The 284,347-nt window shown below is 50.8% G+C and overlaps 3 protein-coding genes across 4 annotated transcripts; 1 reads left to right on the top strand and 2 right to left on the bottom strand.

Moving 5' to 3' along the window:
- Positions 1–509: 509 nt before the first annotated feature.
- Positions 510–47,593, bottom strand: CNPY1 (canopy FGF signaling regulator 1). The gene is made up of 4 exons (XM_065939657.1): positions 47,495–47,593; positions 8,253–8,456; positions 6,357–6,453; positions 510–2,404 (listed from the first exon to the last, which is right to left on the bottom strand). Exons 1-4 carry the CDS (start codon positions 47,591–47,593, stop codon positions 2,367–2,369), a joined length of 438 nt encoding a protein of 145 aa, XP_065795729.1. The 3' UTR covers positions 510–2,366.
- Positions 47,594–97,819: 50,226 nt separating this feature from the next.
- Positions 97,820–207,209, top strand: RBM33 (RNA binding motif protein 33). 2 transcript variants are annotated; one of them, XM_065939565.1, is made up of 19 exons: positions 97,820–98,298; positions 109,960–110,038; positions 116,697–116,745; positions 119,824–119,900; positions 121,920–122,229; positions 125,785–125,901; positions 137,932–138,103; positions 143,444–143,652; positions 147,784–148,072; positions 153,071–153,129; positions 171,013–171,145; positions 171,531–171,874; positions 173,083–173,355; positions 174,773–175,060; positions 178,365–179,000; positions 192,905–193,111; positions 194,558–194,746; positions 201,030–201,118; positions 201,252–207,209. In XM_065939565.1, exons 1-19 carry the CDS (start codon positions 98,256–98,258, stop codon positions 201,298–201,300), a joined length of 3,612 nt encoding a protein of 1,203 aa, XP_065795637.1. In that variant the 5' UTR covers positions 97,820–98,255; the 3' UTR covers positions 201,301–207,209. The 2 variants fall into 2 exon arrangements, with proteins under 2 accessions (XP_065795637.1, XP_065795638.1); XM_065939566.1 differs by lacking the exon at positions 125,785–125,901 and having other exon boundaries at positions 147,817–148,072.
- A 15,574-nt stretch (positions 207,210–222,783) lies between these two features.
- Positions 222,784–232,018, bottom strand: SHH (sonic hedgehog signaling molecule). The gene is made up of 3 exons (XM_065939806.1): positions 231,719–232,018; positions 226,190–226,451; positions 222,784–223,586 (listed from the first exon to the last, which is right to left on the bottom strand). The coding sequence occupies exons 1-3, from the start codon at positions 232,016–232,018 to the stop codon at positions 222,784–222,786; spliced, it is 1,365 nt and encodes a 454-aa protein (XP_065795878.1).
- Between the last annotated feature and the right edge of the window lie 52,329 nt (positions 232,019–284,347).

Consider the following 284,347-nt stretch of genomic DNA (forward strand, 5'->3'; position numbering starts at 1 on the left):
CTTCTCTCCTCATTATTCTAATAAGTAATGTAAGCCTCCCCCCAACATTTTCTCCGGGAATTTCTCTCAGTATTAGGTGGCTTTTCAGGGACTCTAAGAAACTTTTCTGTTACAGCCTAGGTGTTGCTTTCTTTTTCCTTTTTTCAGGCTTTTTGCTTTTGTTTGGTTTTTTGGTCAATAAAGGTCATTAAAAGGCAGGAATGTGGTTGCAGGGAATGTGGTTGGAGGGACAGTGGAGGCAGCGGCTCCTCTCTCAGTATTTTTCATTAGCAAAAGCAGCGCAGCCTCACCACGACCCGGAGGGAAACCTAAGAGTCGTCGCAGCCCTAAGAAACGCAGTGACTCATACCCAGGGCTCAAATGTAGTTTTAATCAGCAATCACAAACGTTTACATGAGTTTAACAAGTTTGATCTGGAAAGCAAAATATCTAAGTCATGAGATACTGAAAATCTGGCTAAGAGACAAGACTATTTTTACTAGGAAATAAAAAAAAACTGAATAGCCATATTGAGCAAAACCTTGAGATATTCACCATCAGAGGCGAGGTGTGTGGTTCTCGTCACAGTGGAAGCATCAACATCCATGAGAAACACCATCAATGGAGTGAAGGCAGACCTCCCCACAGTCACTCAGGGTGGAAACCAAGGCCCACATTCCCTTAAATTCTACGACTGGCAAGAGCACTGTATGTATGTGGGGGGCTGTCAGCGACACCCCTACACACAAGTGTTACGGTTTTAACGGGGACTTCAAGCCAGTGTCTCTGTTGTGTTCCCGTGAAGAAAGAGTTCAGTGTGCTTACCAAGGAAGCCGAAGGTGGGAAAGTGTTTACGGCTCATTATCTGATATGCGAAACGAAACTTAAATAGGTAAGTTGACTAAAGTTTTAGGCACCTTGTTTTAAGTCCCAGTTTTCCTACCGTCCTGAAAAATGAGGCTAATGACTCTTAAATCCCATTTCCATTTTTTGTCAGTTGCAGGCAGTGCAGACTCATCGGGTTATAATATGTAGGCTCCACACTACTGAATCAGCTAAAAAATCAGAAACTTTCTCAGTGAATGAATGACATTAACACAGAAGCCTGACTTTAGCACAAGCTGAGGTGGGAGAAGGAGAAAGGGAACTTCTTTCTCTCCATGGTGGCAAATTTTTCTAAACTTACAAATTGTTTTCTCCCCAAATGTCAGTTGAACGGTTTAAGTAATGCGCTTTCTAGGTAACCTTGTAACACACGGCGAATACTTTCTGCTTTTGGAGGCGGAACATCAACCCACTTCGTAAATTTCTCAGAGATAACAAGGAGAATTTCTTCTTTAAAACATGTGTGTGTGTGAAGCATGCCCTGACATTTTAAACAATTAAAGTTTTATTCCACTAAATGTAAATTCAACAGAGACAATAATCTCTGTTGAAATCTCCAAGAAATGAGATCCCCAAGACAATGAACTCTCTAAGAGTGAGATCACTACACACCATTATTAAGGTGGTCAAAAGGCAATTTTCTGTAAGTTTCCACCTCTCCTTTCATCTCCACACCTACAAAAACATCCATAGACAGAACAATAGTTGGTGAGTAGTAAAATCTACATGCTAAATATTAGGTGAAAATCTTTAAAAACAAAGCATGACAGGTGAGTTTGCACCAAAATAAACGAGTCCATTGGTGTCAGCCTTTAAGAATACATGATAATAAATACATGAATAATAAATCAACTTTCTAAATCATTTCAATTCAGAATGCACGCATTAGAAAGGCCAATAAAACTGTTCACTATAAAAGTGTTCACTGCTTTCTATGCATTTGGTTAAATTTTAGGAATTAGAAAGTATTTAAACTTAAGGTTTCTAGAAATTTGAATTTCATTCCTGACATAAAGTAAATTCATTTGTTTTTGGTGGTAGCCATACAGTCCATAAAAATTAGCCTGGAATTTTGCAATGTATTTTCTTAATTTCATGACTAATCAAGTACTTATGAAATCAAATCAAGTCCTTATCAAACAGGACACTATACTTGTATATGTGCATGAACTATGCAGTACATGTTATTAAATTCTTATCTCATTTATGAAATGTCTTCACATTTCTCCTATTACTAAATGCTTTCCTGCCAAGACTGTTTGTAAATATCAAAATCCACACAGGTAATTTGCTTCATGTACTCCTCAACTACACCTGGAGAAAGAAGTGGGACTTGTCATGATGCCAAAGAAGAGATTTTCAATAAAATATCAAACAGGAGACCCTGCAGTATGAAAAAGAGACACATAGTTTCTTCTCGTGAAGAAACATGAAGACAGAAATGCAGACATTGACCTTGGGGGCCGCGACGTGACTCCTCTCTGCTAGTAGCACCGAGATTCCTAGAGTTCAGTGTGGTCAGTGGAAGTTTCACACAGACCTGGGGGAAAAAGTTAGATGGCATCACTCTCACATTTAACATCAGCCCATAAGTCATTTACTTTCTGCAAAAGCACATTCTTGTAGAAGCACATTTAAAAAAAACCCAAAAACTTTCCTTATGGACATTTTCAAATACACACAAGTAGAGAGAAGAATGCAGTTTATTCTACTGCAGACTGGTCAACCACTGCTATCCTAATGGCAGTGCCAGCCTTTTTTCCTGGAGTATTTTGAAACAAAGCCCATGGGTTGTGTCCTCCTGCCTGTGGCCATGGGAGTATTTAAGGAAAACGCGAGACAGGGAAACAGTGTGCTGGGCACTTAATCCAAGGTGCGGAGAGGCTTGGGTACACAGTACATTTCCCACTGGAAGCAATGAATACCAGCTCTCTAGACTGGGCTATGGATTATTCCAGCTACATAATTTATTTAAAATAGGAAATAGGCTAGCCTTTGTGTTATTTTGTATCATGTATTTGCTTTGAAAGTAATTATTTTAATATTAGAATTTACCACTCTCTTTAATGCTTGAAAGTCTATACAGAAAGGTCAAAATGCTTTTACTTTAAATGCAGGCTATTTCAGAATACTTGAGACCTTATTCCTTAGGTGGTCATTCAAAATGATCATGTCACAAATTCTTATTGGTGTCATGTTTTTCTAAGTGTTAAGATTTGATACCAAAGCAGAAGTGATATGTATAAAAAACATATTTATGTATTTATATTTATAAACTCACTCTTCCTAATGAATACCTCCACAAACCAAAGAATCCATTCATCCATAATCTAGAGTGACATGTTTAACCTTGAGTGAAATATAGCCATCTTTTTAATCATGACCTTGTATCTTATTAAGATTTTAAAATACCATTTTTACTTCAAGACATTAAAATGACAATCTAGAGAAGACTGGGTCATGTGCCACAAAACATTCAACTAGGAAAATCTAATGAACTCTTATTTTCTGCCTAGGAAAAAAAGGAGATACATAAGAAATAACCCTTTACCACTACTGCTGTCTCATGCCCCTAAAACAGAGTGCACTGGATAACTTTTCTTCTGTCCACTGAATAAAACTACAGTGGCATCTGTAGGTCTACCTGCAAACCCATAGCACTTCACCGAGATGTTTTTCACTCATCGAAAAGATAACACGTTTATGAAAATCTCACAGAAGTATTATTTTTAAAGCCAAACACAGTCATCTTAAATTTAACATGTTTTCTCCATTATTCCCCACGTATTTGTGTGTAGGGGTGGGCCTTAGATTCCTATATTTTCAACGATCATACTTGTGTTAATTAACTAGATGGATACACATATCAAATCAGCATGATGTACACTTTAAATACCTTACAGAAATTTTCTAGGTCATTTATACCTCTAAAGCTGAAATGCTGAAGTCTGTGAATAAGCACTGATCTGCTCCCGTGCTAACTATTAAAAATAAAGTGAAAAGGTCTACCTTAACTAGAAAAAAAGCAAAATTCTCTCTCACACACACAAATATATAAGGTGTATATAAAGTATATTAACCTTCCAACCAAACTTCTAGTTCTAAAAATATCTACCTTTGAAAAGATTATTAATCTCCCTAAAAGCAATGTAGACATTTTATGAGCCCCTCAGTATAGTGGCTGTTCATAGGATATAGGTCAAGTATTGGTTAATGTAGTTTCATAACCTCCAGTACACATAGGCACACGCGCACACACACGGTCATCTCTCTAAAACATCACTTAAACGTGCAGAGCGATCTCAGCGAAGCTGTGGCAGAACAGGATAAAACACAGCCTCATCTTTACAGAACAGAGGCTGATGCTCATGCTGCCATATAAAACTCACTGTGAGTGTATTTCAGATTACACTAAAAGCATCTGGAGTTTCTCTACGATACAAGAGCCTCACCTTTTACGCAGATTTCTAAAACCATCCTGATATGTTAAAACATACTATTTCTTTGTTGGCTGCAGTCATGACTTTGGATTATTCTCATTACCGTGTCACTTCAGCTTTTTCCTGACAATAATTTTAAGTTTGGAAAACCCTTGACCTTGTGTGGTTTACATACTTCAATGATGGGGGCGGGGGGGGAGGCAGTTAGGAGGGGCAGGGACTCTTGGCTCTTTTTAGGATTAATGGATTCCTAGCTTTTATTTATAAATTATTTAGAGTACCCATAAGTATGTTTCACAAAGAAACAGCCTGAAAAAGCTCACTCCACTTCACTAGGTAGCAGCCATGTGGCGGAGAAGCCTTTGGAGTGGTTACCGTGTGTTCTCAATAGGTCTGGGGCACTGATACTTATGTTTACAGTAAACACTTAATCGGTCTTTTAAAAATCGATGCTATTAAGAATGATTTGATCATGTTTTATTTTACAGTAGTAATACTGCACACATCTTAAGGTTATGCTTTACATTGCATTTTCTTTAGGATAATATTAATTTTTATTTCCAATTATAAACATACGGAAGGAATGAAAAGGGATAGTTACTATAATTGAAATTAAGCCAAACTGCTGCACTTGGAAACAGCATTTCCTCAGAATCTTATTATTTGAAGCAACTCCTGCCATAAAGAGTTGGCGAAACTTTCTAGAGACTTCCACAATATCTGAGCAAGTATTCATATAGCAAAGATGATAATGACAAGCCCAAACTCTTTGAGGAAAAACAGAAAAATAAATATTCCCAATCTTGTTCATTACATTTTTGCTTACATCCTAACACACACATTCATCTCTGAATTGCTTGAAAACCTTCAAAAATAATTTCTTTGGGAAATTATGATAATGTGAAGTTCACTTCAATTATATGAAGTTCACCACTTACAACAGTACATATCCAAAATCAATGGAAAAAGCTCTGGAATTCCTGGCTATATTCTGACTATATTATTTCACTGTGGTCTTCAAACTCCCAACCAAATTGGATTTTAACCAGAGAACAACCCCATTATCTACTCAGTAAGAAAACTTCGTCATGTTAATGGAAATCTATTACTTTCTTGTTCAATAACTTCGAATGACAAATATTTATCTTCAAATCACAGTAACTAATATTTTAAGGACTTTGGCACTAAATTTGATTCTATGGATGCAGGTATATCATGTTTTATTATAAACAATTGCTTAATGCTAGATATCTGAGGCTTCCATAATTGCATACAAGTATTTCCCCAGCTTTCAATCATCGTCTCCAAATATCACATTCATTTTTTCAAAGATATCTGAAAATAATGTACAACCTGTACCACATTCTTATAAACCTATTTTAAAAGTATCAAAATGACACAGACTAAAAGGCCTGTGTTTAAGCAGAAGGGAGGGTCGGGGTGATCCTGTGTTTCAACGTTGTATATAGGAAATAAAGTTTTGGCAGTGTTTTCTAGCTTCTGGTTGTGTGTATGTATGCGTGTGTTTAAGAATACGAATCAAATATTATTTTCCACACCAGAAAAAAAAAGTTTTAAGACATAGATATTTGGGGAAAGGAACTTGAAAAAAAAAAAAATTCTAGCCCAAATAAACCAACAGGAAAACATTAGAAATTTCCTACTAAAGAGAGACCCCACTGTCTGTTGGTGCAGGTGAGTAGGCAAGTCATAAAGAAATCTTTCCCTGGTCCAGGGTGGAGAACCCAGCTCTAAAAGTTTAAAAGGAGAAGTGCTTTGGACCCGGGCAGGGCTGACCAAGCCTGTGCTCCTTCCCGGCTGGAAGCCAAGCATGTGTGAACTCACTTAAAAACGCCGAGGTGCAGAAGTGCAAGCAAGGCCACACAGCCCGGAGGTGGGTTTGTTTGCTCCCCTCACCCGGTGTCCTCTCTGATTCGGTGGAAATCAGCCCTGGCAGGGAGACAGGCTAGGTTTGAAAAAAAATGAAAAAAAGCTGCTGAGCGGGAGAGGGGTGGGCCTGGGAGAGGGCGCACGCCACATCAGACACAGTACCTGACTTTCCAGCGCACAGCGTGTCAGCGAGGTGGTGTGCCTCCTGGGTGATAAGTGAAAATATTTCCTCTTCGAACTCTTCTATTATAGTCTCACACTGCAGAAACAGAACAACAACAGACGTGGATAGATGTGCGCTCACAGGACATCTTGCTAGGAAGGACTTGTCACAGTTTTATTAGCTAAAAACAGAAAATCATGTTACAAGGTGGTCCATTTTTATTAGCCCTTTTGGTTTAAGACATCACTGCATTGGATTAACCCTCTCCCCAGAATGCTAATTGCATCATTTTCCCGGAGACTCAGCTGACTGATTAGTCGTGTTGAAAGACGAGGGTAAGGCAGGAAAATGGTTCTTTGTATTTGTTTCTCTTCCTCAAACTGGAATGGAATCCAAGGAACAGGAAGGGGGGCGGGGGGCGCTCCTACTTATGGAGCTGAAAAGTCTTCACTTTTTTGGTGGGTTATTTTTGTTGTTGTTGCTGTTGTTATTTTGTTTTTTGGAAACTTTAAAGAACATGGCTCCTTAAAATGGTTAAACCAGTTTCCTTTATATTTAACATAGCAATCCATTTTGTGGTTCTAAAGCAGGATCTGAAATGTGAAAACAATTAAGCTTTCTCAGCAATGAAGACACAAACGCATCTTCCCTTGCACTCTGGATAACCGCTTGTCAGTCACTCGGGAAACTTTCTTTTCCTAACAGTTAGAGACCCATCTATAATTTCACTTCGCTCCCCCCACCCTCTGCCCGCAAATCTGACATTTCTGAAAAGAGGGTGCTCAAATGTACCCATGCCTCTGAAACCCTTAAATTCTGACTAGAGTACGTGTCTGCCTTGGGGAAACACAAGCTTACACTCTTAGGAACCGTGATGCTAAAGGGTGTTCACTGGAGACTTGGAACTCATTTTCTGAGTTCATTAAGTGAGACTCTAAAAAATTTTAAATGGCATTTAAAAATATTTAACTTCCACTATCACGTGTTTATGGAAGACCTGTGAAATATAAGCACACTTCCTCTCTGCAGTCCCCATGCTATAGTATTTTCAGCCCTGAATTATTGCCTTGACTTTTTAATTAAAACGAAATTGCCCAAAGTCAGCTGCAGCCCTTCTATCAGGGGGGTCGGCATGTCTGACATTTTGGCCACCGTGTGAACCACAGACATTTCTTACACAGGCTTTCCCATCACGGTCTGACTCTACAGCATAAGTATAGTGAAATCTCTTGCCATATATTTGGTGGGCACATTCTGAGTCAGAGACCACCATCCACGTAAAGTAAACATCATGAAGGGAGGAAATGTGCCACAAAGCCGACGAGCATCCCTAAGCCTTTGTTTAACCGAGTCTGTGCTAAAATAGTTGAATTAACTCTGGAGGAGAAAGAATTCTCCCTCTTCTGAGAAGCCCGAGGAGAAAAAAGTGACATGCGTCACTCTCCCTCCATCCCGTGGCTATCCATATTTGAAAACAGCAATCATTTTAATTTAGGTTTTAATCTCAGGACCATGGCCCCTGATGCCTGACACGGGAGCCTGTGCAAGAGCAGCCCGCCCATGGGACTGACTGAGTCCCCTTCCCCACCGTCCCCGGGAGCAAAGCAACCTGCAAACGGTGCCTCCAAGTCACTGGGCCTTGTAACACACTTTCTGGAAAATATCACTTAAGTGTCTCCATGGAGATGAAAATACCACAGCCCCCCAGTGATGCGAAAGGCAAGTCACTGAGCGCCTGGTTAACACCGAGAAAGCAGCAGGACGACAACGCTAACAGACAACATTTAATGGGCCTGTCTTGAAACTCAACAAAATCCCAAAGAGCAAGAAATTTCTTTAAAGTACCAAAAACACGTTCACAGAGCATAGGATTCCTCTGCGGAAAAAGAGCTTACCGCGAATTTCAAAGGTCTGTAAGCATCTGAATAAAAATAGAATTTTTTAAATTCTTGGTATATTTTGTCTCCTTTCCTTGGAGCAAATCTCTTGAAAGTCTTCTCCTTCGTCACGGGGTCTTCTTCGAGTCTGTAGTCATTCATCCGCTCGCACACTTTGTCCAGGAGGTCTGTGAGGAATGCCTCCGACTGGGCTAAGGGGATCTATGAAGGAAAAAACAAAAACGAAAAAGGCAGGAAACCTGACTCAATGTTAGTGTTACTCAAGAGCCATTCCCCTGAACGCACGTGGCCGCACCCCACCCCACCCCCCCACGCGGGCAAACAGTCTTCCTGTCCGGTTACTGCCCAGCTGTATTTTTTTACAGCATTTAAGAGGTTTGCTTAAATTCCGGTTTTTAACAGGTGCCTATGTTTGAAAGTGGCCAGAAGAAAAACTTCTATTCAAACTAGCAACTATCCTTCTACAGGAGATAATTTCTGAAAATCAAGGAACATGCAGAAGAAGGCTCTGAGCCACAGAAGGGCTGTTATTATCTATTTACTTGCGAGAAACCGACAGACCGGAGCCGGAGCGCGCGGGGTCTCTACGCCGCGCACCCCTCGAGCTGGGCCCAGGCCCGGGCTCGCGCTCCGCAGCCTCCTGGACCCTCGGTGGCCGCCGGGGTCCGGGGCAGGGCCGGGGGCCGCGGGGCGGGAAGAAGCCGGGCGGACGGCGTGTCCCCGCTCGCGGGGCGCGGCCGCGGGCGCGTTGTCTTTGGAGCAACCGGTGCGGGGGTCCGCGCGCCCCTCTCCCTCCGGAATCCGGCGAGGATTCAGGGGACCCTGTGGCCACGACGTCCGCCCCGCACGGGGGTCAAAGAGCACCCCGCGCCCTTGGTAACCGTGACAAAAAAAGGAAAAAACCAACTCGGGGGCCGTCTAGACAGGTCAAGGTGCAGGAGGCCGCGTCCCCGCGGCTCCTTCCGGAAGGGGGCGGGGACCCGCCAAGGGCGCCGCGGGCGCGCCGCGGCCCCGGCCTCCGCGGGCCTTTCTGCCTCTCCACCCTCTGCTGATCAAAGTAGGAAGTTTGCCTGACAACCGGGGTGAAAGGGGCCGGATCACAAATGAACTCGATTTCGGCGCTGTGCAGATACCGCGCCTCCATTGTCCCCCTTTCAGACGCAGTGTGAACCCTTCCGGTGCCGGCGACCGCGCGGCGCTCACGGGCGCGCTCCGGGCGCACAAAGGCCCCGCGCCCCGCCCGCCGCCCGCGCCCCGCGCCCCGCGCCCCTGCGCGCAAACCTGCCTGCAGCCCCGACCGCGCCGGCGGCCGTGCGCTCACCCCCCGTCTCAGCCAGGAGCCAACTCCGTGCGAAGGGAAAGCGCAGCGCGGGGACGTTCCACCGGCCCCACCGCGGGCGTGGGGGCGAAATTTCCCACCTTCTCCTGGCGAACCTGGAGACCGACTCCGAGCTGCTTTCAAGGCCCCTGCGGCCAACTTGGCAATTAAGTCGTTTGTTAAACTGGAGTCTACTGCAACATCCTTTATTCGCTAAAATACCGCTTGTTTATTTTTAATGAGTGATTTATTTTAATGTCTACAATCAGAAGACCCTTAAAAAGTAGATGAAAGTGCACAACCGAACCACAATGAATACGATGTAGTCACACTTTTAATTGTGCCGCGTAAGCCTCCTAAGTTGTAAACACAACCAAAAACATAGGTTAACTGACAGAATCTGCTTTATGGATTTACGGAGACGAAAGATTAAATACGTGTTGGGACTTAAAAGCTAGAAAAGAGAAGTCGGTTCTTAAATTGCAATTAGTCAAGCAGATCGTGAACAGAATGGGTATGGGCTTCATTCTGCGTGTATTTCCCGGTCTGGTCCATATGAAGAGGCTCCTAGCACTTTCTGGATGTCAACAAAGCGGCTCTTTAACCCCCAAGTGAAGAGCTGGCGCTTTCGTTTAGAAATCTGCCACCGGGAATGCCTTCTCTCTGCTCCTCGCTAGCCCTGTCCCGTCTCACCGTGAGCAGTGGGGAGACGCTGTCCCTGAAAAGACAGGCTCCGCGTGCCGGGGGGGTGCTTTCGGAACCCTGGACGAATACACCACGCTAGTTCCCGAGGCGCCTAGACCACTTTCGGAATCGTGTTTTAAAACAGACCTGACGTTCTGAGCGGCGTGCAAAAACCCTGAGTACATAAGATCTGAACAGATCAGAGTGTTAATAACGTGAGACCTTCCACAACTTACTTTTGAGAGCCATTTTATTTATTTCCCGGTTGGCGCTTTAAAAAAAAACAAAAACAAACAAACAAAAATCATTGCCATGTGATAACTTTCTACGAAACAGGATTGTTTTTCATGTTTTGAAAGAGGGATTTTGTATGCCTCTAATAGAGTAGTATTGCACCAATTTTAACACAAATATGTTATATCCAGGGATCAGCATGTGAGTTTTGTGGATTTCCTACATCTTTGAAGGCTAACTGGCTTTTTGATGTAATTAGCTGGCTCTTTCTAGTAAACGTTCTTTATTAGAGAGAGTAGGAAATGTTGCTGGCAGAGAGCTCAGAAAATGCCGTTTTACAGTCTTCACTGGGAGCAAGAAAGAAAAACACTCAGCAGGAGACTAGTACAGTTCACTCTACAGAGATATTTTTTTAAAAATTGACCTAAAACCCCAATCAAAGCATCTGATTTTGTGAGAAAATTTTAAAGAAAAAGGTACTTATGCATGGCAGCTATTTATACGTTTATTAAAATGCACACAATTAGGGTTTAACATGATTCTACTTTTAAAATGCACACAATTAGGGTTTAAAATTATTCCACTTAACTGAACTACTTTCACTAAATTTAAAGACTGTTCGGGGAATAATTGAGGCTTTTTCTCCCCTCAAAGTGTTTTGATTTTAAGAGTGCAATAAGTATTGAGACAAGTGGAATAAAACTGAGGCTTTCTTTCTATACTATGAAGATTTTGAATAGTACTTGTCAATAAAGCAACTCCTATTGTAGTCTTAGGGGAGTGTTGCCTCCGTCCTGGAAGGAGGGTCTCAGAGATTCTAACCTCATTAAAATATGAATGAAAAAGGCCGCCATCATTGTATCGGGAGAAAACCGATTCACCAGCCATTACTTTTACACATGGACTCACTTGGTATCACTTACAAATACAAAAACCATCCGTTTTGATTTCGTTACTGTCTCAGTGCACCCTCAGAGTAAAATCCTAAGTTTTCTCATTCTGAAACCTAGCTATGACTCTTTCTCTCTTTTTTTTCCCTTTAGGCCCCTTCTGACCATGTGCTTGTTCTGTGAGCAATGACATGGGGATGGGAGGAGGTACTCATATTCCGACTTGAAAACAGAAAAAGGTAGCTGAAAGTTTTGGCTTCAGTTTCTCTAGAAAGCTGGAGTTAGGGAAATATTCCGGACCACTATGGCAACACTTTAATAACAGTCAATTACAGGGTGTTCCTTCATTACTGTCTCTGTTAATCTTGTAGCAAATTTCTTGCTTGATAGCTATCACAATCAGGCAGCAATACAATTATGTTACAGTGTACAGTCGGACATGAAAACTGTCCTTGTGGTATACTGTCTCCTTCGTAACAGTCTGACAATCTCAAATAAATCTTACTTATCTGCATGCTTATTTTGGAAGGTCCCTGAGATAGGAAACCAACACTCAACCTGCTTAGTTTCACGTTGTTGCAAAGGTTTTCTTCCTAGAGTTTTCGTTATTGTAAAAATTTTAATTGCATTACAGCAAATATTACATCTACTTTAATCACTAACTTTTCATCCATAAAAATACTGAAATCACTTCTGATATTAGTTAAAAGTCAATATTTAGGAGTGAAAATTCAAACCTCCTTTGCTTTAGGCTACAACAGGGAGAGCATGAATTCAGAAACTCTTGTAAGTTGATGAGATATATAATTAGCTTTTATGTTAATTGACTGCTATGAGTTTGTTTTGTGACACTTCTTCATATAATATGCAAATAGCATTGACTGTTTAGTTTTATTGGACAATATAATTAGAAATCTAAAGAAGCTCATTTTGATGAAGAATAATAAAGGTTGATAAATTTTCCAGTGTTCTGTATATCAGAAAAAAATGAATCCCATCTGGACTTAATCAATAAGAGAGATTTTAAGCAACCTTTGTTCAGAGAGCCAAAGCCAGCCAACATATAACAGAATTAATATTAGCTTTTTCAGTTACATAAATTTGATGTTAAAACAGGTGAATTTGTGCAATCAATAAAACCTTGGGGGCAGAAATACAAAGACTGCAGCACAATTTACCACAAATGACACAATAAATTTATGAAAACATCAAAAATTTTGCCTCTTTTAATCTGAATACTGAGAAAAAGTCATTATTTGAAATAAATATTTTGCAAGTGTTTCCTATTTTTATTCCTGGACATATTATGTCAACATAAAGTATATGCTCAGATTGTGAGAAAAATAGAAATAATAAAATAATAATGTGATTGGGGGGAAATTTTTCCTAGAATTCAAAACTATTAAAATTTCAATCATGTTTTTTAAAAGTTCTGGAGCCTGTTTTCAGCTAAACAATATGGAAAACTTGAAAGTATAGAAAAATTGCATAATGGATCACCATTAATGAACTCCAAATGGGGGTCATTGAACTCAATTCGACTTCCTAAAGTTAAAAAATATATACTTTCTTTTCATTATTAAATACAAAATTGGCAGGGCCATTTGATTTCTCATCTTAAAAAGTATTCTATTAGTCTTTTAAGAAAGTTTACTTTTCAAACATTTTTAGGTGAACTGAAATACAACTATCCATGTGAAAAATGTTACAATATTTCAATCTTTGTTAAAAATCACTCTAAGAGAGGATTTAGGGCGACCTTTTCACGCTGCTTCTGAGCTTTGACCTCTGCTGGCTTACCCCGGAAGGATTTTGCAGATTAGAAAAAAAGTAATAGAAGAAAGTGACAGTGCTTAAAAGGGCAAAGGCGGTAAGAACTGCAGCAGTGATAGAGGTGGTGGGAATGTGTTCATTCAGTCAGCAATATTTATTCAACTCCATCTCCGTATCAGACAAACTTACCTCTCTAATTCAGGCTTTTTAAAGGGGACTTTCCTGTGATTCTGAATAAAATTACAAAGACATACTTGAAAAAGACTGCCTGGAAGAGAGCCAATAAATCCCAGTGGATGATAATATGACTCCTTGTCTATCAATTTAGCTAAAGTTCACATAAATACATGCCTGCGTCCTTATGTTACAGTTTTCTGCCCCCCACCTCCCAGATCTGCCGGCCTTTCACCATCTTGCTTCTGAAAACACAACAAGAATCTATTTCTAACCACTTCTGCAAACTGCTTTCCTGGAATAGAAGAAGTGAAAAGTCACCTACGGGAACGCTGTTGTGGCATTTCCCGGTTGCGTCATCCCTGTGAGATCTCGTTTGAAGGTCTTAGCACTCTCAGAGGAAGAGGACGAAGACTGGGATCAGTTCAGAAACCCGAGGTGTTTCATCTCCCTCATTGTGGAAACATGAGCACACAGATGTGTTCCCGCTGGCCCCAAAGAAAAGCCTTTCTTTAAAAATAGTTTTAAATAGAAAAAGTAACACATTCACTTGATTTTTGTTTTAAATCCGAAAGGAACAAAAGCATAGAGTAAAAAGTAAGACTGTTGCCTCCCCCTAGAACGCCTCCCCCAGACCCCAAAGTCCAGCTCTCCATCCTCCAGAAACATTCTTGGTGCACGGCTGTGTGTATGTGAGTGAATATGTGTGCATGTGTGTGAATGTGTGTATGCATGTGCTTGCAGGTCTGTATGTATGTGTGTCTGTGTGTGTCCTTGGGTGCTTATCTATGTATGTCTATGTGCGTGTGCACATGTGCATGTGGGTCTGTTCTCTTGTGTGCCTGTGTGTCCCTGTGTATCTCTGTGTGCATGTGGGTCTGTATGGATGTGTCTGCGTGTGTCCATGTGTATCTCTGTGTGCATGTGTGTATGTGCATGTGGGTCTTATGTACATGTGTCTGTGTGTCCGAGGGTGTCTCTGTGTCCATGTGCGTATGTGCACGTGGGTCTGTATGTATGTGTCTCTGTGTGTCCATGTGTGTCTATGTGTGCATGTGTGTGTGTGCATGTGGGTCTGTATGTATGTGTCTCTGTGTGTCCATGTGTGTCTATGTGTGCATGTGTGTGTGTGCATGTGGGTCTGTATGTATGTGTCTGCGTGTCCGGGTGTGTCTCTGTGTGCATGTGTGTATGTGCATGTGGGTCTTATGTACATGTGTCTGTGTGTCCGAGGGTGTCTCTGTGTCCATGTGCGTATGTGCACGTGGGTCTGTATGTATGTGTCTCTGTGTGTCCATGTGTGTCTATGTGTGCATGTGTGTGTGTGCATGTGGGTCTGTATGTATGTGTCTGCGTGTCCGGGTGTGTCTCTGTGTGCATGTGTGTATGTGCATGTGGGTCTGTATGTCCATGTGTATCTCTGTGTGCATGTGTGTATGTGCATGTGGGTCTTATGCACATGTGTCTGTGTGTCCGAGGGTGTCTCTGTGTCCATGTGCGTATGTGCACGTGGGTCTGTATGTATGTGTCTCTGTGTGTCCATGTGTGTCTATGTGTGCATGTGTGTATGTGCATGTGGGTCTGTATGTATGTGTCTCTGTGTGTCCATGTGTGTCTATGTGTGCATGTGTGTATGTGCATGTGGGTCTGTATGTATGTGTCTCTGTGTGTCCATGTGTGTCTATGTGTGCATGTGTGTATGTGCATGTGGGTCTTGTGTACATGTGTCTGTGTGTCCAAGTGTATCTCTGTGTGCATGTGTGTATGTGCACGTGGGTCTGTATGTCTATGTGTGTCTATGTGTTCATGTGTATGTGTGCATGTGGGTCTTATGCACATGTGTCTGTGTGTCCGGGTGTGTCTCTGTGTGCATGTGTGTGTGTGCATGTGGGTCTGTATGTATGTGTCTGCGTGTCCGGGTGTATCTCTGTGTGCATGTGTGTATGTGTATGTGGGTCTGTATGTCCATGTGTGTCTATGTGTTCATGTGTGTGTGTGCATTTGGGTCTTATGCACATGTGTCTGTGTGTCTGAGGGTGTCTCTGTGTCCATGTGTGTATGTGCATGTGGGTCTGTATGTATGTGTCTCTGTGTGTCCATGTGTGTCTATGTGTGCATGTGTGTATGTGCATGTGGGTCTTGTGTACATGTGTCTGTGTGTCCGAGTGTATCTCTGTGTGCATGTGTGTATGTGTATGTGGGTCTGTATGTCCATGTGTGTCTATGTGTTCATGTGTGTGTGTGCATGTGGGTCTTATGCACATGTGTCTGCCTGTCCGGGTGTGTCTCTGTGTGCATGTGTGTGTGTGCATGTGGGTCTGTATGTATGTGTCTGCGTGTCTGGGTGTATCTCTGTGTGCATGTGTGTATGTGCATGTGGGTCTGTATGTATGTGTCTGCGTGTCCGGGTGTGTCTCTGTGTGCATGTGTGTATGTGCATGAGTGTCCCTCTGTATGTGTCCATGTACATGTGTGTATATGTGAGTGTCCATGTATGCGCTTCTGAGTATCCTCCTCTTTGTACAAGATCCAAGCCCAGCACAGCCCCTGTCTTTCTCCCTTGTGGATAAGAGGGCTCAGGCACATCCAGAAGGCTGAGGACAGTCTCCCCTTGGACCTCAGATGAAGGACACGCAGTGTGGAGGCGGCTAAACTTAAACCCATGCAGATTCAAAGACGCCCCATGTCCTGAGGACCTGTTCAAAAGGGAGCTCCTGGCCAGTGTGAGCTACGGCAGAATCCCTCTGGACGGTTTGTTAAACGTCAGTGGGGACACATCTTACCGTATTCTATCCTGAAATGATAGTTCTGAGGGGGTGAGGTGAGTGTTTTGCCCCCGTCCTGGCTGAGTAGCCCCGGCCCAGGGGCTTCCTCCTGCGGACGTGACATGGCCAGGCCATCATGCTGAGGACTCAGCCGCGCAGACACTGGGGGCGGGAAGGCCTTGGAGACCCCCTCCCAGGTGGGGAGACTGAGGCTCCGACAGGGGCGACTTGCCGGGGTCCCACGGGGCAGCGCCGTTTCAGTCCGCACCCCGTGCTGCCTCCCACCGAGTGGCCTGCAGGGCCATCTCCCGGCCCCCCCAGACCTCAGCTGGTGGGGCCGGTGAAGAGATGAGTAAGGTAAAACCCTGACGCTGGGAAGGACGGAGGGCAGGAGGAGAAGGGGGCGGCAGAGGATGGGATGGTTGGATGGCATCACCGACTCAGTGGACATCAAACAAACTCCGGGAGCTGGTGAGGGACAGGGAAGCCTGGCGTGCTGCAGTCCCCGGGGTCACAGAGAGTCGGACACGACTGAGCGGCTGAGCGGCAACAGCAAGGTAAGCTGAGGTGACCAGTCCCGAGGGCCCTGACCGGATCTGACCAGCGTCCTCACGAGACGGGCTCAGCACACAGACGCGCCAAGAGGCAACGTGAGCGGACACGGCGGGGCGGGGGGACGAGGGCATCGAGCGGACAGGAGAGGGGCCGGGGGGAACCCGCCCTGCCCACACCCGGTCGGGATTCCCAGCCCCAGACTGCAGACAGCACTCTTCTGCTGTTTAAGCCGCCTGGTCCATGGGACTTTGGCCGCTGACCTCCTAACACAGACCCAGACCGTATTCAGCCCCGGCCTGAGGTCTTGTGAGTCTCACCTCTCACACCCAAGAGGTGACCCAGGCTGCTTGAGTGCCTGCCATCACAAGGGGACACAGAGGGACACACGCCACGGGCTGGCACGTGTGCTGTGATCCCGTCTGAGCCAGGGGGACCCTACACAGGCCCCCCAAACAGCTCCACCCCGGCCTGGCCCCGCATACAACCCACGGAGGGCTGGACCACACGCTGGCTCCTCGCTCGCCGGAGGCCTGGCCTTTAAACCTGGGGTGGAAGCGCCAGCTGCTCTCGTGTGCCTGACCAGGGGAGGTAACTGGCAGGAAGAGCCTCCGAGAGCTTGGCACACCCCACAGATGAGAAGGGACCTGATTTCCTTCCCTCGGATGGACGCCGACTGTTAGCGTGTAGATTGCCTTACACGTGAAGCGGGCTGAAGGCGCACAGGCCCATCTCTGCAGCCTCCCAACCGGTGGGCTAGTAGACAGTCCTGGGACTCCGACGAAGTGCCTTGAAAAGCCAGCCTGAGGACCGTCCTCGCCCCTTCCCGTCCTCTCAGAATCTGAGAACGGCCAGCCACGGGCATCCAGACCCGTGGCACTCAAAGCGTGGTCCGAGGCCCAGCAGTTTTGGCTTCAGGACCCCACGCCCCCCCCTCAGACCTGCTGCCACCCTCCCCGTCCCCGAGCCCCTTGGGTGCCACGTGCACGGGGAGGGGCATCATGGCCTAGGATTCTGTTGACGCTCGGGGCGGCGGTGGCAAGAGGGGCTGCCCGCTCTGATTTCTATTTTCTGCTTCTGTGCTCTGCTTAAGAAAGAGCAGAGACTGGAGGAAGGGCCATTTGTACAGAGAGATTGAGCCAAAGGCTCGTCCTTAGAAACGTGTGTGGGATGACCCGCAAAGAGGCCTGGGTCCTCAGACTGGACAGCACCTCTCGGCGGACCTCACTGCCCACCCCCCCAATTACCATGACGAGCGCTGAGCTGAGTAAGACAGCAGTTCATGAGTGAGCAGACGCAGACCCAGGGCACAGATCTTTCATGCACAAGCAGAGAAAACTGAAGGGGCCACTGAGGACGGTGAGGGGCACAGCCTTCCTGGACCCCTGGCTTGAGAGGAGATTACAAGGCTGAACACTGAAAACAACAAACAACGAGCCCATTCTCCATGGCGTTATCTTTCTCTCACGCAGTTCTGCAAACCCACACCAGGCAGGGGTGTGGTCCCCAGTGTGACTTTGCTGGAGGTCCTGGTGCCAGGACGAGCATCCCAAACTGGGAGTCCACGTCAGGGCACACCCTCCTGCCCCAGCCCGGCGCCCAGGCCGTGGAGTAAGAAACAGTAGGACAGAAAAGGGTCGTGTTTTCTCTGATGCGCCAAACTCAGGTCACCCAACGCTAGCAGCTTTAAAACAGCTTTAACACGACATTTGAGATCCTGCATCTCTTCCAGGCTCGGAAGTTCCTTTGTCTCAGAAACCCCCCCCAAAAGTTTGGGGACTTCCCTAGCTTCCTGCTTAGCTATTTCAAATCCTGAAAGATGATGCTGTGAAAGTGCTGCACTCAATATGCCAGCAAATTTGGAAAACCCAGCAGTGGCCACAGGACTGGAAAAGGTCAGTTTTCATTCCAATCCCAAAGAAAGGAAATGCCAAAGAATGATCAAACTACTGCACAATTGCACTCACCTCACACACTAGTAAAGTAATGCTCTAAATTCTCTAAGCCAGGCTTCAACAGTACGTGAACCAAGAACTTTCAGATGTTCAAGCTGGATTTAGAAAAACCAGAGGAACCAGACATCAAATTGCCAACATCCGCTGGATCATGGGCAAAGCAAGAGAATTCCAGAAAAATATCTACTTCTGCTTTATTTACTATGTCAAAGCCTTTGACTGTGTGGATCACAACAAACTGTGGAAAATTCTTAAAGAGATGGGAATAACAGACCACCTCATCTGCCTTTTGAGAAATCTATATGCAGGTCAGGAAGCAACAATTAGAACCGGACATGGAACAACAGACGGGTTCCAAATTGGGAAAGGAGTACATCAAGGCTGTATATTGTCACCCTGCTTATTTAACTTATATGCAGAGTACTCTGGACTGGATGAAGCACAAGCTGGAATCAAGACTGCTGGGAGAAATATCAACAACCTCAGATATGCAGATGACACCACCCTTATGGCAGAAAGCGAAGAACTAAAGAGCCTCTTGATGAAAGTGAAAGAGGAGAGTGAAAAAGCTGGTTTAAATCTCAACATTCAAAAAACGAAGATCATGGCATCCAGTCCCATAATTTCATGGCAAATAGGTGGGGAAACAATGGAAACAGTGAGAAACTTTATTTTCTTGGACTCCAAAATCACTGCAGATGGTGACTGCAGCCATGAAATTAAAAGATACTTGCCCCTTGGAAGAAAAGCTATGACAAACCTAGAAAGCACATTAAAAACAGAGACATTACTTTGCCGACAAAGGTCCGTCTGGTCAAGGCTATGGCTTTTCCAGTGGTCATGTATGGATGTGAGAGTTGGACCTAAAGAAAGCTGAGCACTGAAGAATTGATGCATTTGAACTGTGGTGTTGGAGAAGACTTGAGAATCCCTTGGACTGCAAGATCAAACCAGTCAATCATAAAGGAAATCAGTCTAAATATTCACTGGAAGGACTGATGCTGAAGCTGGAATTCCAATACTTTGGCCACCTGATGCAAAGAACTGACTCCTTGGATAAGACCCTCATGCTGGGAAAGATTGAAGGTAGGATGAGAAGGGGACAACAGAGGATGAGATGGTTGGATGGCATCACCGACTCAATGGACATGAGTTTGGGTAAACTCTGGGAGTTGGTGATGGACAGGGAGGCCTGGCGTGCTGCCGTCCGTGGGGTCGCAGAGTCAGCCAGGACTGAGCGACTGAACTGAACTGGCATTCTAGTGGTTAAGACTCCAAGCTCTCAATGCAGGGGACATGGGTTTGATCTCTGGTTGGGGAGTTAAGATCTCACATGCTGCAGGGAAATGCCAAAAAACAGGAAAAAGGAGCACCCAGTTCTGAGCCAGTGAGTCCTGGGGTGGTGACCAGACGCGCTGTAGCTTCAGGTAGAATGGAGGCCAGTGATCAGTAAACTCCTGAAGTGTGTAGGGAGCCACCAGCCCCTCTCCAGGGAGAAGGGTCATCAGTGTTTCTGCTTTCCTGCTAATTCTTAGGGTTCTAGGTCTGTAGCATCTCTTAAAACCTCAAAATAATGGGTGCAAAACATGGGTCTGATTGAGATCCCCCACCTCTCTCCACAGAAGGACAGAGAGGGGACTCCGCTGGGGGTGTAGTGGCTGGGAGTCCAGCTGCCATTACGGGGCACACGGGCCCATCCCTGGTCTGGGAGGATCCCACCAGCGGTGGAGCGGCTGGGCCCGTGAGCCTGTGCTCGCAACAGGAGACGCCACCGCAATGAGCAGGCTGCCCACCGCAACTAGAGTCGTGTCCGCTCGCCACAACTAGAGGAAAGCCCCCGCGGTAACAAACCACCCAGCACCGCCAAGAAAATTTTTTTAATTAAAAAAAAGAGAGACGGTTCATAAGTCAGCTTTGCTCTTGTCCCAGAGAACGTTTGGCTTGTTTGGTTTGGTTTTCCTCCTTGAGGGATGCCAGTGAACTCTAGTCTCCCCAGATCAACGCCTTCACAAGCTAAGTGTGCGAGGAGGCGCTGTTCATTCAAGTGTGCAACGAGGTGCTGTTACATTCAAGCAACCGGGCTCAGACGCAAGGGGGGAGCTGCCCGCCATCTCAGCATCCTGCCCGGGCCTGGCCCCATCCCCCTCCTGCGTCCCCACTGCCCCCTTGCCCCATCACAGGCCTTTCTGGGAGCCCCCGGCCCCATGATCGTCCGATCATCCGGGTGGTGGGCACCCATGAGAATCCACACCCTCCTCGAATCCCCTTCACTTTGGACATGTAGGGAGTTGCCCACATTTAAAACGAGATGGATGATTCTGCTCTGAGCATTTCTGCACATGAGGTACTTTTTCTCCTGTTGGATTATTTTCTCAGGCCGTGTTCCTTAATGTAGGCTGCTGCTGCTGCAGCTAAGTCCCTTCAGTCGTGTCTGACTCTGTGCAACCCCACAGACGGCAGCCCACCAGGCTCCCCTGTCCCTGGGATTCTCCAGGCAAGAACACTGGAGTGGGTTGCCATTTCCTTCTCCATAATGTCGGCTAATTAAGTCCTATTTGGTTTTATCTACTGATGCTTCTGGTCAGACCACGAACCCCAGTCTGCCTAACAGAGAGATACCTGTGAAAATAAACTACGAGCTCAGTCAGGGCAAAGTTCCTCAGCAGTTTCCCTAAAGAGGAGCGGCTCCCTCCAAGCCTGTGTGCCGAGTTCCTCAGAAACCTGCTCCAGGGAGACGGTGAGAGGACCAAGGGCTGGGGTTTATCACAGGGCCTGCGGCATCGCCCAGCGCCCACGGGGCTCTGCTCGGTCACAGTACAGCCTCCACTTTGCCCCCTGCTGACGCTTCCAAAAGGAGCTGAGCCTGAGGTCATTCTGTTCCATTTGAGCCGAGCTTTCTTTTTCACTATTGGATAAAAATGAACAATTCCAAGAGGTAAAGTGAAAGCTTTCTTCCTGATTTCTGTGCATCCGGATAAATGTTATCTTTCTGCTCTTTAACACCCAGATCTTGGAGGAGGATTATATTTCTAAATATAGTCTATACTTCTAAATTGGGAGTAAGAAAAGTTCCCCTGTCGCTTCCAAAGGGAAGCTGTGGGTGGGGCCTGGGCCTTAGGTGGGGCCTACGTTGTGGGTGGGGCCTGGGCCGTGGGTGGGGTCTGCGTTGTGGGTGGGGCCTGGGCCGTGGGTGGGGCCTGCGTTGTGGGTGGGGCCTGAGCCGTGGATGGAGTGAGAGCTTCGGGACCTCTCCACTGGGCTCCAGGATCACAGAGGCCACCTGCATGGCTAAATTCCACTCAGCGAGCGCGGTGCTGGGAAGCAGGACGAGGGGACTCCTCTGAGGACAGGGCAAGTTCCCTACCCTTGTGGAAGCCGGGAGAACGTTCCAAGGAAAACGTTCTGAGGAGAGGCCCACAGACCCAAATGGTGAAATCTATCAGGCGACGGATGTTTACTGAGCACCTGTTGGGTTCCTGTTGAGAAACCTGTATGCAGGTCAGAAAGCAACAGTTAGAACTGGACATGGAACAACAGACTGGTTCCAAATAGGAACAGGAGTACGTCAAGGCTGTATATCGTCACCCTGCTTATTTAACTTCTATGCAGAGTACATCATGAGAAACACTGGGCTGGAGGAAGCACAAGCTGGAACCAAGATTGCCGGGAGAAATATCAATAACCTCAGATATGCAGATGACACCACCCTTATGGCAGAAAGTGAAGAGGAACTAAAGAGCCTCTTGATGAAAGTGAAAGAAGAGAGTGAAAAAGCTGGCTTAAAGCTCAACATTCAGAAAACTAAGATCATGGCATCTGGTCCCATCTCTTCATGGGAAATAGATGGGGAGACAGTGGAAACAGTGGCTGACTTTATTTTTTTGGGCTCCAAAATCACTGCAGATGGTGATTGCAGCCATGAAAGTAAAAGACGCTTACTCCTTGGAAGGAAAGTTATGACCAACCTAGATAGTATATTAAAAAGCAGAGACATTACTTTGCCAATAAAGGTCCGTCTGGTCAAGGCTATGGTTTTTCCAATGGTCATGTATGGATGTGAGATTTGGACTGTGAAGAAAGCTGAGTGCCGAAAAATTGATGCTTTTGAACTGTGGTGTTGGAGAAGACTCTTGAGAGTCCCTAGGACTGCAAGGAGAGCCAACCAGTCCATCCTAAAGGAGATCAGTCCTGGGTGTTCATTGGAAGGACTCATGTTGAAGCTGAAAGTCCAATCCTTTGGCCACCTGATGCAAAGAGCTGATTCATTTTAAAAGACCCTGATGCTGGGAGGGATTGGGGGCAGGAGGAGAAGGGGACGACAGAGGATGAGATGGTTGGATGGCATCACTGACTCGATGGACATGGGTTTGGGTGGACTCCGGGAGTTGGTGATGGACAGGGAGGCTTGGTGTGCTGCGGTTCATGGGGTTGCAAAGAGTCAGACATGACTGAGCAACTAAACTGAACTGAACTATTGGGTTCCAGATACTGGGTTAGATGTGAAGAGACAGCAGTGAACAAAATTAAGGTGGTCCCTGTCCTCCCAAAACCTGTGGTCTGGCCCCCACCTGAAATCACACAGGGCCATGTTGGTCTCGAGGTTTGTGTCCATGAGCCAAGACTGGTTTTTACATTTACAAATGGCTGGAGAAAAAAATCCAAAGAATATTTTGTGACATGTGAAAATGAAATACTATTCAAATTTCAGTGTCCACGGTAAAACTGTCTGGTTGTTTCCAGAAGACCCTCCTCTGGTGCGCTGAGCCCCGGTTCCTGGTGGGCTCCTGACCGCTGCCCCATCCCCACCCGGCCCCGCCCCCTGAGGGACGTGGTCCAGGTTCCCCAGCTCCCACCACCCCAGCGTCCTCCCTGCTCTCGCGGCCCGCAGTGCTTCTCTCCCGGAGGACCCGACAACAGGTCTTCCAGATGTGTTTGCACACACACGCGTACACACACACGTGGATACACATGCAGATACTGAGTGAGCCTCATGGCCCCCAGGGAGCCTAGAGCGTCTTCTACCCAGGCCTGCTCTCCTCCCGCCCACGGTGATGCCACAATCACTACAGTTGTGGAGCTTACTGCATGCTTTGATATAGGAACCCCCCCCCACCCCCCGCCAACACACACACACTGCTGGGGTGGGTATTGTTGTCTGGTATTGCAGGCCAGGAAATGGAGGCCTCGAGAGATTTACTCAGTGAATTCAAGGGGCCAGGCCTGCCTCTCGCGCTGGTACCACACAGCCGGCCCCACGGCGGACACAGCAGATGTCCGTGGCTCCTGTGGCCTGCTGCCTGGGGCCTCTCCCAATGAGATGCCCTTCTCTCCATCCACAAGGCTGCCCCTGTCCGGGCTCCTTTCACCAAGGCTGGGGGCCCCATCCCACTTCCCCAGACACACCACTGAGAAGTTGGTCTCTTGCTCCAGGTCACAGACCTTGGGTACATGCTGAAGCCAGAAGCTAGTCAGGTCCGTTTGAGGCTAAAGCCCTTCTCTGAGTGTGGGGGGTCAGAGGGCATGACCCCTCCCGAGCCTTCATGGAGTGCCTTGCCCTGGGCAGACACCTGGCACAGTGGGGGGGGGGGCCCAAAGCTACTGTTTGTAGAGAACAACCAGTGTCAGGGGACTCAGCCTCACACCTCAGCCGTCTTTCTCATGACCATCAGCACGTTGCTTTCCCTCCAAAGTTTCCAAGGAGAGAACCGTTTGAAAGCGCAGATGCAAAGTCGTGCTGCGTTCCACTCAGCTCCCTCGCCGAGGGATGCCCGGTGCCCACTGCCAGGCCTGGCTCCTCTTGCACTAGGAAAGCAGCACAATCCTCCAAATGCATCCCTTTATCCCTCCCCGATTGTGGAGTCGAACAATTCCGATTCAGTGGAATAAGGAGCAATTAACGGGACGAGGGATTTATTAAGGATAAGTCATGCCAGACAGTTTTGACAGCTTGTTTTGAGTGTGACAGAATTACAAAATGCATTATGTATTTAGACTTTTGTGCAGCGTCTAATTCCAGGCTCGTGAAGTTATTCTTGCCAAATGGTCTGAGCCAGCCGGAAGGAGAACAGTCTCACACACTGCAAATAAACGCAAAGATCAGAGACAAGAGGTACAGGGTGCTCAGCTGCAGGCCCAGACGGAGGCCAGGAAGGGGGCCAAGCTTCCTGAGAGCGTGGGGGTCAGGGTCAGGGTTTGTTCCCCTAAAGTCTTTAGCATTGATTCCATCCACCACTCTACGTGGGGTGGGACGCCCCAGCCCCAGCCCCGCTGCCCTTGGCCTTAGCAGCCTGCGAACGAACATGAGGATGGGCTGCAGAGGGTCCCCACCCACCCTCCGGCACCCTGGTCACCTGAGGACCCTCAGCAGAAGGGCAGGGTGGGAAGGCAAGCCCACTCAGCCTGGAGGAATCAGATAGACAGGGCTGGGAGGCCCTGGGGCTGCCAAGTCTACACCTGCAGCGGTCAAATTGTCTCCGGAAAGATATGCGCACGTCCACACACCTGGCACCTGTGAGCGCAGGAGCGTCTTTGCAGAGGTAAGGAGATACGATGAGGGCGTATTCACTTCGGGTGGGCCCTGATCCAGGGTGGCCGATGCCCTGCTGGGAATTGGAGGACAGCACAGACACCCAGAGAGGGGAAGGCCACGTGCTGACCGAGGCGGAGACCCGGGGGGACACATCTCCAAGCTGAGGAACGCCAAGGACTGCAGCGGCGAGAGGCAGGAAATCCATTTCTCCCCGAGTCCCCGAGAAAGAACCTACTGCCCACACCTTGGTTTTGGACTTCTGACCTCCTGAGCTGGGAGACAGTCTGTCCCTGAGGCCAGATCTGTGGTGCTTTGCGACACAAGTCTCAGAAATTAAGAGCTACTGAGTGAGTCCAGACGCCCTGGGGCAGGAGGGGAGCTGTGGACCGAGGCGCTGCGGAAGCCACACTCCCAGCTTCCCTCCGGGATCCAAGTGGGAGAGGGGGGCATTCCCATGGTCTTCAGGAGCCCAGGAGGACTCAGGCCGGGGAGAGGGAGCAGCCACCAGGCCACTAGCCGGTACCATGAGTTGGTATCACTCCTTTTGTTTGTATTGATCAATTGAAACGCATGCGCGGCCAGAGTTTGGTTAATTAACCTTAATTCTGTGCTAAGCTACTGTAATCTTTAATTCTCTCCCATCACTTTCTGCCCTCTGATAATTATTATTTTTATCTGTCCATGGTTACTGAATCATCTGTTTTATCTCCTCTCCCCAAGGACAGCATGGCGTTGAATCGTTCTATACGCCCAGATGCTAACGTCAGCGTTTTCTCGCTCAGCCAGAATGTTTGACCTAATCGGACCGCGGTGCCTCTGTCCGGGTCGTGTATAGCTGTGTACGTGGCTGCCCCGGGGTGCGCAGGGCTGAGGGCACAGGGCCGCCCTCCCAGGTCTGCAGACTCGGATGCTGGCATCACAGGCTCCTTTCAGGCTCCCCTGCACTTGCTCAGCACACACCTGACACCACACTCACAACATCCTCAGATCATACACCCAGGACGCTCACCGGTGGCGATCCTCTTTTATTAAGTTTTTATTTATTCATTTTTTAACTCTTTGGCCGCACCGTGCAACATGTGGGATCTTAGTTCCCCGGCCAGGGATTAAACCCGCGCCCCCTGAAGTGGAAGCTGGGAGTCTTAACTGCTGGACTGCCAGGGAAGTCTTCAGATACTCTTTTCTTCCTTGACATTCTATCATCTTCCCAGGCTCTTCACAAAATAGTGGAAATAGTCCCCAAACACCTCACAAAACCAAAGGAGAAGTGACATATCTGTCAAGCAAGCAGTTATTCTTTTATTTCACAGAAATTGAGAATGAACACACTACTAGCCAAATATTATGCTATGAGGTGTAGGGAACATGAGTTCAAGATAAAGCATGTCCTTCAGGACAGAGAGGTATGATAGAACACAAGTAACTAGGATAAATCACGGGCTTTAACAAATGCTCTGAAAAAGCTACAAAAATACTTTGGATGTTCGGATCTTGCGAGGGAATGCCTGTATTTCAGTTTCTGACAAATGCATCCTTGAAAAGCTGACAAAGTGTCATTCTAATGCAACAGGGAGGGGGAGTGTGGTTTGTTTAATAAACAGTGCTAACACAAATGACTTGCCAGAAGGAAAGAAAGCTGGACCACACCTCACACCACATCCAAAAACCGAGTTCCGTATAGACTCAATGTTGGAACGTGAAAGCACAAACCATCAGCAGAAAATTCAGAAAACAATCAGTACAAAGATGGGGATGCAGTCTTGAACGAGATGAGACACCCAAAGGCATCAAGGAAAGAGACCGTGTGTGGGGCAAAGGTGCCAGGGCCTCGGACAGATGCCACCAAGAACAGGCGTGGGTGGCATGGAGCCAGCCGCCCTGCACAGTCACCTGGGAAATAACAACATGCAAGACAAACAGCCCCACAGAACATGGGGAAAGGTCACAAAGAAGCAACTCGAAGCACAGGAAATCTGCTTAACATCCTGGGAGCCAGTGAAGGGGAAATTAAGACGGGAGTGAAATGCCATTTTTCATAAAGTACCAGGAATCAAACAATGACATCATCCAGTCCTGGCAAAAACAGAAGAGCTCGCACGCGTGGCCAGCAGGAACACAAAATGTGGCAGCAACCTGTGGGGAGAAAAGCTGGCGGCAAGGAGTCGAGTCAAGACGTGCGTGCCCTGGGGGCCCTGCCCCGCGGAGAGTCTGTCCTGCAGAAATCACGGGAACCACACATATACGATCAGGTTTCCCTGGGGGGCTCAGGCGGTAAAGAATCCGCCTGCGATGCAGGAGACCCGGCTTCGATCCCTGGGTCGGGAAGATCCCCTGGAGGAGGAAACGGCAACCCACCCCAGTATTCCTGCCTGGAGACTCCCATGGACAGAGGAGCCTGGAGGATATAGTCCATGAGGCTGCAAAGAGTCAGACACGACTAAGCGATTAACGCGCGCACACACACACACACACACTCAATCAGGAGGCTTGTTGCGCTGTTGCTGTAGTGGCAACAGACTGGAAGCAGCCTGTGTGTGCATTTGCAGAACAGTCCCAGTGGCCAGGCTGGGTCTCTGTCCACTGACCTGGAGGCCATCCATGACGGACGCTCATTAAGTGAGTATCTTAGCGTGGGCCACCACCAAACACCACCAGCTGGGTGGGTCACACAGTAGAAGTGTTTTCGCACAGTTCTGGAGGCTGTACATCCGAGATCCAGGGCCCGGCTGAGTCTGACGACTCCCCTCCTGCTTGGCCCCCAGCCACTCCTCTCCGTCGTGACCTCACACGGCCCAGAGAGAGGGCTGGCGTCTCTGTCCTTACGGGGACACCAGTCCCATGTGACTGAGCCCCGCCCTATGACCTCACTTAACCTGAATCCCCTCCTCAAAGACTTCAACACGGTCACACTGGGTGGAGGTGAGGGTTCGCCATGTCAATCGGGGGAGGCGGTGGACAACCATCCAGTCTACAGGGCGAGGAATGCATTTAAACTTAACATTTAAATCGGTTTAACACTTCCACGCCCTTCAGGGGAATATATATATAGCATGATTTTACTATTATTTTTAAATGATAAAAAGAGAAAAATGAATCCATATGAGATGTGTATGTTTGTACAGGTTTGAGGAATGTGGAGGATGCTGAAAAAGGCTGTGCCCTCACCCTGGGTGGGAAGCCAGCAGGGGAGAGTGGAAGGGTCACTGACAAACTTTTTGGTGTGGATCTCAAGTTAAAATTACCACATTACTTCTGTAATTTAAGTTTTTCAATGAAGAAAAAAAAAATTGAAAACCCCAAATAGTCAGCAGACACAAGTGCGTCCCATACCACCTGTAAACCGCTGAACCCCACTGCTCCCCACTGCTCGCCACTGTCTGGGAGACCCCATTCCCAGGAGCCCCCGGAGACCCAGCCTCTGGGCAGCATCGCCTGACCCTCCATCGAGAACTCGACTCCTCCCCTGAAACACTGGGAGAGTGCCCACGGGGGTGCTTACTAGTGGACCCAGCGGCCTCTGGACCATGAGAGGCGACTCCTTACCCCACATTTTCCGTAGAGCTCTCCAGACGGACTGAACTCCTATCAGTCGAGTGGCCAGACATGCCTCCTTCCCTCTGATGTTCCAGAAAGTTCAGGAGGAAGAGCGTGAGAAGAGCCCAAAGAGCCTAATTATTTTTTTTTAACTGAACTTCAACAGTGGACAGGGGAGTATATTCTCTCTTCATATAAATTTTAAAGCCTCTCGATTGGTGCTGTGTCCACCCCAACCCTTCCGTTCGGCCTCTCCTCTTATCAAGAGCAGGGCCCCGACTTTTCCTTCTGTTCCACGTCAAGCTCGACGGGGGAACTCAGGGGCTGTTCCCACCTTGTAAATCACATGGGCCTGGAGAGAAGGGGCGTTGGGGTCCAGCCCTTGAAAACCACGCATCAGAGCCCCCCGTCCATCCCCCCAGAAGGCTGTGCAAGCTGAGGCAGTTTCTGCATCCAGAGCTGAACCCTCAGGAGAGGAGGTGGTCTTCACGCCCACCAAGAGCCCCCTGCAGCCCTCCGCCCTCCAAGCACAGTCCTCTGCTTCCTCCAGGCATCTCTCCTTTGTCAGAGACCCGGTTACAGGCAAAGATTCTGCACCTGCCACGGAAATGACTGCCCCCCGCAGGGAATACTGGCTTCCCAGCCTGGGAGACAGAGGGGTACACCGCGTCTCTGAGCAGTGTCCCTCCTCCCCCTGCTCCAGCCTCGGTGCCCTTGGCCATCCCGGGTGTCCTGCCCGCGTCTCCCCTCTGAGCATCTCCGGTTCTGCTGGTCCCCTTGTAAGGACTCCAGTCACCGGATCAGGGCCCATCGTGGTCCAGCATGACCTCATTAACAACAGACACCTCCTAGGGCCCTGTAGTCAGTAAAGTCACACTCTGAGGCTCTGTGTGGGTGTGAATGGGGGGTGCTATTCAGCCCAGAGCTAATCCCCAGATTCGCGTGTGATTTTTTTCCATGCACCTTCCACCCTGTGTGTTCTGCAGGGGTGTCACTCCTTCCAAACTGGACCTGATCACAGCTGAGGTCCAACCGCGGCAGCTGGGGTTTCAGTCGTAAGAGAGCCATGCAACTCCAGGTGGCCATCCTTTGTAAAGTGACAGCCCCAGCCTTCTCTAAACACTGGAATTCCAAGTCTAAGTAACTAAAACTCCTGGGTTCTCCTGGTGGCTCAGTGGTAAAGTATCCATTGACTTTATGCAGGAGACTCGGGTTCGATCCCTGGCCCGGGAAGCTCCCACAGCTAGGCTGGGTCACCCCAACCATTGGGCCTGTGCTCTAGGGCCCGGGAGCCACAGCTCCTGAAGCCCGCGCACCCCGGAGCCACCACAGTGAGAAGCCTGCACACCGCAACTGGAGAGCAGCCCCAGCTCGCCCCAAGCGGGAAGCCCACGCAGCAGCCGAGACCCCGCACAAACAGGGAGCGCCGACTAACTGGCGGGAAAAGACGACTCCTACTGAACAGGCCTTCGCAAGCTCCGTGCTGGGGACAGCGAAGACCGGCGAGTCCTTTGTGGCAGCGGCTGTCCCGTACCCGCAGCGCCCGCCTCTCCCCGCGAGGCCGGGTAGCTCCCTGGCCCCCCACTTTCCCCGCCAGCCACATCTCCAGTGTTGCTCCAGGTCGCCCCCAGCGGAGACCCGCGGCCGCAGACCGGCTTCCTAGTGGAAGCCTCTGCTGAGTCACCGTGATAGGCCGTCTGGCCCCCTGGGCTTGCTGGCGGCAGCGTCCGGGCTGACCCCGGGCAGCACGTGGTGGCATCCTCGGCGGCCAAGCCCGGCCCCAGCCCCCTGCCTTGCCGGCAGGTCCATACCAGCCTCCAGGCCTCTGCAGACCGCAGGCGCTGCATACTGGGTGACCACGCACGTTTTATTTGTGAATAGGTTTCTCATCATAGATAGACTCTTAAAAAAAATTGGGGTCATACTAGACCTAAATTCTTGACGATCAATCTTCTCTGCCTTCTTCACGTTTATGTTTTTAAATTGAAATTCAAGGAATGGGGTCCATGTCAGGGCTTCCTAGGTGGCGCTAGTGGTAAAGAAGCTGCCTGCCAATGAGGAGATGCAAGACACGTGGGTTAGTTTCCTGGCTCTGAAAGATCCCCTGGAGGAGGAAATGGCAACCCGCTCCAGTATTCTCGTCTGGAGAATCCCATGGACAGAGGAGCCTGACGGGCGACAGTGCACGGAGGTACAAAGAGTTGAACATGACTGAGCATGCATGCACTTCTTTTGTGGTGGACTCTAGCCACTGCTTCCCTCATAGCTCAGTTGGTAAAGGATCCGCCCGCAGTGCAGGAGACCCAGGTTCAATTCCTGGGTCAGGAAGATCCCCCAGAGAAGGGATAGGCCACCCACCCCAGTCTTCTTGGGCTTCCCTGTGGCTCAGCTGGTAAAGAATCTGCCTGCAGTGCGGCAGACCTGGGTTCGACCCCTGGGTTGGGAAGATCCCCTGGAGAAGGGAAAGGCTACCCACTCCAGTATTCTGGCCTGGAGAATTCCATGGACTGTATAGTCCACGGGGTCACAAAGAGTCAGACACAACTGAGCCAGCTTCACTTTCACTTGCCACTGTTGCTTAACATGAAACTAAATTAAAGAATTTCTTTCCCTCAAGATTGTGTGAACTCAGCATGTACGTCGTTAGACTAGCCATGACATTTGAATTAGGGAGGTCCAGATAACACTTAGAAGGTTAAAGATGTGTTTGGACGGCAGGAGGGCTCCTCGAGCCTTAGACCGAGGACGCACTGAGCCCACGGCCAGGTAGCGGTGTGTGCGTGCTTATGGCCGGGGGCCCCTGCTTTCATCGGCCGATCCATCCTGCCGCTCTCGTCATCTCCCGCTGCGCTTGGACTCCAGCTCCCCTCGTTGGGGGTGGTGGCTGGTGATGCACTGTCCGCACTCCAAGGCGGGCTGGTCCCTGATTTGTCTGTTTCCTAGTCACTCCTCAGCTGAGCCTTCAGGAACTCTGGCTGCTCTCAGCGCCTCACAGTCCATCAGGCAGACACAGCCGGGTATCCAAGCAAGACGTAGGGCCACGTGGCTGGTGGCTAGAGGGGCAGAGATTCAGGGAAATGCCGGGTCATCAGGGAAGGGGGACACTGCCTGTCAGGTCCCCGGAGGACTGAGCCCTGAGCCCCGCATGTCCCAGGATATATCAGACAGACCTGGGAGAACGAGTCCTGTTCATGCACTGTAAATTGCCCAACTCCCTGGAGACTCTTGTGTGAAAGTGTGAGACCCAAGTCAGCTTGGATCTCAACGACAGCTTGAGCGAATAAAGCAGAATGCGTGTCAACATCTGTTCAACATCACAAATAGGAGTTTACTTCAATCAGATCAGCGTCTGGTAGGACCCTCTGTAAGTGAAAATGATGTTGAAATTTAGAAAAGGGGAAAAAAATTGGTTCTGAAAGTTCGCCTGATATTCTCTAATAGCTGCTTTATAACAGAAACAGTTCCATCTGTTCTGCCTGCCAATTCACGCTCGGCCCTGAGGCCTGTTTCTTTCTCTGGGTCATTGTCCTATTAAATGGTTCTTTGACTGTTTGGGGACCAGGACGCCTTTTTATGCCATGGCTTTATGTTATGTTACCAACCATCTCCTCCTCAGTCTATAGTCAGAAAACAAAATACGCTAATTTCTTCTTTACCACGCAATAAAACCAAAAAGATCTGCAATGGCTATCCATTCAAGCCTGCTGACATGCAGGTTAAAGACAGCAGGACATCTCTGGGGGATCGTCCGTGCCATTAGAGGAGCTAAGCATAAACCACACACAGACCATGCGTGAGTGGTCACCTGGGACTCGGTGTAGCCACGTGCAGATAACAGATAACCTGGGACTCGGCGTGACCACCTACAGATAACCTGGGACTCAGCGTGACCACCTACAGATAACCTGGGACTCGGCGTGACCACGTGCACATAACCTGGGACTCGGTGTAGCCACGTGCAGATAACCTGGGACTCGGCGTGACCACCTACAGATAACAGATAACCTGGGACTCGGCGTGACCACGTGCACATAACCTGGGACTCGGCGTGACCACGTGCAGATATCAGATAACCTGGGACTCGGCATGACCACATGCAGATATCAGATAACCTGGGACTCGGCATGACCACGTGCATATATCAGATAACCTGGGACTCGGCGTGACCACGTGCAGATAACCTGGGACTTGGCGTGACCACATGCAGATATCAGATAACCTGGGACTCGGCGTGACCACGTGCAGATATCAGATAACCTGGGACTCGGCGTGACCACATGCAGATATCAGATAACCTGGGACTCGGCGTGACCACGTGCAGATAACCTGGGACTCGGCGTGACCACGTGCAGATATCAGATAACCTGGGACTCGGTGTGACTATGTACAGATAACTTGGAACTCGGTGTAGCCACGTGCAGATATCAGATAACCTGGGACTCGGCGTGACCACGTAGATATCAGATAACCTGGGACTCGGTGTGACTATATACAGATAACCTGGGACTCGGTGTGACCACCTACAGATAACAGATAACCTGGGACTCGGTGTAACCACGTGCAGATAACCTGGGACTCGGCGTGACCACCTACAGATAACCTGGGACTCGGTGTGATCACCTACAGATAACAGATAACAGATAACCTGGACTCGGCGTGACCACCTACAGATAACCTGGGACTCGGCGTGACCACCTACAGATAACCTGGACTCGGCGTGACCACCTACAGATGACCTGAACTTGGTGTGACCACGTGCAGATAACTGCAGAGTCAGGTCTCCCAGCATTGCACCCTGCCACAGTCACCCCCACACGGGCTGAGCCCCGGGCAGCACGTGTCTCTGCCTCTCTATCTCAGCCTCTCGTCCCGTCCACCACTCGGAAGGCGGGAGGAAGGAACAGGCCAGGGCTGGCAGCTCAGAACCCTGACATGACTTCAGTTGGCCAGCAAGTGGAGCTGCCGTGGACTCACAGACCTCGAGAGCAGACTGGGGTTGCTAGGGGGTGGGGGTGCGGGAGGGCGGGATTGGGAGTTTGGGGTGAGCAGACACACACAGGGGTACATGGGATGGATAAACAAGAAGGTTCTGCGATAAACCGTAATGGAAAAGAACACAAAAAAGAATGCATCTATGTATGCATAACTCAGTCACTTTGGGGTACAGCAGAAATCAACATAACATTGTGAGTCAACTATCGGTTCAGTTCAGTCGCTCAGTCGTGTTCGACTCTCAGCGACCCCATGAATCGCAGCACGCCAGGCCTCCCTGTCCATCACCAACTCCCGGAGTTTACTCAAAATCATGCCCATCGAGCCGGTGATGCCATCCAACCATCTCATCCTCTGTCGTCCCCTTCTCCTCCTGCCCCCAATCCCTCCCAGCATCAGGGTCTTTTCCAATGAGTCAAGTCTTCACATGAGGTGGCCAAAGTACTGGAGTTTCAGCTTCAGCATCAGTCCTTCCAATGAACACCCAGGACTGATCTCCTTTAGGATGGACTGATTGGCTCTCCTTGCAGTCCTAGGGACTCTCAAGAGTCTTCTCCAACACCACAGTTCAAAAGCATCAATTTTTTGGCACTCAGCTTTCTTCACAGTCCAAATCTCACATCCACACATGACCACTGGAAAAACCATAGCCTTGACCAGACGGACCTTTGCTGGCAAAGTAATGTCTCTGCTTTTTAATATGCTATCTAGGTTGGTCATAACTTTCCTTCCAAGGAGTAAGCGTCTTTTAATTTCATGGCTGCAATCACCATCTGCAGTGATTCTGGAGCCCAAAAAAATAAAGTCAGTCACTGCTTCCACTGTTTCCCCATCTATTTCCCATGAAGTGATGGGACCAGATGCCATGAGCTTAGTTTTCTAAATGTTAAGCTTTAAGCCAGCTTTTTCACTCTTCTCTTTCACTTTCATCAAGAGGCTCTTTAGTTCCTCTTCACTTTCTGCCATAAGGGTGGTGTCATCTGCATATCTGAGGTTATTGATGTTTCTCCTGGAAATCTTGATTCCAGCTTGTGCTTCCTCCAGCCCAGCATTTCTCATGATGTATTCTGCATAGAAGTTAAATAAGCAGGGTGACGATATACAGCCTTGATGTACTCCTTTTCCTATTTGGAGCCAGTCTGTTGTTCCATGTCCATTTCTAACTGTTGCTTCCTGACCTGTATATAGGTTTCTCAAGAGGCAGGTCATCTCGTCTGGTATTCCCATCTCCTTCAGTATTCTCCACAGTTTATTGTGATCCACACAGTCGAAGGCTTTGGCATAGTCAATAAAGCAGAAATAGATGTTTTTCTGGAACTCTCTTGTTTTTTCAATGATCCAGTCGATGTTGGCAATTTGATCTCTGGTTCTTCCGCCTTTTCTAAAACCAGCTTGAACATCTTGAAGTTCATAGTTCACGTATTGATGAAGCCTGGCTTGGAGAATTTTGAGCATTACTTTGCTAGCGTGTGAGATGAGTGCAATTGTGTGGTAGTCTGAGCATTCTTTGGCATTGCCTTTCTTTGGGGTTGGAATGAAAACTGACCTTTTCCAGTCCTGTGGCCACTGCTGAGGTTCCCAAATTTGCTGGCATATTGAGTGCAGCACTTTCACAGCATCATCTTTCAGGATTTGAAATAGCTCAACTGGAATTCCATCACCTCCACTAGCTTTGTTCGTGGTGATGCTTCCTAAGGCCCACTTGACTTCACATTCCAGGATGTTTGACTCTTGGTGAGTGATCGCACCATTGTGAGTATCTGGGTCATGAAGATCTTTTTTGTACAGTTCTTCTGTGTATTCTTGCCACCTCTTCTTAATATCTTCTGCTTCTGTTAGGTTCATACCATTTCTGTCCTTTTTTGAACCCATCTTTGCATGTTGGTATCTCTAATTTTCTTGAAGAGATCTCTAGCCTTTCCCAGCCTGTTGTTTTCCTCTATTTCTTTGCATTGATCGCTGAGGAAGGCTTTCCTATCTCTCCTTGCTTTTCTTTGGAACTCTGCATTCAAATGGGAATATCTTTCCTTTTCTCCTTTGCTTTTTGCTTCCCTTCATTTCACAGCTGTTTGTAAGGCCTCCTCAGACAGCCATTTTGCCTTCTTGCATTTCTTTTCCATGGGGATGATCTTGATCCCTGTCTCATGTACAATGTCAACTATACTTCAGTAAAATAAGTACATAAAAGGAACTGCTCTGTATTCAATCCTGGAACGTGCCGATCCGTCAGAGAGAGGGGGAAGAAAGGAAAGTTTGTGAGGTGCGGGGCAGAATAGACACATGTACGCGTGTGGCCGAGTCCCTCGGCTGTTCGCTTGAAACTAAGACAGCACTGTTAATTGGCTATACCCCAATACCAAAAAAGTGTAAAATTTGGATTAAAAAAAAAAGGAAAGCTCATGCCATCTGCGAAAAGACTCTCAAAGCAAAATGAATGCTTGTTTCCTGAATTTTTAAGTGTGTGCCCAGACAGCTGAGGCTGCAGATCACTCAGCTGACAGCTGGGAAGACAGAGTTCCCGGAACAAGGCCCAAAGTGACCCACACCGCATCAGGGTGTCCTTTAGGACTCACGGGACACTCGCTTCCACAGTCCACCCCCAGAGGCAGAGGGCGACCTCAACTCTGAATTCCACTCGCCCACAGCGTCAAGCGCAGTGAAAATCTGAGCACCTTTGACCGGAGAAGCAACCTCTATGGGATTAAAGCAATTCTCTTCCTTAGGAAAGAAAAACAGGCGGTCTGTCATTACCTGCTCCCAGCGGCGTCTGTCCGTCCGGCCTCAGTCTAAGCGACTCGGCGGCTGGGCCCTCCCTGCACTGTCTCAACACCTACCAAGAGGATTAAAAATAACCTCCTTCCCTTTTAATTTTGCGTCACCCCTCTACCCTGCGTGCCCTGGGGACGCCCTGAATGTTTAATCCCGGTGGTTTGGGGGTGGGGGGAGGTTCACCCTTGTTGAGGTGCCGGCTGGACGGGAAGCCCTGGGGGAAAGGGCCCCCTGGTGGCCCTGCCCGGAAGAGCACCGAGCGCCTGGGCCGAGGGCTCAGCGTTCGCGGGCAGAGCTGTGTCTTTGCTGCGCTCGGCGCCGCCAGCGTCCCCCTCTGCGTGGGTCCCGGCCAGGCCTGCCCACCCTGGTACCTCCCACCGCCCCACACGCTGGGCGACCCAGTCTCCCCTCTCTGCTCTGAGATGGGCAACTGCCCCCTCACGGGCTTGTGCCGTGCGTGTGTGCGCACGGTCACACCCATGCACATGCGGTGTACACACATGCATGTACACATGCTCACGTGTGCACACGTCCATACACATGCATGTCACACACCTGCACACACTTGCTTCTGCCCCCCAGGTTTGGCTTTGCACCCTGGCCTCTTGGGGGGCGGTTCTGGCTGAAGAGGAAGAGGGTTTGGCCACCCAGGGCAGTTCCAACCTGGGGGTCCGGCCAGGGGCAGCGCCGCCCCGGGGACAGGCCCAGGGTGACTCAGACAGCTTGCGGCCTCTGGCAGGGGTGAGGGGCTGGTGTGGAGTCTGCAGAGTTGGGGGGACGCCAGCCCGTCAGCCCCAGGGGAGGAAGAAACCAACAGTCCTGCAGGGCCTAGATGTCCACCAGCTGGGCAGGGGCCAGCGAGCTGGGCAGGCAGGGCCCTCCACTGACCCACGGCTGAGGAATCCAAACTCCCACCCTCGTCCCAGGGTCCTGGCCCCAAGGCCGGAGCGGCCACAAGTGCGCCCGCTCAGCGCCAACCTTCCTGAACCCTCTGCCCCCCAGCCGTGGGCCCCAGACCCTCCTTCCCCGGCAGCTGCATGGGAGCATCTAAACCTCGAAACCCTGCATTCAATTCCTCTCTGTTCAAAATCACCACAGGGGTTCTTACTCAGCAGAACCCTGGCTGAGATGTGATGGGTGCAAGGATCACCTGCAGATCTGGGCTGGCCGGCCTTACCCGGTTAGAGGCGCCGAGATCGTGTCACGTGTAAAATGGGACCCTGCCAGTTGCAGGCCTGCAGTGGCATCTGTCTGGGGCCACCCGGGACCTTAGTGTCTGCGGAGCGAGGCTGGGCTTCGGCAAGCCGGGGGTGGGTGACGGACCCCACTGCGTGGGGAGATCATAGGCTTTGAGCTGCTCTGCGCTGGGGCTGCAGGTCGTTGGTTTGAGGAACCCTGACTTGGGTGACACCCTAGATGCCTGGTGACCAGAGAGCTCCCGCGGCAAGCCTGTCCCCAGCGGCCACAGGGCGGAACTACCATATGGTCACCTGACCCCAGCTCCCTGGAAACCGATCAGGTGAGCACGGGCGCCAGAGCCAGAGCTGGGTGTGCGGGCAGAAGGGAGACATTTCACTCTCAGTCTGCCCTCTGGACCTCCCCCGGGAGTCCCCTGCCCTGAATTCCCCACCCTCTCTCAGAACATGCAGGGGAACCCGAGGACCGGGTCCCTGAATGAGCACGGCAGCGGCCTCCCCCGCCCACCGGCGCCGGTGGGCAGGAGGGCAGCTCTCGTCGTGGGAGCTGTCCCTGGACTCACACGGGAAAGATGCCCGTGGCACTGTATCAACAAATCAGCACAGAGCCAGAGGGCTTCTCTTTTTAAAAAAGTGAGAGAGGAACTTCTCTGGTGGCTCTGTGGGTAAGAATCCGCCTGCCAGTTCAGGGGACACGGGTTCTACCCTGGTCTGGGAAGATGCCACGGGGCAACCAAAGCCTGCGAGCCACAGCTACTGAGGCCTCCAGCTGCAGCTACTGAAGCCCGTGTGCCTCGAGCCTGTGCTCCGCAACGAGAGGAGGCACCGCAGTGAGAAGCCTGCGCCCCCAACGGAGGGCAGCCCCTGCCGGCTGCAACCAGAGAAAGCCGCGTGTAGCAACGAAGACCAGCGCAGCCTAAAGTAAATAGATTTAAAAAAAAGGATTCTTTATAGAAAAAAGTTCAAATATAACTTGTTTAAAAAAATAAAAGAATAAAAGGAGAGGTAAAAGAGAAGATGACACATAGTCAAAGCCGTCAAGCAAACGAATGACAGAGATGCAACGAACCCCAAGCGTACAGTCTGGAAAACGAGAAAGGTTTCTCCTTCTCCTCGTTCTTCTCCGGGAGAGAGGGGAAAGAGAGCCTGGGAGGAAAGCAGCCAGGCTGCCGAGGACTGAACACACAGATTCTGCGAGTGTCCTCTGGACGCCTGAGACAGGAGATCCGCTCGTCTCAGAGACTGGGTCCTGGGCCCCCGCGGCTTTAGAGGGAAGAATCGGCAACAGAGACAGAGGTGACAGCCCCCTGACTCCAGCGCTGCCTTCCCGGGACTGTCCGAACCTCCACAGGGCGGGGATGGAAGGCGGCCCCCCGCCGCTGACCCGGGGGCCCCCAGGAGCCGGGAGCAGAGGCCGCACAGACGGTGGGTGGCCACCTGCCTGCTTCTGTCGCGTGTTCTGTGTAGCAGAGAGCCACGTGTGCCTTCCACCTCACTGAGAGCAAGGCTACTTTTGAGAATTGGAACTCCTGAAATGACATGGAATCCTTTTGATTTCTCAGGGAAAAAAAAACAACCAAAACTCAATTTTTAAAAATTACACAGTAGTAATCTGTTCATGATGGGAAAACTTTAGAAAGATGAGCAAAAAAAAAAAAAAAAACGAAGCCTCACAGCAATGCCAGGATGACCCCATCACCATTGAGTCATATATTCTGTGTCCTCGTTTCCCAAGACCAGATGATCACTCATGGGGAGTATCTGTATACATTGAGTAGTCACTTCTTTTTTGTACTTGAAAACTGCACTGCACCTTTCTGATTTTCTTACATGCTGATTCACGGGTCCATGTGAACATAATTTTATCTTCAGTTGTCAAAGTAATAAATTGATTAAGGTGTTAACCACTGCCTGAATATTCATTGTAAGGACTGAAGCTGAAGTTCCAATACTTTGGCCACCTGATGGGAAGAGCCAACTCACTGGAAAAGACCCTGAAGCTGGGGAAGATTGAGGGCAGGAGGAGATGGGGATGACAGAGGATGAGTTGGTTGGATGGCATCACCCACTCAATGGACGTGAGTTTGAGCAAACTCCGGGAAGTGGTGATGGACAGGGAGGCCTGGCGTGTTGCAGTCCATGGGGTTGCAAAGAGTCAGACACAACTTAGCCACTGAACAGACACACACCACGGGCTGACAACGTCCATAAAACGACATAGGGGTGGTCCCCCAACTCCTGCTTGCCAGTGTAGCTTCCAGCCCTGCACCCATCCACACCATCTCTTTCTATTGCTTGCAGGAAAATTCGAGAGAGCTCAGGACTGTCCCCCAACCCCGTTTCAGTCCCATCGCCACACTAGGGTCTCCACACCGTCTCTGAGCCCTCGTGCTCACAGCACAGGGCAGAAGTGTGGACCGCCGGGTGGACCTGCCACAAGACCACCGCCACCCGAGCCTCAGGCAGCAGCCCCCACCCCAGGGCTGGCCTGACCTCCCGGGGACCCCTCATGGTATCCTGACCTTAAGGTACCATCCGGACTGTCTTGGGGCTGGGGTGTCGGGGTCTTTTGGACAAATTCCCCACTTGTTGAAAAGGAACCTAAGGCAACACTTTCCCGTTTTTCTGTTCTGAGGGCTGTCTACACGTGACACCGGGAGAAGCTTGGCTCACTGGGGGCCACGAGGAGACTCCGCCCACCAGGCCGAGCTCTCTTTCTGCCAAGAATGGCAGACGGGAAAGGCACAAAGGGGCTCGGTCACCCCTCGGGTCCCCGGGCCTCCAAACTCACCCCCAGGGCCACCAGCATGCAGACTATCTCCTGTGTAGGACAGGAGACGCTGCTTTAGCTGGTTGGCCCGTTGTTCGAGGCTGAGCGCTTCCCAGGGCCGCCTTTTTGAAATGAGTAGCTTGAAACCATCAAGCTCTGATGCCGGGGGTGGGGACGAAGGCCAGATCGTCTCTCACCGCCGTCACATGTGCTCACGGTGCTCCCTTCTGAGGTCTGAGAACTCCTCCTCTCCACCACCCCCAGCGCCGGCTGAACACGCACCAGGCGTCCTGGCTCAAGGTGGCCCCGGGGCCAGAGCATAACCTCTGAGCTACGGCTGCTGGGAGCTGGGAGCCAGGCTGCCGGGGGCCCCGCTGGGCTGGGGAGACAACCGTGGCCCCCAGGGCGCCTTGGTCCCTGGGTCCACGGACAGCGCGGCCCACCAAAACCCAGCCCTGCTTTCTGCCGTAACCCCTGGAGGAGAGGTTCTGTTGGTTTCCGCATGGGGAACAGCAATTCCTGTGGCATGTTTGGGGACGAATAGTCCTCCAGAATGAAACACCTTTAGGCTGCGGCCCCGTGCTGAGAAGGGCCATCTGGGGCCGTGGCTCTCAATGTTTGGGACGTGACCCACTTTTTCCAATGCAACTCCTTACATAAAGCGTCAGGAGACCATAGCTTCCTTTGTCAAGGTGCACTCTGACACTTCACGTACATGTTTCCACGCCAGTTTCACCCCTGGGTGCTGACTGGTGGCTCGCTGGTTGGGGGCGACCTGCAGTCTGACCGTCACTAGGGGAATGAGTTCCCCTCTGCCCCCCAGCTGGCCCGTGACTGTCCAACACTCAGCCTCTCATCTCGCTGGCAAACATCCCCGTGCTGCCACGAGGATGTTCCAGCAAATGAGACTTCTCCTCATCTCAGCACTGCACGCCCCTCCCTTCAGGCCTGCCCGGGTCCGGGGCATGGAGCCAGGCTGGGCACCCCAGGCTCCGCTGTCCACTGAGTCTGCAAAGCGCCCATCCAGACCTTGCTTGGTTGCCACTCAGAGAAAATGGGGCCTCTCCCCCAGGGTCTCCCAGCCCGCCACGCCGAGTGGGGAGCTGATGGTGGCCCGGTGGCCCTCCTGGGGAGGGGGACCAGAGGGGCACTTTGCCTGAGAGGACCTCACGGTAACTGTCTGGGTCTGGGTTTCACTGGAGGGTCATTGCCCCCTCCCCTCCCTTCTCCAAACATGGGCGGGGCGGGGGCAGTGTCTGCGGAAGTGGGGGCAGAAGGTGAAGGTGGATCTTCCGGGTGTGGCTGGGGCCCAAGTCCACTGGGGCTGGTCCAGAGCGGGGGGAGCGCTCCTGAGAGGTACCGCACCCAGGAGTACTGGACCCCTTCCCTGCACTGCCCCACCCCCACTCTACTCCTTTCTGCTCACTGGAGAAAACTCTAGGAGAGAGCAGGGTTCCTGGAGTCAGTGGGAGCCCCCGGGGAAACGGGAAAGGCCACATCTGCCACAGCTCCCCCACCCCAACCTTGACCTCCCACCCCAACCCTGACCTGCCACGCCAATCCTAACCTCCCACCCATCCCTGACCTCCCACCCCAACCCTGACCTCCCACCCAACCCTGACCTCACACCCCAACCCTGACCTCCCACCCCAATCCTAACCTCCCACCCATCCCTGACCTCCCACCCCATCCCTGACCTCCCACCCCAATCCTAACCTCCCACCCATCCCTGACCTCCCACCCCAACCCTGACCTCCCACCCAACCCTGACCTCCCACCCCAACCCTGACCTCCCACCCCAATCCTAACCTCCCACCCATCCCTGACCTCCCACCCCAACCCTGACCTGCCACGCCAATCCTAACCTCCCACCCATCCCTGACCTCCCACCCCAACCCTGACCTGCCACGCCAATCCTAACCTCCCACCCATCCCTGACCTCCCACCCCATCCCTGACCTCCCACCCCAATCCTAACCTCCCACCCATCCCTGACCTCCCACCCCATCCCTGACCTCCCACCCCAATCCTAACCTCCCACCCATCCCTGACCTCCCACCCCATCCCTGACCTCCCACCCCAACCCTGACCTCCCACCCCAACCCTGACCTCCCACCCATCCCTGACCTCCCACCCCAACCCTGACCTGCCACGCCAATCCTAACCTCCCACCCATCCCTGACCTCCCACCCCATCCCTGACCTCCCACCCCAATCCTAACCTCCCACCCATCCCTGACCTCCCACCCCATCCCTGACCTCCCACCCCAATCCTAACCTCCCACCCATCCCTGACCTCCCACCCCATCCCTGACCTCCCACCCCAACCCTGACCTCCCACCCCAATCCTAACCTCCCACCCCATCCCTGACCTCCCACCCCAATCCTAACCTCCCACCCATCCCTGACCTCCCACCCCAACCCTGACCTGCCACGCCAATCCTAACCTCCCACCCATCCCTGACCTCCCACCCCAACCCTGACCTCCCACCCCAACCCTGACCTCCCACCCATCCCTGACCTCTCACCCCATCCCTGACCTCCCACCCCAACCCTGACCTCCCACCCCATCCCTGACCTCCCACCCCATCCCTGACCTGCCACGCCAATCCTAACCTCCCACCCATCCCTGACCTCCCACCCCAACCCTGACCTCCCACCCAACCCTGACCTCGCACCCCAACCCTGACCTCCCACCCCATCCCTGACCTCCCACCCCAACCCTGACCTCCCACCCATCCCTGACCTCCCACCCCAACCCTGACCTCCCACCCAACACTGACCTCCCACCCCAACCCTGACCTCCCACCCCATCCCTGACCTCCCACCCCAATCCTAACCTCCCACCCATCCCTGACCTCCCACCCCAACCCTGACCTCCCACCCAACCCTGACCTCCCACCCCAACCCTGACCTCCCACCCAACACTGACCTCCCACCCCAACCCTGACCTCCCACCCCAATCCTAACCTCCCACCCATCCCTGACCTCCCACCCATCCCTGACCTCCCACCCCAACCCTGACCTCCCACCCATCCCTGACCTCCCACCCCATCCCTGACCTCCCACCCCAACCCTGACCTCCCACCCCATCCCTGACCTCCCACCCCATCCCTGACCTGCCACGCCAATCCTAACCTCCCACCCATCCCTGACCTCCCACCCCAACCCTGACCTCCCATCCCACCCCTGACCTCCCACCCAACCCCGACCTCCCACCCCAATCCTGACCTCCCACCCAACCCCGACCTCCCACTCCAAGTCTGACCTCCCACCCCAACCCCGACCTCCCACCCCAAGTCTGACCTCCCACCCCATCCCTGACCTCCCACCCCAATCCTAACCTCCCACCCCAATCCTGACCTCCCACCCAACCCCGACCTCCCACCCCAAGTCTGACCTCCCACCCCTGACCTCCCACCCCAACCAACCTCCCATCACAACTCTGACCTCCCACCCCAACCCCGATCTCCCACCTCAACCCCAAACCTGACTTCAACCCTGACCTGACCCCACCCGAGTCCGACCCCATCCTCCAAGGGCCGGCCCTCCGGACGTCCCCACCTCCCAGCATCCTACAGTGGCCACGCAGGGGGCGTGTCCTGGTGTCCGTGGTCCAGCGAGCGGCCTCCGGGGCAGGCAGCCCTGCACAGGGGTGTACGGAGCTGAGAGAGGAAAGCGGGGAGCAGGGCTCAAGGCCAGGCTGACCCAGGGCCACAGGGCACGGGAGAGCCAAAGCAAGGGGGGTCCAACTGGCGGGCGGGACCAGGGCAGGTCCTAACCCCGCAGAGCCGGGCCTGCCTCCTGGAGCGGGTGCAGCCTGAGCACAGGCTCCCCGGGGCCCCCCAGCACGTCTCCCAGGCTCCCCCGGCTCCTGGCCAGGGGCTTCGGCTTCCCAGCTGGGATGCCCACGGGAAGAGTCAGGGAACAGCAGAAGGCGGGTGGATTTCTGCACAGGCCCCGCTGCTGCCTCTGCAGAGCATGGAGGGCGGAGAAAAGGCCGTGGGGGAGGCGTGCAGGGCACCCTGGTCCTCGGGCTGCGGCAGCGATGGGGCAGCAGGAGCTGCTGTCTGGGGGACACGTGGCCCCTCGGGGCCTGCCCCCGCCCGCGCCTCGTCTTCTGAGCCCACCTTCACGGGGGACAGAGCACGCTGGGCACGGCCGGCTGCAGCCCACTCACCACGCATGACCCAGCCCAGAGCAGCTAGCCACGTCCCTCCTGCCACACCACCCTCCCCGGCGCCAGGCTGGGTATGGGCAAGCAGGCTGAATGGACCTGTGCATAAACCGTCCACACTACGCTGGAAATGCCAGCTCGGGCCTCTCAGAAGGGCCCTCCCCTTCCCTCCGACGAAGGCCTGTCTCCCCCCTGCCACCCCGGACCCTCAGCTTGGAGGGCGCAGCACGCCGGTCAGTGGAGAAATAGGACCAAACCAGGAAACGAGAAAGCAGGACAGGGCGGGAGGTGGGTCTCGCGCCCTTGGCCAGCGTGTCGGGATGCACCCTGAGCCTAGCCCTCTCCCAGCGGAGCGCAGGCCCAGTCCCGCCGGGCGCTTGTTTTGTGTGTGTGTGTGTGTGTGTGTGTGTGTGTGTGCGCACGCGTGCTTCTCAAACACCAAGTTGAGCACACACAGGCTGCGCGCTTGCTTGCGGCAGAAGGACTGAGAGATGGCTGCACACCAGCCCCGCCGGCAGGCCCGCCAGGCCCGCATCCAAGGCGGCGGGTGAGGCTCCGACTTCACACCACACGAGGCCTTGCGTTTCAAGTCCGACTGGCCTAGAAAATGGTCGCGGGGCTTTGAAGCCGGGGAGCGTTTCCTAAGTGGGTGGGAGGGAAGGCCGCTGGCTTCTGTGAGGCCTGGGAGCCGCCGCGGTCACTGGCCTCATGTGGGCCAGAGGCCGGGAGACTGACCGCCAGCCCTGACCCCAAAGCCACACGGTTCCAGGACACATGGCTGGAAGCCCAGCCTTTCCGGGCACCATGGAGCCTCCCCGTGCCAGCCTGGAGCGTCCGGCTCCAGCGCCAAGGTCTGGAGCTGGGGGGCCTCTCCCCGTGACTGCTGAACATGCCCCAGGATGGGCTCACGGTTGCCGGGACTCGAGGTCATCCTGGCCTGAGGGATGGACGCGCTGGAATTGCAGCCCTCGGGGCTCAGCAGACAGTATGCGGCGACTTTGAAAATGTGGTTTCAAGTCGATCATCTCAGAGCAGAACCAAGTGGGGTGAGGAAGCCTGTCGCTGCTAGAGGTGAGTCCACGTGGGAGCTCGGGGCACTCCGCACGGACCCCAGGGAAGACCCCCAGGGACGCAGTGGGAGAGCTTGGAGGGTGCAAGGCCCAGGTGCACCCCGGCCCAGCCCCACGGGGCTTACTGTCTCCACGGGACCCTGAGTCACCGCTGACCTGCTCTGCATGTTGTCATCAGAAAGTAGGTTTATTCTGCAGGTCGCTGTCAGGCTGGGAAATCACTGAAAGACGGGCGTGGCGGGGTTCTCTATAAACAGCCGCCAGCTCCCCGAGGTCCCCACCCCGCCACCTCCTCTGGGACCTTCCGGGTCCCCTGGGTCAGTCATTCTTTAGAGAAAGGCTCCTTCCTCTGTCCTGGCCCAGATGCACCAGCAGCGGGTCAGGTAACCCACAGTCTAACCTTTTACTGTAGCGACCCTCCCTTTACTTCAGAGGCCTCACTGGCCCCAGCACACACACCTTCGCTGCCCTGCTGGACGGTGGGAGACGGTGCGGCCGGTGGAGGGGCCCGGGCTGCTCCCCCCCGCAGGTCACTGTGGCCGCCGGGGCCACCTTGTCACGGGGAATCGGCCTGAATGGAGCTGCCGTGGGTGCACGGTGACGCAAGCTGTCATGGTCCTTCCCGGGGAAGCAGCTGAGTTATCAGAATTATCTGATCATTCTGGTGAATTACCTGGTGAAATTACGGGAGAAGGGTTGATGTGGGAAGGAAGGCCCTGCCCTTCTCGGGGTGGCTCCTGACCCACCACATCTCTTAAAGGCGCCCTTCAGAGTGTCCTGCTGGGCCTTGACCAGCCCACTCCCACGCTCTCTGATGGGCAAATGCTCCAGAAAGAGGTGGAAAAAGCGGACGGCCCACCTCGGCCACTTGTCCAAGCGCTGGAGCAAACCAGGAAATCCAAACCCAACGTCCGTTCAGCCCAGAGCGCGCTGGGCGACGTGGTGCAACACCGTCTCCAGCCTTGATTCACTTGTGTGTGTCAGTCGGTCGGTCATGTCCGACTCTTTGCGACCCCATGAGCTGTAGCCCACCAGGCTCCTCTGTCCACGGGATTCTCCAGGCAAGAATACTGGGGTGGGTTGCCATGCCCGCCTCCAGGGGATCTTCCCGACCCAGGGACTGAACCCAGGTCAGTCCGCATTGCAGGCGGATTCTTTACTGACTGAGTCACAAGCGAAGCCCTTGTTTGGCTCAGGATGACTGTGAAATCGCTTACTCGTCTGGGCATTTACCACCTGATTGCCGGCTGGGGGGAGGAGACAGGAGCCCACATTCGCCCTGGCCCCATCTAGCCCCTCCCTCCTGGGTCCTCAGACCCCTGCCATCAGACACTCAGGGTGCGGCGGGGCGAGGCGGGGCGGGGGGCCCTCCTGGGGGCATCCATGGAGGAAGCATATCCATCTTTCCACTCAGACGAGTGACTGGGTCTGTCTCAGAGACGGGTCTCGCATCCTTACCCCAGGAGGATCCTCTGCGGATCGTGACGGCAGGGGTGGGGAGCGGCGGCGGCGGGGGAGGTGGTGCCCAGCCTCCGAGGTCCCTAGGCAGCCCCCGCAGCCGCTCGGGGTCCCCTGCAGGCCTCGCCCAAGAACCGTGGAAGCGCTATTTTTATACTGATGCACAACAGTGCCAGAACGCCTTCCGACCTGACGAGACACAAAATTTAGGTGCTGGGAGAGAGACTTCAATTTCAAGCTTAAAGATTACTTTGGGTCCCCCAGGACTCAGAAGCAATTTAGAGCTGATACCCTGAACAAGAGAAAGGTTAGGAGATTAAGACCAACTGCTGTTTGGATAAATGGCTGGTAATTGCCCGCACCCGCAATTATACACGGGGACATAATTTCTTTTCCGCTACCTTTCTCCTCTCCTGAGTCCCGTCAGGATTCATTCGGAAGGAGCCCACCTTGGTCTTCTCCTGCCGAGCCTTGGTGACGTCGTACTCCACCTCGTCCATCAGCGCTCTGCACGCTAAACAAGGCAAGGAGCGCGCGTTACTCCCGGAAGGGCCCCCGCCCCGAGCCCCCGTCCAGCTGCAGAGTCACGAGCCCGCGGTCCCCGGGGCTGCGACGGCTCCCCTCCTCCGGTCGCTTCTGCACAGGCTGAGACGCGCAGAACTTTCAAAGACAGCCAGACCGAGGCTTCCTTTGCTTATCCTTTGGCCCCCTGTGTTTTTCATAAACCACATACGTTTTACGTTTTCATGTAAAACACACCTTTTGTTTTTTTTAAAGAATAGAGAGACCTCCGCTCCGAGTCCTTCAGCGTTCCCTAAGCCCCACTGGGTCACAGTCATTACACCCACAGAGCCTCAGCAAAGGAAACATTTTGTCCAAAACCGGGCCCTGCTCCCAAAGACACTCTTTGGCTGAGTTTAAAATCTCAGGGAACCTCTGAAACGGACCTCCCTACCCAGCTCTATAGCTGATTCTGCGCCTCTTCCCAGGCAGGGCTGCCCAGCTGAGAATTCTTAGCAAGAAAAAGTAAACGAAGTGATGCCTCCAGCATCAACCTCGTTTGCTCAACAGGACGCTGGTTTTGAACGTTCTGTCTTTGCCCCCATTCTGACACGGATGTCGGAGGAGCCCAGCAAAGCCTGGGCTGCTCACAGCCCCTTGCCTGGTGTGAAACGAGGCGCGAACGCGTTTTCTGTCTGATTTGAGCACTGCATTTCAGGGGTGAAGAGGATAACCTTTAAATTCCCAAATCTGAACGCCGGCACAGCCGACCTTGGTTTTAGCGCTGTTTCCTGGTTAGCATCGCCGACTCAATGGACTTGAGCTTGAGCAAACTCCGGGAGATGGTGAAGGACAGGGAGGCCTGGCGTGCTGCCGTCCATGGCGTCGCAAAGAGTCGGACATGACTGAGCGACTGGACAACAACCCACTGAACACCAGAGAGGAATGGCGTGGGCTCAGCCTGCATCAGCGGCAGCAAGGGCCAACCACAGTCTTGCCGACGCCGACACTACAGACACACCCTGCCTGCCCCGTGCTGGGTCGTGAGCCACACTTTCGACACTCCTCGGAGCCTGGAGAGTGACCCTGTGTCACAGTGAGGCTTAAAGAGACTGGAGGACGTTTCCCAGTTCCTCTCTGCAGGCCGCTCAGAGCACGTCTGCACGGACGCGGGCAGGTCCGTGATTGAGAGTCAGGCCGTGGGTCACCCAGCCCAGCTGCTGACTGGGTGACCCTCGGGCAGTGTGAGCCATCCTTGATCATTAGGGTTACCTACTATGGAGGCGCCGGCCCCCTGAGCAGCACCCGCTCTTTCTCCATCCTCAGGCCTCCAAGAACAGCCCATCAGTCCAAGGAGACAGCAGGAGCTGGAAGGGCAGCGGGCGGTTGCCCAATGCCAGGAGAGCCTGGCATACCTGCTCCTCCATCCCCAGGCTGCAGCCGCACGCCTCCATCCCAGTTTTCCGGGCCTTGTAACTTGGCTCTGGAGCAGGCATCCCAGCACCCTCCTGAAGTCCCTTGACCCAATGATGCCCTCCTGTCACTCGGGACCAGCGCCCTGGGCACTCGGGGCAGCTCTCCCGGCCCCCTGGACGGCAGCCTTCCTCCTCTGTGAGGGGCCTCAGCCGCTGCCCTTCCAAGTCCACTACGGTTCCAGGAAAGGGTCTCCAGGGGGGTCCCTGACCCGCCGAGCCCACCGGCCGGGGTGGGGGCCACACCTCCCTGGCCTTGCAGCTGACGGATGGCCTGGCATCTCGGCCAGGAGGCCTCCTGGGAACAAAGCGTGGGTGACCGCTGCAGCTGAGGACCACTCAGGATCCCTGGGGACAGACAGGTGTGAGGAAGAATGTCCTCGAGGCTCCTGACACCCTTCAGTCCTTTCTTCCAGGAGGGGAAGGGAGTGGGAACCAGTCTCGCGGCCGCAGGGAAGGGAACGGTCAGTGCGAAGGGGCAGTGGCTGGTGCGGCCGCAGGGCCATGAGACGGCTTCCAGAGAGCGATATGGCTCCCTCCCCGCCCAGAGGACCGCAGCAGGCCAGCCTGAGGAGCCCCACGGAGCAGGGCCCGGGGGACCAGGAGGCTCCACGCTCCAGCAGTACCGCCAGCCCTTCCTGCTACAGCTGCCCGCCTGGAGGGCAGCGGGGTCCCTGTTCACAGCCCAGCGCTTCCGAGCCTGCCCTGGGGTGCCTGCTTCACTTGCTCTGACTCACTTAGCTCTCTTCATCAGAGGGTGAGGATAACCTAGAAGTCACCGAGTGTCCACATCCACTCAGCGGACTGCCCCCCCCCAGCTGGACCCGGCAACCCTCCCGGGACCCCAGTCCTGCCTGGCTCTCGCTCTGTGTCTGCAGACTTGGGTTCCAGGGTGTTCCAGGATCCAGCAGGTCTAGGATGTTCCAGGCTCTGTGGAGCTCACGGGGTGGACCTAGCCACTGTGCCTATCCCCGGGCTATCGGTCCTGTTAATGTCCTGCTCCTTTCAGCTCGGGCCAAGTCTGGGGAGCGCCAGCACAGGCCGGGAAGAGGAAAACGGAGTGGACGGCAGGGTCGCCGTGGTCCCCACGCCCCCGGCCCTGCCTTCTCTTCTGTGGCACCAGCTGCCTGGAGTCCCAGCCTCCAGGGGCCACACTTGGCGATCAAGCAGAGCTGCTCGGGCAGAGGTGAGCTCCACCCACGTGGAAGGCCGGGCTTCCCGGACAGCCCTGGAGGGCGTGAGGTCGTCCAGGCCTGCGTCCTGACCTCCCCGGCTCAGGGAAGGCGCTGCGCGAGCAGAACAGATCATTTCACATTTTCGCCCCAGGTCACAGAACAAGTTAACACAGTCACATCAGCGACCTGGGCCTCCACATTTCTAGTCCGGCATTAATTTAAATGTTAATCTGAAATCTTCACTTAAGTCACTGGAGTTTCGAGTTTATTAGAGCAGGCGGCAGGCCTGGAGCCTCCTGGGGGGGTTGGCGGGTCACGTTGCCTGCCAGAGGGCGAGCCCTCTCCCCAGCTGGGCCCGCCTGTCTCCTCCCTCCGTCTGCCTCTTCCTCTCTGCCGGCCTCTCCTCTCTGTCTTTCTGGGAGTGAGATTTGGAAATGGGGAGGAGACGCAGCGGGTGTTCGGGGCCGTTGGGATGGTCCCTGGGGGCTGCAGAGGGCAGGTGGGGGGCACCTCCCTTCCCAGCCCTGAGGGTGGGGACGGTGCCCAGGAAGCCTGCAGCCTGCCGGCCCCCTCTGCTGACACCACTCCCGCAAGAGAACACGCGTGACCTGGGGGGTCCAGACCCCTCTCCCCACGCCCCACTCCCACACCCTGCTGGGCACATGCCCTAGAGGCTCAGGAGTCACCCGCGTTCAAGGACCTGTGGTCTGCAGGGTGATGCGAGAAACAGGGGCGTCCCAACAATAGGTCCCAGCCAGGCCCTCAGGGCGCTTGTGTTTGCCTGGAGGGCAGCGCGCCCACCAAGGGGCACAGAAATGAGCAGTGCGGGCCGGGGGCTGCAGACACCTCGCCAGTGAGGTGAGTGAGGCTGCCTGAACCCCCAGAGCCGCCCGCAGCAGCCAGTTCTGTGCACCAGCGCGGGTGACCAGCAGATTCACCTGGGCAGACGCTAAGACACAGAGCAGGGTCCCAGCCCAGGAGGGGCCCAGGCTCTGCCTGCGTCCCACCACTGAGCCACCTGTCTCCGCTACGTGGGGCCCCAGCTCCTCCGGGGAGACGAGCCCTGACCCCCGAGGCGGGGGCTGTCCTGAAGAGGCAGCTCCCCCACCCTGCCTGTCAAGGAACCCTGGGTCTCCTGCGAGTGGAAGTGGTGGCCAGTGCTTAAGTCTTTCTTGAATGTTTTGTCCATAAGACGCCAGAAGCGTGGGGGCTGGGGGGGTGCTGTTCCACGAGGGGTGGGTGGGAAATGAGCTGAGAGGCCAGTGACGAGCCACACCAGTGACCCTGAGCTGGGGCCTGGAGGGGCACAGCCCCCCGGGAGTCCTGCAGGGCTGGAGACCCCGGCAGCCCAGAGCCCCCAGGGCAGGTGTGAGTGCCAGCCAGGCACACGGGAAGCCGGCTGGGCTTGGGAGCGAGCCTCAGCTTCAGGCGCCCTGCATCTTGCAGCCGCCTTCCTCCTCCCCTCCCTCTCCCAGGGTCGTGGGCAGAACTGTGTCCAGCAGGATTTGTGCCCGGCCCCTGCCCCGGTGGAGGTGACCTTATCTAGAGACAGGGTCTTGGCAGATGGTCAAGCTCATGTTGAGGTCATTAGGGTGACTGGGGTCTAGGAAGGAGAGGAGAAACCCAGAGACCGTCGCCCAGAGGGAGACATGGACAGAGAGCCTTGGAGTGGCAGACGCAGAGGCTGAGGCTACGCGCCCGCAAGCTGACAATCATCAGCCTCCGCTCTACGTTGGCAGAGGCGGGAAAGGCCCTCCTCAGAAGTTTCGGGGGGAATGTGGCCTCGCCGACACCTCTGGACTTCAGACCTCTGGCGTCCAGAGCCATGAGGAAATGCACTTCTACTGTTAAGCCCCCCAGCACCCCTGGGCACCACATCTCAGCTGTGCCAGGGGCAGAGACACAGCGCGAGGAAGGCAGACGGCATGGGCGGGGGCAGGGAGAGTCACGGGACGCGCATGGCTGGGCCTCAGGGCCTCCCAGCACCGGAGACGGCCAGGCGGGCCGACAGAGACCACCAGCTCCCAGGAGGCGGTGATCCCCCACCTCGGGAGCAGCTCTATCGGCCGGGGAACGATGGGTGTATCCGAATTTGAGCGATGGAATGATGCTATTGCACGATTGTGACTTCTTTGTCCCACTTTTCTCCTTCAGTTCTCTACCATCAGTACATTCTCGACTTGCTGCTCAGCGGTGACTGTTACAAAAGCTGCATGTGAAATCCCACCGAGAAGATGCACCGCAATCCCCTTAACTCTTCTACCCGCTCCTGTTTAAAGGGGGGATAATTTGCCTCACAAAGGATGGTTATTAGCAAAATAGCTGCTTTTTAAGCGAACTTGGGGACAACATTGTGTCTCATTCATCTGATCATTCAAGAAGTAGTAAAACCCTGACCCTCTTCCGGCCCCATGCCTGCTGCAGGAATTACAGTGGAGGGTAAGAGAAAACCACCGTCCTGACCTCAGCCACTTGGGGTTTGCAGAGGACAGGGCAGTGTGGGTCAGCTCCAGAAAGGAGACCCTCGTGGGCTCTGAGACGTTCTGAGATTAGGAAAGGATGTATTTTGATGTCCTTCCGTCTTCCCATACTGCTGGGGCTGGCCAATAGCAATGAAGGAGTGACATGTGCAGGGCCAGGCCTCAAGGGGCCTGGAAGCATTCACCTTTGCCCTCTTGGGATGTCTGACCGTCCCGTTCAGGGCCCAGAAGGACCGCTGACCGAGAGGTCAGGTGGGAACAGGCAGAAGCCAAGGGCCAGCACCCAGGCCCCAGACCCTCCGTGGGGGCCGCTGCAGGACTCGGGCGCACGAGCTAGCGCAGAGGGACCCGAGGCCGCCAGCCCACGCCTGCCCAGCCCGGAGCACGGCCGGTTCACGGGCAGGCCTCTGAGGGTGGGTGGGCTGCACACCGGCGGGTGCGGGTGGCTGGGTGCAGGAGAGGCGTGTCCAGGCTCCTTGGAGAGAGGGACTAGCAGACGTGAAACACCCGCCTGAGGTCAGTGCGTCTGGGGGAAGTGGAAAAAGAAGCTCGTCCACATGCCTGAGCAGGAGCGCGTGAGAGGAGTGTGGTTGGCGAGGAGGCCGCGGGCTGGACAGGTTTGTGAGTGGGGCGCCAGTCTCGGGGGTGCCCGGAACACATCATCCGTCTATGCTATCGTCTGGAGGCTGAGAGCCCCGAGGCCACCTGGCCCTGACGATCGCTCCACAGTACCTGTCCACCACAAAGCCCCTGATGACAGACCAGAAAGGTACTCCAGAGCAGAATCCTGGATGGGGTCAGCAGAAGGACAGGTGGGGTGTACCGGCCCAAGACGGCGTCCGTTATGCTAACAGCCGTGCAGTAGCTCATAATCCAATCTGACCAGTCCCTTATAAGCGGAACTTCGGACTTCCCTGGTGGTTCAGTGGGGAAGAGTCCGTCTTGCAGTGCAGGGGACACAGGTTCGATCCCAGGTCTGGGAAGGTTCACATGGGCTTAGAAGTGGAGCAACGACGCTCACGTGCCCCAACTATTGAGCCCACCTGCTGCAACTACTGAAGCCTGAGCGCCTAGAGCCCTTGCTCCACAACAAGAGAAGCCACGGCAATGAGAAGCCCCGCAGCACAGATAGAGAATAGCCTCCGCTCGCCACAGCCAGAGCAAGTCCTCACAGCAACGGAGACCCAGCACAGCCAGAAAAAACAAGCACAATTTTAAAAAAGACCTTCCCCCAAATACAATTACACTCATAGGTACGAGGTGGGAGGGCTTCGACATATGAATTTAGGGGAGCGCAATTCGGGAATAGAGTTTGTCTCTGGATCTGAAGACACCTCAGATCGGTGAGCGCAGCGTCTCAGCAACTCCCCGACTCTGGTTCTGCTTCTCTGCCACCCTCTCCGCTTTCCTGCACAGGTGTGCAGTGTCACCTGTGGTCCTCAGCTTCCAAGCCTCAGACGTGACACCTAGAGTCTGAACAAGTATTTCCTCGCCTGTGAGCTCCTGTTTGTAAGGAAAGCTCCAGATGCCCCTGGCAGACCCCTGCTGTCATTAGCCAGAACTGTCCTGTGACCTGGCCCAGCTCAATCACTGGCATGGAAATAAAATGACGGTGTTTAGCTCAGACCAACTGAGATCCACCCCTTGGGGCCAGAAAGGGTGCAGCCTGGCCTCGGAGCCTCTCAGTCCCTCTGTAGATGGAGAAAATCCAAGTTCTGCCAGCAAGCCTGCACCGTGCCCGGGGACCTCACGAACATCTCAGTGCTGGGCAGTGATTCAGGGAGGCAGCAGGTGGGGGCGGGGCCTGGAAAGAGGAGGCCCACCAGCTGGTGCAAAGACAGAGCCCAACCCAGAGGCTCCCGCACGCATCTCCCCGCCCCAGCACGTCACCACGGCAACCCAGCGCCCCAGCGACTCCCCATCGAGTTTTAACCCAAATTATATTTTCCAGATCTAAAAACAGAGGCGCTGTGAGGATTCATGTTAACAACCTGAAGGTGTGCAAAGATGAGAGATGCGCGGTAGAAAAGGCAAACCTGATCCATGATATTTTCTAATCGAACAGGCAAACCTTGGTTACTCACAACCCAAACTGACAGGCATTTTCCTCCCACACTCCTTTAAGAGAAAGAAGCAACCTTAGGGTTTTCAGTGGCAGTGTTTGTTTCCCAGGGAATGTTCCAGCTTCACTGTAATTCTATTTACCTTTCGTCTCACTCCATCATCCTTGACATTCAGGACAGCAGCCTTCAGTCACCAGGGGAAGAGATAATTACAGCCGGCAGATGCTGTTTACTCTGGGAGAAATATGGGAAGGTACGCCGCAGGGAGATTTCCGGTGCTAACAATACAAGGGTCTCCGGTCAGCCTTCAGGTGACCGGAAGTGCCACCAACACAAACGCCTCTTAAATCTCTTAGAATCTCTTTCTTTGGTTCAGGTCCTTCTCAACTGATTACTCTGAAAGTTTTTATTCTGCGCATCTTGAGTACGAAATTTCTCTGAGACTTGGGAATGTTAAGAAAATTCTGGGCAAAGCATAAAACAGGCTGTAAGACATACTCAGAGCTATTTGAGTGGGACTTCCAGCCCTCTAGTCCCTGTCATTTAAAAACACCCTGATATGATTAAAGATCGTGAGGGATGCAAACTATTGTATCAGTTCAGTTGCACAGTCGTGTCCGACTCTTTGCGACCTCAATGATACTTCAGTTTAGAAAAGACCATTAGGGCACTGAATCCAGGCCTGTCTGGGGAGCTGGGGACCACATGCATGTGCGGGGGCTTCCACTGGTGGGCCCGCTGCATTCAGGCTCTGTGCTGAGGCCTCTGCCCACCATCACGATGAAGACCCACAGAAGCTCTAGAGCAGCTGCTGTGTCATCATCCCATTCAACAGATGAGAAAACTGAGGCTTGAGCAAGGAAGCAATCTGCTTCGGGTCACACAGGACCGCAGGGCAGAGATTCAAAAACAGGTGCACCTCCAGAATCTACCATGGTCCCACCCAAATGCCCTCTGTGTGGAGAGATGGTAAAGCAAGCCAGCGAAGGCAGGCAGAGCGAGCGAGAGTGGGCAGGTGGGGCTGTCCAAGGACAGCGCGAGAGTGCTCACACGAGCCAGGTCATCTGGGAAGGCTCCGTAGAGACCGTTACGGGCCCTGAAATCTCCATCATAAAAGGTTTGGTTGTAGAAAGCTTAAATGCAAAACTGTCCTGAGTTCTAACGAGCTGATGAAGACACAGCCCAGGCTGGTATCATCCTGCGTGCTTGAGCCAGGGTGGGTGGATGCGCTCCCATCACCAGGGGTCCCTCGGTTCCTGCCAGAAGGACGCCTGCCTCCCACAGAGGACGCAGACACCTGCTCTCCCCAGGAGGAAACTGACTTCCCGATAAAGCACCCAAGGATGCTCAGGTCGGCTCCAACAAGACCACGGTTCCTGTGGGTGGGGTTGGGCTGGCTGCAAGCGGGAGGTGGGTGTGGGGGTGGGTCTCATCAGGTAATCCCACTTGGTGGTGAAGTTACCTGGCTGGTTAAGCTGGTGTTTCCAGAGCAGCGATATAAACCACCCTGAGCGAGCAGAGGCTTGACTCCCTCTGCAGACACACACCCATCTACAGAAGGACGGAGGGAGAACACCCCACTCTGATGGGGACCCTGGCTCTGCAACATAACCTTGCAGTTCTTCTCTCCCCACGTGGGGCATTGGGTCAGCCATCTGACTCTGGGGACTGAGGTGGAAGTGACAACCTGCCAGGTCTGAGCCCGGGTTTCCCGGGGCATCTCACAGCTCCACTGGTCCTCCTACTGCCGTAACCTGGCCAAAGAAGAGCACGTCCCTCCCAGCCCCAGGTTGGAGGAGGAGGAGTCACGTGTGGGACAGACCTGGACCCACATTACCTGGGAAAGCTGCCTGCTGAGCCTACACACATGAGTTAGTCGCTCAGTCATGTCTGACTCTTTGCACCCCATGGACTGCAGCCCACCAGGCTCCTCTGTCCATGGAATTCTCCAGGCAAGAATACTGGAGTGGGTAGCCATTCCCTCCTCCAGGGGATCTTCCCAACCCAGGGATCAAACCTGGGTCTCTTGCATTGCAGGCAGATTCTTTACCATCTGAGCTACAAGGGAAGACCTTCTAGGCAGTTTTCTCCCTTCAACCAGCAGACTTGGAGGGAAAAACGCCACTAGGACTTGTTTGTTATGCAGCAGTAGCTGGCTGACAGTGTACACACAAATCAAAGAAGAATTTAGAACTTAGACACTGCGGGTGGATGCCAGATGCTGGCTTGGGCGTTTTGCTTTTCAGATCGAGTAGGTTATATAACAACACGGGGAAAGTGCACGTGAAGAAAGACCCCACAGTGGTGTCAGGTGTTTTAAATGAATGAGGTGGGCCCAGGGTGATGTCCGTGACACTGTCGTGAATCACCACGGCCCCAGGGAGCTGTGCTCAGGCCTGGCTCAGTTTCAGAGACACGGCATTAGCAACAGCGCTCAGTGAACAGCTCCGACTGGGCTTGTCCCAGGCATGTGGCAAGTTGGGCTCGGCCTCCCCCATCTTCCTACCCTGGCTTTGAGTGGAGCCAAGGGTGAGTCACGGCTGAATCCCGGCATCTGCATGCTGGTCAGGACCCTCCGGGGCTCTCCGCCCTCGCCCGCCCATGACAACTGCCAACCGGCCAAGCAGTCCACGGTGGGGTAGAAGTACTCACGATGGGAAGCACTGGGAGTGGGTGTTACCCAGCACGGCCTGGCCCGTCCTGACCGCCTGCCACCCGGGACATCACCCCCCGGGAAAGGGACCTTGCCCACACCCGGGCTCCCCGGGGTTCGGCCAGCATGGGCTTCTGGGGCTGGTTTCGGGATGCCCACTAGAGGGGACCCCAGTGCAAATCCTGAGGGGCGCGAGAAGCGCCGTATCATTGGGGCCCGGGGGCAGGGGGCCCTGAGAGCCCAGACGCACAGAGCGTCCGCGTCTGGCCCCTTAGGGCTCCCAGGACGACCGACGGAGTGGGTCCGCCATGCTGTTGTGAAGCCCTGGCTTGTGAACAGGGGCCCTGCATCAGCCTTTCTCCCACACCTTGCGAATTACGCAGCGGTCCCGGCCCGGAGCCCTGAGTGACCAACTGCTGACCACTGCCTCGGAAAGGGGTGCAAGAAGGCCAGTCCTCCATGCCAGGCTGGGGACCCGGGCTCGGGAGGAGGTGGGCACCGAGGCTGGGCGCAGGTGAGGTAGGCTCTGCCGTCTGCGAGCAGGACCCCACGGCGAGGGCGCTGTCTCAGCACCCTGGACAGCGGCCCCGCCTCGAGACTGTGGCCCTGAGCGCTGCCCACTCGGGCGCCTGGCCCATCGCTGCTCTGAACATCCCCGCCTCGCTGAGAGCCAGTGTCGTCACCCAGCTACCTGTGGGAGCCCGAGGCACACGGTCTTGGGGTGAGGAAGCACCCAGGGCCCAAACCGAGGTGAGCAATGGGAAAGACGTGAGCGGGAAGGACGGGCAGCCTGGTGGAGCAGACGGACCTCCCCACTCAGACAGAGGAGCTGAGGTCTCTCAAAGACGAGGCCCTTCGGGGCCACTTGCTGGGGGTGGGGTGGTGATGGAGGAAGAATCAGGGCCCCGGGGCCATGGCCGCTGGGAAGCCCTGAGCGAGCCACGCTGAGCCTTTCCCGGCAGAAGGCCTGGTGGGGACACCGAGGGCTCCACTCTCCTGGGGGCAGGCAGTCCCACGCCACCAGGCTGACCAAAGGGAGGTGACTTTCATCCCTCAGGGTCCCTACAAGTCCCCTCCTCCAGGGGACCTGACAGGAACCGAGCCGCTCTTTGCCGTCGCCTAATTCCCAATGAACTTGTTAAGGCATTTTTAGTGTAATGGAAACATTAGATCCATCCCGAGCAGCGATGGTTGTCACTAAATCAATAGCCTGTGTGGTGCTGCTGGCTTACGGCTGACACACACGCGTGGAGGCCTGTGAAGAGTTGCAGAGGACAGAGGGCCTCCCCCCACGAAGCAAGGGGGCGCAGAGGAGGAGGGCCAGGAGAGGGAAGCCTGCTCAGTCCGCAGGTCAAAGTGCAAGAGGAGGGGGACCCGGCAATCGTCTCCATGCTACAGGTGCCCCGAAAATAATGGGTGATGGTAGAGGGGGTCAGGACTAGATACCCCGCACCGACGCTTGTGCAGCGGGGCCAGGGCAGGCCCACACCCGGCAGGGGCCTCCCACCCACTCCAAATGAGCCCAGCAGATCAAAGAAAGGGTCGGTGAGAGTGGAGGGAGGAAGAAGTCTACGACAGGAGGGACTGCCCTGGGGGGCAGTGGTTAGGACGCCGAGCTTCCAGTGCAAGGGGCACAGCTTCCATCCCTGATTGGGAAGCTAAGACCCACATGCCTCGAGGCGTGGCCAAAAATTGGGAGGGGAAACGGTACCAAAACAGAATAGACTCTGGCTTTGTGCGGAGAATGGCGGGGAGGGTGCAGGCAGGAAGTGGGGGCCAGCTGGGAATAAACGAGGCCCGAGGTGCCGGTGGCTGCCCTGCCCTGCAAACAGTGGACGGCTCCGCACGGCCGTGGAGGAGAATCGCCGGGCAAGCCTCGGGCGGGGAGCAGAGGAAGGAGCCAAAGGTACAGCCTGGTCCTCCGCTCCTCAGCCGGGCGGAAGGTGGAGACACTCCGGGTCTGGGCAGGCGAGGCGGCCTGGGGCGAGCCCCGTTTCGGAGGCAACGCCCTGGCAGGGTAGGCTCAGTGGGGTGGTCTCAGGTCCTGCGACTCAGGCTGCCACAGACGGAGGCCCTCAGCCACCGGCCCCCTCCCACCCTGGGGCCAGCTGGGCATTTGCCTTTTGGCCTGAGGGGCCAGACTTCAAAACTGGCCGCCTAACCAGCCAGGGCGAGCTCCCCAAGCTCACGGACAGGTGGCCTGACATTCAGGGATTAGGACCTTGCAGCCAAAATTTAAGCTTCAAATATTTAAACACACACACACATACACATACACACAAGCACATATACACATACACACACACACATACCCAGACACATATACACACACATATACATACGCACATATACACACAGACACACAGACACATATACACATACATACATATACACACATATACACAGAGACACACCGACATACACACAGAGACATACAGACACATAGACACATATACACACATACACACACACACATATAGGACATGTATACACATACGTGCACACACACCCGTATACACAGAGACACACATACACACATACATTCACACACACCCATATACACAGAGATACACATACACACACATACACAATACACACACATACCAGAGAACACACACACATACGTACACATGAACACATACAAGACATGTATACACACATGCATTCACACACACCCATATGCACAGAGACACGCATACACACATACATACACACACACCCATATGCACAGAGGCACGCATACACACACATGCACAGTACACACACATACCACAGAGAACATACACACACATACACGAACACGAGCCTCACGCTGTCCTGTGCAGTAAAGTCGCATCAGCTGATCTCAAAGCCATGGCCAAGGCTTCAGCTGCTCTCGGGGGTAAAGAGGGATCGAGCTTCTGCTTCCAGAGGCGCCGGGAGGGGAGGATGTAACTAAGGTCCTGGATGAGGGTGGTGGGGAGCCAGGGGGACACCGTGGGGCAGGCCTGAGCCTCAGCATTCACACATGGGAGGGGGGCCACAGAGGAGCCGAAGAGGAGCCGGGAGAAAGCCAGGAGGGCAGAGGGCAGGAGGGTCCACGCCGCCACGGGGGTCGGGGGTGGGGCGTGACTCGTCCTCCTCTGAATCCCGTCGTGGGCGTCCCTTCCCCTCTTCTCACACTCGGCACTGTTAGGGCACCTTGCTGCTTCCACAGCTTCTCCTTTAAGGGCTAACAACCTCTCTCCATGGGCCCTGGAGAAGCTCGCAGGTACAAATGTCCACTGGTTCTGGAGTCACTCAGAGACGCAGGACAGCACGGGGATCCAGACTGCAGAACCCGGGTCCGCGGACTGGGCTGGCACTGGCCCCCGCCGCCTGAATGGCCTCGGGAGAAAACCCTCAGGTTTGCCACTTTCCTCCTCTGTCAAATGTGGGCGATAATTCGATCCACCTGTCTTAGGTGGAGTTCCCGCCAAAACAAAGGAGTGGGGGCGACCTGAAGAGGTGAGCAGAGAGGCTGCGTGGAGGCGGCCATGAGATTCAGTCCTTTGAGGGCCTGGAGCCTGTACTGAGCAGGGCTGGGTGCCTGGAGCCCGTGGGCCAGAACTGGCCCTCTGCATGCTGTTATAAATAAAGCTTTATTGGAACACAGACACATCCAATTGTTTGCATGTTCTCTACATTAGGGTTTACAGGGTGGCACTAGTGCAAAAGAGCCCACCTGCCAGTGCAGGAGACATAACAAATGTGGGTTCAATCCCTGCGTTGGGAAGATCCCCTGGAGAAGGGCATGGCAACCCACTCCAGTATTCTTGCTCAGAGAATCCCATGGACAGAGGGGCCTGGTGGGCTATAGTCCATGGAGTCACAAAGAGTTGGACATGACTGAAGGAACTCAGCATGCAATGAGAGCCCGATGCGGGTGGGGCCCAGCTCTGAGGATCAGGGAAATGGCTCTAGTGAGTCCTTGAGGATTCTCAGCAGATCACCTGCCCCCAGGCCTCGGGGGCACCGCCCTCTCCCATCTCCCTCCGGGGCCCCCAGCTTGAGGTCCCTTCTCCACCATGGGCTCTATGGCTCCACCCCACCTGTCCCTCTGCACCCTGTCCCCAGGCCCTGGCCCTAAGGGACTCCCTCCTCCCATCCCCCACCCTGACAGCGTCCAGGAGCCCAGCCCAGGGAAGCTGGCACAGGTCAGGGACCGCCCTCTGACTGCCCGGACAGGCGTGGCTCCCCGCCTCCACCCAGACCAGGGGCCGCATGATGGGTCCGCACAGAAGCAAACAGCAGAGTGGGGCTCATGCTTGACCGGAGCCAACAGACGTTTCTGCTGGCACGAGTGGCCTCCCGGTTCCACAGTCTCATCCCCACTGAGATGGCCAGTGGAAGCCCACGTACTCCTCCCCAGATCCCCGATTCTCACTAATGATGCCCCGCCCCTCGGTGTGACTAAAGGACCACCCTGAAAAGACTAAAAACCACCCGCAGGTTCTATAGTCCAAAGGGCAAGCTTAGAGCCAAAACCTGGGCACGCAAGTATTCAAATCAGCTGTGACTAACAGGTCTCAGCAACTCGTCATCCCAGGAGAGATGTCACTAAAGTGCCCTGGGTCACACGTGCCAGCGTGACCCCACAACTGAGCCGACACCCCAAATTCAGTTCAGTTCAGTCGCTCAGTTATGTCTGACTCTGCGACCCCATGGACTGCAGCACACCAGGCCTCCCTGTCCTTCACCAACTCCCGGAGTTTACTCAAACTCATGCCCATCGAGTCGGTGATGCCATCCAACCATCTCATCCCCTGTGTCCCCTTCTCCTCCTGCCCTCAATCTTTCCCAGCATCAGGGTCTTTTCTAATGAGTCAGCTTTTTGCATGAGGTGGCCAAAGTATTGGAGTTTCAGCTTCAACATCAGTCCTTCCAATGAATATTCAGGACTGATTTCCTTTAGGATGGACTGGTTGGATCTCCTTGCAGATACCCCAAAACTGCCCCCAAACAAGGCCCACAGACAGGAACTGAGCACCCATGCTCACAGCGGGATTGGAAGAGGTTACACAGCCGCTGCCATAAGCTCTGGACCTAAGTCCGGGCCAGGGCTCAGTGGGAACCCAAAGAGCTTCCCGCTGGGGTGCGGGGGACTGTCCACCCTCGGGGACGCCCGGCCTGCGCCACACCCCCATGCTCACCTCCACAGAATACGTCCGGTTCCTGGGGGTCCCGGGCAGCCGGCAGCCCCTCCAGCAGGGCCAGCATGACCAGCAGGGCCATGGGCCGCAGCGAGCGCGCCATGCCTGCACCTCCTCCTCTCCACGCCCTCTGGCCTCTGGGTGTCCTGCCAGGAGACCCAGCAGATGCCTGGCCGCCCTGGTCACCCGGGAGACCAACCTCCCCTGGGCGCCACACCTGTGCCCGCATCCCGGTGCACACAGCTGCTTCCTCTGCCAGGCGGGCCACACCCCGGCCCCGTCCCAGCCCCGCCCAGCCTCCAACCCCACCCCAGGTCCCCGTCCTGTTCCAGGAGTCCCACCTCCTTCCCGCCTGTGTCCCAGCCCTGGGTCCCCACGCCCTCTCCGGGTCCCCTTGCCCCAGCCCTGGGCAGGAGGTCCCATGAGCCAGGCCACCCGTGCTTACACCCCCTGCGTGCAGACCCTCACCCTGCAGCGAAGACGTGAGTGCCCCGGGTCACTTGGCACTGGAGGGCCTTGCTCCCGACACTGCTCCAACGGACAAAAGGCGTGTCCTCCTGGGCATTCTCAGAAGGCCCCGGGAGTGTCGCAGGCCTTCCCCGGCTGTGGGGATGCTGGTCCTACCCCCCCAGGCTGTGGGGACGCTGGTCCTACCCCCCCAGGCTGTGGGGATGCTGGTCCTAACCCCCCCCAGACTGTGGGTACACTGGTCCTACCCCCCAGACTGTGGGGACGCTGGTCCTACCCCCCCAGACTGTGGGGACGCTGGTCCTACCCCCCCTAGGCTGTGGGGACGCTGGTCCTACCCCCCCAGACTGTGGGGACGCTGGTCCTACCCCCCCAGGCTGTGGGGACGCTGGTCCTACCCCCCAGGCTGTGGGGACGCTGGTCCTATGCCTCCCCCCCAGGCTGTGGGGACACTGGTCCTACCCCCCACCAGACTGTGGGGAGGCTGGTCCTACCCCCCCCCAGGCTGTGGGGACGCTGGTCCAACCCCCCCCCCCCAGGCTGTGGGGACGCTGGTCCTACCCCCCAGGCTGTGGGGACGCTGGTCCTACCCCCCAGACTGTGGGGACGCTGGTCCTATGCCTCCCCCCCAGGCTGTGGGGACGCTGGTCCTACCCCCCAGGTTGTGGGGACGCTGGTCCTACCCCCCAGGCTGTGGGGACGCTGGTCCTACCCCCCCCCAGGCTGTGGGGACGCTGGTCCTATCCCCCCCAGACTGTGGGGACGCTGGTCCTACCCCCCAGGCTGTGGGGACGCTGGTCCTACCCCCCCAGACTGTGGGGACGCTGGTCCTACCCCCCCCCAGACTGTGGGGACGCTGGTCCTACCCCCCCAGACTGTGGGGACGCTGGTCCTACCCCCCCAGGCTGTGGGGACGCTGGTCCTACCCCCCAGGCTGTGGGGACGCTGGTCCTATGCCTCCCCCCCAGGCTGTGGGGACACTGGTCCTACCCCCCACCCCCAGACTGTGGGGAGGCTGGTCCTACCCCCCCCCAGGCTGTGGGGACGCTGGTCCAACCCACCCCCCCAGGCTGTGGGGACGCTGGTCCTACCCCCCAGACTGTGGGGACGCTGGTCCTACCCCCCCCCAGGCTGTGGGGATGCTGGTCCTACCCCCCCAGGCTGTGGGGACACTGGTCCTACCCCCCCCAGGCCTGTCTCCCAGTCCCCTCCATCAATCCTGCTTCTTCCCTCCTTGTCCCCACTCACCCCACAAGCCTGAAAAGGGCGGGTGAATTAAGCATCACATTTACATTTTAACAGGAACTGCCTTAAACATTAGCAGGACCTCCTTTTTTGTTCTTTTTTCTTGCAAATGAGTCTCATGCAAACCCCACAGGAAAAGCGGCCAGGTGCAGGCCTGTGGGGAACCGGGCCCAGGCACTCCCTGCCCGCCTGTCACCCCACACCCAGCTGCAGGCTGCAGGCAGAGTGCGGCGGAGAGAGAAGGATGGCACCTTGGTTCAGTGAGGGAAATGCTTTTTTTAATTTCCTCCAAGTAATCTGAATAATTTCCTCCATATTCCCCAGATCCCTGCTTTCTCTGAGCGAGCAGAAAATGCCAGCTCTGTAGTGTGCTTCTGAGCACCTGGTCTCCAGGATTCGGGCCATTGAAGGTGAAACTGGGGGGTATTTCGGGGGGGGATGGGGAGAGTGGGAGAGACGAAAGAGAGAAAAAAGAAGGGCGAAGGGAAGGGGCGGGGGAGGAGGGACACTGTCGCCTCGCGGACTCGCCATTCCTCTAGGGAGCCGGGCACCCTTGACTGGAGAAGACGTTTTTGGAGACCAAGTTTGAGGTACTCACTCTTTATTGCTACTGGGGTGTCACTGCCCCCAGGCTGTCTGGAAGAAAGATGAGATTTAAGTACACATCGCTGTACCCCCAAGTGGCGCTACTGGTAAAGAACCCGCCTGCCAATAGAGGAGATGTAAGAGACACGGGTTCGATCCCTGCGTTGGGAAGATCCCCTGGAGCAGGGCACAGCGACCCACTGCAGTATTCTTGCTTGGAGAATGCCATGGACAGAGGAGCCTGACGGGTTATAGTCCATGGGGTCGCAAAGAGTCAGACGCGACTGAAGAGAGCTAGCACGCTCACATATAGACACACTCACCCCAGTGCACACACGTCTCCATGGCTACATCGAGATGGATGAGTTGATACCATACCTCCAACCCCGTCCAGCGCCTCAGGTTCTTTATAACCTTCTCCCTTTGTGGTGTTACCAAACCCCTTCTCCGACAGCAAGAGCCCCGCCTTCCGCTTCCCTCACAGGGTGTCTGCGGCTCAGCTCCCTGCCTGTCCCCCTAGGCGTCCAGTCACCTTGTGGCCTTGCTGCCCATCACTTGGCCCCAGCTGTGCCGGGTCATCTGGGCCCAAGGAACAGGGTTTGGTTCTGATAAAAATAGCCCCATATTATAGTCACCTTCAGAGGAGTGCCGAAGAATTTGATGCTTCTGAACTGTGGTGTTGGAGAAGACTCTTGAGAGTCCCTTGGACTACAAGGAGATCCAACCAGTCCATCCTAGAGGAGATCAGTCCTGGGTGTTCACTGGAAGGACTGATGCTGAAGCTGAAGCTCCAGTCCTTTGGCCACCTGATGGAAGAGCTGACTCATTGGAAAAGACCCTGATGCTGGGAAAGACTGAAGGCGGGAGGAGAAGGGGATGACAGAGGATGAGATGGTTGGATGGCATCACCGACTCAATGGACTTGAGTTTGAGTAAACTCCAGGAGTCGGTGATGGACAGGGAGGCCTAGCATGCTGCAGCCCATGAGGTCGCAGAGAGTCGGACACGACTGAGCGACTGAACTGAACTGATATTCACCTTTCCCTCCCACGGTATCATCTAAGGAAGATTTAGCCATTTGCTCACATGCACTGTTTGCATTCATAGGACCTTGAGTTTACCTTTAAATGGAGCAGCAGTGTGCCCAGCTTAGAGATTCCAGTTCCCATCTCCGCTGCTCCTAGGTATGGACACTGGACAAATTTCTGGCCAGTGAGATGTAAGCAGGGCTTGGGGGGAAGCAGGACTTCTGAAAAACTCAAAAGCAGGAAGACAGCGACCTTGAGTCCCTCTTGCCTCTCCTTTGTTCTTCTTGCTTCTTCTTTGGAATGTGGATCTGATGCCTGGAACTCCTGCCGGCCTCCTGGGCCCTGAGGCAGCCTCAAGGCGGGAAAGCAGAGCAAGACGCCAGGACTTCGGGTCCTGATGTTGATGTCCACACCAGCCCACACTGCTGACTTTGGGCCTTCCCTCAGTATAAGCGAAAAGTTCATTTCCACCAGGTTTAAGCCATGGTTACTTTTAGTATAAGTTGGTAGAGAGCCGAATGAAATCCCTAACTGAAAGAGCAGAGAGGATTTCCCCCCTTCCCTCTAGGGAAGCTTCTTGGTCCCCAGCACAGAAGTGGCAACTTCAAGGACCCCTGGCCCCTGGGCCCAGCTGCTTGGAAAAGGGAAGCACCCCATCCTAGAGCAACCCGTCAGTAAGCTGGACTGGGTCCACATGGCCTGGGGAGTGAGAGCTGAGGCCGCGGAGCCTATAGGAAGAGAGGAGGATGGGGTCTGGGCCCAGGTCCTGCATAAACTCGGGGAGGGCAGAGGAGCCACAGAAGGGGAGAGAGCCCCAGGCCCTGTGTGGCCTGGCCTTTCTCCATCAGCCATGGGGGCCTGGATCTGCAGCAGAGACCCAGCTTCCTCGTACCTGCAGGACCAGCACCCACACAGCCCGGCCCCAGGAAGTCGTCCCTCACCCCCACTGCTCCCCCATGCCCCAGATCTCATTCCTTATTAACTCCCTTGATTTCATCTCCCAAATATTTCTGGATCAGGCTGCTCCTTGCCACCACCCCCCACCTGCTCTGAGGGGCATCCTTCCGGCCGCCCAGCTGCTCGAAGTCCTGCTGGGTGTGCCTGTGCCCCTCGGACCCTCCGCCTGTGCTTCGCACGTGGCCAGAGGGAGCTTTCCACGGGCCAGTCTGAGGGTACGGGGAAGGTGGTGTTTCCAGCAAGAGACCATCCAGTGAACCATCTTGGGATGCATATCACAGAGGGAACGGTCCTAACGGATTAAGGAAGGAAACCATAGGGACTTGCCTGGTGGTCCAGTGGCTAAGACGCCACACTCCCAATGCAAGGGGCCTGGTCTAATTCCCCTGGTCAGGGAATTAGATCCCACATGCCACAGCACAGACCCCGCACAGCTAAATAAATAAGTAGCAAAAAAAAAAAAAAAAGAAAGAAAGGAAACCATAAAAATACTAGAATAAGTTACCAGAGAGTATTACACACCCGTAGAGTGAGGCAAGCCTTTCTAACCATTACTGCCCCCCAAATCATAAAAGAAGAGAGCAAGCTCCCCTGTAATCATGGAAAAATTGAAACCAGGACTTCTATGGCTGCCCAGAGGTTGAGACTCAGCCCTTTCACTGCAGGGGCGCAGGTTTCTTTCCTGATGGGCAACTAAGGCCCAAAAGTCACGCGGTGCAGCCAAAAAAGAATAAAATAAAATCAACTGGCAGAAAACAGAAGACTTTTAGGGCCACAAAATGGTTCTGGATGATGCTGTAATGATGTCACTGCACACTTATCCAAACCCATGGCACGTTCCAGAGCAGGAGTGAACCTCAGTGCAGACGGTGGACTTTGGACAGTGACCACATGTGATGCGTGCTCACCAGCTCTAACAGTAAACCAGACACACAGATAGTGAACATGGGGTGCTGATAAAGAGGGGTGACTGCATTTGAGGGGCAGCGGGAATACAGGAAATCTTGGTCATGATGCTTGGTTTTGCTGTGAGCATAAAATCGCTCTAAAAAATAAAGGCTATTTAAAGCAAATGGCAGCCCACTCCAGTACTCTTGCCTGGAAAATCCCATGGACGGAGGAGCCTGGTGGGCTACAGTCCATGGGGTCATAAAGAGTCGGACACGACTGAGCGACTCCACCACCACCATTAAAAGCAAAACCAGAAAATTAAATCTAACCACCTAGTTGAAAACTGAGTAAGAATTTGAACAAAAGATGAGCAAAACAGGGCCTTCCCGGGTGGACCCGGGGCTAAGACGCTGCCCTCCCAACGCAAGGGGCCCAGATTCAGTCCCCGGTCAAGGAACCAGGTCCCACACGACACAATGAAGATCCGCCACGCCACAACTGAGATTCCTGTGCAGCCCCATAGGTGAATAAACATCTCATTTTAAAAAAGAAGATGAGCAAAATAAAAAGGCTGAGTTGGTACTGGTGAGATGAGACCTCGTGCTGGTGGAGAAGCAGCGTGTAGGACTCAACAGAGGGCATCTGCTAGTGTCAGAACAGTGAGACAAATCACAAATGCACATGCGATAGGGGGCCAAGGATCCCAAGTCCAGGAGTTTGGGCCACACGAGCACGCGCACAGGTGCAAAACGACTCACGTATGAAGTCATTACATTTACGAAAAATTTCCAAACCATGCATGTAACATAGTAAGCTACCCTTGGGGAAAATGCAGTCTTTCTGGAAGGAACCTAAGATAACTCTGAATATCCGCCTCCTCTGGGTTGGAAAACTGGTGTCTGGAGAATCAGATAATGAAGAACAGGATTTCCTGAGTGACAGGAGTGTGTGTGTGACACAAGGCGGGCCCTGAGCCGGTATGCCAATCACGTGACCCAGAGTTTCGGGGCGGGGCTGGTCGCTCAAAGACCCGCCACCCGATTGGTTGGACTGAGCAGAGGGTGGGGCTTGGAGGTAGGAGCTCCTCCTCCCCGGGGTGGGGAGGGGCCTGGAGCGGAGCTCAGGATGGAGCCTGCGGTCAGCAGCGGCGCTGCGCACTGACCGCCCAAGGAGAGCTCTGGACACCGAGGCTCCGTGCTGCCTCCCGGCCGGTGCAGGAGGGCGGTGATGCCCCGGCTCCACCAGGAAGGGCCCGGCGCTCTAATTCGGGGCGCACCGAGACCTCGCCCCGTGTGTCTCCCTACTCAGCTGGCCCAAGCTCGTGTCCGCTATGATACAGCTTGCGGCAGTCGTAAGCTCAGCACTTTCCTGAGTTCTCTGGATCATTCGAGGGGATCAGCCAACCTGGTCATGGGAATCCCCAGGTTTGTGGACAGATTGTCAGAAGTGTGGGTGGCCTGAGGTCCCCACTGGTGGCTGGCGTCCTGGCGGGAATGGAGCCCTGACCCCGTGGCTGGTGTCAGAGTTCAAGCTGGGGTCATAATTGGGACAGAAAAGCGGGGTGAGGTTTTGCTGTGACCATTTGTACCTCTTTTAAAAGTATGTTTCCTATTTACAACCAAATAGGTAAGATTGAAAGAAAGATTTTTAACTCTAGGAGAAAAAAAAAATGGTTGTTCCTGAAAGCACAGTCTAAACCTAAAGCAAACGAAACTGAGGCAGAACTTTGAGCACTGGATTGAACCAGTGAAAGGAAAAAGCCCTCTTACCATCGATTCGTGGCGGACCGGTGCCTGGGGAGAGGAGATGGGCTGGTGGTACGCCAGCCTGTTTCCTTGACAGCCTATTTCTTTCATCCTGCGTCTATTTTCACTGCCTTGCCTGGAGCACGCAGACCTCCAGCCCACAAAGTCGGGAATGCTGCATCCACTGGTGAGACGCCAGTGTCCAGGTGGAGGTGCTGAGGTGGGGAAGCGCTTCCCACCTTTCAGAAGCTGCGTTCCCAGCCCGCAGCCGCCAGCCTGGGGCGTGTTTGGTCTCACCTCAGAAAGAAAAGCCTCGTTCAGAAGCAACACAGGAGCTGGAGAAGCCAGCAGAACACAGGCAGGCCGTTGAGCACCGCTCCCGAGCTGGTCCTGGGCAGCCCTCCTGGATTCTCCTGCTCCCGGGGCGTTTTCTTCTGTCTGCGTCCTTCTTTCTCCTCCGGGCCCTTCTGCTGCACACAGCAGAAAAGGAAAGCGCTGAGCGTGTTGCTTCTCTGGGGCTGTCACAGGGTGTCACAGGAGATGGGGCCGGGACGTGCACTCGCGTGGGGAAGACCGCAGACCCGCGCGGTGATGACCGTGCTGGGCTGGGCTCATGTTTCGGTCCCTGGCTCATCGGCTTAAACCCAGCGTGTTCTCTGAGCCCATCACCCGTGTCTGCTGGGCGTCGGAGTCATCCTCTCCTGCAGGTGAGGCTGCCCACCTGCTGGTGGACTTCTGGCCCCCTCACCCGCCTGCTGCACCCCACTCCCCCCGCCCCATCCACTGTCCATCACGAGGGAGGCTTGCCAGCCATCCTGGGCAAAGCCCACTGTGGTTGTATCCCACTTCAGCTGCTCAGGCAAGTTTCCGGAGCAACAGCAGGAAGGCCCCGGCGGCCTCCACACGTGGACAGATCCACCCCAGGAGCCCCCAAGCTGCCCTCCGTCGGGGTGTAGCCCCTGCTTCCTCTGGTCCAGGTGAGGGACAGCTCTGAGGAGTGGAGGAGAGGCTGGCGTCCTCTTTTCATCTCAGAGTGTCTACCTGGACACCAGAGCATCACTTCTTCAGGCACATATTCCTGGATCTATTCCTGGCATCACTTCAGGGACATATTCCTGGCACTCAAACAACCGCCGGCCCTTCTGTTTCCACCTATAGTGGCCTGATCGCTGAGTTCGTGGGGCTGGGTGTGGACTGAGCCCTGGGAGCCGGTCCCCGGGGACCACCCTGTCCCCTCAGTCTGCTCCAGGAGTCAGACAAGCCGGGGCCGCACCCTCAGACCTGCCATGAGACCCGACAGTCCTGGTTTAAACGGCAGAGTCTTCAGCTGAGCTGTGAGTTGAGTCCCTCCTTCTTCTGAACTTGATCAGCTTTCCAGGACGCAAGAACCTCACCTGGAGCCTTCAGAGCCATGGCCCTGTCCTCGTATCACAAGGCAGGGCATCTATCCAAGACGCTTCTACCTTTCCAGAGGGAGCGAACGACCCGTTCCGTGCGCCGGGTCCTAGGGAGGCCTGCACGAAAAGGCGCAGCTCACAGGCTGCTCATCCACTGACCTCTCCTTGAGCCCTGAATCCCTGATTTGGTCCATCGTCTCCTGCCAAGAAGAACGAACTCACGCTGCCCTGTGGGTGAGCGGGCGATGGAGGAGGAGCCTCCCTCGTTGCCCTGGCCCACAGTGAGTGCTGGAAGGGGACGCACTCCTGCTGCCTGGGTGCGTCCGGCTATACAGGCTGTCCTCCCTGCCCCCTCGTGCCTGGAAGAGGACCTCACGCGGCACCCTGGAGGTGTTACCGTGTTGTTCAGCCGTGTCCAACTCTTTGCAGCCCCGTGGACCGCAGCACACCAGGCCACCCTGTCCATCACCAACTCCTGGAGTTTGTTTCACGTCCACTGAGTCGGTGATGCCATCCCAGCATCTCATCCTCATAGGCGTCACCTATGCTGGGGGTGAAACCTACTCATGGTGCCATACCTGTAAGTGCTGCTGGAGGAGGCGACAGGGGGAACAGTGGAATTTTCCAAGGCTTGGAGCATAACGTCTTAGGTCCCACTGGCTGAGTTCACGGCCTCCCCCAGCTCTGGGCAGCAAAGGCAATGGCCAATGCTGGAAAACTGGCAGGCACCAGACTGGGTCTTCCCTGCCTCCCTCTTCCCACCCTGAAAGCTGCCGCAAGCCTGCAATTCTGCCTCCAAAGGGGGTCAATGCCAGGCAGCCATTTCCATTTGAAATCGTTATGTTCCATTTTAACTGGAGCCCTTCCACTAGCACCAAGGTAGCGTTTCACATTTAAAGGGTTTCTGTGACAAGATTGCGTTCAGAGTTGACCCTCAGGGCAAAAAAGAATGAATAAGAGAAGCCAGTGGCCTCCCCCGCTCTGAGATTTAAGGTACCGTCTCATTTCCTGGGACAGATAGTTCTCTTCCACTGAATTGTTTCATCTCTTTTACTTAGACTGGAAACCTCCTGGGCTGGCCTGCGTGACCCCTGCCTCCAAGCAGAGCAACAACCACCACCAGCTTTAAAGAAACATATGCAAGCCCCGGGGGCCATGCGCCTGATGGAGGTGGGAGACAGTGCGGGCAGCCCCTGGCAGGGCCCCCCGCCCTGTGCAGACGCCTCGGGGTGTCCTGGGGACCCCTCGTCTGCACCCGCACCTACACAAGCTTCGGCTTCTAGAAAGCACCCTCCTTAAGCTTGGCAGGAAGCCATGGAGACACAGTCCTGGAGAAGGGACTCAGTTGAGACGCCGAGGATTGCACTTTCGACTTTGGGCCGGAGAGAGGGCAGGAAGGGGCTTTCTCTCTAGCTCCTGTCTCCTCCGCGCCTCCATCCCCTTCTTCTTTCTTTCTAAGATGCATTAACCCGAGAGGCTGAGGATTTGGATCGGGGGCTGTATTTTCTGGGAGAAATCCTGCTGACTCTGGAACCTGTCACAACAGAGCAGGTGAGGGACTGGAGATGCAGCTGGAAACTCAGTCCTCGTGGGAGCAGTGCCCAGGGGCCAAGTGAGGGGTCCCAGAGGAGCTGAAGGTCCCGGGGGCGCAGTGGGGGGCAGTCACTCCAGGGCTGAGCTCCTGTTCCGCCCCCCTGCACCAGTGCTGGGCCCAGGTTCCTCAGGACCCCTGCAGTAAACACACAGCGGGGGAATCGAGGTGACTCAAGCAGAGGTAATTGAATGGCTGGAGCAGAGCTTAGGCGAAGTGGGTGGGGGGATGTTGTAGCCGCAGGGCTGTAACCAGCCCTGAGCTCAAAGTGGGCAGCTGGAACTCGGGAGGGCATTTGTAGGGAACAGAGCTGTTGAAAGTGACCTTCAACACGGCCGAACTCGACCTTCAGCGGAGTCCTAGGACCGGGCCGGGCAAGCACCCACGCCGTGACGGCCGCCGTCCAGTAGAGGGCGCCACACGTGAGGCCACGAAGCTGCCGCTGACAGTTCAACAGTCGGTTCAGTTCAGTCTCTCAGTCCTGTCCGACTCTTTGCGACCCCATGGACCGCAGCACGCCAGGCCTCCCTGTCCATCACCAACTCCCAGAGTTTACTCAGACTCATGTCTATTGAGTCGGTGATGCCATCCAACCATCTCATCCTCTATCATCCCCTTTTCCTCCCGCCTTCAATCTTTCCCAGCATCGGGGTCTTTTCCAATGAGTCAGTTCTTCACATCAGGTGGCCAAAGTACTGGAGCTTCAGCTTCAACATCAGTCCTTCCAGTGAATATTCAGGACTGATGTCCTTTAGGATGGACTAGTTTGAGCTTCTTGCAGTCCAAGGGACTCTCAGGAGTCCTTCAACACCACCGTCCAAAAGCATCAATTCTTCATTGTTCAGCCTTCTTTACGGTCCAACTCTCACATCCATATATGACTACTGGAAAAACCGTAGTTTTGACTAGACGGACCTTTGTCAGCAAAGTAATGTCTCTGCTTTTTAATTTGCCGTCTAGAATGGTCTTAGCTTTTCTTCCAAGGAGCAAGCGTCTTTTAATATCATGCTGCAGTCACCATCTGCAGTGATTTTGGACCCGAAAAAATGAAATCTCTCACTCTTTCCACTGTTTCCCCATCTATTTGCATGAAGTGATGGTATCAGATGCCATGATCTTAGTTTTCTGAATGTTGCGCTTTAAACCAGCTTTTTTTTACTCTCCTCTTTCACTTTCATCAAGAGGCTCTTTAGTTCCTCTTCACTCTCTGCCATAAGGGTGGTGTCATCTGCATATCTGAGGTTATTGATAGTTCTCCTGGCAATATTGATTCCAGTTTGTGCTTCATCCAACCCGGTGTTTCGCATGATGTACTCTGCATAGAAGTTAAATAAGCAGAGTGATAATATATAGCTTTGACATACTCCTTTCCCAATTTGGAACCAATCTGTTGTTCCATGTCCAGTTCCAACTGTTGCTTCTTGACTTCTTGAAATGTTCTTTCATTTAAAACAGTTGAGTGCCTCCCACATGCCAGGCAGTGTTGTAGGTTCTGAAGATTTGGCAGTGAGCAAAACTGACAAAGTCCCTCCCTCACGGGGCCTACGTTTTAGAAGGTCTCATTCACATTCACCACGGGGTCCAGAGGGAAAGCAATCTGGCTTGAATGGCCATGTGTTTTAGCAATTCCTACATTGATGAAGGACAGTAGCCTCCTTTGGGGTTACAGATGATTTCCAGAAGAACAGAGATGGAACACATAGAGAGCTCTTTTGTGTAGAGCTTTGAGAAAATGGCCCAAACCGATGAAAAGTGGGGACCCATGCTACTGATTTGACAGGAGAGAGGGTTTCCCTTGTGGTTTCAATCCCTGTGTCAGGAAGATCTCCTGGAGAAGGGAATGACACCCACTTCAGTATTCTTGCCTGAAGAATTCCATGGACAGAGGACACTACCAGCTAAAGAATGTTGTCTGGGGCACCCAGAGCCCCCCATGGAACCCCACTCCCCGGCACGGTCACACCATCGCCAGGGAACCTGTCCGTGGGGTCCCAGGCTCCTGGCACCCTCTGGACATCGTACTTTACGTGTAACACCCTCCCCGGTAGCCCCCAAGACTGGATGCTGGGGAGTCTCTTTTTGAGACCATGTAAAGTCAAAGTATCTTGGTAAAGTATCTCAGTGGTAAAGAATCCACCTGCCAATGCGGGAGACGCAGGTTCGATCCCTCACCCGGGAAGATCCCACACGCTGCAGGGCAAGTAAGCCCGGGCGTCACAAGTGCTGGGCCTGTGCCCCAGAGCCCGGGGGCTGCAACAGGAGAAGCCAGGCAGTGAGAAGCCCGCTGCCCATGGCTAGGGGGTAGGCCCCGCTGCCCGCAGCCAGAGAAGAGCCCACGCAGCAACAAAGACCCGGCCCGGCCAGAAAGAGAGAAAGAAGACTGTTGTCTTCTACACATTTCCGCAAAAATCAAGTCATTAGCCACTGCGAGGGCCAGCTTACAGAACACCCTGCGTGGAATTCAGGGCGGAGACCAGGATGAGGTCCTCTGCGCTCTGGGAGAACCGGCAGAACAGGCCTTCAGAGCGGTAGGTGTTTTCAGGAGGAAAGTTTATGAAGCAAGGTTCTTGCGTCGTCCCATGCTTAGAAAAGCACCGCAATCAGTAACTGAGATTTCTGTTCCGTGTGACTGACAGTGACCTTCAGCTGAGACGGGCGCTGAGTTGCATGGACCCCTTCTCCAAAATCACACACGTACTGACCCCCACCCCTTTCAGAGCCGTTGCTCAGAGCTCTCTGAGAAGTTGTCTCCCGGGCCGTGGCCCTCGGTGAGACACCCCAGGTAGAGTTAAACTCACGACTCACACTTTGAGTGGGTTGTTTTGTTTTTTTTTTTCCAGTTGGCAGCGCCAAACTGATGGTGACTCCCAGATTAAATACCCCGATTCCCCCAGCGATGTCTGAATTTCCCTGAGGATAATGCCCAGTCTCCCACAGGAGCGGACCCTCCTGCTTTTCTCTGCCGTTTCTGCCAGGCGCCTACCACAGGATTCCTGAATGCATCGTGCGTCTTCAGCCCCGTGCACCTCTACCTTTCTGTCCGAGAGGCTGATCCGCCTTCACATCTTTATTCACCCAACTGCTCCTGGTCCTTCGAGACTTGATCCAAGTGTCACCTCCTCCAGGAAGCCCTCCCTGAGCACTCGCCTGCCCTCTGGTCTGAACCCAGCTTTGGCGCCCCCAGGGTGGCACCCCTCCCTCCCTGTGTCATGACAGGGGAGCCCCCGGGGCAAGCCTGGCCTGTTCTGTGTGCCCCGGCTCTGGACGCCAGCACAGAGAGAGATACAAGCAGGTAACTGGGAACCGAAGCAGTTCACAGGACCCGACTTCCCCATCACAGAGGGAGGAACGTGGAAGTGTTAGTCACTCAGTTGTGTCCAGCTGTTTGTGACCCCATGGACTGTAGCCCGCCAAGCCCGCCAGGCTCCTCCATCCATGCGATTCTCCAGGCAGGAATACTGGAGTGGGTTGCCATATCCTTCTCCAGGGGATCTTCCCAACCCAGGGATTGAACCTGGGTCTCCCGCATTGTAGGCAGACTCTTTACCATCTGAGCCACCAGGGAAGCCATGGAGGGAGGAGACGTTATTAAATGGACTCTGAGAGCATTTTCAGCTCCGACATTCCTTCAGTTGTCCTCACACTAATATCTATGAACTCAAAGCTTAACATAAAAGGTCTTTCCACGGACTGCTGGCTGCGCTTGGCATTTATCACCATCCGTGTGCCCGGGACCATGGGGTTGGCCACCCGGGAAGACAGAGCAGACCTCACTCGTGAACCACGTGGCACCATCGCCCCCCACCCCTGCTGCAGGCGCTGGTCCTCAGGCCTCAGTCCTGACCTCGGCTGTACCCGGAGTCGGGGACCAGATGTGGCTCCCGGCCCAGGGCCCCAAGGGCGTGTGAAAGCCCTCACACTAGGGAAATAATGTGCGGGCCCATCATGAGCAAGGCTGTGTTTGCATTTTGCACGTCTTCCCTGTGTCCCTGTGTTGGATCGTCCTCTCCAGAAGCACAGGGTCACTGAGCACATGGGGGAGAAGAAGGGGAGCGTTAATCCAAGGATCCCCGGGACTCGAGAGCACGCCCGGGCGTGGCGGGGAGCGCCCGCCTCCTCCTCCCTGCTGGCCCACGGCATCCCCCACGGGGGCCGCTTTCCCTGCCTCCCTCTCTGACTTCTCAGGCTGCACCTGGGTGTGCGCGTGTTCACACTGTGTTATTTTGTGTGTGCGTGTGGGGGGTGGGGTATTACATATTCTTTTAATGTTGATCAAAGCAGCCCATGTAGAGCTTAAATCGACGGCACACTACTACATAACAGCTGGTACCGCTTTCGCTTGAAGTGTCAGTGTGACGCTCCCCAGACCGGCTGCTCTGGAAGGTGGGGACCCCCACGGGGTGATGGGCAGGTTGATGGCATTTCTGTTAAGTCTGTGACTGGTGCTCCGTTCTGATGTGGGGAAGCTTCTGGCAGCCGAGCGGCAGCATGAGACATCTTGTCCCCTTGCCGCACGGTTCTCCTGCCTCGTCAGTGGTTGATGTGCTTTGCAGTCACTCTGCTTCCAGGACCCACCTGGAACTCGCACCCAGAGTCCCCCATGGAGCCCCACCATTGCCAGGGACGTTGTCTGTGGGGTCCCGGGCTCCTGGCACCCTCTGGACATCCTACTTTACATGTAACACCCTCCCCAGTCGCCCCCAGGACAGAATACTGCCCAGTCTCTTTTTGAGACCTTGTAAAAATAAAGTATCTTTGTTCCACTCACAAAACCAACTGGTGATTTGATTGGGGGTTGGGGTGCGAAGTCATTTTTCCCTCTGACTTCCTAAGGCTTTTGCCACTGAGTTTCACCTTCCACTTTCTTGTTGAAAGTTGGGAGGCCGTGGAAATGCCTCCCCAGACCTCAGCTGTCCCCAGCGCCTCCAGCCTCCATGCTCCCACCTCCATCGGGACCGACGCCCCATCCACGGGGAACACAGGTGATCCCCTGTGTTCCAGCGGCTCTGCTCGGATGCCGGTGACCGAGGGTCTGCAGCTCAGCCTCCCGGGGGCTGCTCCCACCACGGAGGTTGTCCTTCACAGGCACGGGCCACTCTGACAGCAGACTGGCCTGGGGACCCCGGCCCTGGGGAGCTGTCCTTGGCCACGTGGCTTCCCTGTCTTCCCTCCCCCTCCTCCATCCCCAGCCAGAGCTCGCCAGGTGACTTCCCCATGAAATCCTTGTCTTGTCTGTCTGTCCACGGACACCATGGCGGCTTGTCTTCATCTTCATGTTTACATCTTCTTAAAATCCTTACAGCATGTTCCAGTGGGGCTCTGAGTACCAGTGAAGATAACTCCTGCCATCAACCCGGTCTACTGGAAATCCTAGCATCGCAGTGTTAGGGCGACCCGTGAATACAGTTGGCCTAGCGGGGAGGCCGGGGGCTCCTCCCCCGCAGTGGGGACAGCAAGAGGACTGGGGGCCAGGGTCCGCAGTGGCTCGGGGTGTGCGCACATCACCCCTGAATGCCACGACACCACGAGGGTGACGCCGCCGCTCAGCGGCCCGCCTATCCTTTGGTCGTTGTCGTTACGAGCAACCCCTGCCATGACGGGCGAGTCAGTAACATTTCCAAAGTGAAGAATATTGGCCACAGACTCTGTCTGTTGGAGTCGGATTTCACTGCTTTGGAAGGGGCTCCTGTGTGTCAGGGTCCCAGGGATGTGAAGCAGAACTCACGGGAGCAGTGCCGGGCGCAGGGCGGGGCCGGGGTGGGGGCAAACCCAGTTCGGAGATAAAGCGGGGACCCGTTCCGGGGCAGAAGGCCCCAAGCTTGGGGCGCACGATGAACCTTAGTGGGGTGAGGGAACTCGAGGGGCTGAGAAACCTGGGTGCTGTAGTGGGTTGGGGGGATGGAAAGGGGGCGTGGCCACGCCTGGCGCTGGGGGATGGGGGAGGGGGTGTCCCAGCAGGAACGGGGTGGGGGTCACCCACACCGCGTGGGGGGCCTTCCCCTCCTACTCCCGAGGTGTCCTTGCCATCAGTCGTGGGAACAGCCCTGCAGGAAGGCCTGGCTCTTCCTTCTGCCCCTGCATTTACAGTCTTCACCCAGGACTTGACGCGCTTCCCTGTGGGGTCTGTTCATTTGGGGATGCATGTCCCTGAAGAGCAGATCCGGTGCCCCCTGGGGGGCTGTGGGTGGTGAGAGCCGCGCTGGTCCGAAGGGCACAACCCAGACTCTGCCGCGCCGAGTGCCTCTCGGAGGCGCTTCCCCACAGACACCCCGGGCCTGGAAAGGACTGGGCCTGTGCACGAAGGCGCTGGGGGTGTTGGGGACGCTGGGGACGCTGGGCCTGGAGTCACGGGGCACGCAAAGCCCCTTCTGCCCTGGACCTCGGTCTCCCGCCCTGGGAAGTTGGCGGCAGGGGGCTGTCCCCATCGGATGTCCTCCCAGCTACCTTCTACCTCCCTGGCAGTCTGCGGTTCATCGAAGCAGGCTCCAAACACACCAGCAAGGTCTGCCTGCAGACGGCAGGAGTCCACGCAGGCCCTCAGTGGGCATGAAGCCGCCGTTCTTGCAATTTCGTTTTTTATAGAATTAGAGACATGGCAAGTAGCTCGGAGACCATGCATTCTAAACACCTTATTTTATATACCAGAGCATCATGTGGCTTGTGAAAGGCCAGAGAAGTAGTTAGCGGTGAAACGGGACACACACACACACACACACACACACACACGGACAACAGCCAGGCCAGGTATAAACACAGGGCCTGACCACACGTGCGGCAGCCAGGCCCGGCAGCTCCGAGGAAGCAGCCCCCGTGGGCTCATCGGGGCCCTTCGTGAACCCCATAGCGCTGGACTGAACCTTACCGCACCTCCGGGCCCTCCCCCAAGCTCTCCCCAGCGTCTCACCGCCCAGAAGCAGAGCATGGGTGGCTTTCCCGAGGTAGGTCTTGGTCGCAGGTTGCCAGCTCCCAGGGCCGCTGGGGGCCCGGCCAGCATTTAGAATCGCTCTCCTTGGGAACACTCATCTCTGTGTCAAACAATCAACCTACCCCTCGACCTTCAGAGAACTGCTTTTGAACTCGGCACTTCCGGACGGCAAGTAACCGGGACTCATGCATGTGTGCGCTTGGGGTCCCGCCTCTCACCTGCGAGTGGTACTTCTCACGGCTCCCACGCGGTACTTCTCGGGGCTCCCCGAAGCTGACGGGCCGTCCTCCCATCCCCAGGGGGGCCAGGTCCCCCGTGGAGGCCCAGATGTCTAGGGTGTGTTTTGGTGTCCTGGTTGGGTGCCCTCAGGTGTGAAGAAGCCTTAATTTATATTCAAACAAGTGGGAGATGGTTGGAATATTTTTTCAGTCACTGTCCACGATAACAATTAAAAAAATGCAGGTCACACCCTATAATCAGAAACCTGTCGTCATTTTTGCAGTAAAAATTTACTAGATTTCTACAATATAGTCCACTGAAAATATTTTAAAGAAATAGTATTATTCATAACCCTAAATTCAAACTCCTTCTAGAACCAAATATTTCAGTGAACAACCTCAGAGGAGAGAAGAAAAACTACAAAACCCCATCAGTTAATGAGAAACAGTGCTAAGTTTGTGAGAAACGAATCACCCTTGATTTGTGAGGGGGTGTTCTGCTCCGGGATCTGTCACTTTATTGTGAATGCTCCGTAAACCTCGAGTGTAGGAAGTGAAGGCGGGACTGCCCATGTGTGTTTTGACGGATTCTTTGGCCTGTGCCTCACAATGGCCTTCTCAGCTCCCTATCAGGGGAGCTGGGCATGTGGGGTGCTTTTCTCTGGTTGTACATATGCCCTGTGTTCCCCCAAGAGCCTGGGGGAGTCTGCTGTGGCCGTGGTGCACCCCTTCTTCCCGCACTGTGAGGAGAGCTAGGGGCAACCGATGTGCGTGCCAAGTGTGTTAGTCAGACAGTCATGTCCAACTCTGTGAGCCCATGGACGGTACCCGCCAGGCTCCTCTGTCCACGGGATTCTCCAGGCCAGGATACTGCAGTGGGTTGCCATGCCCTCCTCCAGGGGATCTTCCCAACCCAGGGATTCAACCCGAACCTGCGTCTCTTACATGTCCTGCGTTGGCAGGTGGGCTCTTTACTGACTGAGTCATGAGGGAAGCCCAAACTATGTAAATCCCAAGAATGACGTCTCTGGCTCTCTGGCCGATGTCCTGAAGACTGGTGCTGCAGGCTCTGTAGAACCCAGACGCAGAAGCCTCCCCCCGAACCCGAGCGGAGTGGGACAGGCAACTTGGAGCGGAGAGCCCTGCCCAAGCGTTCAGACTGGTTTCCCAGCAGGAAGTGTGGCTGGCATCCCTGGCTGCCTCCCTGCCTTCTAACCCCTGGGATGAGTCACAGGGCCAGGGCCTGAATAAGCCTCCTTCAGTTCAGTTCAGTTCAGTCACTCAGTCATGTCTGACTCTTTGCAACCCCATGGACTACAGCACGCCAGGCCTCCCTGTCCATCACCGACTCCTGGAGTTTACTCAAACTCATGTCCATTGAGTCAGTGATGCCATCCAACCATCTCATCCTCTGTTGTCCCCTTCTCTTCCCGCCTTCAATCTTTCCCAGCATCAGGGTCTTTTCCAATGAGTCAGCTCTTCACATGAGGTGGCCAAAGTATTGGAGTTTCAGCTTCAGCATCAGTCCTTCCAATGAACATTAAGGACTGATTTCCTTTAGGATGGACTGTTTGGATCTCCTTGCAGTCCAGGGGACTCTCAAGAGTCTTCTCCAGCACCACAGTTCAAAAGCATCAATTCTTCTGTGCTCAGCTTTCTTTATAGTCCAACTCTCACATCTATACATGACCACTGGAAAAACCACAGCTTTGACTAGATGGACCTTTGTTGGCAAAGTGATGTCTCTGCTTTTTAATATGCTGTCTAGATCGGTCATGACTTTTATTCCAAGGAGTGAGCGTCTTTTAGTTTCATTGCTGCATAAGTCTCCTCAGAACAAACTAAATGGGTGACATCAGGTTGGCTGACAGCCAGGATGGCCTGGAAGGGGACAGAGGTCACCCAGAGGCAGGAGCGGCTGGGTTGGCCTGGTCGCCCTTGCTGCCAGCCCCTGGCTCCCCTAGCTCAGCCCGGACCCCTCTGTTCTCAGCCTTCTCCTGCTCCCTCAGCTCCTGCCCGCTGCCCTGCTCATGCGCATGATCCGAGCTCCTTTCCTAGATTGCAGGGAGGCTGGGACCCTTGGAACAACCAGTACCTGGACCCCAAATTACATAGCACCTAAGAGAGACAGACAGTCACGTGAAAGAAACCTCATACATTAAAGCAAGGCTGCGAACCTCCCTGAGGGTGCAGTGGATAAGAATCCACCTACCAGAGCAGGGGACACGGGTTCGATCCCTGGTCCGGGAAGATCCCACAAGCCGCGCGGCAACTACGCCTGTGAGCTGCAACTACTGAAGCCCGTGTAACTAGCGGTTCTCTGAAATGAGAACCACTGCGATGAGAAGCCCGTGAACCACAACCAGAGAAAGTCCTCACAGCAATGGAGACCCAACACGGCGACCCCCCAAAACCCCACAAGACTGCAAAAGGGCAGGGAAGGAAATAGTCACAAGAATTCACTCTTGAGATTTTAAAATCACAGTTTCCTGACTCAGAACTGAGAAAAACCGGGGAACCCTGGAGAGGGGAGGTTCTGCCAGGATTCCCACACCCAGGACTACCTGTTCAGCCAAAAGTGCTTTTATTTGTCAAGTGTTTCAATCAGATTTTAAAGCAGCTTTACTCTTTACTGCCTGGAGACGAAAGCAGCGCTCGTCGGAGTACTTTTTCATAGTTCTCCTCTTGTTGTCGAATGAGATCAATAAGCCAACCAGCTGCGTGGAAAGGAACCTCCTTCTGCTTCTGGAGGAGCTTCAAAAAGCGAGGGAGGGGCCAGACTCTTCTGGAATCCCCCAGACGCTTTTTGCAAGTAGATACAGGTGTGTCCTCTACCCTCAAAGCCCTGACGAGACCGCAGCTCCTCTTTGCTGAGACGCCAGTCAGCGCCTCCCCTCCAGAGGACGGAAAGCGCTCTTTCCCGGCACCGGGCAGGCAGGAGTCCTGAGGCTCACCGTCAGCCGTGAGCACCCCTGCATCGCCAAGCTCTCCCTCGAGGCCACCTTGGTCTCTTGATCCCCACCAGGATAGATGTGCCACAGAGCAGTCACAGAGACGCATCCAGCCTCGGGGCTTCTTCAGCTCCACGACGGTGGACCCACGGGTGCCCATCGCCACGGGGCAGCTGGGCGGACACCTGCGTCTTGGGGTCCCTGGCGTAACTGGCGACCAGGTCTTAACTGCTGAGCAGGGCTCCTCCGGGGCTGAAAAGGCATAAACCCTGCAATGCCAGGCTTGCGTTGACTCTTGGGTTCCCAGGGCTCATTTCTATCTTCTTTTAACATCCATTCGATGGACTGGGAGCTCCTAACGAGAGATATCTCTAGACGAAATAGCTATTAGGTTGAGAACTTGGGTGTCTAAACAGGCATATCTTTCTAAATTGCAAATGATTAGCTGGTTCGCAGACTTTAGCTGTGACAAGCATAATGCATCGCTTAAGTGGCCTAAACGGGTTTGTTTTGCTCTCGCATATCAGCCCCAATGCCCTTCCAGCAGGAAACTTAAGAGCAAAATAAATGAATGAATACAGTTGTGTTGACTGGAGAGGAAAAGAAAAATGGGTGTCTTTCACCAAATATTAAGAGGCAAATAAACTGAGAAGTCACATTCCAGGCAGCAATCGACAGATAAAATGTGTCTGCGTTTGCTCCACTGTCTCACTAGGGCACGGTGCAAAGCTTATGTGAGAATTCAAGAGAATACAGGGTTGATACAATTTTGCGCTTCTAAGTCGTTTTAAGATATAGTGTTGGTGGGCTGGAAAAATATGAATGATATGGAAAATGTGTCAACTCAGCTATTTTTAAATGAACAAAAAGAGCTGATACTTAAAACAAACATTACAAAGTATACTTTTCCAAACTGAAAAATTCCTTTGTATGCAATCAGGCAAGGTCTAATTTTAAATTATCACCTCTTGCATTTGGGGTGCAAGGGAAACCTTGTTTTCCTAAAGCAGAATATCCTACCTGGCCTGCTTTGAACTCACCTGCTCCCCCCACCTGTTTCCCTCTGAGTAAATAGAAAAGGGAAAGTGCATAGGATTTAATGAGACGACTCCTTCAGGAGTCTAAATTACGAAGGACTATTCAAGGGCCCTCTGTATAAAGTCAACAAGATCCTGAGATCTCCTCCTCCACGGTCACTACCACCATCCGCAGAGTGGTTTCAATGTTTAGAAATGAAATAAGAGAAGCAGACTGTGGATCTGGTTGGCTTTGGAGAATTTACTCAATTGTTAATTCAATTAACTGGCCATCTTTAACCACTTATGTTTATCACATGTCTTACCTCTTACCCAGACATATGAAACAGGCTTCAATCCTCAAATGCAATCTCATCCCACGTTCTAAAACCAGGTCCTTTCTTGGGGGACTGTCCACATGCCGTGCTGTCGCCGCCAGCGGGTGCGGTCACCAGGGCCCGCACATGAGAGTCACGGAGAGGGAAATCCAGGCGGCGTGAGGCGGCTACAGGGGTCTTGTCAGGACATCTGAGAAGACAAATTATGTTCTCTCTTTGTTTTTCTTTCTAAACATGTTTGACAATCGATCTTTTATTAACATTTGTGTTCTCTGAGATGATGCTTTTGTACATCACCTATGCTATTTCAGCACGAGGTATCAATCACCGATTAAGGACAAGATCTTGTACAAAGAATATTTATGTCTTAATTGTCTTGAAAGCTTGGCATAGTAATTGAAAATTCAAAGGTCAAAAATGCTCCTTTGTTTTTCCTATTTTTCAAGAAATCAAGAGGCCAACAACACAAAGATTGATAGAAATACATTTTCCTTGTCTCTTTGGCACGTTATACTAAATGGAAAAAGGTGTCAGGCTGTCAAGACTGTGTGATGGTTCTCATCCAAAGGTGAATATGCCATTGAATGCCTACTAATAGAGATGCTGCCTTAGAGGTAAAAAGACCAACCAACAAATCATGAAAGAGATCATTATGGAGGAACGTGAACATTGAAAGATACACTTAGGCCCAATAGCAATCACATATGAATGAAAGCCCAACCTAGATGCCATGATTCACCAATCAAACTATCACACATGAAAATGTATTAATCACAAGTATTGTATGAGAGCCAAACTTTCTGGGCTCTAACCAAAGGAAAGAATCTCAAATTGAAAGATACACAGAGGGAATTGTTCATTCCAGCAGTATACATACTAAAAAAACACAGGACACATTCTAAATATCACCAACAGAATCGATAACTAGGTTACAAAATAGCCATATGATTATCTAGACCTAGTCAATAATATAATGACTATATCTTTTCAGTGAAAAGCATCAGAGTAAGAGGTATATACTACTATGGATAAAATAAATAAGCTGTAAGGATATGTTGCACAGCACAGGGGATATTTTATAATAACGGCAAATGGAATACAATCTTTAAAAATTGTGAATCACTATGTTGTAGATCTGAAACTTATAAAATATTGTAAATAACTATACCTCAATAAAAAACAAATAAAAATCTCATGAGAGAAAAAGAAATATGAACCCTGACCCATAACTTGCATCATAATAAAAATGAACTAAAAATGGATCACAGACTTAAATGGAAGACCTAAAATCATAAAACATCTATCTAGAAGAAGACATAGAAGAAAACCTTTGCAGCTTTGTCTAGGCAAAGATTACGTAGAACCCCAAAACCATAGCCACACAAGGGAAATGACTGATAAATTGGACTTCATCAGAATTTAAAGCCTCTGCTTTTTGAAAGATATTAATGATTTTGAAAAAACAAGCCGCTGACTTGGAGGAGATATTTTTGAAACACACATGTGATAAAGATTTGCTTTCATGACATGAAAAGAATTCTCAAAACTCGATAATATGAAACAAACAACCCAAACTTAAAATAAGCAAAGAGTTTGTTGAATGAAGATATACAGGCGGCAAACAAGCATGGGACAAGAGCTCAGTATCCTAGTCACAGTAGGGAAGTGCAGACAGAACCATCGTGAAGTACCACGGCGCAGTCATTAGAAGGGTTAAAGCTTTCAAAAAACCCTGACAATGCCGTCTCTGGCGCCCCGCTGCTGTGAATGCAGAATGGCACAGTTGCTTTGGAAGCCAGCTGGGCAGCTTCTTACAGGTAGGTGTATATTCCTCATATTTTCCAGAAATGTCACTCCTATTTATTCAAGGAAAATGAAGCTTATGTTCACTCAAAAAACTGTCTGCGAATGTTGACAGTGCTTCATTTCTAATCACCCAGAACTGAAAGCAACTCAGATAAGCTGTGGGGTAAGCAAAAGTAACCAGGCCCATCTTTACAGTGGAATCCTTCAGCAGTGCACGAGGCCCTCCCAGCAGTCTGCTAGGAGACCTGAGACTACTCACTGCATGATGCCATGCATGTGACTCCATGCACCTAACATTCTGGAACAAAAGTCCACACAGGCAAAGCTGCAGTTTTTCCAGTAGTCACGTACAGATGTGGGAGTTGGGTCACAAAGAAGGCTGAGTGCGAAAGAATCGATGCTTTCAAACTGGTGCTGGAGAAAACTCTTGAGACTTCCTTAGACTGCAAGGAGATCAAACGAATCAATCCTAAAGGAAATCAACCCCGAATATTCATTGGAAGGACTGATGCTGAAGATGAAGCTCCAGTATTTTGTCCGTTTGATGCGAAGAGTCAATCTATTGGAAAAGACCTTGATGCTGGGAAAGATAGAAGGCAAAAGGAGACGGGGGCGGCAGAGGATGAGATGGTTGGGTGGCATCACCAACTTAATGGACATGAATCTGAGCAAACTTCGGCAGGTAGTGGAGGACAGGGGCGCCTGACGTGCTGCAGCCCATGGGGTTGCAAAGAGTCTGACACAACTTATTGACTGAACAACAAGAACTAGAAAGAGCAAAATAAAAGTAAAAAAGCACGTCAGTTGTTGCCAAGGACAGGTTGGGAAAGGTGTGACTGAAAAGGAACAAGAAGGAATTTGGAGAGATTTTAACTACTTTATATCTGGTTGAGGTGGTGGTTAGATAATTCTATGCATTTGTCAGAACTCAGAGACTTGTACACTAAACGCAGTGAATTTTGCTCTTTATTTTTTTTATTTTTTGCTCTTTATTTTATCTTCAAAATCAATTCACCCAAGAAGGATCGATGAATGGGCAAGGTTTGAACAGAGACAGTACATGTCCATAGTCCCAGAGTGGCTCCCTCCAGGCAGCTATTAACTACAAAGGGAAGAGGAGCTACGGGAGAAACCTGGAGGAGGCTCTAGGTGTGGACCAGCTGGGCCGTTTCCTGAGGTGTCAGTCTACATGGGACACACAGGCCAAAAAACCCCACTAAAAAGGTACAGGTGGGCAAAAATTATGTTTGCTGGAATCCCGCTGAAGAAGAAGAGTACCGTTTGCAGCTAGAAATATACTCCAAGCCACTCCCTCCCTAATCCCAAAGACCAGCTAAGGCAGCCCCTGATGGGGAGGGGTAGGGTGGGTTTGGGGGGAGAAGAGTAGGCTTCAGTTCAGTTTAGTTCAGTCACTCAGTCGTGTCCGACTCTTTGCGACCCCACGGATGACAGCACGCCAGGCTGCCCTGTCCATCACCAACTCCCAGAATCCACTCAGATTCAGCTCCACTGAGTCGGTGATGCCATCCAGCCATCTCCTCTTAGGGCTGCTCTAACCCCCAGCCGAGAAGCTGAGTGGTCTCTCTCAGACCTCCATCGTGAAGACCTCAGCTCCTTCTCTCAATACGTTCTTTTTAACCATGGAAAAGAAATGGAAAAAGGCAAAATGGTTGTCTGAGGAGGCCTTACAAATAGCTGAGAAAAGAAGAGAAGCAAAAAGCAAAGGAGAAAAGGAAAGATATTCCCATTTGAATGCAGAGTTCCAAAGAATAGCAAGGAGAGATAAGAAAGCCTTCCTCAGCCATCAATGCAAAGAAATAGAGGAAAACAATAGAATGGGAAAGATTAGAGATCTCTTCAAGAAAATTAGAGATAGCAAGGGAACATTTCATGCAAAGATGGGTTCAATAAAGGACAGAAATGGTATGGACCTAATAGAAGCAGAAGATATTAAGAAGAGGTGGCAAGACTACATGGAAGAACTGTACAAAAAAGATCTTCACGACCCAGATAATCATGATGGTGTGATAACTCACCTAAAGCCAGACATCCTGGAATGTGAAGTCAAGTGGGCCTTAGGAAGCATCACTATGAACAAAGCTAGTGGAGGTGATGGAATTCCAGTTGAGCTATTTCAAATCCTGAAAGATGATGCTGTGAAAGTGCTGCACTCAATATGCCAACAAATTTGGGAACCTCAGCAGTGGCCACAGGACTGGAAAAGGTCAGTTTTCATTCCAATCCCATAGAAAGGCAACGGCAAAGAATGCTCAAACTACCACACAATTGCACTCATCTCACACGCTAGCAAAGTAACGCTCAAAATTCTCCAAGCCAGGCTTCAGCAATATGTGAACAGTGAACTTCCAGATGTTCAAGCTGGTTTTAGAAAAGGCAGAGGAACCAGAGATCAAATTGCCAACATCCATTGGATCATTGAAAAAGCCAGAGAGTTCCAGAAAAACATCTATTTCTGCTTTATTGACTATGCCAAAGCCTTTGACTGTGTGGACCACAATAAACTGTGGAGAATTCTGAAGGAGATGGGAATACCAGACCATCTGACCTGCCTCTTGAGAAACCTGTATGCAGGTCAGGAAGAAACAGTTAGAAATGGACATGGAACAACAGACTGGATCCAAATAGGAAAAGGAGTACGTCAAGGCTGTATACTGTCACCTTGCTTGTTTAACTTATATGCAGAGTACATCATGAGAAATGCTGGGTTGGAGGAAGTACAAGCTGGAATCAAGATTGCAGGGAGAAATATCAATAACCTCAGATATGCAGATGATACCACCCTTATGGCAGAAAGTGAAGAGGAACTAAAAAGCCTCTTGATGAAATTGAAAGAGAGTGAAAAAGTTGGTTTAAAGCTCAACATTCAGAAAACTAAGATCATGGCATCTGGTCCCATCACCTCATGGGAAATAGATGGGGAAACAGTGGAAACAGTGACAGACTTTATTTTGGGGGGCTCCCAAATCACTGTAGATGGTGATTGCAGCCATGAAATTAAAAGATGCTTACTCCTTGGGAGGAAAGTTATGACCAACCTAGATAGCATATTAAAAGCAGAGACATTACTTTGCCAACAAACGTCCGTCTGGTCAAGGCTATGATTTTTCCAGTGGTCATGTATGGATGTGAGAGTTGGACTGTGATGAAAGCTGAGTGCTGAAAAATTGATGCGTTTGAACTATGGTGTTTGAGAAGACTCTTGAGAGTCCCTTGGATCAGTCCTGGGTGTTCATTGGAAGGACTGATGCTGAAGCTGAAACTCCAATACTTTGGCCACCTGATGCAAAGAGTTGACTCATTAGAAAAGACCCTGATGCTGGGAGGGATTGGGGGCAGGAGGAGAAGGGGACGACAGAGGATGAGATGGCTCGATGGCATCACCGACTTGATGGACATAGGTTTGAGTAAACTCTGGGAGTTGGTGATGGACAGGGAGGCCTGGCGTGCTGCAATTCATGGGGTCGCAAAGAGCGCAAAGAGCCAGATACGATTGAGCGACTGAACTGAACTGAAGCATTAAAAAAATATTGGCTCACACCTACTGTCCAGCACAAGGAACTATATACAGTATCTTGTAATACCCTATGATGGTATTCTTGGGTATTTCCTATAATGGCAAAGAATCTGAAAAAGAATATATATGTATGTATAATGAATCGCTTTGCTGTATGGCTGAAACTAACACAACACTGTAAACTATATTTTAAAATGGTTTAAAAGTAATAATAAATTTTTAACAAGTAAGCGAGGAAACTGCAAACAATTGGGTCACAGAGGCAAGGAATGAGGACATTGTCCCCATCTGTTCCTGCATGAAAACCACTCCCCTTAAACCCCTCATCTGCCATCCTCATGAATTTCTGCAAAGCTTGGTTCCCACGCAGGTTCCCCGGCAGCCCTGACTTGGGTTGGAGTGTCCTGTTCCCACAGAGCTCTGCACACAACCCCTCAAACTTCTGTCCCCTCATTTCCTCATCTGTCTTCTATTTGTCTATCTCCATGTGAACTTGGGTCTTCTCTACAGCAGGACAAGTTTCCACTCCACTTCCCACTTAACACCTATGCAGGTGCACCTATTTCACACCTAGTCACATAAACACATGCTCAGCAGGTATGTAGGTGCACACTCTTTGCTGGTGGAAAAATATTTGGACCTTAATTTTTTTGATCATTTTTCCCCATAGAAAAACCTAAATGCCCTCTTTTGGGGTTACTTTTGAGATGGAAGAACACTGAACAGATCTCTAGTTTAAAAAATAAGCTGGAAGACTCCGACAAAACTCAAGCCAAACTAGCGAATGTTCTTAGGCAGTTCTGATTCAATAAACCTCTCTTTTTTGATCAGTTACATCTCAAATTAGCCTTAAAAATCAGCATTTGGGTTAAAAATCAGCAGCTGACTTCATTCTGTTTCTATATTCAACTCAAAAAACAATTTCTAATAGAACATTACTTTGATTTTCAAGTGTTAAAAGTTCCAGACTAGTAAATCTGAGGCTTTTGATATTTATAATGTCAAATGTTTACAAGGAAAATGGCTCAATGGAAAATAAAATATTGCAAGAAGAAAGAAGTCAGAGAATTCAGAGGATTATATTACCACATGAGTGTGGAACAAAAGCCTGATTTATTATGTGATCTTTCAGATATTCAATACATTTTAGAGACTGAAGTTTGCAACATACCTAGCACAAAACACATGGAATTCCGTTGTGACTGTGCAGCCTTCCCCCGTACCCCGCCCAGAATATTTGCCACCATGTGTGCATGTCTTTATACCTTGGCTTTATAGGAAAGTCTTCTCTATATACACATTTTAATCTTTATTCTTTTTTTGTCCAACTCTCTGATCCATTTTGGCATGTGTAGCACTGGTTAATGACTTTCACTTCATGAATATATCACAATCTATTCATGCATTCTTTTTTAAAAAATGTGCATTTCACAGAGAACTATCGTCAATATCTTGTAATCACCTATAATGGAAAATAATTTCAAAAATAATATATGTGTATATGTATAACTGAATCACCTTGCTATGCACCTGTAACATGTTAAGCCAACTATACAATAAAATGAATATATATAGAAAAAAATGTGCATTTGACCCTGTGCTTGTTTTGGATTTTTATTTGTTTGAGAGTGCTGCTTGTTTTTGCTATAATCAACAATGCTGCAAGCATGTTCTGGTTCTTAATGCACATGTGTGAACATCTCTTTAGGGTGTGTACCAGCAGGAATATTGCAGGGTAGAAGTGGATATTCTTTTCTTCACTAATTAGTAACTTTACCAGATATTGTCAAATCATTCTAAACAACGGTTGTTCTACTTTATACTTCTATCAGCACCATCAGTACTTGGTTTTGTTTACCTTCTAAATCTCTACCAATCTGGTGAGTATGAATTTGCTTCAATGTGTATACCTCCTATGCAGAGTGAGGCTTCCCAACTTCTTGTATTGTCATTAGCTATTTCAGAATTCTCATCTGTCATCTGTGTGTTTATGTGCTCAGTCACTCAGTTGTGTCCGACTCCTTGCAACCCCAGGGATTGTAGCCCGCCAGGCTCCTCTGTCCACGGAATTCTCCAGGCAAGAATACTGGAGTGGGTTGCCATGCCCTCCTGCAGGGGATCTTCCTAACCGGGGAATCGAACTCAGGTCAGCCTTTGCCCATTTTTCTAATGGGTTATTGGTTTTTATTATTATTGCCGATTACTGTGTATGTATTCTGGGTACTAAAACTTTGTTAGTCATACACATTGCAAATAGTTTTTCCTAGTTTATTTTTTCTAGTGTCTTTTCACACATAAGTGACATTTTTAGATAATGAAGCAGTTTCAAATTTTAATGAGCTCCAGTTTACCAATCTCTAGCTGCTTTTGTTTTGTTATATTGTTTTTTTTCAATTCTTAAAAAAAATCGTTTACCTATTGAGTTAATATAATTCTATGAGACAAACATTCATCAAAGCATTATTTTTTTTTCCTTCTAATTTCCAATGTAGTTCAATGAGAGCGATTTATTAGTGCCTTTTAGGGTTTCCCTGGTGGTTCAGACGGTAAAGAATTCGCCTGCAATGTAGAAGACCTGCATTTGATCCCTGGGTTGGGAAGTTCCCCTGGAGAAGGGAGTGGCAACCCACTCCAGTATTCCTGCCTGGAGAATTCCATGGACAGGGGAGCCTGGTGGGCTACAGTTCATGGGATCGCAAAGAATGGGACACAACTGAGTGACGAATACTTTCATTTGCACACTTTGCCAATGGATGCACTTCAGTCATCTCCACAGTCAGTCCTATAGTGGTCTAAATGTCAACACTCTTTCTAGCAGCAAAACCTTTTTATAAGCATTTTTCAGTTCAAACAAGATACCCTATATATGAGTGATTATTGTAAAAAAAAAGATCTTTGGAAAAAAAAAAAGATCTTTGAAGTGCTTAGGGACCTAATTCAATACTGAGAGCTTGAAAATTAATGATAGCTTAGTGTATGCTCTTAGATACGATGACAGCATAAATCAGAACCTGTTTCCCTGGATCCAGCTAGGCTGCTATTCCCTGAAAGTCTCGCTCTCCTCTGACGACTGGCACCGCTTTCTGTTGCTTCACATCAATTTCTCTCTGGTCTGTTTAGTCTTGTTTAAAACTCCTTCTGGCCAGACGGGGCGTAAACTGCTCTTCTCTCCCAGCACGTAGTGTTGTAGCTTATAAATGGCAGGTGGTGAATGAAAAATTGAACAAACATTTGGGGTATGCCATTAGAACAGGATTGTTTAGGCTTTATACACCTGATAAATGTTTATCTACGGTACACAAAGCAGCGATCTACATTCCTTTCATTTTCTGCTGATGAAGATTCCTTCCTTTGCATTGCATAATATGTTAGCCTGACTTTGAAGTGGCGAGAAGTTATTTTCGGACTCTGTCATTCCTGTCTCTTCCTTCACATCTGAGCCCAAGGCTCAGAAGGACAGTCGTTGGCATCTCTCAGGCCACCTTGTCCCAACGTGTTGTGTGGAAGGATGAGCCCCCACCCCAGGTTAAGTGCGCACCCCTGGGGGTGGTATGGAAGATGGAGGGAGTAGGAGACTGCGGTAGTGGCTTCTGTTCTCTACATTCCTATTATTCTAGAAGGAATGGGCCCTTTTAAGCCCTCTGCAGAACACTGATCCTTCCTCCCATTTCAGAAGCTACAGGAACTTTGGGGCACATTTTCTGTGCTCCTGGTACAGCCCTCAATGCCATTTATGCACAAACGAGGAAACGAAAGTCCGGACATGTGCCTGCTGCCAGGTTAGACACCATAAAAGGCTCAGGGCTCCAAATGCTCAGGGCTCCAATGGAGGCGTGGCTTCACGAGATTTGTCACTAGTCAAAATGGTAAACAGCAATTCAATTTTTAGTTGCGACACACAATGACCATATTTCTTTTTCCAATCTGCAGGCAGTACTTGAGGATATTAGAATTAGTTGCCAGCTTTGCAACAGGGGGATGGATGTTTAATTTTGTTCAACAAGAACATGTTTTGATACTTTGGTCTTGTAGATTCGCTCCCGGACTGGGCTGTTCTTATGTGAACCACCCAGAACTGTTGGTGACACCAGATGGGGACTCCTGGGGCAGGGCAGCATCACGGGCAGTTTTGCTCCTCCACTGTCCCATTCCATGCTGGCATGCCCCCTCACATGCTGGCTGGTGGGCAGCTAATGTTAACAGGAAGTGAATAAGCCAGAAATATAGGTCCTTCGCCCTCAGGAAGGTAACCCCGAAAGTGAGGAGGGCACACCCAAGTGACTTCTTATCAGTCGCCACAATGGGACAGTGAATGTAAGAATGATGGATATTCAGACAACACAAATCATTTGGACTTCGAAAGATTAAACAATGTCAGCAAAAAAAAAGAGGGGAGCTTGAACTCCCACTGAAAGTTAGGGTGTAACATGGACCAGCAGGAAAAGATGAGTTCTATTCGTTAGCGGCTAGAAGAATTAACTTAGAAAGTTAACATTCCCATTTTCAGGAGCACTGTTTTTCTCTTTGCTTTTACACAGATCTGTTTCATTAGTCATACTGTGCAGTAACTGCACAATCGTGGGGGAAGGATCAGACCGGAATGTCTCCACAACGTTGGGGAAGGCTCAGACTGGAATGTCTTCTGGGTGGACCGCTCGGGGAGTGGGGGAGCCTTGTGAGTTTCGTCTCATTCTCTGCTAAAACAACAAAGGAGGAAGGTAACAAGGTTGTGGGACCAGCCCCTGCCAGCTGTGATGCCCACGAGCACTGTCCAGATTGACGCTTTAAACATGTTTCTGAAGCGCGATTGAACAACAACCAAAAAAGCTAGGGCTTTTTCTTTCTTTGTCCCATTCCCACAGTGAAAATGGGTTCCCTACTGCCTCAAGGCCACACTTTTGTTAGTTTATTTTCGAGGGAAGATGAGGAGGGGTGTGTGTGTGTCTGTAGGATGGTGCAGGTCTTTCTGCCTCTGCAGCTCTGAGGGGCTTCATACTCTCATGTCAGCCCACATGTGGCCTTTAGATGTCATTGAACATTTTTAGCTGAATCTTAGTTCCAGCTTCTAAGATATCTGGACTTGTCTGCTCCAGGTAAGCAAAGGCCCAGGTCCTGCTCCTCCTTGTAGATGTCTGTGTCTCCATTTTCTGCTGGCTGCTCTGGAACCTGTCAGTTCTCTGATGGACTGAGAAAATTGCCATTGATTGTAATTTTTTCTTGTCATGAGCTTGGCAGTGATGTTCTTTCCAGCTCTATCTCTGAGATGAAACTGGAAATTTCTAATCTGCTTTTGTTCCTCTCCACTGAATAATTTCAAATATTGCATTTTTCACCTCTAGAAGTTCCACTTCATATCTTCTCTGTCCTTCCTCATTAGGGTCCCATTTACCTAAAGTCTTTGAGCTTATTTATATCAAGTCTTAGAAATCCTGGGCTGATAATTCTGTTGTCTCAGTTATGATGTTTCTGTTTATTAATTTTTCTCCTGGTATTGGTCATATATTCTTGCTTCTTCCTTTCATTAGTAATTTTTCTTTAAACATTGGCCTCTATGAATTTTACTTTATTGAGGGCTAGGTTGGTTTTTCATTAAAGAAAACTGAAGTTTGCTCTGGTGGGCCATTAAATTACATGATTAGCATAAACCATTTCAAGAGTTGTTTAGAAGCTTTGTTAGAAGATTCTAGTGCTTGTTTGTCCTAGATCTAATGCATTAACCCTTCTTGAGTCTTTCTGAATGTCCTGGGTGGTCAGTCAGGGTTATCCCCTCTGGGTGGTTGAAGTTTAAAGGTTGCCCAGCTCTGCCAGAGTTCTGAGAATGGTTCCATTTATAGCTTTCTGATTGTTCTGGTCCTTTGTTAATCTTCATGGGATTTCTCCCTGCAGCAGCACATTCAAGGTATCCCCATGTGGATTCCTGGAGTTCTTCCTAAGCATCGCTCCATCATCTGCACTGCCATCTCCCCACAATGCCCATGTTAGCCCCTCTAAATTCTGGTCTGTCTCCTCAAGTCTTTAAGACAGTTGTGTTTTATTCGAGTGTCCTCTCCTGCCTCATGGTCCAGAAACTGTTTCCAGGTAGAAAGCTGGATGATTATAAGGTTTCCTTTCTCTCAGTGCCTACAGGCCTGTGCTGCCTGTGGCCCGATGTCGGAAAGCAATTTTGTTTTTTCAAATTTGTCTTTGCAAGTTATGGAGTGAGGGCAGTCTGTCCCTGTGTCTCCATCACAACCAGAAGCAGTTTCTTTATGGCCATTTTAAGATCTCTTTTGTGGATGCTGTTCAGTTTTACCATACATGTCTAGGTGTGGCTTTATTTTTCTTGCTTTATATTTGTTATGCCTCCTGTATTTGTGGGTTTGTATCTTTCATCTCTTTTCAACCACTGTCTCTTTTCTGTTCTCTTTTTTCTCTACTTTTTGCAATGCAATTTGTCATAATTTGATTTTCTCATTCCAAGTTTCCAATTTTCAAACCTCTCCTTCATGCTGTCCCTCCACCCCCACCCCCCTCTTTTTTGTGGCATATTCTGGGAAATCTTTTCCTACCTCTCTTTAATTTTCTCAAGTCTCTTTTCTGTTTAACTTCTCTTTTGCATTTTTTACTTCAACAATGAAATTTTTTTTGCAATTTTATTCAGTTATAATTGATACACAAAAAAAGACACAAACTCGATGTATACAATTTGATACGTTTGGATATGTGTATATACCTGTAAGACCATCATCACAATTAAACAATGGCATTTTTAAACAACGTACTCTTTGGTTCTCTCACTAAATATTAACTTGGAGTATAACTGCTTTACAATGTTGTGCTATACTGTTTTGAAGCAATTAGAATTTTCTAGAAAAGTTTCATATAGAGTAAAAGTAAAACCCTTTTATTCTGGACCATTTGAGAATAAATTTTTGACTTAGTGTGCCATAAAGTACTTTTGTAAGAAGGAAGAACAGCTCTGAGTCCATACCGCATCTGTTTCTTTTAATCTTTGTATTCTACTGTTTTTGCTGTAGTTAAGAATGTTGCCTACAGCCTGAATATTCAGGACAGCCCATTCTCAAGGCTCTGACCTTTAGGAGTAGAGCACTTTTCCATTTGTGTAGAGATGAAAAAGTTGCAGAACAGAGAGTAACATTTCTCTTGCTGGGGTGTTTATAGGAACTGTGACCAGACCTTTGAAGAGAGCTGCAACAACAAAGGATTCTAGCCCCAATAAGTTTGTAATAATCACTTCTTCCCCTTTAATATAAAAGAAGCCTGAATACTAACTCATGGTTCTTTGGGACAGTAGTTCATTATCTTCTTGGGTCTGCAGGCTTTCCAAATAAAGTGTTAGTCTTTGCCCCGACACCTTGCCTCTTGATTTATTGGCTTGCCAGGCAGCAAGAAGTACGAACTTGGACTCTGTAATAGTATTTCCAACACAGACTTTCTTCCTGCATAGTACTTGCAATCACCAAAATAAGGAAGTGAATTCTGCTACATAACTCCCATTTTATTTCCAGACTACGATTTTTGCAAATTGTTCTAATAAGCATGAAAGGATCCAGTTCAGAATCATGCATTGCATTCAGCTGTCATGTCTATTCTTTCTTCAATCTGAAAAAATTTCTGTCTTTTCTTGACTTTTGTGACTTCCAACACTTCGGAAGACTAAAGGCCAACTTCTTTGTGGTACGTCCCTCAACTTTTTTTGTTCTTATTTCTTCAAGTTTAGGCTCAGTTACGTATCTGCGACTGGATTACCACTTAAGTGAGACTGTTTCTTCCTGTTGCATCCTTTAAGGTGGCACAAAATTCTGACTTACCCCGTTACGGGAAAACGTTTACTACCATCAGTTAAAGCGGAGTTTTCCAGGCTTTTCCACCATAAAGCATTCTTTTCTATTAATAGCGTCCACGAGTACTGCTTGAAGATTCGTATGAAGTCCTTTGGCATCTCTGCGCCTTTGTTCAGCCTTCTCTTCCTACCTAAAAAGACCCTTTTCGTTCCCCATATTCCTCACATTCTTTGTTCTTGCACCAACGTCTGTAGCTTGTCTGTACTTAAAGGCCTAGTTACATTCACCCCACCCACCCGCCTAGTCAGAAGTCGTCTTCAGACGCCTTCTCCCCAGTAGCTCTCAGCCTTCTCCGCACCCTGGTCCCCTTTCTGTCACTCGTTAGCACCTCACTCTCGACACTTCCCGCTCTTCAAGTGCAAACTCTCGCGCACTCGTTCAGCGCAGACTAACAATCTCACGGCCCACCCGCTCAGCGAAATCTGCCGCCGCCCGCAGCCCGCAGAGCGCCAGCCAAACACCGTCCCGCCCGCCCCGGCGCCCTCGCCCCTCACGTCGGCCCCCAGCGCCGTGACTCCGCCCCCAGCCCGCGCCTCACAGTCCAAACACAGAAGCCCGGCTGCCGCTCCGTAGCGGGCCGCGGGGCCCGCCCTCTCCCACTTCCAAAGGGACTTCCGCCGGCCGTAAAGCTCGGCGCCAACTGCTGCAAAACGCCTTACGACAGAGCCCGGGGCCGCACTACGGCCGGCAACCGCCTCTGGACCCCGCGTTCAACACTGGGCTGTCTGGAAGCCCAGCGAGGTGGCCGCTTGCGAGTTTGCCCTCTGCGTTCGGCCTTCGTTTCCCCGAGGGCGGCCCAGAGCCGCCGCAGCCAGCGGGGAGGGCCTGCGCCGGCGCCTCCCGGCTGCCATCATCCCGGCGTGCACCGCGGCGGCGGGCCGAGCTGTCCGCCATGTTGCGATAGTTTGTTGTTTTCTTTCTGCGGAGGAGCAGGCCGGAGGGCTCCCACCCGCCGGCCGCGCCGCCTCCCGCACCCAGGCACCGCCCGCCGCCCCCGTGCCCCGTCCTCCGCGCCCTGCGCCGCGCGTCTCCGGGCCCCGGCTGGCCCGGCGGCCCCCCCCAGCTGGCTTGGTGGGGCGAGGCTGAAGGCCGGGCCCAGCGAGGACCATGGCGGCCGCCCTGGGAGCGGGCGGAGGAGCGGGCGCCGGAGGTAAATGAACGGCCGCGCGCGGGAGGCGGCGGCGGGGGGCGGCTGCGGGCAGCTCCCGGCCGTCGTAGTGCCCTCGGGAGGCTCGCGGGGTGGGGGTCTCTGGTGTCCTTGTCCTCGCGGCGCTGAGGCGTCAGGCCCACCTGAGGCGGCGGGCAGCCTGCGCTGGGGCACAGCACCCGCCGCCGGGCGCTCTGGGGGAGGGTCGCGGCCCCCTGGGGTAGTCCGGGTGGGCTCGGCGTGGTTTCCGGCCCCTCACTGGGCCTGGCTGAGGCGCACGCACCTGAGGGAAGGCGTTTGCGGAGCCTTTCTGAGAGGAAGGAGTCTGAAGAAAGAACCTCCCGCCACTGCTCTAATTTACCTGAACTCCTTAGTTGTCTGAATACGGACCCATTAATGCTTGGTTCTCAGCATCTCACAGAGCGTGGAACTGGGGCACAAACAGTTTAGATACTGAAGCGTTTCCCTTCGGTGGTTTTTTGTCTTACCTTCTAAACATAGATGACTTTGACAGAGCACCTAACTCACACCTTACCTGATTTTTTTCAGGTAAAATTACTTTCTGGTTGAAATCACATTTTTGTTGACTGAGGTTTTTTGTTTTTGTTTTTAATATGAGTAAAACACTTGGAAGTGAGTTTTCTGATCGTTCGGAAACTCTGACAAAGGGGACCCTTAGGTGGTAAAGGGTGACCACCACCCGCTTTCGGGCGGAGTTACCATTCTTGAAACGTTAGGCCATTCTGCTGTATACTCTTCAGTAATGCTGATTTAAGACTACATTGCAGCAATCCTGTCTAGGAATTTTGGCCCAAGTATCAAAGCGTTCCTATGGCAAAATAGAAAAACCTAAGAGACAAGCGCTTAAATGTGATTTCAGGCAATATAATTTGGTGCTTGCCTTCTTTCTGTCACGTGGTTCCCCCCCCCCCCTCCCCGGAGGCTTTCTAGTTAAGAGTTTGAAAATATTTGCTTTACTTTCCTTATTGGTTACTTGCTGGAGTTTTGTATCATTTTCAAAAGGTAGGTAGTCTGGATACCCCCGGGTCAAAACTATTTTCATTAGTAATACTAATGTAGCTTGGCATGTTTCACTCTTTACTTGACTGTAGTGGAGTTTTCCAGAGGCTGCACGTATCACACTTGAAGACATTGTACTGATATCTAATGGAATGTGTGCTTGCATATTTTTTCAAGTTTCTCATGTTTTGAAAATGGCAAATAGCAATGAATGTAATCGACATAAACAAAAGTTGGTTGGTGTCTAATAAATTTGAATCCAGAAAGTTTTTGAGAATTGCCTTTTCAGAGGATTAGGTTTTACCCTTGATGATTTGGGGTTTTTCCTTCCATTTTGTCTTGCACATCTGTTCTCCCATTGTTCTTAGAGTAAAACCAGGCTGCTTACCAAGGTTTGTGCGTTGTGCATGGCTCAACTCCCAGCCTCAGCAAACTCCCGTCAGCCAGCTCCTCATCCCCTAGGTTTCAGGCTCCCTGGAGGCCTGTCTGGAGCATTCTTTGTGTCTCAAGTTTGTCCATCTCTTGCTTATGTGCCTCCCTCATCTTTGTTCTGTGGCAACCTTGTTTCTTTAGAACATTTGTGCGGGTTTGTGATTGTATTTGGTTATCTGTTTGCTGCTTTTTTTAATCTCTCCTCCCCAGTAGCCTGTAAGCCCCTTGAGGACAGTAATGCTGCCTGTTTTACCTGCTGTGTATTCCAGGTTCCTGGCATGTCGTATGTGTTGGATAAATATTTGGCAGATACCCCTTTCTGTGCATTTGTAAGTGGCACATTTACAGCTCTGTGGCCTTTTATGGTGTGATGGAGTCATGTAGTGTTCCCCAGTTTGCTTTGTTCACTTCATAGTAGATCTTGGCAATCTCTCTTGTGTTAGTAGGTGAGAGTTATTCTACCATTTATTGATTAACCATATTATATTGATGGACATTTCAGTTATATGTCCTTTTTCACTACCGTGGAAAATTCTGCACTAAACATCTAAAGACACAATCGTGATGTGCTGAAGCAAATATTTCTGGAGGATTGATAACTCTTGAAGTGGAAATATGGTGGTGTAAGCTGCATGTATTTTAAATTTTGGTAGCTATTTTCAAACTCTCTCAAAAAAGTTGGTACCACTTTATCCTTCCAACAGTATCGTATGAAAAGACAGTGTAGCATGCTCTGAGAATCTTTGATGTAAGGCAGGAAAATAGCCTCAGTGTTGTAATTTGTATTTTCCAGATCTGTTGACGTTAATCATCTTTTCATGTATTATATTTAATTTTCTGTGAATTGTTTACATAATTTGTCTTTTTTATTGAGTGGTTGACTTCTCATTTTAAAGAATTCTTTGTGTGTTATGTTAGGATTATAGACTTTTTAAAATTGTGCTTGCCCTATGAAAAGTGAAAGTGAAGTCTCTCTCTCAGTTGTGTCCAACTCTCAGTGACCTCATGGACTGTAGCCTACCAGGTTCCTCCTTCCATGGGATTTTCCAGGCAAGAATACTGGAATGAATTGCCAATTCCTTTTGTTTTTTTAAGCTTTCGATTACGGAAGCTTTAAAATTTTACCTTGTGAAAAATGTCACTTCAGTTTTTTTGGCTCCTCCTTATGGCTTGTGTGATCTTAGTTACCTGACTGGGAATTGAACCTGAGGTCAAGGTAGTGAAAGGCTAGAATCATAACTACTAGGTCACCAGGGAATCTCTTACCCGCTTCTGCCAAAGTTTTTTTTTATATTGACTTCTAGTTGATTTACAAAGTTGTGTTAGTTTCCGTTTTATAGCAAAGTGATTCATTTATATATGTATCTTATTTAGATTTTTTTCTTGTCACTTGTTTTCATAAATTTTTTTTCCTAACGTTGTCCCCATGCCAAGAGTTCCCCTGTGCTTTTAACATTTTATGTCTGTGCTTTTTTATGTTTAGCTTTTATTCCATATGGAATTTTATTTTAGATGTGGTGTGAATTTAGGGCTTCTAACAGTTTTAATACAATTTACTGAATTTTTTCTTTTCTGTTTTATGATATATTTAAATTCTCATTCTTTCTTTTGTTGTTCATTAATCAAGTCGTGCCCGACTGTTTGTGATCCCATGAACTGCACATCAGGCTCCCCTGGCCTTCACTATCTCCTGGAGTTTGCTCAAATTGATGCCCGTTGAGTCGATGATGTTATCTATCTATCCCATCCTCTGCCGCCGCCTCCTCCTTTTGCCTTCTGTCTTTCCCAGCATCAAGGTCTTTTCCAGTGAGTTGGCTGTTCGCGTCTGATAGCCAAAGTATTATAGCGTCAATGTCAGTCATTCCAGTGAATATTCAGGATTGGTTTTCTTTAGGATTGATTGGCTTGATATTCTTGCAGTTCAAAGGATTCTCAAGACTCACCTCTAGCACCATGGTTCGAAAGCATCAATTCTTTGGTGATCATCCTTCTTTGTGGTCCAGCTCTCACATCCGTCCATGACTACTGGAAAAACCATAGATCTGACTATATGGACCTTTGTCAGCAAAGTGATGTCTTTGCTTTTTAATACACTATCTAGGTTTGTCATAGCTTACCTTATTCAATTCTTTCTTTTCTATTTTATGATGTATTTAAATTCTCATAATTTTAGAAAATTACTGTTTCATAGTGTGTGTTTGTCTATATACATTATAGAGTTTTTTCAGAAATTTCTTGATTAGCTCTGCATTAAAAAAAAACAACTTCAGAATTGTCGCATTCTATAAAGAATTTTGCTGAAATTCTTAGAGGTTGCATTGAGTTTATTAATGCAATTTGGGTTTCCAAGGTGTTAAAGAATCCACCTGCCAGTGCTGGAATTGCAAAAGACATGAGTTTGATCCCTGGGTCAGGAAGATCCTCTGGAGGAGGAAATGACACCCCACTCCGTTATTCTTGCCTGGAGAATTCCATGGACAGAGGAGCCTGGTGGGCTACAGTCCATGGGACTGCCAAGAGTCAGACACGATTAGCACTCACACAGTGCAGCTTGGGGAAGATGGATATTTTTACAATATGTATTTTTTCATCCAGCAATAAGAATGTCTCGCTGTCAAGCTCTTTTTTGTCCATCAGTCATCTACCACATTTTTGAGTATTTCCTCCATGCTAAGCACTGATCTAAGAGGTTGGGATATATAAATATTGGAATAGAAGAGATTGCAGATACGAAGACAGTTTTACTAAGGTAACTTCCAGAGGAGAAGGGATCTCTGCCATCCATCTAGTCAAAGCTATGGTTTTTTCAGAAGTCATGTATGGATGTGAGAGTTGGACCATAAAGAAAGCTGAGTGCCAAAGAATTGATGCTTTTGATCTGTGGTGCTGGAGAAGACTCTTGAGAGTCCCTTGGACAGCAAGGAGATGAAGCCAGTCAATCCTAAAGGAAATCAACCCTGAATATTCATTGGATGGACTAATGCTGAAGCTACAATACTTTGACCACGTGATGCGAAGAGCCGACTCATTGGAAAAGACCCTGATGCTGGGAGAGATTGAGGACAGGAGAAGAAGAGGGTGACAGAGGATGAGATGGTTGGATGGCATCATGGATCCAATGGACATGAGTTTCCATAAACTCTGGGAGATGGTGAAGAACAGGGAAACCTGATGCACTGCAGTCCATGGGGTTGCAAAGAGTCAAACAAGACTTAACAATTGAACAACAGATGGAACTTAACTTAGTAAGATTCTCTTTATGTAGCTCTTTTATATTTCTTGTTAGTGTTATTCCTAGATATTTTGTATTTGTTGTTGTGGATGGTATAATTTTTTTTATCATACAGTATTCTGGAATTTTTTGCTGATTTGCTATAGAAAAACTATTTTTTTGGTCATTATATATAACTGGCTTTTGAAATTTTGTTTTAATACTTGATGCATTAGGTTTTCAGACTGTTGTATCTGCGGTCTCCTCTATTTCAGTATTTATGTCTCATTTCTTCTTGTACTTTTTGTTCTAGAAGTTTTCATTGTCAAGTCCTTCTAAATAATATTTGGTAGTGGGGTGATGACAGACGTCTATATCTTGCCTTCTTGTTAAGAGTTCAATGAATGTTCGTTTAATGTTTTACCAGTGTGTATGGTGTTTGCTGTAGGTTTCTGATAGTTATTGTTTGTTTAGCTAAAAAAGTTTGTATTTTGAATTAGAGTTTTGAGTTTATCAGATGCTTTGTCTGCATTGTGATCATGAGGTCCCTTCTTTTTATTATTTATTTTTATTTATCTGACCGCACCAGGTTTTAGTTGCGGCACATGGGATTTTTGATATTCATTGTGGCGTGTGGAATTTCAGTTGCAGCATGTGGGATCTAGTGGTCCAGGTGGCCGGTGGTAAAGAATCCATCCACCTGCTAAGCAGGAGATGCAAGTTCGATCCCTGGGTTGGGAAGATCTCCTGAAGAAGGAAATGGCAACCCACTCCAGTATTCTTGCCTGGAAAATCCATGGACAGAGGAGCCTGGCAGGGTACAATCTGTGGGATTACCGAAGAGTTGGAAACAATTTAGCGACCAAGCAAGGACTTGTGGGATCTAGTTTCCTGACTAAGGATCTAGTCCTGCATTGGGAGTGGGTTGTCTTAGCCACAGGACCACAGGGAAGTCCCATGAGGCCCTTTCTTTAATACCTTATTGTAATGTATTGATATATTTCCAATGCCAAATCAGCCACACATTCTTGGGTTCACAATCTTCTGGTTCTTCAGGTTTTGTTCTTTTTGGTGTTTGGTTGCTTTTCACCTTAGGACTATCTATGATCCTAAGAGAGATTGGCTTATAGTTTTTTTGTATTTGTGTGTGCACATGGTGCGCTTCTGTTTTTATAAGATAGGCTAACTACCTAGAATGAGTTGTGAAGTTTTCTGGACATTGTAAAAATCTCTTTGTTAAATGTTGAAAGAACTCTTATCTGCAAAGCCATTTGGGTCTGTTGCCTATTTAATTTTTGGTTTCTTCTTTTTATTGTTGGTCTGTTAAACTTTTTTAAATCCACGGGTCAATTTTGATAATTTTTTCTGGAGAAATTATTCTTTATGTTTATATTTTCAGTATAACAAATTATAGAGTTAAAGGTTTCAGCTTCCTAAGAGTGGGTGTGTTGAAGGTAAATTTTTTGAAAATCCACGCGTGTCTGAATGAATTCTTACTTTATTTTCATGCTTGTTTGATATGGTCGAGTCTTCAAGTCTAGCTTTGACTTAGATTCCTTTTCCTTAGAGTTTTGGTGGTACTGCTGTGTTGTTTTCTGGCTTCTAGGTTTGCTCTCGAGAAGTCTGACGATGTTCTGATTCCTTATCATTTGTGTGTGACCTTTTTTCTCTTCCTGGAAGGTTTTAACAGTTTCTCCTCATTGTTACAGAATTCATTAACTTAGGGCGTCTTATGTTTCTTGTGCTGCATTTGGTGGATACTTTGGTCTGGAAATGTGTGTCCTTCAGTTCTGGGAAATTATCTTGTGGTACTGTTTTACTCTCTTTTTCTCTGTTCTCACTTTCTGAAATTTTTATTACTGAATTTTGATGCTTTATTTATATACAAAACATAAACGTGATGAAGCAGTTCATTGAGAATCTTTTGGAAGGATAGGTACTTTGGTAGTTCACAGACTCAAAAAGAGTTGTATGGCTCAGGCTGTAGAACATCTGACGTCAGGGTGGTCTGGGCTTTGGGCAGGCTTGTGGCGGCTGGTGCCACTTCCTCTTCAGTTCCTTTTCTTACAGACACAGGAGTTTTTTTCCTGTTTGGCTGGGTGCTGCTCATCTTCGCTGATTTAGCTACAGCAAAGTGTGGGTCTACTTTCTAGATCTTTTGATAATTTTTTTTTGTTTGTTTTTGAGAGAAGCTGTAACTCTGGTACTTATATAGTTGCATTTTAAAAAGGTTGAGAATCAAATTGATTAAAAAAAAAAAAGACAACATAATTCAAAGATAGCATGTTCCTTATAGGCCACAGGATTCCAGCCTGTAGGTTAATAGTTGATTTTGCCTTCATGATTTTGTAGGTTCCATGGATTAGTGATCTTTCTACCTAAAGATTGAGGAAGTTATGGCTAGCTACCTTTTATTATTTTTATGTATCAGAGGATTTGTTACTATGTGAAGTGAAAGTTGCTTAATTGTGTCTGACTCTTTACAATTCCATGAACTATAGGACTCTACAGTCCATGGAATTCTTCCGGCCAGAATACTAGAATTGGGTAGCCTTTCCCTCCTCCAGGGGATCTTCCCAACCCAGGGATCAAACCCAGGTTTCCTGCATTGCAGGCGGATTCTTTACTAGCTGAGCCACAAGGGAAGCCCAAGAATAACGGAGTGGGTAGCCTATCTCTTCTCCAGAGAATCTTCCCAACCCAGGAATTGAACCGGGGTCTCCTGCATTACAGGCGGATTCTTTACCAACTGAGCTATTAGGGAAGCCCCATTGTTACTCTAGTTGCTTCCTATAAACTCAAGAGCATTATACGTAGTGTTTGGTAGACCTGAGTTTAAATCTGATTTTGCTATTTACTAATGTTTGGTTAGTCTTAGTTTTTACATCTGTCAAACGAGAATGTGGGGATGGATGAGAAAATGAATGTAGCTAGCTTGTTGAAGTACAATGAAGCCTTTCTTCAGTGCTTCAGTAGTGCTAGACTTATTTGAAGTTTTATTATTAGTCTTATTTTAGTTAGGAAAGAAGCCATGCTTTGCACTCCAGGTATGAAGGGTTTTAATACAGGAATTAGAGGCTTCTACAGCCCTTGGGTAGCATCACCGACTGAATGGACATGAGTCAGAGCAAACTCTTGGAGGTAGTGAAGGACAGGGGAGCCTGGTGTGCTCATGGACTCCTGGCAGGGGAGTCCATGGGGTTGCAGAGTCTGACATGACTGAGCAACTGAACATCATCATCCGCCTTTGGAAAGGCTGGGGCTGTGGTGGTCAGGAACACTTAGTCTGGGGACCAGAGCCTGATGGTTAAGAGTTTGCCTGAAAGCTATTGGAACTGAAGACTATTGCGAAAGCGCCAGTGGTCAGTCTCTGCCTGCAGCACTGGGTGCTGACTTCTGATGGTGTTGAGTCTCAAGAGGCCCCCTCTGACAGTCACAGCCCCTGCCAGCCCAGAGCCACGCATAGTTTTTAGGAGCCCGTTCTGACCTCTGAGAACCTCATATCTGTGAGGGAGTGGGTGTGTCTGTCTGTCCATCCTGCACCTGTCTCATGAGAGTCACTGAGATCATTGTGCCTCAGCCTTCCTGCGCCTGCCTTGCGGTGCGTTCTCTAACTCAGATATGCACAGGGACGGAGGCTCTGGAAAGTGTGTTTCTTGCATTGTCTGCCCTGTTGTGTAGAGTGACTGGGACCACGGTCTCAGCACGGCTGTGGCTTCTCTCCGTGGGAGGAGGGGCAGCAGTTGCTGGAAGGACTTTCTCCCTTTTTGTGACATTTCTTCCTTACACTTCATGACGTCAGCAACTAACCATTAGCACTTTAGAAGGTTTCACTTTTAGAAAGAGATTCTTGGGAAAAGAAATGGGGCGTCGTTTCCTCTAGATTCTGAGTCATGATGGGAACGTTCAGTTGGCTGAGCTCAGACCATTTTCCTCTTCCAGGTTCCTCAGGCTAACAGAGGACCCAAGGGTCTAGCTTTTATGGCTTGCATATCGGGAGGCAGAGCCCTGTTGTCTTTCAGGACTCACTCGGATTGTTTCCCAAACACAGGAAGAGGAGATTGAGTTGTAAGACAGGCAAACAAATGGTCAGCGTGTACCACACTTCAGAAGCAAAGTACAGAGTTTGTTTTAGGGAAGCCTGTCCAGGGTCCCATGCAAATAAGAGAGTTTTAAAACAAGACTACAAATTATTTTTCAAGCAACATGATGTATGGGCTCTTTCTGAAAATTTGCCTGGTTACTCAGAGTTTGAGTTATTTTGTAGGACAAATACGCTTACTTTGAAAGTTCTTGAATGTTAGATTCTTTTTTCTCGTTACTATAAAGTTTAAATAAATACTGTTTAAATAAAGGGCCTGGATTTCCTCACCTGTAAAATACGAATTTTGAGTCACTGATTGAGAATATGAGATGTATACGTGAGGATGGTGTCGTGGCAAAAGAAAGAAGGTTGAGAACCTTTGGACTAGAGCAAACTTTGTAAAGGGCCAAATTGTAAATATTTTAGATTTTGTAGGTCACAGGGCTTCTGTTGCAGTTCTCTGCTCTGTGCTTGTAGCCTGAGAGCTGTAGACAGTTTGTAATTGAATTAGCATATAGTGTTCCAGTAAAAGCTTATTTACATAAGTCTGGGCAGTAGCTAAATTTGGACTAAAACAGGTGGCAGAACCAACATATCAGGGGGACTGTAGTTTGCTGATTCTTGGATTAGACAGTTGGTAGAATCCTGTTCCAGACTAGTATTGTATAAAGTTTCTAATCTTAAGTTCCAGGTTCCTGGAAAAGATGAGGAAGTAATAAGAATGCTAAGTAGAAGCCTTGTGTTCATTATAGAGACCTAATTGCTGTGTAATTGAAAACTGTAAAAATTTTAGTAACTGTTTTTAGTCTTGCTGACTGGGAACACTGATTCCCTTAATAACATGTATGTCTAGTATAACGTTTGGCCTTGGGTTTCTAGATTTCTAGATACGGATCACTCTTCCCCTTAGAATCCAGGGTTGTGCTTTCTTCCTTTATAACTTTGGACTAGTGTGGACACGTTTTGTTTTCTTGGTTCTACTCAGTATGACAAACAAACTTAAAAAGGACTTGTCTGTATTCTCAATGAGAACAGAAGGAAAGTGATGCAGAAAATGTAAGAATCATAAAGACAGGCCCACAGAGTTCAAGGTCTTAGTTTGTTTCTTAGGATTTTGAGTTGGGGTTCTTTTTTATCTTGCTTTTGCATTCCATAATCCAAGTGGGAAGAAAGTGTGTTTTGTTTCCTGCTTCATCAGGTGGGTTTTTTCCTTTGCTTGTTGTGCTTTTGTCCAAGCACAAGGTTACCCACATTTGCAATCATCTCGTCTCCTTTGGGGAATTATGGTGATTTTGCACTTTAGGTATTTAGTTTCTCTCAGCAGTGTTTCATAGTCCTTAATTTACAGGTCTTTCTCATTATTTTATTATGGGTATCCTTGGTATGTATTTCATATTTTTATGTTATTGCAAGGATTTGTTTTTTAATTTCCAATAGCTCATTCCTTGTATGTAAAAAAAAAAATTGTCGACTTTTTAAAACTGATCTCATATTTTGCAACCTAATTCAGTTCATTTATTAGTTTTCGTGCTTTTTCCCCGTAGATTCCGTGTGATTTTCTACATAGCTGATGGTGTTTGCTGTGAAGAATGGTGGCTTTTTACTTCCTCCTTTAAATCTGCGTTCCTTTTGTTTTTCCTTGTCCCGTTGCACCAGGTAGAGCTTGCATTGCAGTGCTGAACTGCAGTGTTGGGACTCACAGCCCATATCTTGTTCCCCATTCTAGAGGAAAGCGCTCACTTGGGGTGGTTGCTGTAGTTTTTCCATACAGATGCCCTTTGATAAGTTGGGGAAAGTCTCTTCTATTCCTGATTTGTTCAGAATTTTTAGGAATGTGGGTATTTGGTTTTGATTAATTTTTAAATTGATTTTCCTCCTTATGTTGAGATGATAATGTAATTTTCTACTTTGTAATATGATCTATTATATTGATTTTTAAAAAGTACTGATTTTTGAATGTTAAATGAACCCTTCATTCCTGGGATAAATCTATGTGGTTGTGATGTAGGGTATCCTCTTAATATATTGTTGAGTTCTATATGCTAATTTTTTAAAAAGTTTTTATAGTTTTATTTTTCTAGTCTGTTTCATGTGCCTCTGCTCTAGTCTTTGTTTTCTTTTGCAATCTTTTGGTTTAATTTCTTCTTCTTTGTCTAGTTCCTCAAGATTTAAAGTAAGGCTGTTGGTTTGAGATCTTTCTTCTTTGTTAGTGTAGGCAATAAAGTTCCTTCTACTGCTTTTGCTGTATCCTGTAAACTTCGGTATGTTGTATTTTTGTGTTCATTTTCCTCAAAGTATATTCTTATTTCCCTGGTTCTTATTTCTTCTTTGACCTATTGGTTGGTGAACTGTGTTGTTTAATGTCCATGTACTTGTGAATTTTCAGTTTTCTTTCTAGGATTGATTTTTAGCTTTATTATTAGAGTTGACCCTTGAGCAATGCAGGGATCAGTTGCACCCCTTTAACTGTTCTATCAGCGAACTTTCATGCCTAAGAATGTTCAATAAATTGATTTACTTTAGGTAGATGTGTACTTTAAAATTTTTTAATGATTAAAAATGACTAAAGCATTTATGGACTTCCCCGTAGGCTCAGTGGTAAAGAATCTGCCTGCCAATGCAGGAGACGTGGGTTTGATTTCTGGGTTGGAAAGATCCCCTGGAGAAGGAGATGGTGACTCACTCCAATATTTTTGCCTGGGAAATGCCATGGACAGGGGAGCCTGGTGGGCTGTAGTCCATGGACCTGGCTTAGTGACTAAACAACAAACAAACAACATTTGGAATTGTTTATATATATGAACGTTTAGTGTTTTAAAATGTCATATTGGGAATCCTTAGAAGAAACAAATTGTTTCAACATTTGAATGTGTCTGTTTAAGTTGAGTAAGACTGACTCATGGCCTCTCCCTCACAGATGATGACTTTGACCAGTTTGATAAGCCTGGTGCGGAGCGCTCCTGGAGGAGAAGAGCTGCGGACGAGGACTGGGACAGGTGCGGACTCCCCTGGTTGTGCGCTGGGCCCATGCTGACGCATCTCCTTCTGCCCCTGGGCCGCGCAGAGCTCTTTCACGAGAACACTATGTTAGTTGCCCATGCTCTTTTCCTGAGTAGGTCTGTCCTGACTGGGCTAAAGAAGGGCAGGGGTGGGCATTCCAGGCGGAAGGCTTTGGGGAGCTCCTTCCTGGCTTGTGCTGCCTCCGGCTGCCGGTGGAGCTGTCCGTGTTTTTATACAGTGGGGACTCAGAGCATCTAGAGTAGTTCTGTGCCGCAGCAGCAGTGACAGCAGAGCTCCTCCACATGCTGCGTCGCTGCGAGGACTGTTCGCGGCGCGTGGGCTTCAGTCACTGTCCTGTGGGCTGTGGCTGCTGCTCTCGGGCTCCAGGGCACAGGCTCAGTAGTCGTGCTGGGCTCGGCTGCTCTGCAGCGCGCGGGACCTTCCTGGGCCAGGGGTGGACCTGCTCCCCTGTGTTAGGTGGGTTCTTTACCACTGAGCCCCCAGGGAAGCCAGACATCTTGTAATTTAATTTTATATATTTCTGATGACTAGTAAAGATGGAAAATGTATTTGGACATCATTTTCAAGCTTACAGGAAGATGTAAGAGTAACACAGATTCTTACAAGGCCTCCTCGATCAGACTTAACAATTGCTTTGTATCTTGCTTGTGTTGTCTTCCTCTCGTTACACACACATGTGCGTGCACACACACACACACACGCAGAACACTTTTTTCTTTCCTGCACCATTTGACAGTAGTTTGCAGGTATCATGCCACTTCTAAATCTGCAGTGGTTACCCAGGTTTTGTCAGTTGTCCAAATAATGTCCTTTTTAGCAAAAGTGAGTTTCTTTTTCTCCTCCTTGTTTCTTCATCTGGAAGAATTCTGTCTTTACAGACTTCTGCAAAGGCTCTGTGAAGCCTTTGTGTTTAATGGCTTCTGACTTTTTTGAGGAGGGTGCACCATTTCCCTGTGGACCAGCCCTCAGTGTGGGTTTGCTGGTGTCTCCTCAGGACTAGGTTCAGGATGTGCTTTTGGCCAGGAGCGCCTTTTGGTGACGCTGTGACCTTCCTGAGGGCATCTCTTCAGGAGGTGCATGATGTCAGTCTAGCTGCTTTCTGCCTTATGTTGGTAAGGAATTCTTCCTACTCTGTACTCTCAGTGTTCCCAGAAAGGTTTTGAAGTGTGTGTATGTTTTTAATAGTTACATATGTAATCTACCTGAAATTGATTGATTTTTCTTTTTGAACTTAGAATTTGAAGTGTATATGAAAATAGAATAGTCCAGTGTAGGTAATGTACCATCCTTCAGCTTCAGCAGTGTCACTGTGTAGCACAGTTGTCTTATCTGTGATCTCTGTAATCCTTCTCAAATCACAGACATAATTTCATCTGAAAACATATCAGATTGTACCTCTCTAAAAAATAAACGATTTACAAATATAGCCATAATAGAGTTATGTATGATTAGGTTACTTAACATGAGTGTCTTATTAATGTTCACACTTCCCTGACCGTCTCACATATATATAGTTTCCTGGTGGCTCAGACGGTAAAGAATCTGCCTGCCATGCGGGAGACCTGGGTTTGATCCCTGGGTCAGGAAGATCCCCTGGAGAAGGGAATGGCAACCCACTCCAGTGTTCTTACCTGGAGAATCCCATGGGCAGAGGAGCCTGGTGGGCTATAGGCCATAAGGTCGCAAAGAATCGGACACGACTGAGTGACTAACACTTTGACACTTTCATATATATTACAAATACATACATATGTGTAGTGTGGATGTGTTTCTGTGTTCTCTCTTATAGTTTAATTTGGAGTGCAAAAGATCCATATCCCATAAGTTAGGGGCTCTTCAGTGTTGTCATTGGCCGTTTGTTTCTCCAGCAGGAGCTTCCTAGAGTCTTGTTAACTTCTTTTTGCCATGTTAGCAACCATTTAGATGGTCCAAGTGATGATATTCTCATTCTGTCAATCCTTCTTGTTTCTGTTAGTTGTGATAATTCTGTAATTATACTTGGTTCTTTTGAGGTATAGAGTAAGTGCCTGATTCTTTACTTTTATTTACCAGTTTTCAAAATAATGGGTTAATTCCTTAGCATCTTCCAGAGGTGTTTTGTTTTTGAACCATTTTGAATTCATAGATTTAAATACCGTTTGTGTGTTTTTATAACCCATTATGATTGTTATATTATTAATGCTTAAATTGCCCCAGTATTTGTTCAGTGGGGATTTATTTTGGCTGTCATGACGTTGGTTGGCTTCTGCTCTGGTGGAGCTGGGTTCTGTTTATAGTGTGAGGCAGGGCTCTGATTTTCCTTGCCCTTTCCAGGGTGAATAGCCCTTGTCCCGTGTTGTTTCTGAACAGTCTCCTCTTTTCTTTACTCGTCTTCTGTGCATGTTTGCATATGGAGGCTCAGTATCTTGTGTATTTCTTTATTTGATATTGCTAAAGCATAAAATAACCTCTTCCATGTACTGGGTAATAGAGGGTGAATTTTGAAAGTTAAGAAGAAAGAGTCAGAAAATATAACAGGCTGTATATCCAGATAGGAAAGAGCATGTTCAAAAGGTTTTAACTGAAGGTCATTTGATGAAGGGTTTTTTTTTAATGGGGTAGTGTTAAGTAAGCAGGAAGAGTCGATGAGGTGTTCCGAGTGTAGCAGCCGGTCTCCTGGAGACGTGATGTCCCAGGATCCAGCCGGAGCCGCTGTGGCGAGAGTGGGTGGTGCTGGAGCAGTGCAGGTGGGAGGGAGCGGCTGTCGTCTCCGCCTTGTGACGTTCTGTTGAGACATCCATGGGCCAGGCCTATCCAGAAGAAGGGCCAGAGCTGGGAGCCCTTCTAGGGCCTGGAGCTGGTGGGGAGGGGCCGCCGAGGGTGGCCTGTAAGTGGGGAGGCACGTGGAGACTGCTCAGGTGCGGTGTCTGTTGTCACTTACGTTTCTGATTTTGAAAGGCTGCAGCCAGGTGAAAAAAAGTGAAAGTGTTAGCTGCTCGGTCATGCCTGACTCTTTGCCACTCCATGGACTGTATAGTCCACCAGGCTTCTCTGTCCATGGGATTCTCCAGGCAGGAGTACCAACCCAGGGTTCAAGCCCTGGTCTCCTGCCCTGCAGGCAGATTTTTACCATCTGAGCCATGACTGCCTGCAAAATACCTGTTTCCTGAGAAGTTTCCCATGTAATTCTGTCAGTTTGTAAGCATATACCTGCTCCCAAAGATCTGATTGTCTTCCTCAACGAGTGGTGGCTGGTGAAGCCTCTCAGGTGCCGTGCAGTGGGACGCAGAACGCCTCCTCATCCTTTTGGTACTCCTGTCATTTCTGAGTACCTCTATTGTCTGTGAGCATTACTGCTCACCCCTTGGGACAGAGGCGATTTGGGCCACTCACTCCCGTTAATTCGTTGATTCTGGTGACCATTAATGTCATTTTGGTAGTTTTCATATTTTACAAATTTCTTCCCTTTTGTGTGCCTCTTTATAAGGATCCTGCTTTATGATAACAGTGGAGAAGTACATTTAATTTTTGTGTGGTGTGTGTGCAGTAGGTAGCATTTGGCCTCTGGTGCTAGACTGTCTCATCTCACCTGGTTTCTTATCTTGGGCCAGTTATCTAACATCTTGAATCTTCTTGTTTTCACGTGTAAAAAGTGGAGAATGATGTGTGCTTGATGGGGTTATGTTCTGGTTACGGAGATGTATGTGTTGGGGGTCAGACTGCTCGCCACTCAGAAGTCAGTAAACAAGCCAGGCTGGTGGAAAGGCAAGTTTGCTTTATTTTAGGTGTTGGCAGCTGCAGTGGGGAGGGTGGCAGACATCTGTCCAAAGGCCGACTCCACCCCCTGCCTAAGAAGAAGCAAAGGAAAGCATTTATAGACAGAGTGGTGGTGAGGGGGGTTACATGCAGAAACAGCACAGTCATCTGTAACAGTCATCTTCAGTTGGTCATCAGTGGTCTGAGTAGCATCATCTTGCTTGTTTTAGGTACACTTAATCTTCAGTTCTGGGGTCTCAGTTCAGTTCAGTCAACTCAGTTGTGTCCGACTCTTTGCAACGCCATGAACCGCAGCACGCCAGGCCTCCCTGTCCGTCACCAACTCCCGGAGTCCACCCAAACTTGTGTCCATTGAGTCGGTGATGCCATCCAACCATCTCATCCTCTGTCATCCCCTTCTCCTCCTGCCCTCAATCTTTCATTCCCATTTCTTTGCGGTCAGTTCTCAGAATTATGGCAGCTTAAGTCCTGGGTACAGTCTGGTCATCGTGTAGTTAACTTCTTCACCTGGACTTTTAGTATCTATAAGACAGAACCATTACAAGATATGGCTCAGAATATTAACTATAACCCTTGAGAAAGATTCCGCGGTGGCTCAGACCGTAAAGAGTATGCCTGCAATGCAGGAGATCTGGGTTCAATCCCTGGGTTGGGATGATTCCTCTGGAGAAGGAATTGGCAACCCACTCCAGTATTCTTGCCTGGAAAATCCCATGGATGGAGGAGCCTGGCAGGCTACAGTCCATGGGGTCACGAAGAGCCTTGACTGAGTGACCTCACTTCACTTGAGAAAGAACTAAAAGGTCCTTGACTATGCTTAGTGACTACATTGTTATTATTTAGTCTCCTTTGACTGTTTTCCTTTGTTTGAGCATTTTTCACTTCTCTGATTAAACTTACTCTTTGACTAAACCTTTCCACGAGCAGAAGGCATGGTGGGGGAAAGGGCCACATGGTCCCGCTCTGTTTCAGAATGTCAGCACAAGAGCGAGTGTGTGCAACACCTGGAGTGATTCTTACCGTGTAGTACATGGAATGGATGTTAGTGGTTGCTTGAGCTGCAACTGATGCATATTGTTGTTTGTGCGGCTAATCTCTCCTCTCGCCCTCTTATTTGACGCTGTCTTACTACCTTTGTTAGTCATGGAAGCAGCTATTCATCTCTGTACACTCTTCATTTACAGCTGATAAAATTTTCATTTATCTTTAAAAAAATACTCTTGTTTAGGAAAAATAGTCATCAAAGTCACTGATTGCTTATTTCCATCTATTTGTCAGCAAGAGGCACCAACACTTTCTGGATTTTTGCCTTTGTGATGACCAGCACCTGTTCATACTATGGTTTTTAAGAGTTCTTCCCAGTTAGGATCCCCTGGGCAAATGACATTACCTTCTATTTTCAGTTATTTAGAGTGATGCTCCAGAGGGGTGCTTGTCCTCAAGGACGTGCTTATATTTTTTGGATCATCTAGAATCAAATTCTCAAAAGCAGTTATTGTAAATATTGTGACTAGCAAGTGTTTCTTTCCTCACCATTGGAGAATGAATGTAGCAATGAAGATACAGAAATTGTATCTGAAAGATGATTAGATGATTTGAGGATTGAAAATGTTGAAAAGAAGTTATACATTGTTCTCTGATAACTTGTATTTATGCAGGTCCATGAAAGGTTTTTTCCCTGAGCTAAGTTCTTGTCCTGGATTTGTCTCTGCTTTGTGACCTTGGGCAAATCATTTAATCTGTTGTCCCTATTTTCTTTATCTATAAAATGATGGTATAGGATTTATGTAGGGTAACTTAAAATAATTAAAGAGATATTCAGTGCAGGAATGAAATAATTTGTTTCTAGTTCTAAAAGATAGTACATTGAATTTCTGTTGTAACTTCCTATGTGCATTCCAGGATATTCTGTCATTCTGCAGAGTAGCACACTAGACGTAAACGTGGGTTTTGGGTAAAATAGTGCTCAAAACCTATAGAACCTATAGAAATTTGTAACCAGAACCCTTATGAAAAAAGTAACAATTGTGATAACATTGGTACAGTTGAGTCTCCATTGGCATTTGTACCTAGAATCATAATTGTGTTTGCTTCTTCTAGATGTTAGTCCTTAGACATTTGCTTTAAAAAGACATAACTTAATAAGAATAAATGCAAAAGTAAGGAAAAAAGGACATAATTTAGTGGTAGCTATCTTCCATCAGTTCAAAAATAAAAAAAGAAGGAAGCAGTGGGAAATGTCTCCAGGTTTCTCATCTGCTAAGGGTTTCTATTTTAATTATGAGAAAACCTGCTTTTGATCATTTCAAAACATAAGCATGCTGACCAGAAATTGCAGACAGCTGACATGACTTTATTGTTATACAAAAATAATTCCTTTAGTTTTTGTGATATACTTGAATGTTCTCATAAGCATTGATTTTTCATTTTTTAAGTTTTTACAATTGATGAGTGCTAAATGGTCTCCCAGTGGTTTTGGTTTTAATTTTCCTAGTTAATGATATTGGGGCATCTGTCTTTTCCTGTTTTATCATATGTTTTGAAGATAAGAGAAAGCATAGATATTACATATGGTTTCTTCTTTTGCTCATTAATGAACAAGTCCACAGAAGTGAATCTCCTATTGAGGTGAAAAACTAAGAAGTCTAGTGAGAGCCACTAGTTACAGCAAAGACTCCCATACTCAAGAGATCAGGTGTTCCCTGTATATTTGAAAATGTGTTTTCATTATTAATAAAGATAAAGGAAAAGATAGCAAGCTTAATGTGAAAGCGCCCAAACCCTAAAGTCCTGGGTAAATGCCCCCAGGAGTCTGCAAATTTTCCAGCGGTTAGTAGGAGTAAAACATTGTCATGTCTTTCTTTTTTTCCCCCACAGTGAACTTGATGATGACTTACTTGGAGAGGATTTGCTCTCTGGAAAAAAGGTAACAATACAGGTCTTTCTGAAATTAAGTGATATTTAATTGCATTTAAAATAATGAATACGTCTTATGCATGGGATGTGTTACTGGAAAGTTGGGTATAGATTAAAATTTTGTGAATTGATTACTTTTTATATGCTAAGAGTTGACTATATATCCGTAATTTCTCTGATAACTTGGTAATTCAGGCAGTAAATCCTTTGAAGCAAATGTTTTAGTTTCTGGCATGTCAAGGCATTTTAGCAGGTATTGAGTGTATGAAAGTTGTAATAAAACTACCACTTGCCTTGAAGGAACTTAACATTTGGTGGTTAATATTTTGAATGCTGAATCTGAAATTTACTTTTTGGGATTCAGATATAAGGATAAAATTATCCTCAAATATGAACTTCTTTGATCAAGTAAAAACTTGGAAGCCGTTATCTCCAATGTGTATATTTATGTATCATGTATTTATATGTATAGCGTAACTCTACCAATATATTTTGAACATTATGAAGCATATATTAGAAATAGAAATGAAAAGCCAAATATTAAAGTGAAATACTAATTTTTTTTTTTTTTTTACTTATTAACAATTTAAAGACACTTGTTAGCCTCACTCAATATCCAGCTAGCTGTATGCTTAGTTGTTTTAGAGTCTTCAGACTGATGGCTCCTTACTGTCAGCAGGTACACTGAAGCTCATTGTTCTCTTAGGTGACCGGTCAGATCAGCTGTCTGATTGTCATGTCTGATGAGGTCTCCCTTTTCCTCTCATTTGTAACCCGGTTGATGAAGGTCCAGTCCTGGCGGGAGTGCCGGCCCCGCCCCTTTCCCGTCTCACTCCGCTGTCCGCATCTTCTCTAGTACACTGGCGGCTGTAGCTGGTCTCCTTTCCTGTCCTGCCCCCGAGGCCTGCACCGTCCTGGCTTTGGCTTCCCGCAGCCTTTCCTCTCTCATCCCCTGTTACTCTAAAGAAGAATTCGTTCTGTTACCTGTAACCCTGCGTGGTCAGAATGACTGCAAGGGAAGAAGCCGTGAGCGTGCCCCTCAGCCCACCCGCTTGTGAGCTCGGGGCGGCCTTGGGATGCCTGTGTGTGGTGTGATTGGGGCGGGGCCGGCCCGGGGCCAGTCCTGGGGTAGAGGAAGCGGGGACTGTTGTCTGCCTCTGGCTTAGTTTGCACCGCCTTGCCGTGCACTCCCTGTATTTGGGACTTCACTTCCCTAAGGTAAACATGTGTCTTCCTTTGTAAGTTTTTAAAATGCTTTCGTGAGGGGTACCAGTTAGATGTTAAAATGTTTAGCTGTAGTAAAACAATTTTACCCGCGGTTGGATTTCTGCTCTTGGACAAGCCTGATGTCGTTTGCCCTGTGTTTCTGTCGGGGAGCCCCCCTGGCCCTCATGATCGCAAGCGTTGGTGGCTAGTTTCTCACTCTTCCCGCCCTGCTTTCCTGCCGACCACCCTGAGCAGGGTCCACCCTCGCTGTTCCCCTCTTGCCTGAGGAGGCGTCACTCCAGGTCATTCCAACAGAGTAGTTGTGACCTCAGGACTTAGTGCGGCCCTCCATTCCAGCTTTTCGAGTAATGTGGGTGTTTTGGTCATTTTGATCATTATTTTGTGCCTTCTGTGTCTATTACTCATCAACTTCAGAACCAGCATAGAAAGTTGAATCCTCAGAACTCAAAAAAGTGAGATTTGATTACCATCAGGGCCTACTGCAACATACACTCTTTTTTGTTTGGTGTGTAATTTAATTTATTTTCGACCAGTATTTAGAAGTTTAACTAAAAACCTGAAAGAAACAGCATGTTATTGAATGAAATTTGGCTTTATTGAATTGTTATTTTTTAAAGATTTCTTGTGCTTTTATTTAGTGATCCTGGGCAGCTAAATTTGAGTTCTCCCAAAGCAGGCCCGGGCTTCCCAGGTGGTGCTAGTGGTAAAGAACCCACCTGCCAATGCAGGGGACATAAGAGACTTGAGTTCAGTTCTTGGGTCGGGAAGATCCCCTGGAGGAGGGCATGGCAACCCACTTCAGTATTCTTGCCTGGGCACTCCCATGGACAGAGGTGCCTGACAGGCTGCAGTCTGTGGGGTTGTAGAGTTGGACGTGACTGAAGCGACTCAGCATGCACACATGCATAGCAGGCCTGGCTCATCCCTCTTAGTGGATGACAGATTCCATGGGCAACTAATAAAAACTACAAATAAGGTGGATTTTTTTTGGCCTGTATCAAAATTACCTTAATGAAGAGTAAATAGAGATATGTTTGAGAAGCCTAGGTTTATAATCTATAAAATGGCAGGAGAAGATTGCTGGTTTATTTCTTTCATCGTTAGGGAGAAAATCAAGTCTTTTTTTCCCCCCCTTGCGTGCATGTTGTGGAAGAGTAGTAATTTATATATACCATAGAAATAATTTTAATAAGGTAGGAAAGTGTGTGGTTCCCCATCTTAAATCTAAGATACCGGTATGTATTTAGCTTAACAAAACCTGTAACCTTAGAAATTTGACCAGTTGGCACATTCGCTAGACTGCCTCTGCTTAACTCATAATATGAGTAGACAAACCTGTTAGGAACAGGAGAGAGAATCCGAGTTGTGCTTATTTTCATGTATCCGTCTACTGGACAAACCAGAGATTTATTTTAGTCTCTTACCATTTCAGTTGGGCAGTCTAGTTATCTAAAATCTGCTTTTTTCTAAAATTCCACTGTTTTTTCCTTTTTTTATGTTAAATTTAATCAAATCTTAAGGATACCATTTTTTTGGTATGATAAGAAAAAATTGTTTATATCATACTGCGAAAGGACTTGTCCTTTTTTGTCTCCTTTGTTAGAGTTATAATATGATCCTTACGCTTGCTTCTGCTATGCTTACTTAACCGAGCATCTAAAAATTAGTCTGGGGGAGTTAACTAGTATGCCATATGTAGAACCTTGACTGTTACTGGCTATATCAAACTGAGAAAACTTTGTGAATGGCAAATGTTTTAATAACAAGGTTAGAAATAATCCAGTCAATGTAATTTTGCACTTTTGTAACAAGTTTTCTTATGGAAGTGACATGCATTAATTAGATTTCTTGCTTTAATTAGAATCAATCGGATTTGTCAGATGAAGAGCTAAATGATGATCTCCTACAGAGTGATAATGAAGACGAAGAAAATTTCTGGTACTGAATATTATCTCATTAAAAATGTTCTTTGTTTAAATTTCTAGTAACTGATTTATAATTATAGCAGGATATAAAAGATAATGTACTGTATCTTTACCATATGATTATATTCTAATATATTAATAGACTAATTACTATATTAATATAACTGATGTGGAAGCAGTATGTGTTTTACCATAAATAGATCAACTGGTTAAAATCATTGCTGGTCCTGCATTTAATAACCTGTGAACTCTGTTGAGTGCAGGTTATGGAAGTTCCAGATAGGTTTGTACTGCTGTTTTTTAGAGAATCCCTTTATTTGGATGGGGGCAGTGGCCTCTGACTCAGTAATGTTGGTTCCAGTTTGATGTTGCTGTGATTGTGTTCATTTTAGACATTTTTTACTTACGCATATCAGTTAGCTAAATTGTCATTGTGTAAATTCCTGTGGACTGTATGCTAGACTGTCTGGATATAATTGACGTGGTCAGTTTGGGCTGCCGTAACACGATATCGTCACTGGTGGCTTGTGAGCCGCAGATACTTCTCACAGTTCTGAGGGCTGGGAAGTCCAGGGTCAAGGTGCGGCCTGGTTGGGTGCCAGTGAGGCCCCCGACCCTCTCACTGTGTGCTCATGTGGCTGGTGGGTGGGCGGGAGCCCTCTGGGGTCCCTTTCATAGGGCACTGATCCCATTCACGAGCTTCCACCCTCACGGACTCGGCATCTCCCAACGGCTGCACCTGCAGACACCATCACACTGGGCGTTAGGACTCCACACATCAGTGATGGGGGGGATGCAAATATTCAGTGCATGGCATTAGAGAACATCTTTCTCTTGACTAAGAGCTTGTAATAGTAAGCTCTGTTATAAAAAGAGGAAGAGGTATTTACTCTTGTTAAGTGAAGTAATTCTTTTCAATTTTATGAGGAAACATTTATTGTGAAAATAAAGACACTTCTTGTGTATAAATGTAATTAACAAATAGATGCTATTTATTGAGTTGTAGATGTGTAATAGATATATTTTAACATAAAGAAATTTTTATGGGTAACAGTAAGTTTTATTAATTCTACCAGTTATTTGTTTCCCAATTTTATTCTCTAGTATCATTATTAGATTTTGATCTTTTGAATTACATTGCCCTTGAAGTATACTTTTTAGGAGTTTTTAGCCATGTAGTATCTTCACGTGTGTGTGGAATGTTCAGTTTTTTTGTTAGGATTGTATACTTAATGGGTGCAAACTTAGAGTTAGCCCTAAAACCTTGCCCTTTAAATGTTGTTATTATGCACCTTAATTGTTTGACATTGGTCTGTTGTGATTTAACAGGTGGAATATATTTTTTTTTTCAGTTTTAAAATTGCCTTTGTTTATTTCACTCAGAAATTAACTATTTTTTAAAAAATTTGAGGCTAGTATAAACTTGATTTAGATAAACATTGAAGTGTATTTACACGCTGACTTTTAATGTTTTGATTTTTTAAAATACGAGTTTTTAGTTGGCATCATAGATTTAAGAAAGCTCTTACAGTTCTGTCAGTGTGGGGAGGATATATGTAGACCTACGGCTGATTCATGCTGTGTGGCAGAAACCAGCCCAGCATTGTAAAGCGCTTATCCTCCCAAGTAAGAAAGTGAATCCATGATTTTTCAATTTAGAGAGGATTGCTCCTAGTTTTACTTGGATGTCTTAGAAAATGGACACCGCCCTTTTCATTCTGAAAGATAGAATGAAAAGTGGTCTGTTTTCGGTTCTGGACTTTGGCCGGGTAGACCTGTTTCTCACGGTTGGCCTGATTCTCCTGCTCAGGTTGCGGGAGTGATGATGGTGCGGGCGCTCCGTGCGGCAGGAGTCTGGCGCTGGCTGAGTGTGGCACGTGCGTCTCATGTGTGGCCACTCTTGTGGTCTGTGCACATTCCCCAGTTGGTGAGCCGGCTTCTTGCTGGCCTCTGATAGCCACTAACTCTCGTGATGGTTTAGCTTTGCGCTCCACTCCAGCTGCCTGCCTTTCTGTGTTTCTGTCCTCTGTAGCGCTCAGGATGTCACTATCAGCCTGACGGCCACGTCAGACATGGTCACGTCGTTTGAGATGTCTGACACCAACGACCAGTCTGCAGAGCAGGAGTCCGAGTATGAGCAGGGCGAGGATGAGCTCGTCTATCACAAGTCGGGGGGGTCTGAGCTGTATGCTCACGAGTACCCCGAAGAAGGGCCGTATGAGGGCCACGACGCCGAGCTCCCGGAAGACCACATTGAGTATGTGGAGGGGCCCGAGGAGGAGCCGCTGTACAGCGACGAGGTCCTGGACATCGAGATCAATGAGCCCTTGGACGAGTTCACAGTGAGTCGCTCTCCTTTGTGTGGCCGGAGATAACGTGGCTGCCTGGGCATGGGTTTCTAGACTGATTTGAAATCTATTTCCCTCCCCTGGGAGGGAGGGAAATTAGACCTTATTATCACTGTCTGCCAGTTTCTTTATCTGAGCTATGACAAAGTTTGTGTTGACAGCTTGTTTGGCCGGAGCGAATGCTCCTTTGTCATTGTGGAAGGCTGCACAGAATTGTGACCTTGAGGATTGCACCCTAAGGAAGAAAACAGCTTTGTGTGGTGGAGATACACTGTCAATTGTTAGAAGTACTTAATGCAGAGCTTTTATCCAGGCTTTAGACAAGATCTGATAAAGTCCTTCTAAGGTGAAAAGATTATTGACCTGCTAAAGACATCTTTAAGGTGCTAATATTCCAGAGTGATTGATGTCCTGCTCATTCATCCTTTTTTGTAACTGAGAACTGTCTAAACATGAATAAAGAGATTGGAGGTTAGTTTAGGAAATGTCACACACAATTTGTTATCTGTAATCAGGAAGCAGAGATTGTGCTGATTTTTATTTCAGAAAGGTGGTTTTGGTAGGTAGGGGTTTTTTTTTTTTTTTTTTTTTTAAGGTTGAACAGTCAAAAAGAAAAAGGTATTAGTGAAAGATCATCTGTCTTAATGATTCCTTATTGGGAGAGATTTGTTTATGAAATAAGCACTTAGTGAAATTCTGTTGGAAGGGTGAGATTTCCGCAGATGCAGTAGGATCTTAGGGTTTTCAGCATGCTGGGCTCCTGTGGTGCTGTCTTGGGGGCTGCTGGGATGGGGTGTGGTTCAGCAGATTTAGGGCGCGAATTCTGCCTTTATGTTTTCATTCAGAGTAAATGACTTTTCATTTGAGGAAAATATGTGTGTGTGTGTGTGTGTAGTTTTGAAAGAGATTGTTTATATGGAGCCTTAGAATATTTAGTCCCAGACATGGTTGTGTTTCCATATCTCAGTAGTTATTTTTAAGATTTGATTCTTTTTGAGTGCTTTCTCTTTAGTAGACGTAATCACGAAAAGATGTGTGTAGTTTTGGTAAACAGAGTCGTATAAGAGGCATTGTGAGTCCTTGTTCTTTCGACAACTCTGTAATGGTCTGTTTTGGTAATAAACCCTACAGTAGTGTGGACTCGTGTTTATAGTGTGTTCATGTACTGTGTTAAAGTGAGACGCTAGTTTAAAATGGTCCTTAAAAATTAGGCCAAAATCTTTTAAAACTGTGCCCAAGTATCTGCTGGTTAGTGTTGTGTTACCTCTACTACTCATCCCTAAGTTGAGGTGATTGGTCAGTATCCCTTGTAAGTTCAGCATTTCAACAGATCCTTACCAGTGTGGAAGCAGTGGGGACAGGAGAATCGCTGAAACATGAAGCGTGGCCCCTGCCTTCTGAGGGCTTAGAATTTAGGGGAACAGTCGCTGTGTGGGAAGCGCTTGGTGGTGCCTGCACACGGTCACAGAAGACGCCCCTCTCTCGGGTGTTCTCGCAGAGTTTGTTGTAAAGAGGATTTCTAGTAAGTGAGGAATTTCTCTCTCTTGTTTTCCAAACTTGGAGTTACATTTAAGCTCCTCATTGTATAAAATCCAACTTAAACCATCTGACATCTTGTGCCTAAGATTTAGGTATTGAAAAAAATGTGCAAATTCAATACAGTCACAATACTTATCTACGTTAAAATTAATCTTTTCAGAATTAAAAAATTCTGGAAGTTTACTTAAGAATTCTGAATGTCTCTAAATATTTTTATAGAGAGTTATAAAGTTTAAAGGTGAGGTGAAGGTCAGTATCTTTCTGGAGCAGTGTCAGCCCCCCTCAGTATATCTAGGTTTATGTGCATGCTCTTTCTTTTCTTCCCGGTTTAAGATTTCCTGTTTCTTCTTGATAGTTGTCACAGTAGACTCGGGCACTGCCTCCTCTTTGCATGGGGAGGGAAGAACGCACTCCAGCTGTGAAATGCCTTCTCAGCTCTGTGGTGAGGGCCTCTTCCTGTGTTCTTAGGCCGCCACTGGGGCACGGGTTGGTTAGTTAGTCATTATTAGACTAAGGGACATGTGAGTCGGTTGCGTCCCTGAATGTCCCCGAGGTATTTTAGTTTATTAAATGGTGTATTTAACTGTGGTTCGTGTCCTGGTTAGGCTGTGTTGGCTCATACACTGGGGCTGGAATTGAGCTGTCTGCTGATCCCGAGTGTGTTCTATCTGAGCTCACGCAGGCCAGATGGAGGGATTCTGTAACTGGGAGTAGAATTATAATATTGCAGAATGTTACAACTAGAAGGGACACTTACCTGAAAAGTTGATAGTAAACTGTAGTGTTCTTTCCTGTCATACTCAAAAGTAGTTTTTTTTTTTTTTTTGACTTGCTGTCCTGATCTTGAGAAGGTGAATTGAGATTTGATATAAAAACTTGTGTTCTTGTATTAGGAAGAGATGTAGATTCTTTATTATTCAGCAGGATATTAGAACATTGTCAGGTGCTGCTGAGCATAACTAGATTTAGTGCCTTTAAAGTTAGCATAGATTGAGATTTTGTAAAGCAGCGTTCTGTAAAAACAGCTTTAGATTGGGAATTTGTGTAACAGGTAGCGGATTTTTGTTTCCCGGTGAGAATTCCGTGGGGTGGACTGTGCTCCCTTGTCTGTTTGCTTGCTTGCTTCTTACGGCCTTTGAAATCTGAGCAGTCCTGCTCTCTGCGTCGTCGTGGGTAATGCTGGCTGCCCTTTGAGGTGGGACGGTAGCAGCTCCTTGGGGAGTAAAATGCAGCGTGTAGGGGCGGCCTTGAGAGACCGTCGGGGGCCTCGGGTGCTCCCCACCCCGTGTGCTGCTGCAGTTCTCTGCGGCGGGGCTGCTGGGCCCCCGCCTTGTAACTGTCGATGGTTCACTGTAGCTGGTGGCCAGGGGCGCGGCTAAGTTGAGCTCCCCTGGAGGGGAGCCGTTACACGTAGTAATGCCTGTTGGAGCCCTCCTTTCCTTGCAGTTTGCCGGCTTCCTTCCCTGTGTTTTTAAGAGCTGCCTGCCTGCTGCTGTGCTCCTTACATTCCATGCAAACCTGAGATCGTCCTTCTAACTCAAAGGCGTGGCTGATGGAGAAACTAGTTCTAACGTGCAATTTTAACGCAGCGCCTGTGTTGAATTGAATTGCCCATACTTTTGTTGTCTTCTATTGCTGTAAAAATAGTTCAGGTTGGGCGTGATTCCAGCCCCATTGCTGTGCTGAGCTGCTCTGTGCAAGCACACGCACATTTTCTTTTTTAAGATTACGTCTCCTGTTGATTTTGGGAAGAGCTGTGTGTCGCGGGGTCCCTGGAGGTTGAGGTCCATGCCACTCCCCGTACCGACCAGGCTGGCATACCGCGCTTTGCTCTCATTGACGCCTAGGGGAGGTCCCATTCTGGTTTTGTGCTGAGTGCTTTTCTGCTCAGATGGTCATTGGCATAGTACAGTTTGCTAACATAGCTAAGCATGAGTCATGAAGATGAAAAGTGCTTAAAAGCCCTAAAGCAATGTGAGAAAAACTTATTTTCTGTTTAATGGCTGTTAGGATGAAGAATACTTGCAGGCTTGTGGGCAACAAGGGATGAAAGAGCAGGAAGACTGTGTTGCTGAAGAGGAATTAGATGAGATTACTGATTCCCAGGTTGATCCTGAAACTGAAGAGGTATTTGTTCATCTTTTTAAAGAGTCCAAAAGTTTGCTAGTTTTTGTTTTTCCCTTCCGTATTTAAAATGAGCATCTTTTTAATGTTGGTGAAAAGTTAATACATCTCCTCTTTGAAGTATGAGTGTAGTTAAAAAAGCAGAAACCAAAATGCCTGAGCTTGCAAGAATCTTTGGACAGTGACTTCTGGTGAGCTGTGTTCTCCAGATAGATGTCTGCCCTTTGAGTGTTGGGATGTCGTACCTGTTTTATAGGGTGTGGGTAGGAATCTTGAAATGCGCAGTATATGTTAGTGCTTTGAAAGAAGTACTGGGATTATCTTAAGTTAATTAGCATCAGTTAAATTTGACCATTATTCAGAAGATACTGCAGAGCTCCCTGGATTTAGGTGCTGTGTTAGGTATCAAAGAAGCGGATGATTGAGAAGCTTGGTTCTTGTGCTCACAGAACTTGCAGTCTGTGGGAGAGAAAGAAAATGGGGGAGAGAAGACGAGGGCACATTCCAGTGAGGGAAAGGTAGAAGACCTGCTGGGAGAGAGGCTCAGGGGCTGCTCTGAGAACCCGCACCGGGGCCTCTCTGGTTGGGTGTGTGTCTTGAGGATGGGTTGGGGTGTTGAGACTTTATGGAAGAGGTAACCTTGCATGAAGCACATCTGGAGAACTCCGTGTTGTCAGGACAGATTGGGGTGTGCTGTGAGGTGGAGGCCGGTGAGTTCTGTTTTCCAACCTTAGAATGTTGACCCATGGGTGAAGCGTGTAAGCCATGAAGTCATTCTGTAGTCTTCGAACTTGGTGGTTTAAGATTTTTTTTTTTCTTCTTAATGTTTTTTCTCAGTTATTTGCCTTAATACTTTCCCCCTTTTCCCCAAGAGGTCATGAAAAGTGATATTTCACTGGCTTAGGTCATTTACATTAGGTCTTAACAGCAGTGTCTTATGAACTCAGTATACAAAGCATTACCCTTTCTTTTCCCTAATATAATGGGATGACAGAGTATGTGGACATGTACAGACACTTTCTGGGACACTTAGTGCTCTTCCCCACTAAGCTAAATTTGATTTTTCTTTTTGTGCTTTCTCTCTCTTTTGCTCTTTGAAATAATTTGAAACTTAGAGAAAAGATAGAAGAAGAGTAGAAACATCGCTTTGCCCAGATTCTTCAATTGTAGACAGATATATTTAGCCAAAGGAACCAAAGCTAAAGAAATGTTAAGAAGTGGTTCTCCTATTGATAACTGCTCTGTTCTGAGTACTGAGCCCCCGCCTCCAGGTTCAGGGAGACCGATTCACGTGGGTCGTGCTTAGCGCCGTGTCCTGTGTGCTCACTGCCCAGTGCAAGGCCAGTAAGAGCCTCGGTTAGGTCTGAGAGAGAGCTGACAAGTCGTTACAGGACAGTGTGTGGGTGGGGGCCGGATGGAGGTGGCTGTGGGGGTCATTCTGAGGGTGAGTAGCTGAGAGGGAAACTGAGGCACCCAGTGCCCGTCAGTTAGTTCATGGCCTCTTCATTAATTTGTAAGACTCTGTAGTGGGAAAATTAATTCCATTGATTTTTTTTCCTCTGTAACTTACTCTTTCAATATTCTAGGTAATACTTCTCTTTACTCTTACTACACAATAACATATTGTGTTTGTAGTATATTTTAGAGTGAGAAAAGGTTTTGTAGGTTTTAATCTTTAGATGATCTCTGGAAATATAAACCATTTTATTGTAAAGCAGTTGAATAATAAGACTTCTAATAGGTGTTACACTTTAGCTTGAGTGCCTTCTGGAACTGACAGAGGGTATGACTTGTAGATTTAGATATTTCAAACTTTGGTTCCTGAGCTGTATTCATTGAAATATTGAAGCAAAAGTGGGTTATTATTTAAAAATGGTAATCGTTCCTTCCATTTTCATGTCTTCTGAACAGAGAGATTCAGGGAGAGAGAGAGGTGTCTTTGGAGGAACATTAATGATCAGTCCCAGCCCATAAAGTAAATGAACTTGTGACATGCATGAATTAATATGATAATATCTCAGACATATTAGTACTTAGGAATGCTTAATCACTGGGGCAGAAGTTAGACCCCTTCCTTGAACCTTCTGCCAGTATTGATCTGAGATTAGTTAATACCAGATTTTACATGTACTCAAAGAAAATGTTTGAATAATAGTGTACTAGCTTTAGGCTCACCTTCGAAACAGAAAAGTCACCAAATAGTACAAGTGTATTTCTCACTAACGTCAAAAAATTCCCCAAAGCATTTCAGATCTGGTGTTGGCCTCCCCAGGCAGCCTGGTGCCCAGGCTTCTTCAGACTTCGTGCAGTTCTGGGGCTCTGTGCTTGCCGTGGTCCACATCCAGGAAGTGGATTGCAGTGAGGCTGAACGGGCCCGTGCCCACTGTTTGAGGAGACATCCCAGAGTTCTCAAACAGCACTTCATAAACGTCTCATTAATTACTCACTAGTCACATGGCTGTACCTCACTGCAAAGCAGGCTGGCGAATATAGTGTTTTATTAGGTGACAGCATGTTCAGCTAACGTTGGAAGTTTCATGATTAAGGACATCATAGAGAACGGGGAAAAAATGCACACCAAGTTGTTTTGGTTTTACTCTACTGTTCTTGGTGTTACGCCTTTTTAAGCCATAAAGGAAAAGAATAATTTTATCATACACAAATACCCCAAAACAGTATAAACAAGTTCAGAGTAATGTATTTAGTAAAGTTAATGTATTCGGTGTGTTCTGTATATACAGATGAGCACTCCTGTAAAAAGAAGGGCAAAAAAAATGTGAGAAGGTAATACAAAAATAAGACAGATGATTACTAAGTGTATAAAATATATTTAATAAAATTAAGGCAGTTGTGAATTCTAACCTATCTTAATATTGGCCAAAGTAAAAATCCTGGTCAGGTATTTATTCTACTGGAGGACTACCTTGGAGATGGGAAACAGTCTTCCACAGTTCTCTCATGTCTGTGCATGCTTGGGGAGGAGGGCACTGACTGCCTTTTGTTCCTGTCTTTTCAAGGAAAGACGTGTCTTTCTCTGGAGCAAGGAGCAGGCCTGCTTTGTGCTCATGGTAACAGTCCCCTGAACTCAGGTCCCCCCATAACATGGCTCCCTTTGTGCAGGGTCACCTGATCCTCTTCGTCTGAGAGCCGGCTGGGAACTGGGGCTCAGGGAGATGGCCCCCAGATGACACTGCTGTCGTTAAGAGTAGTAAATTGTCCTAGTCTGTGACTAGGAGTGTCGTGCCTTCTCATAGCCTCCATGAAACAGTGGCAGGCTTACCTTATTAGCCTGCAAGAAGGGTAAAATTGCAGACCCTTCACTGTTTGTGATAGTATCAAAAGCCTGAAAGTCCTTTGGCTCCGAAGTTCCAGGTTGATGAAGTTATCCAAGGGTTAACCTAAGATGTGCTCAAGGATACATGTACCAGCTGTTTGTCTTGAAAACAAGTGGACCCAGGGTAGATTTTTCTGCAGGGTTAAATGAATGATGGTCAGGGGACTACATGTTCCTAAAGGATGCCCTTGCCCTCTTGGACATGAAAAGAGACTTGTGATGTGTGAATTGAAAAGAGCAAGCTGGTGGAGTTCCTCCCCTAGGTCCTCCATAGCTGTGTATGTCTAAACGTGTGTGTGTATATGTGTGTGTGTCTCAACATGTGTCTGGGAGGATCAAGACAATTGGTGATAGTGGTCACCTCTGGATGGTGGGATTATTATATATTTTATACATCAAATACTTTAAAATATTTTGCCATGAATAAGATAACTTTTGTGAACAGGGAAATACAGAGTGGTTAAAATTTAACCCTTGGTAATTTGGAAGGCAAAGAACTGGAATGTGTTTGTTTAATTCCTGTGATTTCTAGTTGATATTAACCCTAACTTGAAATCCCATCTTAATGGTGATTTTCTGTATGTACGTTTTTATAGAGAAAGAAGTAAACTCTCAGCCAGATTACATAGTTTATCTTTTTTTATACTGTCTGTTAAGACGTATATTGTTTGCTTTTTCTTCTAAGATGTATGTCCCATAGTTTTAAACAAAATATTTCAAAAACTTTTTTTTAAAAGTTACACATTTTTCTTATGCTCTGCCCTTGACTGCTGGTTTGTTTACCTTGTTTGTGTTTCTTGGTTTTGTATTGATGGAAACTTCTTTGTATTGCTCTTTGCTTTCAGGTCTTAGTAGTCCTTCCTGGAGGCAGGTAATATGCTGGACTTCGTCCTGGCAACACATGTTTTGGTGGTGTTTTCCTCCTCATACTGGTATCACTGAATGTCCGTCAGAGAGATCATTGTTGAGAACTTGTATCCGTGGTACTTTTGTAGGTGCTGGGAGTGAGTGTTACATATTATTTCAGTAACTTTTGGTAAGCTTTGCTTTTGGAGGGCTGTCCTCCTGTCTTTTTTAGACATATAAATAAATTATGTAGTCCTCATGGGAGAGCAGCAGTTTTATTTTTCCACATACACCTGTGTTCTGGTGTCTTTCTAGTTTTTTGACTCATTTTCTTGGAATTAACTGCAGGGTGTTGCTGAACCAAACCTTTGCACTCCACCTTGTGTTGCAGTGTGCATGCTCTGGGTTGCTTAAAACGGAGGTGGAAGGCATATTGCAATTTTCTCAGAGTTATGTTTAAGTACACATTAGAATCTGAATTATGGAAATAAAAGGTAATTTCTGTTGAAAAGTCTATTTTTGGTGATTCCTTTTATTTAACTAATGTTCCTTCTTGGTTAATACAAAAAAAAAAAAAAAACCACTGTACTTGAAACAAGCTAGAAAGATCTCATTATAAAAACTAACTCTTGAGCCTTTCTAATTATACAGTCTTGTCAGTGCCAGTGATGCTTCTGTCTTCAAACGTGGTTACAAAGGTTTGCTATTTGATAGTTGTGGCTTGAACAGGTGAGAAGTTTAAATAACATCTTTGCACCATTTAAAATTGAAATACTTTAAAAATTGTGGTAACATTTGCATTCAGTAGTATTTACATCTGAGGTATACAGTTTAGTGTATACTCAAAGAGCAAAAAAGATCTTCACGACCCAGATAATCACGATGATGTGGTCACCAGCCTTGAACCAGACATCCTGGAATGTGAAGTCAAGTGGGCCTTAGGAAGCATCACAAAGAGCAAAGCTAGTGGAGGTGATGGAATTCCAGTTGAGCTATTTCAAATCCAAAAAGATGATGCCGTGAAAGTGCTGCACTCAATATGCCAGGAAATTTGGAATACTCAGCAGTGGCCACAGGACTGGCAAAGGTCAGTTTTCATTCCAAAAGAATTCCTAAAGAGCCTCTTGATGAAAGTGAATGAGGAGAGTGAAAAAGTTGGCTTCAAACTCAACATTCAGAAAACTAAGATCATGACATCAGGTCCCATCACTTCATGGCAAATAGATGGGGAGACAGTGGAAACAGTGACAGACTTTAGTTTTTTGGGCTCCAAAATCAGTGCAGATGGTGACTGCAGCCATGAAATTAAAAGACACTTGCTCCTTGGAAGAAAAGTTATGACCAATCTAGACAACATATTAAAAAGTGGAGACATTACTTTGCTGACAAAGGTCCGTCTAGTCAAAACTGTGGTTTTTCCAGTGGTCATGTATGGATGTGAGAGTTGGACTATAAAGAAAGCTGAGTGCCGAAGAATTGATGCTTTTGAACTGTGGTGTTGGGGAAGACTCTTGAGAGTCCTTTGGACTGCAAGGGGATCCAACCAGCCCATCCTAAAGGAAATCAGTCCTGAATACTCATTGGAAGGACTGATGTTGAAGTTGAAACTCCAATACTTTGGCTGTCTGATGTGAAGAACTGACTCATTTGAAAAGACCTTGATGCTGGGACAGATTGAAGGCGGGAGGAGAAGGGGACGACAGAGGATGAGATGGTTGGATGGCATCACCGACTCAATTGGATATGAGTCTGAATAAACTCCAGGAGTTGGCGATGGACAGGGAGGCCTGGCATGCTGTGGTTCATGGGGTTGCAGAGGGTTGGACACAACTGAGTGACTGAACTGAACTGAGAGTTCAGTGATTTGATAGATGTGTACACCCAAGTTACCCTCATTATCCCCGAAGATTCCCCCTTGTTTGTTTCTCGTCAGTCTTGTCTCCTCTCAGAGGTGAGCCATGTCCTAAGTTCTGTTTATTTAGTCTTTCCTAGTCTAGAACTAGCATTGCCGACTCAATAGATGAGAATTTGTGCAAACTTCAGGAGATAGTGGAGGACAAAGGAGCCTGGGGTCGCGCAGTCCATGGGGTCGCCAAGAGTCAGACAGCTTAGCGCCTGAGCAGCAGCCGTCTAGATCTTCACGTGAATGTGGTCAGTGATGGTATGCTGTGTGTCTAGCTTTTTTTGGCCACCATAATGTTTTTTGAGGTTCATTCAAATAGTTGTTTATGTCTGTAATCAACAGTTCATTCCATTTGATGGACATACCTTATTTGTTTTCTCTTGATAATAGGTAATATTTGGGTGGTTTTCAGTTTTTCTGTTATCATGAATAACTAAAAGAGCTTATTTTACATATGGTTTTGTGGATGTATCTTTTTTTCCTGTAGTATTAAGTAGAAGTGGTACTACTGAAACAGGGTAGAAGTACGTTTAATGATATAAGAAACAGCCAAATGGTGTTCTTAAGTGTTTGTACTGTTTATCCTCCCGCTGGTCATACATGAGAGTCTCAGTTCTCCCACGTGTCTGTGTTGGTGCCATTATTTGTCTAAAGGCTCTCCTTCCCCGCTGAGTTCCTTGGTGCTCACGTGAGAGTCGGTTGCCCGTTGAAGCCTGAGTCTCTCTGGAATCCCCGTTTTGCCCCATCGCCAGTACTGCGCTGTCTTGGTTACTGTGGTGTGAAATCAGGTAGTGTGGTCCACCGGTTGTGCTGCCTTTTCAGGGTTGTTTTGGCAATCTAAGTCCTTTGAGTTCTGTATATAAATTCTGTAATTGACTTGTCAGTGTCTATTAAAAATCTGGTTGGGATCTTTTTTTGAACATTGCATTGTATTTTTAGTCAAATTGGGGGAAAACTAGCATTTTTATAATCACATTACCTGTTAATAACCACGGGCTTCCCTGGTGGCTCAGCTGGTAAAGAATCTGCCTGCAGTGGGTTCCAGCCATGGGTTGGAAGATCCCCTGGAGAAGGGGAAGGCTGCCCACTTCAGTGTTCTGGCCTGGAGAATTCCGTGGACTGTGTAGGCCATGGGGCCACAGAGGGACATGACTGAGCAGCCTTCACTTTCAATCACTCAACTGATGTTTGGCATTGGGCAGGTCACTTAATACTCCCTTGCCTTAGTTTCCTTTTCTGGAAAAGTTATAACCAGTCAATACAGTTCAGTGATTTGATACATACGTACGTCCAAGTTACCCTCATCATCAGATTCCTGCCTGTTTTCTTTGGTCAGTCCTGACTCCTCTCAGGCGAGCAGTGTCCTTAGTTCTGTTTATTTAAATTAGTCTTTCCTGGTCTAGAATAGGAAAGTGAGTAACCACAGTCTAATGGTTCTCACTTGTCTTTTTATTTCATTCTTTGCTTTGTTGACCTTCAGTACTGTGTGGAATAGAAACATTGAGGGCATTTGTTTTTGGTTCATTCTTCATGGTAGGGGTAAAATACTTAGTATTTTATCAAGTAAGTAGTATAAGCTGCCTGGAGGTTTTTCAGTCAGATTGAAGAAATTCTTTTCTATGTCTAGTTTGCTGAGTTTTTGTTTTAATCAGAAATAAGTGTTGAATTTTGTCAGTGCTTTTTCGGCTCCTATTGAGATAATCTTGTGACTTTCATCCCTTGTTTTTTTAATGTGCGTGAAATTGACTTTAATAACTATTAACTAAAAGAAAACAACAACAACTATTAACTATATTCTGGACTTCTGTTTTGCAGATTTTTCCATTAATGTCCTCTTTCTCTTCTGGCATCCAGTCCAGGGTACCACATTGTTGTCCCGTCTCCTCTGGTCTGTGGTGGTTTGTAGGTCTTCCCTTGAGTTCCACAACCTGAACAGTCTAAAGAAGTGTACTGCCCAGGTGTCCCGTGGAATGTCTTCTAACTGGCCTTGTCTGGTGCTTTTCTCATGGTTAGACTGGGGTGATGGAGTTTTTGGAAAGAATACCATGGAGGTTAGGTGTCCTCATGGAGGTTAGGCAGTGTGAGCCTTGGTCAAGTGCTGAGGTAGCCTTGGTGGCCAGGTGAAGATTGTAATTCTGTGACGTTCTTTCACTTTCTTTACTCTACTTTAGCACCCAAGGTGAGAGAGAGGGACTTAAGCACCACCTCTGGAGAAGGAGACTGTGTACATATATTTAGAATTCTTCTTGAAGGGAGATTTGTTAAATTAACTGATTTTTGGATGTTAAATCAACCTTATGCTTCTGGCTAAACCTTCACTTGGTCATGACTTGTTTTCCTGTTTTGTTGGATTCCATGTGGACAGAGAAGCCTGGGGTGCTAGAGTCCACTGGTCCCAAACAGTTGGACACTACTTAGTGATGGAACAACATGTACTTTTATTTTATTAAGCAATTTTGTGTCTGTGTTCATGAACAAAATTGGTCTGCAGTTTTCTTCTCTTGTAATTTTTGCACAATTTATTAATAATTGCTAGTCTTTTCAGTTTGTAAGTTTTAACTCTCGGTGGAATTAGAATTGATTTTTATTTATGGTATAGAATTATTCTCTATCAAATATTTTGTAAGCTCTAAAAACTTTTGGAAAGTTTTTAGAAGCAGTGTTCTGTATAGCTTTCTATTTCAGAGAATTACCCAGTCCCCGCCCCTCAGATTTGGGATGGAATTTTGAATTTTCTTTCAAAAACTGAGATCATAAGTTCATGTCAGAGTTAGCTAGAGAATGTAACAAAATATGTAAGTCTGTGTCTCCTGCCTCTTAGAGTTTCTAATTATGTATGTATGTTCAGACTTTGGTGGACTTGTCTATTTTGTAAAGAACTTTCATGATGATTTTCATATGCATCCTCTGTTAAGTATTACAAATACATCTTTCAGGTTTTTAAGATAATTAAATAGCTAAAAATCAAACCTTTGAATATTTTTGGCAGTGTCTATATAAATGAAGTCAGAATCAGGGTAACTTAATTTTTATATTGTTACCCAGCACTGCCCTTCAGTGGAATTTTACTTGTGAATGGAATATTGTGAATATTTGTGAATATTCCATTCTTAAGTATTTCTCTGCAGAGAAAGTCAACATTATGGCAGAAAGGTAAGTTAATTCTAAGTACACGGCCAAAGAAGATGCCATTTTTTTGAGACTAGTATTTAGAGTAAGAGGTAGTGACCAGTGGCTGAAACAGTGAGTCTAACTTAGTGTTGCCAGGTGACCTATATTTGAGGCAGCTGAAGCCAGCAGTTTTTCAGTTTCAGCTTAGGGCTTGTGTAATCCTTGATGAAGTTCAAATGGAACTGGACCCTGAGTGCGAACCAAAAGTTTGCATCCTAGGATATTCCGTCTCTCCAAAAGTTGACCTTGTGCCATCCTTTTTGTAGTCAGGCCCTCCCTCTGTTCCTAATCCTCGGTAACCAGTGCAGCTTTTGTCTCTTGGAGAGTGTCACATGTGGAATTGTCGCAGTGTGTCCCCTTTTGAGTGACTTATTGTGCCTTTTGACTTCTGTCATACGGCATGATGCCTTTGTGATTTCATCCCAGTGTTTGTATCGTTCTTCCTCTTTTATTGCTGAAAGAGCGTTCCATAGTTTGGATGTACAACAGTTTGTGTATCCATTCACTGTTGTTTCTATTTTTGGTCATCCAAAATAGAACTGTAAAACTTTCCCTGCAGGTTTTTACATGAACATAAATTTTCATTTTTCCTGAGTAAATATCTAGCAGTGGTAATGCTGGGTCATAGACTAGAATTGTTCATTGATTTGTTTCTGGTAGCCTGTAGTGTTTGTTCCAGAGAAACAGTTTTCAGCTTGTCTTTGTTATATTTAGATTTCTTAGATGGAGATTGTATGTAGAATAAACTGTATTAGTTTCAGTACTGTCATGTTTTACATTAAACTTGCTTGTAAAGTGTTTTAACTGTAACTACTGTTAATGGTTGAATTAAAAATGACTGCTGTAATAAAATCTTTGCTTTATTGGTAGTGATTTCTTTTCCTCCTCGCTGGCCTTGCCACTATAGTGTGGTCTGTGGACCTGCATGTTGGCTTCACCTGGAGCTTGTTGGAAATGCAGAATTTTAGACCCCCACCTGCAGAATCAGAATCTGCATGTTGGCAGGATTCCCAATGATGAGTATAAACCTTCAGTTTGAGAAGCACTGTTCTGGAGCACTAAGAGGTGGAGAAGAAGAATGTTTTGTAATGAGCTGACTGTTCGCTCGGTTTGAGTGTAGTGCAGGATGAACATAGCTGGGTCTATCTCACACGTCATTCCTGTGTGGTTTCAGATGTTCAGTCAGACAGAAGTAATGGTGTCAAACCAGCAAAACCACAGAAAGCCAGTGTCCTGGTGCCTTAAAGTTCTGCAGTACACTGAGTATCAGCATACTGAAAGGTGGTTTTGCAATCATTAGGCTACAAGTTATAGTTTACATTCAGTATTTTATTTTCAGGCATTGATTCTCTACTATAGGGTTTAATAGCAATGAATGTGTGCATTTTTTACACAGAAAATGTTGGGGAAAGAGTCCAAAAAGGTTGTGTCATTTTCTTTCTCTTGCACATTTTCTAGTGAAGTGGTTCATTTTTGTTTCTGTTAAGAGTAAAGGACATGTAAGAATTATGAGTGATGAGACTAAAGGAGCAGTTGTTTTTTTTTTAAGTTTGCAAAAAGCATAAATGAACCTAGCTGTTGGTAGGTACCTATCTTATTACCTGGCAGTAGGTCACTGAGATCTAACATGAGATGAAAGTGATTAGTGTCAGAAGGAACATGAGTTAATACACTAAGAATTGTTGATGAAGAAATTATTGTAGTTTGGGACTAGATTAAACAAAATTTTTGTAGGAATCCTGATACAGTGATGTACAAGATAAAAACTGGTTTTAAGGACTCGACTGGTGGCATAGTGGATAAGAACCCGCCTGCCGATGCAGGGCACACAAATTGGAGACGACCTGCTGCTGGTCAGTTAAGCCCATGTGCCACAGCTGCTGAGCCTGTGCCGTGGGAGCTGCGAGCTGCAACTGCGGAAGCCCGGGCGCCCTAGAGCCCACGCTCCGTAAGGACGAGTGTGTGTACTGCAACAGAAGAGTCGCCCTGCTCACCACAGCCAGAGAAGGCCTGTGCAGGGCAGTGATGACCCAGCACAGCCATAAATAAATGAATGAAAAAAAAACAACCCAAAATTGGTTTTAGTCTGAAGCGAATGAAAAAATAATAGTTTTGTAGTTAATAGTCTGAACCAGAGGTAGAAACTGACAAACCCTGGTCAGTGGGATGAAGTAGAAAGGGGTGAGAAATGAAGCAGGAACGGTTATACAGGCTGAGAGAACCAGAGAAGCCAAGCAACCCAGCAGTGGATTTGGAGCACTTGGCTGCATCGAAAGTCAGAGTAGACGGGTCAGGAGTGCCAGGAAGCGTGGCGCCTGTTTGGTGGGAAGGAATGTGCCGTCATCTAACGGGACCTACGAGGCGGGTTCTGTGCTGGAATCAGGCTCAGGGACTCTAGGGTGAGTTTAATTAACATACTGAGCTTTGTTTAGATCTGAATTAGAGTCTAGGCCAGCAGGGGTGTTTGGAATTCATGTTTGTTCTCTCTTAGAAGTATAAGTAGTTACAATGTATAAGACTTTGGTATATTAACTAGGAGTAGAAATTTGAATTTTTTCTAACATGGTTAATTTTTAATGTTAAAGGTTTTGTCTCCTGGGATCAGTTTAATGTTTCACATGGCTTTATAAATGGGACATTGTGCTGTGTTTTTCCATCTTTATTATAAGAGCTTTTATGTGTGTGCACATGCGTGTGTGCATGACCGTTGTTCAGGGTTTAATTCAGAGGAGTATGAGCTCACTCTCCCTCCTTGCTCTCTTGTCTGTCTGCCATGTAGGGAGGCATGGAGACTTTGGAGCTGCAGAAGGACATGAAAGAAGAGTCGGATGAAGAAGACGATGATGATGAAGAGTCTGGGCGATTGCGCTTCAAAACTGAAAGGAAAGAAGGAACAATTATTAGGCTCTCAGATGTGACTAGAGAGAGAAGGAACATTCCAGAAACTCTGGGTAACATTTTTTACCTGTCTCCCATCCTCCTTCATTCCCATTTCAACTTCCTCTATAGTACTGTTACGATTAATGAAGTAGATAAAAAACAGTTGACTTTATAGACTGTTATGCATGGTGTCCAGAAGCTGGATGGTCTGTGTGAGGTGAGAACTGAGTTAATGGTGCTATAGAAGTCATTCTATAAAAATGACTTGTCTTCTGGATTAAAAAATGTTTGAATAAAATGTTTTTTTTAATAGTTTTCCTTTTGTAGTCCGTGACTTAGACTTGCTCTCATGCATGCTGTGTGGTTCCTGGCTGGCTCTGGGAACTCGACGTCGGGGTGGTGCAGGGTCGTCTCACCCTTCACAGGCTGCCAGGGCTCCCTCTGGACCAGGCTGATTTTACTTTGTCCCTTTTTCCTCATCATAGCCGTGTCTTGTGTGTGTCTCCCTCTGTGCCATTCCTCGGCGTTCAGTGAGACGAGGTGGCTTGTTTGTCGCACTGTCAGTTGCACACGTTGTTCCTTTTGCAGACCCACGGCAGGCTGTTGCTCATGAACAGAGCCTTTTCCAGTGTTACCCTGCCCCTGCTCTTCTGGCGTTCTTTCCAGTGCCCACTGCGAGGAGTAAAGCAGTGGTTCTCAAATTGGAGCAACAGAATCCCCCAGAAGACTTGTTAAGACACATACTTCCGGATGTGCTCTCAGCTGCTCTGATTCAGTAGGTTTAGGGTAAGGCCCAAGAAAGTTGAATTTCTGATGAGTTTGCAGGTAGTGTTGTTCCTGTTGCTCCAAAGTTCACACTTCCAGAACCACTCAGGTACCGTCTCATATTCCAAGGAGTAGGGTGGGAGGGTGGAAGAACAGAGGGTTATACCTGTTCTCCGGTCTTGGTCAAAGTAAAATCAAGAAACCATCAGTTACTACCTTTATTACTTCGTAAAACCGTGATCTGTAGCGACTTGCCATTGGAAGCCTGAGCGTGTGTCTGCAGTGGCAGGAATGAATTCTCCGTGAGAACGCCACGCTCTCAAGGTGCCCACCATAGCAGTGGTGAGCCCGTCTTACCATCTTACATCCTTCGGTGAGGCTTGTGGGGAGACTGACCTGGAGTCTTAGCGTTCTCTATGCCTTTCCCTTTTGCTTTCCTGCTTCTAGCTTTTGGCCCAGGCTCTTCCCTGGACTTTGCTCAGGTTATGGTATTAAGTTGCTTGTTGGGTGAACCTACAGCATAGGCTTCTAAGAAGGACCCGAGAAGTTGGCCTTGGGTAAAAGGAGATGGAGCAAGCTTAGGTCTTAAAACAAGGGGATGGGAAAAAAGGAAAAGTATCGTCAGCAGGAGTGTTGGCAGCGTTATATAACAAGCATACTGGAATAGACATCTCAGTCTTGAACTGGGTAAGACAGACAAGGGAAAGATGGCGCCCCCGGCTGCTCACAGACAGCGTTGGGCCGCGGCTTGTTAGGCAGGAGAGTGCTGTCTTGGGGCGGGGTGCGGTGAAGCCTCCCTTCTGCTTCTGTGTAGCTGGGCTGTGGCTTTATTACATAAATCTGGGAGCCGTACATTTTATCTTAATAACAGTGTTAGCTGCACGTTGTAAGGGTGTGAAGTCAGCTCTCAGACACCGTTAGGAATGGTGGCCTTTGCTCTCTGCAGCCAACTACTTATGGGCTCTGGTGCACTCTATAGATCACCCTCTCTGCACCCCCAGAGCCCCCGCTCCTCCTGTCCCCTGATCCTCAGCTACGGTTATCTCGCCTCTGTTCGCTTGAACTTGACCCAAGCACTGACAAGTTCTGAAGTGTCCGACTTGCCTGTGTTCATAATTTGTACTTGTTTTATTCCTACGTTGCTTTCTTTTCAGGATCTTTGCCTCATTTGGTTCTTCACAGGGTCATTTGTACTTCTTTTATTAAAGAATTTGTGTTGCATTTTTTTTTTTTTAGTCATTTCTTAGTTCTGTAGTCATGTCATCCTGAGACAAGAGGCTGGAAAGGGTTAGTAATGGGCAGGTTGGCCCTTTAAATATGGGTGGAGAGGCAAGAGTGGTTGAAGCATAAACAGTTCGACCAACCGTTGTTTTAAGCGTTAGGAAAAAAGCCTTTAAATGTATTTGTGCAGAATGTGATTCTTTGGCTAGATAATAGGGCAAATAAAATTGATGATAAGAAGTATCTTTCTCTGTTCCCTATTTGTAAGCCCAGTGTAGGAAAGCTACAGAAGGAAAGCTCTGTTTAAAAACAGGTTTTCATTTTTCTAGAAAAATTAGGATTATTCCCAGTATAGAAATGATTTTTCTGTCCATCTTAGAGTTTGGTTTCCTAAAACACTGAGCACCCTTGTTTCCTTAACACCCCTCACCCTAACAAAAAGTTAATTTTATACAGAAGAAAAATATTCATTGAGAAAGAGAAGCTCCTGTAGTATTTCGTATACTAGAAATTCACATGAATTTTTACTCATCACTTTGTGTACTCCTGGTGATAGAAATACCAGTTTCAGGTTTTGTATACAGATGCTTGCATTGATTTGACTGTATAAAGCTGCTCACATACTCTTTGTAATGGGATTAAAATATCTTGCTACCAGACTATGTATATCATCTCCTATGATGGATTTTTCTTGATAGTTGATATCTTTTAACATTCTGAATACAAATAAAGGCAGTTATTTTGTGATACCATTGATTACTTTTGAGAATACTCCACTCTACAAAGAAGAATGAAATAATGTTCTGGCCTGGGAATAGTGAGTTCTCTTCAGAATCTGGAAGGGCATTCAGTCACTTACTTTTAGTCTTACTCACATTCAAATGTATGATGTCATCCTTAAGTAATTCATGTTTGTGACAGTCTTGACCGTCATGGAGCCTGAGACACAGATGTTGATCTGTATTTTCAGTCCATATTGGATTAGGCATAGAGTTTTGGGCTTTTACTTGGGTTATGATCTTAAGTACTGAGCTTTTGTCCTCAACCAGGATTCTGGGAATTAAATATCTTAGAGAAAATGTAACATGATCAGTTTTCCCAAGGATGGTACAAAGCTATATACTTAGGAGACAAGTTTTTCATTATATAAAAAGGATCCCATAGGATATGAGGGCTTAATTCTCTCACAGAATACAGTTGAAAAGGGTTTCTAGAACATGCATGTGTAAGAGAAAGATTTATTTTGAATGGCAAAGTCAAAAGCCATCTCTAAAACATGGGTGTCGCTGACCAGTTACCCTGAAGTGTCAGCACAGAGGTTCAGAGGGGCCAGTTCTCTTGCCGTAGGAGATGGACCTCAGATTCTCTCTGGAAGCAATACCAGCGGAAAACGAAAGACTGTGCTTATTTTAGTTAGGCTTTTATAATTTGTACCCTGTGAGTAAGCTTCTAGGTTTTGCCGTATTCTAAGTTTCATTGGGCACAGGCAATATGTTAAATTATGTTTCATTGCTTTAGCCTGAAGAACATTGTTGTTAGGCCCACAAAATATTCTCTTGAAATAATATCCTTGGTTAATTTTGCTTAAGACAGATGATCTTTGAGGAAAACATTTTTTTTTAATTGATATACAGATTGTGTATTTATACAGCAGAATACTCCAGTAGAGGTAAGAAATAAACATCTGCAATAACGTACAATTTTTTCATCTATTAGTAAACAATTTAAGATCTCTAGTGCCAGCAGTAAGATGACTACCTTCACTTTACACAATGGTCCTTGCATTTGCAAGGTTTTCAGAAATTTCTTGATTCCGTTATTTTGTTTATTAAAAAAAAAAAAAACCAAAACCACAACCAAAAATAAAAACCTCAGAATGTCATTTGTTGTTTCTATTTTGCCAAATAAACGGTATTTCATAGATATTGATTATGTGTTAGTAAAGTATTTCTATGTACGTATGTTTTCCTTAAGCACAGTTTAGAAAGGGACAGCCCGACGTAAAACTTGGTTGCATCACACCCTTGTCTCTTTACTTTGGAATACGGACCTAGTTCAGAAAACACGTAAGCGGAAATTAACATTTCAGTTGGAGTTACAAATGTAATTTCCATCCTGTCATATTTTGGTGACCTTTTGTGACAGCTTGTCTCAATTGGAGGAATGCATTTTTACTTGCTGATTAAAGATGTCATTTGAAACCATTTTATTACTGGGGATAGTGAAATTAATCTTGACACTTAGAGCCACTAGAAAAATAATTGCTGATTCACCGCATAAAAAGTGTATGTGAACCTATCATGTAGTCAAGATTAGAATAAAAGTCTGTGCTTGTTAAGAGGAGATTAAATTTTCTTTGGAATGGAGTCTAGGTCCATTTGAAGGGAAGGGGGATACCTTAGAAACAATTTCAAGAAAATGAAATGTGGCTTAGAGATTTTGGAAGAGTTTGGAGATGATTATGGAATCCAAGGTAGGAGAAAAACTGGTTATATTTAAAATTTACCCTTTGCTGTGGAAGAAGTCACGGGAATGCTTCTTAGTGGAATTCAATGAAATCTTTGAAAGGTGTTTACTAATAGAGCATATATTATCATAACTTAGAACTGTATTTGAATAAGTTAGCCTTTTTCTTCTAAGAATTCAGAGTAATGTGCCTACTGAAGTTTTGTAGGGCCAGAAATTTTGATTGTTGCCCCATAGCTTTGGTCAAAGAGGAGAGCACCATGTTGTGGCTTTGCCGTCATTTCCTGTAGCTTCCCTGTCAGGCGGCATGGATGTAGGTCTGTCTTCACAGAGTAAAGTTGTTGTTTTTAAATAAATCAGAAAATCTGACTTGGTGTAGTACTAAATGAGTTTCCATTCTTTATGAAATTTAAGTATTTGGCTTGAGACTGATCTTATTAGTAGTTTTGCTTTTAAAGCAGGAACAATCAGTAATTTGTAATTTTTGAGTCTCTGTGCCCTTGTGAATTAATCAGTACTTCTGCTGGATTCGCATAGATGAGTGGCCTGGTTTAGGACTGGGTTAGCCAGGTCTTAACCAGTTTCATCTACCATCAGTGAAAGAACGTGATGCCTAGCAGATGAGGAGTGGTGGTTGGGTTGAACTTCTTCAGCATCTCATTTTTAGCTTTCCTTAGCACATTTTAGTGGCCTCAAATGAAAATTCAAATTTCCAGGTGGTACTTGTATTTTAAGGAAGAAGCGTGTCTGTAACAGGTCTCACTCATGGGGTCCGGGTGTGTCTGATCGTTTCCTACCCCTCGCTGCTTACTGCCACTAGTGGAGTGGTTCGTTGTTGGTGAAGCACCCGCTGTTCCTGAGTTTCCTTGCCACATACTTGTTTTTTTGGTTTGTTTCTCCCTATAGATCTGATTTCACCTCTTTGAAGGTATCTAACGCATATGCATCTTTTCAAATAGAGCTTTCAGCAGAAGCCAAAGCTGCGTTGCTTGAATTTGAAGAGAGGGAGCGACAGCACAAACAGGGCCGCTACGGCTCCAGGCGGGGAGGAAGGAGAGGAGGCTCGTCCATGTGCCGTGGTGTTGGAGACCAGAGGAGAGAGAGCAGCGAGAGGGGGCGCGCCAAGGACCACAGGCCCGCCCTGCTGCCCACACAGCCGCCTGTGGTGGTGAGTTGCGCAGCTCCATCCTGGGAGCCTGCACGCTGAGAACAAGTGAAAGTTCTCTCTGGTATGGGTTTCGTGTTTTGTATTTGCCTTGGTCTGTGATGAGAATTTAGTAAAAGGCGTCACGGCTCAAGTTTCTTTATAGCCTGTGGTATGATTTCGTTGTTGTTGTTCAGTTGCCAAGTCATGCCTGATTCTTTGTGACCCTATTCACTACAGCTCTCCAGGCTTCCCTGTCCCTCACCATCTCACACAGTTTGCCCAGGTTCATGTCCATTGAATCGGTGATACCATCCAACCATCTCATCTTCTGTTGTTCCCTTCTCCTCCTGACTTCAGTCTTTCTCAGCATCAGGGTCTTTTCCAGTGAGTCAGCTCTTTGCATCACGTGGCCAGAGCTTCAGCGTCAGTCCCTCCAATGAGTGTTCAGGGTTGGTTTCCTTTTAGATTTGACTGGTTTGATCTCCTTGCAGCCGAAGGGACTCTTAAGAGTCTTCTTCAGCACCATAGTTCAAAAGCAGCTGTTCTTTGGCGCTCAGCCTTCTTTATTGTCCAGCTCTCACATCTGTTCATGACTACTGGAAAGACCATAGCCTTGACTATACGGAAACCTTGACTATACAGACCTTTGTCAGCAAGATGGTCTTTGCTTTTAACACACAGTCTGGGTTTGTCATAGCTTTCCTGCCAAGAAGCAATTGTCTTCTAATTTCATGGCTGCAATCACCATCCACAGTGATTTTAGAGCCCAAGAAGAGGAAATCTGACACTGCTTCCACTTTTTCCCATTCTATTTGCCATGAAGTGATGGGACCAGATGCCAAAAAATTCTAGTTCTTTAATATTGAGTATTAAGTCAGCTTTTTTTCACTCTCCTCCTTCATTCTCATCAAGAAAGTCTAGTTCCACTTCACTTTCTTCTGTTAGAGTGGTATCATCCGTATCTCTGAGGTTGTTGATATTTCTTCTGGCAGTCTTGATTCCAGCTTGTAGCTCATCTAGTATATGGTCTTAAAAATCCAGTCTTCTAGTATTGAGGTAGTGAAGACTAATTCTTTGCCAGTACTGATGAAGAAAGAAGCAGTGAGAGAGCTGATGTCTTCCAGGGGTCGAACCACAGAGGAACCTTGCTCATCTCTTCTGCTATGGAGGGGCACTGCTCCTGTGAGCATCATTTCTCTGTTACATAGAGAATCTAGCCATAATGGTGTATTTCATAAAATATTTTTTCTTATATACTGCTTACCATAGGTTTTTCCTTAAATGTAGACGTTTCTCTTAACAGATAACTGTCATATCCTCTCCATAGAAATGGAGGTTGTCATATCCATAAAAATTTTTCATAATTTAGGAGTAAATTATGTACTTGTAATTTCAGATTAGTTTGAATTTCTCTGTATTTCAAAGGTGAGACATCGCAGGAACAAAGACAGGAAGTGTAGTGGTTTCTTTGGTGGTGGTTCTTTCAGTTAACTTTAGTATTTTATAGTTTTTCCTTCAGAAGTTAGTCTTCAGGGACAGATTTATTTAATGTAAATAAATAGGCAGTTTGCACTGTCTACCCTCCTACATTATTACGTGAGTGTAGGGGAAAATGACACCTGACCTCGGTGTAGAAAATTGTGTTTTAGGAGGCATTCATTTGTGAAATAACAAAGTAGAAAAGGTGATTTACTGTTTTTGCATGAGAATTCTGATTTCAGTGAACAGGGAAGAAAGGCAGGTGGGTTGATAGCGGCATAGAGAGATTGTTGATATTGATAGCTGCTCCCCGCTCACACAGCCGTTTGTGTTTAAGCTTTTCTGATATTAGCAGGAAGATTGGCGCTTCAGTTTTTTCCTTTTCTTCCCCATCTTGTCTCCTTGTCCCCAACTTCCATTGTGTGTGTTCAGTAGACAGCTCCATGGTTTTGGCCTCCGAAGGGGGAAACAGCCAGTAGGTGACCATGGTCCTGGAAAAGTAATTGAACTCCCTACTTCCTTACCCATATGGAGAGGCTCAGCTGGGAGCCCTGAGTGCTTTAAAAGTGTAGCCCAAGTGTCAGTTGACCCAAGTCCCTCTTGACAGCAGCATCGTGTCTGGAATTCTCTAGGTGCTAGCGGGCTCACCCACTGCTGGCCCGACTCAGCCTGCCGGGGCCTTGGCCTGTGAGCTGTACGCGCATCTTTGCTAGCAGTGGTATTTTAAAGCTGTGGGTTGCTGACGCAGTCACAACTTTCTGACACGGCCTGACCTTGCTCCCCTCGTGTCCACCTTGGTCCTGGTCACCCCCACCCCAGAGCTGTCTGTGCCTTCGACCCCTTTTCTGCCGTGGCTTTCCTTGTCTGTTTTCTCCTTGGTCCATCTGTTGGCGCTGGCACTGTGCTCCTTCCGCTGCCGAGTGCTCGCCTCACCTCTGCAGTCTGTCCTGGTGGACTGCTCTCGGGCCTTGGGTGTCACCTGTGAGCTCCTCTTCCTTGAGTGTCTGAGGTTGGGGTGTAGCCCCTGCTCTCCCAGCAGGGCCCCTTCTCTCTCTCCTGTCTCCCAGCTGCGTTGTTCTCAGGCCGGTTTCTGATCGGCGCTCACTCGGCAGCACTGTCCTCCCTGCCATCTGCTGTCTCTGCGTGAGTCTGCGCTCCAGCCTGTGCCGCTTGCCAGCGCAGTCTCTTCATTTCCTAGCTGCCCTGGGCGTCTCTGCATGGCTTGCCCAGCCCTCAACTCCCCTTGTTTGGGACATGTGGTTTCCTTAAAAGTCCTTCACGCTGTCGAGTGAGTGGCCCCGCGCTGCGCTCTTTCCCAGTTGAGTTCAGGTTTAGTTTAGCTGTCCCTCTGTCAGTGCGGTGTCCGTGCGGATTCAGTGCTGAGCAGGGTAGAAGAGACTGCTCCACGCACAGTTGTGCACGTTACAGATACCAAGCGTCAGAGGAGGGAACAGACTAGTCTCTGGGAGCTGGTGTTCCACGGTTAGAGAAGTCCTCCCTGAGGAAGGATAGGTTAGACAAGGTCATCTACACTTGGGTTTCAGAATTCTCGGACCACGGCTGTTTCTTTCATTCAGCTCCCAGCGTCCATAGTCTGTTAAATGGTCCGTTGTTTTCTGTCTCCTTTCCCCTCGTCTGTCAGACACTGTTAGTCATCGTCGTCAGACACTGTAGAGGCTCCGGAACTGAATTCAGAAGCCTCTGAAGTCTGGCATCATCCTGGGCAGTCAGTGTACAGGAGGCCCTGGCTGGTAGTAGCCTGCTGCCTCTGCCGCTGTGTGCGGCCAGTTGGATGAGTGCTTACAAACAGGGCTCGTGGAACCAGGTTCTCTGCTCCTCTGCTTACCGGCTGCTTGATCTTGTAAGAGGAGGGTCACGACAAGGGCCGGCTTCATAGGCTTGTTGAGGGTGTTACTCCACATACAGACTTCTCAGCGCCTGCTTAAGACACCGCGGAGGGGAGGAGGCCCAGTGCTCTTGAGGCTGCTGCTGTGGTGGGGGTCTCCTTGTCTCAAGACTGTTGCGCTGAGGAACCCTGAGATCCTTGACCACATCGAGGGTGTGTGTTCCCACTCCTGCGCCCTCCGGTCTTCGAATGCGGCTGCAGCCGTGCTGGTCCCCGTGTGTGCCTCTGGGCGTGTGTTCCGCCTCTGCCGCTCTCAGGTGATGCAATTCCACTCCTTGCCTAGCTCCTTCCTCTCCTTCCTGGCTCAGAGGCCACCCTCTCAGAAACTGCCCCTCCCCTCTGGGAGCCCTTCACCCTCTCTGCAGCCTGCTTTCTAGCGGGGTTGCTCCTGCGCTGCCCGCCCGTCTCATGGGCTTTCTGGAGGAGGAGTGGGCCAGCCCAGGCAGCTTGTGCTCCGCCTGCAGCTCTTGGCTCGTGGTGGGCAGTTCTGATGGTTGACCTGCAGTTTTCCCCTTTTGGAATCCACGCATCGTGTTTGGGGGCTGCAGTCTTCCCTCCTTGTCCTGATGTTGGCTCACGTCATTAGACAGTAGCCCTAACCGTGAGCAGGCGGAGCAGCTCATTTATCCTGCTGTTTTATACAAGTTGTTAGAATAAACTTACTTCTGAGTCAACTCTTACAGTGCAGTCAGTGTAAAATCTGTCAGGCGCTGGCATTTTTCCTTGTGAGCGTTGATTGCTGTGACTTTCTCTTTTGGTGGTTTTAGACGTACTCTCCAAGATTAATTCCTCCTCCACAGCCTCAGCCACCGCCACCGCCGCCGCCGCCGCCACCTCCACAGCAGCCGATCCGCAGTCTGTTCCAGCAGCAGCAGCTCCAGCCCCTGCTGCCCCTGCAGCACCCGCACCACCCCTCCCCTCCGCAGGGGATGCACATGCCGCCGCAGATCGAGGCCCCCCGTGTGATGATGACCCCTCCTCCCGTGACCCCGCAGCAGCCCAAGAACATACACATCAACCCCCACTTCAAAGGGGCCGTGGTGACGCCCGTTCAAGGTACGTGTCTCCTTTGCTGTGGTCAAGTTCCAGGCGACTGTGGCCAGACCGTCTCACTTACAGGTCTGTAAGGACACTGCGGGCTCCCGACCCCTTCCCCACCGCTCAGATGCGCACCGGCTGGCGAGCCAGGCCCCTTTCTCAGCTGTGTGTCTCCTGCCACGTCGCTCGGGGGTACTGAGCACACGCAAAGGTTCAGCGCGTCAGAGACCACTGTGGCGGTGTCTGCCTGGCGTTTCTCGTCAGCTCCCGGTGGGGCTGAGTGCAAAGGGCCTGTCCCCTCAGCTTCCACTCATGGTGCTTCCTTTGAGTTCTGGAGGGACACACCCGTCTTCTCGTGGTCAGTTCTGATGGCATGATCACGGATGCACGTTCCTGAAGTGAGATGCTGCTCTCCGTGGCGTTGGAGATCTGTCGGTGGGCACGGTGGTCAGCGCTTGCTGTGGGTGTCGTCTAGCACCTTAGCAGCGACAGTGAGCAGTGAACGTGCTGGATGAGAGCCCCATGTGACGCGTTGGGGAACGAGAGTGCCTTGCTGAGGAGAGCAGGGGGAGCCCCTGCGGCGGCGGGGGCCAGCTGCACTGCGAAGGGAAGACCGGGAGGGGCAGGAGCTGCTGGCGTGCCTGCAGGGGAGGCGTCTTCCAGGCGGGGACATCGGCTGGTGCAGAAGTGCCTCTTTTGATGAGGCTGTGCCTTTTGTGTTCTGGTAACTAAAAACAAACCAGGAGACAGTTAGTGGAGTGCAACGGTGGAGAGAAATGTGGAACCTTGTCATGTGAGACCTGGGAGCCGTCCTGGGAGCTTTGCTTTTGTTCCAAACGAGGTGGGCTGTGATTAGAGGAGTCTGAGCACGGGAGTAACATCGTCGCTGTGTGTTTGACAAGGATTGTTCCTGCTGCTGTGTTGAGAATGGGCTTGTGAGGGTGGCAGGAGTGGAAACCAGGTATTCTGCTGGGAGGTAAGTGCAGTGATCGAGGTAGCCTGGTAGAGGCTTGGCTCAGGGTGGCGACAGTGATCAGGAGTCAGAAGCCGGGTGTAACTCAGGACGGAGCTTATGGATGAGCTGCGTGTGGGTGGGAGAGAAGAGACTGAGCTTTGCTGAAGGGGCTTGAGCGCTGGAGGGTGGGGTTGCCATCACTGGAGAGTGCGTGAGGCCGAGCAGGCTTTCAGGGGAAGACCACGAGTTCTGTGCTGGAGGTGCACCTAGACACGCAGGCGCATGTGTCTAGGGGTGAGGTTCCTACAGAGTGTGCAGATGAGGTCTGGGTGCGAAGCAGAAGTGGGGCTCTGCTGGCGTCTTGATGGACCTGGAGCCCACACACAGTGAAAGATCCTGTGTTGTCGTGGCGAGTAGACTGGGGCCTGGAACCTGGGGCACATGACGTGCCAGGTGGGGGTCCGCAGGGAGGGGGAAACCCGGAGAGGCTGGAGTACGGGGACCGGTGGGGCCGGTGCTTGGGTGGCTGGGGACAGACGGGCTGCAGGTCAAGGGCCGGGCCCACATACGCGGGGTCTGTGGGGTTCTGACAGGGTGGTTTTGGTGATGTGGAGGCGGCACATGCCTCAATGAGGTGGATTTTAGAGGGAATGGGGTGCAAGCGTGGGAGACGATTGTATCGACAGGGATGAAGAGTGTCATGCCAAGATGGAAGTTGGGGAGCAGGAGAATGGGAGTGCTGGGCAGCCCCAACACCCCTTAGAGCTGTTGGTCATGAGCTTGGAGAGACGTGTCCGCCTGCACATTTTTCTCCAACCACACTCACCTTTCTGCGTCAGGTGTCGCCTAGACAGCGTTGGGTTTGCTGGAGTCAGGCTGTTGGTGAAGCAGTAGAGGAGGTGTCTTGCTCAAACAGGAGGCTGTGGAGTGTATGATGATAAGGGGCCAGGAGATGTTTGTGAGGTCCTGCAGTTGGGAGGTTAGGGTCATGGAGGGAGTGAGGCAGGAAGGTCAAGGTGGCATCAGGTCATGGAGACTGCGCAGGTCTTGGGGACTGGGGCAGCTCTGGAAGCAGCAGTATCTCGGCCAAGACCTCAGATGGGGCTGGTGTGGGAGACGGTGAGTGGGGAGCTCAGCCAGAGACCCGAGAGCAGCTGTGTGACCAGGCTGTGGACCGCAGCCCAGGGCCCTGGGCCAGGCTGTCTGATGACCCGAGATCTACGTCTAGGGTCTGCAAACAGCAGTGAGGACAAGAAGGGTCCCATTCCTGCTCCAGGGCCAGCAGGGAGGTGGCTGAGGGAGGGACAGTCTCATCCTCTGAGAGAGTTGGGTCTCCATTAGACCAGGGAGGGGAAGAGGGGGCCGTCATGAGTGTGCTGGTGGTGAACTTGCAGTTTCAAATGGTTGAGCTGTTCCAGAAGTTGAGAAGAGGCCTGAGATAGGACTTGGAGTTTGGGAGAAAGCCAGGGTGTGGAGTCACCGTGAAATTGTGGCCTTGAAGTAGCTCAGACAGTACAGCATCCGCCTGCAGTGCAGGAGACCCGGGTTCCATCCCTGGGTGGGGAAGATCCCCTGGAGAAGGAAAGAGCAACCCACGCCAGTATTCTTGCCTGGAGAACTCCATGGACAGAGGAGCCTGGTGGGCTGCAGTCCACGGGGTCGCAAATGCTGGACACGACCGAGCGACTGACACTTGGAGCAGAGGGCCGCGGGGCAGTAGGCTGCCCGTGGGCGACGGTGTCGGCGTGTGGCTCTAGGAGATCGCCCTTGTTTTACATGTGCAGGAGCGTCAGAGTCGGGTCCGTGCCGGTTCCTTGACTGCCTTTTGTCTGTCCCTCCTGTGTTAGAACCACTCGCTGGCCTTGCCCTTCTCTGAGCTCCAAGGGAAGGCGGCGTGGTGGCTGCGTGTGCCTTTGGTGTCTCCGCAGCTGACGCCCTGGTGGCCCGTCTCCTTCAGCAGCTGTGGGTGAAGGAGGAGCACGACTCAGTATGTGGCCCCTACACTACATCTCATTTGTGGAAACAGTGTAATGATGTCAGCATCTGTTATTGTGAATTTCCTTCTAAAATTGAATGGGAATCTGGCAGTTGATACGGTGCACAGATTTTCTTTAGCTTAGTGAAAATAAGCTGTGTTAGAGCCACACTGTGGGAAAACTGTAAGGAGACTCCAAGCTGTCCTCCAGGCAGGAAAAGAGTGGGCCTTGCTGCTCAGTTGCCACATGGGTGCAGAGTGCCAGCCTGGTACCCTGACACTCCTGCCTGACTCCGCACATCCACGGTCAGTGTTCTGACGAGTCTCCAGCTCGTGGAGCCCACTCAGTGTGCCCTCCTCTCAGAGCCAGGCCCCTCAGCGCCCTGTGTCCCTTCTCTGTCAAGTGCCTTTGAGCTTGAGGACCCTGACGCCTCTGCTGGGTGTACACTCGACGCTGTTGAAGCCGCTGTTTTCCAATACTAAGTGAATGAGCTTAGTTAAATAGAAAGCCACTGTTGTTCTTGAGAGAGACTGGTTGTCTAGTTGTCTCCTGTGTGCAAAAGATAGAGTAACCCAGTCATTCTCAGCTTCACACAGTCAAAACGTGTTTTAAAAAATTAAAAAGATGTATGCACACCTTTGTCTGATAGTACCTGCTTTCTTTCCAAGGATGAAGAGTGTTTTATCATATTGTAATCAACCAGTTTTGTTGGAAATTTAACTTGTTTTCCAGATTTTCAGTATTAAAAGTGAAAACTTAGTCCATTAATTCATGGGACAGTGTGGGATATAAACATTAAATGTAAAGAGTTCAAGGTTCAGCTGGAATGGTCTTTTAGCATTACAGGTTGTAAGTTGTTGCCTGTTCACAGTGGAGGAGGAAGCAGGTAGGTAGAAATGTGATCTTAATTAGAAGTCTAATGTACTGATCTTTTGCTTCATCATAGTAAGTAAAAAATAGTTTGTCTTAGTGCTCTATTTTAAAAATAATTCGGATTGACTTTTAAGCTGTATTACTTCTGTGGTGCTGATTTACCAGAACTTTTTCAAATTAAAATTAAATGCTGTTATATTGTTCTTGCTGAGTTCTCCATGGTTATCCCTTTGTGTCTGTGTTTGATCTTCTCTTGTAAGCACATTGGTCATGTTGGATCAGGCCCCCCCCCAATGAGCTCATTTTCCCTCGATCTCTTCTTTAAAGGTGCATTTCCACATGACCTTCCGAAGTCCTCGTGATGAGGGCTCCGGGGTGTGAAGTTGAGAGGGGGGCTGCAGTTCAGCCCTTGGCACCTGGCCGTCCGAGATTTTCCTGGATGTGTCTGGCAGGACATTTTAGTGGAGGGAATCGCATGCTACCATAGAGTGATCACTCTTGTGAGGGGATTTTTTTACCTCCCGAATCAAAATCAGCATAAGGCTGACGTATGAAACAGCTTAAACATGCAGGGTGTGAAACTAGCATCTGGCTTTTTCCCTATTTTTGAAATTATTTGACTACTGTTCTTCTGGTAAGTTGATGGGAATTGTGCTTCTTGAAACACAAAGCAAAGACGACACATCTCGGCTTAGCAGGTTGTCGAGTAGATTATTCTGTGTTACAACACAGAACAACCAGCACAAATAGCCAACACAGTGTGTGTGCATTTTCTTTTCTCTGCCCACTTCACTTCGTCTCCTGCCTCTCTTCCTCATGATCCTAGAGGATTTGGATATAAATTTGTGTTTGATTGGTGTCAGAAAATGTAACTTGGATTACATAACCTGGATCACCTGCATATGGATGTCAAAAGCAAAGATTTCTTTCTGTAGAGGGATTAATATCTTCTTTGGTGTGAAGTATTGTATTTCTAAGTAAGAATTCGCCGTTGAAATGGAAGCTTCTGCTTGTGCTATTGTACGCTGAGGACGAAAGTTCTCTCCCCTGTCCCTTTATGGAATTGTACCAGTGCATACGTGCAGCCTTTGCTGAAGTGTAAACTGAATGTATTGTGTGTACTGAGCACATGGTGTGTATCCCGTGTGATGTGCTCCTCTGCAGGCGGGTTCGGGGTGAAGCCAAGTGTAACGAGTGGTGTTTTCCTCACAGTGCCCTTGCTGCCCGTCCCGAGCCAGCCGAGACCCGCGGTGGGACCCCAGCGATTCCCGGTGAGTGGCAGCTGCCCCTCCTGCCCTCGTGGGGATGAGCACACGTTCACCAGGAAATGTTAATATGGCAAATACGAGTGGTTTCAGCCAAATATACGTTTAAGGATTTGTAAATATTGACAATAATTTTTGCAGTGGAAAATGTTTGTTAAAAGCTTAAGGTCAATGGATTTTTGAGAATGGAATTAATTTTGTTTAACTGTAAAATTGTTGAATCAGGATCATCAGTAGACTGCCTTTTGTCTTAAAGAATATGAATTTTGATTTTATTATTGCCTTATGTTAGGTGAGGAAGGGCCTTTATTATCTGTGTGTATGGAGTCATGTGTGCGCTTGGCTAAGTATGAGTGTGTGTATGCAGTTTTAGGGAGTAATAATGAGATGTCTACTTGTTTAAAAAAAACTCTCAAAGGTCTTCATGAGCCATTGGTTTTATATGTTAAAAATGCAGGTTTTCTTTTTAAAGTATCTTTAAGACACCCCTCCCCCTATTCTATTGTTTCCATAATTTTATCCATTCTTCTGATAATGTTTTAATTAGAAGAAAAATGTCCATTAAATGGTTATCCGTTTAAATAACTAAATTTCATTTTATTTGACTTTTTGGTTTGATTTGTAGTTAGTTCATGGTTTTATTAAATCAATGAGAATGTGTTCTAAGAACAATTTGAGGGAAAAAAAAGGACCAGACCGTAACATTTTAGTTTGTATATAAAACAGATGTAGTTTTGTTGATGCTAAATAATCTGATTACCTGGAAATACCTAAATGACCTGTTTGACCCTAGCTTTGATCCTCAGTAGCTACCGTGTTTATGCGGGTCGTAAATGAAAGATCTCAATGTGTAGTCAGATGATTATTCGAAAAGACAGTATTGGATTTAAAGGTTCAGAGTATTTTTTAGGAACTTTCTTGATTTGTAGTTAATCTTTATGACATGATATCGTTTCTAGAACTGATTCTTACTGGTTTCTTATGCTTTATTAGCTAATGTTTAAAAATTAACCGATTAAGTTCTAAAAACTAGTTATTTTAAAAATTAGATGACATTTATTGAGTACAGATCCTTATTTGAAATAGTTGTCTAAATAGTTAAGATTTATTCATTGAATTACTCAAGGATAAGTATGTGTGATTTTAATTTAACTGCTAGTTATTATAAAGCACTAACATTTTAAAAAATGTACTTTTTCTTATTTTTAGGGTTGTGAGCTTTTGCATTAGAATCATAATTGATTTTGTGTTTATATTTTATTAGAAATGCAGAGATAAAATTTGATGAAAGCAAATGTAGTTTAAAATTATAAGCAAGGTTGTATGTACATATAAAATTAGAATAATCATTTGCAGTTTACATCTACTTATAATTTCAGTTGTACAAACAATTATATCTGATACTAAAAGAAACCTTGTATTACTTGAAGACATTACAAAGAGGATAATAAAATAATTTCTTTGTGAGAAATTAAACTAAAAGTTACATAATACTCAGGGTGGTAAATATTACTGAACTGCTCTTGGAGCAGTTTTTGCAAGGTGTAATGTTTTATTCTTATTTTTAAGGTGGGTTATGTGTACAGGTGATGGGAAATAGGCTAGAGATCAGTCACATGTGTGATATAATTTGGGAAATAGTTACTGCCATTTAACATGTATCTTTAAGCCCCCAGTACTGGTTTTTAAACTGTGTGCTCAGTCGCTCAGTTGTGTATGACTCTCTGCGCCCCATGGACTATAGTCCGCCAGGCCTCTCTGTCCATGGAGTTCTCCACCCAGAATACTGAAACGGGTAGCAATTCCCTTCTCGAGGGGATCATCCCAATCCAGGGATCGAACCTGCATCTCCTGCATTGGCAGGCAGATTAAGTTATAATAGAGGTTTTTTTTTTAAAGTTTATCAAAATATTTTTGGGAAGGAGACTAACTCTAGGCTGGCTCCTGTTGTTTTATGTACACCAGGTTTTTTTTTTAATTTTAAAATATCTTTATGAGTATTAATTTTTATATAATTTGAAAGGTTATTTTTCTTTTACAGTTATTACAAAATTTTGGCTATACTCCCCATGTTGTGCAGTACATTCTTGAACCTATATTACACCCAGCGGTTTGTATCTCCCACTCTCCCACCCTTGTTACATCCCCGCCACCCACTGCCTTGTAACCACTGGCTTTTTCTCCATATTTGTGAGCCTGCTGCTTTTTTGTTCTATTCACTAGTCTGTTGTGCTTTTTAGATTCCACATATATGTGATTTCATACAGTGTTTGTCTTTCCCTGTCTGATTTGTTTCACTTAGTGTAATAGTCTCCACACCCACCTATATTGCTGCAGATGGCAAAATGCTGTTTTTTTTTATGGCAAAGTACTGTTCCATTGTGTGTGTATGTGTATATGCATCTTCTTTATCCATTCATCTGTTGATGGACATTTAGACTGCTTCCAGTCTTGGCAGCTGTAAATACTGCTGCTGTGAACATCGGGTGCATTTAGCTATTTTGAGCAACATTATGTGTTTCCTTTTCTGCTGATAGAGTCTGCTTTGTTTTTTAGTCAGTGTAGATGAGGCTTCGTGACCACTGCGGGAGTTTCTCATGTGCCGAGTGCTCTGATGGTGCTGGTCCTTAGACCATGACGTGTGTGAGCGCGGCCCGCGCAGCCTGGCTCTCTCCTGAGGAGAGAGTACTGCTGGGGTTTAAGGAAGCCCCATGGCGATTCTGTCCTGCTGGCAGTGTGCCCTGCGGGCTCTTCCTTGGCTCTTTTCAATAGAGGAGTTTAGTCTTTGTTTGTTAAACTGAATTTTGCTTTGTAAAGTTACCATGCACACACCAACTGGTAAAACAAATGTTAGGCAGCCTGGCTTTAGTTTCATCATAGGGTCTGTCTGAATCATTGTGCTTTCTTGGTGCACAGAAGAGATCAGAATTACAGAATGTGTCAGGGGAAGCAGGGTTCATTTTGATCTTGTCTTTCCCCCGCCTAAACCCCTTTAGTAAGTTTCCATTGCTCTGCTTCTGGACAGCTTCGTACGCTTCCCCGTGTTGTGTGAGAGGCGGATGCTTGTCTCTACAGAGGCCCAGTCATCCTGCGCTCGGTGGGGCCAGCCTGACCCCAGACCTTGTGTGCACAAGTCCAGATGACGGTTGTTCAGTGGGTGTGTGCAGGGACGTGACTGTGAGCTGCCTTGCTGTTTGTTAGGCACCTGCGTGAAAGAGTATAGAGAAGGGGTGTGTCCTTTAAGTTTTTACCTTTGGTTATTTTCAAGGATACATACATGAATTTGCACAGTAGAATTCCATAATCCACATTTAATTGTACAAGAATTCAGGTCTACTCTGCTGACTTGAGTGTAAAAAAGGCAGACAGTAGTTGCACGTAGCTCTAGGTTTTCAGATTTCAGCGGGATTAGGATACAGCTGGTATTAATGTGAAGGTATTCCTTCTCTTGTCTCTCAACACTAGTACACTTTACTTTCTTTTGTTCTTAAAAATACTTGTTTTTGGCTGTGCTGGGTCTTTGATGGTACGCACAGGCTTTCTCTGGTCGCGGTGAGTAGAGGCTTCTCGTTGCAGTGGCTTCTCTTGTTTCGTAGCACGAGCTCTGGGCACACAGGATCAGTAGTTGCAGCAGGCAGGCTCAGTAGTTGTGGCCTCAGGCTCTAGAGCAGGGGCTCACTCGTTGTGGCCCGTGGGCTTCCCTGTGGCTTTTGGGGTCTTCCCAGACCAGGGATCGAGCCCACGTCTCCTGCATTGGCAGGGGGAGTTTTAGCTCCTGGGCCACCAGGGAAGTCCTCAACTTTACTTTCTTGATAGTCTTTTTTGTTGGACAATTTTGTAAAAATTTGAGAATTCTCAATTTAGAACTAGTGTGCCTAGAAACTGTAGTAAGTGATAATATCTCCAGTCTTATGATTAAGCAGTTATGGAGAACTCTAGGGGCCTGGCGGGCTACAGCCCGTGAGGTCGAGGAGTTGGACATGACTGACTGAGCACACACAGCTATGCTTAATGTAGCAGTACTAATATTTTAACTTCCTGTTAATGAATTTTATTTATAAAATTGAATAAACATTTTCTAGAAACAAAGATTTGAATGTCAAAGTAATGTCATAAGAGAAGGATTCCTTACTTTTGATCATTTTAGAAATTACTATTTAAGCTCTCAGCAGTGAGCTGGCACTTCTTTTGTCATGTTAGTCTCTGCGTCCAGATGGGATTTTTCCTTCATTCCTTCATTTATGGAGTTTAGTGAAGTGCTTTGTAATTTGGGTTTCTGTCTAAAAATTAGATTCACGTGTTTAATTTTAGTTACAGATACAGCCATTAGTGCTTTCTTCTCACTTAAGCTTTTATTCCCAGGAATATTTTATTTTTCAGATCGGAATTGTGAGTCTTTTTTTAAGCTATAATGTATCTCAGTTGATAGCACACATCAGAGAATGAATCTTTTTCATGCTTACTTTCATATCAGAATATTAATCTGCTGAATGTAAAATGTACCTTAGAAACAATGACTGCTTACAAGCTCGGACAGACACAGGAAGAAACATGTGCTCAGGAATTCAGAGAGCCTGTCGGTCCCTCCTCCATTTCAGCTCCTTCTGTTCTGTCCAGTCCTGCCATCTAGCCACCTACCATCCCCCAGTCCACTCCAGAAGCATTTCCTTTCCTGCCAGGGCCTTTGAGTGGAATTTCATAGGACACTGGTGGTTTTCTCTTTTGTTTTTGCAAGGGAGTGGCGCTGGGAAGACTGCTTTACCTTTCTGCAAGTAGGCTTCTGTTTTTGTGCCTACTAGAATTCTGTTTTGAGTTCCACTGTCTTTGTTTTACACATTAGTTTAATAGGTTTCTCTTTCCACAGAGGCTGTTTCTGATGTTTTTGTTAAAGTTTTCAGTCTTTTCCTTATCCATAAGTATGGCTATCCATTTATGTATTTGTCCTCAGATTTATATTTAAAAGTTTGTCCACTTAAAAAAGTGACACTGAAGTGTTGGTTAATATTTTCAAAAGTGTTTCTTTGAGATTTTGCTAATGTAATTTGTTTTCAGTGTCAGATAAAGCATACGGATAGATTTTAAGTAACTCACATTGTGAAGATTCTTGACCTAGGGTATTTTAAAACCTATTCAGTCATTCATTTTGCGTTGGTGTTTCTGTCAGTGCTGGTATTTCAGGGTAGCTAGTTAAATAGTGAGTAATTTGGCTGCTGAATAATTTCCTAGAGATCTTTGGTTAAATTAAAAGTAAGTTATGTTTAGGAAGGGCTAGCATGTGGAGTGTGGATTAGTCTTCTTAGTGATTCCTTTGTGAGGTGGACCTGACACCTGAGGTTTCGATTTGTGTCTCCTGTGTGATTACAGCGCCTCACAGGTAGGTCTGACTGCACTGTGTTCCCATGGAACAGGGGGCCTGGTATCAGGTGGTGGTGATTGACACTTCTGGATGTATTTTATATGGCGTTTCATGCAAATCATGTTTGATGAGACTGCTGCATCAAATTACATTTCTTTCTGATTACAGCCCTTGCAGATGTGAATCCAGACTTTACTCCATCTAGGAAAAAGAATTCTTTCTTTTGAACCCTCACTGTTTTTACAACTTGCTTTCAGTGCCCTGTAATTATTAGCACTTAAGACGGGGAAGTCATGATGGGCATTTTCTCTGATCAGATCTGTGAGTAGTAGCAGGCAGCTGTGGGAGGAGACTCTTCCCGCTGTCAGACATTGTCAGGCTTGCAGTGCGAGAATGCATTTTAAAATGCAGGTGACATAATACCCAACATTCTCCGTTTGCTAGTGGGTTTCTGATTAATCATGATTACCATACATTATCATACCATCAAATTTAATCATATCAGTGAATTCCCATCTGCAGCAGTAACAGGAGCAGCTTAGCACTGTGGTAACAGCTATTAAGTATGGTGGCTGTAAAATGAGTGCCCCTTGACTTGACTTGCGGGTCCTGTCAGCGTGCATTGTGTGTGTTGGGTGAAGAGATGGTGATGGGAGTCCACACCCATAACTCGAAGGCAGGAAATGCTCAGGTGTGCTCAGTCTGAACTCCTTGTGACCCCATGGACTGTAGCCCGCCAGGCTCCTCTGTCCATGGGATTTCCCAGGCAAGACTACACAGTGGGGTGCCATTTCTTTCTCCAGAGGGTCTTCCCGAAGCAACGATTGAACCCTCATCTCTTGCATCTCCTGCACTGCGCAACCTGGGAATCCCGCAGGAATACCCAGAGATCTCCAAGTCAAGCCATTAAGTCTCAGTGTAAAAACCGCACTGTTAAAGTGTGATACACTATTTTATTTAGTTTTGGGCTAAGTAAGACTGTAACATTGAGTTGAATACCTTCCATAAATCCTCTGAGATATGTAGTTCCTTTGTAGAGTAGATTTAAGCTTTAAGTATGACTTGCCTATCTGTGATTTAATAATTCAGCCAATGAAATACAGTAGCACAAATTTTCAAGGTCTTAGAATGACTTCTGTGTAAAGGAAATCTCTGTCCTATTTTTACTGAATTGTCCTGCAAAGCATACCATGTTTTAAATTAATGTTATTTTTCCTGGAGTCCTTGAAGAGCCATAGTTCTTTTCAGATAAATTTCGAAAGTGACCTTATTTTAAAGTACATGAAAGTGCCTCTTAGAAAAGATTAGAGGTTTTTTTTTTTTTTAAACTTGTAAAATTTAGTCCTTTTGATGCACAGTCTGATCTTTCACAGCTACACACAGGAGTGCCATCACTGCCATTGACAGCAGTTCCGTCTCCCCAGACGACATCATGTGCCGCCCCTTGTAGACGGCCCTCTCCCAGCCCAGCCCCTGGCTGACCCTCATCTGGCTTCTCCTCCTGAGAATGTGGATGAATGGAATCACATGCCTGGCTTCATTGTGGGTCTTGCTTCCTGCACGCAGCGCAGTGCGTTTGAGACAGCCAGGGGCTGTCCTTTCGTACGGACCAGCAGCATACCCTGTGCAGATGTGCCCCCGTTAGCCTGCCCAGTTGCCCTTTGGCCGTTTGGATTTTCTCCTGCCACGCTGGGTCGTTAGGAGGGCAGGCTGCGAGCCGTGTGGCAGGGACGTTCAGACGAGGCTGCATGCACTCAGCCCCCGGGGCTGCTCCTGCTGCTGTGCCCCTAGATTCAGTGAGGAGATGCCGCCTTCCTGGGGCACGGACTGGTGACCGGTCGGTCAGTGGACAGTGAAGAGTGTCACTGAGTAATGCCAGTGTTCCAGATTTTGCGCAAAGCTTGCATTCCCCAACCTTAAGAGAGTATCATTTTCTCCACTTTACAGATAGAGAAGCTGAGTCTTGGAAAGGGTAAAAGGCTCAAGTTCACATAACTGGTGCAGGAGCTAGGATTGGAACCAGGTCAGTCTGAGTCTCTTGATTGTGCTGAACCTTCTCCTTTTCTCTGTAAATATTAAAACACACCTCACTAAACCAGAGAAAAATAATTGCATCCGGTAAGTTGAATCATAACCATAATATATGAGATTGTACTTGTCAGGAGTGCTGCAGTGGAGGGTGTACTATGTCTGGTAGGGCCTGTCGTTGGGTGAGCTTCTTAAGACAGAGTAAAGGAGGGGTGAGATGCAGGGATAAAGAGTTTTTCATTTTATGAGAAAAAGTAGCAAATAGTCTTTAGTAGGTTCCTCAGCAGCAGTATTTTGTACTGAAGTTATAACTGTGTTGCCTGCTCCTGCTTGAACCAATAATGTTACCATGGCCCATATAAGTTCCTGTGGAGGCCCCTCACCCCAATAGGAAACATCGGGCTGGCTGCTAGGGATATGGTGCTTCAGAATGTTTAGAATGCATCTGCAAATAAGCGAGTACCTTCTAGAAAAATGAATGTAGACATTTAAACAAGGTATAACCTGAAAGAAAAATCTATGGCAAATACTGAAATAAGAGGATTAACATTGTGACAGTGGGCTCTAATTTTAATTGTGTTGGGGGTCACCAGTGGTCTCTATTGCTTGCATTTAACCCATTTAATCAGAATTAACTGAGAGGCATTATTTAATATCTGTTGCTTTCTTATATAGTTCTTTGCATTTTAAGTGAGATTAATAAATGAAAACACGATGTAGCAGCAGGCTGTAATTTATTGAAAGATTCATGAAGTTTCAATGACATTGTTAAGGTATTCAATTAGTCTTACTAAAATATACCAACTGACCCTTTCAGGGAAGCTGATAAGTCACATAATAGCTGTTAGAACCTCTTTATTCTTTGCATTATACGATTAACTTTGTGCTAAGCAATTTATGCAAAGTTTTCATCTTTCTTTTTTTTTTGTAACCAAAGTTATCAGTTCTTCCTGAATAGGATTAACGTAGATAACATCATATAATTAACAACAAATACAAAAAGGAAGTACAATTTGTATAAGAATTATATGAGGGAGAATGATAATTTCTTACCTTGGACTTTTAGAGGGATATAAGGGAAAGCAAAACAGAGCAGTTATTTGAAAAGATTAAGGTAGCTTTTTCTTTCAGTCAGTCAAATGACAATAGTACTAGAAATTCTGTTAAGTGAGGTATTTACAACTCCTTAACAGTCTTAAAATAATTCTGCATTTGCTAGAGAGAATTTATTATCCTTTTTACTTGTGAAATGATAGACATTATTGGATGAATATTCACATCAAGAGAATGCCCGCCTTGGGAACCATGGTATCCGAGGGATGGGTCCCAGGAGAAGCAGTGTGTGAGAGGAGAGAGCACTTTTAAGCCATGAGTCTGACAATGTGGGTTCGTGTCGTATTTATTGACCGTGGTGTTGTTATTCATTTGCTCAGTTGTGTCTGACTGTTTGTGACCCCATGGACTGCAGCAAGCCAGGCCTCCCTGTCCTTCACCATCTCCTGGAGCTTGCTCAGACTCGTGTCCGTGGAGTCGGTGATGCCGTCCAGCCATCTCACCCTGTCATCCCTTCCTCTTGCCCTGTCTTTCCCTGCATCAGGGTCTTTTCTAGTGAGCTGGCTCTTGGCATCAGTGGCCCAAGGATTGGCGCTTCAGCTTCATTATCAGTCCTCCCAGTGAACGTTCAGGACTGATCTCCTTTAGCAGTGACTGGTTGGATCCCCTTGCAGTCCAGGGGACTCTTGAGTCTTCTCCACACCACAGTTCAAAGGCATCGGTTCTTCAGCGCTCAGCTTTCCTTATAGTCCAACTCTCACATCCGTACATGACCACTGGAAAAACCACAGCTTTGACTATACAGATCTTTGTGGGCAAAGTTTCTGCTTTTTAATATGCTGTCTAGGTTGGTCATAACTTTCCTTCTAAGGAGTAAGCGTCTTTTACTTTTGTGGCTGCAGTCACTGTCCCCAGTGATTTTGGAGTCTAAGAAAATGTCACTGTTTCCACTGTTTCCCCATCTATTTGCCATGAAGTGATGGGACTAGATGCCATGACCATGATCTTCATTTTTTGAATGTTGAGTTTTAAACCAGCTTTTCACTCTCCTCTTTCACCTTCATCAGGAGGTTCTTTACTTCCTCTTCGCTTTCTGCCATTGACAGTGTAACTTTGGCTAATTCAGTTTAATGCTGTAAACCTGAGTTTCTTCATCCCTTAAAGGAAAAATGATTGGTTCTGCTGTATTTATGAAAAACACAGTTGGTACTAGATTTATTAGCCAGGATGTGAATGAAGCTGCATGTAACAGACAACTCAGTTAATAGTGACTTAGCAAACCTGGTGTCATATTTTTTGCATAAAAGAGAAAGTTCTTCTGGGTGGTGTAGCAGTTCTTTATTGTTACCTCTGTTGTTACCAGTTCTGTGTTGTCATTTTTTCCCCTACCCAAGTTTCAGGCTGAAAGAGGAGAAGGGGCAGGCGTCAAAGACATGTATCCGCTGAGGCTGCCCCACCCAGCAGCCAGCTTGTCTTGTCTCGAGGTGGGTCTGGTGATCTTGCAGCTGGGCACGCTGTTGTCCTTCCGTTACTGAGCGAGAGGTGAGAATTTATACTCGGGAAGCAACTCACAGGCTTTTCCACGTGGATAAAATTCATGGCCAGAATTTAAGTTGTATAAATAGAGAAAAAGAAAGTGATATGTGTATTCAAAACAGAACAGAAAACAGGGAAAAATGGCATTGTGAGCTTAATGGTACCTATTTGTTAAAGTATTTTATAAAGCCGATACTGGTGACAGTCAGCAGCTTTTGGGACCTCTGAGCTGAAAATGTTTCTGTTTAGATACCCAGACTCCAGTTCCGTGGCCCTTTTGAGGCGAATGGATGCAGTTAGGGGCCTGCAAGTCTTCCCAGCTCGTCTCTCCCTCCTGTCCAGTGCCGGCTGACATCGCCAGAGAGGGAGCCTTTGTCACTGTGGTGTGTGTCGAGTATCAGCCGTTGTCTTTCTTTCTGAATCATCTCTTCTTCCCAATTCTGCTTCCACGTGGCTCTCCTGCAGGCATTTGTCGTCCTGAAAATGGGCTTCTTCCTGCGGACACAACTCGTTTATCGTTAAGCTGGCCCTGTCCAGGGTTGGCCTCCCTCGTTTGTCCTCTTCAGGGTGGCTTCCTCTGCTTTGGGGCCTGTGTGTGGCCTGCCATGACCTTACCTGGCACCCGCTGCCCCCACTGGCTGTCCTAGGCTCCCACACCTTGCCAGTGTCCCTTAGTTTCAAGGTTAAGCCCACATAACCCCTTTCCATTGTTACTCTGTTGAGCCTATTCCAAAGGCAGAGATTTCCTTGTTTACTCAGCTTGAGTCAGCTGTTTCTTTCTAAGCTGTAGATCGCATCTGTGGCCTTCTCTCCTTTTATCAGTCTCTCAGGTTGATCAGATAAGCACCACTAATTTGTTTCGCCTGTTCAGGCCGGCAATGGAATCTCCGTGGCTGTCTGACTTTGCCTTTAGTACTTACTATTTTTCCTGACTCTAAAGCATGCACACACGCTCCCTCGATTACACACCCGTACGTGACTGTGAGACAGTGAGACAGAGGAGGGGTTAAGAACGGAAGCCCGTGCCCTTGTTGTTCACAGCCAGCAGCCGGCAGCATCGTGGCTGAGTGTCCGCGTCTGTCCCTGGGGTGAGGCCCGGCTCCCGTGTGTTCCCGCCTCGTGTTCTGTGCAGGGCGGGTGAACGTTCAGAAGAGCTTCCTGACAGAGCTCTCTGTAGTGTGGGCAGCGGGGCCTGGGGGGCGGGGGGCTGGGAACGGCACAGGGCGCAGCACCGGAGCGGTGCGGCCAGGCTGACGTGGTTTCGGCTCAGAGGCCCTCGCCCTGGCCTGACCTCCAGGGGCGGGGCTGCGCAGTGTGAGTCCGACCTGAGTTGTCCATCCTGGGCAGAGTGTGTGGCTACGGCTGGCAATCCTCGGTGACTCCTCCATCTGCTAGGGTGGCCCTGGAGTGCCCAGCATGGGAGCGTCAACTGGAGTGGGCTGACTCCACAGCCCTGAGCCCTTGGTGGCTCACCTCGGGAAGCCCCTTTCTCACTCAGGTCCCCCTCTGGGCATCTTCCTCTGGCCCCTGGGTCTCTCTCCAGCCCCAGCAGGTGGGGAGAGAGGGAGGGTTATACGTGGGAGGTTGTCTCTGACTGAGCGGGCCTGCAGCCGGCCCCATCACCTGTGCTCACGCGTCATTTGCCAGAACATGGTCTCGGGGCCATGTGGCTCTAGGATCATCGTGTGTCTTCCAGGGGCATGGTTCTCCGTTGGCTCTGCAGCCAGGAGGAGGATGCTGGCCTGGGCCGTGCTCCTTCACAGCCGTGTTGGAGAGTACCCACCCACCTCCCACCTCCGTCTCTTTCTGCAGGGAAGGGCCTTCTTCTCTAACCATAGGGAGGTGGTTGCAGGGTGAGGATGCGCGTCTCCAGGTTCATGTCACCTTCTCTCTAACCGTATTACATCATTACGCGCAGGTCACAGCACGTTTCTCTCCTGAAGTTAGATTGGAGGTGCAGGGGCTGGCGGTCTTGGCTCTCTGTTCTGACTGCCCTGTCTGTGCTCCGGATCCACCAGGCTCAGGAACCTTGGGGCCGCTTGCTGGCTCCTCGGCCAGCATGGTCTGCCTGCTTTTCTCCCCTTCCTGAGGCTCTTAGCCGTCCCCTGACTGTGCTTCCTGGCACTGGGTGTTCGGTGTGCTGTGGCGTTCTCGATGGGCTGTGGGCCCGGCTTCCCTCATGTTAGAGGGAAACTCATCCCTTGAGCTTCTTGCCAGGTGGTTCAGCACCTGGGAAGGGCCCGCCTGTCAGTGCAGGAGACGGAAGTTCCATCCCTGGGTCAGAGAGATTCCCTGGAGGAGGAAATGGCAACCCAGTCCAGTATTCTTGCCTGGGAAATCCCATGGACAGCGGACCCTGGCGGGCTGCAGTCCATGGGGCCACAAAGAGTCTGGCACGACTGAGTGGCTAAGCACAGCACACCGTGATTATTAACTATATTTATAATAAGCTAATACAACTCTGATGCGTTTGTTTATGGTGGAGTGCTGTCTGTAGAAGTGCCATGGAAGGGTGAAAACGACAGGCATGATGGGCTTTTGTTGCTTGCTGGGTACTCCTGAGTGCTTGCATGCACTTCGTCTTCCCCCTTTCCTTTAGATGAGGAAACCAAGGCCCAGAGCGAATTGATGGTGGGTGCTGGTCTGTGAGTGTGATGGTGATGGGGGGGCTGGAAGACACGGGCCGAGACTGTCCGTCCAGCCCTGGAGTCCGCTTTCTCCGTCACTGATGCTTTAGGCTGGAGGATCATTGGAAGTTAAAGTTCCAGGTGATACTACTGATGCAGAAAGAATTGTGGGGCTTTGTTCTGTATTGCTAAAGAGCACCTGAATGCTTCTGTATATGCTATTAGCATAGGGATGGTTAGTGGAAGGGAAGGAGGTTTGGGAGGGAGATGAAAATCACAACCTGAAGATTCCAAGGGGGGCCAGATTTATGACCCAATGTATGTTCAGTTTAATATCAAAAGTTGTCCTTTGAAGTTAGAAATATTCAAAATAATCTCCCAGGAAATCTGAAAGTGCTTAGAGACCCTCAGGCAGCTTGAAATTTTTTGTGAAAACTAGCCACATCAGTCTCCTCTGAGCTCATTCTTGGAACTCTGTGACTGCTTCCTTTTAAGAAAGGCTGAAGGGGTTGAGGAGAGCATGTGTGCCCTGATCTCCGCCTCTGCAAAGTGAAAGTCAAAAAGTAACACGCTTCCTACTGACTTACAGTGGGGAAAGCCAGTGTTTGTCCATCAACACTTTGCCTAATCCGTCATGAGAGAACCTGTCTTGGGTGGACTTGAAATGACCTGTGTAACGGAAGGAGAGAGAAGGCTATAAAAGCCCTGTTGCAACAGCCACATGACCAGTGCGTTCACAGCTTCATCTGCAGGGGTGAGGCTTGTGACTCTTAAGATGCATTTATAAACAAAATGCAGAATTTATAAATAACCACAGATGTCCGAGGAAGCCTGAGTGTTTTCCCAGCATGATGTGAGCCTAATAAGAGAAGTGGTGTGAAGTATTGGGACTTCATTGTCAGGACAGAAAAGTTAGGAACTTCTTCAAGCTTCTCTGAACTGTGAGCAGAATCAGGGAAGCAAGACAGAATCCGCCACTGCTGGCCTCTGGGGAGCTGAGCGGAGGTGGAGGTGGCAGCTCTGGAGTGATTCTTCGGCATGTGGGGCTGAGTTCCGCCTTCCTGGTGTTGCCGGTACAGCCGGCAGCACTGCAGACCTCGTGTGAAGTGAGCTGGGCTGGGTGGGGTGCGGGAAGCCCTGGACGAGGGGCTCTGGGAACAGTGCTTCTGAACAATGGAAGTTAAGCTTTGTCTTACTTCTTGTGGGGACCGGTGAGAGTTTTAAGTTAGTAATAAGTTCCCATGCGTGATGCGGCTTTCCAGTGATTCATCCGAAACAGCACTGAGGGGGTGAGTGGAAATAGCCTCACAGGACTGTCTCTGTTTGTCAGAGAATGCTTTTTACTCTTCCCGTTCTTCTTTCTGATACTCTCTGTCCTCTTTTGTCAACTCACTAGCATAACAGTGACTGATAGAGCTAATGAGTTGCGAGTCCTGAAGTGTGCTAACTGTAGTTCAGATCGAAAGCTTGTCAGTAAATCAGTAGTGTAATAGTTCCAACTGCTGTTGTAGTTCAGCATATTGTTCCTATTTTTTATGTGACGACTGGCCAAACTCAGTAACAGAATGAGAATGAAAATTTCTAACAAGTAGACTGCTGCTAAAAGTTAGCCTTGAGCACATGATTCATGGCAGAAAATTCTCTGGATGGAGGTGCAGCTGAGGAGGAATCCCGAGGGGTGGGAGGATGGGAGAGTATCCCGGGCAGTGGGAGGGCTGGCCAGGAGCAGGGAAGCTGTGAGGGACGCTGCTGGGCCGGTCAAGAGAAGGTGGAAGCTTAGAGGGGGTCTGACGAGGCGTGTATAGAGCTCCAGCCAGCAGTGCTGGGGCGTCTGTGGGGACGCGAGCCTGGGGGCCTGCCTTGGCCCAGGTGCACACAGTGTCTCCTGGAACAGTGCGGCCCCAGGACAGACCATTGGCAGGAGAATGAAGGAGGGACAGGGAAAAGGAAGTTTCTGAACCAGGGGCTTATGACAGGGCTCACATTTTGGCTTAAACAGAAGCACAGAGTGAACGTTTTCCTGAAGAAATCAGGTTGTGGACGTTTGTACAGAATGCGATGGTTTCCAGAATCTGTTTTCCATAAAAATTATAAACTGTGATTTTCATGTCTGTGTTGGGAAAGTGTCATTTTTAGAATCCCCAGATTCAGTCATTTTGATGACTTATATGCGTTGAAACTTCCCCTAAAAAATAAAATAGAATGGTGTCACGTGATTGGATTTCCTTGGCTGTGAAGCAGGGCACGTCCCTCCCCCTCACCATGCATTGGTGAGCTCAGGCGGGCAGGGCTCCGCACGGGGCCCGACGGGCTGTGCGGGAGCTGGGGCAGTGAGGCCGTGGCCCTCACGTCCGGTCCCCACCCGGCCTGCCTGCGAAGCAGGTGCTCACGTTGTCGGCTTCACAGAGTGACTTGACCCCGTGCGGATCTCTGTGGCCGATCCCTGCGTCCGCCGCCGCTGCACGGCGGGAGTGTGCTGGGAGTGCTGGGAAGGGGGGGGGGGCGGGTTCCTCTCTCCCTCTTGTGACGGCGCCCAGACGCGAGCCTTGGTGCTGACTCCGGTGGGCCTCACTTGGTGCCCAGTTCTCCCACCACGCGCCCTCGGGGCTGTGAGACCAGCTGGGGAGGCAGGGCATTGACCCCAGGTCCCAGTGACAGCCCCAGGAAGCCCCCCGGGTCCAGCCCAGGCATCTCAGGCCCCCTTCTCAGCACACGGGTGGGCCGGCCCGAGTGAGGGCCTTTCCTGGCACAGCAGAGCCCCTGCCAACGATGGCACTTCCACACCCACGTGGCTTTCCTGAAGGCCTCTCGTGGTGCTGTCTGCCCCGCCAGACCTGCATCCACGCAGACGCTGCCCTGGTGACCTGACGCAGGCCACACACACCGGCTTATACCTGACCCCAGCTCAGTTATCTGAAGGGAGCTAACATTTCTTAGGATGCTGTAAAGGTTGAAAATGTTTTTTACTTGTCTTCAGGTGTGTGTTAATGTGTTACTATTTGTAAGCTAAAACCTCATGAAAAGTGCATTTGTTTCATTTTTATAAGGCTTTAAATTTTAGTGATTTCTTTTACGTTTTACACCCAGTACCTTGTTTTATGCTGTGGTATAGTTAATGTCTCTTATCTGTCCCTTCTGTGTTGGCCTCTTGGAAACTCTGTCTTGGTGTTCCCTCTTCCAGAGGAGGGACAGGCAGGTATACTCCATAATAGCTTGAGGAAGCAAGGTGTATAGTAGAACCCGGGTTTTACTTAGGTGAGCATTGGTAATTTCTGTATCATGTTGCACAGATTGGAGGCAGCAGGACCAGTCAAACCTTGCCATGAAACAGAGGGCAGACAATTTTAAATGTTATTTTCTGGGCCACTCCAAGAAAAATGATTTAAGCATTTAAAAAAAATGATTGGACCTTGATTGCTAATATGTTATCACCCAGAAAGTTTTTAAATACATTTACATGTGAGGAAGAAGGTCTGTAAAACTACAGACAGGATATTAGTGTTGTATTTCATAAATACTTTATTAATAATTGTTCTTTTTAAGTTGCTTGACAAAATATCCATGTAAATGCATCACTACATATTTCATTGACTGCACACAAAAATACAAGTTGTTTTAAAATGGGGAAAGAGTGGCAGTGGAAGACAAGAAGGCAAGTCCATCGCAATTCCTAGTGCAGATTTAATCAGTATCAGTGTGGGATAGCTGTTGCTGTTAGAAATAGGCTTTTCTAGCATATTACTGCATTAGTGCAAAATAGTAAATATTGAAGAGCACCCCTATCACAGCATCATGTCAGTGAAGTTTCAAATTAGCATTGTGGCAAAAATATATGCTTTTATTAAGGGTACAAAGATGTGATGATTTAGTCTGAGTTCATACGGTTATGTATTCTCAGTTATAAATCTGACATTTGTCTGTTCCTGATAGATATTGCTTCAGTTGTATCTTAATTGATGCCTTTATCTAGAGTGAGAAGTGATGTTCCCTTATGTCAGATGTCAAACATTGTAAGGTGAGAATGTCCTAAATTTCACCCACATAGACACAGATTACAAGAATTTCATCTTTGTGACTTTCTGACCACATGTCTCTGTGTCTTTTTATGAAGTAATGTTTGTGTCTAAATAAAATTTTGTTGATGTCATATAGCCAATGGTCTTACAGGTTTGTGATGGTGTTCGTTTGGCATTATCCTTAAAACACTATGGATAGAGCAGTTGTTTAAAGAGAGAAGGAAAGCAAGTGTAGTTTGCAAAAGTGTTTTCAACATTGTAATATAATGCCACATTTAGAAAGACTAGCTAGTTGTATTAGTAATAAAAGGACAGGAAAATCATTAGAATTTCAAGTTTATGGGAAATGTGATTTTTTTTTAAAATTGAGAAATAATGAAGTGCTATTAAGTGAAAATTATTTTGATGATAGTATATATAATTAATGATTTTCTGGAAAAATAAGGAAAAAATGTGGGGCTTTCTTAAGTAAATGTAGTTTTTTAAAACTCTCCATAAATACTTGAAAAACCAACTGAAAAATGACTTTTTAAGAATCGAGATATAGTTGACTTACAATATTAGTTCTGGGTGTATAATATAGTGATTCAAAATTTTTATAGATGATATTTCACTTAAAGTTATTATAAAATACTGGCTGAAAAAGAAGTAATTTTAGTTTTTGTTTTTTTTGGTAGAGTTCTACTAGTAACATGTTGTTGTCGAAAAATGGTAATCTGCCAGAGTTTAGAATTATTTAGCCAGTGGAATCTGACTGTAGTATTTCTTTTGTAGTAATGTGGTTTCTTAAACATTTTCACTTTTTCTGTTTCATCAGATTTTTGTTACAGTACACATTCAGTTTCTTTTTCTTTTGAAGTAATAGCTGTGGCTTATGGTTGTGTCAGAAAGGTAGCAAAGAATAGCACATTTGAGAAGATAAATGTCAGGAACGCTGGAAGTAGACATTTAGTCTTTTAGATTATTGGGCAAGAAGGTCAATAATTGTGTGGATTTTAGTAAGCTTAAAAATAATATTCTGCTGGTTCTGTAGTACTGTGCAAACATTGAATTAATTTTTAGGTGTTGCATTTTGATGGTTGACTGTTTAATTATGGCAGAGATATACAGAATGCACCTATTTTGTAATATGAGGTTATGCATATAGATGGGGATGGGGCTGCAGGAGATCAGTTACTTGATGTTTTCAGAGGAAAACTGAAAACACATAGACCTTTCTGAACATTACTGTTTATTTCCCTGCCTTCCATCCTGTTTTCCCGTTGTTCTTTAGGGCCCTCCAGAGTTCCCGCAGCACACGCCTGGCCCCGTCCCCAACAACTTCAGCCAGCCCCCTCGGCTTCCTCTTCAGGACCAGTGGAGGGCCCCGCCCCCGCCCCAGGAGCGAGACCCTTTCTTCTTGGGAGGTAAAGGAAGGTGTGGAGGACAGGAGCAGAGCCATGTGGGGCTATGTGCCTGACTGTGTTTATGCTTTAAACCCTGCTCAGCTCCCGGTCGGGGATTTGTTAAGTGTCAGGTGCTTGTACCATAGCCCTGCCTGTCATTTCAGATGCTAAAATTGGACATTAGTGGTATCTGAAATGTGAAGATCGCACATGAAGGAGGACATCATCTGTAGAAAATAACTAAGGAAGCAATTCTAGAAACACATAAGCAAAATACAGAATTCTTTTCAGACACTCGCCCCCAGTCCCCACTGGTTAACTTTTGTCCTTAGTAGGACAGTAAAAAGCTGATGTCTGCAGAGTGTTCTGTGTAACTAGAGGTAATTAATGTTGCAACTCCCCTCAGTTTCAGGTGAGCCGAGGTTCCCGAGCCATCTCTTCCTGGAGCAGCGAAGCCCCCCGCCACCGCCACCTCCCCCCACGCTCCTCAGCAGCGGTCACCCTGTGCCCACGCCCAGCCCCTTGCCCTTCACCCAGCCTGGCCCAGCGTTCAGTCAGCAGGGCCAGCAGCCCGTGTTCCCCAGGGAGAGGCCCGTGAGGCCGGCCCTCCAGCCACCGGGGCCGGCGGGGCTCCTGCACTTCAGCCAGCCGGGGTCCGCAGCCACGAGGCCCTTCATCCCTCCTCGCCAGCCCTTCCTGCCGGGCCCCGGGCAGCCCTTCCTGCCCACCCACTCGCAGCCCAGTCTGCAGGTGAGTGATTTGTGTTTCAGAGTCCGAAGGACAAGCTCCACATTTTCATTCTAGTCTGCTGAGATGTGGAGAGTGTTTAAAGAACAAGGGTGTTAAACTTAATGTATTCTTGATTAAGACAGATTTCTTAATATTGCTTATTTTCTTAACCATAGGAAAAATGGAGGTAGTGATTGTCATTTTGGGGGGAAATGAAAAAATTCAGTATTAAGATTTTGTAAAGGATGTTCTATATACTACTGATAAAATTAGGACATGTTTTGATAATACCTTCGCTCATCACTGCGAGATTCTCAGAAGGTTAACAGGAAGTCAGCTTCTTTGTCAGATCATGTTCCTGCAGTGTGTAGTGGCGAGAAACCGGTTGCTGCTGCCTCGTTATTTGAGAGATTTGAGTGCCCTCTGCTGGTGGGTTTTTCATCAGCTGCTGGAGTCTGCTCTTACCCAGAATGTTTCATCTCATATTTTAAGTTTACTGTTAAGGTGTGTAATGATGATATGCTTGAACCAATTATATAGAAACCACATAGAATATGTACCTAAAACAAAAACAGGTAAATGGTTATTTCTTAAGATGTTAAAGTAAGATGAGATTTTTCTTCCTAAATTATTTTATTAAAAAAATATAATTTGGGAATTCCTTGGTGGACCAGTGATTAGGACTCCTCTGTTTTACCGCCACAGGCATGGATTCACTTTGGTTCCACCATCTAGAAACAGTTACCCCTGACGTTGGGGTGACACATTTCTCAGTCTTCTGGTGCTTGCATCCTCGTGATGCTTTCCCCAGTTAGCCCCTTATTGCCGTCTCTCGTGGTGGTTGGAGTATCTTTCACTACTGCACAGGCTGACATTACCTTGCTGGTCCTAGCTCGGGCACTCGTTGATTGCTTTCATACTTGGGTGTTAGGAAGAGTGTTGCCGAGAACATCCTTGAGGCTGTGTTTCCTTCCTTCTTAGTTGTTTCCTTAGGATACATTCCTGGAATTTCAGGATTTGAGGGTTTAGAGCAAATGTAAAATGCCAAATAGTAGCTTTTGGCTTATTACTGCCTTTAAGGTATCATTCACCTTCATCAACCAATCTAAAATGAAATTTTAGTGCCACTTGAAGTTCCTTCTGGTGTTGGGGTTTTTAGGGAAGTGGCTGCACTGGAAGGTGAATAGTTCACGGGTGGTAAACTGTCCTCTCTCTCTTTTGCCTGGAAGGGGCCGCTGCACCCCCCACTGCCCCCGCCACACCAGCCGCAGCCGCAGCCGCAGCAGCAGCCCCCGCTCCAGCCCCCGCTGCAGCCCCCGCTGCAGCCGCCCCCCCCGCACCAGCCTCCGCACCAGCCGCAGCAGCACCACCATCACCTCTCCGTGCCGCCCCCGCCGCTGATGCCCGTGGCCCAGCCCCAGTTCAGGCCTCACATGCCGGCGGCCCAGCCTCAGCCCAGCAGCAGCCGGATGCAGTGCCCCCAGCGCCCGGGGCTGCGGCATGTAAGTGTCCCGTGTCCTCAGCCGGCTCCGGGGACACCTGTTCTGGCACAGGACTTCGGTGTATCTGCCTGTTTCTGTGGTGATAGATGAGGTTATTGATTGACACATAACTTTAGAAAATATTCTTGGGTGATAGTCATCCTACCTTTGCCAGTGGTTTATTACTTGGTACCAAGATTATCTCTAACTCCTTGGGCAACTAATGCAGATGTAAGTGAATTCAGAAAGAATTTATTGAATATCTTTTGTTGTTAGGCGTTACTCTAGTTCCTGGCAATAGAGTAGTGCATAAAAGAGACACATTTCCTGCCTTTGTGGAGCTTAATCGTGGGGGAGAGCCACACTGATTCAAGGGCTGTCAGCAGATGCGTGGCTTGTCGGGCATTGAAAGAGGCTAGAAGATGCGTGTTGCTTTGAAATTCAAAGATTAGTCATCATTACTATCTTGTCCCCCATTAGATGCGCGCATGCTAAGTCACTTTAGTCATGTCGGACTCTCTGTGACCCCGTGGACTGTAGCCCAGCAGGCTCCTCTGTCCATGAGATTTTCCAGGCAAGAACACTGGAGCGGGTTGCCGTTTGCTTCTCCAGGGGATCTTCCCCACTCAGGGATCGGACCCAGCTTGCTTCCATTGAAGGTGGATTCTTTACTGTCTGAACCGCCAGGGAAGCAACCCTGTGTTTTTCTTTGAGTAACATTGAGACTGAAGTGATATGAGAAATGGAAAGAATTTCTAGATCTGGAAAGAGGGTGCTTTGTCACCTGGACTTCACCTTACAGGGTTAATGGCAGACGATGCCCCCAGCCTTGTGCTGTGCCCCCTGGGGCACTCCCTCCCTGGCCTCTCAGAGATCGCAGGATCCTCCAAGTGTAGGGTCCGTTGCGAATCCGGAGAATGAACATGACTGACACGTGTCCTCTCTGATGAAACCTTTGGGCCTCTTTCTCCTCCAAAGTGTAGTTTTTTAGGGCACTAGCTTAATGCTTTGTTCCTTGTTCTACCTGGAATTTGGGGGCCTGTTGACCGTGGGGGTCCACAGTACTGGCACCGTGGTCAGTACTGGGGTGCCAGTGACCCAGCTGACTCCTCATGCAGGAGGGTCCTTGTTGCTCTGTTGATTCTGTTAAAACTGTCCCAGTCCTGTAAGGCACCTGCTGCAGTCATCTGGTGTAATGTCCATAAAGAGGAAGCTGTCCGCCTGCTGGCATGATGCCTTTCCCAGCCCCAGGACTTAGCTGTAGGGTATGCTGCTACATAGAGCAAGAGACATTTATGTAGGAGGAAAATGTTTACCAGTGGGACAGTGTCTGCCTCCCAAAAGAGAAGTCACTTACTCAGTCAGAATTAATCTAATGTGCCCAGTTTCTTCTCCTGAGTTTCCAGTTGTAATTACAATTTCTTTCTTCTTGTGACAGAACACTACTTCCCAGAATGTAACCAAGCGACCAATGCAGCAAATGCAGCCAACTGCTCCAAGAAATAGTAATTTGCGTGAATTACCGATCGCGCCGTCTCACGTTATAGAGATGAGTACCAGTCGCTGCTCCTCCACACCTGCGGCTCAAGTGAAACCTATCATGAGCACGTCTCCGCCCTCGAGGCCCGGGGTGGGGCCCAGGAACTCGCAGGGGAAGACTGAAGGGAGAGTCAAGCCACTTAGCCCCGTGGGTCAGCCTAAAGAGGAAGCAAAGACAGAACCAGAGGTGAGGCTTTTTCTTTTTCTTTTTAATTAAAAAAAATATTTGGTCTCAAACAGGGAGATCTTATAATCAACCTGTACTTCTTAGGTAAAAGGTAAGTACTTCTAACCTGCTTAGAACACACTTAGCATCCAGTGTGTTCTTCCCAGAATCTTCCCACTTTGTTTTCACCGGCTCCTCCTTGTAACCTAACCACCATATTCATAGAAGATAGTTTCCTTCTCACTGGCCCTGTCTTAGATTGTGTTTATATATTTATATAGTTGCAGTTCTATGTTGCAGAATCCTTGTATATCAGGAATCTTAGCAGACTACTTCTCTAAAAGGCCCAGATGATAAATATTTCGGGCTTTACAGTCCGGATGGTCGCTCAGAATGGCTCAGCTCTGCAGGTTTAGCACAGAAGCGGTTGTAGACAGCTCCTACATGGATGGGCACGGCTGTGTGCTGTGAGCTCTCTGTGTGAAGAGTCCGGTGCTGAGCCGAGTGTGGCTCATGGCCTGAGTTAGCTGACCCCTGACACACACTCTTCCGTTCCTGTGACTTGTTCTGCTTTTACACTGTGAACTACCAGAACGTAGGACCAGTTTTACTTTGGACCTTTAGGTAAGTTGGGGGTGGGCGTATTTTGTTTGGAATTGTCTATTTTATTGCTGACTCCAAAGTAGGTATAAATATGTAAGAATAAATAAAAATGCAAGTCAGTATTCTGTGTGATTTCAAATTGAGATGTTATTTGATACAGTTTTGACTGCTTGGTTGTGCTTTGCTTAGAGGCAGCTCAGTATTAATGCAGTATTAGTCACGAAGCTTAAAATTTTTAGAAAATTTCTTCACGTTAGTAAAAATTTATTAGCTTACTCCTCGGACGAGCCCCTTCTGTCCATTGGTCTCCTGTCCAGGTGTTGAGTGCGCTTGTCTAGTGCTTCCCTGCAGTTGGGGTCCCCTTTGGGCTCCCCCTAGAGTTACAGACACGGAGGCTGGGCGCTGTCTCCCCCAGTGCGGTGCAGCTCTCACAAAGCCTGGGTGTTCAGTGCAGTGCAGGCCAGGGCGCACCCCCGAACAGCCCGCTGCCTGCTAGCTCTCGTGTCCCGCACCGTTGTGCGCGTGGGTCAGAGACGCGGCAGAAGACCTGTGTGTGAAAGTCATGCTAGTCCTGTAGTGTTAGAATGTGAGAAACAAGTACTGTGCAGTAACTTAATGTATAAAAGAGTAGTGGCACAAAGAGTTTCCTCAGGTAAGAACGTAAGCAGGTCGTGTCTTATTAGATTGTCTTCTAATAAGTTACTGTAGCAGCTGTTAAGGTAACACTTCTAAATCAGAAGTGTAAGTAATAACGGTAAAAATATTGAGTTAACACTTAAAAACATCTGATTAGAACAAGGGTGACATTATGGTTTTAAAATCAATATATGAAAGAATAATGTAGATTTACAAAGTGGACTGGGATAATTTAGAAATCTTTGCTAACAGTTTTTATCTTGCTTTTAGTTTATGTAGGTAGTTCCTAACTCATGTATAAACGGATCTGGCTCAGAAAAGTGAGGTCACGTACACTTTTATAATGACAGTGGCTAAAATGAGAAGAGTGGCTTTTTAGGCATAGTGTTGGCCACATCTGTCCGTCCCTTCCATAGTAGTTGGTTCAAGCAGGCTTCTGAAGACGTCTTCTCTAGAGGAAAACGGGCACTTTGTGCATGAAATGGAACTTGCAGGTGGCCACAGTATAAGTGGAGTGGAACCAGGAGTACAGTTTTTTGTGTGTTTTTGTTTTTGTTTTTTTTTTCTTTGTAAAGTCTTTTATTTATTTTGCTTAGGTAAATGTGAAATGTGATTTCTCTTATATTCACTCAGTTGATAATGACATAATAAAGGACAGGTCTATTTTGAAATATTTCTACCTCTATTCTTGAACATACTTTAACTGTTGTTCGATTCCGTGGGGAAAAACCCGCGCGGTTGTTCGCTCCCTGCCTCTGAAACAGTGGCGCTCTGCTCCTGTTACTGCTGACCCAGAACGGCCTGGCTCTTGGGCTTCGTGAACCTCTGGTTTCCTCTCTTCCCCTAGTGTCACTTCCAGCTCCATGTAGCCCTTATCTAGCTTCAGATTTGCTGTTTGACGTTAGATGACTGAGTTGTCAGAGCTGCTCCTGAGATGCAGGGAGTGAGGCCCTGGCTCTGTGTCTTGTAGGTCCAGTGCGTGGGCCCTGGGGCGCCAGGCAACTCTTCAGCGATGTTTTAGTCTTACGGTGGTGGTTTAGTTGCTAAGTCGTGTCTGATTCTTGCAGCCCCATGGAACTGTAGCCTGCCAGGCTCCTCTGTCCATGGGATTCTCCAAGCAAGAACACTGGAGTGGGTTGCTATTCCCTTTTCCAGGAGATCTTCCCAACCCAGGGATCAAACCCGGGTCTCTTGCAGTGCAGGCAAATTCTTTACCGAGTGAGCTATGAGGGAAGCTTTGGTCTCTTAATTCCAAACTCGTAAGGTTTATTTGTTAACAGTGAATTCTGGGTAGATTAAACCCTATTACATTCTCTTGGAAAGGATCTGTGAGTGATGATATCTATGATTTTTTGAAAGAAAATTATTATAATTTTAAACATGCTTAACTTCTAATAAAGTTTCCTCTCTGAATGCCTTTTTTTTTTTTTTTAAATTATTGGACTTTATAAAGATTCTTTTGATAGAATGGTTTGAGGCTGGCATATTAAAGGCATCCCTTATATACCATTAATATTCCAATACTGCAGTTGGCAGCATTTTGATTCTGAGGAGAGTGCATGAGTTCAAGGTCAGAGAGATTGACTTGGCTGTTCATTATAAGCAATTATTCTGTGACAAATGAGTTTGAGATCAGACTGAAAATTCTGTACAAAAAATCAATAGTTCTAATCAGGCCCTTTCAGGTCATTTACACCCCACCTTTTGTTGGTTCGTCAGAGAAGAGCCAGATAAAGCCTGTGTGACAGCAGGGCCTCCCTGCTGTTGCAGTTTCCATTTCAAACATATTTTGATATCATAAATGAATAATTTAATTGATTTAAAGTTGTAAATGAGTGGAAATTTACATTATTTCATTTTTAATATTCTGATAAGATTTTCCAAATTAGCTTTAGCTGTGTAAATTTCTTTTCCCTCCTCCGGGGAAGGAGTTCCACTTAAAGTCTATAGGCAGATTTGAATGGTTTCTTTCAGATCCTGAATTAAAGTGTTTTTAGAAAGTGCCTTTTCTTAAGTTTGTTGAAACAGACTGGAACTGTAGCTTGCCTTGTACTCCAGAGTAAAGCACGCGTGTTTCTGGTTGCAGTCTCCTGATGAAGATGAGGAGACGCGGCTGTACCGCCTGAAGATAGAGGAGCAGAAGCGCCTGCGAGAGGAGATCCTGAAGCAGAAAGAGCTGCGGCGGCAGCAGCAGGCGGGCGCCCGGAAGAAGGAGCTGCTCGAGAGGCTGGCCCAGCAGCAGCAGCTCTGCGCCCCGCCCGCCCCCACCGCACCCACCGAGCAGACGCCCGCCCTGCCGCCCGCCAACGGTAACCCGCTGCTCCCCTTCCCGGGGCCTCCGGTCAGACCCAACGTGAAAAACAGACTCCTGGTGAAAAACCAGGATGCGGCCGTTGCAAACGTTCCACCCAAAGCATCGGGGTTTGTGCCGTCTGGTGCTCACACACAGTATCCAGGACAACAGATGAAACCACTGAAACACTTGAGACAGGCCAGAACCATACCTCAGAGTCCAGCTCAGCACAAAGTCCTGCAGGTAAAGCCCGCCGACGGGGAGGGCCCGCCGCCCCCCTCGCAGACCGCTCGAGCCGCATCCCTCCAGGGCCGGCCCCCGGAGGCCAAGCCTGGCACCAAAAGGACTGTCATGCACCGGGCCAACAGCGGCGGTGGAGATGGGCCGCACGTCAGCTCCAAGGTCAGGGTGATTAAGTTGTCAGGCGGGGTAAGTTGACGAGGTCACCAGGGCCTCTTGGACTCTGTGTTTCTCTGAGTGTGTCCCAGCTCCCAGAGAGTCTGTGAAGGGGAGGTCAGGTCACCCTCTGCAGTCCCATGGGCAGCCCTTGTCCCCTGAAGTGCTGTGGGAGGGTCCTTGAGATGCTGCTTCCCGCTGAGACCCCTGCTTCAGATCTCTTGAATCTTAGTGGAAAATCAGTGTGACAATTCCTAAAGTCCTGATTTAGGAGTTTTGTAGAATTTTTAATCTCTTTTTGTAGATACTTTATAGTATAATCCTCAATTTTGTTTTAAAAATTAAATTTCCTTTACCACAGAACAGATAATCCGTTGCGTGTAGCTTTAGATTCAGTGAGTGTCAGTGGGTGGGGAGGGGGCAGTGTGTGTTGCTTTGAAGCAGCTTTGTCCCAAACACCATTTCCCTGTCTTCCAGTTCAGGCTGGTTGCTCCATCCCCCCATCCCCGTTTGAGGAAAAAGGGGATCGACAGAATCCTAACGTGAAATCATGGGGGATCTTCCCACGGCCTGCTTCAGAAGCGGGGCGCACCTCGCTCCCCTCCTCACCTTAGCTGGGTGCCTGTCTTGGCACGTCTGTAGTGAGGCACAGCAGCTGCAGTCTGCCTTTGCAGTCTGGGTAATCCCAGCGCTTAAAGTGAGCAGACAGGATGCAGATAGACCCCGCTGCAGGAGATCCTCCTGTCAGCCCGCTAGAATGCTGATGCTGCTCAGTCGCTCAGTTGTGTCCAACTCTGCGGCCCCATGGGCTGTGTAGCCGGCCAGGCTCTTTTGTCCATGAAGTTTCCCAGGCAGGAACACTGGAGTGGGTTGTCATTTTCTTCTCCAGGGGATCTTACTGACCCAGGGGTCTTCATTGCAGGCGAATCTTCACCACGGAGCCCCCGGTGCTCCCTTAAGCCTGGTGTGTAGTCTTTACGTTCTTAACCCTGCTGTGTAGCCTTTACTTGCTATAGAAGGTACGCCCAGCTTTTGCTTTAGTTGTAATGAATTAACCACAGAGTATTTATAGTAGGAAAAGTGCGTGCATGCTAAGTCGCTTCAGTCGTGTCCGAGTCTGTGTGACCCCATGGACCCACCAGGCTCCTCTGTCCATGATACTCTCCAAACAAGAATACCGGTGTGGGTTGCCATTCCCTCCTCTATGGGATCTTTCCAACCCAGGGAAGGATGTCCAACCCATGTCTCTTATGTCTCCTGCGTTGGCAGGCGAGTTCTTTACCTCTAGTGCCACCTGGGAATCCTGTCGGAAGAGTGAAGGACCTCAGATTCTCAGTACCTCCAGGGAAGCAGGACCACTACGAAGTGCAAGGAGTGTGGAGTCCTTTGCCTTACTGAATTAGGGGGACCTCGTCCTTAGCCCTTTAATCCGGTTTCCACTGCTTTTGTTTTTAGCTTGTATGCTAAAGATGGAAGTGTTTCAAATACCATAAGAAAATTTTTGATAGATCAAATCTGTTTTTTCTCACCTCCATTCGTTGTCATTCAGAATGTTGATAAGTAGCTGTCCTGTGTTGTAGCAGATTGTTTTACCTCTAGATGAAAACCCAAGTGTTCATCAGTTTCCAGCGCCTTTGAGGCCCCTTGCTTCTGACCTTGTTTTAATCCTAGTCTTTGTCAGCGTCTCCTGTTTTTCCTGGAGTCATAAACTTAGAGGGTGGGCCCTGGGGCCGAGGTTGGGAGCGGGCCTTTTGCCTGGGCAGTCACCTGGCGCCCTGTGGGCTGGTGCGCTCTGGGCTTTGGGGGGCGAGGAGGTGCAGGGCACGGCTCTGCTGTTGCGGGCAGTCTTCCACTGATGAGCGCCTTGTCTACAGATGAGTTTATCGGCTTCCATTTCTGCTCTTTTGCTCTGATGGAAAACATGTTTTTTATATCAGATCATATTCTAAAATCATGCTGTATGATTTTACAATACACAGGAAAACAAAAGAGGAATTTTACATGCAAGTAGTTATCTGCCAAACGTTGAAGTAGTTTTTAGTTCTTCTTAATCCTTAAGTTTTAAGTTACCCAACATGTTCTGTGAATTAAGATTTTTTATTCTAGTAATGCCTCCATATTGGCAACTTCCACCTTTTCAGAGGATAGTGGTCTCTTGTTTGCATCTCTCTGGAGTAGAACAGTGTTTCCCGCATGTCCTGGGTTTTTGCTGCTGTATAGGGGTGTGTGTGTGTGTATTTTGGTGGGTAGGGACTGTTTATAAGAGAACATACCCATTGTGCAGAAAGGAGGCAGTTTAAGTGCTAAGTACGCTGTCCTTTTCCCTCTTACTCTGCTACTGCTGGTCTTTGTCCCCTTGCAGGGGCTGCGGTGTTCATGCCCAGGACTGTGCTGTGTTGTGTACCTGGAGCTGAACTGGCCACCCTGGTGAGGGTCCACCAGGGGCTTCCTCTCTGGGAGGACTGACTCGTATGTTGTATCTATGGAGATTACTACTTATGCATTTCAGGTTTATAATTACTTGTTTAATAAAAGCATCTCACTGTCAGTCCATGTTCTTGTATTTTGCTATGATTCCAGGCCTTCTTCACCTTCTGTTAGTGCAAAAATATATGTTTTGTTTATAAGATTTCCTAGAGAAATGTACTCTTCAGAGGGTTTTATTTCCTTCACTTTTTTTTTTAACCTAAACTGGCATCTAATGTATTAATTAAATTATTCTTTGCATTCATTGGTCTCCATACAGGACACTGAGCTATCATGGTACATAAAGCTGTTTAGAAATTATGCACTGGTGGTGATCAGAGTCAAAATATGCATCTACAGAATTGTTAGGAAAATAGAATTTTCTTGGCAGTCTTATTCTGATATACAAATTGAAAATATATTACAACTTAAATTAGGTTTCTCTAGGCGAGGTTTTACCAGTGAGGCCATGGTGAATCAACAAGAACTTCTTTTTGTCATTTTCCGTATTTCATTATCTCTAATTAAATAATTTACCTAAGTTGAGTTTTTTGAAAGGTGAAAGAGCCTGAGTCTTAAGATGAGGTTTTTCAGTCTGCTCTTTCATTAACCATGTTGTTTTTAAAGTGATTTTCATTCGTACTGGTCATCCAAGGAGACTCTGCTCTTTCTGTCTTGTTCCGCTTTGTTAGAGCTGACGCGTTGTGGACGTGGGAAGCCTTTGCAGGAAGGACGGAGCAGAGAGTCTTTCTTGCTGTTGGCAGTCAGGTGAGCAGGGTCGTGGTCTGGGTTGAGAGCTCGCAGAGCTGTCCCTCACTTTCTTCGAGGGCGGTCTTGGCATTGTGTGTGTTGTTGGCCGTCCTGAAGTTATGTGTGTGGAGCTTGGAGACTGAGGTTCTTGTCACCAGGCAGAGTGCACCCGTATGTACACGAGGGCGGGGCGAGGTGAAGGTGACAGGGCTGTGGATGAGAGAGACCCATGGCTGGATGCTGGTCTCTTCTTTATTTCTTTGGGACCTTTCTAACACAGAGAAGGTACTTTACAAATGTCCATTTTCTTTTCAGAATGCTCCTAAGGCCCCGTCTAGAAACACATTCCCTGATTTTATGCCATGTAATAAGTGGTGGCTGCTGCTTATCAGGTGTTATCAAGCATACTGCTTATCAAGCACAGTTGCTGCTTAGCATGTAGTCACAGCAACCTTACAGGTTAGCTCTATTATTTACCTTTTACAGTTAAGTAAGTTGAGTGTCGGAGAGGTTATATTAGTTGCCCAGGGCCACTCAGCTACTAACTGGTAGAGTGAGGCCTGTGAATCTTGTGCTCTTTACTGCTGTTTATAATAGTTGTTTGTGCTGTTCCTTTTCCCCATGTGTTCCTTAGTTCTAAGTTAGGGAGAATAGTCTACTGTTTCCAGTGAGTATATAGTAATCAGAGTTGATTCAGAACATCTTCAGGGGGCTTTCTAGAGTAAGGGACTGATTGTGCTTCATGTCGCTTGCCAACCCTGGTTGGTGGCGACCAGCCCTGAGAATTTTAGGAAGTGTTTGGAGGTAGAACAGAGAACCCTGAGTGGTGAGTGGTGTCAGGGCTGGAGGGATGATGTGGAGTGGCCTGGTACCGCCTGGCCACTAGCCTGGTATGTTGAAGTGCATGGCGGTGTACCCTGGTGGAGGGTGGCTGGGACTTGCTCTGTGGTGTAAGTGTGTCTTAGAACATTTCTGTATAAATCAGAGTGGGTTGGATTTTTATTTAAAACTTTGGGTTGAAATCATGAAGGGAACTTGAAATTTAAAGAGACCTGTTGTTATTAGGCACATGAAATCTCTCTGTGAATTTTCGTTTTCCCCCCACTTATATTTTATTGTCTGGATTTGTTAGGTGAGACTTAAAAAGGAACACATTAACACTGCTTTTAAAGAGTGTTACGTATTGTTAACTGTTGCTTCTAAAATTTAATGTGCCTCCTCGAATACTGTAATCAACTTGAAGAATTGCATTTGATAGAATGGTTCTATTTTTATGACTTAAAACATAGGAATATTCTCCATTTGCTCACTTCTCAGAAAGGTACTTTTAAGTATTTAATTCTCAGAAACCAAAAGAGAGCAACCTTGTTAAATCATAACTGCAGACGTCCCTTGGTGGACCAGTGGGTAGGACTCCACCCTTGATGCTGAGGGCCCGGCTTCCATCCGGGGTCGGGGAGCTAAGATCCTGTAAGCCCCGTGGCACGCTGCTCCTCCCGTCGTCATAACTGTTCATAACCAGCACATAGTCCAGAGAAGCTCCTCAGGTACTGACCGAGCATATATAAAAATACAGACTGTTCAGTGTAACTTAACTGTAGTCCTCCCTAGCCATGATTTGTGATTAAACACCAGAAAAAAGAAAGAACAAGCATGCGCCAGGCGAAATTCCGGAGTGTAATTAGGCCCACAGCTCTGTCTTTCCGTTTAGGGGAGCCAGGGAACCTGTGGGGTGTGTGTATCGGGTCACCTGGCCTGCACGAGCGCCAGTGTGACCCGGGGAGGCGGGTGCCCGTGCCCAGCCCCGGGCGCCGTCAGTGCCTGCGGTATTCCTGAGACGCGGGCCCTCAGTCACTGGTGCTGAGGTGCTTTCCAGTGTTACTCAGGGATGCTCAGTGTCACTACCTTCTCCTTTAGTTAAGGGCTGGAAGAATGCGTTCTTCCACTGTTCTTTACTGGAGGAGGAAATGGCGACCCACTCCATATTCTTGCCTGGGAAATCCCGTGGACAGAGGAGCCTGGCGAGCTACAGACCACGGGGTTGCAGAGTCGAGACACGACTATTCTTTAAGAAAGTGAAAGCAGATTGGGCATTCAGCTGCTTTATTCTGATTGAGGTGATGAGAATGTTGAGAATTTGCAGCAAATTAAGTGAGGAGCCCTTCGCTCTGCGGGCCACACAGGGAGAGAAGTACGCAGTGCCCCAACCGCAGAGCCAGCTGTCTGCGCTGGAGGCTGCATTTTATTTTTCAGAGGCTGTCAGAATGCTTCATGTCGAAGGGCCCAGTTTGTGTGGGGCTCTTAGCATGCAGGGGGTTGCCCTGCATTTGTAGATTTTTTCTTCCTCGAAAGTTATTGTCAGATTTTCTTTAGAGGTGGTACACGAGGTAAAATATGTACAATCCTGATCCTTTTTTGTGGAGTAGAGGCATTTTATTTTGATAAAATATAATCTCAATTTAAGAGATGTTGCAAAAATAGTGTAAGATTTACTAGACTTTCTAGAGATAGCAGTGTTGGCTCACGCTTTGGGGACTCTGGTCTGAGGAGGAGTCGCCAGCAGAGGTGGAAGCGGCCCCGCCTGCTGCCTGCCGGTGGTCGCTGTGGTCCTCCGGTCGGCCGCTGCTCCTGCAGTGCGGCCTCTCTCTCTGCCCGGCCCACAGGCACATGCCCAGGCTCCCGGTGCAGCCTCTGTGCGCCCCCGGCCCTGCCCTCCCTCGGAGCCGTGTCCCCGTCAGTGCTCCTGGCTGGGGCTGGGTTTCCTGCTCGGTTGATTTTTTTGTCTCGGAATTTAATTTAGGACAGTTTCAAATGTGTAACTTAAGAAGCACCTGTTGATGACAACACAAGGTCGCTATGTGTGTGTGCTCAGTCGAATCCCAGCTCTTTGTGACCCATGGGATTCTCAGGCAAGAATGCTGGAGTAGGTTGCCATTTCCTCCTCCAGGGGATCTTCCTGACCCAGGGATCAAATGCAGTCTGCTTGACAGGTGGAGCCACCAAGGAAGCCCTCTCTAGTAAGCAAAGTTAATACCAAAAGTAGTGTTAATCCTTGTTAGTTCTTGTGGCTGCTCTTCCGTGCTGAAGTTTACAGTCTGCTCCCACCCTCTTCCTCTGCTCCGTTTACAAGGCGGGGTCGTGTCCGCATCTCATTGGGCTGCTGTTCGGTGAGTTGGTGGTGAGGACTCGTTCTCAGGGAGCCCCAGGCCGAGGCAGGGCAAGTGTGACGGTGCGGGCATCATTCCATCAAGCAACCAGCTGCCTGACCAGGGCCGGAGGGCTCTGCTGAGCAGCTCACTGGTTTCTGGCAGAAGCTGACTTGATGCCATGGTTTCACGCAGTAGCCGGGAGCCGAGAACATTCTAGAGGACCAGGATAAAGCAGGTCTGGTGGAAGTGCATCAGAAACGAGGCAGTCAAGGACAGGACTGCAGTGGGCTTGTGACTGCGGGGCCGAGCTTGGGAAACCATGCTGACACGAGGAGGAGAGCCAGGAGACGCCCTGCCTGGGCAGACGGGGCGGGGGCAGTGGACTGGCCCCCGGCTTGGGGACCATGGCCCCCCTCACCCTGCCGTCCGTCCCTCTCCAGTAGGCAGAGTGGGCTCTAGTGTCTCCTGATCACTTCCCTGCTAGAGGCACTGGTGAGCACAGATGGTGGGAAGGCAGAAGCATAGGCCCGAGGAAGAATGGGTCATGTGTCTTGAAGAGTCAGTCACTTGTTTGGTAGGATGTGTATTCTAGACTTTTCTTGGAGGAGAAGCCACTGTATGGTAAAATTTTAAGAACTTTGAAATACTTTAGTGGGAAGAACTGATAGCTTCTAGAGACGTGACTGTCTAATCATTCTTAAACACGTGGCCTCTTCATTTGGGCCAAGTGGACTGCAGTTCATTAGAGGACAGAAATCAGTCTTAATGAATCAAAATGTCTGCACATTCATTTATAGGTGTTTTTATGGATATAGTGTTTCCGAGTGAGATGAGTGGTTAAATCAGAAATAGTTCATCTGTAATTAGGAATCAGGATTTGCTCACCCACCTTCTCCAGCAGAGAAGGAATCTGCTTCCTCCAGTGACCTGGGTACTTTCCCTGTCCTCACGTCGAGCAGCTGGCTAGACCGTGAGCCAGGTCCTCTGCACAGGGAAGCTGCCCCGCTCTCTGAAGGAGGTCCTTCTCCGCTGCCCGTCCTGGGAAACTGGAGTCGCCTTGTCGGCCTAGCACCTTGCTTGTTTCTCCAAAGGCCAGTTAATTTTGCCTTTGAGCGGTTTCCCCAAACCTGCCTCGTCTCAGAAAGGTAGAATGTTGAGAGCGAGAGCGCTTGCATCAGTGGGCTGTGGTATCGCCCTGCGGAGAGATCGGTGTGCCTGCCGCTGGGGTCTTTTTCCTTTCTCCAGGAAGCCAAGCCCTTGGGCGGCGCCTTCAATCTTAACGGGTTTTGTTTCAGTTCAGCCGATGTAGACCTGTTACTGGAATTAGGAAGCGTTTTAGGTTTAAGTTGCTGCTTACACGTTTTGCATGCTTGCCGTATGTAAGGATAATTTATTGCAGAGACTAGGTGAACACTGCACATGTGAATTGTTCTCACCTTGTATCATACTGCAGCAGTTTAATTAGGGGATTGACCCAGGAGCCTGGAGAAGAACATTATTTCTATTCTCTTCTCCTTTAAACAGTAGTCTCAAAGACAAAATAGAGCCTTAAATGCATTGGCGTTGAGAAACTTTGTGTAGCATGCAGATCATTTATTGTCCAGATTCTGAGTGAGCTTTCTAAAGATCACAGGCTAGACCCAGTATTGTTGCAGTTAATAGGAACCTGTTCGGTGAGGTCTGTGGGCTGCAGATCAGCAGCGTTGTGACAGTGAAGTAGGCCTTATCAGCAGGAGAATTCATAAGAGGCTGCCCTGGGACCCCAACCACTGTCCTTCCGTGTGTCCCGACAATGTTATCTGTCCTCTCAGCGCGGGGTATCACATGTCTGTCATGAGTACAGAAATTAATTTAATGTCACCTGAAGACATGCAATTAATCTTTTAGAGGTTTTCATAATACCTTTACAGAAAGAGTTGCCAGTATGGCGGATTTGGATTTTGGGGTTTAGAAGAAGATAAGGAAAATTAATTTTTCATCAGGGTTAATACAAGCTAGCAGGGCCACAAAGGCTGAGAAAAATGGTTGGGGAATTTGTCAAGTGTTGTCACTCTAGAATAATGCTGCTTAACGTCTGATAGGTGTAATCAAGAGTCGAGATTTCTATAGAGAGGGATTAATCAATTTGCTCACCAGTGAATGCAAGTCAGTGATATCACTTCTTCATGGGATTTAAGAATGAAAATAAGATTTGATCTGTCAAACTGCGGGGCACCCTGACAGTATCAGTCGGCATTTTTATCTATACATTTAAGCCATTTGTTATAAGTATATTTGTCCTGCTAATGTTGGTGGCTATAGACCTCATTTTTGGATAATGATGAAGCTGATAAAAAGTATTTCTTTAGCTTACTTAATTCAGGAAGTGCCTCTTATGTCTAAGAAAAACTACTCAAAAGGCACTTTTTACAGTATTCATTAAAAGATAAATCATTTGTGGGGAAAAACCAACAAAATATTTCCAGTTTGGTCTAAGATGGGCCAAACTTCTTTTCTCCTCATCTGTTCTGGAGGAAGTAAAAGAAATTTAAGGTCATGTCTAAACACACTACTGTGTAAGGAATTTCAAAGGGAACCGTGCTGCCATAGAGAAATTCGTTTGCAAGGTGGATTTCCTTTCTTTGAGTGGATGGAATCTGCCATCCATAGATGACTGGTGATTTCCTTACATTAAGACAGGATGTTTCTAAAAGTCATTGTTTGAATTGACAGTATTTTTAAGTTTACATAACTGAGTACTAACAATTTTGGGATGTCTTTTCAGTGCTGTTAACTATTATGTGTAAGTTGTAGAAGACTTATAAATAAATGGGTGGGTTCCGTTTGAGTTGGTTCTGAACTTTCACCTTTTTTCTTCTGTGTCTGTGTGTGAGAATAGGTGTAAAAATATGTTTCTGGCCACAGCCTAGAAATTAGTAGGTTGACTGTTTCCTAGTGTTAACTGGAGTGACTCTGGGATTTAGAATTTCCCCGAGAATAGCTTTTCCTAGTGCTGTTTTGAAAGAAAATAATTGTTCTCGCAATTGGAAGAAAAGCAGCACTGTCTTTCTTACAAAATAAAAAACCTTGTTACTTATTTAAGGCTTGAGTCCTCAGCCTGATTTTCAGGAAAAAGTCAAAGCAGAGTATTACAGTAACTCTTCATTTACTTAACATGATGTGACTTGAGTGATGGTCAGTTCCTTAGTTTCCAGCCCTGCTAAAAATCGTTAGGTTGGATGTTAAGAGTAAGCTCCTGCCTACGAGGCCATGTGAAGTACATGTGCTTTAGACCCCCCGGAACGGGAAGTCCTGGAAGCAGCACTCCATGTGTGACCAGTGAGAACAGTGATGTTTACCTTGAGGGAGATCGAGGGAAACAGACCCGGTGTACTTCTTGTCAGCTGGGAGACATTCCAGAACACCTCTCTCACCCTCCCTGGGTAGGTGAATGATACCAAGACTCTGGTGATTAAGAACCTGGAGTGCCTTGGACATTGCTGTTTTGCAGTTTGTTCCCTCATTTGTAGCTATAGGGGGTATAAATGTTGTCCTGTTGTGAATCTAAGTGACTCTAGAGCCTGCTCGGGCCTTCCCCCGTCTTGTGTGAGCAGATGGTAGCAGTGTTTCCTGAAAGTTGGGCTTTTGTCATAATCCCTACCTGCACCTGTATCATGCCCGGTATCATGCTCCTCGTTGACTCATGAAGTGCTCGTCCTCTGCCTGCTCTGTGCGGGTCCTCTTCAGGCTCTCTTCCATCCTGAGGCTGCTTGGTGGCTGGTGCCCGTGTGGGGCTTCGCTGCCCGCGTGGGGCTCCGCCTTCTCGAGAGCGTTGCAGGACTGTGAGTGCCGATTAACGCTGAAGAAAAGGAGCGCAGTTCCATAGCCTGGGCAGCCTTAGGACTGGAGGCCCTCCCCATGAGGGCGGAGTCGGGGTGCTCGCCACCCTGCGAGATGCGGGCACCGCCCTGCGAGATGCAGGCACTGCGATGAGGCCCGTGTGGAGGAAGGAGCACCCGAGGTACAGCCCAGACCCGAAGGAGCGCAGCTCTCAGACTCGGCTCCTGTGTCCTTTTAGGCGATCTCGGAGAGTCCTGAATGGAGAGGCGTTTGTGATACTTGTTACCTGTGTTTCTGAGCTTTAGATGGAAAACAAGCCTACTTTAAACTCTTTCTTGAAAGGACAATAAAAGTTTAGAACTTGGTTTTTCAGGGTTTTTATGTGACCTAATATTGTCAGGCGTGAATTATCATCAGTCTCTTACTCAAAATAGCAGTAAAGAGAATTTTTATTACTTGCATTGTTTATTGACTAAATGTTTATGTTCTCAATTCCTAGTTTAAAAATCATCGGGTCACTACAATATTGTATATTTATCACCCAAACACATATACAGTGTATACCTTAAAACACACACACCCTACTTTTGGTACAAGCTCTTCGTTTTAAATAAAAGTAACTTTTGGGTTGCTAAAGATACATTCTATGACAGTACTCCTCATTGTCCATCATATGTATGGACATCACTCCTTTTAGGCCACTTATACTAGCTAATGATCGGTTTCTGCAGCATGGCAGAGTGTTTTCTGGTGCACACAACCTCACTGCACTAAGTGACGGGTGGCTCTGCCCTGGTAGCCGGATGGTACAGGCTTTTCTCATAGCACATTCAGAACCACTTCGTGTTTAGATGCCGGGTGTGCTGTTTATTGTTTTTATTCAGTAAACATCTCAGTGCCATCTACACGCACCGGAAATTTTGGCTTGGTGAACAAAAAACAGATTCAGCTAAGTGCAAATCACTGGTTTCTCTAGACGCTCACAGAATGGCACATGCTTTAGTTGTCCACAGACTTCAGCCTCCTCTCTTGAGCTTCCAGGGAATCCGTAAATGGAGGACTTTCCCATAGAGGTGACCATTCACAGCCAGTTCATTTATCCACATTTGTGAGAAAGGTAGAAGTTGGAGGAGAATCAGTCAGTAGAGTGTTAGGGAGCTGAGGTGTGGGGAGAATTTAGTGACCCAGTGCCTCCTGTGTGTATGACACAGCCTCTGGTGGGACCTGGGGGCTAGTGTGATGTGTCCGCCCCTATAAAAAAAAAAAAAAGATGTTTTAAAAAACAGCAAAACTTAACCCTTGCAGAGTGAATTTATGAACCGTGTACTAACATAGTTTTAATCTGATTTTAGGTAAATTAATAAGTAATCGATTACTGGCTCTTAGTGATTAGGAATATGTGTGTATATCCTAAAAATTTTCAGCTTTTTAGTATAGGAAAATTTCAAGCGTATACAGAACTGGAGAGACTTCACACAGCTTTTCCAGACTTCTTCTCATTAACTTTACGTGGATTGTGGTCCCACAGAAAGGCCTGGCCCGCCTTTCCGTAGGGCTTCCGTTTATCCTTTGGGGGTGCTTCTCCATCAGGCTGGAGTAACTCCCCACAGGATCGCATTTTAGGCAGTTCCTGCTGACAGAATGCAAGGGCATCCTCCCCTTCAGCTGTCCTTAGCCCTGGCTGGATGTCCCTGGAAGGAGCCTTAAGGTATGTTCCTGTCTGGGCTCCAGCTCAGGACAGTCTGACTGAGTGGCTCTGGGCTAAAGCCCAGGAACAGTAACATCTGAAAGCTGCCCAGGTGACCGACGTGCAGGTCGAGACCCTTGACTAGTCTCAGGCCAGGGGTGGTGTGAGCTCTCGGTTTTGGCAGATGTCCTTTTCAGGTTGACAAAAGACCCTTCTGTTCCCAGTTCATCGAGAGTTTTCATTGTGAATGCCTTTTCTGTATCAGTGCAGATGGTCATACGGTCTTTTCCTCCACTGATGTGGTCTGTAAATTGGTTTTTGAGTGTTAAACCAACCCTGCATTCCTGGGATAAATCTTACTTGTCTGTGGTGTATGATCCTTTTCTATTGCTGAATTTAGCTTGCTGAATTTAGTGAGGATTTTTTTCATATATATACATACATATTTATTTGCTTATTTATGAGGGATATTCTTCTGTGGCTTTTGTTTCTTTCCTGTCTTTGACTTTTGTATCCCAGAAAAACAGGCTTCAAAAATGAGTCGGAAAGTTGTTCCTCCCCTTCTGCCTTCTGAACGAGACTGTGTAGAATTGGTAGTCTGTCTGTCTTAAATATTTGATAGAATTCACCAGAGAATCAATTCGGGCCCGGGTTTTTCTTTGAGGAAGGTTTTTAATGACTGATTCAGTGTCTTCTTAGATTTTCAGATTGTCTCTTTCTTCTTGAATCAATTTTGGTATCTTGCGTCTTGCCTGGAAAATCCCATGGACAGAGGAGCCTGGCAGACTGCAGTTCATGGGGTCTCAAAGAGGTGGACGTGACTTAGCATACAGCACATCTTTTATGGAATTTGTCCATTTCATCTAAGTTCCCTGATTTTGTTGATATAAAGTTTTTCAAAATATTCTTTTACGTTTTGAAGTGCCGCTTGTGATAACCCCTCTTTTATTCCTGATTTTGGCAATTTGTGTCTTTCTTCTCTTTTCCTTAGTTAGAGGATTATCAGTTTTGTTGGTCTCAGGAATCCAACTTTTGAAGTGATTGACTTTTCCTGGTTATTTCTCTGTTTACTATGTCCTTGTTTTTCTCTCTGATGTTATTTCCTTCTGTTCAGTTTTGGGATTGGTTTCCTAGTTTCTTGTGGTAGCAGGTCAACTTACTGACTTCAGATCTCTTTTCCTTCCTGATGTCACTGCTTCAGTTGCAGCCGCTTGATTCTGACGTGCTGTATTTCTGCTTTCATTTGGAATGCCTTCTGTTCAGGGTCTTCTCCTTTCCATCTCCGAGCCCGGTTTCCGGACCGGCGGCCGTGGCACCCCCAGCTCCGTGGCCGACCTCGGCCCTGCGGTCCCAGCTCCGCGGCGCTCAGCTCTTCTCCTTGCTTCCCCCGAGGTTCCCTGTCTACTGCGGGGGGCTTGTGTAGGCCTCCAGTGACTCTGATTTCTAGAATTTCCTCACACTGTTTTGTGGATTCCTAGCTGGTCTCTTTTTTGTCCCGAACAGGACTGAGCCGGAGGCCAGCACGCATGTGGGGACTTGTGACTCAGACGGGAGGGATGACTGGGTGCTGTCAGCCTGTGGGTGCTGCGGGGAGCCCCACGGTTGAGGGTTGTCTCTGCAGGGGGGACGGGCTGGGGTGCGCCCAGGGGCGGTCAGGAGGGTGATCCACTTGCATGAGGTTTGAAGGGGAGTTAGAAGTTTAAAGCAACTGCTGATGTTTACTGTCAGATTTTCATAAGGATGCTCCTGACAATGGAAAAGGCATGTCAAGTATGAACTATTTTTAAAGTTAAGCAGTATTTCATTCAACTAAAGAGGACCTACTTTAATAATTACAGACCTCTTGAGTGGATCCAGTAATTAAAGATCTTAGATTTAAATTTGATAAAGACTCTTTAACCCTAACACCTGCCAGGTGAGAATGTCCTTTCCTTAGGCCCTCATGAGATGGCTGGTGGGTGGTCTCGCCCCTTGGTTGAGCACTAATCGAGGTGGACCCCGATGCTGGGGAGGGAGGCTTGCGTGTGCAGACACTGACCCGCATGCTGCCTTGTCTGTTTCACCAGGGAGGAGAGAGCGACGGCTTTTTTCACCCGGAGGGCCAGCCTCAGCGGCTCCCTCAGGCCCCAGAAGTGAGGCAGCAGCCCACCCGCAAGGTGACGCTGAGCAAGGGGGCCCTCCAGCAGCCCCAGCACCCTGCGGTCGGCGCCCACATGCACGCAGCTGGCCCGCCAGGCATCAAGAGCATCCAGGGGATCCACCCGGCCAAGAAGGTGCGGCCCAGCCCTGTCCCTGGGAGCGCTCTGGGGGGGGTGCCTGACGAGGCTGGGTCAAGGAGCAGGGCTGCCCCCGTCCCTGGGTTTGAAAGCTTCCCTCCCTTGACTTCACGGTGCGATTCAGGGAGCTCACCAGGAGCCCAGAGTGTGGTTGTCTCTGCAGCTCGGAGCGCACTCTGGGTGCGGCTCTGCATGGCCGTCTGCCCTCCCAGCTGCTCCGCCAGGGGCTCCTCCGGTGTTTCCTCCTCAGCGCCTCGTTCACAGATGGGAAGCCTTCGCGGTGAAGTTCCCTGCCCGAGAAAGTGCCTCTGGCCGCGGTTCTCTCTGCACCGAGGCATGCCTTGTTCGAACTCCGTGAGATGAGAGCCGTGGCCACCTTTCCAGGAGAGGAGCGTGCGCCACGCCCCGTCATGTCCCGTGGTGGCACCCCTCCCTGCAACTTCTAGTGAGGAGCGTCTTCATAGTCCTCCCCAGGCCCCTGCCCGACAGCCGCACACGTGAGCAGAGGAGGTCAGACGCCTGCTCTGAGTTCTCCTCGAAGCGCTTGACCCTGCCAGTCCCTCCTCTGCCTCTTGCTGCTGACACTAAGGAGTAATGTTAGTGTGAAGACCAGCCTAGGTCTTTGAAAGGTGTATTTGTGTGTATTATCTCATATATACCGTATGGTGCAGGAGCAAGCGGAACTGTCCGTCTGTGCTGCAAGAGGCACCCACACGGTCATACTCATCATACCTTTGGGGCAAAGCTTTAAAGAATGTTCAAAAAAAAAAAAGAATGTTTCAGTCTGAGTTTCCGTAAGTCGGGTGTTATCCCTGGATACATGATGAGAAAGACCTGAGGAAAGGCCCCCCCACTGTAGCTGTACGCACAGATCGTGCACTTGAGGGTCTTCAGTCACTGTAGTTGGGGTTTTGGTTTTGCTTTGAAAGCCCTGCCAAGGAGTGTTGTGTGGGGTGGGCGGGTGGGGACCCTTGCTGCAGAATCTGCCTTTCAGGACGGATACTGCCGTGGCCGGCAGTGATGGGGAGCTGGCTGGGGGCGGTGCCACACAAGTTCACTGACACTGCACACCCCCCCGCCGGCCGGGAGCACCGCCAGCCTTTGTGTCAGCGAGCGCGTTTCTGGAGCCTGTGACGCTGCTGCTTTGTGTCCAGGCCCGTGTGAGCAGGTCGGCGGTGGCGCACACGGTGCCCAGCTGGCCCCGTGCTTGATGCCCAGGCTGACCGGGACTGCCCCGCTCCCTCTCCCCCTCTCCACGCGAGCATGCTGGGCGCTACGGTCCTGTCTGGACATTCAAGCCTTTTCTGACAGTGGATAAAAGCTACAGAGAGCCCTGTAGCTCGTGGTGTATTTTAGTGGACTCTGACTGACCCGCTCACTCTGTTCTTGCAGCTGTGAGAAGACCAGAGTGTAACGCGTGAACGTGCCTTCTGTCGTTGGCAGGTCCTCATGCACGGGAGAGGCCGGGGCCTGGCGGGCGCGATGGGCCGGGGCCGCCTGATGCCGAACAAGCAGAACCTGCGGGTGGTGGAGTGCAAGCCTCAGCCCTGCGTCGTGTCTGTGGAGGGGCTCTCCTCGTCCACCACTGACGCCCAGCTCAAGAGCCTGCTGACCTCGGTGGGGCCCATCCAGGTGCGCCCCCCTGTGCCTTTGGTCTGCGCCCTCCATCTTTCGCTCCCAAGACTCGGTGGTTCTTTAAAATCCCTGAGAAGGAAGCCGAATGTTTTCTCATGTGCACAGTTGGTACCAGAACTTTTTCCCTGAGCGTTGGAGTGTTTGGAGTTTTTCAGGTGCTCAGAAACTTCATGAACTATTTATTTCAGCTGAACAAATTATCCTTTGAAATCCTCAGATTATCCTTGAGTTCTTGAGGAGCGGCTTCTTGGTCATCAGACACGATAAACTTGTGTCCACGGAGAGCTGTTGTTGCATAGTCCATCATAGAATGGGTTAATCCGCAGGAACATAGCTGGCATCAGAGAGCTTACGATGCTTTTAAAAATACAGGTCTCCTGAGTGGAGATTCTCCAACATGAATGGTAGTTGAAAACCGGGGATCAGATCACAGTTCAGTAGTGAGCCTGGGACTCCGGGGTGGTATGGGGTGGGGGGCGAGTCCAGGCTGTGCCCTGGGCCGCTGCTCCTGGCTGGCTCCCGGCCCGTGTCGGGGCGGGAGTTGGTGGCGCTGTTGCTCTCCACGTGTGACCTGGCCGTCTGGGCTGCGCTCCTGCCCCATGGTCGTGATGGTTCTCCTGTGCGTCCTTGAGTGCGAGTCTGTGCTCAGGATCAGGGCGTGATGGCAGAGCCGTTGCTGCTCACAGCACTGCGCGACGCACCTGCAGAAGTTAGCTTGGCCACGTTGCCGAAGCACTTCCCCTTGGTTCCATCCATCTCAAGTTGAATTTTGAGTACTGCATTTTGGGGGCCATCTTTCCATTTGCCTTTTATTTATTTATTTATTTTTTCTCCCTTCTCCTGTTCTGGAAAGGATGATTAGCGAGTCATTGTGTTAAAGTTTAATGGAGGGCACTTTATTAAAGTGGAGCTTCTTTTTATTAGAGAAGAAGGCAGGAAGGTAAGAATGGTTACATCAGGTACCCTTAGAATGCCACCGGAAGGAGCCCCTGAGGGTGGCTGTGGGCCTGTGGGCCGTCCCAAGGAGCCAGCACCCCTCTCTTCTTGCCAGTCTTAGTCCCAAGGGATGGTGTTGAGGGGCGTTCACAGGTCTGTAAGCACTGTGTTCACAGAGTGCTAATGTGACGTTTTGCCAGCATTAGATAGCTGAAGACTGATATTGGTGCGTTTAAATTGTGAGAAGATGCTTATAACAGGACTCGGATGTGGTTTAACTGTAAATACACTTCAAGGGGGTGGTGAGGAGATCCAGGCCTCCTGGCTGCGGGAGAGGCAGACGTCAAGCCTCTGGTGGGTTGGGCTGTGGCGCCGCCTGGCACCGGCGTGCCCTGAGAGCAAGCGGTGGTGCCTGCACCCAGAAGGCCCTGCCCGGTGCCTGCTAGCAGTGGTGTGGGAAGAACCAGAGAGAAGAGCCTGTCTGCCCCTCCACCACACCAGGGCTCCTGCTCTTAGGGAAGGGACGGGCAGACCGGGGCGGCTGGCTGAATGTGGGGCGGGGGGTGCGGTGGTTGGGGGCTCTGTGGGCAGGTGAGCCTCGTCAGCTGCCGGGCCCTCCAGGACGCAGCGGGGCAGTGGGCGTCGGGCTTTGAGAAGGATTCCATCTCGGTCCTAAGTTTGCCATTTCTTGGGGTGTGGCTTCCCAGCCGAGGACTTCCCCCAGGACCCGCACAGTAATGCATGTATCGTCTCTGCCCCTGCCTCCGCCCCTGGAGTTACCGTGGAGGTGGGGGAAAGAAACACGGGGCCTCCAGGCGCCGCAGAGGGCCAGCGAGTGCTCTCGGAAGGGGCCTGTCGTCCCAGCGTGAGGGACTGGGGTCGCTTCAGGCTGTCAGCGCTGCTGTTCCGGGTGCAGGTACTGGGGAAGTCCTTGTTTTGGGGCTATCTTGGGTTCCCCGGTGAGGAGGAGCCCCTTAGAGCCATTGTGTGAGGTGGGATTGTGTTGGAGCGTCTCAGCTCTTGTGAGGAGCCCTCCTGCCTGCCTTGTCTGGTTTTGACGGACCAGGAGTGTCTGGGGTGACCTGGAGGAAGTCAGGATTTCAGTGGAAGCAGTTCAGTCATTCTGAAGTTGAGGACGTTTGGGGAAGAAAACACTAGGCATAGTTAAATGTTGCTGTTCACTCACTCAGTCGTGGTCTAGCTCTTTGCGGCCCCATGGACTGCAGCACGTCAGGCCTCCCTGTCCATCACCCACTCCCGGAGCTTGCTCAGACTCATGTCCATTGAGTCAGTGATGCCATCCAACCATGTCATCCTCTGTCGTACCCTTCTCTTCCTGCCTTCATCTTTCCTAGCATCAGGGTCTTTTCTAGTGAGTCAGCTCTTCATATGAGGTGGCCAGAGTGTTGGAGCTTCAGCCTCAGCATCACTCCTTCCAGTGACTATTCAGGAGAAGTGTAGACGTTCCCCACACTGATGTTTTGAGCTTTAAAGAAAACCCGTGTGGCCACATGATCTGAAACTTTGATGGGAAAATTGTTAACCGGAGGCTCCTACACACAGTTCTGAAAACACTATTGTGAATAATTCTCCCAAAAAAGAGGATTCCAGGCAGAGCGCGTGGTAACCTGACGGCTGTGATCTGTAGGGTAAGTTTGTACAAGATGGAGATGAGAGCAGAAGGGGAGCCTCAGTGTCTCGCAACTGTGTCAGAGCAGAAGGAACAGCGCTTATGCTTTGGGTGAGAGGAAGCCTAGACATTGGAATTGAGGAAAAGACACAGACTCGGCATCGAGACCACATCTCGTGTGAATGTGAAGAGGAAGCAGCATGTGGCCGAGCTGTGTGAGACTAGAGTCGCTGTTCCAAACGCCCATCGCCAGCGAGAGGGCCAGGCGACCCATGCAGAATGAAGGGGACGGTGTTCCTGTACTCCAGCCCAGCTGTGGGCCCAGGGAGGAGAGCTGGAATGGGGGCAGGCCCGCTGCCCCGGCACGTTCCGGGGGGCCCACAGCTGCCCATGAGGCCCGGCCTGCCCAGGGACCATTGTCAGTATAAATCTGGTGATTTATACCTGGGGCTCTGTTTGAGCAGTTTCGTGTGTGTCTAAAACACCAAGTGTCTGCATCAGCTTTGGTTTCAGGTCAGTTCCTGAAGGTGCTGGGAGCTGTTGGCCAGAGTAGGGAGAGTAGTTTAAGTGACTTTCAGGATGGCAGGTTCACCTCAGAGTCCCCCCAACACTCATTTATTCATACGCACAGACACGAACTCAGGCTCTTCCTAGAAAGAGGAGGGACTTTCCCTAAACAGGGAAAAGAGGCCCAGAACAGCATGGACAATTTTCTGGCCTTAAACTCTCTGCTGCCCCTGCAGTGCTTGCGGCAGTTCAGTCCGGGGGCCACTGAATGTACACGCAGGAAGCCGCCACGAGAAGGGCATCGTGGCTTGTGTTCCGCTGTTTACAGCAGCACAGGTGTTCTCGGGACTTGTCTGCAGATGTCTCTGTAAAATAAAAGTAAACCTGGGTGGGCTGGGCAAGTTAGCCTGTCTCCATGGGCCAGTCAGGTATTTGTGGGGCAGCTGGGTAGGGTCAGAGAGTACAAAATGGAGACAGATTTTAGCTCTCAGTTTGTTCTGGGTGAATTAAAGTGCTTACTTATTTGGAAATGGGCTGCTGATTTGCAGGACGTATTTTCAGAGTGCAAGCTGGTGGTCGTAATACATGCCTTTTAGTTTATAGTACACGGTATCTTTTTCTCTCTTCCCAGTAGAGTGATCACTAATATTTGTCATTTTGGTAGGTCAGAAATGGTTAAATATTGACAGTTTTGGCAGTTTATTAATCTTTTATCTGAAAATAGCCTCTGTATTTTGGGGGAAGAGTGCAGAAATGTCAATAAGGGGAACAGAAAACAGATTTTAAGATGGTGTTCTTACTGCTTGTGTTGAGTGTTGAGAAGCAGCTCACTCCTGTGATTTAAGAATTTCATTGAAAGTTTAGCTCTTTTGATTGATATTTTCTCAGTCAAATTGAGCTTTAAACCAGGTAGATACAGAGAAACATCTTCTTAGCTCAGATACCATTTTATATGATAAGTGATAAACAGGAAGCATCATACTTCATTCCACATTGTGAAGTCACCCAGAGGAAATACAGTCTCAACATGCTTTTTCTCAGGAGAGGAGCATGGTGTTTTCAAAATCCAGATTCCGTCTCTGAATCGGAGAATGTGGATAATTATTTGTGCCATCATAACAAATTAGTTTTCCTTGTCTGTTGCAAATTGAGTGATTTTTGTAGTTTTCGACAGAATAAGTCTAGGTGAGCTGTGGTGCTTGTGCTGAGGACTGCCGTGGCGCTGGCAGCAGTTGGCACGAGGCTGTGCCCGGTGCCCTTGAGCACTGCAGCCGCGTGGCGTGAGTCAGGAGGCGGGCCTGGCGGGGCGTCTGCTGCGATGCGGGGCTGTCCTCATGACTGGAGGACAGCTGCTGCCACGCTCCCCTCGGGGCTCCACGGGTCCCGGGGCAGCACGGTGCTTCCTCTTGCCTCTTCTCTTCGGGGGCAGCTCTGGAGTGTCAGCAGCTGGAGGTGCTTGGAGGAGAAGACAGAGTGGGTGTGTGCTGAAAGCTGGGCTGGCAGGTCTCTGTCGAGTAATTCAAGTGGGGTTTCAGAGGCTGGGGAGGCTGTGTGCTCCCAGTGTGTCCCAGAGACGTTAGCTGATGGCACTGGTTAAAGACCAGGCTGTTGAGCTTTGCTTGTCCAGTTTTACTTGGAGAAGGAAATGGCTACCCACTCCAGCATTCTTGCCTGGAGAATCCCATGGACAGAGGAGTCTGGCGGGCTGCAGTCCACAGGGTCGTGAAGATCGGACGCGACTGAGCGACTTCACTTTGTCCAGTGAACTTAGTGATCAGTGAAATTTTCAAGAAAATTCTTCTGCCCCTAGGTTTTGTATCTGACAGAAGAGGTAAATCTTGTATTTGCTCAGCTGGCGTCAGGAGACCAGGCAGACGAGCCTGCTGGTGGCCGCCCTGCCTCCCGGGGTCCTGGTCCTGGTGCTGGTCAGGGTCGCCTGGTGGCATGCCGGGTGAGCTGACCGCCCCTCCGCGGGCCTGGTGTGAACCTTGGTGCCATGTCAGCTGCACACTGGAGAGTTTATTTCTGGGTAAGCACCGAAGAGCAACTTTTTGGAAAAAGTGTTTCCTTGGTGCTCTCCTCATCATACCTACTCGTGGGAGTTCTGTGCTTATGAGAATGGAGAGTGCCACAGCATATCTTTTTGAATGTATTTCAGAGAATTGATGTTTTGGCTAGGTACTTCTGTTGGAAGGTTTTGAACAAATGCTTTAAAATGAAACCACCACATGTGTAAACCCTTGTAAAGGGTGGTGTGTTACTGTTGGTTGTCTCTGGCTGCTGTGCTTCACTGGACAGTGGCCCAGACACGGCAGACTGTTCTCAGCCCCCGAGTCCTCTGCAGCTTCCTCGGGTCGGGTCCTCCAGGGAGCACGATCTCCGCCGCCCCCTGCTCACCGGACACTTTGCTCACTGCCCCAGATACACGTGGCAAGTCACCAAAATGCTTGAGAAGGATCAGACTCCGGAGAGTGGGCTGGCTGAGAAATCCGAGTCCTCCTTCGGCACATCCCTCCCAAATTCTAGAGTGCTCTGTCCGCAGGCCCCAGGGGAGCACAGAGCTGCCCTCATCCTTGGGGCAGGCGTGAGGACCAACTGTCCATTCACGGTCCTGGCACTCGTCTCCTCACTAGACAGATCCGTCCGCTCCACACATGCCTCTGGTCTTCACTCTGGAGAGTAGCCTCGGAAATGGTGTTTCACATCCTAGGATTCAGTTTAAGGTGCCACTTCGTGCCCCCCGACATTGTAAAGTGCAGAGTGAGCAGACGGGGCCGAGGGCTGCCCCGGTCCCAGCCCCCCGGCTGGCAGTCCTGCTCTGTGCGAGGACCTGTGTCTGCCGCAGTGGTCCTCAGGGGAGCGCCGCCCCGGGCCCCTGGCTCGCTGCGTCTCCTGTGTGAGCGGGGCCCGGGGAACATCGCCTGATGGGAAGGGTGTCTCCAAGGACTGCCCAGGTCTGCGTGAGCAGGTGGAGGGAAGCGGGGGCAGCTGACGGGCGAACGAAGGAGGGTCTTCACACCAGGCCTGGAGGGTGCTGAGTACTGCTTAGGGCAGGCATGGGGCCATCTGGACAGGGAGCTCGGATTAGCTAGTTTGTTTCAGGGACCTGCGGTCTGCCTGGACTGGAACCTCGTGTTAATCCCAGCGGACCAGCATGTACGTTGGTGCACAGCTTGGCTCTGACGCGCTTCTGTCCTCTTCCTTCAGAGCTTGCAGATGCTCCCCCAGCAGCGGAAAGCCATAGCGAAGTTCAAGGAGCCAGCACACGCGTTGGCGTTCCAGCAGAAGTTCCACAGGTAGCGTGGAGTCCCTGGGGCCAGAGGGGGGCGGGCCGGCTGCAGGATGATTTGCGGAGTGTGCCGTGGGCAGTCCCCCAGGTCCGCGGGGGGCGGGGGGGCTTCATGTGCGCGCCTGTGCCACCTCCCGCAGGCACATGATAGACCTGTCCCACATAAACGTGGCCCTGATTGTCGAGTGACCACTGCGGACGGGCTGACCGGGACGCCGCACACACACTGTGGAACTCCTTCGGAGCTGCGCGCAGAGGCCCCACGAGCCGTCTCTCCGTCCACAGCCCTGCCAGGCCGTTGTCCAAGGCGCCCGACGGCTCAGCACCGATTCCAGAAGAGCTGGACTTGCGGGACGTTGCAGACTCGAGTCGCTGTTAGAGCGTTCACGTTCTGTTGGCACCACAAAGAACTACAGTTCCATTTTCTTTTGTTTTCCAAGTGCTTACGATGCATGTAGACGTTGTTCTTTGTGATCTTACTGTCTGATCGATCCCAGTGACGTAGAGTCAGGAGAGACCATCACCGTCACAGGTTCTCAGCATTTTTCACAGCAAAGAACATCTGATAATGGTTGCACTTATCTTCAGTGCAGGCTAGACGAGAGTCTCCTCACCTGGCTCCACGCACGCTCCTTTCTCAGAAGGCCCTCCAGGGCTCTTGTGAACACGCAGAGGCAAATTCGGGTGGTGATATCCTGGGAAGCAGGGTATGCGGGTGGTTGGGAGTGGTGTCAGGGGTGCGGCAGATTCTGCTTCTTCTAAATATTCCCAGAGCGTCAGCTGAATATGTCCAGTTCCAGAGGGAGCGCCCCTCTCTCCACGCTGCCCAGAGAGCATGGAGATGCTGGCGGGTACCGGTGTGAGCCCGCCTGGGCTGAGCGCAGGTTAGGAGCCCCACTGGGTGAGGGTAGGCCGGCCGGAAGCTTGAAAGGGCCTGTTTGGTTTTTCCCCCTTTTTAAACACAGCCCCAAGAGGCATAGTCACGTCACTGGCTCTGTGATGCACACGTGACTCTGTTGAGAAGCCTGGTTATCGCTGCCGTGACGAGCGTTTTCTTCTTTGAAGGCCTTTCGAGCAGGGCTGCGTTGTCCTTCAGTGGACCCCAGAGCAGGGGGCTGTTTGCACGGGCGTGTGGGCGGGCGGCTCTGGGGTGCGGGTTAGCTTCATTCAGGTGAGATGCTCGCTCCCCGTAAAGTCATCTTCAGTAAAATCCGTTCTGGGCAAACGATGACAAAAGTGCCTTAATGTATTTGTGCTCATGAAGGAGTCTCACTGTTTGGGTTTATTCTAACATGGCCTGAACTGTTGGAGCAAATGGTAACTGGGGCATACTCAGACTTTTTAGCTGAATTTTATACCTAAGATTTCCTGTCACATTTATTAGTAGAATTAAGGGAAACATGCCTGTTGCTGGTTAGCGCCCCTAGTCAGCACAGCGAGACCCCTCAGCGGGGCACCACTTTCTCAGCCTTCTCGTGGGGAGCTGAGACACAGGTCATGTAATTTTGTATCTTCTTGTTTTCACAGTTGAAATTTTATGTTTTTCAAATTAAGTCACCAGAACTGGAGGGGAGTGTTGAGACCCGCGAGCCTCTGTAGCGCTGACTCCACAGTGCGCCACGTGCTAGGAGGGAGCCTGCAACGTGAAGGTGGGTGCGGATGGCCGCTGCTCAGAGGCTGCAGTTACAGGATGCTGTAGGCACTTGTAGATTACCTCTCGCTGCGGGCGCCTGGCCACCCGCGCTCCAGAAAGCCCCGCCTCACCCGTGGGGGCTGGTGGTTGTACCTGCCTGGCCCCAGGTGCTCCAGTGGAGCGTCTGGCTACTGGCGCGCCCGCCCCCCTGCCCGTCTTTACAAGTAGATGCAGGTGTGTTCACACGGGCATGGCTCGTGTGACTCAGTCCACGGAGAGCTGGGTTGAAGCTGCAAGTGGGGTACTGCAGGTGCCAGGCAGGGGGGTCCAGGCCATCTCCCCTCCCTGGGCGGCAGGAGGCTGACAGTTAAGGGGCTTGCTGAGGGCTTGATGACGCAGTGAGCCTACCGACTATACCACCGTTGGAAACAGTCTGAGCGTGCTGTGACTTGGAAGCTAAAAATCAGCTCGTTGTCTCCATAATGTAGCTAGGCATACTTTTTTCTAGTTAGTGATAACAAACGAGTCCTGTTTGTGCACCTTTGTTCACGGCGGACCTCATAGCTACTCTAAGGTCTGCCTCTGTGTTGTCTGAGCCCGACATGGTGCCCTGGGACACGTGTGCCTCTGTAACTGTCTGCACACACCCGGAACATGCTTTCTCTGGATAGAGTGTTCTTGAATGGCCATTGACCAAGCTGGCCAGGCCTTCCGTCAAGGCCTGGTTAGAGAGACTCCCCATGGTCGCCTCCTGACACGCACAGCCCGTGGGCATGGGCTGTCAGAGCCAGGCAGGCCTGGGGACGCAGCCTCAGTTTCTTTGAGGAAACTGGGAAAGGAAGGAAGCAGAATTGGAAGGGAGCGCTGTTCCCACCTCGTGCAGTGCAGTGCCGTCAGACCACCGCACGCCGAACCCTCTGGGAAGATCTGTTGCAACCATTATCTTTGTTCTTTATTTATCATGCATTTAAAGTGAGATGCAGAAGCAGTTAACACACTATGTAAATATGGACCTTTTAAAATTAAAATGTTATTGGAAGTGCTTTCAATTCAGCAACATCGTAGCTATTTGTTAGTTCTTTTGTGTTGTCTTATCAAAGTTTAATGGATACAGTTCCATAATGTTGATGTGTTTGTGTGTATATTCGATTTTTATAAAGATGGTAGTAAGTCAATACATTTATCCTGATCTGTGTATTATTTGTTCACAAATTCAAGAAGCCAGTAAATATCATTATATCTCATAAGGTAAAGACAGTAGCGATTATGTGGAGCTCAGGTACCCTTTCTTTTCGCATTATCTTGTTTTGATTTTAATGCTGTAATATAAGTTCACTTAGCTACTTAGCATAACCTTGCATTTCCGTTGGTCTGGCCACATCTGTTAAGTCTTACTTGATATCCTTCTAAAGGAGAAATACCAGCTCTTTTTTTCCGAAAGCGTTGTTGAGGGTTCCGCCCTTTCTGGCCGGGCAGCACCCTCAGTAGGGCCTGTGCCTGGTCCGCAGTGGGGGGGGGGGGGGGGGGGGGCGGCTTCATCGAAACTGTTTCTGAGTGGGGTCTCCTCATGATTTGTAAAAGGTCCTGAATGAACAATTGTGTGTGCTTAGTTCTGTAGCGTTTCTGAATTGTGGCAGAGCTGTAGATTCTGCATTCAGGGGTCTCTTTTTTTTTTTTTAAGGGCATTTTGCTAAATGATGCAAGTGGACTTTGTCGCTGGAGGGAGGCTGGAAGAGGTGACCAGGGTGAAGAAGGACAGGATGGAGTGAAGGGAGCTAGAGCAGGCAGGGTCGGCCAGGAGCCTGGTCCTGACGCCCGGCGCTGAGGAGGAGTCAGCTGGGGCGGGCGGGCACCCGTGGGCGGGCGGGCAGTGGTCACAGCGACCGCCACGCCAGGGCCGCACCTTGCACGCAGTGGACCGCAGAGCTGGTGGGCGAGGGGAGGCCTGGCTGACTGGTCTGGAGGGGAGAGGAGACTTAGGGCCAAGTTGTTCTGAGAACCTGTCACTTCCTTCCGTTTTTTTAATCTTTTGTAGTTTTTGTTGTTGTTTGTTTTTTAATTTCTCTGTTGTTTAATTGAAGGTAAGCTCAGTGTGCTTATGGACCATTGGCTGCCAGGGACCCTGATGAGGACAGTCAGGTTTTGGTCGAGGTCTGTGCAGAGCGCCTAGAGCCACGCGTGAGGTGTGGAGCCCCCGAGCCCCCTGGCTTCCGGCCCCCAGACCCTGGAGTGGCAGCGTGCCCCCGGCTGCACCCCACCGGGAGCCCTACTTCTACCCGCGGGGTCAGACAGACCACGCCCCCGCCTGCGTGCTGTCCCGGCCCCCACCCCTCCCCAGCTCCTTTGTCTACGTTGGTTGGGAGGGGGTGGGGTGCTTGAAAGGCATGGTTGATTTTTTTACAGGTTTTTCTACGTGACAGTATTCTGAAAGGGGATTAACTAGTGGAAGGGGTGGATGATACAGAATGGGACCAGGAGGCGCCCCTCTCCCCGTGGAGGGAGCCGTAGGAATTACATCCGCTACAGGGAGAACGTAGATATTCAGCTGTACTTAATGAGCATTTAAATTAGCCTTTTCACTTCTTTCTAAATCATGTGAATGATGTGTTGTTTTGGATATCGGTAAATATGAACTCTGCAAAGGCAGTGAGCCTTGACTTACTATTAAATCCTAAGGATTTTGTGTAAGGTTTTTTTGCAACCTGTTTAATTTTAGTCATTTAAAGGGCCCATGGTTCTTTGTCCTGGAACCAAGCAACTCAGTGATTCATATTGGATCCCGGGTATACCTGCTGGTAGTGTTTGGTGGGGAAGGGTCTTTGGTTTTACACGTGTAAAAACCTGCTCTTTTTAGAAAATGTGCAAAAAAATCTTAGCTCTCTTTTCTGTGCTGTATTTTTGTTAGGAAGTCTTTTCATTAAGATGAGCAGGCAGAACAGGTATTTTTAGTGAGAAGTTGCTTCTTGCTTTCACTTTTAACCAACTAAAATGTAAAAAGGCCTTCATGTTGGTGCTTTATCTTACTAATTTTGAAAGGTATGTAGAAAAATACAGGCCTTTAAAAAGAAATATGATTGTAGTCTTTGAATTTTAATAACTTTCCACAGAGTAGACAAACAGATGTACTGTTTTAATATATTCTGTATTTAGTAGTTTAATATACTCTAGAAAGGAGACCTCTTGACATTCTTCTAGCCTGATTTTCTTTTAAACTATTTTTCATTTTAAGGGCACGTAGTGGAACCTGATTTTTGAAGGACTGTCTTAAGTTCTCTGCTCTCTGCAGTATTGTCTCAGGGTATATAATTTATGTTTTTAAAGCAACATGTATACGACACACATTTATAACTATTGACCGAAGAGCAAATAACTGCTTGTTTTGATAACTCAGCTTTGCTTTTCACAGGCGTGGGATCCAGAATTGTTTTTTCCTCTGTGAGGATTTTAATTCTAAGGCTTTAATTCTGCTGTTTAATTTTCAGGTTCACCAGCAACACAGCCTGAAATCTGATTTTTTTTTTCCTTTTCATTTCTGAGCTGGTTCTCTTTGCTGGGCTCCCAGTCTGGCCTCGCTCCTGCTGCTGAGTGTCTGGGCCCCGTCAGCCAAGCCTCCTGCGCACCCCTTCCTTCCCTCGGGGCTCCCTGCCACGCCCACCCCCACCGTCCTCAGAAGCATGCCCTTCTCTTACTTGCATTGCCGACTGACCGTTCTCTCCTCCCGCCGCTGCTGGTGACTCCGTCTTGGCCATGCTGCCCCGTGTTGGCGTTCAGAGTTCCACTCTGCTGTCGCGAGGTGCCTTTGCTGCGTCGTCTCAACCTTTGCTTTGACAGGTCTGACTCTCGGTTTGTTCCCCCAGGTCTCCGGCTGGCGAGAGTAACGTCTGGGTTCTGTTGTTTGCAGTTTCCCCTGGGGGCGGTGCCCCGTGGAGGCCGGGCCTTGCCCGGCGCACTAACCAGCCCTCTGTTCCTTCCCCTCTCCTTTTGCAGGACCTCTCTTGCATGCGTCAGTGTTAGTGGTAGCGCGCCTCTTCTTCCGCTGGGAGGCGACGGCCCGTTGGGCTCTGTCGCCGCTCTGGCTGGCTGTGATCCTTCCTAAGCGTATTGCTAAGTGCCGCGAGCTAGCCTGGGCCGGCTCTGCGCGGCGTCTGCAGCTGTGTTTGTGGGGCGCACACTGGGATTGAGAGATCAAGAGCTGAGCGAGTGGCTTTCTTCTGGGTGATCTGCTCCGTGTCTCCACCCAGCGCACCACTCACGTTTGCGGGCAGGGATGTTGCCTTGTTTTATCCCGTTTTCCACTTTGTGCTAATCACTGTGACAGCTTTATCAGGAATATGTGTGAAGAACAGTTGTGACATAGTTGGAAAAAATGTATCTGTGTGTATCATCTTTGTGATTCCATGCCAAGAAATGTGTTTTGGACTGTATTGTAATTTGAAAGATGTGTTAATAAATACCTTGCACTTTCCGCTTTTGTCGGTAGCTTTTATTCCCTCTCCCACTCGGGTTCAGTCCGTTCCACGTCTTCCCCACACGGGCAGAGAGCACAGGGGCCATCCCTCAGAGGAGAGGGGTTGTCCTCAGGCCCCCCAGGCCCACCCCGTCTGGCCGGCTCTTGCCTTGAACAGGTGTCCAGTTAATGGAAGGTCAGGGTGACCGACTTGCTCACAGTACAGGTCTCATGCGTCTACACTGGCCAGGCAGGCAGGCTCACTGTATTTTGTTAGTTGGAAGTGGGAGACTTACATTCTCTTTTTAAGTTTTTTGAAGCATCAGAACTAATCGCTAGCAGTTTTTCAGAGGAAATTGATGATTGTGACACTGAAAGGGGAGAGGTCAGTTGCTGTCGCCCGGTGACTTCCTGTCTGTCACGGGCGTGCGGCCTGTGTGAGAAGCCGCACGCACACATGTACGCGCGCTGCGGGCCCGGCTTCCCGTTCAGGCGCCCTTGGCCCTTCCCGAGTTGCTGCACACTGCTCATAATTCATGGTCTTTCTTGAAAATACTTTAAAAATAAAGCGACCCCCAAAAAAACATTGTTAAAGGAAAAGCTTGAGGAAAGAACCCAGAGGTTCCCCCCCGCCACTCCCCCTGCGCTGTGCAGGCTGGGACCCTGGGCTGCATCCACACGCACCTGCCTCACCAAGGACAGAAGGGAGACCTGTCCCTAAAGGTAGCCTGTATCTTGGCGCCGTTCTCCCCAAGGTGCGGATGAGGAGAAGGATCCCAGGTTTCACGTAAGGAAGAAAGGTCAGAAAAGAGGCTGGTTTGGGGGAACACAGAGAAAAGGGGTATCTCACAGAGGTCGGTTCATCTGATTTAATGGAGTTTTTAAGCCTCGGTCAGAATCTGAAAGTTCCTAGTGATTCAAGTCAAGACCATCTTCTATTTTAATCCATATTCCAGGGATAAGTCATTGTTTTTCTACAACCCCGCCTTTGCTTGGAGTGATGGGAATCTCAAGAAGATGGACCAAAAACACGTGGAGATGTAAGGTGGAAAGTGGGTTTCTCTGCTTGGGGGAATTCCTTATGAGCGGAGCCTCTGCACCGTTTTGTCCCTGCGCCCGGGGGCCTGGACAGGGCTGCAGGAGGGAGTGTGCGCGTCCCGGGTGCGGGGCCTCCTCGCGCACCCGAGGTGCCTAGTGCGCGTGCGTCCTTTACGCCTGTGGGAAGGCTGTTCTGGTGCAGTTCTCGCCTGACAGGCGCTTCAAAAGCGTCTCTCATTTTCCGGGGAATTATTTATAGTCGAGTCTGAAGGGAAAAGCAGGTCGTCGAGTTCTCTAGGTGAGCGCAGTGCTTTCGCGTCGCGGCTCCAACGGGGAAGAGCTCTGAAAGGAACTTGTCTGCAGCTGGAGTGTGGCTTCTAGACTCAAAAAGACCTGCTGATGCTCGAAGACCATGTTTCTCAGCTGTACTTCCGGTGTCGCCTGGAGGGATGAGAGGCAGAGACGTTGAAGTTAGATCCAAATCAGGAAACATGCTGAGCCAGTCGTGCAGCCCCCTGCTCCCCCCAAGTACCCACCTAACCCGGGGCACACCTGTGCCTGGGTGATAACGGGGGCTTGCGGGCGGGGCGGGGCGTGAGAAGCCCCGCCCCCAGCCTCTAGATGAGGTGGGTGGGCCTAGCCTGCAGCGCCCGGACAAGGTCCAGGATCCGGGCAGATCCGGGCGGGGGGCGCAGGTGGGTGAGGAGGGCAGCCCACCTGGGCTTGATCCCCAGCTTGGGTCCTGTGCTGGCGGCCTGGTGGGGCGGGGTCCTCGGGTGGGCGCGTGGTCCTACCTGACCACGCCGAGGCCCTGCCCGAGGGTGCAGGCCTCCTGGGCTGCTGCGATCTCGGCCCCGGTCACTGGGCAGCCGGGAGGGCGAAACCACAGTCCTGCCTGCCGGCCTGAGTCCCCAACTCTCCATCCGGCAGAGCTGGAAAGGGGGCTGCGTGTCAGTGCCACAGCCCAGGTTCTTGGTCTTCGAGACAGCACCCCCTCCCTTTCTCACGGCTACTTGCCTGAGTCTCGAACCCTTGGAGGGGCTACCAGGATCACGCCTCCAGGGCACCGCCCTCCCCTAGGGCCACAGCCCCAAGGGTCATCCCTCCCAGGGCTACCAGCCATCCCCCTCCCGGTCACTCCTGCCGCGGGGTCACACTCTCCCCTAAGGCTGCCCACTTCCCTTCCATCACACCCTTCTCCACAGTCACACCCCCAGGATCACATCCTTGCCCCAAGGTCAAGGCCTCCCCCACGGTCATCCCCGAGGCCACACGCCCGAGTCACAGCCACCCCTAGGGTCACACCCCTGGGTCACGCCCTCTCAGTTGGCTGACCTAATCCGTGTTTCTCTCCACCATCACTCTGGTCATTAGCTTAGGAAATGTCATTTCTACACATGATCGGCAAGGAGATCCAACCAGTCCATCCTAAAGGAAATCAGTCCTGAATATTCTTTGGAAGGACTGATGCTGAAGCTGAAACTCATACTTTGTCCCCCTGATCCTAGAGCTGACTCCTTGGAAAAGACCCTGATTCTGGGAAAGACTGAGGGCGGGAGGTGAAGGGGACACAGAGGGTGAGGTGGTTGGCTGGCATCAGCCACTCTATGGGCATGACTTTGAGCAAGCTCCAGGAGTTGGTGATGGACAGGGAGGCCTGGCGTGCTGCAGTCCATGATGGTCGCAAAGAGCTGGACACGACTGAGCGACTGAACTGAACTGAGCAACACGATCTGATGTGGAGACTCAGTCGGTGACTCCGTCTCCCCCTCGGCCGCCCCTTACTCAGGCCTGGGCCACGGCCTGTGTGGACCCTCCTGGACCCTGACCTGCTGAGCCCGACTAGCAGGTCCTCAGGGGACCGGGACCCCCAGTCCTCAGCCCCGCCTCCCCTGGTTGCTTCCCGCCAGAAACCGGCTCTTTGGCCGCCCTCCCGAGCCACACCCCGCTCCTCTGGACACTCGCCTGGCGTCCCGGCTGTGGGCAGCCAGGCTGGCGGGCCTGCTTTGAATTGGCAGCCACGGACCGCAGGGAGCAGGCCAGGTGCCCCGGGGGGCCCAGCTGCATCTCCTGGTCAGGCCAGGGTCGCTCTCAGGGGGCCCCCTCCCGTCTCCTCGTCCCCTGCGTGTCCACGGCCTCTCGGGCTCCCCTTTCAGCATAAACTCACCCGCTCCCTCCCCACCCAGCCTCCCAGCCCGCCCGCCGCTCCCGTCCAAGGCCAGCGCCCCGCCTGCACCTGCACGGCCCGCCACACAGACCCGGCGCCTGCATGGGTCTCTTCCCCTCCTGGACTTTCCTTTCAGCAACAAACGTGCAGGAAACAGCCTCCCATGGAAATAAGAAAACGTCCTCCCTGATCTCGTAACCACTTTCAGCAACCGATGCATAATCCTTTCCCTGGTCTTGTAAAGCTCTGGTGGCTCAGACAGTAAAGAATCTGCCTGCAATGCAGGAAACCTGAGTTCCATCCGTGGGTCGGGAAGATCCCCTGGAGAAGGGACGGCTACCCACTCCAGTATTCTGGCCTGGAGAATTCCACGGACTGTACAGTCCAAGGGGTCACCGAGTCAGACGTGACTAAGTGAGTTTCACTTCACTCACCGCCCCCTCTAGGTCGTCACCGGAGCTGCTGCTTGGGCTCCAGGTGGGGCCTCACCTCCGGCTGAAAGCCGAAGCCCTTGGGTCTCTCCTGCCTCAGTCCCCGAGCACTCCCCGTGGCCTCAGGCCGTTCAGCGGCTTGAAAGGTCAGCAGCAGGCCCCTGAGCACCCCCGTTGTCCCACGGACTCTCTCCTGAACTCCAGACTTGAACCTGCGTCCCTGCTGAGACACCCAGACATCCAGCTGAACTCTGACCTCTGCCCTTCGGTCCTGTCTTGGGACATGGCAGCTCTTTTCTTGGGGGCACCCAGACCCCGAACTCCGGCATCCTCTCTGCCTCCCCCTCTGCTCTGACCACGGCGCACCCAGCAACCGCACCCTCTAACGCCCCTGGAATCGCACCTCTTCCGGCCCGCAACCACCACGCCAGTGACGCTCCCAACCTCCCACCCGGACGGCCGGCCTGGCCTCCAACGGCTCCCTGGCATCCACCCTTCCCTTCCACCGACCATGAGCAAATATCAGCTGGAAACGTCTTGAGGGTGAAGGTCAGATGACCCCGCTCCTCCGTGGGGGGCGCTCCAGGCATTTCTCATCTCACCCAGGCTAAACCCGACCCCGACCAAGGCCTCCAGGCCTCAGGTCCCCAGGTTCCCCGCCAGGCGTGCACTCACACCATCCGCTCCCGCTGCCCCGGCGCCGCCCCCTCATCCGGCCCTGGGATGCTCTGCCTTCTGTCCACGGACGTTGTCCCGGCCTCTCTGCGCTCAGGCCACCCTCCGATCTCTCTGTCTAAACGATCTCCCCTTTCCCGTGCTTCCATCATTTTCTCTCTCCTTATGCTTTTATTCTCCTAGGAGCTTTTGCCCCGCTTTCTTCTTTCTTAGAGTGTCCAGCAATTTTGGATCGTACGCGGGACACTTTGGACACATTTTTGGGAGCCTGAACTTTGTTGCCCTGACATTTAGAGGATGTTCATTTTTATTCTGGAGGCAGCCCGCCTGAGGGAGGGGTGGCATGAGCCTCTTGAGACCTGGTTCCAGCTTGGTTCAGCCCATCTCGGATGGCCCTTGCTCAGGGTGCCTGTGGCCGGCGTCTCACACGGTCACCAGGACGTTCCGCGATTTCCGCTGGGTCGGGTCTGAGCCCTCTGAAAGCTCACGGGGACCCCTGCACGGATTTGGTGTTCCGCCTCTGGGTAGCTTCATCCTCAGCCCCTCTGTCCTCCGCCTTCTCTGCCTCCTTCGCCCCCGGGGCCCCCACGTGTCCCAGCATCAGTCCCCTTCCTGCTCCATTCCTCTCCAGAACGCTTCTCAGAGGAGCTGATGCTGAAAAAGTGAGACAGGACAGGCTTCGCTCCCCAGAGGTGCGGCGTTTCTCTGCAGGGAGATGGGTGACTTCCTCTCTGCCAGGGAATCTGGAATCTGGGAGCCCCCGGAGCCTGGAGCACTGTTCCTGCCCCGCTGGGGTAGGAGGGTGGGCCTCGCTCTGCGCCCCCAGAGAGCGCTGGCAGGCTCCTCCCCCACCCCGCCGCTCGTGCAGACGCACGTGTGCACACACATTCACAACTCAGGCAGCGTACTTGCAGACACGCCCACGCACAGTCACACAGGGCACACGCTCAGACCCACACACTCACACGTACACACATGAGTACACTCACGCTCAGACCCACGCGTTCACACGTATGTACACACGAGTACACTCATGCTCAGACCTACACACTTACAGGTACACACATACATGAGTACACTCACATGCTCAGACCCACATGCTCATAAGTATGTACACTCACACACGCTGACAGGAACACACACAAAGACACACACGCTCAGACCCACACACTCCCATATATGCACACTCATGAGTACATACACATATACTCAGATCTACACACTCATACATATGCACACTCATGAGCACACTCACAGACCCACACACTCACACATAAACACACTCAGACCACACACTGACGTAAACCCACAAGGAGCAGCAGCACACATGTGCACACTCACAAGTACACTCACATGCTTGTGTGTGCAGCCACACCCTCAAGCACTATCCAGATGCTGGTGTGTTGAGCTGTGTATTTGCTCCTTACTAGGGCCAGGGCAAACAGCAGGGCCTTGCCCTGAGGGGGTCTGTCTGCCCTGAGGGGGTCTGTCTGCCCTGGGGGGGTCTGTCTGCCCTGAGGGGGTCTGTCTGCCCTGAGGGGGTGTCTTGTCTGCCCTGGGGGGGTCTGTCTGCCCTGGGGGGGTCTGTCTGCCCTGGGGGGTTGTCTATCTGCCTTGGGGGGTGTCTGTCCACCCTGGAGGGGTCTGTCTGCCTTGGTAGGGTCTGTGTGCCCTGGGGGGACCTTCTTCGAACCTGGGGACTGAGGTCACAGCTAGCAGGAGGGCCAGGAGGCGCCTGGGCCTGTACCCTTGAGGAGCAAGGGCCCAGGCGTGTTCCCCCACCTCCCTGGGCTCAGCAGGGAGGCTGGCCCCAGGCCTGGGGTCAGGGGGTCCACCTGGAAGAGGCTGAGGCCAGGGAGGCTGTGGCCCGCCTGGCGCACTTGCAGGCAAAGTATTTTTAAACTCACTTCCTTGACCTAAAGAGGCCCTTTTTGGACTGAAGACCTAGTCTTCGGGACAGACCCCGAGCACTGCCTGTGAATAGGTCGGAGCGCCCAGGGAGGTGGGGATGGCACCCGGGGCCCCGTGGGGGTGCCCGTGGGGGTGCCCAGGGCAGTCTTCCTTTATTTTTTTAACTATTGTACTTCATTTGCTCACTTGTCTTTTGGCTGTGCTGGACCTTCCTTGCTGCTCACACGCGGGCTTTCTCCAGGAGCGGCACACGGGCTCCAGGCGCGTGCGCGCGCATTAGCTCCTGGGCGGCTCCGCGGCTGCTGCGATCCTCCTGAACCGGGGATCGAACCCGCCTCCCTGGTGTTGGACCGCTAGTGGAATCCCTGGGGTGTTTTGAATCGCAGAACCAGAAGGGACGAAATGGGCCCAGGCCCCCGAGTGCCTCCGAGGGCAGGAAGAGGGGCTGCAGGGCAGAGGGCAGCCTGGCTGCATGGGCTGAACCTGAGCGCCTGGGATTTACAAACCCGCTCCCTCTCCCCGCGCCGGAAGTGTGCTCCTTACGCTGAACTAGGAGAAAGGAACACATCTACGTATATCCACAGGCTCCCCACCCCCGGCCTGCGCTGGCTGTGCTCCGGCCGGTGTCCCCGTCCCAGTGGCGCCCGAGACCCCCGCCCCGGGGCTTCCCCTGCCCGTCTCGGCCACCTGTCTCCCTTGGGGCGGCGGGGCTTCTTGGCTAAGGGCGGGCAGTGTTCCTCAGATGCACCCTGGCTGCCTCAGTTTCCCTTCTCACCCTCGGTGCTCACCGTCCTGACTCCCGTCCTTCCTGCCTCCTCGTCGGCACTGGCGGCCAGGAGGGGACGTGGGGGTCTGGGCCGTAGTAAGACCCTGCTGGTGAGTGGGCGGATCGAGCTTGGGGCTGCCTGCAGGAGGCGCCCTCTGCTTCTAGGGTGCAGGGCGGTCACTTGAAAGCTTCTCCCGCAGCCCAGAGGCCGACCTGAGGTCAGTGGCTCCCTCAGTTCAGTTCAGTCGCTCAGTCGCGTCCAACTCTCTGTGACCCCATGAACCGCAGCACGCCAGGCCTCCCTGTCCATCACCAACTCCCGGAGTCCACCCAAACTCATGTCCACTGAGTCGGTGATGCCATCCATCTTACCCTCTGTCGTCCCCTTCTCCTCCTGCCTTCAATCCCTCCCAGCATCAAGGTCTTTTCCAATGAGTTCTCTCTTCGCATGAGGTGGCCAAAGGATTGGAGTTTCAGCTTCAGAGTCAGTCCTTCCAATGAACACCCAGGACTGATCTCCTTTAGGATGAACTGGTTGGATCTCCTTGCAGCCCAAGGGACTCTCAAGAGTCTTCTCTAACACCACAGTTCAAAAGCGTCAATTCCTCAGCGCTCAGCCTTCTGTATGGTCCAAATCTCACATCCATACATGACTATTGGAAAAACCATAGCTTTGACTGCAAAGACCTTGGTTGGCAAAGCAATGTCTCTGCTTTTTAATATGCTGTCTACAGTGGTCATAGATTTCCTTCCAAGGAGCAAGCGTCTTTTAATTTCATGGCTGCAGTCACCATCTGCAGTGATCTTGGAGCCCAAGAAAAGAAAGAGTCACTGTTTCCATTGTTTCCCCATCTATTTGCGATGAAGTGATGGGACCGGATGTCATGATTTTCATTTTTTGGGTATTGAATTTGAAGCCAACTTTTTCATTCTCCTCTTTCACTTTCATCAAGAGGCTTTTTAGTTCCTCTTCACTTTCTGCCATAAGGGTGGTGTCATCTGCACATCTGAGGTTATTGATATTTCTCCCTGGCAATCTTGATTCTAGCTTGTGCTTCATCCAGCCTGGCATTTTGCATGATGTACTCTGCATATAAGTTAAATAAGCAGGATGACAACAACATACAGCCTTGATGTACTCCTTTCACAATTTGGAATCCTTACGATTATACAGTGGAAGTGACAAATAGATTCAAGGGATTAGATCCGATAAACAGAGTGCTTGAAAACTATGAATGGAGGTTCATGACATTGCACAGGAGGCAGTGATCAAGACCATCCCCAAGAAAAAGAAATGCAAAAAGGCAAAATGGTTGTCTGAGGAGAACTTACAAATAGCTGAGAAAAGAAGAGAAGCTGAAGGCAAAGGAGAAAAGGGAAGATATTCCCATTTGAATGCAGAGTTCCAAAGAATAGCAAAGAGAGATAAGAAAGCCTTCCTCAGCGATCAATGCAAAGAACTAGAGGAAAACAATAGAATGGGAAAGACCAGAGATGTCTTCAAGAAAATGAGAGATACCAAGGGAACATTCCAAGCAAAGATGGACACAATAAAGGACAGAAATGATATGAACGTAACAGAAGCAGAAGATATCAAGAAGAGGTGGCAAGAATACATAGAACTATACAAAAAAGATCTTCATGACCCAGATAACCAGAATGGTGTGACCACTCACCTAGAGCCAGACATCCTGGAGTGCAAAGTCAAGTGGGCCTTAGGAAGCATCACTATGAACAAAGCTAGTGGATGTGATGGAATTCCAGTTGAGCTATTTCGAATCCTAAAAGATGATGCTGTGAAAGTGCTGCACTCAATATGCCAGCAAATTTGGAAAACTCAGCAGTGGCCCCAGGACTGGAAAAGGTCAGTTTTCATTTCAATCCCAAAGAAAGGCAATGCCAAAGAATGTTCAAACTACCGCACAATTGCACTCATCTCACATGCTAGTAAGGTAATGCTCAAAATTCTCCAAGCCAGGCTTCAACAGTATGTGAACCATGAACTTCCAGACGTTCAAGCTGGATTTAGAAAAGGCAGAGGAACCAGAGATCAAATTGCCAACATCTGTTGGATCATAGAAAAAGCAAGAGAGTTCCAGAAAAACAGCTATTTCTGCTTTATTGACTGTGCCAAAGTCTTTGACTGTGTGAATTGCAACACACTGTGGAAAATCCTTAAAGTGGCTTCCTGGGCGTGGATAAACAGGAGGGTGAAGGCGGTGTGCACTGCAGGCTGCGGGGCATGGCAGTGGCGACGGTGACCACGTGGTGGATGTGGGGCGGGGAGTGGGCTTCTTGTGTGGACGCCCACAGGCCGGTCGGTCGTGATGCCCAGCACGCTCCAGCAGCGAAGGAGTTCTGGGTGCGTGGTCAGCGCCGGTCTGCTAGGCTTTTTCTTTCTTATTAAACATCTTCCTTGGAGAAGAGAAAGGGCTGAAAGGATGCTTTCGTGACAGCAGTGGCCGCGCTGGGCTCTTTGCGGGAAGGACCGGCCGTGGACGAGGACCAGTGGGCTCCTCCCACCCCAGTCGTGCCCCGGCCAACCCGGGATTCAGGGGGAGAGGGCTTCTCTTAGTGTCTCTGGCCCCCAAACGTAGCCACAGGGGATGCTGGCGCTGGGCAGGTGGCTCAGTCCTTTTCCACTGAGAATGTCGCCCATTCAGGGATGGTCCCCGGGGAGGCCACGCAGGGGAAGGGTCCTGGGGGGGTCTGTCACTCAGGAGACAGCTGGCGACGGCTCAGCAGCTCTACGGGGCCGACCCCGAAGGCTGGTTCACAGAAACTCAGATGCCTTCATCTGGAATGTTCCAAGACTGCAAGGTCGTCCTTTTTCTGGTGTGAAGACAGTGTGACTGAGTTCAGGTGAGGGCCCAGCCCAGGAGAGAGGCGCAGTCCAGCCTCAGAGCAGGCGTGTTTCTGAGTCGGAAGTCCCCAGGGTCCCCCACCCGTCTCCCTGGGGATGGACCGGAGAGGGGGTTAGCCCCGGGGCCAAAAGGGGTCGGCGGAGCGGAGCCCAGCACCCCCGTCCTGGTGGGGAGCAGACGGCGCCGTGACCGCTGTCCGTGCCTGTGGCCCTTGCTTCCTGCTGGCTTCGCACAGGCCATCTGCTCTGCCCACGGCCTTGGGAACTCCTCTCCAGGCCCTGGAAACCCCATGAGGGTCCACACGCTCAGGACCCCTGGCCCTCAGGAGCAGGGCCCGACGGGGCACCCCCAGCCATGTACCTTGCTCTGAAGGCGCTGCAGCGGGGCGGACGCGGGGCCCTCCAGCCCAGGGACTCTCGGCCCCAGGGAAGGGAGACGAAGGGGCTGAGCCTGGCCCACCCCGAGGGCCCTGCCCTGCCCCGCCGCCCACGTTTCCAGCCTCCAGTTTTTCCAACACGGTCACGTTCTTCCCTTTCCTTTTGTGACCCCTGGTATCCTTCAGAGCACCAGCCCGTCCGGGGCTCTGGGGCAGCGTCAACGGCTGGGCTTCAACTGGGGCCGCTGAGAGTGCGGGGTGGGGCGGGGGGTGCTTCCGGCGTCACCCGCACACGGCAGCCCTCCCCGGGGCCTGCCTGGCCGCCGCCGCCCTCTCCTTGAAGGTGCCTTCGATGTTCGTGATGCTTACGCCCCAGCCGGCCGGCAACAGCCCTGCTGGCCCCTGCCCGGCCACCAGCCCGACTTCCGCGCCGTGACCAGCAGAGGGCGCTCGGACTCCACGCAGGGGCCGCTGTCCCGCCCGCCCGCGGCCCTTCCGCGATGCTGGACCGGGGGAAGCTGGCGCGGAGCGGAGGCTGCTCCCGACGCAGGGGGGCCGCCTGACCCAGCGCGGCCGCCGCGCCGCTGCCCGGGGCAGTGGCCGGGGGATGGAGGCCGCCCCGGAGTCCTGGCGCCGAGTGGATGGGCCCGCACCCTCGGGAGGCGTCCACGGAAGGGGCAGTGGCTGCCCAGCGCTGGAAGCGACGGGCGCTGGCCCTCGGAAGGATGCTGCTTTCTCTGCGGAGGCCGTGGAGTATTAGCGGCGGCAGCGACAGGTCGCAAGGAAGCGGACAGGCCCGTCTCCGCCCGGTCACCCCGAGTGAGGCCGGCGCTCTGGGCTCTGACACAGCAACCCCAGCCCCCCGCCCCCCCAATTCTGTCTCTGCCGTAGATCCTGTTTTCTAGGCGCCTGTCTGTTGGTCTGGCTCGAGGGTTTCAGCTGGGATGTTGATGACATGGCCCAGCTGGGTGACAGACACAGGGACCCAGGGCCCAAGCCTCCTGTCAAAGACACAGGGCCGGTTTCCGACCTCCTGGTTGTCTGGCTCAGAGAGGGAGCCTTGAGCCTATGGAGAAGGGGGAGCTTCCCGCCTCGCGTCCAGCAGAAAAGGTGTCCTTCTGCCCGAGGCAGACACACGGGCCTCGGGACACAGAACAGAAGCTTCTGTCCACCAGGCGGCTCGGTCGGATGGGGGAGCCCTTGGATTTTTGGCATCATATTTCTTTGAATTTATCTTTTGGGATTTCTGGGTCCTCTTATATAAGCCAGTCTCCCCCTTCTGGGAACATAGCTGCCCTCATTCTGGAAGCCCGAGGCCCCACTGAAAACCCAAACTTTCACATGGTTTCCCCGTCTCCTCACTGGGGCCCAGAGCCTGTGTACAGAATGCGGATCACTGTCAGTCTCTTGTTCATCTTAGAAAATCAAACCTCAGCCAAGAAGAGCCAAGAGGATTACCTCCAAACGCAGGCTCCCTAGTTTCCCAGCGGGGGCAGTTTTCACCAGGTGGGGCGAAGCCCGCGTGGCTTCTGGCGCCTGCCCATGGGTCTGTCTTCAGTTTACCTCCAGACTGGCATCAAGTTGGCCTGTTACAGCAGCAGGTCTTCCTGGATTTGTTACGCAGCGAGGAGCACGGCAGCCTTTGAACCCCAATAGAAGATGCACCATGCTGGCTGCACCCCAGAACGCCCCAGTGCCCTCCCACTGCAGCCCCCCCCATAGTGTAAGGGACAGTGTTAAGTCGTGTCTGACTCTTTGTGACCCCAGGGACTGTAGCCTGCCAGGCTCCTCTGTCCTTGGGATTCTGCAGGCAAGGATACTGGAGTGGGTTGCCACGCCCTCCTCCAGGGGATCTTCCCAGCCCAGGGATTGAACCCAGGTCTCCTGCATTTACAGGCGGATTCTTTACCATCTGAGCCACCAGGGTTTCCATGCGAGATCTGCGAAGACCCAGAGAGTACGCATTTCAGGCTCTGGAGGCCGTGTGGCCTCCAAGGCAGCTTCTTGGCTGTGAGAGCCCTGAGCGGGAGAAGGCAGTAGGCAGAGGAATGAGCCGGGCCGGGGAGGTGCAGGGGACTGAGGGTCCAAGAGAAATTTACTGGTTGGAAACTGAGTTATGAATTTGATAGAAATTTCACATATGAAATATCGTTCTTTAGCTGTTTTGTTTTCAACCACTTAACATGGAAAACATCTCAGCTCCCCGGCTGCATGAAAACAGGCCGCTGGCCAGATTTGTCCCTGGGGCCGAGGCTGGCCGATAAGAAATCCTATGAAGGTCACTTCCTTGGGCCTCTCCACCCCTTGAGTGGACTGTTCTTTCACAAGCATGGACTGGCCACTTCACTGCGTCACTGGGGAACCCAGCTCCTCCCCACCACCCCTGCCCCGGGCCTGGAGCTGGCTCACGGGCAGGCACTGTGTTGATTTCTTGCCAAATCTTGCAGCCGGCCGGCGTTCTTTGCATATCAGCCCACTCCATGCGAGGTGATGCTGACAGCTAGGGGTCTCCACCAGGGGAGGAGGGGGCTGTCCTCCCAGGCCTCCACTGGCAGCTTGCTCAGATGGATGGGCTCCGGCTTGGTCCCAGGGCCTGGCCCTCCCCTCCCTGGACGGGTCTGCAGTGTGCGCTCTCCATGAGATGCTTTATTTCACCTTTTGGGGACACCGTGGTGGAAGAACGCGTGAACTGCGGATGACAGGAGGGGACAGGGGTCCTCCCACAGAACAGACACGCACAGGGTCTCTGTGACTTCTTTAATTTTTCAAACAATCAAGCACAAAGACAAGAGGTTCAAGTACATTCTGATGCGCGTGTTGGATGAACAGACGTGCATTTAGCCACGAGGGAGGCAGGCGGTGAGACCACGCTCACCCTGGCAACCAACGGCCGGTCCCGTCCCCCCCGACCCCGAGAAGTGGGCCCTGGGCCGGCGTCAGCCTGCACGGATCCTTGCCAGGTGCGGTGGAGGTGGAAGAGAGAATTCTCACCACGAAGCTGGGAAGGGCCTTGAAAGGTGGGACCCCCGAGGGGCGGGACCACTTCGCCCGGCCAGGAGGGGGCCTGACCTCTCTCTGACCGCTAACGAGTCGGGGGTCGCCCAGGCCCGAGCCCACCATGTTCCTGGTGCTCCCGGTTAACTGAACACTCAGACTTGAGCAGTCACCAGAGCAGAAACCTTGATTCAGCAGGGCTTGTAACCTGGCTGACCCCTGAGGAGACCAGGGAGAGCCAGGGACCGCTCCTGCCTGGACAGCAAGCTCTGGCCCCCAGCCCCGTCCATCGGGGCCCCGGCCTCCTGGAAAAGCCACACCTCACCAGGCCTGGAGCACAGAGGCCCCCGGGGGCCTCAGGAGCAGCTTCCCCAGACCCTGCCCTGGTGGGATGGAGGGGGGCCCAGGGCCATCAGCTTCAGGCCTGCGCCCTCGCCCCAGGCCGGCCTCCAGACACGTCGCATCCGCTGAGAAGCCCGGAGGCCCACACACCTGTGCAAAGCCGGGCTTGCACGGGCACTGGGACTCAGAGCGCCCAGTGTGACCGCGGTCTTCACTGAACGGAAGCCCCCAGACTGACCCGCCGGGGCAGCCAAGCAGCAGGCGTGGGGGCCTGGTCTGGCCCTGCTGGCATGGGGCACAGGCCACTCATGGAAGGAGGGCTGTGACCTGGGGACAAAGGCCCTCCTCAGCTGGCACCACTCAAGACAGCTGGAGACACCGGCGTGGCCCGAGGACCCCAGCACCCCAAGGCTCTAAGGGTCTGCAGGCAAGGCGGGAAGGCCAGCGTCCACACCAAGCATGCGCGGAGCATGTGGGCAGTGCGTGGCCCTCTCCTTGGGGACCCTTCTGAAAGGCACCCCAGGACTTCAGAAAGCAGCAAAGGACCTTCTCCCTGCAAGGCCAGGGTGGTGCACCCCCAACCCGGGGCAACCGAGCTGGGGGAACAGAGTCAGCAAAGGCGACACGGGGCCTGGGGAGGAAGCCCTGGGTGACCGAGCCCCTCGGTCGCGTTACCCTGGGGGCGGCCAGCGCTGAGCGGTATCCAGCCCCGCACCGCCATCCTCGGAGCAGAGCAACTGTCACACAATAAATACAAACAGAGCTGAGCTTTCTCCAGTGACCAAAACAAACAAGTCAATTTGGTTACCTGCTTTGGTTCCCTAAGCAAGTTGATCTGAACTCACAGTTTGAGTAAAACGTCTAAATACAATACTGGGAACTCCTGTTAGCACTAGGTTACCCAAATAAAGAAGCCAAAAAAAGCGAAGAAAAAGGGCTACAACAGGAATTCTTAGTGATTATACACTAACCAGTCTGTGCGCGGCACATTTTATTTCTATAAAACTATTACAAAATATTCAAAAATACATTTTAGTAAATTTACAGCAGTTATTTCTCAACTTATTAATGCAAAAACATCCTTTGTTTTTCTCTGTACAAACTACAGGCTCCATTCTTGTGGGCTCATCACTATGTGCGCTTTTAAAAAATATTATTTTCTAATAAATTCTTTGAAGTTAAAAATAACAGAGTTCTTCCAGTTTGTCCAAGAAAAAAAAAAGTATGTGTGTGTGAGTGAGTGTGTAACAGTCTTGACTTCCAAGAATGTGGCCAAAATGGTGATGACAAAGCAAATATTAAACGCAGAAGACAATACAGGAGATGGCTGTGACATTGGAAGCTAGTTAAATTAAAATAATATATTTTCATATTTTACACTATTTCAAAAATGAAATGTAATTCAGTTAAGTATTGATCTCTCAAAAATCTAATTTACAATTCTGTGTATAAAAATATAATTTGTGGACCCCCATGAAGCATGTTTTAGTTTACACTTGCCGAAAAGCAGGAGCGTTGCAAAGGAGGAGTGGAGAGGACAGAATTCTGCTTTCTGAAAGTCAGGACGAGGGGCATGTAGAAAAATAGACTCTGAGCGGGTGGCTTGGCCTCACAAAATAATCTTTCCCCCTGTGAGTACAGTTCACATGATAATAATAAATTATCCAAGAAACAAACTATTTAAGGCTCTTGAAGGTCCGGTTCATATTATTTTAAAACATCTATTCATACCAAACAAATAAATAGCCAGGAGAGGTGAAAAAAAATAACCAAAATTAAAACAAGAATCAAAAAATTAAAAAAAAAATATATATATAAACTAAAGACGACGACAGAATTTCTTGGGGTCTTTGATTCCTTATAGTCTACTTTGGACTGTCCTACTTTATGCTTATTCTTACTCTTATTATAATTAAAGTCTCGTTGCGTGCGCTGTTTCCGTGTGTCCTTTGCGGTGTCCGGCCCCCCACCCCACCCGCCCCGCCCCGGCCCACCCCACCCCGGTGCCCTCCCCGGCCCCCGTGGCCTTCAGCTGGACTTGACCGCCATACCCAGCGGGTGCAAGGCCTCGCTGTCCAACAGCCAAGTGCCTATTTGGTAGAGCAGCTCCGAGTACCAGTGGATGCCCGCGGCACCCGGCGCGTCGGCCGCCCCCGGCACCGGCGGGGGGACGCGGCCGCCGCCCCCGCCGTCGCCGGCTCCGCCGCGGTCCGTGCGCCCGGGCGCCAGCGCGGCCAGGAGCGCGTGCGCCAGGCGGTAGGGCGCGAAGGCCCCGTGCGCCCAGCTGTGCTCCTCGATGACCGCGTAGCACGAGGCCAGCACCCGGTTGATGAGGATGGTCCCGTGTGCCGTGAGCGGCGCGTAGGCGCCCGCCGTCTCCTCGCGCAGCGTCACGCTGTGCACCGCGGCGGGCAGCAGCCGCCGGGCCCCGCCGCGCTCGGCCACCACGTACACGTGCTGGCCCGGCCGCACGCGGCTGGCGAAAAGCGCCCGGCGCCCTGGCGCGCCCCCGCCCGCCGCCGCCGCCGCCGCCCCCTCGGGCGCCCCTGCGGCCGAGCCGTTGTGCGGCGCCACGAAGAGCAGGTGCGCGGCGGTGAGCAGCAGGCGCTCGCGAGGCTCCCGCGTCTCGATGGCGTAGAAGATCTTCTTGGCGCCACGGTCGCGGTCCAGGAAGGTGAGGAAGTCGCTGTAGAGCAGCCGGCCCTCGTCGTCGGCCGCCAGCACGCGGTCCCCGGGCCGCAGGTCCTTCACCAGCTTGGTGCCGCCCTGCTCCAGATGCACCGTGGCCGAGCCCGGGAAGCAGCCGCCCGACTTGGCCGCCACCGAGTTCTCTGCGTGGGGAGGGGGGGGAGAGGCGAGACAAGGGGAGACGGGGAAGGGGGTGGCGGTGAGTCCCGAGGAGGCTCCGGTGGAAAGCGTGAGGGGCGCGCGCTTAGCGTCCCGCGCGCCCAGGCCGGGGATGCCCTTGGCTCCCGGGCAGGGAAACAGTCCGCCGGCCTGGGCGCGCGCAGACCTCCCTCCCCCACCCCATCCCGGAGGCCGATTTCAGATGCAGACGCATTCCTTAACGACTCTCTTAGGGCTGGACCGGCGGTGCCAAAGGTCGGTTGGCGTCTCCGGCGGGAGGCCGGTTACCCTCCTTCCCTTCCGCCTCCCTCACCCCCACCGCCGGCTCCGCACACACCCAACCTCGCCGTGAATTCACAGGGTATTTGCTCTCCACTTGGAGTCCTCAGGAAGCCTCCTCGAGCTCCCCCGCGCGCAGGGGCGCACCCTCCTTCCCTCCCGCCTCGGCGCGGGGCGCCGCGCCCCTGCCCGTGCGCTCCGCACTCAGGCCGCGCGGCTGGCACCCTGGGCCGCCCACCCCAGCGCCCAGCGGGGTTGAGGTCGGGGGCTTGGGGTTGGCCTGCCGGTGTGTGTGGGGGGGAGTGTGGGGAAAATAGCTGTAGTAGTTGTAGCAACTGGACAAACATTCCAGAGCTTTGGCCGAGGTGTGAAAACCCGGGGCTGTGTGGATCTTCTAATTAAAATCCAATAAAGGGCTCGCCATTGTCATTGTGATCTCTGCACCAAACGGGAGGCGCTCTTGGAAGAGGGGACCCTTCCATCCCTCCCCCCGCCCCCCACTTTCTCTGCGCGGGCCGCCCCCTCCCTGTTTGCTCAGGTGCAACGCCCCTCCCCCGCCCCTCGGCGATTCACACGCGGGCCCTCCGGAGGCCGGGCCTCACAGGCACTATTTGCACAGCCAGGCCTCTCTTGCAAGCACTCAAGATGTGTATTTGAATTTTAAATGGCGGGGCCTGCTCCGCGCTCGGGAAGCCCCGGGTTCTCAAGGCCCCTTGACTACCGGCTTTCTCCGGCCTCCGTCGCTCTCTGAGGCTCACTGTCCCCGGGACAATAATCCCGGGGAGCCGGGCGGCGCGCGGGGGGCCGGGGAGGAGGGGCGGGACGGCCCCCCGTCTTCTTTGCATTCCAATCTCCGGGATCAGGCTTTTGGCAAATAGAGATCGCCAGAAAGAATCTTCCTGCTGGAATTACTGAGGGTATTTAATCTTCTCATCGTTTTCTCGGGCATGAAGTGCAGGGGCCGGCCTTTGGAGGCCCGCCGCAGCCGCCCGCAAGGCGCCCGGGACTCAGGCGAGCCCGAGTCGTCGAGTCGCACGACCCTGCCTGACACGCACCGCCCCGCGCCCGGCCCGCGTGCGCGGAATGCCAATGAGCGGCTCTGCTGCGCGCCCGGTCCGGCGCCCCCGCCAGGGTCCCGGGTCGGACGACTGCTGCTCATTTGCGCGGAGACCTCGAGGGACCACCCCCCACCTACCCCAGCCCCGCCAGGGGGGTACCCCGCGGAACGGGGTGGCCGGGAGGGGGCCGCGCGCCGCGCCTCCGTTTGGGAGCCCCGCGCAGGTGCGGGGGTGGGGGGCGCGCCTTGGCGCCCTACAGCGGCTGAGACCCTTTCTCGGGCTATAAACCCAGACCTTCTGCCCACCCGTCCACACCTTGTGTGCCAAAAAGCCATCATTTTTCTGTCCTGCAAAGTGTGTCGACACTTCGCAAGCGTTTTTCCTCCTAACGTGCTAGTAAAACAGAGGTTAGGGGACAAACGCAAACCCAGAGGCGGGGGAGACGGAGCTCCTCCGACACCCCCTGTGGACTGCTCTGCTGAAGGCGCCAGCTTCTGCAGGCAGGTGGCGGGACCGCCCGGCTGAGTCGGGGCCTGCGCCCGCGCGCGCGCCTGCCTCCAGAGCTGTTCCTCGCCCGCAACAGCGAGTGGCGTTGCAGGCCCAGGGAAGCCGCCTCGCGGCGCAGGGCGGCCCGGCTGGTTCCCAGGGAGGACGGGCGCTCCGGGATGGCGCCCTCCAGATGTTGGAAGCCGTAACTACTGGCTTTGTGACCGGCCGCCGGGCCTCGTCCCCCAGGCCGGGTGAGCCCAGTTAGCTTAGGCTCTGGCGGGGCGGGGAGGGGACAGGGTTTCCACCCGGGGCGGCTCCTCCCGCGCAGGGAGGCGGGGGCGGAGTGGGGAGTGGTTCCTTCTTAAGCCCTCCCGAGACAAAGGCTCCGGGCCAGAGCTGGCTCTTTGGGCTGGGCTGCCTCTTTCACCAGGAAAGTCGCCCCCACCCCGTCCCACCACCCCCAATCTTTCCTCCCCGTCTCGTCTCCTGCCACCTGCACTAGGGGCTCCGGAAACCGGGCTGGAGGGAGGCCCGGGAAGCCAGATGCCCTCTGCATCTGGACTCCGAGGACATGGGCCTCTGCAGCCTCCAAGACGCCCATGGCGAAGGGCCGCCCCCCGCAAACAGCAGTCAGCCCCCAGGGCCCTCTCTGCCCGTCCCCCACCCATCTTCCTCCGGCCCTGGAGTCAGCCTGTGGGGTGCCGAGCTGGAGGTGGGGGGGAGGGGGGCGGGCTGCCCGCAGGGGCGGGCCGGCCCCTCACCTGCTTTCACGGAGCAGTGGATGTGCGCCTTGGACTCGTAGTAGACCCAGTCGAAGCCGGCCTCCACGGCCAGGCGCGCCAACATGCCGTACTTGCTGCGGTCGCGGTCCGAGGTGGTGATGTCCACGGCGCGGCCCTCGTAGTGCAGCGACTCCTCCGAGTGGTGGCCGTCCTCATCCCAGCCCTCAGTCACCCGCAGCTTCACGCCCGGCCATTGGTTCATCACGGAGATGGCTAAGGCGTTCAGCTTGTCCTTGCACCTCTGTGGGGAGAAGGGGGCACCCAGGGGACGTTAGCATCCAGGCCTGCCAGCCACTCCCACCGCGGGCCACCCTATGCCTCTCTACCCTAAGCCACCCCTGCCCCTGTGGGCTGTTCAGCCCAGCCCCCCGAGATGCAGACTGTACAGAGAAGGAAGGAGACAAGGCCTGGACCGGGGCGAGGGCGCTTGGGTAGGAGAGGTCCTGGCACCTGTGCGATGTCACAGACAACCTGGGGACTTGCTCTGCATCTGAAACAGCAGAGGCCCGATCGTGGCGCAGAAGCAGATGAAATTTCTTGGCAACAAGCCAACTGTGCGTTTCTGGACGATGGCTGCGGCCCGCACCCTGCGCCAGGGTCCCCTCCAGCCCTGCCCCCTCCTGCTCTGCGGCGTCCCCAGCACCGGTGCGAGGCTCCGCCCCTCTCCCCGGACAAACCCCCCATCTGGAGGCCGCAGAGAGGCCCTGGGCGCAACTGTGCTGCAAAAAGAAAAATACACTGTCTGCTTCTCAAAGAATTAAAAGCCTTGGCTTATCTCCGTGCCCTGGCTCCTGCCCTCTGCCTATCTGGGGCGAGACTTAAGCCAAAGGTAGAGAGGTAGGTGGACGCTGATAGCGACTCGAGGGGCGGGGGCGCCGGGAGTGAAAGGCAACCAGGTGAGTTATAATTTTCTATAAGGCCAGGGCCGGATGGCAAACATTCTTTATCTGGACAGCCGCATTCCTTTTCCCCGTGGAACTCTTTTCCCCCCAGCTTTTCTGCGGTCTGATTGTGACTCTTGTTTTCCTTAACCTGTTCCCTTCCCCCCTCTTGTTTTCTTGGCCGGCTCAGAATGGTGTCCTGCAAGTTTGAAGAGCAAACTTAAGAGCTGGAGGAGGGGTGGGGTGGGGAGGGGAGGGGAGGGGAGGGGAGGGGTGCGGTGGGGTGTGGTGGGTTAGGGGATCGGGGATGGGGGATGGGGGGTGGGGAGAGGGGATGGGGGAGGGGGTAGGAGGGTGAGCTGGAGAGGCCCCCCGGGGCCTCTGAGCCCTTGCCTTGGGGAGCCTCCTTCTGGAAACTGCCCTTGGGGTCCCCCCTCCTCCCCACAAGGAAGCTGCCTTCCTTGTGGAGTAAAGAAACAGTGAATAGGCGGGACTCGAGCCAGAGCAAAGTTGTGGGAGTTCCCTCAGGATTCTTGGGTCCCATTCAGATAAGGATGCGAGAGCGCCGTGGATCACGTGTGCGTTGCTGTGGACAGTAACTCACTGGACTGCTGCACCGCGGCTGCTGGGTGCGGGACTGCAAAAAGGGGGAGTGGTGACCAAGTCAGGATGGGGGCTTCCCCCAAAGAGGCAGACTCGGGGGAGGGGGGGGGGAGGTAGGTGACAACTCCAAGCTGACTTCTGCAGAGCGCGGGGCTGACCTCCAGCGGGGACCCCGGTAACCGAGATGACACGACGCCCCCCGCCAGGACTCTGATTATGGCTGGGGGTGGGGTGGGGGTGGGGGGCTCGTCCTACGGAGTCGGGGGTGGGGTGGGGTGGGGTGGGGTGGGGGGGGTGGGTTGCCGAGGGCTCTGGCAAGGGCTGCTGCCGCATTTTAAGGGGATGTGACTGATTGCGCAACAGGAAAAGTCTTGTGTATTTGGCAGCAATAAATACCAGTCTATGGTTGTAGGGTTAAACATACAACAAATGTGTGTTGGGGGTGGGGGGGGGTGGTGCGGGCAGAGGACTAGGGGGCGGCCCTGGTAACAGGTCAGCGCTTGCAGGTTTCTGGGCCCGCCAACAGTTTTCTTTAAAAAAAAAAAAAAAAGTCGGAAGGACAGAGTTTGAGTGAGGTCATCTCGAGGATTGAATGCGTTTTACATGAAAATCAATCAGTAAACCAGAGGCAGTTTCGAGCCGGGATGTGGAACGCGCTGCGCAGGCGCACACCACGACGCGCACACGCAGACACTCGCCTCCCGAGCCCCCATGGCACCCCGGCTCCCTGCTTTCGGGGGGCAGGCGGAGCTTTTTGATGGCTTCCTCGGGGGCCGCTGGCGAGGGGGAGGGCGGGCTGGGGAGCACCTGTACCGGACCCCGCCTTCTGAGCTGCGCCACCCGGGCAGGCGATGGAGAAGCCGAGCGAGGAGCCCCGGGGCCGCGCCAAGGCAGGCCCGAGTCGGCGCCCCGCGCCCCACGCGCGCTCCCCCAGCTCGGTCGGGCGCCGGGAGCGGGGGGGGGGGACTCGGCCCCGCGGCTGCAGGACGCTCCGCGCCCCGGCCGGGCGGGGTCGTCGCAGGCAGAGCCAGGAAGGCTGGGCTGGTGATCAATTCACTGGGTCGTGTGCCACGAATCAAGCCCGCCTCTGTGCAGCCACCGTGAAGCCCGGCGGGGCCGGCGGGCCCGGCTTTGTGTCGGCGGAAGGCCGAGCTGTTCCCCACGCCTGGGCTCCCGCCGCCTCCCTCGTCTGCGCAGCCGCTCCGCGCCCCGGGGAGCCGAGCGGGGGCTGTCGCCGCCGACGGGCTTCCCCGGCGCGGGGGAGGGGTGCCCCAACTTCACAAGGGTCTCCCCCCACCAAGTCCCGCACGCGCCTCTCTCCACGCCTCCGCCCCCACTGCAGAAAACCAGGCCCCTCCCGTGGAACCCACCGCGGAGCGCCGCTCCCCGGGGGCCGCCACGCACTCCCCGGAAGCCTGACGGTCCCCACCGCAGCCCCCGGCCAGCCCCCGGCGGCCCCCTGCCCCCTCGGAGCCCCCGGCACCCGCGGCCGTGCTGCGGGGAGAGCATGTCGGTCTGCGCTTCCCCCTCCCCGCCCCGAGTTAATATTAACAGGAGCGCCTGCGTTCCTGAACTGCTCTCAAAGTTCCACTGGGGACGATCTCGCCATGGTTGAGGGACTTGGGCGGCAGTCCCATTAGAGAGACAGGGACGCAGAGAGACGGGGGAGGAGGGACACGCACCTGAGAACAGTCTGGGCGGTTATCTTAAGTGGGGGGCCCGCGGGGCGCAGGTGCCCGCTCCCCCCCTTCGCCGGCCCTGCCCGCCCCGCCCAGGTCTCCCGCCTTCCGCGCTTTAACTCTTAGGACCGGGGGGCGCGGGAAGGACGCGGTGGCGGAGAGCAAGGGGGCACCTCTCAGGCCGCCCCGCGGCCAGCCTCCCCATTTTCAGGGGGCGTTGGGGGGGGTCCCGGCTGCGATCCTGGCCCGCCCTGCCCCACCCCGCCCCCTCGCCGGCTGCCCCTCCCCCCTCCTTTTGTGTTGGGAACGGGAATAGCCACTGCCCAAGGAAAAAAAGTATTTGTTTTCGTTTCGTTCGTCTGAGGGAAGTTGACAGAAGGTCAGAAGTTCAAATGCTGCCAGCGCACACGGCGGCCGGAGCGGCCCGGCGTCGGGCCGCGCGGCCGTGGGTCCCGGCGGGGGCTGCCAGGGGCGGCGAGGGGCCCGGCGCGGGGCTCGGCCGGGCGCCCTGGCCCGCGAGGCGCCCCCGCCCGGGAACCGGCCTGCCCCCTCCCCCCCTGCCCCCTCCGGCACGCTCGGTGCCGCCCCCGCCAGCCCGGCCGTCGGAGCGCCGCCGGGAGCCCTTGGCCGAGCCCGCGCTCGGGCGCGTGGAGGGGCCGGCGGGAGGCCGCGGTTCAGCCCCGCGCGCACTGAAACCCGAGCCGCGGGATCGATAACCTGGGAGTAAGTGGAGCCGGGATGCGTCTGCCCGGGTGCGCGGCTCCGCGCGCTCGGCCCGGGTGGCGGGGCGGCGAGGCCCGCGGCCCCGGCAGGGAGCGGGCCGGGGACCCCGCGCCCTCCCGCGCCGGCCCCGCGCAGAGCGCGGCGCACGCCGAGCCCTCCGGCTCGGGGACCTCCGGCGCCCCCGCCCCCGCCGCTTTCTCCGGGCTCGCGCCCCGCTCCCCTGGCTCCGAGGGATCCCGGGAAGGCCCCTTCTGTCCCGCGGGGGTCCAGCGTGAGCTGGGGGTCGGAGCCCCGCACGCGCTGGGCCCCCCGCGGCCTGCGCAGAGTTAACTGCGGCTCTCGCCGCTCCCGGTACCGGCGCGCGCGTCCGCACTCGCGGGCCAGATTTAAGGTGGTCGGGAGCAGATGCTAGCGAGCCGGGGAGAAGGACCTTCTCCGCCCCCGCTCCCTCTCCGCCCCCTGCCCGTCCGCGGAAGCCCGCTGCCCCGCCGGGCCCTCGCTCTGCTCGGCTCCGCCGCAAGGCCGGGCAGCGGGCCGGGGAGCGCCGCGGCCCCGGAGACGGCTCCCGGGTCGCTCCCGCCCCCAGCCTCCCCCGCACCAGCGGCCCGCCAGCGCCGCTCCGTCAGCGGCGGTGCGCTCCTGGCCCTAAAGGTAGGACTCGAATATTTTAATAGGGCAATAAAAAGGATGTTGACCTATATTCCTCAGGAAATCCATTTCTAGCTTCAGTCCTACGTGCGTGGAGTTGGCGGAAAGTCTCCCACTGGCGGGGAGATGGGCAGTCAGGAGTCTTCAGCGGCGGTAGGGAGGGCGAGAGGAACGCGTGTTTCCCTTTGGTTCGTCTCTCCAGCCCCCTCCCGCTGATGCCGAGTCTCTCCTAATTCCTAGGCAAGCAGGTTGAAAACTAGCGTGATGCAATGCCAGTAAGTTCTAAGTCCCTCCCCTCAAGTACCGCGGGCTCGGGAGAATCGGAGGGCATCCTTAAAGAAATATCGATACAGTCACACTCGGGTGGGCACAACCGCCCGCGACCGAGTGGCGGTGGAAGCTCTGTGATCCGGGCAGGGGCCAGCCCGGCGGCCTCTGGACCCCGACCCTTTGTCAGCACTGCCTGTGGAGGGGATTTGGGGGGGGGGGCGTGCGACAGAGTGGGGTAGTGGTGGGGAAAGGAAAGCACAGAGACAGGAAAGCGGGAAGCGCAGAGGCTGCACCTGCCCGGTGACCCGGACACCCCTTGACGTTGCCCCCTGGCCGCCTCCCTCCGTGCCCACTCCCAACTTGGAAAGGACAGATGACCCCAAAGGGAAGGTCTCCCCAAGTTTCCAGCCAAAGCCAGGCAGGATGGAAAGGCCATCCCACCAGGATGCAGGCGGTCAGGGGCTCCCGTGGACCGCATCTCCTGGCGTCCTAACCCCCCACCCCCACCCTCAACTTGTCCATCTGGACCCTTCACCTCCATTCCCCTCCAGGAAGAGGAAGGCACCCGGAGGCCCGGCAGGTGGGTGGGGAAGGAGCGGGCAAAATCGCCTTTCTACCTGCCTGAAGAGCAAACAGACCCAACTGCATGGTTACACATAACCCCTTGAAAGCAACACATTCCACGCCCCGCGCTGGGTTTCTACCTGAGTCATCAGCCGGTCGGCTCCAGTGTTTTCCTCATCCTTAAATATGATGTCGGGGTTGTAATTGGGGGTGAGTTCCTTAAATCGCTCTGAGTTTCTGGTGATCTTCCCCTCGTATCTTCCACTGGCCCCTAGGGTCTTCTCGGCCACGTTGGGGATAAACTGCTTGTAGGCTAAAGGGGTCAGCTTTTTGGGGTTCCGCCTCTTGCCAAATCCCCTGCCGGGTCCGCACGCCAGCCCCGAGCACATCAACAGCGAGGAGACCAGCAGCACCAGGAGACATCTCGCCAGCAGCAGCATCTCGTCCATGGAGCCCGGGGACCTGGCGGCCGGCCGGCGCAGGTCCGAGTGCGCGAGGGTGCGGGTGTGCGAGTGTGCGCGCTCTGCCTCCCTCGCTCCGGCTGGCTGCTGGCGCCCGCGCGCCCTGCCTCGCTCTTTCTTTTCCTATATAACCTTGCCCGCCGCCGCCGCTGCGGGGGACTCGCCACCGATCCGCACCCAGACGGGGGCTGGGACGGCAGGCTGCTGGCCGCTGATAACGGAACGCATCGGAGTTGGGGCTCAAGACAGCCGGCAGAAGACAAAAAGAGTCTGATTTTAAATGGTAGCAAGCCTGAGAGCTTGTGCGAGAGGCTGTCTTCAGTACTATATTATAGCTGGCAGGGCGGATCTGATTGGCCGAAGCCGCACAAGCTTGTCTTCTGATGTTTAACCCTAAAAAAGACTCATTTTTTTTCCCCCTCTGTTGCTGCTGTGGCTTTATTTTTACCTGAAGGCTTCTAGTTAAGAGAGGAAAACATCTTCGCCGAGACAAAGGTGAGAGGGAGGGAGGAGGCAGGCAGATGAGGATAACCTCAGTTACCCCTGCCCTGCACACACCTCCCGTTCCCCCTCCCCTTTCTCCAGAATGGTAGATGCTTCAGTTAAAACCAACTTAAGTTTTTAAAGGACAATCTAGACTCAGCGTCCCCCACCCTCAGGCTTCCATCACCAAACAAATAGTCTCTCAAACGTTTGTTGGACAGAGCTGCCCAGGTCTTACTTAAATGTTTTCCCAGGGACTTTATCATGCAGGCCAGGTCTCCCTGCAATTGAAAGACAGGGGTGGGTGGGGGGGTCCCATGCTCCTCCTGAAGGTTCCAGTCACTACAACTGGTCAGGACGCACATCACACGCCGTGTGGTGCTATTTGAGGAGCTTCTGACACCTTAGAACAACTTGAACCTGCTGCTTTTTATTGTGATTCGGTTAATGCATTATTTTTAACGTCCTGAAAGTAGAATGGAGACGCGCTCAGGGGCTGGCGCAGAGTGAGCTGAGGGGATGGGCCGGCTGGGCCCGAGTGGGTCTGGGGGGCTGCACCCCAGCTCAGAGCTTGGGCGGTGCTGGTGCCTGCGTGGTGGGCGGAGGCCCACTGTGCCGGGGGCGGGGGGCAGAGGGGAGTGGGCAAGGCTGTGCACACACCGCCCCCACGATTGCATCGATCGGAGCAAAGTGCAGGCCAGGGATGAGGTGAATGTGGAATTCAGGCTCCTTGCACATCACGCCGAGCTGGCTTTCCCTGGAGTGGGTCACAGTCCTTGTGCCCCGGGGGCTGCAGCCTGAGGTGGGGCAGGGCGCTGGGGGCACACCGTCCTGGTCAGAGAGGGGCGTCCAGGAGCGGGCTCGGTGCTCAGGGCCAGCAATGCTGGAGCTCCCAGGTCCTGCATTTAAGGAAAAAACTCAAAGTCTTATTTCAACCAGAAAAAGAAAAGCAAAGATCCCCCCACTCCTTTTGCAGAATATGTCCTCCTTCTGGGCCCTGCCCTATTGCTCAGACACAGTAACTGCTCCAGAGTGGGGTGGGGGGCGGGGCTGTCCACGTGGAGGGGACGGAGCGAGGCCTGGGGTTCACTCTGTGCAGTTAAGAGCTGTTGCTGGGCCCCAGCCATGGTCTGGGTGAGCTCCACGCAGACATGCTTTTCTGGGGGCAGCGTGGAAGGGGGGCATCATCTGGGTCTGCAGTGGGGCTCCCTCGCAGAAGCCCAGAATCACCGAGGCTCTGCCGTCCAGGAGCCCCTCCCCCTCTCCATGTTGGTCTATGATTCGTGGGGCATCAACCCGACTTCCTTAAGGCCTCCCAGTGGGACAGGAGCAGGAGGGTCACACTGGCCTGGGCCCCAGAGGTCGGTCTGCTCGGGGCTGTCGCCTCGTGCAGCTCAGCGTGGTTACGACACGGCTGGAGGTGGGGGCTTGTCCTCAAGCCCCTGGGCCCTGGGGACACTCGGCCTCCTGACCGCCCTCCCCCGGACACGAGTGGCGCCTCCCTCCAGCCCCTTCCCTCCTCTCCCCTTTCCCTCTCCTAGAAAGGCAAAAGGGCTGCAGCACTGGGTCTCAGACCCCACAGTCCGAAACCCAGGACCCATGTAGTCACCACGTGAGCAGGGATGCTCCCCCAGCATCCCACCAGGACCCCAGGCCGGCCAGGCACCAGAGCGAGGCTGGCACTTGGGGAACCAAAGCCTGAATGCCTCAGCTGCAGAGGGCTCGGAGACCTGAGGCCTCGGGGAGCAGGCACTTGGCCCCTCACTCCCAGGAGGTGGGAGGTCCCTTCCTCCTGCCCCAGCGGTGCGGGGGTCGGGCTGAGACCAACCGTGCCTGCCAGCCCTGGACACCCTGAGAGCCTCCCAGGGTTGCCTGCCCAGGGACTGGCCGATCCCCAGGAATGAAAAAACGATAGGCTGTCCACCCACCAGTGATGCCTGAATTCCAAGGACCTGCTCCCTGTCGTGGCGGGGGTGGCGGTGGTGGGGAATCAGGACAGAAAGCCACTGCAGCTTGCGTCTCTCGCCCTAGAAACGAGGGCATCGGCCGAGCGCCCCGAGACGCTGAGGTCTCGCCCTCCCCCCGCGTCCCGGCGTCTCATCCCACCCCTCCCCACCTCCCAGACACCAGACTCGGGCGTCTTCCACCTCCAGACGCCAGGTGGCTCCCTCTCTTTGCCGTTACCCTCCAGACGGCCGGGCCCCTCCCCCGTGCGGCCGGAGGTTCCAAGCCCCAGCCTCTGCCGGCGCTGACCCGGCCTCCCAGGTAACCCCGAGGGGCCCTTGCTGACCCGTCTGGACCCTGCCCTCCTTCCCCGCGGCCCTCTCCTTCCTCCCTCCGCCCCGCCGCCCTCCCCGCGGCCTCCCATCCTCCCATCCCTCGCCAGCATCCTTGCTGAGGACAGGTGGCTGCCCGGTTCCTGCCCCCGCTCCCAGGAGGCGCCTCCGGGCCGGGCCCCCGCCGCCCCGCCGGCCCCCGCCGCTAGATGGCCCCGTCAGTCTGCCTACAGGCTCCGCTCTGCCCGTGCAGGAGCCGCGAGCCGCCCGGGTCCGGAGGCCCCCCGCAAGCGGGGCTAGACGGCGTGGTCTTTACTTTACGCGATCGCCCTTCCCTCTTCCGGTTTGGCTGGGCCCTGCCGCTGGAGCTCTGGCCTCCCCATCCGAGCGGCCGTGCCACACCTCTGCAGGGCTGTCTGGACCACGGATCCTACTCCTTCCTCCGTGTATCCCCCACTCTGACTTTTCCCCGATCATACTGTACTCAGTGTCTTTCCATCCAATCATCCAGTTTCAACTGCTTTCGCATTTTTGTTCCAGTTTTGGCAAATTGACTCTCTGCTGTTCCAGTTCTCCTAGGGATTGCCGGCCAGGCCCCGCTCGGGATGCTGGAGGGATGTGCCCTTCACCACTGCAGGCCTCACCCAGTGTTCCCTGCCCGACGACCCTGGAGCTGGGGCAAGGACCCCCGGCCTCCTGGGGTGCCCAGGGAGGGCCCTGCTGGCCCCAGCGGGAGCCCCCTCCAAGGTCAGCAGCAGCGACCGGCTGCCCTTCATCCGTGTGCCCGTCACGCTATGGCCGAGAGGCGGGCAGGGCTGTGAGGAACTGGGGAGGAGGACCCCAGCCCTGGCACGCTGGCATGAAGGGCCAGAGGGGCGATGCCGTCTGCACGGGTTGGTGCTTGCACGGCCATGTCTCCCGGCATTCAGAGCAGAGAGAGGGCCCTGCCCAGCGATGGGCACAGGCCGGGGGGTGGACCCGTTTTTTCCCAGGCCTCGGTCCATCTCTGAAGCAGGAGCAGAGATGACAGTGAACTCCCCCCACCCCCAGGACCTGTGATCTGCTCTGATACTTTAGGGGAGGGAGCTGGAGGGCCGTGTGTCTCTCCTGGGAACAGGGGGTGAGCCCAGAACTGGAACCGAGTGGTCAATGGGTCCTGGAGCGGGGTTTAGAGCGGCCCGGGTCAGGGTGGGTGCCCTGGACGAGGGCACCCGTCCAGGGAGTGGAGACTCGGGGCCACGTCCGGCTGCTCCTGTCGTCTCCAGGTCGGGGGTGGGGGGGGCGCTGTCCACCCCCGCTGGCGCTGTTGCTTTGGGGGAGGATGGCTGCGACCCTTCCTGGCAGCCAGAAGGGTACTTACGTCATCTGGGCAACTTCTGCCCAAACGTTTTCTTTTAGATGGAAAGGGATGTGGTGCTGACACGCAGAAACCCTGAGGCCGTCCTGCCCCTCCCGGAGCGGAGGGAGCGCGGAGACCCCGGGGGTGGGCTGGGGTGGGGGGCACGGCATCTGCTGGCAGCTTTCCGCCGGGTCCCAGCAGCCTGGGCAGCTCTGCCGCTCCAGGTCTGCCCTCCTCTGCCCCCTCTCTCTTAACCGACATTGACCGCTTGTGACCCCTGGCGAATGGTGGTCTTCAAGCCTGCGATTCTGTGTTGACCTCGGCCAGCAGTTGGTCTAGGGTGGAGCCTGGGAGTCAGCCCCCTCTGCTACTCTGAACCCCCCACCCCCGCTGGCCGCCTAGGTGTGCAACTTTGACACCCTGCCCCCCCCCCCCCCGACCCTGCAGGGAGGCACCGGTGGGTCTGGCTGGCCTCCCAGGAGCCTTTCGGCTGTGCTGGGCACCAGTCCTGCGTGGAGTTGAGGTGGTGGCCCTCGGGGTCCCGCTTGGCCAGCCACTCCTCCTGGACCCCCAAGTTTCCCCCCCACAAAGAGTGTCCCCCTCCTTTGTTGCCTTGAAAGGGGGTCATGCCGCTTCCTTCTTTTCTAAAGATGATTTTTGACATGGACCACTTTTAAAGTCTTTATTGAATCTGCTGCAATATTGTTTCTGTCTTCTGTTTTGTCTTTTTGGCCCCGAGGTATGTGGATCTTAGCTCCCTGACTGGGGATTGAACTTGTACCACCTGCATTGGAAGGGGAAGTACCAACTCCTGGACCACCGGGGACGTCCTGCCTCATCCCTCTTAAGGTGCCCAGGCAAGACCCAGAAACACAGAGGCATCAGGAGGAGGGGGCTGGGAGGCGGGGGCTGGAGTGGCAGGAGGTGGGAGACAGAGCAGAAGGGGAAACTGAGGCGTGAACACACACTTGAGCTTCGCATCATTAGCACAGGCCCTGGAACCTTAGCAGCTCATCTACCCAGCGCTTAGGAGGCGGTGTTGACAAGAATGCCTGGGAGGGTTGCTGGTGGCTCTGGCTGGGAGGTGAGGAGTTTCCTGGGGAGACTGAGGCCACACTCCAGGGGGAGGCCCTGTGGGGCGGGATCCAGAAGGGAGGCACGCTGTGGATGCAGGAGGCACTTTCCCTGGGGGGCCCGTGGCCCCTCGCCTGTGGGGGAATACGGCACAGGGCCCTTGCTCACAGCGGTGCCCTCCTTGTGTTTGCCCAGCATCTCACCCAGAGAGCGCCGTGTGGCGAGAAGTTAAATCTCCCCTGTAACTTTGGGTATTCATATTTGCTCATTCATTGTTTATTATACATTTTCATTGTGCTTGGATGATATTCAGTTAATCAAGGCACAGGACCCTATCAAGCAGGTGCCATTTGCAGTTGAGTAAAATGAGGTGCAGAGAGTGGCAGAAGACGTGGCAGAAGGTGGCCCTGCCCTGAGGCACGCTCACAGCCTCTGCTGGGCTGGGGCCAGCACGCACGAGCTGCAGGTGGCTCTGCCCAAGGCCACTTGGCAGTGAGAGGTCAGCGTGGACCAGACTGACCTCCATCTCCAAGCTCCAGGTTCTGCACTCCTGAGTCCCAGGAGAGACACCCAGCAAGGCTGTGTTTCCAGGGTGTCCATGAGGCTGGCCCTTGAGGTGTGGACAGAAGCGGGGGTTTCAGGTTAGGTGCACTCAAGGACACTGTTTCTATGAATCCTTGAATTATTGATCACTCAGGTGACTGTGGAAAAGAACACAGCACAGCATGAGAGAAACCTTTAAAAATCAGAGCAGTCTTTCCTGGCCAGCCTCTGCAAGCGATGTCTCTGGTATAGAACGTGGGCCCTTCACTTGGAGGGGCCAGCTGCTGGTTGGGAATGACAGATTTTCAGACGCAGGACTTCCCACCTTACCTGCAGCTCCTCTGTTATTGTTACTCAGCGTTCTGTTCACCACGTGACAACATGTGGGTCTCCAGGGCCTTTGATGGGGCCCGTCAGAGAGGGGGCAGCACCCGTGTTGCGTGTTATCCATCTGCAAGATGGAGAGCAGAGGCGGTCGGATGCACGCCCACCGTCACTCACTGGGATGCTGGGCCTTCCTTCCTCCTTGCCAGATCTCAAAATTTGCTTATTCCAAATTTATTTTTCCAACAGATGATTGGCTTAAAGCAGCTTATGTGATACGCAGATCCAGGCAGACGATGAGATTCCCCGGAGCTGAGTGAGCCAGGTCCTCCTGTGTCCTGTCTCCACAGGGGCAGGGTTGCATGATGTCGGGCAGGACAGACCATCTGGAAGCCTCACCGACTGCCTTTTGCCTCTTGGTCCCTGAGCATGTTTATTTTCGCACCATTCTGCCCTCTCTTGGTTGTCTTGTTGTGGGTGAGCTCCCCCGGGCTGCAGTGACCAGGCGCCACGAGAGGCTTAAGACAACAGAGTACGTTGCTTCATAGTCTGGAGGCCAGACCTGCAGGGCTGTGTTCCCCCGAGGTGCCAGGGAGGGGAGTCTCCCAGCTGTCCGCTCAGCCTCCGGCATTGTGTCTTATGGTCTGTGGATGCTTCACACCTGGCCATCTCCTCCGTGCACATCTGTTTGTCTCTCCTCTTAGAGCGACGCCAGTCTCTGTCTTAGGGCTCACCCCCTGCCAGTGTGGCCTCATCTTCCCTAATTCCACCTGCAGAGAACCTAACTCCCCCTAAGGCCCCATTCACAGGTATTGGGCTGGTCTTATTGTTATTCAGTGGCTCAGTTGTGTCCGACTCTTTGTGACCCCATGGACTGCAGCATGCCAGGCCTCCCTGTCCATCACCATCTCCTGGACTTTGCTCAGACTCATGTTCATGGAGTCAGCGATGCCCTCCAACCATCTTGTCCTCTGTCGTCCCCTTCTCCTCTTGGACGTGACTTTTTGGCCCCCACTGAGTCCACCAAAGTTGGATTAAGTGTTGGGTCTTCAGCAAGAGGCCAGATTGTCTCCGCCCCGCAGGTGAGCTCCTGGTCAGGACCGTCTGGGACCCAGTTTCCTCCTGGGGCGAGCGGAGGCAGCCAGGACCCTGGAGCTGCAATTTGTGTGTTGTTGTCTCTTGTTTGTGGGGCGGAAGCCGCGTCGCAGACAGCGCTCTGCCTGTGTCTGCAGTATCGCGCCAGCTCCCCATGTGCGCGCACGTGATTGCAAATCTCGATGGAGCTGCTGTCACAGGTGAGGATCCCTCCTGAGAGCCAGCACCTGATCTGGGCCTTCCATCCCCCCAAAGAAAGCTGCAGCCCACGGTAGCGGAGTCTTTAGTCACAAACATCTCTTTTGATGAACTTAGATGGGCTGATTCCAGGTTTCTTGCTCTCCGCGTTTCTATCCGCCGCCCTTGGGTCTTGCATGCCATCCTTGCCAGATCCACGGTCAGCCCGTGACTGGGCCTGGGAACTTCTCCATCACTTGCCCTCTCTGCTCCATGTCCACCTTCGGGGCCAGCTGCAGCCTCTCGCCTTCCATGGAGTCTGTCCATCTCCCCGTATCTGCATCGCGACCTGTGGACCCCAGAGCTTGGCGTGTCCCGACCTCGGCGTCGAGCTGATGGCCTCTGTGTCACTGCTTACAGAATCTTTGCCTGCAGGGGGTGGTTGTTTGCCTTTCGTCACTGGGGAGCTATTTGTATCCTCAACACGTTCGCTAATTTCCAGAAGAGCCTTCAGGGTGTGAGACTTATTCATCTCTGTTTAAGTCCAGCAGTTTCTGCTCAGAAGATGCTCAATAAATATTTGTCAATTGACAGATGTTTCTTATTAATTAGCCAGTTCGACTGGTGATGTGCTGTGAGATGCACTCTGGTGGACGCTGCTTAAAAAGTAACCCAAGAAGGCAAAGCGAGCAAATAGCAACAGCAGAAATCTCCACGTTAGGTCAGAGTCAGGGTACTTCCTCCGACTGCAGAGGACCCTGGGGGCCGCGGTCTTGCTTCGCTGTGATCCCAGGGGGGCCGCAGGGTGGCGGGTCGCCTCCTGTTCCCACACGTGGAGCCCCAGGCGCTGACCGCAGCAGCCGCAGGGCCTCAGAGCGCGGCCCAAGTCAGGCCCGGGCTCTGCGGCCCGCAGGACTGAGCCGGGGCGGGATCCCCGTCTGTGAAACGAGACGAACGTCTGGGGGCAGGGCTCGCTGGGCCGGTCACCGATGCCCGGCAGCTCCTGGCCCGGCGTGGGCGAAGAGCTGAACAAACGCGGTTTCGCGTAGAGTGAGGGACACGGCCGCTCGATTCTCGTTTTGGGGAAGTGGGCCTCAAGCAACCCCACCTTTTTTCACCAGAGTGGGTCTACGCCGGGACACTTCTTTAGTCTGATGAAAGGGACACTGGAGCCAGCTGAGAATTTAAATAACATTCTTGCCTTCGAGGCTCCTGCTTCTCACCCTGCAGCTGTCCCTCAGTCTCAACACCATCTGGGCCCCCGGCCGCGTCCACGCGGGGTGTCTGGGAGGGCCCAAAGGGGCCTCAGAGGGCCGTCCCAGGGGAGGATGTGAGCCTCGCAGCGACGTTCTGAGATCGGGGCGGACGCCAGACAGGACGCCAGAGTCACTCGCTCAGCCTCTGACTTGGCCCCGGCTCTTCAGCTCAGGTGTGAAATGAGCTTGCGCTCGTGGCCCCGCATGCCACCTTTTCCACCATAAAGCTCGCGTGGCTGGCGTGTCTGGGGCCCGCTGAGCTTGGAACGACTTCCTTTTTCACGTAGGGAGCATTCCCTCATTTTCTGCACTGACTCCCGCCCGCAGGGTCTGGGACGTCCCTTCCAGCATCTCATCCAGGGGAAGGGAGACTCCTGATTGGCGTGTCCCTTTGAGCGCTCCACGCTGTTTCCATGGAGGGGAAGGCGGGGACGGCCTGGGGGAGGTGGGCCGGGGGTGGGGGTGGTGCGGAGAGGGTGGGATGCCAAGAGAAACCCGGAGGCATGAGATCAAGTCAAACCCAACAGTGCTCCTCTGGGCCTTTTCAGCGTGAGGACGGCTCACCCCAGAGTACACAAACTGACAGACTGCATCCCAGCTCTCCCTGTTTGAGCAGCGGCCAGACAAAGCCTGCACTCCGGAGCCCTCCCTCGGCCGGCCCCGTCCGCCATGGTAACCGCTGACTCCCGGGCCCTGGAGCCGGCCAAGTATGTGCCCGACTGCCCTGGATTCCCTCACTTCTTCCCCATCGGCGGACGGCAGTGGGTGTTGTGTACGTGTGTTCTTTCTTGCCCTGATGTATTTATGCCCTAACTTACTCGTGCTTTGTTTGGGGCAGGATGGATGGGGTGGGAGGCCGTGGAGTGGCCAGGGGAATCTTTTGTATCAGATTGGCCAAGAATGTGTGCCCCCTGGGTTCTTAAAAGGCCACCACCAAGAAGCTGGGCGAGCCCGCGTTCTGCAGGACGCAGGTCTTGGTGCGCTCGGAGGTGACGTGGCGTTGCACGCCAGTGTGATCACGTGGCACCTTGATTCCGCTATTAAGGAAGAAGTAGGTAAAAAGGCCACGGACACCTTAGGCAACAGTTGTTCAAAGGAGGCAGTAAAACGTGTCATTAGGCAAATCCAATAAGGCGTGGCGGCAGCTTTCAGCCATCCAGCCACATGTCACCTCTGTAATTCACTCTGTGTTTCAATGAGGTCCGTCTTTTTATAATTTCCTGTTAAAATAAAAGCCACGGCAGAAGCATGATTTGTTTTTAAACCTCTAACTCAGAGTGTTTGGACAGGCACAGTGAGGTTTCTTCTGGGCGAGGAGGATGGGATCTTTCAAGGACAAACCTGGAATTCTGTTAGCTTCAAGTTCACAACCTGCGTCCAGAGGAATCCTTGAGTCTTAACAGTCTCTCTTCCCACTGAATGTCAGGTAGCTCCGTCCCTTTAACAATTATACAGTTTTGTCCAAATCTGCTATAACAGGACAACTAATCTATCGGTCACCTTTCTCTGCAGAAATAATCAATTCTAATCAGTAATTGCTTTTGGGCAATAGTTCAATTCTGCTGTCATCTTTTGGCTCATGGCATCCTAGCATCATCTGAATAGCTCTAAGGGCAAGAATACATTTCACGATGACGGTGTTCAAGGCCAGACAGTATTTATTCCTGTGCTTGACTATTAGGTTGATATGCAGTGCATGCGTCCACGTTTCATTCTCCAGTTCCACCGGGCAGAGATGTGCGTAGGAGTCTGTGTCTTCAGAATGTCAAACATCTGAGTCTCTGGGAGAGGTCATCTTTTCTTAGTTTTCGGAGAGAGATTTGGTGCCAGGTGGACACAACCTGGGATTATTGAAGTGGATTTTCTGGGGAAGCTTTTATAAGATCTTAGATTCAGCATAGGAGGAGGGAATGGCGTTAAGTCAGAGGTGAACCAGGAATCTTATGCAAACAGTTTTCAAACCCCGACCCATATCCCTGTGGCTGAGTCATGCTGGAAGGGTGGAAGCCAGTGCCGGCAGGTTTGGCCGTGATCAGCAACTGGAGGACCTCGGTCCCCGCCTCCGTGACCCACCCCCGGAACTTTAGCTTCCACATCCTCCCAGGGCTGGGCCCCCTCCCTTCCCTGGTCTAGGTGAGTCTTACTAGTAAGTTTGGGCTGTTAGATGACTCAATCATGGGATTTTCTGTGGTCTACCTTGGGCTTCCCTGATAGCTCAGGTGGTAAAGAATTTGCCTGCAATGCAGGAGACCCCGGTTCAATTTCTGGGTCAGGAAGATCCCCTGGAGAGGGGATAGGCTACCTACTTCAGTATTTTTGGGCTTCCCTTGTGGCTCAGCTGGTAAAGAATCTGCCTGCAGTGTGGGAGACCTGGGTTGGGAAGATTCCCCTGTAGAAGGGAAAGGCTACCCACTCCAGTATTCTGGCCTGAAGAATTCCTTGGGGTCGCAGTCAGACACGACTGAGTCACTTTCACAACTTGGCTTTATAATTTCCCCAACTGGAGGTTTAAATATTTAGTATGTCTTATTTACTCAATAATATAGTCCTTGAGAAGTTGAGTTAAAAGGGGGCATATCTGTTCCTGACTGTCCTCTTAGGTTGTTGGTGGGGGTGGAGCTTGTAGATGACTGATGCCTTCAGAGCAGAGTGAGCTTAAACCAGTTGTGACTGCCACCTACTCCTCAGGGACTTTAAAAATTGTGACCATTTTCTCGAGTCTTTTCTCTCTCTCTAGTATAGGTTTTGTAGGAGAAAAACACAGAATTTGCTCCTGGTGCAAAGTTTTCCAAGATATATATTATAAAGAAATAAAAATCCTATTGAAATATTTATAAATCTAAACAACCCCAGAAGCCACACACACAATTAAGCCTTTCAACCTTCTATTCTGAAAGCCAGATAAATCATCATTCAGAGAGTGAAGATGAAAAATCAAAACACACACAGAGTGCTCAGACAGCTGCCATAAAAGAAGGCTCGGAATGCGGTCTAGAAAATTACCCTCGTTTCTGAGCCATGCGCGGTCCACAGACATCCCAGGAAATCTTTGAGTTTCTGACTCATCAAAAAAAAAAAAAAAAAAAAAAAAAAAACTGCTTGTGTGATGTCATCTCTGGAGAGCATCACTGAAGTTTAAGGACTCTAGAAGGAAAATGAGAAATCGAATTGAACCCCTGACTTTATACATGGGGAAACTGAGGTTTATTGGACTCAAGTGCCTTGCTCCTGTCAAAGGGTGGAGAGTTTACAAAGTCAGGACTAGAGCAGGCCCTTCCCACCCTTAGGTCAGGCCCAGCTTTCACGCCCCTCTCACCCCAGAGATTCAGAGTCCAGCCTGTGAACCAGCCCTGGAGCCCAAGAACCACACGTCTTATTCTCCAGGTGCAGGAGACACTGGGAGAAGCTTGTTCACCGGTTCATCTCCTACGTGTTCATACTTCCGCTTAGTCGTTCATTGCACTGACGTGCACTTGCCTCCTAGGAGGTGCTAACACGTGCTCGGAAGTCCTTTGGGACAAACTGGGGAACCATCCGCTGACCTCACCACGTTCAGTCGGGGGAAGAGATGTGATCTCGGAAATTGCTGAGGCAATAGGCCCGGCCCAGAGTCAAGGACAAGGGCTGCTACCCCTGGAAATGAGGCCCTGGGGTTTCACACCTGCTTCTGCCCCTGGGCTTGGCATTAATTTCTCAGCCAGGGGCCGCCTGGTGGCGTCAATTTGGAGACCACATCCGTCCATCTATGGCCAGGCTGGGGTCTCCCTTTCCCTGGGGGTGGGGGGGTGGTTCCGATTCCTGACACCAAGCCTGGCTAGAGTTTCTTTACTTCTCCAAATCGAGGGGTAGGGCTTCCGCAGCTGCCTGCCAGCTTCTTCCCTGCAGGAGACGCCCTCCCACGCGGTTCTCCTGTCTATCACCGGGGCCACTAGACCCAGCTCCCAGGGCCCACAGCGGCTCTGGCCGCCCCCCTCCCCGCCTCCCCCGGGGCTTTGGCGCCGTCGGTGTCTAAGAGTAAGGATCTTAGCCTTTGCTCTGTAGCCGCTGGAGGGTTCCCCTTTGCAGGTATGTTTCGGGGCCCTCGAGCCGGGATGTTGCTCAGCACGTGCGTGGCGTGCTTGTCGCCGGCCCCGAGGCCCCAGCCGGCTCAGTCTGCGGTGCTGGCACGACCCAGCCCACTTCCGCGCCAGGCAGCTCTGCGGGCGGTGGCCGCTCCTAGCAGCCCACTGCTTTCCTGGCTCGCCGCCCGCGCCTCCCCCGCGCCGGGCCGCAGTTGTGTGCAGGTGCAGCCTGTCTGGATCCACGGCCTGCGCGGCCGCTCGTGGCGGGCGGGGGCGGGGAGCCTTTGACTGACAGCCCCACCCGGTGGGCGTGAGGCGGAGGACGGCCCTCACGGCTGGAGGGGCCTCGGTGCCGCGGTCGCCGGCCGCACCTCCCGCGTTTGGTCTTCTCTGTCGAGGCCGTCTGGACTCCCGGGGACGGTGTCACCTGGGGACCTCCGGCTGGTGAAAGTGCTCACCTCGGCGGCCGGATGCCACGCCTCCTCCAGGATGCGGAGGGGGCCAGCCTGGGTCCCCGTCCGCTCTGCTGCCCTCTGCAGGGCCGGAGCAGGGCGGAGAGCTGCCGCGCCCCGACGACCCCCGAAGGGCATCAGCAGGTGGCTGCAGCCTGGGCGCTCATCACGGGGAGGGACCGGTGGCAGCGTGACAGGGAGAAACGCCCCCCAGGAGAGGGCCCGGCTCAGCCTGGTCCGCCCCGCCCCTCCGGCCGGGCGTGCGGAGGGGAGGGGAGGGCGCCGCCGGCCGGAGGGAGGGGGTCGTCCGTCTGCGGACGAGGGTCCCGCCCAGTCCTCCGTGCGGGGCCAGGGTCGCTGTCCATGGTTCTGCCGTTCGGCGTTCTCCGCCGGCTCCCCCTGTGCCGCTGTGAATGCGCTTCTAGACCAGCTGGGCGGTGGGGGGACCTGAGGGCGCCCGTGGTCGTCACGTAAGGCCGGGGATCCCACGAGTGAGACGGAGCCCTGCACTGAGTCCGAGGAAGGGCCTGAGAAAGCAGGGGGCTCGGGAGAGGGGCCTCGGAGCTGCATGAGCCCGGGGTGGGGGTCCGCTACTCCAGGACCCTGTGGGGGGCCTCCTGTGGGCGCACGTGCACAGGAAACGGGGTCAGGGGCTCCCCGGGAGCCAGGAGCCGCGGGGAGAACGCTGTCTAAAGAGGGCTGGATTGAACGTCTTCTTTTTCAAGTGCCTCTTGGGTTCCAGGCAGGCAGCCGGGGGAGGAGGGGAGTCTTGGCCCAGGCCCCTAGGCCCTCCCTGGAGACTGCGCTGAGCCCCTCTGGCTGCCGACTTTGGTCTGAGTCTGGGCGGAAGCGGCACCCAGATAACAGGTACTGCATGTGCAGAGGCGAGGGCATCCCGTGCCCTAGAGGACATGGCCCCCAGCTTCTCAGAGCTCCTCCTCCGTCTGGTGGAGCCTTCCCAGCAATTTTTGGGGGCGGTACTGACAGGCCAAAGGGCTTCCCTGGGGCTCAGCTGGTATAGAATCCGCCTGCAGTGCAGGAGACCCGGGTTCAGTGCCTGGGTCCGGAAGATCCCCTGGAGAAGGGAAAGGCTACCCACTTCCGTGTTCTTGCCTGGAGAATCCCATGGACAGAGGAGCCTGGCAGGCAGCATCCATGGGGTCGCAGAGAGTCGGACACGACTGAGCGACTAACGCACACCCACTAACAGTCCCGTTTCACAGAGGAGCAAAGAGCCCTCGGAGACGGCACACCGGGTTGGGAGGTGGAGGTCTGTGGCGGGGGTGTCCTTCCAGGCGTGGAGGCGGGTGTCACTCTGCACTCTGGCGTGGTCCCTGGCCTTGCAACCCCTGAGCCTCCAAGTGACCTCACAGGGCCCCACCCTGCAGACTGAAACCTCACAGACGCCCACTGTCAGGAAGACAGGACGGCTGCCTAAGTGCTCTTCACTATTCCTCCAAGGAACTAGGAGGTCTCCAGGCCCGTCCTTTGTAGCTCTCGTAGCCCATGACCAGGGACACCAGGAGACAACGCAGCAAGGCCGTTTACACATGTGCCAACTGTAGGGAGGGGCCCTGCAAACACATGCCTAGACAGAGCCCATCCTATATGGCAGCTTCACTTATTTAGAACACGCCCAGTAACCAGAAGAAGAGTGGAAAGGACCCTGTTTGGGCTCAGTCACTCAGCTGTGTCCAACTCTCTACGACCCCCATGGACTGTAGCCCACCAGGCTTCTCTGTCCCTGGGATTCTCCAGGCAAGAACACTGGAGGGGGTTGCCATTGCCTCCTCCAGGGGATCTTCCTGACCCAGGGATCGAACCTGTGTCTCTCGGCTCTCCTGCATTGGCAGGTGGGCTCTTCAGCACTAAAAAGGACTCTGGATGCCCAGATAGATGTGCTAGGTCCACACCCATCCCTTCCAGACCCTCATCTGCAGTCTTCACACCCTTGAAAAATTTCTAACTTGGTTTTCTGGTTGTGAGCATCCAGCACTTTTAGAAATAAAACATCCAAGACGGCGGAGAGCTTCCTACAGGTTGGCATCACTAGGGCCCAGATGTTGGTGAAATGAGGGAAGAGATGGGAAAATGAACTGCCCTGGGCCAGGCTCAGGGGCTCCGGGAGCCAGTGGCCAGGTGCCTGGGGGAGCTGGCAGCCGGAAGCACTGGGCAGGGTTCAACTTCTGCAGAGAGCAGTAACTCAAGCAGGTGGATTTTGTTCAGCTTGAAGGTTAATAGAGTGGAGAGATGGTGCAACGCTTTTCCAGAGACATTCCAGTCCAACGTGAAGAGCAGGCTAACTGGGATGGCAGTTAGCCCTGGATTCCTGGAAGGCTGCCCCCCAGGGGGGTGGGCACTTGCATCTCAGCTGAGTGGTGACCCCTCCCCACCCTCGGGAACTTGGCCGCCCTCAGGGGCCAGTGGAGACAGGTGGGGGGTTGAGCTCAGGGCGGCACCCTGAGCCGGGCAGGAGCTTTGTGTTGGGGGTGGGGACAGTGTGTTTGTTCCCTAGGCCTGGTGGCGGGGTGGGGAGGGGGGCGTCCTCAAGCCCAAGGCAGAAACTGACTGGAGATTTTTTCACTCCAGGAGGCTTGTTTTTGAACTGCTTTATTAAGCTTCCCTGGTGGCTCAAATGATAAAGAATCTGCCTGCAATGCAGGAGATTCAGGTTCAGTCCCTGGGTTGGGAAGATCCCCTGGGGAAGGAAATGGCAACCTGTTCCAGTATTCTTGCCTGGAGAATTCTATGGACAGAGGAGCCTGGAGGGCTACAGTCTATGGGGTTGCAAAGAGTCGGACATGACTGAGTGACCAACTTTCACTTTGTAGAGATGGAATTCACAGACCCTACGATTCATCCGTTTAAGCGCGATTCAGTGGTTTCTAGAATAATCACAGATATGTGCAGCCATCACCACTATTTTAGAACATTTTCACGACCTTCAAAGACAGCCTTTAGCTACAGCTTTCCTTTCTCTTTGTTGCCCGTCCCCTCAGCCCGGCCCAAGGCCGGCCTGCTCTCTGCTCTATCGAGGTCCCTGTGCTGCACGTTCAGGGTGACAGGACGCGTGGCCTTCCGTGACTGGCTTTTTCACTCAGCGTGACGTTTCCAAGGTTCATCCGTGTTGTAGCCTGTGTCTGTGCGTCATGCCTTTTTTATAGTAAAATTACATGTCCTTGTATGGAAAGGCCATGCTTGTTTATCCCTTCTTTCATCTCCCCCTGCCCCAAATATGCAGAATCATATTGTCAGCTGCAGCCGTCGCGTTGTACATGACATCCCCAGGGCTCATTTATTCTGTACCTGCAAGCCTGTACCTTTTGCTCACCTTCACCTGTTTCATCCCCTTTCCCCATCCCTGCCTCTGGTCACCACCAGTCTGTTCTCTGCATTTATGAGTGTGGACTGTGTGTGTGTCTAGAGATGGCATATCTGAGATCGTACAGGGTTTGTCTTTCTATGTCTGACTTATTTACCTTAGCAGAATGCCCTCAAGTGCATCCGTATTGTTACAAATGGTGAGATTTCCTTCTTTTTTTATGGCTGAATAATCTCATACTACTACTAAGTATAATATAAAACTATCATACGTGGATATATGCCATGTTCCTCTATCCACTCCCCTGTCAGTGGCCCCTCTGCTACTATAAATAATGCTTCAACAAACATGGGGATTCAGATATCTTTTTATGATGCTGATTTTTCCTCAGATAAACACCCAGAAATAGTACTGCTTGATCAAATGGCAGTTCTATTTTTTTTTTTTTTTTTTGAGGAAACTCCATACTGTTTTCTGTAGTGGCTATTCCAATTTACATTCCCACCAACAGTGTATCAGGGCTCCCTTTACTCCACATCCTCTCCAACACTTGGGATCTTGTCTTTTTGATGACAACCATCCTAACAGACACGAGTGCCTAGCTCATTGTGGTTTTGATTTGCATTTCCCTGGTGATTAGTGATGTTGAGCATCTTTTCATGTACTTGTTGGCCACCTGGGTGTCTTCTTTGGAAAAATGTCTATTCAGGTCCTCTGTCCATTTTTAAATCATATTAATTTTTGATATTGAGTTGTATGTGTTCTTTATATATTTTGGATATCAACTCCTTATCAGATATATGATTTGCAAATTTTTTCTTATTCAATAGTTTGCTTGTTCATTTTGTTGATGGTTTCCTTTGCTGCACAGAAGATTTTTAGTTGGATGTAATCCCATTTGTTTATTTTTGCTTCCGTTGCCTTTGATTTTGGTGTCAAATTCAAAAAAACCATTGCCAAGACCCACGTCAGGGAGTTTGCCTTCATGTTTACTTCCAGGACTTTTATGGTTTTGGATCTTACAGTCAAGTCTTTAACCCATTTTGAGTTGATTTTTGTTAGTGGAGTAAGACAGTGGTTTCTTTCTTTCATGTGTGACTGACCAGGTTTTCCAAATCTATTTATTGAAGAGACTATCCTTTGACCATTGAATATTCTTAGTGCTCTTGTCAAATATTCCTTGACTATAAATGCAAGAATTCATTTCTAGGCTCTATAGGATGTTCTGTTGGTCTATGTGTCTATTTTTATGCCAGTATACTGTTTTGATAACCTCAGCTTTGTAGTACAGTTTGAAATCAGGAAATGTGATGCCTCCAACTTCGTTCATTTTCAGGATTGTTTTAGCTATTTGGGTTCTTTTGTGGTTTCATACAAATTTTAGAATTGTTTTTCTTACTTTTGTGAAAAATGCCATTAGAATTTTGATGGGGATGGCATTGAATCTATAGATGGCTTTGGGCAGTATAGACCATTTAATAATATTAATTTCTCCAATCCATGAACATAGGATACTGCTCCATTTATTTGTGTCATCTTTAATTTCTTTCATCAATATCACACAGATTTCAATGTACAGGTCTTTCACCTCCTTCGTTAAATTTCTTCCTAGATATTTTATTTTTTATGAAACTGTAAATAGGATTGTTTTCTTAATTTCTCTTTCTGATAGTACTTTGTTCAGTTCGGTTGAGTTGCTCAGTCATGTCCGACTCTTTGTGACCCCATGGACTGCAGCACGCCAGGCCTCCCTGCCCATCAACAATTCCCAGAGCTTGCCCAAACTCATGTCCATCGAGTTGGTGATGCCATGCAACCATCTCGTCCTCTGTCATCCCCTTCTCCTCCTGCCTTCAGTCCTTCCCAGCATTGGGGTCTTTTCTAATGAGTCAGTTCTTTGCATCAGGTGGACAAAGTGTTGGCGCTTCAGCTTTAGCATCAGTCCTTCCAATGAATATTTAGGACTGATATCCTTTAGGATGAACTGGTTTGATCTCCTTGCAGTCCAAAGGACTCTCAAGAGTCTTCTCCAATACCACAGTTCAAAAACATCAGTTCTTTGGTTTTCAGCTTTCCAGTCCAACTCTCACATCCATACATGACCACTGGAAAAACCATAGCTTGAACTAGATGGATCTTTGTTGGCAAAGTAATGTCTCTGCTTTTTAATGTGCTATCTAGATTGGTAATAACTTCTCTTCCAAGGAGCAAGTGTCTTTTAATTTACTGGCTGCAATCACCATCTGCAGTGATTTTGGAGCCTAAGAAAATGAAGTCTGTCACTGTTTCTGTTGTTTCCCCATCTATTTGCAATGTAGTGATGGGACCAGATGCCATGATCTTAGTTTTTTGAATGTTGAGTTTCAAGCCAGCTTTTATCATTCTCCTCTTTCCCTTTCATCAAGAGGCTCTTTAGTTCCTCTTCACTGTCTGCCTTAAAGATGGTGTCATCTGCATATCTGAGGTTATTGATATTTCTCCCTGCAATCTTGATTCCAGCTTGTGCTTCATCCAGCCTAGCATTTTGCATGATGTACTCTGCATATAAGTTAAATAAGCAGGGTGACAATATACAGCCTTGACATACTCCTTTCTCAATTTGGAACCAGTCCATTGTTCCATGTTTGGTTCTAACTGTTGCTTCTTGACCTGTATACAGATTTCTCAGGAAGCAGGTAAGGTGGTCTCGTATTCCCATGTCTTGAAGAATTTTCCACAGTGTGTTGTGATCCACACAGTCAAAGGCTTTAGCATAGTCAAGTAAGCAGAAATAGATGTTCTTCTGGAATTCTCTTGCTTTTTCTATGATCCAACAGATGTTGGCAATTTAATATCTGGTTCCTCTGCCTTTTCTAAATCCAGCTTGAACATCTCGAAGTTCCCAGTTCACGTACTGTTGAAGCCTGGCTTGGAGACTTTTGAGTATTACTTTGGTAGCATGTGAGATGAGTGCTATTGTGCAGTTGTTTGAACATTCTTTGGCATTGCCTTTCTTTGGGATTGGAAAAGGACTGACCTTTTCCAGTCCTGTGCCCACTGCTGAGTTTTCCAGATTTGCTGGCATATTGAGTGCAGCACTTTCACAGCATCATCTTTTAGGATTTGAAATAGCTCAGCTGGAATTCCATCACCTTCACTAGCTTTGTTCATAGTGATTCTTCCTAAGGCCCACTTGGCTTTGCACTCCAGGATGTCTGGCTGAGTGGTCATACCATCACGGTTATCTGGGTCATGAAGATCTTTTTTGTGTAGTTCTTCTGTGTATTCTTAGCACCTCTTCTTAATTTCTTCTGCTTCTGTTAGGTCCGTTCTGTTTCTGTCCTTTATTGTGTCCATCTTTGCATGAAATGTTCCCTCGGTATCTCTCATTTTCTTGAAGAGATCTCTACTCTTTCCCATTCTATTGTTTTCCTCTATTTCTTTGCATTGATCACTGAGGAAGGTTTTCTTATCTCTCCTTACTATTCGTTGCAACTCTGCATTCAAACGGATATATCTTTCCTTTTCCCCTTTGTCTTTCACTTCTCTTCTTTTCTCAGCTATTTGTAAGGCCTCCTCAGACAACCATTGTTGTACATTGTTAGAAATACACCTAACTTTTGCATATTAATTTTGTATCTTTCAGCTTTACTGAATTCATTTAATCGTTCTAACTTTTTTTTTGGTGGAGTCTTTAGGATTTTCCCTGTGTAGTATCATGTCATTTACAAACAGAGACAATTTTATGTCTTCTTTTCTGATTTGGAGGGCTTTATTTCTTTTCCTTGTGCAGTTGCTCTAGCTAGCACTTCCAGTGCTGTAGAGTATAAATATGGAGAGAGTGGGCATCCTCTCTTGTTCCTGATCTTAGCGTGGAAGTTTAGCTAGGAGCTCTTCACCTTTGAGCATGAGGTTAGCTGTGGGCTTGTCTTACATGGCCTTCCGTATGTTGAGGTGGGTTCCCTCTGCGCCTGCTTTGTTGAGAGCTTTTGCTTTTGGCTATTGTCAGAGGTGCTGCCATAACCTTTCATGGACTGCTGGATGCGTGCGCCCAGAGAGGGTTCATCGGAGCCCGATCAGCGAGGACTTGCTCAGAGGCCCGGAGGGGCTAGCTCCCTGCTCTGGCCCAAGCCCGTGGTCGCTCTCAGGGTTACCCTCATGAGAGTTTACCCACTGGTGTATTCTCCTCTGAAGACAGTGAGTGTCTGAGCTCCTGGCCCCACAAAGGTGTCTGAGTTCTTTCCTGTAATCCTTATAATTCTTATGTATCCTGTCATTAGTTGCATATGAACTCGTCTGTGCAGAAATCACTCCTACGTGTAATCTCCCGTGATTCTGTGGGTACGGGAACCTAAGAGAACAGACACTGCGTGTGAGGAAATGCAGTCAGCTTGGTCCTGGGCTCGGAATGTGTGGTCAGGGCCCTCTGCCTTGGTTCCCGATGCTGAAGATGTCAGGGGTGCACCTGCCCAGACATCTCTGAGGTCCCCAGCCCTGGCATCTGTGCGTGTAGCCAACCTTGGTGACAGAAGTGAGGTGCATACAGGGACCACCCCACTTCTCTAGGGGCCTCTGCTGCCTCCCCTGAAAGCCAAAGTCCTTGGACTTGGTCGTCTGGTCAGAGTTTGGGCTCCTGTCTGGAGAGCCAGCAAGGGCTCTGGACACTGGTGGCTGGATGCTGGCCGCCTGGCTTCCTGTCGCCCAGGCGTGGCGGGAAGGTGCTATCCATGCCCTGTGTGTGGTGTAAACCCTGTCCAGGGAGGAGACGCCACAGCCCTGCTGGGTATACAAGCCCTCCTGGAATGGGCAGGGTTTCTTAGGAACTGGGTCTTTGAGGGTCATAAGCTTTCACACTGTGCCTACATCTTCTTTTTTATTTTTTAGTATTTATTTGGCTGCATCAGGCCTTAGTGGTGGCATGTGGACCTTCCGTCGTGGCGTACTGACTCTGCAACTATCGTGTGCAGGCTTCGTTAGTCCGCAGCTTGTGGGATCTTAGTTCCCTGACCAGGGATCGAGTATGTGACCCCTGCATTGTGGGGGAGTCTTAACCACTGAACCACCAGGGAGGTCCCTGCCTATGTCTTCTGAATCCCACCCCTCTATCTCCCTGACCCCAGCTCCTAGTACTGTTCTAGGTGAGCAAAAGGTGCTTAATAAACACTTGGAAACTGCTTGAAAAATTTAAGCGATGTTCTCAGAGCTCCCTGGATGCGGACATCACTGGAAAGCAATTGAAGTTGTTCACATGCCTTGGGCTCTTAGCCAGGATGGCTGTGACCTGAGCGCAGTCTACCCGTCATGCTAGAGGACGCAGTTCCCACTTCACGCTGGCTGCCTGGGCCTCTCCTGGCCAAGGGCTCGGAGTCACTGCATGTTCATGACGATGGCTCTTTTAATAAAGAGAGAGACCCAGCTACAGATCCAGGTTTTTGCAAGAATCTATGTCTGCTGATCATTCATATAAGGGCTCACCTCGATCTCGCTTTCCATCAAGAAATACAGTCCAGAACTTCTCCGGCTCTAGAGACAGAGCCGTCACCAGGGCACGGGAACCCCCCTCCCCCACCCCAACCCCCGCAACTCCTCTGCTCTAGTAAGGTGTCTCTTGAGCCAAGACTTGGGAAAGTCACTTCTCCAGGGTTTCTTAGTGGTGAAGAGGGAAGATGCACCTCTATTATCCTGAGGGTCTGCGCCGAGTTGGGCTTGGGGGTGGATGTGAAGTGATAATGTTGAGATCCAGCCAGAAAAGAGGTCCATCTGGCCATCATTCTGATTGTTCTGTGACCAGCTTGTTTGTTTCTGCTGGACATTGTCTTGGCACACACATGAGTACACCCAGCATTACCCCTACTCATCTTATGTCGTCCACGATGGAGTGGATGTTTTCAAAAATAGCATCAAGGGCTACCAGTTGTTAGGAGGTGAGACAGCAAACTGTAGTCTGAGAAGCTTCAGCAACACTTCTGTGAAAGCACCTTGGTTCTGTGAACTGAATGGAGGGGTCCAAGAGGAAGCTAGAGGAACTTTGGTTGTTTGCTGAAGTGTCGGCCATGAGGAACTTCCCTGGCAGCTTGGACGGTAAAGAATCCGCCTGCCATGCAGGAGCCCTGGGTTCAATCCCTGGGTCGGGAAGATCCCTGGAGAAGATAATTGCAACCCACTGCAGTATTCCTGCCGGGAGAATCCCACGGGCAGAGGAGCCTGGCGGGTTACAGTCCCTGCAAAGAGTCAGACACGACTGAGCGACTATCACTTTCACTTTTTAGCTGTAATAGAGGCTTCAAGTTCAATGCACTGAATTAGGAAAAAAAATATAAGTCACTGGGTGTAATGCCCTCAATGTCCCATGACATTTTCTTAAAACTTTGGCACCCCCCCCCCACCTCCATAAAGTGCATTAAGATGGCAAAAAACACATGAACACATAGAACAGAGGTATTAAGTGTGAACATTTTCAAGAAGAATTATGTTTGTTTCAATGATTTATTTTTGTGCACATGGACGCTTATGATTGTGATTATAGACCAAAACACTGAGAAAGTCAAATTTTCAGTGAATAAGACCTTTTTTGTAATTGCCCTAGAAAGACAAATGCTTCTTGATAGTCTTAAAAAAACTGCTATATCTTTCCAGAAAAGAGCTGGAAATCTGCTCTTTGGTGGGGAGGCCAGACCACAGGGAGGTGAAAGACTTGAATCTCAGTGTCACCAAGAAGGTGGCCGAGGATTTAGGGTCAGACACACGAGTTCATTTCCCCGGAACACTGGGAGCCAAGCTCGAAGGCACAGTGTGGATGCTTTGTTTATTCTAAAATTACAGTGGAGATACGAGAAAGCAACCCTGTGACTCAGAGCTCTCTGCAGTCGGCAGCTCTTCTGGACGAAGTTGTGCAAATACGCTCAACCGGCTCTTTAATTTCGACAATCCTTGGGACTCTGGCAGTCTCAGAACCACTGACTCTGGGGAAAATTCCTGACTTTGGGGCCCCGGAAGTCTCGGGAGGGTGGAGCCCGTCAGGTGCGGGCAGCAGCACAGGGCCTGCTCTGCAGGTTCACGCCGTCAGCAGCAGCAGGACGGCTTCCATGACTGCAGCCGTCTGCTGTCAAAGAGGAAGTCTTATCTTCACTCACTAAATACACAAGGGCTGGGATTTCCACTTGGCACATGCTGCTGCTTACCTGAAGGCTGCTTCTCCCTGAACTCAGGTAAAGTTCATCGGCAGCTGTTCCCAGAGACGGGCCGCCCAGCGAAGCCCGCGACTCTGCCCTCAGCAGGAAGACGCTCCCGCCCACGAGGACGAGGAGGGCCAGCCTTCTGACGGAGGAGGCTCCTGGGACCTCGCCTCGGGGAGGCCAGACCTCCACCCTCCCTCAGTCCTTGTAGATCCTGGAGCCCGCGTCCCTGCCGGGCTTGTAGAGCCGGGCGTTTATTGGAATTTGTGACCAGGTTTCCCCTCGGCGTCGCAGACTGTTTAATTGTATTTCTTACACATGTGCCTTTCAGCCAGAGTTCAGGTAGGCTGTATTTTAAGTAGAGCTTAGATAAATAATCCAGATTTCTAAAACATACCTGAACGCAGGTTTTTGAGAAATTTTTGTTTCATGTTGGCGTGTAGTTGATTTACAGTGCCATGGCAGTCTCCCACTCGCTCTTGGAAAAGACGGGCGACGAGGTGCCTGTAAGCTGTGAGATCTCCAGCCACTCACCTGCGAGCCTGTTAACCCAGCAAGGCCTCAGAACAAGGCGTGACACACCCACACGTGCACACACACACGCACGCACATGCAAACCCCGGCAAGGAGCAACGCGCGCTCTCCTCAGCCAACACACATGCCCGCAGACCCCCCGGGGCGGCTTCTCCCCCAAGGCCGGCCCTCGGGACGCTCGGCCCCCCGGCGGTCTGACCCGGCGGACAGCCCGGCCCACTGCCCGGATTTGCCTTCTAGCGTCTCTGGCTGTGGTGAAAAAGGAAATTCTCTCAGAGGACAAGCACTGGTCACTTCTGAGGACTTCTGGAAAACGCGCTTCAGCTTCTGAGCAGCTGTGGTGTGGCTGTCTGGTAGGGCGGGGCAGGGGCTCATGGTGGGGCGGGGGCGGGGCAGGGCCCATGGTGTGGGCGGGGCAGGGGACCATCGTGTGGGCGGGGCAGGGCCCATGGTGGGGGCGGGGCAGGGGACCATCGTGTGGGCGGGGCAGGGCCCATGGTGGGGGCGGGGCAGGGGCCCATGGTGAGGGCGGGGCAGGGCCCATGGTGGGGGCGGGGCAGGGCCCATGGTGGGGGCGGGGCAGGGGCTCATGGTAGGGGCGGGGCAGGGGACCTTGGTGGGGGCGGGGCAGGGGCTCATGGTGGGGGCGGGGCAGGGCCCATGGTGGGGGCGGGGCAGGGGCCCAAGGTGGGGGCGGCGGGGCAGGGCCCATGGTGGGGGCGGGGCAGGGGCCCATGGTGGGGGCGGGGCAGGGGACCATGGTGGGGGCGGGGCAGGGGCTCATGGTGGGGGCGGGGCAGGGCCCATGGTGGGGGCGGGGCACGGCCCATGGTGGGGGCGGGGCAGGGGACCATCGTGTGGGCGGGGCAGGGCCCATCGTGGGGGCGGGGCAGGGGCTCATGGTAGGGGCGGGGCAGGGGACCTTGGTGGGGGCGGGGCAGGGGACCTTGGTGGGGGCGGGGCAGGGCACATCATGGGGTGGGGGCAGGGCCAACAGTGGGGTGGGGCAGTGGCCCATGGCAGGGGAATGGGGTGGGCGGGTAGGAGCCCTGCGTGTGTCGTAAGGTCCAGGTCTTGTTCTCCTTGTTTGAGGCAGGGGCCCGGAGACTCAGGAATCGGACTGAGTCACACAGTCCCTGTTGACCCAAGAGTCATCCTTGGTCTTCCCCTGGGCTACTCTCACTTGGAAAATTTTTGCCCTTCTTGATCAAGTTTTGCATGCAATTATCTCGTTTTCAGTCTTAAGTCAGATCTGCACGCTGGCTTCTGGGTGGAATTTGGATTTTTGCCTGCTTGGCCTTGCTTCATTTCGGACAGTTCCTGACTCGGGAACCAGGCCCACCCTCCCTGCCAAGGTTTGCCAACAGGGACGCGACGGAGGTGGGCGGGGCCTGGCATCCCTGCCCAGGTTGTCCCCGGGTGTGCGGCATCTCCTCTGCAGAGGCCAGCTTGTCCTTCAAATGGCGTTAAGCAGTGCTGGTCCTCACTTATCTTCGGTAAGGCTCTCCACTTGCCTTGGTTCCCGGCCGGCCCCAGGGCGGTGCCACACCAGCCCTGGAGAAGAGCCAGTCCCACTCCACCACCTGCCTGTGTGGCCTGGAGGTCTCAGCCTGGCGGGCACCCACTCTCACAGGCACGTGCCGTCCTTTTAGTTTTGAGAAAAAGCATTTATTTTTATTCCCTCAAGAGCTTCACCTTGAAACTGAAAGAGTGGTTCCCATCCCCATCTACAGATTCCTACCGTCCCATCCCGGTTAACACTCCATCTCGTCGGATGACAAGCAGCCAGAACAATTTATTACCGTCATTTTTACGTCCATTCCACTTTCCATTTTGATATTAAATTATCTGCCATAAAGTAGGAGGAATTATGGTCTGTGGGCCTTTCCCTTCTCCCTGCTCTTTATGTGGACAGGCTGCTGGGAAGAATGCCCCTTCTCGCCCAGAGTGCGTGGTGGGTCAGGAAGTCAGAGGGTCACACCATGGAGCCACTTTCTGCTTCTCCCTCGGCCAGTATTTGCCTCGTGTCTGCCTGGAGGAGGCGTGGGGGTGGATGGCCCTGTGTGGACCACACGAAGCTTCCAGTCTACTCTGGGAACACAGGAGGCGGGCATGCTGAGCGGGGATGCTGTTGGGGGAGGAAGGAGCTCTGGTGGCTGGGATGTGGGGACAGGTGTCCCGGAGCTGTGGACGGGGTTTCTCAGGGGAATGGTCAGCACAGCCCCGAGCTGGGTGGCAGCTGGAACGGGAGGAGGATGCTGGAAGCGGGGAAGCTGGGGTGTGAGCCTGGAGCCCTAGCCAGGGGCCCCTCCAGGTGGAACAGATAAGCAATCGCCCCAATCTTGCAGGAAGGAAGATGGAGGGCCAGGAACCTCTCAGCGTGGAGCCATTGCTTTGAATCTCACTCAAGAGATGAGGCTGATGACGTGAGATGTCCTTGGAGGTGAGGACATTTGAGTTTATCTGGAGGGCCTGCTCACGGCCACCCCAAGAGGGGCTGTCACGCACGGGCCGCCTCCCAGGTTGCAGCTGTGAGGGGTGGGCTCGGGGCCCCTGGAGCTCAGAGGAGTCGCATGACCACTGTTCTTTGTCCCCGACATGCAGGCTCTGTCTTACACGCAGGTGGGTTGGAGGTCTTTGCTGGGTCCCTGCTGACAGAATGTTGGACAGAAGGCTCTACTCTGTCTCTACTTAGGTCAGAGGCCTCTTTATTTTAGGTAGGGGGCTTTGGGGGCTTCCCCTCCCCCACATCCAGACACCGCCCAGGTCCTGGAGCACGTTTAGGGCGTCCAGAAGTAACTGTCCACTGGCAGTGGCTGAGAATGGCCCCCCAATTGCCACCCTGGGCTTGGCAGAGGTCACTCACTCTTTCAGGACGGCACCGGGCCATCTGCCTTGGGCCGGTTGTTTCAGCCCTCTGCCTCCATTTCCCCAATATCAGTGTCAGGGTTAAAGTGATCCTGAAAACCTCTTAGCTGAGGGCCTTGAGTGTTAGCTCTCAGTAGGTAGGTGTTAGTTATAATTCTTCCGTTCTTAAAGCACCTCTGAGATAGTTTTTATTATCCTCATTTTATAGATGAGGACAGCAGGGCTCAGAGAGGTGAAGTGATCTACCCAAGGTCACACAGCTGGGGGCCTGCGTGTGGGTCCCTGACGCTCGGCAGTCTCCGTCTGGTTTCCAGGCTCCTCTGTGCGTTCTGCAGCCCAGTACCTCTTTCCGAGCATCTGAGCAGCCCAGCCCGGTGCCCCGTGCCCCTTCTTCCCTGGCACCTCGCCCCCTTTGCTGTCCCTGGGGACCACCGATCTGTGGTTTGAGGTCTTTGCTGCCGATTCTGAGTGCGGGTCCCTTCACTCTCACTGGCTCAGCTTCCTCCTGGATGAACCGGAAGTGACCACAGGGGCTGATTCCCGGGTTGCCGAATGGTCACAGGACGTCAGTGTCCAAGGATGGAGCCCAGGGTGAGGGAGACCCCAGGCTTGTAGGTGCCCCCTTGCGGGCATTCAGGATGGAAGGGTCGGGCGCCAGGAAACACGGATTCGAAGGCCCACCTTCCAGGCAGCATCACCAAGGGAGGTCTAACTGGTCAGTGTGCTTCCAGCGGGACTGAAGCAGCTTGTCGTCAGAGACCCCAGGGCCCCTGGGGGGCACGGAGCCGGCTGTGCACAGCTGTGCAGACCTCTGAGGCCCTGAGATCTAGGGTTCCTCTCTCCCAGGGCAGGGAGGAATCCAGGAGGAGACAGAGCGTTTTAAATGACCTCATCTGCTACCCACTCTCAGGCTCCAAAGACAAAGCTGACGTCAGCTCATATTTGCAATCATTTTTCCTCTTTCCTGCAAAACGGCCCCTGCTGCTGGGATAGCATTTGGCAGCCGGCCCCGTCGTGGGCTTGCCAAGGCACAGTTCCATCCCTGGGAACATTTCTCAAGTGCCCACCGTGGGGGCAGGGAGGCCGCGGCTCCCCAGCAAGGGTATCTGATGGGGCTGGGGCCTCTCCAGCGCCTGGGTCTCAGGGGGCACCTGGCACTGCTCCCCCAAGTCCTGGAGAAGCACCGAAGAGCTAGGTCTTCTCCGACCCTGGAAAGGGCCCTCAGGGTGGGGGGCAGGGATCGCTGCCAGGCTTGTCTGGTGGAGGAGCTGAGACTGCGGTCATGCCCTCTAAGCAGGCATGTCTTGGCATGGACCCCAGGGAGGAGGCAGGGAAGGGTGGGGGGCAGGAGACCCAGGGTCCCCCCAGGCGTGGATGGTGGAGTTCGGTGTCTTCTGCCCGGGAGGGTGAGGCAGAGAGGCAAGCGGCTGCGTCGGCCCGGCCGAGTCGCTGGGAGTTTACAGAACATCCGCCCCCTGAGTGATCGCTCCAATTTTGTAAGTGCATTTCCACCGCAGAGCGGCCCCCTGCAGACCCATAAATAGTGAGCTGTGAAATGTCTCTCTGTTGCCAGGTCGCTGTCCCCAAGGCATGCAGTGGAGAGGGGGCCCGGACTTGTCCAGCCAGCAGGTGAGTCCCCAGTCCTCACCTTCTCGGGTGCCCGAGGGGGCTCCTGTCCCCTCCCCTGTCCAGGCCACCCTTCCCCGGACCTCTGACTTCACCCCGACATAAGGGCTGCACACGGCGTTCGGGTTACATCTCAAGCTCAGGTGTTCCTGCAGGAAGAGTCACCCGTTGGCTCACAAATGTTTACGGGTAGGCCTGTGCCAGGACCTACCTGCTCAGAGGGCGTGACCATGAGCTCCGCTCCTCTACTGGCCAAGCCTGGCAGCAATGCCCACGAGCACCCTTTCCACGGAACGTGGAACAGTTAAGACGCTGGCTCACGAGGAAGCATTATGAGCACAGGCTTGCAACTGTGTGTCTCATCTTCATTCAGAATCCATGGGAACAGCGCCCACCAAGACCAGCGCAGGGGACCTTGGGGGCCAATGTTTACTCAGTGGGAAGAATATGGAACTTCCTTATCTGGTCCCTTGTCCTGAGGCCGAGGAGACGCGCCTCGCCTGCCAGGGGTGGCCCCAGCTCTATCGATTGGTGACTCAGGCTTTACAGGGGAGGGCGTGATTCTGCAGGCTGTGAACGTGTGCTCTGCTGCAAACAGCCCGCCTCAGCCCTGCGTAGACATCCCACTGCACACGCGCCCACGACGGCTCTCCTCATGGCCCCGTCTTCGTCCTGAACGTGATTTCAGGGGTACAGGCTCCTGGACTGCTGAGTTCTGTTCACAGTTTAAAAAAGTGAAATGCAAACTTCCACTTGCAAATGAACTGAGGTTTAGCGCGCTGATAAATAGCACAGGTCCGCCGCCCTGCCTTTCTGGAAAGCCACCACCCACGCGGATTCAGGCTGTGCAAAGCTGGCCCGGGGCTGCGAGATGCTGCTCCTCAGGGCTGACCCCTATCCTGACGGGTAGCTGTCCCTTCAAGGGTCCCTGTTCGGATGGCAGGGACCCCTGAGTCTATGGCCTCTGGCCTCCCCCATGGCTCTGCATGAGCTTGACTTAGCAGGTGCAAGAAAACCCACAGGCCAGTGAGATGGCCCCAGGCCCACCTTCTGAATCCCCCCGCCTGGTCGCTTAGGGTCTCTCTGCCTCAGGGTCCCGTCTGGGAAGAGGGCCGCCGGCCCCTGCCCCTCGGGTCCCGCCCCTCCACCGCCCCCCACCCTCACATGGGCCTCCTCAATCTCATGGGTCTGTGTCTCCACGCGCCTGCCTCACTGAGTTTTTGATGTGCTTTCTTTGTTTCTTGGGGCTTTGTGAGGAGAGAAGACACTTTGTAAAAGTCTTTTAAACCACCTGAAATACTTCAAAGTCAGTTCTCGGTTTTCCACCTTTATCTGGAGACACATACGGCCGTGGCTGGCTTCTCGAGGAGACGGCAAGGCGGCCGGGTCTCAGGCGAGCCCGGCCTGATGTGGCCACAGGCTGAGATGGTCAGGAGGCCTCCCCACGCGTCCACACGGCTTGGCGGGTGGCCTCCCGTGTCCCCCTCCCCCTGCGCCCCTGCAGGCCGCTCACCGCCCCAGATACAGCCCAGGTCTGGGGCCCCAGGACATCCATGCGCTGGGGCGGCCTCGTGGATTTGGGGCTTACAGAGGCACAGGGCTCAAAGGGGCCCACCAGAGGCCTCCTGGCCTCGCCCCTCCACCAGGGGTCTCTACACAGTGGCTCTGACGTGCCCTTCAGCCCCAGGCGCCCACCGAGGATTTGCTTCGGCAAACAAGAGTGATTCTGGGGCTGCCGACTCCTGGACTGGCCCCCCCGGCCCTGTGGGCCATGGCCGTCCCCTGGAGCCCCGGTCTAGACCCTCACACCCCGGAGTGCGCCTTTCTCAGCAGAAAAGGCAAACTTCTCGCTGAGCGGGTGGGTGTGTGAACCTCCAAGCTGGTGGGGTCAGAGGGGTGTCTTCCTGCTTCCCCCAAGGCGGTGGCCCTGGGGTCCCCTTGGGAAGGGTTAGGACAGTGCAGGCCCAGGTCTCCTCCATGCAGCTCCTTCTCCCCCCACCCCGGTACCCTCTGCGTCCCCGACCCCAGGGCAGCAGCCTGGCCTGCACGGTGCCCGACCCTGGGCCCCCTCCTCCAGCTCCAGGTGAGCACTCTCCCGCACCCCGATTAACCAGGCTTAACTGTCGGGTACAGCCTCAGGCTCAGAGATGCGCCCCATGGTGCTTAAATGAGCCTGGGAGTTATTCCTCTCAGATGCAGAGGCTTGGAAATCTCTGCTTCCCTCGGACCGACATGAGCTGCTGGTCTGTCCCGTCCAGGCTTGTTTACAACAACAGTCTGGCCACAGAGGAGGGGACGGGAGAAGACGAGATTCGATGGCCGTGAAGGTGGTGACAGGGTTGCAAGGTCACTGCCCTTCATGTTCCACTGGGGAGAGTCCTGCCTGCTCGAACTGAGCTCTGGGGAGGGGGCGTGTGGCCTCCACTGAGGCCGGGGCCGGGAGGCCCTGTGTGAAGGAGAGGGAGGGGGTATCGGGCATGACCGAGGCTCCAGCACCGCGGTCCTTGCCTCTGGTCTTTCCTGCAGGCACCCTGTTCCCACGGGGATTTTCCCAGAGTGCCTTGTGCGGTGGGGGAGGGGGGGATGCTCTGGGAGGCCGATTGCTCTCTTGCTTCTGCTGGCAACTCTGGTCACAGGACCTGGCCTGATCGTCCAGAAGAAAGCTGCCCGCCGCAGTTTCTTGCGGCCCCTGAAGGACTCCCAGGCTGCCTCCTGGGGGTTGGAGGAGGGTGGGCATCCCTCTCAGACCGTGTTTCCGATGCTTGGCCGTGGAGCTGTGGTTCAGTCCTGGCAAGGACCCGGAGCGGGCAGCACCCAGGCTGTGTCCTGACCGCCGTTACGAGCCCCGCCGCCCTCGGTCTCCTCCGTGTTGCTCACTCTCTGCCCACCCCCACTGCTAGGGCTCGGGCCTAGGGGCCCTCCAGCCAGCGTCCTGACGATCTCCACTGGAGTCTCTTCACCCAGACCCAGCTCCCAGGCTCCCAGATTTCAGCCTCACCAGGGGAAAACGTCGGTGCCTTTCCAGAAAGGTCGAAGGACCCGCCCCCCTGGAGGGAGGGCACGGTGCTCCCAGTGCTGGCGTGAGTGCCCTGGGGAGGGGCCAGGTGAGGGCGTGGGGAAGTGTCAGTGCGGGAGGTGGCCCCAGGAGTCACGGGTGAGCGAGGAGCTGGGGGGGCCTGTGTACCGGAGGACGGAGCCCCGCAGAGGCAGTCCCCGGGACTCTGCTCTGTAAGGCAGGGATGCCCCTGGAGTTGCCTCTTGGTGGGGAGGGGGGCGGGCCCCTGCCCTCAGCTGTCCTCCCCTGGCCAGAGGGGGCTGCCTCTGGGGGTGTCACAGAAGCGCCCGAGGAGCAGAGCTGGGAGCCCTCGGCAGGCGGGCAGTGGCACGGAGCTGTCCAACCCCCTGATGGAGTCAGGCAGCCCGAGAAGCTCCCCCCACCCCCCGCCAAAGACAGCATCCACGCGCCCCGCGAGAACCAGCGCCCAGACACCGGCGCCGGTCAAGACCACCTGCCACGCTGTGCTCCCCGTGTTTCACGGCACTCAGAGGATTTTGCGGCTGGTTTTCCTTGCGTAGATGCTATTTTCCAGGGAAAATTCATAACCCTACCTCTACTGGCCTCCCTCCCACCCAGGGCAGAGCGAAGGCGATGGGCTCACAAGACCAGGGTCCTTTACCATCGGAGGGGGGACGTCCCACAGAAACTCAGAACATGGCATTTTTACTCTAGCGTGTAACTTCGATGCAAGGAACATTTCCCCCCGGTCACAGGGGACCCTGAGTGTGGATTCACAGAGATTTAAACCCCTGGTCTGAAGGGAACAATCTTTACACAGTCATCATATCAACGCGCTTAACGTTTTAAAAACTCCTATTTATCTTTGATAATCAACCTAGGAATACAGCCCAGAAGAGTTAATTATGGCTTCAGCAGTGAATGCCAGTGTTAGTTTTCCTGATAGTGTAAAATAAAATCGGCCAAGTGGTAGAGAGAGCAGAGGGCGGGAGGGGGAGGTCTGTTTGCTTCCCCCTGCCCCTGGCCTGTAGAGCAGACGTCAAGAGACACCCTGACAGCTGGTGGAAGGAACAAAGTGTATCAGCTGAATGTATAAACTTGTCAGAGGAGAACTAAAACTACTGGATAGTAACTAGCTACTGGGACTTCCCTGGTGGTGCAGTGGGTAAGAATCCGCCTACCAATGCAGGGGACGTGGGTTCGATCCCTGGTCTGGGAAGATCCTGCGTGCAGCAGAGCAGTGAAGCCCATGCGCCACGGCTACTGAAGCTAGAGCGCCCTAGAGCCCGTGCCACGCAACAAGGGAAGCCGCGGCGATGAGACGCCCCTGCACCGCAGGGAGGGGTACCCCAGCTCGCCACGACTAGAGAAGATCCGAGTGCAGCAGTGAGGACCCAGAGCTGCAAAAAAAAACCCCCCAAAAAAACCAGCATAGCTATCATATGACTGGGGGGTCTTGAGAGGCAGTGAGTGAGGGGCCTGTTGCTTGTCTCGAGGGGCCCCCACAGAGAGTTTCTAAGGCTGAAAATTTGAAAGAACAGAGGCTGTGGTGCCCAGACAGACAAGGTTGTGCAGTTTACAAATACGCTCAGAAGTGTCAGTCGTGCAGCTTCGAGGGAAAGTTATTTCCAGCTCGTGTTAACTGGGGGCGTTGGGGGCGGAGGTGCAGCCTGGCTGTGGTTTCGGCTGGGGAGGCAGCTTCCACCTGCACTGAGGATCTGCGCCCCGGAGATGAGTCGGTGTTGAAAAGTGTGACCCGGCCCCCCTCCTCCTGCAGTGTCCCTTGGATGGGGCAACCACCTCTCGGGTCAGAGGTCAACAAACCTGGCTGGCCACTCATTTTTAGGTGACTGTTGAATTGAGCAGTTTTTCCATTTTTAGATGATTGGAAAAAAATCAAAAGGTGAAAAATAACCCATGACATGTGAAAATTATATGAAATTCAAATTTCAGTCCCTAAATCACATTTTATTGCCAAAAAAAAAAAAAAAATCAGAAGGTTCTAAGGGGCAAAACTTGAATTTGCTGTAGGCTGGCCGCCGTTTATACACTACTTACACTTATGAGGTATTATAAACAACACAGGGATGATTTAACGTGTAGGGAGGATGTGCCTAAGTTATAAGCAAATACTGTGCCATTTTATATGAGAGACTGGAGCATCCTTGGGTATTGGTACTCATGGGAGTCCTGGGTCCCTGCAGATACTGCGGACGACTGCTTGCCATCTGCCCTTCACGGGACAGGCTTGCCCACGTGCTCCTTAGGGGTGGTTATCTGCTTGGCCCTCCCCGGCAGGAGGAGTCATTCATTTGTTCACGCACACCTTCATCCCGCTAATGTTTAATGAGCACTGACTTCATAAGAGGATCCACCCCCTGGAGATGTTGGTGCCACAAAGGTATGAAAGATGTGTTTCCTCCTCAAGGAGAGCGGTCTGAACTAGCCATTCAGGCCCCCTCTGTCTCAGACTGGGGCTGCTGCTGCTGCTAAGCTGCTTTAGTCGTGTCTGACTCTGTGCGACCCCATGGACTGCAGCCCTCCAGACTCCTCTGTCCGTGGGATTCTCCAGGCAAGAACACTGGAGTGTGTTGCCATTTCCTTCTCCAATGCAGGAAAGTGAAAAGTGAAAGTGAAGTCGCTCAGTCGTGTCTGACTCTTAGCGACCCCATGGACTGCAGCCCTCCAGACTCCTCTGTCCCTGGGATTTTCCAGGCAAGAACACTGGAGTGGGGTGCCACTGGGGCCCTTACTGCAATTCCCGCACCGTCCGCTGCCATCAAGCCTGGGGTCCCCAGGGGATCAACCGCATGAGATGGGTCTGAATTCAGCTTTTCCAAAGAGAGCCATTACCCTGGATGTGGAGTGGGCCCCATTCTCCTCTGAGGCGCTCAGAGACCTAGATGCTGCCGGACGGGGCAGCCTCGTGGGCCCCAGGCCCTGTCTCACCTCCTGAGCAGTCCCTGAGGGTGTGAAGTAGACCAGTCAAAGAGCCCCCGGCACCTAGGCCCCTCTCCAAAGCAGGTCTGAGTTGGTTTACAAGTGTTTCGTGGAGTTGTTCATGCACAGATGGGGAGAATAGAGGGCCCAGAATTAATGACCCCATTTTGTGGGGAAAGTTCTCAAGAAGGTGCGGCGTGAGGGCTACGATCTGATGGGGGTTTGGTGCGCCCGGCCAGGACCGGCGGCCAGGACGGAGTGGGGGTGGGTGCAGGGGTTTCCAGCTGCTGCAGGCGGTCTTCCCACCGCCTGGAGGGGGGCCGCTCCTGGGGGCAGGTGGGCTTTAAAAACGTCCCGTCCTCCACCCAGTCCCGTCCCACATCCCACCTCCATCGTGGTCCAGAGGTCATCTGGGGCAGCGGTCATCTTCCTGAACGCCAGCGCGCCCCCCCTCCCCCGCCCCCCCCGGACCGGCCACGGCCTCCATCATTCTCCTGTCCCCTGATGGGAGGAGCAGTGAAATAAACGTGCCTCCGTCAGCCGTGTCTGCTCTTGGAGCGGTGAAGAGAGGCGCCCGTCTTCACGCACAGGCAGCGCCACTTGCGTGAAGAGACGCCCAGAGCCGGGGTCTCAGCGGTACCTCGGCCCGCTTCCTCACACGCCTCCCCTGCCCCGGGGCTGATGCAGGCGCCCCCTCTGCCCCGCAGGCGCCCCCTCTCCCCGCTGACACAGCACACGAGTCCCTCCGCGTTCGCGTTTCTCCAGGACCCGGCCCGGCGCCGCGCTTCCGCCGCCGTCCTCACCTGGGGCTTCGGGGTGGCCAGGCACGCCCGGCCGGGCTGCGCAGGGCGCGCTCGGGGCTTGCTTCCCGGCGCCGCGGATGCCGCCGGGCGTAGGGCTGGCTCGCACGTGCTGCGCCGCCTCCCCGGACCTCTGCTCACTCGAGGCTCTTCCTCTCCCCTGAAGTTTGGGTTCAGTCACCTGCTCTGCGTGAGTTTCCCGGAGCAGCTGGAACAGCAGAAATGGAGCCTCTCCCAGTCCTGGGGGCTGGAGTCCAAGCTTCAGGTGTGGGCCAGGCGGGCTCCTCCTGAGGCCTCTGCTATTCTCCCCGTGTCCTCAGAGCGTCACCCCTCCGCGCGCCTGTGTCCTGATCTCCTACAAGGACACCAGTCAGATTAGACCAGGGTCCACCCGCGTGGCCTCAGTCACCTTAACCACCTCTTTTAAGGCCCCATCTCCAAATGCAGTCACATGTTGAAGTCCAGGGGTTAGGACTCTGACATATGAATTGGGGTGGGGGTGTGTGCACAATTCAACCCATAACAAATTCTGAAAATAAATGAAATTGAAACTATTACTTGAAGAAACATCCTTAAGGCCAATAAGTTTTTTAAAAAAATTAATATATTTGTTTTAATTGGAGGCTAATTACTTTACAATATTGTAGTGGGTTTTACCATACATTGACATGAATCAGTCAGGGGTGTTCCCCATCCTGAACCCCCTCCCACCTCCCTCCCCATCTCATCCGTCAGGGTCATCCCAGTGCACCCTGTCTCATGCATCTAACTTGGACTGGTGATCTGTTTCACATATGATGATATACATGTTTCAAGACTATTCTCTCAAATCATCCCAACCTCGCCTTCTCCCACAGAGTCCAAAAGTCTGTTCTTTACATCTGTGTCTGTTTTGCTGTCTCGCATATAAGGTCATCGTTACCATCTTTCTAAATTCCATATATGTGTGTTAATATACTGTATTGGTGTTTTTCTTTCTGACTTAACTTCATTCTGTATAATAGGCTCCAGTTTCATCCACCTCATTAGAACTGATTCAAATGCATTCCTTTTAATTGCTGAGTAATATTCCATTGTGTACATATACACAAAGGCCAATAAGTTAAAATCACTCAGATGGATACTAAGCATCTCATCATTCACGAGAGGCTGCATTTTGGAGAATTATTAGAAGGGTAACATCGAGCTCTATGTGCCCATAGATGATACGGTCCAGAATGCTTAAAATGCCATTTTTTTTTTTTAAGATAAGAATGGATATAAGCATGACCTGAAGCAAGCCCATCGGAGGCAAGTCGACCTCCCAGCACCCAGTTGGGGCGTCTGGCCTCCAGGGACGGGGAAGCAGCTGAGCATACCTGGTACCTGGGTGGTAAGTGAGCATACGTGCTGCCTGGGAGGAGATGGGCAGGGAGGCGGCAGCCCTCGCCTCCAGTCTTGGGTGACGGGGACTTTGGCTGGGGGCCAGGGCGCCTGGTCTCCCGTCTTTCCTGCACCCCCACCTCCCGTCTGGCTGGCTGTGGAGTCCTGACCCTCCCCATCAGGGAGGCTGGGTGGCGTTGCCCCCAGCACTTCAGCTGGTCTCTGCCCCTCCTGGGCAACCAAGGGCCGCTCACGGGTGGACCGATGCCCCTTCTCTCCACTCCTCGCAGAATGGCACTCCTCTTAATCTGTTTTCAGTATTTCTGGACAATCAGCCCAGGTTTCATGTTGCCAAATTACAGCTACCCCCTCCTCAGACTGGAATCCAGGAGTGTTTTTGTCCAGAACAGTCGCCGAGTCCCAAGGAGTGAAAATCTTTTGAAGAGTAGTATCGGACACATTCTCTCAGCTGGCAACTGCCTATGTTTTATTTACAGCTTCGCATTTCCTTAGTTCCGAGGATAATGTTATTTTTGTCCTGAAAATTCAGCCTTCCTATTAATAACAAATGCAAACCCGCGGCCATATCCTGCCGCCGTTCCGTGCTCAGATCAATGGCAGGATGCTGCTTCTGCTGTGTGTGCGTGTGTGTTTTTACTGAGAAAACATTTTGTTTCGCTGTGTCTAGTACTCTTTAGGTATGATTTGTCCAGAGTGCTTGAAATGGGTCCCAATAGCTTTTCATCCCCCTGGTTTGGTTATCACCAAGCGCAGATGACTCACAGGAATTTTACTCCAGTTTTTAGAGGCAGAATTTTGGAGGTTAAAGAAGATGTTAAGACTGTGGGCTTTCGCAGCCTCATGGTAGAGATGAAAAGGAGGAAGGAAGAAACTTAGAGGCTGAAGGTCCTCTGTGAGTCAGCAGCCTAGTCACTGCTGGAACGCTGGGACTTTCTTTGCAGTGGGACATTTCCTCTTTGCTGGTGCTTCCTTGACGAAAGCATGGATTCATGGAGTTGGCTATCCTGCAGCTTGGAGTCTGCTCTGTGGACCGTCCGTGATGTTAAGTGACGCAGAGCGAGGGCGTCGAGAGGGAATTGTTTGCATGACCTGGATTTCTGGCCGCCTGGTCGTCCTGGTGGCGAATCGCAGCGCCTTCATTTTCTGATTGGTTCGCCCAGAGTCACTTTTATCTGGTAATTGCCCAGCTGCCCGTGCTGTTATTGGTATTGGCGTCTCATGTGTGCACAGGGCTGGAACTGATTGGCTGAGCTGCTGGATCAAGCCAGAAACATATAACCGTACTTGAAGAATCCAATTAGACATTTAGGGAAATAGCAGTTCCCCCCACCATGTCCCTCCCCCCAAAGTCTCTCTTTGCACAGTTCAGATAGGAAGCAACCTTAGAACCATCTGAAAATATGCACAAGCCCACCGCTGCTCCCTGGAGCTAGGGAGTATCGATCTTGCGCTGCTTCTATTGATTTAATGTCACGTCTGTGATTTAATCATGTTTTCTTTCCTCTCTGTTTGCAGTCTTTCTTCTATTGTCTGCCAGAAGCAGCCAAGGCCTTTCAGCCCCTGAGCTGGTCAAAATAACTTTGTTTTCTATTTGCACTGTTTTCAAGAAATGATTAAACCTCCCAGGGTGGGACATTGGTGGCTGGTGTTTCGAGGGGTGTATGATGTTGCGGGGTGCCCGAGTCTTGGCCTTGGAGTCCCAGCCGCAGAGCTGGTGGGGGTCTCAGCCACGGGGGCAGGGGCGGCTTCCCCTTCAGCTCCGAGGGAAGCGCTTGCTCCTTGGACGATGCCCTTCTCGCCCCTCCTCCTGACCTGAGAGCCTAGGAGTTTGCCGCGTCAGAGCCGGGCCACAAAAGCCATGGTTGAGATGGCTGCTCGCTTGGAATGAGGAGTGGTCCAAAGGGAGATTTTGGGATGTACTTTGTTTTAGAGTCGCTTTGATCACTAGGATGACTCTGCTCAGTGCCGGCACGGCGCCCCCGAGGGGTGGCAGACACATGGGGGACCGCTGGGGGCAGTGTGGATGCCCCGGTGGTCCGTGGGTCCCAGCTGGCTGTCACCAAGTCATGCTGTCTGTCCCTGTCTGGGAAGAAGAGACCAAGGCATGCCAGTGCATGTGGTGTGGAGCGGATGAAAGTCTTCTCTGGAATGCCCCCGACTTGAGAGCTTTGCTTTAAGATTAAAAAAAAAAAAGGCGCTTTTTCCTTTTTTAGAGAAAGTTTTTCCTTTATTTTTTCAGAAGTGATAGACATAGACAGAGAGGGAGACAGGGAGTGGGGGGTGAGAGAGAGAGGCAGGGAGGGAGAAATAACTACCTGGTTCTAATCAGTGATCTCCATGAATGTTGGCAAGGACCAGCCTGGGGGTCCAGACCCTGGCGGGGTCCTCCTTCCCTGGGGCCGAGACTGAGGTTCCCTGGGCTCTGCGTCTGCCCTGACTGTGCTCAGGTCCCTGTCTCCCTTCAGGCTGTACCCTCTTCCTTCCCCTCCTTCTTCATCCATGAAGATCAGGATGAAACGCTACCTCCAACTTGACTAAATGTTTTAGCCCCAAACTTGGGAGATAACAGAGGATGGAGGAGCCTGGCCTGCTGCTCATCCATGAGGTCGCAAAGAGTTGGACATGACTTAGCAACCCAACAACAACAACTAAACCTTCTAGAAGTTAAGAATCACGTAATAAAACAAGGTGCCTGAAAGAAGGAATAAAAATGGCACTTACTGTTTAGTTAGTATGGATGAAGCCCTGCATATTATTAAGTCCACGGGAGTGAACCTAGTAGTATCCATGAACGTTTGTAGGGTTCAGTTCATTCATTACCTTACAGAAGAAGGTAAATAAATATGCCAGACATTCAAAAAGCTAAGAAAGGAACAACGACAACAAGCACAAACACACAGCAAGAAAAGCAGGGAAAGCAAGTGACATGTAGAAATTAACATGCTAGAAAGCAGAGGGGTAGCAAAAGGGGTTATAAAGCCATAAGCTGGTTGTTTGGGAAGAAATGATAAAAATAAAGACATCCAAAAAATGAAATAAAAAGAAATGAAATGTATAACATTAGAAAACACAAATATATAGTATCAGAAAAGGAGATCTGACAATGGAGATGCCGTTATTAAGAGTAAACCTGAGAATGAATATGACCGTAATGTAATTCTCTGCTTGTAAATGTGTGGAGTTTTCACACACTGGCTTGTTTTCTGGGAGAATGCCGCTGCTGCTCCTAAGTCGTTTCAGTCGTGTCTGACTCTGTGCAACCCCATAGATGGAAGCCAACCAGGCTCCCCCGTCCCTGGAATTCTCCAGGCAAGAACACTGGAGTGGGTTGCCATTTCCTTCTCCAATGCGTGAAAGTGAAAAGTGAAAGTGAAGTTGCTCAGCCGTGTCTGACTCTTAGCGACCCCGTGAACTGCAGTCTACCAGGCTCTGCCGTCCATGGGATTTTCCAGGCAAGAGGACTGGAGTGGGGTGCCATTGCCTTCTCTGAGAGAAGAGAAGATATTGTGGGAGAATACAGATACGCAAAACAGGCTCAATAAGAGATCTAAAGCATGGATGGATTGATGTCCTGGGAATAAATTGTTCATGTTGTTAAAAGAGTTACTCCCAAACTGGAAACATAAGACTGAGAGTTTTAGCAGCAAATTCTTTTTAACTTCCAGGGAAGGGATAATTTTCTTTAATAGATTATTTTTTTTAGAGCAGTTTTAGGTCACAGCAAACCTGAAGGGGACATGCAGAGATTTCCCACGTATCCGATGCCCACATTTGTTGTTGTTCAGTCTAGCGACTCAGAGAGTTGTGTCTGACTCTTTGCTACCCCATGGACTGCATCACGCGAGGCTCCTCTGTCCTTCATTACCTCCCGGAGTTTGCTCAAATTCATGTCCATTGAGTCAGTGATGCCATCCAACCATCTCACCCTCTGTCGTCTTCTCCTCCTGACTTCAGTCTTTCCCAGCATCAGGGTCTTTTCCGATGAGTCAGCTCTTTGCATCAGGTGGCCAAAGGATTGGAGCTTCAGTTTCAGTCCTTCTGATGAATAGTTAGGGTTAATTTCCTGTAGGATTGACTGGTTTGCTCTCCTTGCAGTCCAAAGAACTCTCGAGTCTTCTCCAGCACCACAGTTCAAAAGCATTAACCATTCATGCATAACCTCTCCCATTACCAACTTCCCCAACACCCAGCAGAAGGTTTTTGTTTGTTTGTTTTTAACAAAGGTTGAATCTACATTGACATTATTATCACCCAAAGTCCATGGTTTACATCAGGGTTCAGTCTGGTGTTGAACACTCTGTGGGTTTGCACGTGTCTCCATTATATCATATGGAGTGGTTCCACTGCCCTAAAAATCTTCTGTGCTTATCCACTTGTTCCCCTGCCCCCAATCCCTGGCCACCATTCACCTCTTTGCTGTCTTCTGAGTTTTGCCTTTTCCAGGATGTCATGTGGTTGGGATCAGAGTGTGTAACCTTTTGCAGACAGGCTTCTGTTGCTCAGTCATCAGCATTTAAATTTTCCCCACGTCTCTCTATGGTGTGACAGCTCATTTGTTTTTAGCGCTGAGTAACGTTTCAATGGGCTTCCCTGGTGGCTCAGATGGTAAAGAATCTGCCTGCAATGCTGGAGACCTGGGTTTGATCCCTGGGTCAGGAAGATCCCCTGGAGCAGGAAATGGCAACCCATCCCAGTATGCTTGCCTGGAGAATCCATGGACAGAGGAGCCTGGAGAGCTACAGTTCATGGGGTCACAAAGAGTCAGGCATGACTGAGTGATTTTCACACTTTGAAACTTTCCATTGTCTAGATACACCACAGTTTGTTTATCCACTGAAGGACATCTTTGTTGCATCCAGATTTTGGCAATTAAGAATAAAATGACTATAAGCATTCACGTGCACATTTTTTGGGGGACTTAAGTTTTCAGCTCCTTTGGATAAATAACAAAGAGAATGATTGCTGGATTGTATGGTAAGAGTATGTTTACTTTTGTAAGAAATAAATTGAAAGAGAATAAATTGAAAATGTTACTGAGACTATTAAGATAGTTTGTACTCAGTAGGCTAGTTACAGTGCAAACCATTAACCAATAGGTGTTCTACCTGTTTGCAACAACTGTTTGGAAAATTTAAGGGGAGAAAATATCATATTCATTATAGTACAGAAATTGTCTTGGAATAAATTTAAGATGCATACAGAACTCCTATAACAAACAACCAAAACATTTTCATTTAATGAAATGGAAAGGTACGCCATGTTCCCAAATGTAAAAAAATCATTATTATAAAGATATAGTTTTTTCATAATTAATTAAAAATAAAATATAACTCAAACAGAAACAGACTCACAGACATAGGAAAAAAACTTACTGTTACCAGAGGAGAAAGTGAAGTGAAGCGAAGGTCGCTCAGTCGTGTCCTACTCTTTGTGACCCCATGGGCTGTAGCCCACTAGGCTTCTCTGTTCATGGGATTCTCCAGGCAAGAACACTGCAGTGGGTTGTCATTTCCTCCTTCAGGGGATTTTCCCAACCCACGGATCAGATACGGGTCCCCTGCATTGCAGGCAGACTCCCCTTTTGCAGGCAGAAGGGGAGAGGGGAAGGGGTAGATTAGGATTATGAAATTAACAGATACAAACTACTATACATAGAACAGATAAATGACAATCACTTATTGTATAGCACACAGGACTATATTCAACATCTTGTAATAACCTATAGTGGAAAATGATCTGAAAAAATATGTATGTGCATAACTGAATATATATAGTTTCATATATGTAAAAAACTGGACCACTTCTGCTGAACTGAACACCTGAAACAATATTGTTTCAATTAAAGAAATATACCTGTACCTGTTTGCAACAAGTAGCTGGAAAATTTATTAAAAATAAAAATACTTCAACTAAAAAATACGTCAATTAAAAAGTACTTTATTTCAATTAAAAAAATATAATGTAATCTCAACCAAAATTGTGTAAGGATATTTTTGGAATTTGACCAAGTAATTCTAAATTAAAGGGATAACAAATAAGTGGGAATAAAGAAAGATTTTTAGAAAAGCATATTAATAGTATATTTGCTGTCCCAGATGAAAAGTATTGTGAAGACATATTGAATCCAACAGTGTGAAAATAGTAAATCAATAGGGAAAAAAACTGAGAAACAGATGCAATATTTAAAAATAATCTAGTATATAATAAAATGTGCATTTCACATTAGTGGGAAAAGAGTAAGTTACTCATGAAAGGTACTGGGACATCATGTCACTACTCAGAGGAGAAGAATTTGGGTTATACTTCCTACCAGACATCAAAATAGACTTCATGTGGATTAAGTAATTCCCTGGGAGAAAAAAATGAATCAGGAATAAACAGAGCAGCATTTATCTGATCTTAGAAAGGAGAGGACCCTATAAAGGCAGAGACTGATAGGTTTGACTATATTAAATTTTAAATATCTGCAAATTAAAAATAGTATTTCAAGTTAAAAATGCAAACAAAATATACTGGGAAAAATTCACACATCACAGACAAAGAGGTAAAATTCTTAAATACAAAAATTCCTATGAGGATCCATAAGAAAAAGTTGAACATTCAAGGAGAAAAGTGAGCAAATAACATCAATAGACTATTCATTGAAGCAAGACAAATTGCCAGTGAGAGTAAGTAAAGTATTCAACCCCACTAGCAGTTAAATAATTAACAGTATAATTAAAACAATAGCTTTTAATGATCAAATTGGCAGAGATAAAATACTGAGATAACAACCAGCCCAGAATGGCAAAAGATAGAGTGACACAAAAACTCTTGTAGCCACATATGAGTAAATTGGTACAATTTTCTGGAAGCACTTTTATTACTTTCAATCAAGCTTCTTAATGCTTAAACCTCTTGACCTAGCAATAAACCTCTCCTAGGAATTTATCCTAAAAATAATTTTAAAAAGTTGCATGCAATAATTTTTATTTCAATGTCATAAATTGTCCCAAAAGATTGGAGACAACATCAATAGCTAAAATGGGAGACTGTCCAATAAAAAAGCCCTATTTATATAATACGATACCACAGTCGCAAGTATGAAAACTATCGAACGAGTTGGAAAATTTGCATCATGTAGTAAGTGACAGAAAGGATGCTACTTGTAAGAAACCTAAGCCCAATAACGTAAAATAAACATCCCATAGGTATAAGTCCTTAAAATAGTTATTGTTTGACTCTAGCTGGTGCAATTAGGGGAGATTGAAAGCTACCTTTGTGTAGTTTCCGAATTTTGTACAATGAACACGTGTTACTTTTATAATTGGGGGGGGGGGGGGTGGCGGGAAGGGAGTACCGTGCGGCTGAAGGAAGGGCTCTGTAGACTTCGGGGACGAAGGAAGTGTGTAAGAGGGTGCCGGGTACCTGGCATGCCTTCAGGAGTCTGTGTCCACAGGACCGGCATCCAGAGGGGGGAAGCACGCTTGCAGGTGTATCCTTGGCATCTCTGCTGGGCGCCCTTGGAGGGGATGTCTTGTTGTCACGCTGTGTGTTATGCAGGAGCTAAATGCTGGCCCTCGCTTTCGGAAGAGGGGTTTCTGGGGTGGGGGACTTTGGGGGGGCCATCCCTTCCCCTGCCTCAGTTTCCAGCCCTGTTGTGGATCTGTTTTGGGCTCAGGGGAGCTGGCTAGTCCCCCTAGAGGGTCAGAGATGCCCTAGTTGAAATTGTTTAATCTTGGATCTTGTGAAGGCCTGGGATCCTATGGCATTGTTTAGTAGCTCCTCCTCCAGAGCGGCAGAAAGCCTGAGAAAGACCCGCTGAGTACTGCAGGCAGGAGAGGTCTGAGCAAATTCCCCTCAGGGCAGGCACTCCTTGCTCCGCAGCACTTTGAACAGAAGTGTCACACTCTCGGAGCTGAGTTTCTCAACGTGGGATCCAGGGATTCCACGGCAGAATGGAACTGCTCGGAGGCGGGGTATCTCTTCTTCAGCCCTGTCTCTCCTTGTCTGCAGCCCCTCCCTGCCTCTCCCACCACGACCTCTGCTCTGCCCTGAGCCCGGTGCTCCCAGCCCACCTCTCCTGTAACATGCATCTGAAGACTGCTACTGTGTTTGTTTTGCCAGGTTATCTTTTACAGCACAAAGATAATAATAATAATTTAACGAATTTGCTTGGTGCTGAATCTGGGACTGGCATTGTGACCGACATAATTATCTAAGCTAGAGAAAGTGTCTAAGTTATTCTTATTTCTCAGATGAGGAAACAGTGCTTCGGAGAGGTAAGTAACTTGTCTGCAGCAACATAGCTGCACAATGAACGGTAGATTTGGGACTGGCTCGCAAAGCCCGCCTTCTCTCTTCTGTTCCACACTTTCTTCTTGGGACCTAGACCAGCTTGGTTCAGTTGTTGTTTAGTTGCTAAATTGTGTCTGACTCTTTGTGACCCCATGGACTGCAGCATGCCAGTCTTCCCTGTCCTGCTCTGTCTTCTGGAGCTTGCTCAAACTCAGGTCCATTGAGTCAGTGATGCCATCCAACCATCTCACCCTCTGTTGTCCCCTTCTCCTCTTGCCCTCCGTCTTTCTCAGCATCAGGGTCTTTTCCAGTGGGTCAGCTCTTTGCATCAGGTGGCCAAAATATTGGAGCTTCAACTTCAGCATCAGTCCTTCCAATGAATATTCAGAACTGATTGCCTTTAGGATGAACTGGTTTGACCTCCTTGCAGTCCAAGGGACTCTCAAGAGTCTTCTCCAACACCATAGTTTGAAAGCATCAGTTCTTCAGTGCTCAGCCTTCTTTACGGTCCAACTTTCACATCTGTACATTACTACTGGAAAAGCCATAGCTTTGACTATATGGACCTCTGTCAGCAAATTGATGTCTCTGCTTTTTAATACCTTGTCTAGGTTTGTCATATCTTTCCTTCCAAGGAGCAAGCATCTTTTAATTTAATGGCTACAGACACTGTCCACAGTGATTTTGGAGCCCAAGGAAATAAAGTCTGCCACTGTTTCTATTTTTTCCCCATCTATTTGCCATGAAGTGATGGGACCGGATGCCATGATTCTAGTTTTCTGAATGTGGCTTGCTTCAGAGTTGGCCTCAAAAGTGACCAGATCTGGACTCAATATGCTGAATTTGGTTCCAGCTGGAGTCTGAATACTAAATCCTATGGAGGTAGCCCCAACTCATGTTATTTTTGTTGTATTTTTCAGGTCTGTCACATTGGCAATACATGCTCTTGGTCTTCTTCACATGTACTAAATTACATCTCCTCCAGCTTACACCACATGGCTAGTTGAGTTTAGCATCTGTATTCATGTTGGATAAATTCCATCTTATTAGTCTTGCTATATATCTAGACTCTTTATTTAAATTTTTTTAATCCAGCCATTTGAATATTGTTGTTGTTCAGTTGCTAAGTTGTGTCTGGCCCCTAGTGACCCCATGGACTGTAGCCTGCTAGGTTCCTCTGTCCACGAGATTTCCCAGGCAAGAATACTGGAGTGGGTTGCCATTTCCTCCTTCAGGGGATCTTCCCGACCCAGGGATTGAACCCACGTCTCCTGCACTGGCAGGTGGAATCTTTACCATGAGCCACTAGGGAGGCCCTTTGAATATTAAATGCATCTTAAGGTTTGCATCAGCCTCAAACCCAGGCCTCCCACGTGGCAGGTGAGAATTCTACACTGAACCAGCAATGCCTCGGCGAGAGACTTCCTATATATCTAGACTCTTTATTTAATTATTTTTGATGCAGTCTTTTGAATATTGTTGTTGTTTATTTGCTGAGTTGTGTCTGACCCTCTGCGATCCCGTGGACTGCTGGATTGAACCCACGTCTCCGGCACTGGCAGCCGGAATCTTTACCATGGTCTACCAGGGAAGCGCTTTGGATGTTAGCTGCATCTTAAGGCTTGTATCAGCCTCAGATCAGCAGGTTGGCCCTTTCTATGTGGCTTAGATGTGGAGGAGCCCAGCTCTGGGGGTGGGGGCTGGACACCCTCTCCCTCCTCGGGAAACGGACCCCTCGCCGCCCGCCACTCAGCCCTGTCCTTACCCCTGGAATATGGCGAGACACGGCTGCAGGCGTGGACACCGTGGAAACGGTGCTGTTAGAGCAACCCAGCACACAAACGTGTTTAAACGAGATTTCTGTGCTTCTAGCAGTAGACTCAAGAGAGGGCGCAAGGTGGCCTCGTGAGGGGTTTGTGCCTGTAGTTATCTGCACCCAGGGTGCTTCCTCCTGGACTGAGGTCTTCTCAGGGGGCTCTCCAGGCCGACTGCTCACCGCTCTGGGGGTTTCGTGTCTTCACCAGCGTGCTCGCCCTTCTGTTGGTGCTTCCCGTCCTCTGCAGGCTTGCCGCAGACGTCCAGTGGGTCGTGAGAACACCCGACCGCTGAGAGAGGGTGCCGCTCCCCAGAGAGTCTGGATCACACTCGCGTCTTCCTGGGATTGACGTCCCGCTTGGTGTGCAGGTCATGTGGCCTGTAGTCACACCCCTGTAACACCACCGTGAAACGAGTGGGTGCTGAAGCCACACAAAACCGTCCCCGTGGTTCTGTCGAGAAGCGCCGCACATTTATGTGTTGATGAAGAGTATCCACTGGGGCGATTTCTGAAGAGTGGCCTGAACACGCTGATTGCATCCTAAGTGAGCCCCACTGTTCTCCTGACCCCAGGAGTTCAGTTCTCACTCTGAGACCGAGCAGCTTGCAGGGCTGAGCTGTGGCCTTTCTGGGAGCCCGCTCACCTTGCAGTGTGACCTCACACGTTCTCCCGGCCCCCACTTGCCTGCAGCGGCTCAGAGCTCCCTGCCTTGGACGGTGGTCCCCCTGGGGTCGTGTCCAGGCAGGGGTGGCGGTGTCCGCGACACCCAGGCGGTGAGTGACCGTCCGACACACGTGAGGGGGAGTGTCTGCTCTCTCACCTGGAGACGTGTTGATTTCCGCCCCTTGGAGACAATGTCTGGTGAGGGGCCCAGGTGGGAAGGAATGTTCTCCGTGGACTCTGGGTGCGATTCGGGCGCCAGGAGAATTCTCGGTTCAGCCCATGCTTCGCCCCAGTCTCCATGGCCGAGCACCTCAGTGGGGAGTGTGGCTCCCCTGGGTGTGGACCGAGCACCGCCCCCGGCTGGAGCACGTGGGAGACAGTGGGTCCCTTCCAGGCCTCCTGAGCCGCTGTCTTCTCACCTCTTGGTGGGAGGGAATCATTTTAAAAGAGACGGCCTTCTTTTGAAATACATACCCCAGGGGTCTCCAGGGGCAGCATGGCAGCTACGGAGGGTCCCCAACCCCATGGGTGCTGGCAGGCAGCATGCTGGCCTCTGTACATCCTCCTCCTGGCAAACCAAGCTGCTTCTCACTCTTGGAGAAAGTGTCCTTACGGAAATCACAAATTCACAGGAACTCAGATCTAGACGGTAAAGAATTTGCCTGCAACGCAGGAGACATGGGTTCGATCACTGGGTTGGAACATACCCCTGGAGAAGGGAATGGCAACCCACTCCAGTATTCTTGCCTGGAGAATCCTCTGGACAGAGGAGCCTGGGGGACCACAGTTCGTGGGGTCACAAGGAGTCAGACACGACTGAGTGACTCAGATCCAATTACAGTGAAAACACCAGCATCGTCCTTATGACAATTCCCCCCAGAAGCCTGGAGAAGGGCAGACCCTGCCCCCAGCTGTGTCACGGGTGCTGGCCCCCGTTGGAGAGAGATGGGAGGCAGGCTCGGCCTCCTGTCTGAGCCAAGGCGGCTCAGTCACCTTCCCGAGCAACTGTCCTGGGCTCTCGGGCACCTCCCTTCCCGGTCTGGCTGGGAGACCAGTGGGGACCTGATAGCCGGACTGCGCGTGGTTAGGAGCAGGCCAGGCCACGGGGCAGGGTCGGGGGCTCACCATGGGGGGCTGGGGCCAAGCAGGGGCTCCCGGAGAAGGGGCAGATGCCGAAGTGCTCTTCTGGGGGATAGGCCAGAGGCCCCAGACGCCAGCGTCCTGGTGTGAGCGCTGCCTTTCACTGGGTGAGATCAGCGCATGGCTGGGTCGCCACCCCCGGGGACCTGCGGTCCCACTGCTTCCGGAGCTGAGTCTGAGTCCTGCGTTTACGGCCACCAGGCCCCCGACCTGCGAGCTGGCTGACCTGCCGAGGCCTCCCTCTGGCCTGCCGTCTCACCTGGTGGCGGTTACGGAAAGCAACGTAAGAGGCAAAGCGTGAACTGAGTGGGAGGCGTTTGTCATCGGTCAGAGAGGCCAGTGGCGGGGCGCTCTTCTCGGCTGGGGAAGTTGGCTGACGAGAAGGCCGGACTCTTCCAGGTCAGTGACGGCTCCGGAAGGGATGGGGGCCCGTGCGGGAGACTCGCGCAGGGTCTCAGACAGAAGGATCTTTACAGGAGGATTCATGTTCCTAACGTGAATCAGACTTGCGACAAGGGGAAGGAGACTTCTAAACCCAGTGATCCTGGGACAATTTCGTAACCACTCAGGAGCTAATCTAATGGCAACCCACTCCAGTATTCTTTCCTGGAGAATCCCATGGACAGAGGAGCCTGCCGGGTTATAGTCCACGGGGTTTCAAGAGTTGGACACGACTTAGCGACTAAGCCACCACCACCAGGAGCTCAGAACGTGAGGTCTCGAGCAGGTGGGGACCGTGGATCTCCCTCCACGGTGACCTCACTTTGCATATAATAACCGCAAATGCCCCCCAAAACCCTGAGGCTTCCCAGGTGGTTGTAGTGCTAAAGAACCTGCCTGCCGATTCGGGAGACCCAAGAGATGTGGGTTCCCCTCCTGGGTCGGGAAGATCCCCTGGAGGAGGGCATGACAACCCACTCCAGTATTCTTGCCTGGAGAACCCCATGGATAGAGGAGCCTGGGGGACTATCGTCCACCGGGTCACAGAGTCAGACACGACTGAGGCAACTGAGCATGCACGCAACCCCAAATGCCTTATTCACGGGGCTTCCACTTTTCATGGGAACTTTTTATTGTGAAACGTAAAGCATGCAGGCAAGTGCATGATCAATAAAGACTAGGGTGATGAAGGTCATGTGCAATAGCATGATGCCCAGTAAACTCAAGAAACAGAACAGAGCTGTCTCCCCAGGGGTTCCCCTACTTACTCCTCACTTGGTTTGGTGAGTGTCCGGCTATCCGTGCACCTTCTTGGTTCAGTTCAGTTGCTCCATTGTGTTCGACCCTTTGTGACCCCATGGACTGCAGCACGCCAGGCCTCCCTGTCCATCACCAACTCCTGGAGCTTGTTCAAACTCATGTCCATCGAGTCAGTGATGCCATCCAGCCATCTCATCCTTCTTATTGCTGTAGAATTTTCTGGTAACAAGAATGAACAAATCAGAACTACAAGCAATAACACGGATTAATCTTAAAACATGATGATGGACAAACGAAACAAGAGTCGGAAGAACGGATACAGAGGAATCCTCTGGTGTAATGTTCACAGAGAGGCAACCTTGGGCCCGATGGAGGGAGAGGATCCCCCCAACCTCCCTCGACTGCCTCCCGCGCCCAGGCCTCCAGGTGAAGCTGCTCAGGGCTTGGGGTCCACGTTTCCTAATTGGTAACAAAACTGTCCCAGGAAAAGTAGGTTTTCAAGCCTCTCCCTTCTTTGGCGGAAGAACACGGTGTAGCAATCACACCACTGGCTTGGAGAGGGTTCTAAAGGGGGGTGCGCCCACTTAGGGATCCACACCCACACGGAGGCAGCCAGACCTCACGGTGGCGCCGGCGCCCTCGGGGAGGGGCGGGGGCCGCTGGGCCGAGAGGCGGCTGCGGCGGGAGGGTCTCCGGAGCGGTCCTGGCAGCAGGACCACTGCTGGGCTTGGCTCAGTCCCACACTAACTCCCAGGGAGTAAGAAGCGGAGTCGGACCCCTGGCCCTCGAGGGGATGGGGGGCACCGACCAGGGGAGATGCCTGCGGCTCTGGGAGAGAAAGAGGGGAGCTGTGAGCACGGGAAGGAGGCTGGGGCGGCCCGCCTCCCTGGGGTCCTGTCCGCCTCTTGGCGCCCGGCCCGCTGGCCTCCCGCCGCCTTGGGAGACCTTCGATGCCGCTGCACTTCCGGGCGGGCCGGCCCACGCTGCGCGGGGTCCCTTTCTCTCGGAGCGTTCCCTCCCCGGCGCTGCCCTCGGCTCGGGGCTGCTCCACAGAACCTCTTTGTTCTGCAGGGCCCGTTCTCTGTCCACCACTGTGCACGCGGGACAAAGAGGCCTGAGTCACCGCTGACCGCGCGGCCCTGGCCTGCCCTCCCCTTCCAGAAGCGCTGAGCTCATCCCCCAGCCCGCGTGCAGGACTCTGGGCTCTGGGGCTCGGCTTCCCTTTCCAGTGCCTCCTCCCGTCCCCATCCGCCTTCCTCGTTGCTCTTCCCCGCCTCCTTCTCTTAGGTGTTGGAGGAGGTGACGAAGCAGGTGAGCAGGGAGACCTGTCTCATGAGCGCCCTTGATGAAGGACCCCCGATCCTAGAGAGAAAGATGGGACCAGTGAGGACACACGGCTCGGGGGGGAAGAGGGACCCCAGGAAGGTGGGCGCTCAGGTCAGCGACCAGACTCTGCTCCCGCCAGGCCCACGGAGTGGGGTGGGCGTGCCCCCGCCAGGCCAGGCCAGGGTGGTGTAGGAGCCAGATAGCTGGGCCGGGGGCGGGGTGGGGGAGTCCTCTGGGTTCTCGGGAGGGGACTAGGCTGAGGGACCCCGAGTCCTTCCCCTGCTCAGATTCCGAGCATCTCGCCTCGTGGGGAGGGCTCTCTGGGAGGAGCGGCGTCAGGGCTTCTGCTGTGTGGCCTCGGTTCCGCTGTGTTAGTTTCAGGCGTGCGGCCCCGCCAGTCAGCATGCCCGTGCGCTCGCTCTGTCCTTAGATCCTTTTCTCAAGCTCCTCAGAATATTGAGTAGCGTCCCCTGTGTCGTCATTGCATCGTCAGCCCTAGCAGAGGCTGGCAGCGCCCTTCCCGCTTAGCTCGGCTGCCCGTCGACTTAGTGACGTTGGCCGAGGAGGAAGGCTCCTCTGCCAGTGGTGATTGTTGCGATCACACGTCTTACTTTTTTGGAGGACAACTTTTGAAACGTGAGCCTGAGTTTCCACGTATGTTGAACAAGCAGTGTCACATGTTTGGTGACTGGTTCTAACTTGTTGGCACCCGGGAACTCAGATCCCGTCCCTCTTCTCTTTGGGACTGCCTGGTGCCAACATTGGGGTGACTTTTCCTGGCAGATCTTTGAAGGCGAAAGTTCACATTAAAGTGATGGAGGGGGCATGGGGTGGGAGGGTGCTGGCTGTCTGTGGGGTGTCCTGGCGAAAGACCCTGGGGGCCGGCGGGCATGCTTTTCTGGAGGCCCCAGTTATACCACGGGAGGACAACGCGCCTCTTAGCTGGGGCAGCTCTCGGTGGGCAAGAAAGGGCTCTGATGCTGAGTCGGACGGCATTGCCTACTTTACGGGAATGAAACGGACAGTGGGAAAGTTAAACGGGGTGGCAAGCTCGTGCCAGTTTGCCCGATGTTCTTGGTTTTAGCACGGAGAAGGCCTGCCTCTAGGGAAACCTGCTGGTCCAGGGATGACCAGACCATTCCAGGACAGGCTGGGGCTTGAAC

This window comes from Muntiacus reevesi, chromosome 6, assembly GCF_963930625.1.
Source record: "Muntiacus reevesi chromosome 6, mMunRee1.1, whole genome shotgun sequence".
Lineage (NCBI taxonomy): Eukaryota > Metazoa > Chordata > Mammalia > Artiodactyla > Cervidae > Muntiacus > Muntiacus reevesi.

Bases quoted from the DNA above. Each gene is read 5' to 3' on its own strand.
- CNPY1 (XM_065939657.1), bottom strand. From the start codon at position 47,593: ATGGACGAGGTGGAGTACGACGTCACCAAGGCTCGGCAGGAGAAGACC. The intron at 8,457-47,494 runs GTAGCGGAAAAG...TTTCCTTCATAG, and splicing joins GGACTCAGGAGAGGAGAAAG to ATCCCCTTAGCCCAGTCGGA. The intron at 6,454-8,252 runs GTAAGCTCTTTT...CTGTTTCTGCAG, and splicing joins ACAGACCTTTGAAATTCGCG to TGTGAGACTATAATAGAAGA.
- RBM33 (XM_065939565.1), top strand. From the start codon at position 98,256: ATGGCGGCCGCCCTGGGAGCGGGCGGAGGAGCGGGCGCCGGAG. The intron at 119,901-121,919 runs GTACTGAATATT...TGTCCTCTGTAG, and splicing joins GAAGACGAAGAAAATTTCTG to CGCTCAGGATGTCACTATCA. The intron at 171,146-171,530 runs GTAAAGGAAGGT...AACTCCCCTCAG, and splicing joins AGACCCTTTCTTCTTGGGAG to TTTCAGGTGAGCCGAGGTTC.
- SHH (XM_065939806.1), bottom strand. From the start codon at position 232,018: ATGCTGCTGCTGGCGAGATGTCTCCTGGTGCTGCTGGTCTCCTCGCTG. The intron at 226,452-231,718 runs GTAGAAACCCAG...TTCTCCCCACAG, and splicing joins CCGACCGGCTGATGACTCAG to AGGTGCAAGGACAAGCTGAA. The intron at 223,587-226,189 runs GTGAGGGGCCGG...CTCCCCACGCAG, and splicing joins CCACTGCTCCGTGAAAGCAG to AGAACTCGGTGGCGGCCAAG.